At 39.0% G+C, this 273,985-nt stretch overlaps 30 protein-coding genes, 1 long non-coding RNA gene and 1 pseudogene across 52 annotated transcripts; 16 read left to right on the forward strand and 16 right to left on the reverse strand.

Moving 5' to 3' along the window:
* The first annotated feature begins 2,192 nt into the window (after positions 1–2,192).
* Positions 2,193–5,093, forward strand: LOC136786095 (uncharacterized). Its single transcript, XR_010824750.1, has 3 exons — positions 2,193–2,370; positions 2,887–2,996; positions 3,183–5,093. It is a non-coding gene; the product is annotated as an uncharacterized lncRNA (long non-coding RNA).
* A 530-nt stretch (positions 5,094–5,623) lies between these two features.
* On the forward strand, positions 5,624–6,968 carry LOC136786087 (uncharacterized). Of its 3 annotated transcripts, none has more exons than XM_066747588.1 (2): positions 5,624–5,875; positions 5,949–6,968. In XM_066747588.1, exon 2 carries the CDS (start codon positions 6,021–6,023, stop codon positions 6,498–6,500), a length of 480 nt encoding a protein of 159 aa, XP_066603685.1. In that variant the 5' UTR covers positions 5,624–5,875; positions 5,949–6,020; the 3' UTR covers positions 6,501–6,968. The 3 variants fall into 3 exon arrangements, with proteins under 3 accessions (XP_066603685.1, XP_066603686.1, XP_066603687.1); XM_066747589.1 differs by having other exon boundaries at positions 5,973–6,968; XM_066747590.1 differs by having other exon boundaries at positions 5,624–5,840.
* Positions 6,969–7,118: 150 nt separating this feature from the next.
* LOC136786078 (ubiquitin-conjugating enzyme E2 J1-like) lies at positions 7,119–8,989 on the forward strand. The gene is made up of 5 exons (XM_066747575.1): positions 7,119–7,599; positions 7,980–8,185; positions 8,266–8,456; positions 8,531–8,648; positions 8,740–8,989. The coding sequence occupies exons 1-5, from the start codon at positions 7,563–7,565 to the stop codon at positions 8,983–8,985; spliced, it is 798 nt and encodes a 265-aa protein (XP_066603672.1). The 5' UTR covers positions 7,119–7,562; the 3' UTR covers positions 8,986–8,989.
* Positions 8,990–11,115: 2,126 nt separating this feature from the next.
* LOC136786082 (uncharacterized) lies at positions 11,116–12,828 on the reverse strand. The gene is made up of 8 exons (XM_066747581.1): positions 12,699–12,828; positions 12,358–12,626; positions 12,074–12,125; positions 11,954–12,000; positions 11,840–11,873; positions 11,615–11,721; positions 11,452–11,555; positions 11,116–11,381 (listed from the first exon to the last, which is right to left on the reverse strand). Exons 2-8 carry the CDS (start codon positions 12,411–12,413, stop codon positions 11,116–11,118), a joined length of 666 nt encoding a protein of 221 aa, XP_066603678.1. The 5' UTR covers positions 12,414–12,626; positions 12,699–12,828.
* Positions 12,829–12,838: 10 nt separating this feature from the next.
* Positions 12,839–16,095, forward strand: Rilpl (Rab interacting lysosomal protein like). Its single transcript, XM_066747568.1, has 8 exons — positions 12,839–12,976; positions 13,270–13,419; positions 13,536–13,887; positions 13,946–14,090; positions 14,174–14,301; positions 14,370–14,740; positions 14,829–14,927; positions 14,993–16,095. The coding sequence occupies exons 3-8, from the start codon at positions 13,576–13,578 to the stop codon at positions 15,111–15,113; spliced, it is 1,176 nt and encodes a 391-aa protein (XP_066603665.1). The 5' UTR covers positions 12,839–12,976; positions 13,270–13,419; positions 13,536–13,575; the 3' UTR covers positions 15,114–16,095.
* Positions 16,096–16,246: 151 nt separating this feature from the next.
* Positions 16,247–20,361, reverse strand: pasha (partner of drosha). Of its 3 annotated transcripts, none has more exons than XM_066747545.1 (7): positions 20,150–20,361; positions 18,485–18,967; positions 18,321–18,404; positions 17,868–18,252; positions 17,515–17,789; positions 17,006–17,442; positions 16,247–16,927 (listed from the first exon to the last, which is right to left on the reverse strand). In XM_066747545.1, the coding sequence occupies exons 2-7, from the start codon at positions 18,942–18,944 to the stop codon at positions 16,595–16,597; spliced, it is 1,974 nt and encodes a 657-aa protein (XP_066603642.1). In that variant the 5' UTR covers positions 18,945–18,967; positions 20,150–20,361; the 3' UTR covers positions 16,247–16,594. The 3 variants fall into 3 exon arrangements, with proteins under 3 accessions (XP_066603642.1, XP_066603641.1, XP_066603640.1); XM_066747544.1 differs by having other exon boundaries at positions 19,975–20,361; XM_066747543.1 differs by having other exon boundaries at positions 18,485–18,970; positions 19,975–20,361.
* A 200-nt stretch (positions 20,362–20,561) lies between these two features.
* Vha44 (V-type proton ATPase subunit Vha44) lies at positions 20,562–29,633 on the forward strand. The gene is made up of 9 exons (XM_066747542.1): positions 20,562–20,727; positions 21,565–21,887; positions 24,360–25,397; positions 27,538–27,724; positions 27,830–27,928; positions 28,015–28,223; positions 28,319–28,463; positions 28,555–28,696; positions 28,786–29,633. The coding sequence occupies exons 2-9, from the start codon at positions 21,602–21,604 to the stop codon at positions 28,879–28,881; spliced, it is 2,202 nt and encodes a 733-aa protein (XP_066603639.1). The 5' UTR covers positions 20,562–20,727; positions 21,565–21,601; the 3' UTR covers positions 28,882–29,633.
* Positions 29,634–30,209: 576 nt separating this feature from the next.
* Mtap (Methylthioadenosine phosphorylase) lies at positions 30,210–31,991 on the reverse strand. The gene is made up of 4 exons (XM_066747574.1): positions 31,448–31,991; positions 30,808–31,392; positions 30,520–30,729; positions 30,210–30,440 (listed from the first exon to the last, which is right to left on the reverse strand). The coding sequence occupies exons 1-4, from the start codon at positions 31,466–31,468 to the stop codon at positions 30,402–30,404; spliced, it is 855 nt and encodes a 284-aa protein (XP_066603671.1). The 5' UTR covers positions 31,469–31,991; the 3' UTR covers positions 30,210–30,401.
* A 140-nt stretch (positions 31,992–32,131) lies between these two features.
* LOC136786088 (ejaculatory bulb-specific protein 3-like) lies at positions 32,132–32,773 on the forward strand. The gene is made up of 2 exons (XM_066747591.1): positions 32,132–32,448; positions 32,532–32,773. The coding sequence occupies exons 1-2, from the start codon at positions 32,244–32,246 to the stop codon at positions 32,720–32,722; spliced, it is 396 nt and encodes a 131-aa protein (XP_066603688.1). The 5' UTR covers positions 32,132–32,243; the 3' UTR covers positions 32,723–32,773.
* Positions 32,774–32,777: 4 nt separating this feature from the next.
* Positions 32,778–38,666, reverse strand: LOC136784385 (uncharacterized). The gene is given in 17 exon segments (XM_066745004.1): positions 32,778–33,185; positions 33,255–33,433; positions 33,498–33,952; positions 34,166–34,336; positions 34,421–34,545; positions 34,630–34,947; positions 35,024–35,455; positions 35,513–35,741; positions 35,800–35,915; positions 35,991–36,149; positions 36,475–36,686; positions 36,745–36,986; positions 37,053–37,220; positions 37,312–37,436; positions 37,507–37,824; positions 38,076–38,245; positions 38,305–38,666. Coding segments are annotated over 17 exon segments (4,008 nt in total). The 5' UTR covers positions 38,486–38,666.
* A 554-nt stretch (positions 38,667–39,220) lies between these two features.
* LOC136786089 (ejaculatory bulb-specific protein 3-like) lies at positions 39,221–40,066 on the forward strand. The gene is made up of 2 exons (XM_066747592.1): positions 39,221–39,542; positions 39,615–40,066. Exons 1-2 carry the CDS (start codon positions 39,344–39,346, stop codon positions 39,794–39,796), a joined length of 381 nt encoding a protein of 126 aa, XP_066603689.1. The 5' UTR covers positions 39,221–39,343; the 3' UTR covers positions 39,797–40,066.
* A 143-nt stretch (positions 40,067–40,209) lies between these two features.
* On the forward strand, positions 40,210–41,462 carry LOC136786090 (ejaculatory bulb-specific protein 3-like). The gene is made up of 2 exons (XM_066747593.1): positions 40,210–40,574; positions 40,665–41,462. The coding sequence occupies exons 1-2, from the start codon at positions 40,370–40,372 to the stop codon at positions 40,835–40,837; spliced, it is 378 nt and encodes a 125-aa protein (XP_066603690.1). The 5' UTR covers positions 40,210–40,369; the 3' UTR covers positions 40,838–41,462.
* A 480-nt stretch (positions 41,463–41,942) lies between these two features.
* On the forward strand, positions 41,943–42,908 carry LOC136786092 (putative odorant-binding protein A10). The gene is made up of 2 exons (XM_066747595.1): positions 41,943–42,345; positions 42,601–42,908. The coding sequence occupies exons 1-2, from the start codon at positions 42,144–42,146 to the stop codon at positions 42,756–42,758; spliced, it is 360 nt and encodes a 119-aa protein (XP_066603692.1). The 5' UTR covers positions 41,943–42,143; the 3' UTR covers positions 42,759–42,908.
* A 76-nt stretch (positions 42,909–42,984) lies between these two features.
* Positions 42,985–43,917, reverse strand: LOC136786091 (ejaculatory bulb-specific protein 3-like). The gene is made up of 2 exons (XM_066747594.1): positions 43,722–43,917; positions 42,985–43,356 (listed from the first exon to the last, which is right to left on the reverse strand). Exons 1-2 carry the CDS (start codon positions 43,909–43,911, stop codon positions 43,175–43,177), a joined length of 372 nt encoding a protein of 123 aa, XP_066603691.1. The 5' UTR covers positions 43,912–43,917; the 3' UTR covers positions 42,985–43,174.
* A 379-nt stretch (positions 43,918–44,296) lies between these two features.
* On the reverse strand, positions 44,297–53,046 carry Aldh-III (Aldehyde dehydrogenase type III). Of its 5 annotated transcripts, none has more exons than XM_066747550.1 (14): positions 52,904–53,046; positions 52,458–52,556; positions 52,245–52,371; positions 49,408–49,448; positions 49,176–49,319; positions 49,012–49,107; positions 48,712–48,933; positions 48,465–48,628; positions 48,133–48,363; positions 47,851–48,051; positions 45,641–45,756; positions 45,209–45,344; positions 44,929–45,082; positions 44,297–44,553 (listed from the first exon to the last, which is right to left on the reverse strand). In XM_066747550.1, exons 2-14 carry the CDS (start codon positions 52,458–52,460, stop codon positions 44,536–44,538), a joined length of 1,653 nt encoding a protein of 550 aa, XP_066603647.1. In that variant the 5' UTR covers positions 52,461–52,556; positions 52,904–53,046; the 3' UTR covers positions 44,297–44,535. The 5 variants fall into 5 exon arrangements, with proteins under 5 accessions (XP_066603647.1, XP_066603646.1, XP_066603650.1 ...); XM_066747549.1 differs by having other exon boundaries at positions 44,872–45,082; XM_066747553.1 differs by lacking the exons at positions 52,245–52,371; positions 52,458–52,556; positions 52,904–53,046 and adding exons at positions 50,189–50,716; positions 50,794–50,943 and having other exon boundaries at positions 44,872–45,082.
* Positions 53,047–53,069: 23 nt separating this feature from the next.
* LOC136786066 (putative glycerol kinase 5) lies at positions 53,070–56,790 on the reverse strand. The gene is made up of 12 exons (XM_066747555.1): positions 55,865–56,790; positions 55,712–55,805; positions 55,528–55,627; positions 55,264–55,423; positions 55,066–55,180; positions 54,809–55,002; positions 54,605–54,731; positions 54,399–54,503; positions 54,226–54,320; positions 53,991–54,154; positions 53,731–53,864; positions 53,070–53,644 (listed from the first exon to the last, which is right to left on the reverse strand). Exons 1-12 carry the CDS (start codon positions 55,958–55,960, stop codon positions 53,502–53,504), a joined length of 1,527 nt encoding a protein of 508 aa, XP_066603652.1. The 5' UTR covers positions 55,961–56,790; the 3' UTR covers positions 53,070–53,501.
* A 2,481-nt stretch (positions 56,791–59,271) lies between these two features.
* nkd (naked cuticle) lies at positions 59,272–63,660 on the forward strand. Its single transcript, XM_066747548.1, has 5 exons — positions 59,272–60,274; positions 61,136–61,359; positions 61,451–61,936; positions 62,029–62,342; positions 62,427–63,660. Exons 1-5 carry the CDS (start codon positions 60,211–60,213, stop codon positions 63,061–63,063), a joined length of 1,725 nt encoding a protein of 574 aa, XP_066603645.1. The 5' UTR covers positions 59,272–60,210; the 3' UTR covers positions 63,064–63,660.
* Positions 63,661–64,013: 353 nt separating this feature from the next.
* Positions 64,014–66,569, forward strand: LOC136786062 (arylsulfatase B-like). Of its 2 annotated transcripts, XM_066747547.1 has the most exons (7): positions 64,023–64,290; positions 64,360–64,519; positions 64,701–65,168; positions 65,272–65,429; positions 65,512–65,803; positions 65,894–66,204; positions 66,270–66,569. In XM_066747547.1, exons 1-7 carry the CDS (start codon positions 64,174–64,176, stop codon positions 66,492–66,494), a joined length of 1,731 nt encoding a protein of 576 aa, XP_066603644.1. In that variant the 5' UTR covers positions 64,023–64,173; the 3' UTR covers positions 66,495–66,569. The 2 variants fall into 2 exon arrangements, with proteins under 2 accessions (XP_066603643.1, XP_066603644.1); XM_066747546.1 differs by having other exon boundaries at positions 64,014–64,290; positions 65,512–66,204.
* Positions 66,570–66,647: 78 nt separating this feature from the next.
* On the forward strand, positions 66,648–69,119 carry LOC136786065 (arylsulfatase B-like). The gene is made up of 6 exons (XM_066747554.1): positions 66,648–66,786; positions 66,866–67,252; positions 67,320–67,587; positions 67,644–67,801; positions 67,906–68,505; positions 68,809–69,119. The coding sequence occupies exons 1-6, from the start codon at positions 66,676–66,678 to the stop codon at positions 68,938–68,940; spliced, it is 1,656 nt and encodes a 551-aa protein (XP_066603651.1). The 5' UTR covers positions 66,648–66,675; the 3' UTR covers positions 68,941–69,119.
* A 191-nt stretch (positions 69,120–69,310) lies between these two features.
* LOC136786073 (protein Wnt-11-like) lies at positions 69,311–73,577 on the forward strand. The gene is made up of 5 exons (XM_066747569.1): positions 69,311–70,325; positions 71,530–71,771; positions 72,112–72,482; positions 72,584–72,855; positions 73,403–73,577. The coding sequence occupies exons 1-5, from the start codon at positions 70,237–70,239 to the stop codon at positions 73,575–73,577; spliced, it is 1,149 nt and encodes a 382-aa protein (XP_066603666.1). The 5' UTR covers positions 69,311–70,236.
* A 38-nt stretch (positions 73,578–73,615) lies between these two features.
* Positions 73,616–77,026, reverse strand: LOC136784392 (EF-hand domain-containing family member C2-like). The gene is made up of 13 exons (XM_066745016.1): positions 76,982–77,026; positions 76,735–76,905; positions 76,512–76,650; positions 76,203–76,429; positions 75,874–76,116; positions 75,552–75,787; positions 75,263–75,463; positions 75,054–75,196; positions 74,802–74,998; positions 74,616–74,737; positions 74,421–74,537; positions 74,153–74,332; positions 73,616–74,076 (listed from the first exon to the last, which is right to left on the reverse strand). The coding sequence occupies exons 1-13, from the start codon at positions 77,024–77,026 to the stop codon at positions 73,863–73,865; spliced, it is 2,235 nt and encodes a 744-aa protein (XP_066601113.1). The 3' UTR covers positions 73,616–73,862.
* A 244-nt stretch (positions 77,027–77,270) lies between these two features.
* Positions 77,271–83,776, reverse strand: Esyt2 (extended synaptotagmin-like protein 2). 5 transcript variants are annotated; one of them, XM_066747537.1, is made up of 17 exons: positions 83,662–83,776; positions 83,416–83,426; positions 82,304–82,688; positions 82,063–82,203; positions 81,903–81,979; positions 81,627–81,839; positions 81,418–81,538; positions 81,168–81,338; positions 79,865–79,959; positions 79,352–79,400; positions 79,195–79,284; positions 79,031–79,117; positions 78,780–78,938; positions 78,546–78,698; positions 78,324–78,453; positions 77,964–78,252; positions 77,271–77,898 (listed from the first exon to the last, which is right to left on the reverse strand). In XM_066747537.1, exons 3-17 carry the CDS (start codon positions 82,631–82,633, stop codon positions 77,571–77,573), a joined length of 2,433 nt encoding a protein of 810 aa, XP_066603634.1. In that variant the 5' UTR covers positions 82,634–82,688; positions 83,416–83,426; positions 83,662–83,776; the 3' UTR covers positions 77,271–77,570. The 5 variants fall into 5 exon arrangements, with proteins under 5 accessions (XP_066603634.1, XP_066603632.1, XP_066603633.1 ...); XM_066747535.1 differs by lacking the exons at positions 83,416–83,426; positions 83,662–83,776 and adding an exon at positions 82,916–83,310; XM_066747536.1 differs by lacking the exons at positions 83,416–83,426; positions 83,662–83,776 and adding an exon at positions 82,757–83,310.
* TMS1 (serine incorporator TMS1) lies at positions 83,684–87,213 on the forward strand. 6 transcript variants are annotated; one of them, XM_066747560.1, is made up of 10 exons: positions 83,684–83,836; positions 83,939–84,104; positions 84,214–84,563; positions 84,658–84,867; positions 84,974–85,058; positions 85,143–85,326; positions 85,408–85,608; positions 85,715–85,756; positions 86,221–86,383; positions 86,453–87,213. In XM_066747560.1, exons 2-10 carry the CDS (start codon positions 84,078–84,080, stop codon positions 86,589–86,591), a joined length of 1,401 nt encoding a protein of 466 aa, XP_066603657.1. In that variant the 5' UTR covers positions 83,684–83,836; positions 83,939–84,077; the 3' UTR covers positions 86,592–87,213. The 6 variants fall into 6 exon arrangements, with proteins under 6 accessions (XP_066603657.1, XP_066603658.1, XP_066603659.1 ...); XM_066747561.1 differs by having other exon boundaries at positions 83,739–84,104; positions 86,233–86,383; XM_066747562.1 differs by having other exon boundaries at positions 83,739–84,104; positions 86,236–86,383.
* drd (drop dead) lies at positions 87,203–93,086 on the reverse strand. The gene is made up of 12 exons (XM_066747541.1): positions 92,647–93,086; positions 90,796–90,951; positions 90,511–90,731; positions 89,937–90,145; positions 89,617–89,872; positions 89,375–89,535; positions 89,149–89,317; positions 88,885–89,078; positions 88,678–88,807; positions 88,425–88,617; positions 88,167–88,312; positions 87,203–87,833 (listed from the first exon to the last, which is right to left on the reverse strand). Exons 1-12 carry the CDS (start codon positions 92,927–92,929, stop codon positions 87,687–87,689), a joined length of 2,265 nt encoding a protein of 754 aa, XP_066603638.1. The 5' UTR covers positions 92,930–93,086; the 3' UTR covers positions 87,203–87,686.
* Positions 93,087–96,994: 3,908 nt separating this feature from the next.
* Positions 96,995–99,867, reverse strand: LOC136785654 (nucleolar GTP-binding protein 2 pseudogene; annotated as a pseudogene).
* Positions 99,868–100,404: 537 nt separating this feature from the next.
* On the forward strand, positions 100,405–109,514 carry lig (lingerer). Of its 3 annotated transcripts, none has more exons than XM_066746958.1 (15): positions 100,405–100,684; positions 101,454–101,649; positions 101,901–102,255; positions 102,349–102,612; positions 102,783–102,976; positions 103,043–103,228; positions 103,308–103,622; positions 104,004–104,438; positions 105,531–105,743; positions 105,833–106,034; positions 106,144–106,346; positions 107,840–108,049; positions 108,219–108,338; positions 108,429–108,704; positions 108,773–109,514. In XM_066746958.1, exons 2-15 carry the CDS (start codon positions 101,521–101,523, stop codon positions 109,019–109,021), a joined length of 3,351 nt encoding a protein of 1,116 aa, XP_066603055.1. In that variant the 5' UTR covers positions 100,405–100,684; positions 101,454–101,520; the 3' UTR covers positions 109,022–109,514. The 3 variants fall into 3 exon arrangements, with proteins under 3 accessions (XP_066603055.1, XP_066603054.1, XP_066603056.1); XM_066746957.1 differs by having other exon boundaries at positions 100,406–100,684; positions 101,886–102,255; XM_066746959.1 differs by having other exon boundaries at positions 100,406–100,684; positions 101,886–102,255; positions 102,801–102,976.
* A 6,328-nt stretch (positions 109,515–115,842) lies between these two features.
* LOC136785597 (protein FAM32A) lies at positions 115,843–116,713 on the forward strand. The gene is made up of 3 exons (XM_066746733.1): positions 115,843–116,167; positions 116,243–116,375; positions 116,444–116,713. The coding sequence occupies exons 1-3, from the start codon at positions 116,082–116,084 to the stop codon at positions 116,564–116,566; spliced, it is 342 nt and encodes a 113-aa protein (XP_066602830.1). The 5' UTR covers positions 115,843–116,081; the 3' UTR covers positions 116,567–116,713.
* Positions 116,714–117,085: 372 nt separating this feature from the next.
* Positions 117,086–119,740, reverse strand: udt (protein undicht). Its single transcript, XM_066746731.1, has 8 exons — positions 119,431–119,740; positions 119,108–119,350; positions 118,867–119,024; positions 118,639–118,786; positions 118,131–118,557; positions 117,909–118,063; positions 117,332–117,804; positions 117,086–117,268 (listed from the first exon to the last, which is right to left on the reverse strand). The coding sequence occupies exons 1-8, from the start codon at positions 119,480–119,482 to the stop codon at positions 117,092–117,094; spliced, it is 1,833 nt and encodes a 610-aa protein (XP_066602828.1). The 5' UTR covers positions 119,483–119,740; the 3' UTR covers positions 117,086–117,091.
* Positions 119,741–120,415: 675 nt separating this feature from the next.
* On the reverse strand, positions 120,416–121,372 carry LOC136784402 (apolipoprotein D-like). Its single transcript, XM_066745020.1, has 5 exons — positions 121,352–121,372; positions 121,105–121,235; positions 120,822–121,001; positions 120,615–120,752; positions 120,416–120,542 (listed from the first exon to the last, which is right to left on the reverse strand). The coding sequence occupies exons 1-5, from the start codon at positions 121,370–121,372 to the stop codon at positions 120,416–120,418; spliced, it is 597 nt and encodes a 198-aa protein (XP_066601117.1).
* A 3,076-nt stretch (positions 121,373–124,448) lies between these two features.
* Positions 124,449–159,490, reverse strand: LOC136786202 (apolipoprotein D-like). Of its 2 annotated transcripts, XM_066747788.1 has the most exons (5): positions 156,457–159,490; positions 125,773–126,163; positions 125,422–125,552; positions 125,100–125,343; positions 124,449–124,999 (listed from the first exon to the last, which is right to left on the reverse strand). In XM_066747788.1, exons 2-5 carry the CDS (start codon positions 125,884–125,886, stop codon positions 124,565–124,567), a joined length of 924 nt encoding a protein of 307 aa, XP_066603885.1. In that variant the 5' UTR covers positions 125,887–126,163; positions 156,457–159,490; the 3' UTR covers positions 124,449–124,564. The 2 variants fall into 2 exon arrangements, with proteins under 2 accessions (XP_066603885.1, XP_066603884.1); XM_066747787.1 differs by lacking the exon at positions 156,457–159,490 and having other exon boundaries at positions 125,773–126,259.
* On the reverse strand, positions 126,320–136,461 carry ken (ken and barbie). Its single transcript, XM_066747786.1, has 6 exons — positions 136,007–136,461; positions 134,668–134,958; positions 134,381–134,556; positions 133,606–133,833; positions 133,184–133,475; positions 126,320–133,075 (listed from the first exon to the last, which is right to left on the reverse strand). Exons 1-6 carry the CDS (start codon positions 136,316–136,318, stop codon positions 132,614–132,616), a joined length of 1,761 nt encoding a protein of 586 aa, XP_066603883.1. The 5' UTR covers positions 136,319–136,461; the 3' UTR covers positions 126,320–132,613.
* A 34,997-nt stretch (positions 159,491–194,487) lies between the features above and the next one.
* Positions 194,488–265,105, reverse strand: LOC136786200 (tyrosine-protein kinase Dnt-like). The gene is made up of 9 exons (XM_066747785.1): positions 264,514–265,105; positions 245,149–245,276; positions 214,783–215,053; positions 207,345–207,519; positions 203,796–204,000; positions 198,050–198,206; positions 197,457–197,724; positions 197,011–197,197; positions 194,488–196,911 (listed from the first exon to the last, which is right to left on the reverse strand). Exons 1-9 carry the CDS (start codon positions 264,641–264,643, stop codon positions 196,663–196,665), a joined length of 1,770 nt encoding a protein of 589 aa, XP_066603882.1. The 5' UTR covers positions 264,644–265,105; the 3' UTR covers positions 194,488–196,662.
* Between the last annotated feature and the right edge of the window lie 8,880 nt (positions 265,106–273,985).

Here is a 273,985-nt window from a genome sequence, read left to right on the forward strand (position 1 = left end):
GGCTTTTGCTTTGCCGTGACTCTGTTGCGATCTGCACTAAAATGCACTGTGTATTATTGTACCTGCTACGAATAATAATTATTATTGTCGCGGACAATCGAATTGTGTCCCGCGACGATGCGCTACTGTTATCTCATATTATTTACGAGCTATCGTTAAATGTCATTTGTTGCAGGCGCTATATAGAGCATATATATATATATATATATATACATACATATAGATTAGCCATGAGTTGTGCGCGTCGTCGCTAAAATTGTACATATCGAATCAAAATGAGTTATAAAAAGCGTATTATATATAGCGACCGGCGCGACGAGAATTGAAACTAGCGCCAGATGAAAGGTATGGGACCCCGTGATGATCATGGATCCTTCGCGAAATCCTCGTGGCTGATTATTATATCGTAGACGCTTTATCCTGAGGCATGGCTCCATCTTACATCAGGCTCCTCCTGCATACAAGGCCATTTGTAACTTATACACATTACATGTGCTATATATACGTTATATGCGAGAGAGAGAGAAAGAGAGAGAGAGATCATGGCCCAGGTGTGCTCTACCATAGATTAATTAATTAATTCTAATAGGACGGTAGTCGTTAAACGATAAGTTGACTTTGTAATATTCATCACACATAGACTAATCCTACTAGTTCATTATACTGTATACTTCTGCGGAGATTCGTATATATATAATTATGGGATTGCGCGATATCAGGCTGCTATATTAATTATATCGTTATTATTGTTATTATTATTATACGATACCTTCCAGATATTCGCTCGCTCTGTATATTGGCCAGCGAATGCGATCGAGATCGTTAAGTCGATGTAATCTCGGACGACGCATCGTGCATTTCTCGTTTTTGCGCGTTCTCGCAACCTAAAATCCATCCAGTGCAGATTGCGCGGAACCCCTCTGGTCTCACCCCCCTCTTTCGAGAGTCGTCGCGACAAGAGCAGTCCCAACGCGCAAAAACGAGAGATCGGGAAGACACGCTGATCGAGACAGTGTTTTCGACATTTTTCAACCGGGAATCGTAAACTCAGACCGCGTTTCTCTTTCCAATTTTACGCGACGGTCACTCGACGATTGTGCATCTTCGATTCTTTATTATCGTACAACTGCACGCGAAATCGCAAACTGCAAACGAGTCGAAACTGCTCGCGGGAAGGGGGAGGGGGAGGGGAGGAATGCTCTAATTCATTATTATACTACATTTCGTTGATTGAACAACACACAAGGGGGAACGATGTGAAATTCTTTTATAACTTTTATAAAAGATATGCCATGATTTTAATACACAGGGTTGATTTTATTATGACGTGCGAGAGAATCGGTGGTCCCAATGGGGGGTACAACATTGTTGGGTAACCGTTTAGGATCCATACGCTGTGTGTAATCCAACTCGATATCTGCGGCATTCGAAAATGGCATTAAACGATAAAATTGTACATACATACGTTTGCTATTATCCATTTACCATTAAAGAACAAATTTACTCCTAAGACCTTCGACCTTTTAACTTTTACTCAACCTGATTGAGGTCCTGCTAGGAAGAAAATAACACGAAGCGATCTGCATTACATAAAATACAATTGTTTAACGCCATTGTGACTCTCTATTCCTTCTTACAAAATAACTACGATTATATTTGTTTATATATACATATACATGAGGAAACTATATATATATATATATATATATATATAATAGAAAGAGAGGTACACTTCGACTCTCTCTTATTATTATTATTATCATTATCATTATCGTTACTATTATTATTATACTCATTGTCTTTACAACAATTATTCGTCATGGTTGAATGATTAATAAAACCAATCGCCATCATTATTATGATTATCATTAATGCGAAGGTACAATGAGTAATTAAATTAGAATAAATGACGCGTCTTAATTATTATACATAATTATAAATACATCATGGATGAGATAAAGTCATAACAATTATTATGGTAACACATAATGATATTATTATTATTATTATTACTATTATAAATAATACCCTATTCCCATTTGTTGTGAATGTTTACGTTGTTTTATGATATTCAAAATATTCTAAAAATAAAGTCTATAATTTCCACGAGCTTTCATCATTGAATTTATTTCGTACCTGCGCATATATACGACTTTACACGCGCAATACTTATATATTCTTGCGCGATTTTCCCGAATACGTACTTGCCTGCTCCAGTGCTCCAACATCAACTTCGCAGTTGAATTATAACTAAGAAGATAGCAGCATGTATAAGTTTACTATTGGATGGAAGGAAAGCTCGTATTGTGGTCTGGAATACATCATTGTTCCAGTTTTATACAATTTTCACATTTCCACGTTCTCATTCATGTAAGTACAAAATAATTTCTGTATCCAGTTTTTTTTTTCTTCTATTTTTAACATAGATTTGACATTTGCCAAGTTTTTTTCGAGTACAATTTTGTAACCGTAATCGATTTTAAAATAAATTATTCTTCTTACCCATCCGGTTAATCTATTTATTAATTCATTTTACATTCTACCCTCTAATTTAGTTATTTCTAAATTATCTCAAACGATTAGTAAATATTTGTTTCTTTATTAAATAATTTATCTATGCTCTTATACAGTTTTCAAGGTCTGTGAAAATTGACCATAAAGTTTTTCTTAATTATATCGTAGAAAACTTTGTAAAATATAGTATATATATTTATAAATAATTTTATGACATTATTTTAACATACTCAACTGCAGTAATTTTATAATTGTCTCTCGATTCCCTTTTTGGCTGAAGAATGTAAGGAGCGAATTGAATATAGCCTTTTCGATGTATAATTTATAATTCAATGCCATCTTAATTAAATTACCTCGTGTACTTTCCATCAGAAGAAAGAGAAATTGTAACTGATGTTTCGAACGTAACTCTTCCATAATTTGGCACCAGACACATTTTCCTGAAATCTCATTATTATTCATCGTTCCATCGAATTGCATTGGTAAGAATTTCCTTTGATTGTTCATTATTTAAATCATCAGTAGACAATACTCCAACGTGTTTACACTTTTTTTGTTATTATTGCGAGAGTCTGCCAAAAGTATCGTTACTATGAGTGGAGCAAACAATTCATTATGAAATCATTAAAGGACATGTAATAACTTAAATAAACATATTTCTTACTCAGATCATCTAAAGGCTATGATAGGCTTGTAATAGAGCAGTTCAGCAACTAATCATCAAAGAAGCACACTGGGGAGTGGATGCAGCTTTGGTGGTGTTTCTGAACAGAAACCATCTTACAAGACCTGTGGTACAAAATGTATAACATTCAACTGACCAATGGAGGAATAGAAGCTGAATAATGGAAGTTACGGACGATTCACCAAACAGTCAATTTATAGAAAATTATCGTCAATCATAAAGAATTAACAATTTTAATGATCTTCGGTTGACGCAATGTACAAAACAGTTTATTCTTGAATCTATTCGCGAAAATATTTGTTACAAATGAGAATACTCGTATTAGCAATTAGCATCGGATGGAGGAAGGAATTGTTAATTGACAGTTTATTAACTCGAAAGAACGAGAGGATTTTCATGTACGAATTTTTCACAAATGTATTCAAGATAAGGTTTCAGAATCATATATATAGTCTGTCCCTAAGAAAATGAGTACGACTCTGAACTTTTTCTTATCGAAGTTAGGTTCAAATGCATTTAGACATTTTCAAATTAGTCCCCTTGAGAGTCTATACATCACGCCCAACGTTTCTGCCACTCTTCGTAACAGAGTTGGAAATCCTCATCGGAGACACTGTTCAGTGCCCTCATCGAAGCGACTTGAACGTTCTCGACGGTTCCAAAATCAGTTCCTTACAGGGCAGTCTTGATACGAGGGAACAAAAAGAAGTCGGACGGGGCCAGATCTGGGTACGACTTCTTTTTGTTTCTATTTGTATCCTCACATCAAGTATAACTTGCAAGGAAACCACTTGGGAACCATCGAAAACGTTTACAAATCGCCCTGACGAGGGAACTGAACGGTGTCTTCGATGATGATTTCCAACTCTGTTATGAAGAGGGCAGAAACGCTGGACGCCAATCTCTCATGGAAAAATATATTTTTCAATATATGATAAAAAAACAATGGAACACATTTTGTTTCTTCAAGATACAATTATAATAATATTTTAAACAAATAAAATACTTTCCTCTGTTTTTTATTATATTTGAAGATATACTTAAATATATCTTTTCCATTACTAATAGTATATCTCTAAATTGTATTTTAATAAATTTATTTCAATGGGACTGTATACACTGTCAAAGGGAATAGTTAAAACATTTTCAAATACGTTTGAACCTAACTTCGATAAAAAAGTATTCCATAATCATTCTCATAACTTTTGGGAACTACCACATCTTTAGACAAATTTATAATTAAGTGAAGAATATAAAACTTTGGATTTTTTTTTGGAGATTTCAAAACCGCTGATTGAAATTTTCAATCAAAATTCGAAGACATTTTCAAATTTTCGTTAACTTAATAAAATGTTGGTTTCTCATTTTACAATTATCAATATTATTATTTTAAATATGCCGTATAACAACTCTCTACTTACATATTTATTTAAAAACTGTAACTTTGAACGATAAATACCAAAAGTTCGACAGGCGGACTGATTCAATGGAGTAACAAATAAAGATTATTACCTCTTTTTGAGTATTAATAATGATCTATTTCATCGTTTTATGTAATTAACGTATGTTTTATAAATTATTCGATAGCATTCAATTATTTTAAACAATTGACTTATTACAAAAAATATACAATAATAAGACCAAAGTTATAATAATTTTAAGCATTTATTGATACTTAAAAGAATGTATATAATTGCTTTGTTTAATCATCTTGGCATGAAAACTCCAACAATAAAATTTTCGAGATAGCTCAATTTATTTGGCAGTAGAAAACGATTGTAATTAGCTTTTGTAACTCAAGAATTAAAAATGGTTGAAAATGTAATTTGTAAATACTAGAAAATAAAAATTAATTAATTGTTGAATGAATATTTGGTAAAATGTAAAATAATAAAATAATCAAATACATGTATTCCAAATAATGAAAGTTGTTTATCTTCATTCACGAAAACAAACATGAAACCGTAATTAACTGTCGATATCCAATATACTTGTATATTATTTAGTTTAGCAGAGGAAAACTAATTTGAATTCATGCGAGGAAAAAATCATTTTGCCAAGTGTAACAATGAATATCGGGAAAGTATGATGCGTACAAATAAAAACATACATTTATACTTTAATTAAATATTATGTAATTTTCTATATGAAATTAATTTACGTCTGTCATTCAGTTCTTTTTTTTCTATTATATAATTCTTCAAATTTGTTTCTTTTCGATTATTTTTACATAAAATAATATCAAGAGAGATATTATTATTATAATCATTTGTATTGATTTAAAAATTTTTAATCTTATACAAGCACACCACAACACTTGATAATTTACATACTTTGCCGTTACTATACACTACACTAATATCACCGGCCGAAATAATTTGTTTGCACTCAGTGATTTGTGCTCCTTCCCACTTAACAGCCAGATAGTTTACTAGAAAAGATCAAACTTACACCCGTAAGTGATAACTAAAGAATTATACAGATATTGTTAAATTTAAGAACAAATAATTCGAATAGTGAATATTACATATATTATTATGTCGTTTGTAAAAATTAATTGAGTTAACTGTTCAAAAAAAGAAATCACTTAGATATTGAACGATCAGGAATAATAAGGTGCAGAAAGTGGATATTGATATTGGTATAAATATACATATAACAGCGTTTCAATTAACGGTATATCAAGATATCTGTGATTTTAAATAAGAAATTTAAAAATTCATCTGCTGTTCAATATAAATCATAATAGGTTCCTTTTACTACATGTCACAAGAGTCTATCGAGTAACCTGATATCTTATAAAGGATATATAGCTCCAAACATGGATCAGACGAGCCTTCCTCGAGAAGCAAAATCTCCACGCATCAGACTATTACCAAGATCACCGTTAATAGAAAAGTCAAGGTACCCAAATATGATGACTTCTACACCATCTCGTTCCAACAATTATTTCTCAGGTCCAGCAGCCATTTATGCTAATTCGTCAAAATCACCATATCAAAGAAAAAATCTCAATAAGTCTTTGGAATGCGTCCAGGTTAAAGAAGCAGAAAAATCCATATTGGAGACCAGTGTACACGAAGTTTCAGAACTTGTCGTGCTTCTTATGAAATCGAATAATAATCAAAAGACCAAGAAATGTAGTTTCAACTTTTGTGGCAAAAGCCAACAGAGCAATCAGCAGCAGGGAGATCTGGCTCAATCCATTGTCGGACAGGACAACGATTTCTCTGTCCAGTGTCAAATCAAGGATACAGTCGACCTTGGCTTTAATGCAGATGTTTGCACTCCCGAGGAATAGGATAAATGATTACATATCAAAGCTACATCTAATCTCTCTTTGACGAAGAAAATCCGATATAATCGAATCATTGAGTCGAGCATCTTGGTATCTGTTACACTTAGCAACATCAACGTACAACGCACAACGACGAAATGAAGGGATATGTGTGTGGAGTTAATTAATTTATTCATTTAATTTACCTATAAAGTAAACGAAAGTGATGATGGTTAATATGTAACTAAATATATCGATGAAGTTGTTTGCCTAATTTAAATGGTATGGATAATTATATTTGTTAAATTTATATAGGATGTAGATTTTCCAAGGATAATTTTAACTAGAAAATAGGATACACCATAATTTCTAATAATTGCAATAGCTTATAACTATATTTTAGACATATATGTCAGAAACTAGTGTTTAAAGTTTATAAATAAAATTATTTTATTATTCTTAACAATTTGTATATCTGTTTAGATAACGAAGTGTTATATAAATTTTTATTTAACGGGTAGAACTATAATTTAAAAGGTTTCGAATTTAAGTCTATCGTTTATTCTAGTTATTATAGAAAAATAATAAGTTGTGGCTTTATACGAGAACGAGTTTATATTGCACATAAATTTACAACCGGATTGATATTTCTGATCATTTTCTCAAAATACGCGCGTCTGCCTGGTCCGTCACCAACTTCAGTTGGGTTTGCAGAATCGTCGAAAGTTCACAACGTTATCTGTCTATCGCAGTCTATTGTGACTGATTTCACATTATTTTTCTGTAAGATCCACACACATTCATATTATTCCATGTTATACATACATAGTATACAGACACTCTAATCTGCCTCTAGTGAGTGCTCTAATGTACACCCCCGCAATACAATAATTATTAGGCCACGTCAAAATTTTAATTGCAATTCCGGCTAATATTTTTTAAAAACTAATGAGTTTCTAATTGAAAATGTGATCAAGATCACGTTAATCATCAAATTCTACGAAATTGACAATTGGTTATCAGTGAAAACTTTATCTTAATTCAATATTAAATAACCTACGTGAGGCACACGTCAGATCGGAGAAAATGTCTTTCGAGGGAAAATATAATGCTAAAAGTCCTGGTAAGCTCTGATTCTAATAACAACTATATATCATGTACAATAAAGTTCATTCTGTACCTTTTCCTACTTTTATAATCCAACAAGATTGCAATCAAAGCTCTCTTTGACATTTTAAATCCTTATAGTAACATTTGGTAACTATATTATTGTTCTTTGACAGATGTTTAATGAATCACATTATGGCAACTCTATCAGCCAAATATACTTCTTATACAAAAAGTACAATTATAACATTATCATTTAAAAACAAATTAAATGATTTATGTAACCTTTAATATATTATTTGGAACATTAATGATTATACATTTCTTAAGTCGAAGAAATAATTTGAATTAAACAGCTGTGTATGATTTAATTTTAAGTATTTTCATATATTGTAGCTGTCAAGCGATTGATGAGGGAAGCACAAGAGCTTCAAGAAGCTACAGAAGAATATTGTGCTTATCCACTAGAAGATAATCTTTTTGAATGGCACTTTACGGTTCAAGGACCACCATCAACAGATTTTGATGGCGGTGTTTATCACGGAAGAATATTGCTACCGCCAGAGTATCCCATGAAACCTCCAAATATTATTCTACTGACAGTAAGTTAAATGCAATGCTTGCTTATATCTTGAATATTTCTGGAATAATTTACTTAAAGTAGTAATGTAAATATTTCCAGCCAAATGGTCGTTTTGAGATTAATAAAAAAATTTGTTTAAACATCTCTGGTCATCACCCTGAAACATGGCAACCTTCTTGGAGTATTCGAACAGCCTTACTAGCTTTAATAGCTTTTATGCCAACACCAGGAAATGGAACAATAGGTTCTTTAGATTATAACACTGATGAAAGGCAAAAATTAGCAAAGAAGTAATAATTATTTTTCTAGTGATATACTTTGCACAATTCTTATGAAGCCGTTAATTAAACTCCACAAATTCTAGATCACAAAATTGGCAATGTGAAACCTGTGGTAAAATAGTAAACTTATTATCAAAAAATACTATCAAAAAGCCCATCACGAAAGAGGAACAAAGTATGCTTGATACTATAGCTTTAAAGGTACAAAATAGAATAATATAATTATTTAGTCAAACCAGCAAAAATCTATTTTTTCATCAGTTATCATTTATATCCCTGTAACATTTCACAGGCTGATGATACATCAACAGATACATCATCAAGTACTAACACCGGAGCAAATTCAGAAAGTGAGCTAAGGCAACGTCATATTGAAACTTTGCACAATGATACTTTTGACCATCAACAATCTGAAGCATTGTTAAATCCGCAATTGGAAATAATGTCATCGTCGAATGATTTATTTTGGAACATACTCATTGTTTTCCTGGTTTCTGCAATCATCCTACTTGTTTTAAGACGATTATTTCTTGTTTAAGTTATCTTACTGTTCAAATAGTAAACATTATAAATACATGTTATTAAAACAAAGTAAATTTTATACACATTTTATGAGTAGCATTTTTAAAATTGTAACAGAAAATCAATTTATACATATATTGAAATAATTTAGTATACAATATATTACTAATATACGGAAATTTAAACGCATTTAAAATTATATTTCTACACATATCAATTTTTTTGTTGATAATTACAATTAAGAAGAATTAAAGCTTTTTTTACTACTTGTCTAATTCATTTGAAATCTCTTTCTTGAGTTGGCGATATTTACTAGTCTCTCCTGTTCATAGCAATCTGATATTAGTAATAAATTATTTAAATATAACAAACTAGTACATGTTATAAAAGCTTTCAATTAGACAAATCAGACGCTATTTGCATTTAATAGTCAATATCTTACATGTAACTAATTGTAATTTTAGATGCAGCTTGAAAAAGATATTTCATATATTTTGGTTGTAAGGAGAAATGTTTGTAAACTATGAATTGCATATTTCTCAACAAGAAATATTTCACAATAAAAGATATGACTTCTTTTGAAGTATAACTTTATTTCACGCTTCTCCAAGAACCATTCATTACTTAATTCTAATAAAGTTTGACTTTATGAACAAAATACAATATTATTCCTAAAATAATTATACTTAAAGAAAGATCATGTAGCATGATTTTTAGTTTTATATGTTCTATTTAATAACAATACATATTCTTTTACTTTGCACTCACCAAAAAATAAGCTAATTATAAACTTGAGTTTCAACACTGCCATGTTTACAATAAAATATATAAAAGCCATCTATAAAAGTGTAATAATATAAATTAATATTGCAGTGCAATAACAATCATCAGTTATTTCATCTATCATTTAAGGCATCCTAATTTTGCTCTATTACATTCATCCTGAGGTTTCTGTCATGTTTTAATATCAATACGTACAAGTATTTCTACTACAAATTGTAATAATGTCTGATGCCCAACATCAATTAGCATTAACTATAGTACTAACGTTTATTTTTGTATTGGATAAAACCGTTTGTTGCACGTCTCTCAACACATATTTTTATTTATATTTATATAATATTAGGATTAACAGTAAAAATATTTACTTTCATAAAATATTCCATTTTTTTACTAGTAATATAGAAATATACGTAAAAGAATTTTTTTAACTCAATGTTCAATGTAAATCCTGAATTATATTATAATTTTATATTGCAGAAAATATACAGTAGTAGCACCTTGCTTTTATTTGTTTTTGTACTGAGCTACAATAATTATATTATCTGAGCTAATTGCATTTATGTATTTATATATATATATATATATATTTAAGATATGCTTAGAATAACACAATCTTATCTGATATCCAAAACTAGATTTAAGTGTGATGCTATTGTGTTAGCTAAAAATTTTTTAATCAATTATTTGCTATGTGTGTACCATTAAAAATTATTTTAAACAATATTGTGCTCCAAAGCAAGTTTATAAATAAAATTTACAAGAAAAAAGTTATTGTCCTATGAAATTTATTTTGGAGATAAACAATGTATTAACTGTTAAATGCATCTCAAATATTGGAAACATTTGTTATTGAATATGTTGTTACTAAAAGCAACTTTCTTTACTACAATATTCTCAAATAAGTGTTCAAAGGAACCCTGTATTCTTAATTTAAGCTTATATTTTAGTTGGATTAACGCCTGTTAAAATACATACTATACATAAAATTGACCCTTAATTTTAATTTTTAAATAATTTGAATAAATAACATTTTCCTTAATTAAATTTATGATTTAAAAAAAACTATCACATTATTATTACTTTTTACCTTTCACATTTTTTTTCTATAAATGGATTTTCTTAAAATAATTTTTTTAGAATTATATTAAATAAGATAAAAATTAGAGCTTCAGTCATAGTTGAGCATTTGCCTCAATCTCAATCATGTAAGAATTCATATTTAATTTAATATTAAGTTTAAATTATTTCTAGTAAACATAAAAGTTTCAAAATGTTAATTTTTTATAGGCAACAATCATTTTTATACCAACTTTCACATGAATGTTAGAAAAATATGAAGGAATACAATTATTTGTATAGTTTATCAGCTATCAGTATTAGTCCATTCACCAGTTTCTTTTAATGCCCTATTAGTCAACATTTCTATTTCATTTAGCAATTGTTCAGTCTCTACATCAACACGCACTATGTCCATTTCTACAGGATCCCATTCTAAGCTATTTGGAGTAGACATTCTGGACCATGGTGAAGCAGCTAAACTTGATGGCTGACTATTATTTACCGTTGTTTGTGTAACTGAATTGATAATACTTTCAGATGCTTCATAATCCATGAATGGGACCGGTATTCCTAAATTTTTTATATTTTTATTTTATTTTTAGTATTAAAATATAAACTTTTTTAGTACTATTTCAATTACCTTCATGTTCCCATTCTAGATCTAGAGATGATCCAGGAGTTGAAGAAATCTGTTGTCTGATAAAACTCCTTGCATCCAAAATTTGAAATGAGTCTAAACCAGAACTAAAATGATATTTAAACATAAGTATTGTGAAAAAGCCTTATATTAAATATGCTCTAACCTTGTTGAATCATTTATTTTAGAATCTAATCTGGAATATTTATTTGACCCTCTCGACCAGACCCTATCTTCTGTTAATTCTAAACTAACAGGAATCCTGTGTTTTCCCTTAAAGTATTAATAAGTTGTTTCAAAATAGAAAGAAGTATATAATTTTTCAGCTTTATATTCTTTTTTTCATAATAAAATACTGACTTTCTTTATTAAAACTTATAACTATAATTACCTTGAGTCGTTTCAAGGAGAGATACTCTAACAGGCTAGCCAGATGGCACAAAATACATCACATCTCATTACATAAAAATTGTATTATTGTATCAAATACTCAAAAAACTCTTACGTTTTTGATTTTTTAAATTGAGTCCTATTGTCGTCTATATGTGAATACTGGAAAAAATACTTATTCATTTTCTTTTATTTCCTTAAATAATATAAAAATAAAATTTGCATAAAAACTTACCTCAGCTTGTTCGTCTTCTTGGCAGGACATGTTGGTATGTCTTTGGTAGAGCCTTTTAAAATTTTAATAAATATATATAGTTCTGTTTAATATCTTTATATAAATTTACTTTTATAGTGCAAGTTATTTTTATTAAATTTATTGCAAATTCAATGAAAGGTGCTATATGTAGGTATATAGGTACAATTAAGAATTTCATTTATGATTCAAAGGAGGTTTACTGGGTCTTTAATAAATGAATGCCATTTAACTCGTTTGGACGTAAGTGGATTTGGTATTCTAACCTGTATGAGATTGAATCCGTAAATTTCATAAAGCAACGGCCGAAGCAGGCCCCCATGACCTGACAATTTACGGTGTCTCGCCGTCATCTAACTGATATGGTTATAAAAAACCCAATTTTTAATTCAACCTAACAAGTGGATGACAGTTGGCGAGAAGCTTGCAAGTGTCAAAACCATCAGGCCTATTTTGCTTTCCAAACATATTAGTAGACTGTCATTTCCGCATATTTGCAATATTCTTTTAACACATGCCAATTTTTACTTTACATCTGTAAAACGAAAAATTTATATCAGGATCCGATGTGAATCTTTCAGAATTCAAAATATAAAGATTGCCTCACCCTTTATTTTGTATACTTTTACACCTATAATTCTTCAGACATCAGTTAACTTGACTGAGTCAGGGGGGTCAGGGGTCAGATGTTAGACTTCAAACCCTTTAAACCTTGTAGAAGTTGCAGACTGAAATGTCTGAAATAAGCAGAATTAAGATTTGAGCAGAGACAGCTGGAAATTGAAAGGGTGAAAATGTGAAATAGTGTGTGTGTGTCATGTGTATGTGTAAAAGGTGAAAATAAATACGTAAAAAGGAGTTTCTCTCGATTAATTTTCGCAGAAGGTAATGGTTAATTATAAAACAATCTCTTCTTAACAACAATGAATAATGGTAATAGAAAATATATTTTTATTTAAAATTGAACCCTTCTACACTTACATCCTATAAATTACAAGAATGTTTTGGTAGCTGTCGGTAAAATTTCTTTATTCGTTGCATTTGGTGAATCATCTGAGCAGAGCACTTTTTCAACGATAATTCCTGGTAGCTGCAATTGCTATGCTATATTATCCTGTACCATAATTATCGAAGAATTTGTTGAACGGTGTCTTTATAGTTGTTTAACTTTTTTATAGGTTCTATCGGTAGCGGAGACCGAAGTCCGGAGTAGGGGTTTATACGCCTGACCCTCAAGAAACCAAAGAAAAAAGAAACTTAACATTAACAGTATATTGTGCTGTAATATTGTTAAAGCTTCCAACATTTTTAACAGTTCTATTTTGACGGTAAGATTAACGATTTAATTCACGTAAGGTTTTAAATAATAGGTATGCTTTCATACATTGTTGTATTTTTAATTAAACTATATTATCTCTAATATTATAATTAATGTAATTGTTAGGTTATTATATACATAGTTCTTGAAAAAGAAAAAAACGTTCATGCATCTTAATCAGAGAAAAAACTCAATCTCTTCAATGGAGGAATACTCTGTCACGTCAGAAGTATCTGTAGTGGATGTCTATGACATTGCTTCAGAAATAGGGAAAGAATGTGAAAAACTCATTGATAATTTTGGAGTAGAATCTGTGACCAATCTCATGCCTAAAGTAATTAATGCCTTAGAGCTGCTTGAAAATCTTGCAACTAGGAACGAAAGAGAAAATACTACAGTGCAAGAATTAAGGTCAAAAATATCTCAATTAGAAAGTGACAAAATAGATAAGGCAGAAGATAGGCAAAGATTTGAAAAGGTATTATTGAAAATTATAATGCCTTACCTGAAGTTCACAGTTGATCTTTATTTCTCAGGAATTGGAACAAATTGAAGAACACTGGAGGCAGGAATCTCGAGAGCTTGTTGGAATGGTGACAAGACTTCAAGATGAGAACAGACGTTTAGCAGAAGCATTGCAGGAATCGCGTAGTGATAGTCAATACAACACTAATAAAAGAAGTAATGCTTATTTTAAAATTAATAAAAGATTTTGTTTCAAAAGCTTATAGAAAATTTTGAAATTATTACTGTTCTAATTGCAGCCTTTACGACTAGTCAAGAAATAGATGTAACAGTTTTGCAACATCTACGATCCATGATTGATAAGCAAAGAGATCAAATTAGAGCAAGAGACAGAGAATTGTCTCAGAAAAACCTGGAGATTGAAAACGTTAATAACACCTTAATGTTACATTATTTTCAATAGAGATTTCAATTAAGAGAGATTTTGCTTTACAGTTTACAACTCAAGTGGAAAAATTAACAGTAGTTGGAAGGGAATTGAAAAGGAAACAACGTCAAGCGCAAATGCAAGCGCGCGGCTTAGTCGAGGAAAGAGCAGATTTTCTTGCTCAGCTGCAAGATCAAAATCGGGAGCTTATTAACTTGCGTGCTCGCCTGGGACTCGCGCGGAAAGAAAATGAAGATTTATCAAAATTACAAGGAGCCCCCGATTTGACGAATAAAGCGATATATGATCTAGATGATCCAGACAGACCAAGATTCACTACAACGGAACTGAAAGAGATTCTTCACGAAAGAAACGAGCTGAAAGCTAGAGTTTCAGATTTGGAAGATGAATTGGAACTATATCGGCCGAAACCAGAAACGTATGTAAACTCAGTTTTTTTTTTGCACTTTCAAAACATATTACTAATATTAAGTTTATTGTAATCTTTCTCAATTTTATGCGCGCAGACCTGAAGATGAAAAAGAGGCACCGGTACAAGGTCCTTTACCTTATGAGCCTGATGATGCTCCATGGAAAAAACAGTCCGAGTCTGGAATTCGTAAATTGTAGGCATTTAACTTATAATAAAATAACTAGTAATCAGTGGCTTATGTTAAATTTTTATTTACAGCTTCCGAAAAATTTTCAACGAATCAAGTAGTGGTTTTCTAGGAGGTAGCAGTCCTCGACGTAGTCTGTCAAGTCTTTCAAAAATGGCATTGTCTGGCAACAGTACCTATGAGTCTGTATAATATTATCAAAATATTTTATGAAACGTGTTGAAACAATTACAAATAACTGATCAATATTTGTCTCAGTAAAGCTTCGTTTACTTTTTAAAGGTATGATTCGTATTAGCTTCATGACTAATATTTAATAATACTAAATAAATCTAGATGCCTCTTATAAACTAAAGATTTACTAACATTTCGACCAAAAAAGTATCATAGCTCGTAAGTCATTAATATATGGGCTAACTCAGTTTGAAAAATAAAATTTTTGATTAATTTAAAAATTTTAATGACAAAAAGTTATAATCAAAACTCGTTATTAATTATCTTTGAATAAAAACATTAAAGATGAATTATTTTAAGTATTGTACAAAAAGTAACGATTAAATAGTAAAAAATTTTAACATATCGTGGTTGCTAAAATGTTTGATTGTTTTGAACTATAATACATCGACAGACAATTGCCGATATTTTAGCATTTTTATTTGTTATTGATTAGACCAAATATAAATTTTGTTCATTATTAAAAATATTTTATACATTGTATGTAAAATTTAGCCAATTGTCATATAAATTATCAACAATTCTGAAATTTACATATGTTGATATTCATAGACAAATGCATTCCTCAATTACTAGTTTTATATATAGATATTTACTATCGAAAAGTAGCAGATAGTAGTTGAACAAGAGCATAAACAAAACTTGGTCAATCATAAAAATAAAAAGTTCGATTTATTGACTCACACAAAACGTCTCATAGAACTCAATGCAAAATAATTATATGTTTACTTCCTTTGAAAAGTAACAATAATATTCACAGTTGATTGCTCAAAGAGTTAAAATCTGTTTTTTTCTTTTTACAAAGAATCATTAATAAAGAAAATGCCGTACATATATCATATGTATATACATACATATATATTAGAAAGTATAAACACGATGAAATAAGTCTATTTACATGGAAATGTGTTTAAAAAAATAAATTATGTTAAACCCGTTGTATTAATATTCTTTTATTTCACGTAGTTCTGATTTAACGTTTTTTTTCATTCTCAAATCACTTGTAGCTGCCCTATTAGATATTAACAATTATATTATGGTGCTTTCTATTGCTAAGTTTCCTGTTAGCTAGTACATAAAGTTATTGTAACTTAATGTACCAGTTTTGCAGTTCAGCACTAAAAAATAAGTGTAAATGAAAAAAAAAGCAAAGTACCTTTGTGATTTGAGAGTTTGGCAGTTATAAACAACCTCAACAATCTGATTATTACACGATAGATTAACCATCCTCTTAAATCGATAGGTTGATAAAGTGTGTAAACAATGATTATTCATGAAGAATTAAAAAATTATTTTTGCTTTCACTATGTTCAATATTAACATTGATTTCTTAATTGATTTTCTCCCTGCAGATCAACTATAATACATTACTCTATTTTGATATTCACAGAATATATTTTCGGCTAAGAATATTAACTATAATTGAATAATTAACTGCTTTATAAGTCAACATTGTTTAAATTAGCGGCAGATCCAGTGGGTAAATCTGGCGGCACAAATTTACCAATTGGCTGGATAGCTTTACGTTGCTCGGCTAATTTTCGCATTTCTTGCCTGAGCTTACCTAGAATCGCATGATTTGGCTGATTCACCGCGGCTTTACCTTGCAGTAATGTAATTTCTTGCTCCAATTGTTTTTTCTCTTTAAAAGATTTGACACTTCGAGAACCATAAAGCCTTAGTAAAGAGCCCCAAGATGTTATATGAGGATGCAGACGTTGTAAAATTGCTTGAGCTGCACGTTGTTTACCATCTTTTTTATTGCGACAAATCTAAAACATTTAATAATCATTGATAAAAGTTACAATCAATTCATCATTAAACATTTATCTCCCGATTAATATATTTACCACTGTAGCTTCGTGTTTTCCAACGCGCATTGTAAACTCATTGCGTTGATGCTTTAAAGTATTAACAGAGTAATTAATGTGCATGTCGCCTAAACCAAAATTTCTTTGTAGACAAGTAATTAGAATAGCATGTGGCGAAGGTTCGGTAGTTTTTGCACAAAATTCAGCAACTCTCGGATCGGTAATTGAGATCTCATCGAAAAATGATATATCAGCATCAGTATTTGCTTTATACGCTTTTATTGTGCGACTAGAATTTCCGCCAGTAGTGTCATTACTATTTTCCCCGGATATTTTATCTCTCATTTGAGGAATTAAAATTTCTAAAGTTTTTCTTGCTGCATTTGCTTTGGCTTGCTTTTTACTACTTCCAAACCCACTACCGTATTCCATATCGTTGATACACACTACGGCTGAATATGGAGTAGCAGCATTCTCTGTAATTTCAACATAGAGAAAATAAAATTCAAATATCTAATCCATCTATTTAAAATTTGTCCAAGCCTTACCTAATTCTTTAAATTTATAGGTCGGCTGCTTCTTTAAGGCATGCTGTACATACTCGTGCAATATACAAACATAGCTTTTACCAGAAGGATTCATTATCCAATGTTTTGGAGGTCTTTGTCCTCCATTATCTTCTCCGGAATTATTACCAGATCCTGTAGTACTTGGCGTCGTAACAGGAAATGTGATTAATTTTGTACCATCGGGTAGAGTAGGCCTTTCCAGTTGTTTTCGGTGTTTCTTATTTTTTGTAAATTTTCTACGGGCTGACCACGATCTAAAATTTATTTTAACATTAATCTTGAGTTAAATAATGTTAAAACTTGCTAAACATATTATGAAATTTGAAACTTACTGAAATCTCATTACTTTTATAGCTTTAAATCTAAAAACAGATTGGCAGTAGCTTCTAAGCTGCTCGCTGTCCAAAGAATGGGCTGCCCTGTTTTCTTGAATTGTTTCAATCTTTGCACTAGGGAGGCTTAAAGTTTCTGCGGCAGGCTCTTTGTTCTTTTCCTCTTCTTTTTCTTTCTCTTCGTCCAGCAATGCTCGCTTGTATTGAAGACAAGGTATGGCACTAACAGGTACTTCATGTTTCCTTACACTTCCTGGCCCAAGAAAATATGGCTTAGCAAGAGTACATACCCTACTTTGTTTATGCAAATATAAAGGCATTCCACTGTTATGAGTTACTTGCACCCATCCTTCAGGCAATACATCAAAGTGATTGTGACCAATTTCTAAAAAAATTTTGACATATTCAAAATTTTTCCAAAAAGATGAAGTGATAGAAATAATAGATAATTACCATCTAACACAAGTTTCTCTTTTTCTTCATAAGGCATAGTATCTTTCTTGTCTTTTTTCCGACTTTTAAACTCTTCGGGCAATCCTACCAAATGATAGAAAGCATATTGCACAATGCAAATCTTCAGAATTAACTTTTAAGTTTCAATCAATATATTTATTTACCTTCTTCAAGCATAGCTTCTATTTCTTCATCTGGAACATCAGAATCTGTACTTTCATCAGTCTCACTATCAATATCAGAACAATTATTATCCTGGTTTGTGTCTAAATCATCCAATACATCAAATTGTCTTAAATCATCAGTTGTTGAAATATTTTCCATTATCATATCTGTTGATTTTTGATTTTGGCTTAAATTACTTAAACTGGTGCTAAATGTTTCTTCAGAAAACTCTTCGATTATAGAATTATTCCAATGCTCATTGATATCACCATTACTATTATTATCTACCTCCATACATTCTCTGTCCATTACAGAGAGCAATTTTATGGAGCATGGTGAATCTTGATAAGGACAAGATAAAAATTTACTTGAGACGTTAGTAGAATCAGCTTTGTCATTTTCTGAACTTGGCGTAGACTCCAATACTTCCGTTACATTCAGTTCCTCTTCAGTTTCCATGATGTATAGATTTATCTGTTAGGCTACTATAAAGTATAAAAGATATCAAAAGAATATAATATTACATAGCATATACTGATTATTGACTTGGCTAATTTATTAACACTTTAGTAGGGATATTTAGATAAGCAAGCTTTGAGTACAATTTAAAGTTAAACAATATTTTATCAGTAAAATAAAATCCATTTGTAAAATATAGTTTAGTCAGTATTAGAAGCGTTGTATGGCCACACCACTTTCACCAATGAGGCCAAAGTCCAATCGATTTGGAACCATTTTCAAACGGTAACGAAAATTGGACATTTGCATTAGTGTTAGCAGTCTGTAGCCTATCACATTCATTGAAAATAAACTGTTGCAATTAATGATCATTAAAATCTACTTGCTTCAGATGTAACTTCATAAGCTCAGCTCATTAATCCCATTACTAGACAAGGACAACATTAACCAATTGTACCCTGTTACTAGATGGAAAAATTTGCTGGCATGTTATGGAATGTTGTATTTCTTTAACTGATGCAGCTAATCTCTGAAGTTTCTTAATAATTAAATCTATATAATGATATAATATAAAGATATAAATTGAGGATGAATAGTAGAATATGCATTTATGTAATCACAAATATGACTAAATATTATCAAAAATTTGTAGTATGTGATATAAGTAATTACAAATTAAGCATTTTAACAAAATTGATTTTATTTATATATATTTTAGACTTTTAAATTGTTATTAAACATGGTACATTTTAAATAAAGAATGCAATAATTGACATGTAATCCATAAGACAGATGATAAATGGAGCTCCAAAAGATAAGTAATGCAATTTTCCCTTCTACAAAGCAGTAAAACTTATTATATGGATGCATTCAATATTCATTATGAATCATATTCAATTTTATTAAATTAAGTATTCAGACACTACTGCATGATAATGTTCGTTTAATCAATTTTAGAAAATTTGAATTAACATAACAAAACAGTTGCGATTCAATTTTCATGGAAAATATGGCAACAATAAAATTTTACCTTTTAATAAGTCACTATAAGCACAACATAGCTTAATTGTTTACTACGTTTTGTATTAATATATAGTAAAATATTGGCTAAAAAAATTGCTACATAATTATTGCAAGTCTGCAAATTGTTAATAATTTACAAGAATAAAGATAATAAAGCACATGCCCCACAAAAATTCACAAACATCTCAATTTAATCAACCCTAAACAGTGCAGCCCTCGCCCTAAGGTTGGTAGTGGGCTGTGGGGCAACGAGGCCAACGAGCGCTCTCTTCTTTCTTGCCGTGCCAATACTGCCAATCCCGAGACCTGAATCCGTTGTAATCCGTTGTACTTACTACTTCCGTAGTAAAACGTTAAGGTGCAGGTAAAGCAGAGTGAAACTATAGAGTTTGACGTCATAAAAGTCGTTTCCAGGCATAAGAATAAAATGTATAGAGAGGTATTCTCTTATCGAAAAAAAGCTCGGACAAATGTTTCTGGTCTTTGCCTCTAAATCCAATGGCTCCAAATGCTAGCAAGTGCTAGTCTCGAATGAACAGTCACGAAACTGGTCGCGACGATCGCCACGGTCGCGTCGCGTCGCCGCCACCAGTCGCCAATCGCTAATAGTCGCTATCACACGCTATCACGTGAGGTCAGAAATCAGGGATGGTGTCCGATGATTTCGACGACTAGCAGGGAGGCGAGTCATATTTGAATTTCTCGTAAAAATCATTGACCTTTCATAGGCGACAGCCCAACAGGATCAAAAAATTATTTCGTAAGTTCTTGAATTAAAGCCATTCCATACATGATTCAACAATATCTTTAGTAGTGTTATCGAGTCAAAGTTCCCAATTACTGTTGCAAGTGACGTTGCCAACCGTATATTTTGTTCCGGCTATTCGACTAATGTGTCAAAGCTTGTATCTCTTGTACTCTCAAGTATTTTAAAGAGAAACCATATTACAGGGATATTGAACGTGATCGATTAAAAAAAGTTGTCTTCGTGTTTCTTGAACTGTTTGACATGGTGAGCATCGAATTATTGATTTTACCACAGAATGGTTGCTTACAGGACGCCATTTATCAGTGAGGAAAAGAATAATCAGAGTCTACCAGTTTTCTTATTAACCCTGTAAATTCCAAGGCCACTGCTTCATTTCACTGACGTTTCTCCCTATTTTACTTATTTTCCTATATCGATCGACGTAAGATTTGCGCGCGCCATTTCAGTATTAATTGTATGTCACGTGGAAAGCGCGCCTAATTACGTAACGTTGCTTGCCAGAGATGGCATCGCGCAATGAGCCACACCCCCTTCCTTCATTGATCTTTTATCAATTGAAATCTTGCCAAATGGAAAAGCTGACCCATACTCATTTAGGTATAATATAATTATTCGTACACCAGTCTCTTACTTTACATTACTTTTACGTTGGAGTAAAGTGATGAGAGATATATCTATAGATATATAGAACAACATTATACTTTTTTTTATTTCACCCTCATCACCGCTTTTATTGTTTATCTCGGCTCCAACACAAAAGCTCCCCTAAATTAATTCCTCGTTCAGGTGTATTTTAAAATGTTACTTTAAATAATTACTATTGTACAGGTCTGCAGGAAACTAAAGACTACAACCAATTGCCAAGATGACCGAGTATTGGTTAATATCAGCACCAGCGGATAAAACTTGTCAACAGACATATGAAACTTTAAACAATTTAACGTCGAAGCAGAACTCTTTATCCGTCAATTACAAATTCCACATACCAGATTTAAAAGTTGGAACCCTTGATCAACTGGTAGGCTTGTCAGACGATCTTGGAAAATTAGATGCATTCGTCGAGCAAGTTACGCGTAAAGTGGCGACCTACTTGGGAGAGGTCTTGGAAGACCAAAGGGATAAGCTTCATGAGAACCTATTGGCCAATAATAGTGAGTATAAGTTAGATTGTTTTTTGTTCCTTTTCGAAGATAGGATTTTTCCTAGATCGGTAGCTACTCGTCGTCATTTTATTGGGATGCAAACTACACAATGATACAAGGGTTTAGAAAAGTTTTGTTTCAGCATCACCAAACCCCGTTAACGGGACTGTCACATTTCTGTGCAGTAAATGAAATTACGAATGTCCCGTAAACGATATCTTGTGATATTGGAGCAAACGTAAAAGAGTGGAATAGTAAAGCTGAAAGGAGACGTTTTGCATTATCATTAGATTCGCGCATTAGGAATGGAATTTTTAAACCCTTGTGAAAATATATCGATTGATCATTTGTGTTCGATGTTCCAATTTAAGGAGGTTCTAGCACTACGTTGATGAGGGTAGGAGGGGGGGGGGGGAACAAGTACAGACAAAGTCTTCGATTGTTTTATTCAGTAATAATAAACGTTTGTTATTTTTTATTGCACATAACGAAATATTATTGGTAACAGTTAAAATTTCAAGGATTGAAAGTGAATAAAGCTATTTTTTTGTGACTCATGAAGATATGGTTACTTTAAAAAAAATTCTTGAAAACTCGTTATCGTTATGATCTAAATAATAAATTAATCAAAATATTCTTCCATTACACCTATGTCTTTTCAGTATTTTAATAATTTTTTTATTCATGAACCAGCAAGTTGAATAATTGAAATTTTGTAAGTTTGCTCTGATTTATATTTATTCACAATATTTTGATTCTTCTGCAAATACCTTAACTATACAGCCAACCGAGTTACAAACCTTCAAAGTTTTTAATTACAATTTGTACAATTTGTTCACGATCCAAAGGATCAAATGAATGGAAACTGCAAATGCGTTTTAATTTCATTTATTCAAAAACTTACGTTTTTTACTTAATTTTAATCGCAAATACTACAATGCTGGAACCTCCTTAAGAATAATATTAGCTCAGGAATGCCTAGACAAATCCAATGCATATAACACGGAACATGCACACTATTTTTTTATATATACTATAAAGCACAAGCGTACTATAAGTACAAATAGTAACCTTCGATAGGCGTTGGTTTGGTTTTTAAAAGCTGCAAAAGATCCTCTTCAAACCAGAAGAGAGTTTTCCTGCAGATTAACGATAGTGAGAAAAAAGCCTATAGAAAACTATAAACGAGACTCTAATATTTCCGAAGGAGAACGTTTCATTCTTAATAATCCTAGAATTATAAAATGCTTGTGTGCAATTTTGTTAATTACAACAGGAATTATAAATTACAACTATGGTGCGTACTATTACCTGATGTAGAGATTCATTCGAATGGTTTCATTTTTCATCCTTCCTTGAGTTAAAACATAAGCGATTTAGCAGCAAGGAGGACAGAAGCAGTTATGGTACATACCATGTTGTAAAGCTTTATCGTGGAATAAGTAACTGCAGAACGCTTATTATATTAACATCTTAATTCGGCAACTTGTTCATTTCAGTTGTTTTATTTGGATTCTTTTACTTTATTTGCTTTGTTTCATTGTTTCTTCACATTTTCTATCCCCTCTTTCGATTCTCAAGCATCCAACTCCTATTATTAACGTGCCTGGTTTGCCTTTGATTTTTTCGACCACATTAACCCTGTTCCCCTTTATCCTAAACGTTTTATTAACAATAATTGCTTTTATACGTGCACCAACAAAAATCTGATTATTCCATATTTTTGTGAATGTTTAAAATTTCAAAGAGGTATCTACGAGGAGCCCAAGAGAGGCCCTACGAATGCACTATTAACGAAAGATAATCATATAAAACTGAGAGAAAAAAAAGATCCGTATCGGAGGACGCAAGGAGTGACTCGGGTTACTGTGGTCATTCGTGCAATTATATAATTTGGCCCATCCTGAAAGATCTCATTTCTTTTGCTTTCCTCCGTTCAATTATTATTCAAAAAAATTACACAGTGAATTATGAATTTACCCAAATGCCTGAGATAACACGTTTTTATCCTCTCTCTCTCTCTGTTCCACCGAGCTTCAATTTCTGTTCAACATTAATTTCTATTCATCTACATTCTTTTCATTATTCGTTGCTTATTAAATATTGGAGTATTTAACGGTTTTAACGATGATGCACAAGCAACAATTGTGGATAATGACGAATGACAATCCAACGATTCGTGTTTCTTGATATATTTCTAATTAATAAAACTATTAATTCTTCAAGATGAATGCTATTCGCTGAAGGATGAAGAGGGAGTAAAGAGAGAGTGGAGAGGGGAAGGGGGGGGGGGGTTAAGGAAGAAAAGCCGATAAAAATAGTGAAAATATACGTTAAGTACTCTAGTTGTCATCTTGAGTTTATTCAGCGTTTCGTTTCGTCAGCATTGTCGTTAGGCGTTTGCGTAGGAAGCAATAATAGTTGATGCGAGTCGTAAGAAAGTGTCGCGAGAGGAGATTGGGACTGGGCTGTAATGGATAGGTCAGACATCGGTGGACGGCGAGGGTTCGAGTCCCGACGGTGGTTCGGACACCCCACCAAACACACCAGTTACTCCGTCGTACAAGAACTCGAGGGAGCACCGTGAGCACCTGCAGAGGAAGTTGGAAAAGAAATCCGATGCAGAGCCAGCCGCTTCTTTAGGTCAGCACCACCACTACAGCCGCCAGAAAAATCATAAATGCCACTTTCATCATTGCCAAAGCCGTCAACATTATTGCCACAATCATCATCAAAAACACAGGCATCAGCGTCATCACTACCATCATTATCATGAAAAAGTTCGAAAGAACTCGCCCGATGGCGCGAAGCAGTCATCCTCTTCTTCCTCATCAGCGCTGTCGTCGACATCCTCGTCTCCATCTCGTTCTCCAACGTTGTCTTTGTTTCCCTCGTCGGCATCGTCTTCTTCTTCTTCCTCCTCCGTTGCCGCCGCTTCTTCTGCCTCGTCCTCGCCATCCAAGCAACTGTTACCGTCATCGTTTCACTCAGCCTCGTTCTCATGCCCATCGTCGTCCACTCAAAAACGACAGAAACAGTGGTCGACCCACGGCGAGCAAACTCGAGATTCCAATGACTCCGCTCATTCCTGCTATCATGTCAATTGGTGTGTGTCGTCGAGTTTGTCAACACCGTTTGGCAGTAGCGCGCCGAGCGACGCTGGCGACGCGTCGCAGAGCGGGCATAACCCAACCGTTTCGTCGAGTAATGGCAGAGAGTGCAGAGAATCGCATATTGGGATTGGACGTTGTCATCGCTTGGTGGCGGCTGTCGCAAGTGCTACTTTAAAGAATAAGCACTCCATCAAGACTTGCCAGAGGAGGGAGTGCAAAGCTGCTTCGAAATGCAGATCGATGGGAGGGGAGAAAAGTTGTTCGTTTAAGGATGAAGAGGGTGTGAGGAGGAAGGAGTGGGATAATCATAATTTCGATGATGGTGATGATGATGATATTACCGATGTCGATGACGATGATCCGGACGAAGAGATTGATCAAGACAATGGCGCATTGCCCAATCCAGGTATCCTTCCCGTGTACCATCGACAAACCTATAACCTCAGTTGTTCACATTCGGTTCAATCGCGTACATGGCAGCTCACGTTTTATCCAATGAAGCATTCTTCCCTTGCACCCTGGACTCGCGTAGTACCGCTCTCTTATATTCTGTTTATCATTGCTTAAAACTCTGTAAAGCTATCTATCTTCCCCTTCTTTCTCTGCTCCACTCAATCCGCTCAATCATCCATACTTCACTCGCCATTCCTCGTTCATTCACTAGTGGTAATCGTTCATCGTTTTTGTGTGTGCGTCCAGACGTACAAGTAATGAAAGCTTTCTACACGACCGTGCGCGTCTCGCTCGGCACACTGAGATTAATGGAAAGGACAAAAGACAAACCCGAGTAGAAAGCTTTTGCTGCTCCTCATTGTTCACACCTACATGTCTACTTTTTATAAACTCGAGTGTGCACGCGTTAATTCAATCTTTGCCGAATGTTGATCAAACACAAGAGCAAAATGAGCAAAAAGGGAGATCGTTCATTATAGCCGCACATTTGATCAGTTATTATTAAATCAATATACAGCTTGAGATAACAGTAATTAATCTTGCAAATTCTGTGCGAGACTCCTTTTACTGTGCCTCTTGAGTGAAAAGTACAGTTTTTTCATGCAGAGCTAATCAGCTAGTTTTGGCTTACCAAGCTTGTTTATGTTTTCTTTCCTATAGGAACATTCCGTTGCAGTTCGACGTGCACAAAATAAACGAATTACAATGGGAAAAGTATATAAATACGAACGAATTAAAAATACCTAGAACTTTTCAGTTAAAGCAATAACAGTGTTTGTTTGTTTTTTACGAATGGTCGACCCTCTTTCTGCGGAAAGAGCTCTCTATTTCTTGCGTCCTCTCTGCTCAGTCAATCTCCAAAGAGATAAGCTTCAAATTTTAAAATTATCTTTTTCACATTTTTTGAATCACTAGAAATTAGCTTACTCTACGAAAAAATTATTTTTATACTGGCTTACTAAGTAATCGAAAATTTTGCATTTTTCAATAATAATAAAAAAGGCCCAATGATGAACACTTATTGGCTTGGAGCACTCGTATATTTGTGTATGCACTATGACATCAGACTACTCGTCACAAAAAGAAACGCGTTATTTCCACATTACAGCCTCGATTCTGCTTCCGATATGACATATATATTGTTTCTTGATTTATCCTAATTTAAATAAAGCAATACCAAAAAGGAAGGTTACGATATAGTATGCTATATATATACATATTTATACATAATATAAGAAACAGTAATTTTATAAATTACGTTACATAGTAAGGCACAATAACAATATTAACAAACAAACGATACGTTCACGAATTTATACAAAACATTGTCACGTGTAAGCATCAGCAGCTAGCATGGTCGATAGAACTTACATGCATCAAAGATATTTGCACGGTACACGTTAAAACCATTGTGTGTATACCAAAACGAAAGAAAACGTTTCCGTCTACATTTAAAAACGTATTATACACCTTTTCTTTATGCACTTCTGCATGTATACATCATTTCAACTTGGCTTCGTTGATGCCTTCAATCATTATAAACAGTAGGTTCCCTCATACTTTGTCTCCTTTAAATATCGTCATCATTCAGCCAATTTCTTGGCGTGTAAAAAATAACTTTTTCCCTAGTCCACAAATTTATCTCGAACTAAGAAATTAGTCCAGTTGCACGCGTGTCAGTTTTTTTGCATAAGCTTTCGATCGTGTAGTCTTTGTTGGCATTGATACCTTCTCTGAACAAACGTAAAAATTCATTTTGCAAACTGTTCGGTAAAAACAAATCGAGACTTCGTGTGTATTCAAAGAGGATAATCCTGAATGTACGTAGAAATAGAATATTGCTTAAGTGTACAATCATGAAGGGTTGGTAAAAGGGTACGGTTCATAGTTGAAAAAGAGCTAGAAAAACAATAGAGAAATAGCATGAAAGAGAAAGGTATTATATGTACTTGTTTTCCTTAATTATTATTATTTAAGTTTATTATGAATAATATATGTTAGCCGCATGCATCTAATTATTTTGAGGCTCTGTTAAAGTTTTTCGTTTAATAGCAAAACTCTTTAATTGTTATTAATATATGAATCTTTGTTAGGTGACTTGCCATCGTACATAACACGATTTCAATGGGACATGGCGAAATATCCAATCAAGCAATCATTGAGAAATATAGCTGATATTATCAGTAAACAAGTTGGCCAGATCGATGCCGATCTCAAGACGAAGTCTACCACCTACAACAACTTGAAAGGCAGTTTGCAGAATTTGGAAAAGAAGCAAACGTGAGTTTTATAAAATTTTTAATAATTAGTAAGTATAAGCTTGCTTTATTTCTCCTTGCAAATAAATATATTTATATTAACATGGGAAATGCTTTGTTCACACAGGGGAAGTCTTCTAACGAGAAATCTGGCAGACTTGGTTAAAAAGGAGCACTTTATTTTGGACAGCGAATACTTGTCCACACTGCTTGTAATTGTTCCGAAGTGAGTAATCATTTCAACATATAATGCCTATCTTCCGCATATCGGTGTTTTATTAAAGCGTCATAGTGACCAGTTTGTAATTTCAGAACAAGCTTCAACGATTGGTTTAGCGTGTACGAGAAGCTGACGGATATGATCGTACCTCGCAGTTCTCAGTTGATTACTCAGGATCCTGAATATGGATTATTTACAGTTACTTTATTCAAAAAGGTTATTGAAGAATTCAAGCTGCACGCGCGTGAAAAGAAGTTTATCGTTCGCGATTTTATCTACAACGAAGAAGAGTTAGCCGCAGGTAAGTAATCTACTCGATGACGAGAGCCGATCTTTTCAACCCCTAGGATAAATGACAAGTGACATTTATTGATTTGCTGTGATTAATAAATTCAGGAAAGAACGAGATCACCAAATTGGTGACCGACAAAAAGAAACAGTTTGGTCCGCTTGTCCGTTGGCTGAAGGTAAACTTTAGCGAATGCTTCTGTGCTTGGATTCATGTTAAAGCACTCCGAATCTTCGTCGAATCAGTCCTCAGGTAAAAATTTCCTCTTATATATATGCATTACTTTTACGTAAAAATATCCGCACAATCTGAGATCATATTCTGCTTCAATTTTGGACTCCAGGTATGGTTTACCAGTTAATTTCCAAGCAATTTTATTGCATCCACATAAAAAGTGTGCAAGACGATTACGTGATGTATTAAATCAACTTTACGCACATCTTGATTCTTCTACGGCACCCGGTGGTCAGTCAGGCAATCAAGATGTAAGTTATGCCTATCTACACCATAGTGATGATTATTGTATCTACTGGTAACTACTGGACGCTCACTACCCTTTTTATCATTTTAACAGAGCGTTGATATTCCTGGACTGGGTTTTGGCCAAAGTGACTACTATCCTTATGTCTACTACAAGATCAACGTAGACATGATCGATAACAAAGTTTAAATCACGACAGATTCGAATTTCTTCCTGCATTCGTCAGCTTCTTTGTCCTTCTAGATAGCAATCCTCTAGCGTCTTGGATGTCTAACAGGCAGGTGCGTAGTAGCCGTTACCCCGTGTTTTGTCTCTGATTTGCCCGATCTGTATATTTCATTAAGAAAACCTTTAACGACCTGTTTCTATTACTTTTAAAAGTCTTATGCCCCCTCCTTCCTCCACCCACCCAAATTGCCCGCACGAATTCTATTTTTCTAGCGAATAACAATGTACACAGAAAAGGGGGAAATTTATGGCGCGTGTGTGTGTGTGTGTGCGTGCGTGCGTGCGTGCGTGCGTGCGTGAGAGTGTGTTTAGTGTCAGACAGTCAGTTTGTGAAAAATTCGTACAAAACGCAAATGTGCATTCGTTCATGTAAACAATCATCGAATGATTGTTGCTTATCCCGTATCGATGGAAATTCCTCGATCACGATGAGAGTATTAACGTTCCTGTACGTTGAATTATTCTATAAATTTGTATCATATGTGATTCGAATATTATGGAACGAGTATTTGAGAAAGGATAGAAGTAAAATTCAGTTTCCATAAATCGGCCGGAAGTACATACGCAAGTGAAAATAAAGAAAGATATTCACGTCAATATACAAGTCTTAAACACTAAGCAAATTAAAGACGCCGAGAAAATATAGTATAATGCTCTGTAAAAATTAGCCTAAACTGTATATTATAATAATAATAAAGGTTGATCTTGATTTATTTCTGCCCTGTTAAGAGAGAACTGTTATGAGAGCAGAAAGAGCTGTGAAAATATTAAAGAAAAAAAAAGAAGAGAATTATGATAATGATAATAATAATTAGTATATACAATATTTAGATGATTCATATGTTATAACACAAATTTTCAATATATTTTTGTCTTTGCTATTATTCGCAGGAAGCAATTTTATGTGTCATGTCTATTTTTTAAAAAAGTATACGTGGCAAAGTTCATTCCAAAATTTTTACAGCGTATAAAATTATATATAAATGTATATTTATTGTTTCCTCGAATTATCTTGTATGTTAAAGATTGTTTTCTATCTTAGAAAAAATATATCACGTTGAGGTAATCGTTAAAAACAAACCTTTCTGTCAATCTTAAAAAAGCCATTGCGTTTAACAAAATCTACCATTCCTTTATTTACGTATCACTCATGAATAAATAAGGTCCAAAGTTAAAGAAGAAATCTGTATTCTATAATTCTAATGATGCAGTATTTACTTACTTTGTGAAATATTACTTTATAAACATTGAAGTTATACGTTATCATAAGGAATAAATAAAAAATGTCATTGTGCTGTTAATTATGTTTTAATCATTGCTGTGTCAGTTTCATTATTTGAGGTATATATTCTATAGTGCATTCTATTTACTGCTAAAATTATGTCAACAGGTATACTCATCCAAAGTCTTGCAAATTTGGATGAATATTTTGAATACTGAAAATTGGTGGGACTTTCTTCATTTTAAGGAATGAGAAACCTTTAGGATCCTTGTGATATGTTACTACTTTTTATCAGAGCCTAAAGGAAAACAAAAATTAGATAATGCAAACATAAAGAATTGATCAAAAAAAGAATGTATAGATTAACAATTTCTTACATGTAAATTATCAATATCTTGGTCCCAATCTTGTTTTCCAATTAACTCTATTGCTTTCACAAATAAATCTGTAACTTTGCTAACATTCTCCTTAAACACCTTAAGAACATCCACAGCATGAACGTTTTCATCATTTTCCCTCCAGCAGTCATAATCCGTAGCCATAGCAACAGCTGTATAAAGAAGACCTGCTTCTTTTGCTAAAATGACCTAGGGTTGAAAATATGTTAATTGACAAAAACAAAGCTTGTAATAAATGGGAAAGTTATGGTACTTTTATGATCCTACCTCTGGGCAGATGGTCATGTTAACTAAATGCCCACCCCACATCCTGAAGGCATTGCTTTCAGCCTTGGAAGAAAATCTTGGTCCCTCAATAGTCACAACTGTACCTCCTTTTCTTATATCTATTCCTAACTCTTTGGCAGCTTGTAATACTATTTCAGAAGTTTGTGGATCAAATACTGGTTCCATGGGTAAATGACAAACACCAGAGTAACTAGATGAAGTGTTGTCGAAGAAAGTTCCTTTCCTAGATATTGTTCTATCCAAGAAGCTGTCAGGTAAAACTAATTGCCCTCTGTTGATAGATTCAATCAATGAGCCACAGGCAGTTGAAGCCAGAATGTGGGTACAACCTGACAGACGTAAAGCTTCTATGTTAGCACGATAATTAATATTGCTAGGACTCAATTTATGGCCATCTCCATGTCTGGATAGCAATACTACATCAACTCCTCCTATACACCCATGGTAGAGATTGCCAGATGGATATCCAAAATCATTTTTAGCATTCTCCAATTTTGTTACATCTTTATGAATGAAAATTTGACTAGGCGAATCGTCAAGACCGGATCCACCAATTATTCCTACCTGATAAAAGAAAGATGGTTACATTGTGATCAAAGAGTATTTAAAATAAAGATACCTTAATTTGATATTTCGGCATAATACAAGATTGATGGAAAGTCTTCTACAGACTGAAAACCTAAAATTTGTGTGAATGCTTGCGTTGAATTGATAGCTGCCAATAATTGCTGATTAGATAAAACGGTGACAGCAAAGATAAGAGGTGAGAAAAGCGCCAACACAGCACAGTAGCGTAGAATGTAGATTGTAGACTACTTATGTCAATTAAATGTACTATATAATATATCAGGTACACTTATCAGCGACCAATCATAAGGAACTGTAGAATGGCGGCTGATTTGAAAAATTAGTGCGCGTATTCGTGCCTCTACAAATCTACTGTATAATTACTTACGTTTGTCATTGCGATAACAAAACAGGAAAACGTGTCTAAGAAAAAAACTGGTAGAAACAACATTTTTTGTACTTGGTTTTTTCTTCTAGCGCTGCCAGTTTCTTTTATCACTCTTTTTTCGTTTCATTGTCAACAACATTTCTTCTCTCTCTCCCTCTATCTTGGTTTTTCCTAAGAATTAGCGAAATCGAAGTAGTCAATGTTACACGTAGTCAATAAAGGATGACGCACATGCTCTCTACACCTCATTAGAGATATATGAATGCTGCTGCGCGATGTGTTTAGGTCCAGGGTCGAGCCACTCGTAAGTTCCATTATTCATCCCGTTTCCGATATAAATGGCTGAGCCGTGCGAAGTGCACGGAGCACAATAAAAGTAGCTTGCAAGCAATAAACATAGAGTAGTTTGATTTTTACAGGGTTCTGGCATTGACGTTGTAGAACCTGTTGAACATCGAAAATGAGGAGGACGATTGTAATTTTACTAATTGGACTAACGGTTGGTGTATTCGCGGAGGACGATAAACCTGAATATTACACTGGAAAGTGGAATGATCTGAACACCCATGATATCATTGACAATTCTCGCCTTTTTAAGAAATACAAGCAATGCATCTTGGCTGATTCCAACGTGGGCTGCCCCCAGGAAGTGATCGAGCTAAAAAGTAAATATACAGAATTCTATAATCATTTTTGTTAATGAAATTATATCTCGATAAATCTAACGAATTATAAATGATTTTCGCAGAGGTTCTTCCCGAAGCATTGGAAACTGTGTGCTCGAAATGCTCAACTGTACAAGTGGAGAAGATACGCGATACATTGAAGTATGTCTGTGAGAAGCGTAAGGCCGACTTTGACGAACTCTTGAAGCACATCGACCCTGAAGGAGCGCATCGTCCGAAATTCGAAGAGAAATTCGGTGCACTTGGATGTTAATTATGTTTTCCCACATTCTCTATTGAAATACAATATACTATATGCATATTATACACTAGTGTTTTGAAGTAGAACAAGTCCAATTTTCAATGAGGATCTCAATGAGCACCATGCAAACTGCGATGCCAATACCAAATAATAGGGAGAAGAGTGCCGGGCTAAATTCTTTCAGTGCCACTGGTACAGGAATGGAGCTGTGACTCTCCGGGCATCGAGGTCTCCTGGCGTGCCAGACATCTCGTAGTCGATTGGTCATTCCGTGCTCCATGATTTGTCGCAATCTGTCGAGGTTACAATAATAGAATCTGCTTATATAGAAGTACAATAATATTTTTAGGCCTGCGCACCCGTAAACAACCATTTTCTTAAAAGGCGAGCGTTTGCTGGTGATCATGCCGATATGACGAGGTGGAAATAGTTGAACTTCAGCCAGATCGCATATCTCATCTTGATCGAACGTATCCTGTACGATAAAGAGTACAGTTTCGTTAAACGAACAAAACGAAATAAGAGTTTATAAAAAAGTATTTACCTCGATTATCTTGTAAGCTGTGGCAATGTCAACATGAAAGGCGAAGCCTCCTAAGCGGGCTTTTTTTAAGCCTTCTGCGGCACTAAAATACTGGCTCACCTTTCGCTTCTTGTTCGGCTTTACCTTTCTTTCATTAAGCTCTATAGCCACCGGATCAGTCGTTTGCTGCTCAACAAATCCTCATTATTGTAATTTTAATAGCTGCATTTGTAAGACGCTTGATTATACGACTATTGTATATACAGACTGTTAGATAATCGCGATTATAATCAATGTCCTCGATGCCAACTTCCAAGCTGCTGTCCAGTATATCTTTAATATTGTTGATAAAGCGCGGAGGTTCCGATAATAAGAAGCCAACAATACTGGCCGAATAAAATTGAAAGAGTAGCAAACCCCAAAGGAACAAAGAAATGTAAACTATTCTTCCAGAATATAGACGTGGTGTATCGCTAAGTCCTTGCTGGCAAATAGATGCCGTTGTAATAAGGGCTGTTTCGGAGGTTGGATTTCCTACGAGACTGCATGTGAGTTTTTCACTCGCTTTATAACGAATCTCTATTTTAACAGTGAGTAAGAGTAGTAGCCAGTATACAATGGCAGCCAAAAGAATCATCCACCACACTTTTTCCTCGAAAGGCTTAAGAAAAACGTTTCTAAGCTCGTTTTTCTTTGGATGGCGAAAAATGAAGCACGGCCTGCAAAAAAATTAATTATTATAAATACTGTCAATTGTATTTGGTATTACATTACATGTGACTAATGTGAAGAATTCTTTTTAAATTCCATTCGGTGATTGTAAAAAGGAGTTCTTTCTAGAGCTAACGCCTTAAACTTTTTGTTCTATTTATCATAAATTAAAGCTTCAAAATTGTTCTACAAGAACTCTTGAGGTAACTGGGATACTATACCTAGCAACATAAGTTTGTACAGTATATTCACAAAAATCCATTCGTTCTTGCTTGAATCGAAATGGTGCAGCGCTTATATCCACGATTCCATTTATCATGTCTCCGAGTATTCCATTGAAAGTACCATTGCCAGTCTTGTAGCCCCATGTTTTGGCTCTCGTCATGTGAATGCTTGTAGAAGCAAAGAAGAGTAAATTTGTTTACTAATTTAAAGCACTGCATAATAAAGCACGATAGATTACGAGAAGCTATTACGTAAAATTGTAGAAATCCTTCAATTGTAGAATCAGAGCATAATGGAAACGTATCAAGCTATCTAAATGAGGTTTGATTGGCGTAGTCAGATAGGTATCGTAGTCCGGCAAAGTAGGATGATTCAACTAATGAATGGAGAATAATTAAAGGCTTCAGATTCTTGGTATTTATATAAACTGTGCTCTACGAAGCAACCCTCGATAGCTTACTACTATTGAAAAATTTAACACAAGTCCGTGCAAATCCTGACGACGTTTGAATTTGTATTGCCTGAGGCCAATCGACAATCCCTCCTCATCATTCCAAGAACCGATAAAAGTGACATTTAGCTTACCACCATTTCGATAACTAGGATTGTAAATATCATAAAGAAGGTAATTGTTATTCCCTTGTAATGCCAGTGTCATCTCGGAGGAGACGGTTAGAGGAAGATTTTCCAGCATTGTTTTTGCCGTCTCTATCTGTCTGCCGCTATGTAAAACCAGCCAGTAGTACGATTCATTGAATGGCAATTGGTCCCTGGCGAGCTGTCCACCAACAGAACATAAGTATCTTTTGTAAATCGACATATCACCAAACAAGTATGATCAAGTGTTTACCGACCTTTCCAAAAAGTTCCACCCTTTCAGGACATTCGAGATCCAATACAACGCCTATCCTATAATAATTTACCGCCATAATTGATTTTAATTCGATATTATCTTGCCGAACGTCGACGTAGGCAGTCATCATTTCCATTCTGGTGTCTCTCTCGAAGAATTTCATTTTCTCAGCACGAGCTTCATCCCAGCAGGCAAAAATAACGACTTGTCTTATACGATTGAATTGAAAGTAATGCCTGACAAAGGTTGATGCGATATTAGCTGCACTAGCCGATAGCGGGATTATCGAAAGGGTCAGGAAGCAGCTAGCGAAATTCATGACTCCTAGTGCAGCGTTATGCCTATAATAGAGCGTGGGTTTCGAAGTGCATTTGGCGACATGAAACGTCTTATTTACAAAGCAATATAATTGTGCATCGATATTTCCGACAAGCTATCATTACGCTATTACTATACAGCCATCTGGTCGATTCTCATAGGAACATTTCTACAAATTGCTATCCATTCCTATGACAATTGAATTAGCGAAGAACATTTCTGCCAGCATTACGCAAAATGAAAAGCTTATTCCCAGCAGTAAAGCAAGCAATGCTGGACTAAACTCATGAATCTGTACAGGTACTGGATTGGAGTTATGGCTTTCCGGGCACTGAGGTTTTCTCTCGTGCCAGACCTTTCTCAAGCGATAAGCTAGTCCGTGCTCCACTATTTTTCTTAACCTGTCAAACGATAACAATAATTAATATAAATAGCAGTAAAAATAAGAATAATACTTACGCGTATGAAAGCATTTTCTTAAACGGTGAATTCTTGGCAGTTACCGTCGAAACATACTTGGATGGAAAAAGTTGTACTTCTTGAAGCTCGCATATTTCATCTTCCGAGAATGAATCCTACAGATCGTATGATTTTTGTATATTATAGCATTATTATTATACTCAACACCCATTGTTTATATAAGTACTAACTCTGATTAATCTGTAAGCGGTTGCTGAGTCAACTTGAAAAGCAACACCCCCACGCTGTACAGCTTTCAAACCTTGCGTCGGTGTCAAATAACTCTTTCGTTTTTTATTTTTTTTTATTTTTTTCTCCATGATCTCGTGCGCTAAAGGATCGCTAGTTGTCTAAAAAATAAAATGAATAGTGTAAATGGACAGCGTTCCAAGCAAAAGATGAAATCTTTCATGACCCGTGGATTGATGCTTATAACCTTGAGAATTATTTTGCTTGTCAGTTTTTCTTAAATAACATTGCAAATTTTTAAAATAAATTTTGACTACTTTTTAATTTAGTGTAGCGATTTTCCCACTAAATTTCTAGGATTTATCATTATGACTTGACTCGTAATACAATCTGAGAATAGTACAGCACGGTAATCAAAAATATTCACGCCAACGCATTAATTCACAGGTCATGAGACTTTACTTTAAAAGAGATTATTTAACGTACAGCAAAATAATCATAATTATAAGCTATATCTTCAACAGTAATATCCAAATTGCTGTCAACCAGAGCTTTCAAACTTGTTATAAAACGCGGTGGCTGTGCCAATAGAGACCCAACTATGCTAGCCGAATAAAATTGATATAGTACAAAGCCCCAAAGGAACAGAGAGAGAAATATTATTCGTCCTGAATAAACGCGAGGACCATCGCTAAGACCTATTATAGTTAACAAGAATTATAATAATTACAGTTACAATTTTTCAAGGCGCTATACCTTGCTGGCACACAGCAGCGGTTGTTATTAACGCTGTTTCCGACTCTGGATTGGTCTCAAGTGTACAAGAAGGTGGCTCATTGATAAGCTTCAAACGTAATTCCAGTCTGACGGTTAACAGCAATAATAACCAGTAGATAATGGCAACTGATAATATCATCCACCATACGTCTTGTGTAAAGGGTTTTAAGAAAACGTTACGAACTTGACTTTGTTTAGGATGGCGAAAGATAATGCAGGATCTATATGGCCGTGAAGAAAAAACTTTCTTAAAACTCTTAAGATTTACAATTTTCTATAGGGTTTACCGGGCGATATATGTAGGCACTGTATACTCCAGTACATCTAATCTCTCCCTCTTGTATTGCATCGGTGCACCGCCTATGTCAACAATACCATTTACTATATCGCCAACAATTCCATTGTAAGTTCCATTTACCAAATAACCCCATGTATTTGTACGTGTCATGTGTATGCTTCGATTCAGAAAATTGTAAAGTTATTTAATATTAATTATACTGCCATATAGATATTTTAATATAAAATTGCGTAGAAAGGTATAAATACGAGAAATTGAAGGTGTCCCTTAAATGAAGTATGATGTTGTAATGAAAGCGTATCATAGTATCCAAATGACGATTGTTCGGAATAGTGAGGTAATTCACTAAATCCGGATCCGTTTGATAGTTGAGCTACAATAGAAAAAATAATAGCGTTACGAGTTTACAAAGACAAAGAAAAGGACAAGAGAAAACTTTATACAAAGATGGAAAAGTTCAGAGTCAATCCATGCATGTCCTGGCGTCGTTTGTATTTATACTGGTGAGTGAGTTGGTCATCGATACCGTTTCTTTTGGTCCAATAACCCATGAAAGTTATATTCAAGGGGCCACCGTGACGATAACTAGGATTGTATACGTCGTAGAGGAAATAATGGTCGTTATTTTTCCACAATGCCAAGGTCATCTCCGTGGCTATTGTCAGTGGTAGATCCTTCAAACGTTCTACCGGTATTTCCGATGATTTGCTCAGGATCAACCAGAAGTAGCTCTCGTTGAAGGCTATCTTTTCCTGCACTATCTACAAAAAACTGCAACTTATCCAACTATTACTATAAGTTCTTTTAGAAAATTTGTGGAGTTTCATTTTATAAGACTAAAACAAAATTTTCTGTGTAAACTTTTTAAGAGTTTTAAGATATTTTCTATTGTGTAATAAGAATTCAAAGAAAGTTATTTATAGCGAAAGAAATAAAATTTCCGAAGAATTCTTTTTGATCACTGAATAGCTACGCTCAACTCCACAGATCAAACGAGCGTTTTACGTTTCACCTGTTCAAAAAGATTATTGGACTCGGAGCAATCGAGATCGAGTACCACGCCTAACCTATACTGATTGATTTGCAAGGCTTTTCTCATTAATTTTCCATCAGCGTCTCTAATGTTTACAAAAGATGTTTTGATGCCAAGTAAAGTGTCCGAACCGAAGAAATCCATATTACCTGAAAACGAGAAAATTCTAATACTAATAATTAAAAATGAAACATAAGAAGAGAATTACCAAAGGAATCCCAGCATCCAAGAATCATAATTTGATGAACATATTTATTGGTGAAATAGTCCCTTGTTAGGCTCAATGATATGCTGTTACTTTGGATGCATTGGCAAACGTCTATTTTATCATGGAGAATTAGAGAGATGAGACAAAAGCCTCTAACATATTTGGCAAGAAAGCTCCTCATAGCTTCGTGCTAGTACTGGCAACAGTGGCAGCTTTCAAGTTTCAATGTATATAGAAACAGTAGGTTGTCGGTTGGCGTCTCACTGTCAGGGTGATATTATTCATAAGAAACGACTGCACGCTGTTGTGATTTGCTTGACTAGATAATAGAGTAGACACTCGCCTCTTTAGCAGTATAAGCACTATATTACATATGTATAACAACACGTGTATCATCTACATATTAAAGTCAAAGCTATAAACTTGGTTTCTTTGCATTATGAACGCCAAGTATCTATCCTCTTCTAGTTCAACCCTCTTCTATTTTCGAACAAAAAAGATAAACAATTGAACGAGGATGAATTATAAGAAAATGACCCATTATTAGAGTATTCGGAGGTGTAACTGTGGCATCCGTCAAAACACATAATTATGGCGCGCTCTCGCAACGACTCGAAATGGTTGCCCATAAGTATACAGCACGGGTATGCAGTATACCAACACCACTCTTCTTAGAAATTAAAACGACAGTAATCCACAAGACACAAATTATGTTGCACATGACATCCCGAGTTCGATCTGCCTGTAAGAAGACGCGTGTTTGCTCGACAATAATTAGTCCTTCGAGCTTATATCACTTGACGAATAGGTTAGCTACTCATTACACGTCGGAAAGAGGATTCAACCTAAGTTTACCGTAGGCATATTAATTGTATAGCTGAATATGACACTAAGATGTATAAATATCGAGCAAAAATCTCAAAGTGGCGTAGTTGGGAAAAAGCGAAACAGGAGGCAGAATTGAAAACAAGAGATATAAGTGTGTGTATGTGTGTGCTGCAGTGCGTGCGAGCGGGATACACTAAACAGGAAAGTAAACATGATCCGCCTTTTAGGTTCAATTTTGTTGTACCTTTTTCTGACTTTCGAGTATGGTCTTGCGGATGAAATGTACTCCGACAAGTATGACCACGTTCGAGTGGAAGATATTCTAACCAACGATAATGTTCGAGAAGAATATTACAATTGCTTTATGGACACTGGACCGTGCGTCACCGAAGACGCTGCATATTTCAAAGGTAATATGACAAAACAATAATTTTATTGCAGCAGCATGATCTGTATTCATATCAGTGTAAATTCGTCCTCAGGAAATTTCGTCGAGGCCATGGCAACGCAGTGCAAAAAGTGTACGCAGAAGCAGCAGGAGAACTTTGAGAAGGTGATTGTTTGGTACACGGAGCATCAGCCGGAAAAGTGGCAAGCCTTGGTGGCTAAAACTTTGGAAGATGCTAAGAAATTAAACATTCAAACTGAAGCATCTACGCGATAACCGTTTTTTCTCGCTCTCTTCCTCCTTACTACTCTGACGATGCAGAATACAGAAATGTCAGGACACACCAACAAAACACACAAAATCGCGCGCGGACACACACACCTACAGGGAAGTAAAAAGAACAAAAATATTGTAGATACTTTGTGAAATGTAATGCTATTACGGCAAGTAGTGCTATACAATTATAAACAATGTTTTCTTGATCGACCATATTGTATCAATACTACAGTTTGTTAAATAAATTAATGTATTATTGATAGAATCATACATATATATACATGCGTTATAATAGCCCCAATTGTTATTGTTTATAAAGGATGATGAGGAAGAAGAATTCTTATTAGAATTGTATAAGGAATATGACGATTCATGGTTTTTATCTCGTCAAGCGTCATGTCAATATGTTGGGTACATATGCGCCAAACGATAATTACAATTGTACACGGATTAATTAATTTACGTAAAGATAGGTAGATCTTAGAATAGGAAGGGGTAGGTTTTGTCCATTATAAATAGTACGAGACAATAAGATGGATATTTCAGTAAATTTGTAACAAGATAAGAGAGAATATGCGGGGTGTTGCGCTAACGATTTTAATGGTGCTTGCTGCGGCAATTTTCTGTGCCTATGCCCAGCAGGAGGAACTCTATTCGGACAAATATGATTACGTAAATGCTGATGAGATATTGGTAAATGATCGCTTAAGGGATCAGTACTATAAATGTTTCTACGGCAGTGGTCCCTGCGTCACCGCAGATGCGAAATTTTTCAAAAGTAAGTAATACTATATATATATATATATAGTATTTTGTAGCGATAAAAATAGAAATTAATAGTACTACAAAAAACGGTATCTTTCAATAGACAATTTTGGAGAAGCCATTGTTACCAAATGCAAGAAATGTACGGAGAAGCAAAAAACCAATTTTGATAAAATGATTAGCTGGTACAATGAAAACGAACCTCAACAATGGGAAGCATTGGTGAAGAAATTCGTTGAAGACGCACAAGCTGGGATTAAACCCGACAAAGAATAAGCTGTTAAAAAATGAACATAAGGGGTACTACCAGTTATTGATAGCTTATAATTTATTCTACAGGGTGGTGCGAAAAGTTAGTGCGCAAAGTGAAATTTTTTCGATGCGCTCAAATTTTTTTTGATCACAGCGTGAACAAAGTTAATAGCTGTGTGAAAAGTATCCTTTGTGCGCATCGAAGATTTACTTTCGTGCAAACTTTGCTCACTACCGAGTAGACCACTCTTTTTTGCACAGCAGTATGCAAAGTTTTTGTGTAAAGTAAAATTTTCAATGCGCAGAAAACTCTTTTCATCGCAGCACGTGCATAGTTAATAACTGTCTGCAAAATTTTCCTTGTGATTAAAAAATGTAATTTCCCACTAGGTTTACTCACTCCTGAGCAGAAAATATCATATGCGACACGTGCGCAAAGCGTTCTTTTTTCTCGCTCGTGGAGAAAGAAAAACTCGCCTATGACTCGTGTGGCTCATTTTCTGCACGTGGAAAATAGAACGCTTTTCGCATTATTAGCATAATTCACTATTGCCTGATTATTAACGCAAACTTGTTTCACACTGGTCAGAGAACATATTAATGGTGATGTATAAATATATAAATATATAAATATAGTGTATATATATAATATCAACAAGTAAAAAATTAAGGACCTCCCCTCATTTCAATGACCCATACATAGATCCGCTATGGCATTCTCATTAACATAAATTAAAATATATATATCTATCATAAAAATACTGGTTCTGAGCGGGATTGAGTTTTAAGAGGGGGAGGTGAATCGGCTTTGGAGAGGGAGGAAGAAGAGAGGATTCGCAAGTTTTTTGACACATCGCGTTACCCGTGTCGTCCCTTTGCAATTACGATTAAACGCTTGATTAATGATCTTTTGTGGACTCGTGTAAAATGACTTAATATAATTAACGCTTGATCGATCCTATCTAGAAATACGAGGATCGTGTGTGTGTGTGTGACTGTAAATGCATATGCGAATGTAAGAAAAAAATACGTACAAATAAGTGGGTAAAAATAAAAACTTGTTCTGTGGTTTTACGAAGGACAGAGGAACCGGAGGCAGAGGACTGAGAGGACTCAGGGCCCCGGGCCCCGGGGGACGGGGCTCGGGGTCGGTCATGACATCAGCGTTCTCGAGAGCAGAAACTTGGCTCAATTACCTCGGTCTTCCCCCTATAAATGCAGTCGGGTCGAGCATCATCGAATATTCAGTCCTAACGAAAGATAGCGTAAGGCTGCCTTGCTAGCGCTTTTCTTAATTTCTTAAACATCTTCGAAAACCACACGAGACACAATGGCCAGACGAGAATTGATCATATTATTCATTGCTTCGGTTATTCTTGTCGCCCTTGCCGAAAAGATTCAATTGTACACAGACAAGTACGATCATATCGATGCAGATGCAATTTTAGAAAACGAGAGGCTTCGTAATCAATATTTAAATTGTTATCTCGGTAGTGGACCGTGTCTTTCTCCGGACGCAAAGTTCCTAAGAGGTAAGATTTTATTTTTAAATTATTTCTTTCTTGTTTTATTCTACGTGTTTCTCTTTTTAATATAATACATTACGCATTATTCAATCAATCTTCGACACGTGGAAAGGTGTTGTTACGCTATAGTGCTCATTTTAAAGAAATTAATACAAAAGTGCTGAACTATGCAGACCTACTTATAGCGTCACATCGCAACAAACGTGCTCGACACAAGCTTCCCTGTGTCACGTTACATTCAACACGCTTATAATTTTTCAGATACCTTTCCCGAAGCTTTGGCAACCAAATGCAAGAGATGTACGCAAAGACAGAGCTTGTTTTTCGAAAAAATAACTCTGTACTTTACGGAGAAGGAACCAGCAACTTGGAACAAAATTGTCATGAAAGCGATTGAGAGGTCTAGAAAGAAAAACTGATTTTTCTATATACTATCATACGCGTGTACATTAATTTTATCAGTGATCAAAAAATTATCTACGTTTTCACATTAAGATTTTACGTGTTAAAAATTGTGAGTTTGAGACTGCATTTCCAATCATGTCTAATTTTTAATACTTTTGACGTTATATATTTTTATAATTTTTCCTTCTTTTATATCCTCTTCCCTACATCCTTCGATGAGAAGCCCTCACACCCTGCGAGTCGCTTACAATATTTTAAAGAGGTTGCGAATAAAAACGACGAAAATAGGAAATTGTATAACGCACAAAATCAACCGCGCGCGCGCGCGCACGCACGCACGCACGCGCACACACACACACACACACACACAATACTAATGAGATAAGCCCTTGTTGAAGTTTGTCTTTCTTCTTTAAGAAGATATTTTTATTTAGTCTAGTAGAAACTCTTCAAAATCTTCAGTGTATACACCATCTGGATCGTACTTCTTCAAGAACAATTGCCATACGTCTGGCTTCTCCTTCATCAAAAACACCAGTACTTTCTTCGTAATAGCTTTTTGCTTCTCGGTACATTTTTCGCATCTAGTTGCCAATGCCTCTGGTGCTATTCCTGTAAAATACAAGAGAAGGGAGAGAAAATAAGAGATTAAAATCATGAATGAAAAACTATATAAAATGTACTACACATACGGGAAGAACGCGTAGAACTTGTTTTTAGAAGGAGACGTGAAATTGATAAATTCAAGGTAATCCAGTGTCAAAGAGATTCCTCGGGCGAACGAATTCGCTCAACACTGAGATTCGAGTGAGAAGAATTTGAAATAAAAATATGAGTGGGGGAAGGGGGAGGGGGGGGGGGAGTAGGAAGAGGAAAAAGACGAGTTTTGAGATCGGTGAAAAGATATTTGAGGATGTGCAGACTATTCGTTTAGTAATGGTAAAATGACTCGGTAGTGCGTTTTATCTGGAACTTACGTCTCAGGCTTCGGCCATCAGCAGTACAGGGACCTTCGTCCAATAAGCAATTAATGTATTGCTTCAACAATCTGTCGCTACTCAGGATGGAGTCCACATCAATTTTGTCGTAAATATCTGAATAATATTCTGTGCTCCAAACTAAACCACAACCAGCGAAAATCAAAATTAATATTCCTCGGAGCTCCATCGTAATAAAAAAAGTCTAACTGATGCATCACACACGGCTCCGCCTCTATTTAAAGTCGACCGCATGGTAAGTAAACATTGATAATAAAGCAATCCTTGATATGATATATTCATATAAAGAGGTTTTATTCACGTATATCAGAAAAATCGTCACGCTCCAGGGAAATATTGATTAAAACATTCCTCGAGAGCGTGCTCTTTTACAATTGCCAAATCGTTTAAACGACGTGCTATATCGTAAAATATTTTATTACCTAAAGTCTTGAACCAAGCATTAATTTCCTGTTTGACTTATGTCCTTACCGGAAGTACATTATTGAACATATATACTTGTAAAATTGTGAATTTTTATTCCACTTTTGAATGACATTGAAAATACGAATATATTTACATTCAAACAAAAGGGACATTTTATGTACATATTAAACATACCTCTTATTTACACCACCCAAATGACAACGAATAATGCATATATCTACTACACATCTACATAATTAATAATATACTATATAAAAACTGGTTAGAGTTCTGAGACACCGATATAACAGATATTAAAGTTGCTTTTCTCGTACTAACATTTCGTCCAAAATAGTAATTCTTCCAACTTCGTATGAATCCATAAATCTTACGTGTACTCCTCTCTCTGTAAAAACGTTTAAAAACATGACTTATTTGTTATATGACGTTTCCCATAAAAAATTGACTTTTTCTTACAAGACATAAAAAAAAACAAGGCTAACATAAACACAATGTTGACAATAACAACATTACAAGAGAGAAAGAGAGAGAGAGAAAGAAAGCTTTTTGCGTTTATTCGATAAGAGTAAAAATCGCTTTTATTTCATATAAAATTACACTACAGTACTAACGTTACATCTAGTCATTGTCGAATATAAAATTAACATTGTGTCAGCTCAAGCGAGTTGCGAAAAAGTCAAATAAAACGAAGATTTAAAATTACGTGGTTGATTCAATGTGCCTAATGAATTTGGTGATTCTAATTTTTAGCTTTCTGTACCTCCAGCAGAGCTTTAATCCCAAAGGTGGCAGCAATTCCCAGGCCAAACATCAATAAATGTGGTAAATATTTTCTGCCGGGTATGTCAGGTCTTTTTGCTAGTAAAAGTCTTAATAAAGTTAATTTCCTGTCCGAATAAGGTGGATAACGGCAACTGTAAAATAATATTATTCAAAGTAAATAATCTGATAAACTTGCTAACATATATATGAAGTTAGATGACGTTTAAATAATATTTCCAACGCAGCAAACGGATATAAGTATAGAGAAATATATTTACGAAGCTAAAGCCTCCGCCATCTTGTTGAAGTTTCGTGAAAGTACACCTTTCTCATGTACAAATGTGTCATAAGAGTACTTTCCGTGATAAGCGCCCATTCCAGAGAACCCGATTCCTCCAAATGGTAAACTATCAACTATGGAAATGACAATTTAAATAAAAATCTTATTTAGTAAAATCAGTTATTAAAAGCTAAAATTATTTCTTTAGTGAAACTACTCTTCTAATTAAAACTAAATCAACTATTTTCAATAATCTATTGGTCACTAAAAAGCAAAGCATTTGAAACTGTGGTGTCAGAAAGCATTAAAAAAAATATATTTCTTATATTATTTCAATTTAAATATATATATATATATATATAATATTGTGCCATTTGGCATGCTAAGTATATAAAGCAAAAGCAATTTACAAATATAAATAAAAATATACCTGCGGCATGCATCATTGTGTCGTTAACAAGCACAGATCCACTAGACGTGTTATGAATGATTAATTCTATATCTCCCTTATTTAAGCTAAAAATGTACAGTGCCAGCGGCTTGTCCCTATATTAAAGATATCAAGTAGTAATAATAATAAAGACAATTTACAAAATTTCCATATGTACATGAAATTGTGAAAGGCTTATTAATTGAACATATGTTTTAATTGTGCTAGCGTATAACTGCAATATTTAACAAGTTTCCTTAAACCTACATAAAACCCATCACCATTATCTGTAATGCAGTGTTCAATCTCCATTTTACAGAAACCCGTAACAAGCCCTTAATTATACCGGTCACCGATTTTTCATTAGACTAATGCTATCTTTACACCTGACAGCCGTATCTAATTGAGTTAACATTTAGTTTCGTGTGTGAAGAGGCGCTCTTTATAACCACGTCCATTATTTAACCCTTTCAGAGCACACTAAACCTAATAGACGCATTTTAATACACTATTTGATACAAAAAAATTTCTAGGGATACTGATTACGATTATGAAGTTGAAATTACTATTTCTATTCTGTTGACTATAAAATTCATTATATCATGCAAATTGATTTTAATTTTATTAAATGAAGCTGCACTTGGGTATATTTGTTTCTTAGTCTGTATATTGAACAACAAAATTTTTAGACGAATAACTTATTTTCTGATTCTCCCTCCACCTTTTTTTCAGAAAAATAGTCATTTGTAGGATTTTATTTGTTTACCACATTTACAGAATTATTTTTTACTGCATGGATACTAATACATTTATCAGTATCCAGTTTGAAGGTTCAAAGTTTAAAAACTTGATTTCAAGTACTATTAAATGTGATGGCAGAAAAAGCAACGTAGTAGATGTAAACGTAAGTCAAGACACGAAAGTGGAAAGGTAAGCGGTGTGAAGCCAATGTGCTTACGCTCCAGTTTAATTTAGCTTGTATTACGTTTGCTTTTACTACGTCACGCTTGGCGATCTCCATCATTCTAACTGAGATATAATAAAAAACATGAAGAAACCCAATGTACCATATACATATATATTTTATACATATTATACACTACTTCTGAAAGGGTTAAGGGAGATTTTCGAAGCCGGTCTTTATCAATATTTGCAGGGAAATATTCGAATAATAGTCGAGCCGTTTTCATACATGGATAACACGACGAATGAGCCAGTGAATACAAATTTCTCTTTGAGACTTTGTAGCCTTCCAATTAATTTAATTTTCATCGCTGCTTACAATGTCTTGTTTTTAAAGAAAAGGATAATGCTTACAAAAAGTTTCAAAGAATTCAAAGACTTGACTATCTCATTCATCCATGGTTTCTAGCCGGACCGTTATTCATGTGTGACCATACTTAAGAATTGAATTAAATAAAAATTTAATACTATTAATACTGACTGGAGAATTTTAATATTTCTCATGCAACGCTCGAAGAGAAGGTAACTACAATAAAGTGTTGTAGCTTCTATTATTACTGAAAGTAATCTTTTCAGATCTGAGTATAAAGGGCAACAAGGTCGCTTCAAGACCGACTCACCGGCATATTGCATTATTGTATCGTTGACACATACTGCTCCACTACGAGTTTGTTTTATTATTAGATCTCGCACTCCATTGTCCTTGGTAAATATATACATCACAAGGGGACTTTCGCTAAGTTTAAAAAGGTCATTATTATACTACACATTATTTTTCTTTTATATAAATACCGCTCTATGTATATTTATTTACATATATACATAAGAGTACCTTTTACCTTTTATATGTCTATTCATCTGTAATGCTAAATGAAAAGAAAAGTATTTATACCGAAACTATAAAAATACTGAGAAAACTGCAACAACATAAATAATTTTCTACGTCAAACATTGACAAATTAAAACATGTGTCAAGCCGAAAATAACAATAAAAAAAACTATGAATAAAAAAACCAATCAATGTAATGAATGAGACAGGGAATAAAATTTAGATGGTAGAATTCAGTAATAGTAACAACTCCCCTTAACAACTACACCTACTATCTAAATATTCAAAATGATTGGTCGATTTGAAAATATGCTGCCTAATCGTTTAATCATATTGAATATTTCAATAACAGTTCCATAACTGCTACTTCTACTGAATACTATCAACAAATGTGAAGAATAATTTTGCTCGTACTTACCGACTATTAATAAATTGAATCGCTTCATAGGCATTGTTAATTGTGACAATAGGTAAAATAGGCCCAAATATTTCGTCTTTCATTATTGGATCCGTAGTTTTAACATCAGTAAAAATAGTTGGTGCAATGTACAGATCCGTGGAATCGTGTTCACCTCCCACAGCTAGTATACCATTTCCAGGGAGATTCTTTAGTACGCGGCTTTGAAAAACAAATTTTTTAATTATTTGGCGGTAGAATTGTCTATTAGATGTAGATAAAATAGTTAGAATGTATACTAACTCAAAATGCTCCCTGCTAATTATACGACAAAAGTCTGGACTCTCTTTTGGGTTTTCAGTATACCAGCTTTTCAAAAGTTTTTTGGCTTCCTCGATAAAGCGTGTTTGAACGTCAATACTGCATAATACAAAGTCTGGTGCAATACAAGTTTGACCAGCATTAATGAATTTTCCCCATAGTATTCTTTTAACAGTAATTTCCATATCGACCGTGTTATCTATGTAGACTGGACTGAAAAAAATATTAGAAAGAAAAGCGCATTAAACTCACAACAGTTTGTTTTCTAAATAATAAGTGAACGCAATTATTTTTATGAGCTTAAAGATTAGAACCTTTTTCCTCCTAGTTCAAGTGTTACTGGTGTCAAATATTTATTAGCAGCGCAACGAACTTTTTTTCCAACATCGGTTGAGCCTGTATAAAAAATATAGTCAAATCTGTTCTCTAAGAGCTTTTTTGTTTGTTCTTTATTTGCAAGGACTACGTGATAGCTTTCCTACAACATAATAAATCAATAAAATTAATGATATCTGTATGAATCAAACTATGCAATGAACCTTATTAATAAAAAGTAATTACATTATCTAGATATCGGGGAATAATCTCAGCCAAAAGATGGCTTGTAGCAATTGATATTTCAGAGGGCTTCAAAATAACACAATTTCCAGCTGCAACTGCACCTATCATTGGCGCTATGTTTAATTGCAATGGATAATTCCATGCACCTATAATAAGAACAACGCCATAGGGCTCTTTATGTATTTCAACAGCATCAAATATGTTTACTAAATCTTTTGGTGGCTAAAACGAGATATTTATGTTTCATTATACATATGATTGAAAAGAGATATTAAGAAAATTAAAATTAATTTTTATTACCTTTTCTACAGCAGCCCACTCTTTAATATGCATCAGCATATGCTTTGCGTCATTTATCGAATAGTCTATTTCTAAAACTGCTGATTCAAATTTACTCTGAAATAAATTGAAATAAAAGATTAATTAAATAGACTAATCATAATTTATACTTTGTGTAAACCAACCTTGCGTAAGTCTGTAGCAAGTGCATTTTGAATCTGCACGTAATTGTCCTCCAACATTTTGATAAGCTGCTTTAATTGCTTTATTCTCCATTGGAGTGGTCTTGTTTTGCCACTGAAATATGTATTCCTTGTCCTTTGCACCAGCTATAATAAATATTATAAAAGAATATTAGGTGGAATATTCAAATGTATACTTTTTTGAATAAAATAAAAAGAAAGAATGAAGTCTTACATCGGCATAATTTGCTGTTGCAATATTTCCATTAGGATTGTCTAAAAAATCAAGTAAATTAAAAAATGTGGACAGATTCGATTCATTTAAAGCAAAAGATTCAAATTAAAGATTTAATCACTGACATAAAATATTAAATTGATAATAATGTGTATTATCATATAAGATATTTGACTTTTAGATTTGTTGGGTGAAAGAGCAAATTACAAGTTATAAATCTAAAAGACTTGAAATATAGTTAATTATATTTTCTTGCTTAAATTCATAAAATATTTCTAAAGAAATTATTTTCTTAAATATCAGTTTGTACATCGTCCGTTTCCGCCTTTCCTATTCCTTCTAGAAAAAATTCAAAATCTGTACGAAATGTTGATTCAATGCGGTAAAGATTTGTTTTGAACTAATTTTCGAATAAGGACGTAAAGGGAGAAATGTAGAGTTCGAATTAATTATACAAACTTGAAAAAATCGTAGGTGTACTGTACTGATACTCTGATGTGCAATTATAAAGTTATTATCAGTAAGAGTTCACAGTTCAAAGAAAAACCGGTTTCTACTACATTTTTATCTCCCTTAAAGCTAACACAATACGATTAGCGAACAAGTTAGTTTGTCTGGAGAAAACAGAAGGAACGGAAAAACACCGAAACTAGGAAAATGTAATAAAGATAACAAGAAGAGCGTTAGGAGAAAACGAAGCGAAAAGTAATAATAAGATGAACTAAAATAATATATAATGAATATTAAATACAAATTAACTACATAATTAATAATTCCTTACCCATTCTTATATTTTTCTAATAAAAATAATTAGAGTCGAATATACAGCTTGTACGGTAGGCTGACAGCTTTCAAATGGCTTGAAGCAAGTATAGTGGCCACTAGCAGGCACAGGAAGTGTACTTAGAAACTTGGAAAGAAGTCTACGGGTGTTCATAGGAGCTCACAAGAGGAAAGTAATGACAGCAAACTGAAGTTTTTGTGTACAGCTATCTTTTATCAACTATCAGATCGGCCTGAGCGTCAAAAGCAGTAAGAACTGGAAGCAGTGGAAGCAAGTGGCAAGTGTGGCAACTGGTGGCAACAAGCCCGACAAAAGGTAAGTAGTAAGTGTCGTCTGTTGTGTGTCCTGCGTGTACTCTGTGGCCGTTGGTACTTTGGTAGCTGACAAGGCAATTGTCTGTGGTTACTTCACTCACACTAGTCACACTTTCATAGCAACAATCGGGAGTCTAGACTTGGTTCAAGTGGTATAACACCACTATCGCGTTTATTTTCGTTTGATTCGAAATCAAACTGTCATGGAGCACTGAAGAGACGGAAAAACATTAGAAAAAATGTAAACTAACGAGATGGCGGCAAACAAATGACGATGAAACGACTGACCTCGGTTGATACACACATTGGCACTAACACAGGTTGACACCGTCGTCTAGGTGTCGGGATCTGGAAGCTGTGCTGTACTGCTGTGTAATGTGTAATGAGATTCGATTATGCGAATCATGCGAATGGCGCAGGAGCTTAGCAGGAATAATGCAGTAGCAAGTAGCACAGTCAGTGCGATCCGTTCAAGTTTTTGTAAGTATACTAATCTCCGTATATCATGTGTGCAAAAAAATAATCTTCACAACAACTAACATATCTGATATTTATAATGTTGATGCATCAGAAAGTCTCTACTGGTTATTATCAATTCCTCTGTACATTGGATAATTGGCTATTGACCAGTTAATCAAGGAAGAAACGAATCAGAAACACTTTCTCTTTCTCCTTCTCTCTCTATCTCGCGTGCAAATTCCACTTGCCAATCTTGCCATTTGCCAGCGCCAATCTTTTTTGCCTACTTGCCAGTACCACCGAGTACCGAGAGATGTCGTTGTATAGCACGACACTTGGCACTACACGTGTTATTATTAGTAACAATAAAAACAAAGAAAAAGACACTATCAAATGCATTCGTATACTGAGCTAAAAATATTTAATGAAAAAACATTGCACGATAAGCATAATAGCTCGACAAGATGAGTAAGGAAGAAAGTTGCAAAAAACTTTGTGAAAGCAAGGCTTATAAGTTGTATCAAATACTGTGTAATAATTTACGTAATGAGAGTCAATTAGGAATTCTCAAGATGGAGAAAGTAAAAGGATATTACGTCACATGATAAAAATAAAACTACCCATTATACACGCTAATTTTGATATATTCTAGATCTTCGTAACATAATCCTACCGAATTCTTTGTTGAGGGGATACCTGATAGGCTCCACTTGAATCACCGTGTTGGTTTGCCACTCGCCGTTAATCATCGTTTAACAATTAAATATATCGTTAACTGAAATAACAAGCCGTGATTTTATTATCATACACGTATGTATTATTCAAAAGAAAATATTGGAGATGCGCCTATGTCAATAATTTCTTGTTTATTGTGTACCGATGCTATCGAAATCATACTTGGCTCACGACTAAACAGGGCGCCTTTTTTTGCCTCGTTCGTATTACAAGCTGGTTAAAGTAGATGTGAAAGTTTTATACGAGAATTGTTCGACTGTTGATAGGCCGTCTTTCCGCAATTTTAACAGCCTTGGTTAAAAACGGCCCCTATTAATGCATTTTTCAAAACACCAATTCAGTAGACTGTAGCGCTAATAAGTAGCTGCTCACACAGCAAGCTTTGAAGGTGAGCTAGGGCAGGTATTAAAATCATACTGATCGTGGTAATACTGTGCGTATATATATATATATATATATATATATATATGCATTTAAAAGGTTTGCAAGAAGTTCGTAGTAATCCCTTAATAGATAGTAGATCTAAATTTGCTCGGCTAACTTACGAGTTTCCGAAGTGGTTGTTTCTACAGTTTCGAATTCGATTCGGCAAATCGTAGGATCATTCGAAGCAACGTGATTGGTCGCTGCATCTTCTATCGTTTCCGGCGATATATCGATTGCTGTGTCTGCCTAAACAGAGAAGATTCGATTTCTTCTTGGACCACAAATGGTATTTAAATTATTTAGATTAACTACGTAAATTTCTTGCCTCTTACCATTTTAATGGATGCAGAGGAAGAATAAAATTCTTATATATGCAGTGCTATTAACCACTATCCTGAACACTTTGCTGGTCGATGACAACTGGATAGAATCTATAGGATAACAGGCAGTATGTAGCTGCGATTAACGCATCGTAGTGGCACGCGTGAAGGTGGGAGTCTAATATAGTACGCTGAAAACAATCTTATAGTTTTCGGGAAAATTTTCAATTGCATTCCATGAACAATCTATAGATGCGTCATTTTTCTTGTAATTTTGAAATTAAATATAGATTTAGGTTATTATGATTCAAATCTACTTTGCTTCGATATTCGTATACGTTGTAGGTATATATTGTGCTTAATTACAAATAATAATGTGCCAAATGCCTTCATAATTTGCTGACGGTAAACCAATTAAAATTAGCACATAAATATTTCGCATTAAATTTAAAACTTACTTTAGAGTGGGCGAAAAGTGAAAAGCGTCAAGTTGCGCCAGGTAAGCCAGTTAACCACGTGTCAGTAAACAATACTGCATCGTCTTACTACTATATATGTATATATATACAAAGAAAAACTTTAATAACTGTAAAACGGCAGTAGTAATCACTCTGAATTTTTCAGTGATCAAGAACACAGAGAAGCCACACGTTTGAAAAGGAACCGAATGCACCAATGGGAGGGAAAAAATTGCCGATTCACGATTGAACTAATTTTACTTACGCAACTCGATGACGCGTATTGCATATCATACATTTTACAGAGTTTGATTTTTAAGGAGGAACGATCGAAAATTTGATTAACCTTTAGTTCTTTACTCTTATAATTTAAGATTAGAGAGTGGATAAATTAATATTATAATTCATATATATATATATATATATATATATATATATATTATATAAAAGGGTAGATATTTAAAGAGCTGAAAAATGAGCAAAGTATATTACATATATTTTGAATAAACAAAATAGTAAACAAGAATATCACCATTAAGGCACTTATTATTTCTTCCAGTGAGATAAGAAAATACTTTGGTACAAAATAAGAAGAGATCTAATACCATTTACCGAATCGTTTTATCGCACGTTTCCATTCGGAATAAACAGGCTCGTAACCCAAACGAACCTCATTGTTTGGTTTGAACGTTTGATCAATCTTGCGGAACTTGATGAGATCCTCTTTGCATTCCCAGACTCCTATAAAACGTTAACGAATAAACAATTGGTCGATTCAGAATAAATTGAATAATTATAATATCTAAAAGATAAATACATATACACACCAGTTTGAAGGCCAGCAATGAAACCAACTCCCGCTATTGACATTTCTGTACTGACAGCACGCTCCACCTCTAACCCCGTAAGATCAGCCAATAGTTGTATAATGAAATCATTCTTAGAAACTCCTCCATCGACCCTAAAGTGCACAAAGATTCGTTAAATAGATTACAAAAAACTATGAACCTTGATACATGTTTATGCCGATTAATTCTTCAACAAAGAATTTTAACACATGATCATACAATATTATTATTTATTATACCTGATCTTATGGTAGCTGAAGGAAGTCTCGCTGCAAATGGATTCGTATAGGAGAATCACTTTGAACACTAAGCTTTCCAGCAAGGATCGGACTATATGCGCATTTTTGGTCGTGGGCTTAACTCCTAGAATCCCAGTAGCCGCGCAGTGGTCGTTGATCGGGGCCTAAAAAAAGATCAGATCGATCAGAAACTCCTAGTCGCCATTTAGTAATTTTAGATTTAGCGCATAATTACTTGCAAGCCACTGAAGGCAGGCACAAAGTATACACCGTCGGAATCATCCACTGAATTGACTAAATCGATCGTTTCAGCTTCATTCTTAATGACACCTATATGCAATAACGAACAATACAGCAGCTCTAATTCTCGGTAAAGTATTCATAGAAGCATTGATACGATCAATTTACCGGCATACTTGGCCCATTCGATAAAAGTTCCAGTATCGTTGGATGATCCTTCCACAACATAAGTCAATTCGTTGTCCATTCGCCATGCTACCAGAGGATAAAGTCCTGTTTGAGTAAAAAATTATTTTCTGTTTTTAGAATAAAAGGGAAAGAAGATTTCTATGTAATATCAGTATACTATTAATATGCATATTTATATTATATACCAGTTACAGACGCGTGTGGCCCGTTTCCTGTATTGACATTGATGAAACTACCGGTGCCCATTGTAACTTTAAGATCCCCAGGTTGAAAGCAGCCCGAGCCATATAATGAGGCTGCTTGGTCCGCCATCTGAATACAGCAATGAGTAAGATTTTGCAGCTCGAGGATTAAATCTTCAAGAAGACAGGCCCACGCAGTAAACGTACCAGGCAAGTTATTGGTATTTCCTCGCCAAGTATGTTCTTGGGTGTTACTCCAAAATCTCTCGCCGTGTCCACTACCTCTGGAAACATACTAGGAGGTAATTTCAGAAGAGTCTGTGCCCAGCTGGCCCACTGCATCTCGAAAGGGTCAAATAATCCAGTTGCAGACGCATTGGAAACGTCTGTTATGTGTTTGCCTAGAAAAAGCGAAAAATGTAGAGAGACGTTACAATTTTACTTGAACTATTAATTACGTATACCTGTTAATTTATACATTATCCAAGAGTCGACCCCGCCGAACACAGCTTCCCCCTTAATTGCAGCTTCTCGTAAACCAGCTACGTTTTGCAGAACCCACACAAGGCGTAATGTTATCTGTGACAAAGCAAATGAGATTACTCTGCAATTTATTCTATTCAACATGAGTAGCAACAGACTTAAACTGTGAAGCTACAAACTTGCGTATTCATAAATTTAAAAACGCTACCGGCCAAGAAGCGTTTATTTCGTAACAGGGTGTACAGAATGTTCGAGCCTATTCTTACTCCTCTCATAGTCAATGAATTATTCCATTCGTTCACCAAGGAATCAGCGCGCAAATCTTTCCAAGTAACAAATCTGGAATGAGGTCAATTTTTTATTAAAAATGCAATATTGTAAATGCATGCGAAGGTAGAAATTGTAAACTATATATACTTATATATATACATGTACATGCTGACCTGTGATAATACTTGCCGGTTGTTAAGCTCCAAGTGGTAAAAGTAGCGCGTTGCGTGGATATCCCCATAGAAACAATTGCTTTTGGATCAACATTGCTTTCTGCAATGATAAATACAATCGATGAACGTTATCATTGAACTACTCATAACACAATTAGATCTGTATTATACTAAATATACCAACCGACGACGGCCCTTCTCATTACATCCTCTATCAACATCCACAGGTGGTCAGGGTCAATCTCGACATACCCAGGTTTTGGGTATAAAAGTTCAACCTACAAAAGTATACATATTCTCGCTAAAATGTTTCGTAGGTGAAAATATAAGTTTTCACCTTCTGTGCGACAGAGCAAATGGTGTTTGCCCCCTGGTCGATAACATGACAACGCACGGTAGTGGTTCCCACATCCAAGGCCAAAACGTATTTCATTATTCTCTTTCTTCCCTTCTCAATTTCCAACAATGAGTACTATTGCACTTGAGAAAGAGAGAGAAAGTGAGGGCGGGAGAGGGAGCGAGAAGTGTGCTTTAATCGTAAAGCTTCGCGTTTGTCTTTCATACCACGTACATGATCCGTTTCATCTGAAGCTTATCTCACAACTAACCGGCAAGAGCCTCGTAGACCTCGCTGTATCTCTCATAATTCACTCAGTTGGCCCCTCCAAACATATAAGAAAAACAACGCATGCTATAATAAAAGAAGTCGGTTTATCACCGTTGGCCAACTCGTCTGTCTGGATATATCATATTGGAAAGTGCGCATGTCTCAGCTATACAGCGTTATCGCTGAATTGTGCGCGCGTCTGCTACGTGGTATTCGTGGTACTTGATAGTTGATACCGACCTGCATCACCAACCACTTGTGGTAAACCTTCAGTTGGTAAGTTTGCTACCAGAGCAGTGAGAGTCCACACACACGCGCACACATACACACGCAAAGGTAGGTACATACAACTTTGCGCGTGTGAAGTATAACATATGGTAATTGGTAGCTAGCACACGCAGGACTGACCGTTGTCAAGTGGAGGGATGCAAGACTCGAGGACAGGGCGCCAGGCCAGTCCAAGTCGAAGGCCAAAACGTTGGACTCTCGCTCAATCTTCTCTTCCTTCCTTCTTTCGGTCCTCTATCAATCCCTTCACTTTCTAGCTGTGCACGGTAAAAGCAAGCGACCCGTTGGTAATACACAAGGAAGAGAGAGAACGACGGAGAGAGCAGTGACTGTCGATATTTAGGAAATCTGTCCAATAAAATCATAAAACTTGCAAATTGACCAAGCGTGTTTTTTCTCTTTTCATTCATCGTGATTTGCTCTGTGAAAGAGAATAAATTTGTCAGCTTTCTGCTTTTCACAGATTTGCTACTTTAAATATTTATCATAATAAATGTATACTATAAATACAGCTATTACCATGTCAACTATTACTATCTTATTTTCTCTTCTCTTTTCCTTTCTATTGGATTATGGTACAAGCAAAAATTCATCGTTTCAGTTAAGACTGCAGCTGTCTCGTTTTATTTAAAAAGAAAATCTTACTTGCAGCAGACTAACCGACATAGCGTGCCAATGTATTATGTATTATGTATAGTATATAGGATAGTGAAGAGGGAACGTGGCCGTGGGCTTTGTCGGCGCCCGCGGCTGAGATCAAACACGCCGACCGTTCGCTCAGTGCCATCATTGAGGGGGAGGGGGGGGGGGGAGTATCCTTCTCCCTTCCGTGCCGTGTATACCACAGGAACACGTTCATACCAATGTGTAATGGTATAGGGTAATAGCAATTACCAAATGGCCAGCGTTGCCTTGTAAGCCGCTGTCGTTGTCCGCTGCTAGTGCTGCCACTGGTATACCAGCCAGCGCCACAACTATTCCTGACTAGTGGATGCCTGCTGCTGCACACGTGACATCAACTGTATGAGAGGGCACAGTACTGTTCACTGTATTCTACTGTACTCCTCCTCTCCTCTCCACCTTCCTCTCTCTCTCTCTCTCTCTCTCTCTAGACTCTGAGACTGTCCGATGTCTGACTGCTTCTCGCCACAGGGCCACACCTCACCAATACATCTTTCTCCTCTTTGATTTTACGACAGGTACTCGAGTAGAAGAGCTGCTCTCCATAAGATAGGTTTTTATTCTTTTTTCATAGTGTAAAAGAGTTTTATCCTCCATCTCGCTAGTTTAATTTTCTCCCAATCTAAAACCATAATCTACTATAAATAATGTAATTTAATAACAAGGTAATAAATAGGTTTATTTTCATTGTTATTAAATGACAAATTGTATTCTGTTCTTTTGAAGGCATGGTATGCGTTCCACCTAGCTCTTACTTTAGCTAGTATTACCAGATTGCCGCTCTCGCCTGCCCGGCCCTTTTCTGACGAGCCTTGCCGGTCGTTCAGGCTTCGTTTTTCTTTCAACCGTTCCCCCTCTGGCTTTTAAAAATGAGACTCGCTGCCGACTTTCCGACAAAGGAAGAAAGAAAAGGAACAACTAGCCATGCAACCACTGGCACGACAAACGTTACCGTGCCGTGCTATAGCTGTGGCGTAGCGTAGGGCACAGAAAGCATAGCATAACACAGCATGGCATGGCGGCAGGCCGACAGGTCGGGTAGAATCTTACCGTAGCAGGGAGTGTTGTGGAAGAGTGAGGTGAGGGACGCCTGCACATCAATGGCGCCGTCACTGAGGGACAATTTTCAATTCTGAATTTTACCTCGATTCCTTGTACAGTGTAGTGTTGGAGGAGAACAATGTACAAATAGATTCTAACATAACCTCTATCGATGTCTATAATGGTTTCAGTAATAAGAATATTATTATTGTAATATCGAAGTTAACCGGTAAAAACACTGTAGAAATTCCAAGAAACTATTAATAAAATACTATAATGATATTTAATTCATACGTATGTACTACGCGCGAGTGTGTGTATCGTGCAACACGCTTATGTTTCTTTTGAAACACCGCTAGCAGATAATAGCGCTCGGGTACAGTCACCTAGAAGATTTTTGATTATTATCTGAATTTTGTCTTATTATGACCATACGATAACAGCATAATTTCAGGAGCGTAAAGCTCCTTACTCTAAAGACTAGTATGCGATTGGGGCGCCAAAATTTGCGCGCCAAAAATGCTATAACCTCTACCCAGCAGCTTGTGATTGTTACAATTATTGCTGCAAGTAAAATGTGCCTGTAAAGAACGTTGGTAGATAAAATATAAGAAGTACGAAGGAGCAGGGTAAACTGAGCAACCTGCAGAGTATGTAACAAGCATGCACAAAATTGTTACCTCCGATATACGAGTATTCTCGGCTCGGTCCGACACTGCTGCTCACAGTACTCGCTCTCTCGCTGCCTGGATTAAAATTATTAGTTTGTGTTGGTGCGGCAGCCATAGGCAGTTCGTATAGCCAGGGGCTGGCGGGGCGTCAGCAGCTTCAGTGTGAGGCAAGCAGCATATAAACATGTATTGCCTGAGCAGAGAGAAAGAAAGAGAAAGAGAGAATGGCATTGGCAAAGGATGCGAAAGAGGAGTGGGAAAGCGGAAGGACCAGGAGTAGGAGACTGTTAGAGGTGGGAGGAAAGGGGGGCAAAGTGAGAATGACGGGACGGGTTGAGGAGGGGGTTGTGGCAGGCAGAGCAGCAGTGAGCAGTTGTCGAGAAGAGCATGGAGAAATATAGCATGGTATGGTGGTATTGGTAATATCTATACATATGCAGTACCATATGGTATATGGTATATTTATAAGGCGAATATTGGGAATAGCGAATTAGACGAAGTTAAAAGATTTTATTCGTTGCAGATATCGTGTATACTACTGTAGTAATAATTAGCCATTCATAATAAACCGTAAAGTGACCATATAGCTTAGTCAGACTGGTTCAGAGTTCTCATGTCAACTCTCAGCACTGCTCAGCTCAATGTTCACTCGTGCTGTTTTTCTTGTGGAAACTCGCGCGCGACTCGGCTAGCCTGGCCGAGCCTCTGAGTCGAGCCCGAGAGGAACCCGAACCCGAAGCCGAACCGACTCCGAAGTCCGACGGAGCCGACTACCGAGGGCGAGGAACGGCGTCACTCCGAACCGAGCTCCGACTCTGTCACTGTGACTGTGTGAGGCTGTGTTGCGTGGATGGTGTAGGGACTGTGCAGTGTGCAGTAACTAGTAGGCAAACACCGAGCAGTCAAAGTTCCATTAGTTGTAGCTGGACTACCAAAGAGATTGCATCGGTGGACGCATCGATGAGTCTCCAGTGATTTATTACATACGCTGTTTGTGTCAGATCGCGTCGGAAATTTCCAGACACACGAGACACAACAACTATTCGAGTTCAAGTTTCTGGCAAACGTCACATTTCATGCTTCGCGTTTGTGTACACACGCGCTCTTGTGCATAGGAACACGTGCCGGAAGTATACATATACAATAATTTCTTTGACTCAGTCATCGATGAAAAATCGTGCAATCTACAGAGGAATAAGGACTATATAAGTCTCAGGAATATAAATATTCTTGTGTGAAAAAGATGATAGATAGTGGATGAAATGTCGATGAGGAGGGAAGCGACGCCGATTGCGTGAAACGAAGGTGGCAGTTGCTCGTTGAAGAAAGATCAACAATAGCAAAGAATACAGCTGGAAAGAAAGTGAAGAAGAATCGTGGACGCATGAGGGCCTCATGGCTACCGGATTGGTGAAGTGGTGGCGAGCAAGGTTTCTCGCAGGCTACAAGCCCTTTTCTGGTAAGAAACGCAGTCTTGTTCCACAGTACGCCTTTTCCAAGAAATCCTTCACTAAAAATATTTTCTGAAAAATTGACAGAGGTCTCAGTAATTTCTTTAAGTTAATTATAACTGAGGAAAGTTGTTAAGACCCATCTATGGTAGAATGGTAGTCTTCGCTTTATTTTCATAACATGCTTGTTGCGGCGGCTCCATGACCGGGTTCAGTTACCTATGCATACCGGAAGTAGTACATTCTACGACAAAAGTTATAGCGACGGTGAATACTTTATCGACGAGAATTTTGTTATATTAAATTATTTGTTAAGAAAAAGAGTTTTCTAGGAATGGATACTTGATGGAGGGGGCAAGAAGATGAAATGAGGGGGAAAAAGCTATGGGACCCGTGTAGAGAGCGGTAACGGGGCAGTAGAAATTCAATATGGTCGGTCGGTCGGCTCGCTTTAGGACGATTCGGCGGTGAGGCATTAGGTAGAGGATTCGGAAAGTAGAGGACGGAGGGGGGGGGGTTGAAAAGGAGAGAACACGAGAGAGGGAAGAAGAAGAAGCGGCGCTTGGTGTAATATAAAAGAAGAGGCGCTCGTTCTCTGTCTTCCTGGAAGGCAACAATAATAGCAGCCGGCAAAGAAGACTGCTTCGCTCTGTCCCCCCCCCTCCCCTCTGTTTCTCTCCCGTGCACGTCGGGGGTCGCCAGCCCAGCCGCATACCGCGCACGCCTCTGCGCTGCTGTTTTCGACCGATGACCTACTACTACTACTATTACTAATACTACCACACGCTATTACTCTCCTCTTTCTTTCTTGGAAATGAAAAGCGCGCCAAACTCGCTGAACATTAATCAAACGATTTGTATTTTTACAGTTGTTGCTGGAAACACGGAAGGCAGTGATTCCGAGGAACTATTGGCAGATGTTACGAGTCCTTGTAACATCTCGTCAACGACTGTACCATTGGACTCTGAGCCAATAATATTACCGACCGAATCGGAAAAGATAAACGCCGAGGATGGATCCACACCGATCCCTACAACTGTCAACGACGAGCAGCCTGCGTCCAGTAGAAGAAATCATCAACTTAGCTTTGAGGTAATTGAAATATAACTGAAGAATTTTTTATTATGATTATTTTTTACACATACAATTTCAATATTGATATTGAAGAGTCGTACTATTTTAGGAATTTGAGTGCGATGTTTCGGTGGCAGAGGGCGACAGGCGACGTCAGGAATTTTCATTTACCTTGTACGATTTTGACGGTCATGGCAAGATAACGAAGGATGATATAGCTGGTCTCGTAACTACCATCTACGACACTCTGGGATCGTCCATTCAGGTCCCACCATGTGGCAGCAAAACAATAAAAGTCAAGCTGACCGTTTCTCCGGACCAGAGAGTCACCACTACAACTACGACTACCACCACGACAACAACAACCACAACTACCACTACCACTACTAATCAATCGGAGCAAGGCAATAATTTTCATCCGAATATCTCATCCAGTTCCTGCCAGGCACCTCCAAGGCTGCCCCCAAACGTTCCTTCTTCTTGCAACTTGAAGCAGCCTGCTGGCGAATCCTGCATTCATAACCCGGATCCCCGGGCTAACAACGCCCGTCGTATTATTCCGAGAAGGAGACGTGCCCCTCGTCATCGTTGTCAGGTTGTAGCAGGATCTCAAGCTTGATTAGCTGTAGTTATTGTAGTAGATCCCTAGTGAGAGGAGAAAGTAAAATATTGTATTTTTTCTTGTAGACGGATAAGGCGCAGGATACACACAGTGACGATGATCCCGACAATATACCAATAACTAGGGCTAACAGGCTTAAACAAGAGGAGTTGCGAAAAAGATTAGGTCCATTGTCCTATTTGCCGTCGGCGTATTCCAACAGCTCCGAGGGCGATGTTAGTGAAGATAGCGATACTACAACGTCACCGGCGTTCACGCCCTTCACGCCCCTCTTAACGCCTGGCCAACGAAAGCGAAGTGGTGCTCTTCAAAGACAACAGCTCTTGGAAATTATTCAGGCTAACATGGAGAAGAATAATCTCAGTTTTCATACAACGAGGTACGGTCAATTGGTTTAGTGTGTATGCTACTTTTTGTGAATTATGTTTTCCTATATATTTACTGTTTCTCTTTCGTAAAATAGAAAACGAAATCAGACCGACCACTCCCGCATTCCAAGCCAGACGACACAAGAACAGAGCTCACCATATTCCAACAATCCAAGGCAGTGCAGGGCGTCTTCCGATAATCGGCCTTCTGCTTATCACAGGCCTAATCGGGAAACGGAAAATCACTCGGTGTTATTTTCCAAGATGCCGGCGAAAACTCGTAATAACCTTAGAAAAAATCGGGCACAGCACAATCTTCAGAGGAGCGCCAATAATCATCAAGCTAATCGAATCTCGCCCGCAAGCATACTAAAGAAGAATATAATTATTCCTTCGCCTTACAGCGAACGACTCTCGCCAAAAGCTAATGATCAAGCGAATAACTATAATAATATTCAGAGAAATGAGAATGAATTCATTCAGTCGCAGCAGCCTACTAAGCAACAGACGCAAGAGCAGCAGCAGCAGCAACAACAAACTGGTAAAGGTGGAAAGAAGCATCAATTGAAGCACGCAACGAGGGAGCAGGATCAGGCTAGAGCAATGGCTCAAGTGGTCCGCTGGTTGGAGCGTGAATTTTCCCAGAACGCAGCCTCTATCAATGGTCGTCGTCACGTGCACGAGCACATCCACCATCATTATCATCATTATCACGCTGAAGCGCTTGTTTGATAAATGAAATTTCTTGTATTTATGCGGCTATGATTCTTACATAATTTTAAAAAGTTGATCAGAATGTTTGCTGTTTGTTGTTTAAACCTAGCGTACACACGATCCAGGGAAGAAAGAAAGACAGGTTGACTATAAGCGCCACGCATACATACTATACATGTAGCACATAAGAAAATAGATATTATAATAATGAGTAAAAGACTGTCTAGCGGCTCGGTGCTACGATACAACTTACATATACACGTTTCCTAAATAATCGTAAATAAAATCTTATTTTTGAAAGTATGAATTTAAAAAAGACGAAGGAACGAGAGTGAATTTTTCTGATAGTGCCTTGCGTCACCTTATAGTACCCGTTTGATCCGTGACCTTGAACTCTTTACCTTGAACAGCTTTCAAGTAGGTATCTTCTACTATTAGAATCATTAACGCTTAAGTGTAAGAGGAAGAGTTACTATAAGATTGCGATAATCCTTGTAAATGAGTTCCGGACCATACGCTAATTTTTCTATGGAATCTTTGTAGCGACTGTAGATATATATACTGTGTAACGTGTTTTGCTATTGATATTTATTAAAGTGCATGATTTTTACTAGACCCTGGTGTTATTACTACTGTTAATAGCAGCAGCACTGAAAAATGTAGCGCGTGAATCATTATTAGGGGTCAGGAAGTCGTGGCCCTTGATGTTAAGGAGGCTCCGCTCATATAATCCATACATTAATCTGACCAAGCGTAGACGTATAGTATATATAATATAAGGTGAGCCGTGAGCCGTGAGCCGTGAGACGAGATGGAGACACTGACCGGACGATATACGTGTGTAGATGCGTACATGCACGGTCCGTTCTATTAGGCTAATCAGCGGTAATATTTCCTTCTTCTGGTGGCAACTGGCAAGTGCGATGGTGGTATACGCTTGCATGATTCATATGGCCCACGCTTTCGTGGGTGGAGTATATAAGTGCACTTACCCCCTATGTAAGATCATCCGTAGTCAAGTGGAAGCTGCTCGACGAACACGTCCAGTGCACCATGAGATATTCTCCTACTACGTTTCATCGTCAAGTTTCTTAAGTTATCCTTCATAATCGCAAAACAAGAAAAAATATGTCAAAGTTCAATTGTAAATGGGTGCTCGTCCTGTCGATGACGTTCTTCGACATAATAGCCAGTGCGCTGTACGATAATTCACCTCACATCATTGTATTCATGGCGGATGATCTGGTAAAGCATGTAAACTCTAGAGAAAATTGTATGCGGAGAATTGGCAACTAATTTGCAATCGTTTTGCAGGGATGGAACGACGTAGGCTTCCACGGATCGAATCAGATTCCAACACCGAACATCGATGCTCTCGGCTACAACGGGATCATTCTCAACAGACACTACGTCCTCTCCTCCAGCACACCCTCGAGATCAGCGTTTTTCACGGGATTATATCCAATCCGAATAGGTGCGTATCTCTCTCTACGAATCTTAACGGAAGAGTCAATTATTAAAAGCGATTAACGTAGGATGCGCCTATGTTAATTTGCATTTCATGATTAAGCTCGTGGGTTTTGGAGTCGTGGGTGGAACTGCTGATGATTGGTGTAATTAGAAACCCGCTTAACGATAGCTTGCCAATGTTGTAGGTATGCAAGGGGAGGATATAAGAGGCGGCGAGCCCAAGGGGCTGCCGCTCAACGTTAAAGTTTTGCCGGAATACTTGCGAGGACTCGGCTACACGACGAAGCTCATCGGTAAATGGCACGTTGGATACCACACGGCCCAGCATACGCCCCTCTACAGGGGATTCGATTCTTTCCTCGGATTCTACAACAGTCACGTGACTTATTACGACTTCAAGTACTCCAGCCAAAACATGAGTGGCTATGACATGCATCGTGGCGACGATCCAGCCTACGGATTGTCCGACGAATACGCCACCGACCTCTTCACCGACGAGGCGGTGCGCATAATCGAGCACCACGAGCTCCCAAGGCCCATGTACATGCAGATCTCGCATCTGGCCGTCCACGCACCCTTGGAGGGCCCTCACGATATTTACAATGACAGGCAGTTCGAGCACATACGCGAGCCTAATCGTCGCAAATATGCCAGTTAGTTATTAGTCGAATAAGCAGGCTAAACGCAGTTTTTAATGCCGAGTTGATTCATCTCTCCGCAATCTTAATTGCTAACACGCTTATTTCGCTTTTTTAGAAATGGTGTCTCGTTTGGACGATTCCGTTGGTCGAGTGGTGCACGCTTTGGGCGACAAGGGCATGCTCAAGGACAGCCTTATACTGTTTCTTACCGATAATGGAGCTGCGAACGTTGGCAGATATCGCAATTACGGATCGAATTATCCTTTGAGAGGTGTGAGTAGCCTGCATTACACAGTAGAGTATATCTTCTTCATATTGTGGCATTTTCTTCGTTACTTACGCAATGAAACCGTAGACGAAATATTCGCTGTACGAGGGTGGTGTGCGAGGCGTTGCAGCCATTTGGTCACCGCGTTTGAAGAAACCTGCCCGAGTCTCTAACCAATTGATACACATTACGGATTGGCTTCCGACGCTTTATTGCGCAGCCGGTGGAGATCTGCAGGATCTAGGTGTCATAGACGGTATGGATCAGTGGGACGTGCTGAGCGAGGATGAAGGTCGTATCAGAGAAAAGCTACTGTTGAATATAGACGAGGTACAGAAGGTCGAAGGTGCCATCTACAGTAGGTTCAAGCTATTGCGAGGTTCGTCTTCCCTCTCCCCCCACTTTATTTTACTTATGATTATTTTGCATAGTTCAAAAACAGTGGTCAATGTTCATGCTTATTTCACAGGTACATCCGACAGTGGACTCTTCGAGGACTACTATGGTGACTCTGGTCGTACACAGATAATCATGAACTACACGGATAACATACTGAAAAGCTCGGTATCGCAAAGTATAACGTTTCATTTGGGTGGCCCGGTTACTCAGCCAAGCACGATGGTACAACTGCGCAAAGAGGCGACCGTTGACTGTGGTCCGAAAAATACCAGCAGCTACTACTTCAAATCCACGTCGATAGCCTGCAATACGACGGAGTGTCTCTTCGATATTGTCAACGATCCTTGCGAAACGACCAATATCGCCGAGCAATATCCACGCGTAAGGACTTCAAAGACGATAGTAATGTTAATTAAGCGAGTAATTAAATACGTGTATCCATACAGGTCACTCGGGAATTGGACGAGTTCTTGGAGAAATATGGAAAGATCCTCACGAGACAGATTCGACCAGCGGTCGACTGGCTGGCCGATCCAAAAAGGAAAAACAATACCTGGGAGCCATGGATGAATTCTGGCCAAATCTGGTACTCTTACTCAAGTGCAACGCTAAACACATCTGCCAGTTTTCTGGCTACTCTCCTCCTTCTCATACTCTACAATTTCTATTAACGCGAGCCTCTATACCATATACACATTATATGTACACAATTTTGTCAATAGAAAATTACTTCCACTTGGAGTCTACGGAGTCTATAATCATTAATTGCGCAATTATGTAAAGACACTGGCAATTAGCGAGATAACATAGATATACATATAGCAGGTGTCCTTGCAGAAATGTGTAGTCAGAATGAAGTTAAAAAAAGCGCTAACATTGTTGGTTTGGAGCATAATATTGCCGACGCATCTCGGCAGGTTAAGAACGCAACCGAACATTATCGTTATAATCGCAGACGATCTTGTGAGTGCATGAGTTTGATAGTCTGATAAGTCTGCGTAGATTGTATAGTATATCAGCGAGACATTAATTATAAATTCAGGGATGGAACGATGTGAGTTTTCACGGCTCCAATCAGATCCTCACTCCGAACATAGATGCTCTGGCCTTTAATGGCATCATTCTTCGGCGTCATTATGTTCAGCCATCTTGTACTCCATCGAGGACCGCTTTCCTCACCGGTCGGTATCCACTGCGAGATGGTATGCAGGGGGATCCACTGATGGTTGGAGATCCACGCGCAATACCACTCACGACGAAGCTTTTGCCTGAATATCTCCAGGATCTGGGCTACAGTAATTACCTGGTGGGAAAATGGCACGTTGGATACAGCAAGGAGAGTTACACTCCAGCTAAAAGGGGATACGACAACTTCTTTGGCTACTACAATGCATACATCAGCTACTTTAATCACTCCGTCGCCATAAGTGTACAGATCGATCAATTTTTTCCTCTTCACTCTCCTCTTCTCTTGTACAATTTCTTTGCTTTGCCAGGGACACACAGGAAATGACCTTCACTACGATAACGCCTTCGAATTAAAGCCAAAATTTAGTATGGAATACATGACCGATCTCATAACGGAGAGAGCCGAGGCGATCATCGCCAGTCACGATCCCTCGAAACCCATGTACCTTCAAATATCTCATATAGCACCACACTCCAGTATGCTGGGTGGCTACTTCGTGCTGGAGGTCAAGGATTCCAGTCGCATGAACGCTACCTTCTCTTATATCCAGGATTATGAAAGAAGGAAGCTTGCAGGTATAGTACTCCTTCGCTGTGCACTACACTGCTAAATTACCAGTGATACGCGACAGGTTTGGTGGAAGGATTGGATGAATCTGTGGGGAGGGTAATGACCTCTCTGGCCAGAGCCAATCTACTCGAAAACAGTATTGTACTGTTTATGGCCGATAATGGTGCTGAACCTGTAGGATATGCTAAAAATAGTGGTTCGAACTATCCACTTCGAGGAGTAAGTCTTCTTTCTTTCTTTCTCCCTATAAATAAATAAATAAATAAATATTTTCCCTACCCCCCCCCTTTTTTCTCACTCTACTTTTTACCCTCCTGCCTCAGATGAAATTATCCCTATTCGACGGAGGCGTCCGTGGAACCGCTTGCGTTTATTCTCCACTCATGAAGAACCCAATGCAAATTAGCAATCGTCTCTTCCACATAAGCGATTGGTTACCGACCTTGTACCACGCAGCCGGTGGCGACACGAAGGATCTCGGGGAAGATATAGACGGTAGGAATCAGTGGCCAGTCCTATCGGACTACTCCGAGAACAGCGAGACTATCCGGCACAGCATCATTCTGAATATCGACGAGCGGAAAAATACGAGCAGTGCGATAAGCGGTCGCTACAAACTGTTACGAAGGGCTGAGCAACGCGGCGATGGATTTTACGGCGAGGCAACTGACAAGAATCGCGAGGATTACCCCCCGTACGATTACTCCAGAGTGTTCGGATCAGCGAGCGCACTCGCGATAGCACAGGTATCCAGCAGCAGCCCAAATAAACTCAATCGAGATCAAATAACTCGCTTGAGAGAGGAGAGTATGGTGGTTTGCCAGAGGCGACCGGACACGTATGCCGATTGCTCCGACTCGTGCCTCTTCGATATTTTTAACGATCCTTGCGAGTATGAAGATTTATCAAGCAATTATCCAGAAGTACGTGTGTATATATATATATATATAGAGAGAGAGAGAGAAAGAGAGTGTATTATTGAAGGTGCAGCAGAGCATGAACGTAAAAACTCTATTATTTTTTAAATCACAACAAACGTCAATTTCTTACTTAGAAGTTTTTGGAAGCTGTGAATAAGGCGGAGCTTTGAAACGTTTCGTGAAACAAATTTTGTTATGTCTGTAAGAGTTTTTAGTCAAAGTTCTGGTACATCTTTAATGGTATATTCCAACTATATTCTATATATGTATGAGACAGGATATAATCGAAAGTGCATCTTCTTGCAGACGGTTGAAAAGCTCGAGAGATTTCTTCAGGATTACGACAGGTTCCTGATAAAACAGGCTCCTCCATTTACCGATCCATTGTCCTTTCCAGAACGCTCGAATGGTACTTGGATGCCTTGGTTACCGCTGTAATCGCGAATGAGGAAAAACAGGCGGAATTTAGATGACAGGCCGGCGCGGCGATAGAAGAGTTTTTGTCAGTGGCAAGCCGCTATTATATCGAAATTATGCAGATTCGCAGTCATCGAGTTAGCGCTTGATATCTATTTAATAACCAGTTTGGTCGAATAAACATTGACGCAAGAAAGAGCATCGCTGGTCTGCCGGAGGGGACGAGAGCTAATTTTTCAAACGCGTTCGCCAAACGGCATTCTAATATTCTTTACAGCTCATTTAACAATCGGACGATTTGCGAGCATCAGCCGGTTCCATACCATTTCCTCCCCCCTCCCCTAAAAACTTTGATCGTCGCGAGGAGAGAAGAAAGGAAATTGCTACTTTTACGAAAATCATTTAAAGAGGATAAAGAGCGGTGGATAAGTATATATACATATAGATATAGATATAGAGCTATAGTGTATAGGGGAGGGAACGAAACGAGTTATAAGAGTAACGAGCGTCTGACAGAGGATTATTTATCGGTAGGAAGGCCAAGTAAGCGAGCGAGCGAGCGAGTCTCGAGAGGTGAGGCATTCGAAGGAAGATATTCCGTGCGCCAGTATTGTGAGCGGAATCGCACTAATTATCGAGCCAATAACTTTGGCCAATCAGTGTTTTTCCTGGGGGGTAAGGCACGAGAAGGAGGCGTGGAATAGCGCCGATCGTAGCTCATTCAGTCAGCCTGCACGGATACATTCATCCTAACAATGCTTTCACTTGCTTCATTTCCTACAATGGATCTCTTTTCATTGTTTTCTTTCGTATCCAGTGTGATGTACGCGTGTATATACACGTATACATATGTATAGAGACATGTGTATATATAGAGAGGGTATATACGTTGCTATACCGATGTGTACCATGAGAAAAAGACAGCAAAATACCACCACCATCGGAGCCAACCCCACCACCGAGCCAGCACCAGCACCACCAACACGCCAACCGCCAAACACCATAATCAAAAAGCCCGGCCCGGCCGGCACACTGCACAGACCCCAAGAACGAAGAGACGGACGGACGAGCGGACGGACGGACGGAACACCTGTAACCACGCGGCGCAGACTCCCCGCGGCAGTTCACCGGGAACCTTGCGCGCACAGATCTTTCAAGACTACGCGGCTAACCACACACCGAATAATACCCCCCAATGTACCAATTACGATTTCACTAATACTGCCTGCGAGAAATGGCTGAAAAAACGTCCGCAAACTTTCGTCGATTCTAATCAACAAACACGCGCGTGAATGTTATAATGTGAATTAAGCAAAGATGCGTATAACGAAGAAAAGTGACCTGAAAGTTTGCCGTATTCTTCTGCTTTTTCTTCTCATCCAGGAGAGCAAATGCATCAAATGGCTGTAAGTATATTATCCTACTGCGGAGATGTATTAATGACTTTCTTTTATTTCGCTCCTTCTCCTCGGCTAGTTAGATATAATTGGAATCAGACCTCTACGTAGGGGGGGGGGGGAAGCAGGGGGTTTAATCGTGGGGAGGGTGCGGATGATGAATGGTGAAATGATGGTGGTTTTGCGTGCGAAAGGCGAGAAACGAGATTGGATTTGGGGTTGCGGATAATACGGATAGCGATTTATATAAAAGCCGGTGTTTCTCACGCGCGGTGGTAGTGGTAGCAGTTGCTATAACTCTATACTAGTAATGTATGCTCTACTATGTGTCCATAGAGATGTATAATTATAAATCTGCAACGGTAACGATGGAGCACTGGCTCGCGCCTTGGATCACCCTTGCATGGACAAGAGAGATTTTTACGGATTTCAGGAATGTTAAATTGCTGGAAAAGAAACGAGTCAAACTTTCCAATAATATAAGGACAACGTTTATATAAAACTCCAAGTCTCTCAAGCATAAAAAGTATTGGTAGCAATTATAATCGTGTGCTAGTAGTATAAACGTTGGCTCGCGCATTGGATAACCGTGCGTTGACGAGAGAAGCATCTATACACATGTGAAGAGTGTTAAATTGTTGGAAAAGAAACGACTAAAATATGGATTTGAGGTTGCTGATAATACGGATAACGTTTATATAAAAGTCCACATGTTTCTCACGCATAAAAAGTATTCGTAGCAATTATAATCGTTTGCTAGTAGTATAAACGCTGGCTCGTGCTTTAGATGACCGTGCGTGTACAAGAGAAGTTTGTACAGATGTAAATAATTTTAATAGCTGTTAAAGAAACGACTAGAATTTTGATTTGGGGTTGCTGATAATACGAATAACGATTTATATAGAAACCGATATTTCTCACGCGTACTAGTAGTGGTAGTAATTATAATCGTAAGCTAGTAGTATAAACACTGACTCTGTTGGATAACCATGATTGGACAAAACAAGCTTCTACATACAGATGTAAAAAATGTTTGATTACTGGAAAAGAAATGACCAGAGTTTTAAATTCGGGACTTCAAATAATTCAAATAGAAAAATCTGTAAAAGTTGTTGTTTCTTACGCGCAGTGCTATTGATAGTGATTATAATTGTGTACTATATATATATATATATATATATATATTATTATAAATGTGCAATAATGACGATAGAGCACTGGGTCGCGCGTTGGATGGTCGTGTATGGACAAGAGAAGCTTGCACAAACGTGAAAAATGTTGGATTGCTGGAAAAGAAACAAGCCAGAGTTTGCCGCGCTGCCCCGGACGTGATGTCCAGCCTCGTATTGGCAGCCAGAGATACCTTCGCGGTTTGCCAACAGACCTTCAGATACCGAAGGTGGAATTGCAGTAGCATCGAGCGAGCGCCCAATTACACACCGGAGCTACTCACAGGTTCGTTCGTTCTTCTCTACTTTACGCTTTCTTTTTGTGTTAGGCTTTCAATGAGCTTCCGCAGAGAGTATGCTACGGTATGTATAATTGAGACCGGAGCAAAGCCGATTATCGAAGCCCAGAATGGAAAGCCTGGGAAAAATTAAAAAGCGGATTTTCTTTGTGGGAAGGCACTCACGTTAATGAGGTAAAAAGGGGAGGAGAGAGAGAGGGGGGGAGAGAGGGGGAGAAGAATAGATACACGGAATAAAAAAAGGAAAGAAATAAAAATTAAAAAAAAAGAAGGAGGAAATATCCTATGAAGTATATATCTATAAAGAGCGTATTATAATTGAAACAGGAACGAGAGAGCAGGCCTTCGTGTATTCAATGTCCGCGGCATCGGCAGTCTGGCGATTGGCCAGAGGCTGTGCCCTGGGGAGTCTGACGGCTTGTTCCTGCGCGAGTCCACCGAGACGAGAGCCTCTCGCAGCACCACCGTCGTCCGCCCTCGTCTCGCCGTCTTCCTTCACCACTGCGTCCTTCCCACTGAACAATCCATCGTCGAGCAGGAGCACTTTCAAGTGGGGCGGCTGCGGCGATGACGTTAAATCCGCATCGAGGATGGCCAAAAGGTTCCTTCAAGGAGCTGCGTCCTCGGCTGCCGCTTCCGGGTCCATGGGAAAATTCATTCATGCCGTCAATATGCACAACAGCCGTGCTGGTCGAAGGGTATGCTCCATCACACAACCCCTTCTATGATGCTTCCTCTCAATGCAATGCAAACAATCCACTTCTCTCTGCCAACTGATTTCTCCACTCTCGCGTAAAAGGCCGTCGAGCAATCATTGAAGCTGGAATGCAAATGCCACGGTGTATCGGGCTCGTGTAGCGTTCGCACGTGCTGGAGAGGTCTGGGAAGTCAGAGTCCGTTGGCGGCGGGCAGCCGTCTGCTGGCTAGATACAGCACAGCAGCAGAGGTCAGGCCTAGATCCGGGGGTAGGCTGCCACCCCTCTATCACCACGATAATCTACTTTATACGACTAGAAGCCCAGATTACTGCTTACCGGATAAAAAACGAGGCAGCTTGGGAACCGTTGGCAGGTATTACGATTACGATTCTTCTTGCATCATTTGGAAAAGTAAAGAGAGAGAGAGAGAGAGAGGGGGGAGGGGGGAGTTGGTTTTAGCCACTCTATCCTATATAATCCCGAGCGAACCAGTACCAACTACCAGGCCAGTCGTAAAAGCGTTCTAGGGGCGCTAATAGCTTCGCGCCGCGATGGTCCATAAGACTGGCACACCTATAGATATATACATTTTACCTCTGGCTATCCGCGCTATAACATACAAATACTATTATACTATAACTACGCAGAAAGAAGAGCGCGTAGCAATAAAACTGGATGATCGGTTTAACGGCGTACTTGAGCCAAACGACCGGACCGGAAGCTTCCTTCTATACAAGAGAACCGTGAGCGATCTTTTCCTTCATTAAATTCAAACAATAAAATGCACCCCTCGATACCCTCTCTCTCTCTCTCTCTTTCTTTCGCGCGCGCACTCTATCCTTCGCTGTGCTATCTCTCGTGTACTTAAAGAAAAAAATAAACACTAATCTCGTAGTTGCTTTATCAAACGTTTCATTCAGGCAGTGCAATGGCAGCAGTTCAGGATACGAAAGCTGCGAGTACCTCTGTTGCGGAAGAGGATACGCTACCAAAACCGAAGAAATCATCGACAAATGTGATTGTAAATACTTTGATTGCTGTTACGTCAAGTGCAAGACTTGTCGGCAACTCGTCAAAACTTACGAGTGCAATTGATCGGATCGACCGGACTTTAATTAAGCTACGATACTAGATACTAGATATAGTATATTTATTACATCATGTTTACTTGTAATCGATAATGCAAATAGAGCAACGATAAATGTCAATGATTAGTCGAGCCTGAAAGAACTAGACGTGATCCATAGTGTAATGTAAATAAAAGCTTACTCTTTACTGTAAGCTTCGTGTTTGTGTGCAAGAGATATAATAAATATTCTGAACTGTAATAAAACTGTATAAACACGAATTAAAATGACAATTTCACTGTCCGACGAGTTTTTATATATTTTCTTCACTTTGTAAACCGAGCTCGTTTATAAAAGTATGCCAATCTATATTAGCAGGGCCATCCTCTTGAATATCGCATATCAGCCACATATCAGTTTGTCGATCGTTGCGAGCCGGTAGTCGAGGCTCGGTAGGATTGATCTTTGTGTTTAAAAATTCTTGGAGATCCTTACAGTCTAACAAGCCCTCTTCATTTTGTAGCAGGCTGAAAGAAATGTTTGTTATGATGAAATTCTAATAATATGTGATAGCTGCGAAAAATTAAACAATAAATTACGCACTGATCGAGCATTGAATTCAAAAGATCAATATTGATGGGTAAACGACAGCCACGTACAATTCTGTATAACGTGTCTCGGGACAAAAAGCCCGTTTTTGCTCGGTCCCAGTGCGCAATATCTTCGCTCAAACGATCCAGACCATTCCAGCCTGATTTCTGAAGTTCTGTGTGCACCAAACTCCTGTAGGATTTGACATATATTAAACAGCTTGCCCTAAACGACTCGGACAACAATAGGCAGAAACAACCATTAATTGATTATCCCTTACCTCACGTAGTCTCTCATGGCCGATACGTTTTCCTTTTCCTCTCTTGAAAAGTGACGAGCGATCGTTATCATTTCGTGTTCAGTAATATCGTCGCCTAAATATTTGGTTAACGCTTCTCTGGAAAATCATCCCTCTTTAAAATTTTCCTTATTATTCCAAGAAGAGATCATACGTGCAGTCATATGAAAATCTTACTTGAGTTTTCGATAATTGATGACAGCATCTTCACCACAATACTCGCGAAGAAACTCTTTACGAACAGGCCTTAAAGCATTTTGCAATTTCTTCAGTATCAATGCTATATCTGCCATGCTAAACTGAAACATTTAACAGTAATGGTATATAATATTTAAGAAAAAAGCGAAAGAAAGAAAAAGAAACCTTTTCGTGGTTAATCTCCATGTATCGAAACGTGTAGACATCAGCTGATAAAAGCTCAAAATGAAAACCAAACAAGTTTACTCGAGCGCCAATATAAAAGTCTTCTGGCTTATAATACTTTGGCTCAGAACTGGAAAACAAGTTTTGTCCTGGAAGAGGGACTTTTCTTTTGGTTTGGAAGTAAGACCTGGAGAAGCCTGTAAATGCGAGCGTTTCTACAGCAAATCGTGGTTGATGGTACGTTCACTTTACCAGAGTTCCTTTTCGCTTGCTCAAAAATTGAAATAGTGTCATCCACTAAGTATATACTGATAATAAAGCGCCGGTCCTCAAATTCAGGAATATCCGAGAGCATTCTAGCTTTGAATCGTAAAACACGGCTGTCCAATCCTTGCCTGCGGAAAATAAAGAATTATCAACCAGATTGAAGTACCGTTTACATTGATATTGATTTTGCTTGCTTGTCCATTTGAAGAGATTTGCTAAAGTTCGAAAGAGGAGCTTTCAGTAAGATTCTGAAACAATTGCCAAGAGAATCTTCGTAAGATCCAAAGCCGTTGTAAGGTGGAATATAACGTTCTTTCACTTCCCCGTGCATATCGTCGTCATTTATTCCCTTTGGTCGTTCCAGTGGTTTAAAGTCTTCTACACCGTATCTCTCCCTTTGTTGAAGCAAGAATATAAAAGGATTAATGGCGCGCGAATAGAATAAAAAGAAAAATCATTTTCAAGCAAGGCCATCTACCATACCTATAGTAATCTTTCGTGGATTCATCCATGTCAACGATAACGATCTCGCGACCGAAAACATTCATATGACTACCAATATTCAATTGCGAATCTTTGTAACAATCACTATCGATATCATTTGAAATCGACAAGTCCAAAGGATCAATGATGAGATAAGAATCCTTGATATTTTCCCCCATAACGTTTAGAACAGTGAGAGGGCTCTTCGAACCGATTGGTTCGAGCTTCTTGTAAACCTAAATGATTGAAAAATAAGATTTTTTAAAATCTGTGTGCATACATATGTGTGTGTGTGTGTGTGTGTAGGAAAATTATATTTAACCTTAGGGACTTTCATTCTCTTCAAAAACATGCCACTCGCATCTTGTCCACTGTTTTTCTCTGAAATTTCCTTAATCTCTACAGTATTATCCGCCAAGAAATAGTGAATCTCTAGATCATGCAGAATTCCATTCGGGCTCTCCCTATCGTCCCAATAGCCATAAAACCGCAGTACCTTTCTGTCGTATTTCAAAAAATTTTCCAGAGTGTCTAAGTTTTTTTTAGGTTTCTTAGCGAACGTTGACTGCAAAATATGCGGAGAGTGTAAGATAAAACAGAATGACATTAAATAGAAGATAACGGAAGAAATATGATGATCGATGCACGTACAATTCGTCCCTTCCTCGTGAAAGTATCCAGGGGTATATCAATATGATCTGGCACAAAAATTCCCATTCTGTTTAAAAATCTTCTTGTGAATTTGTCGCAATTCGTAATTTTGTACAATCTGCCAAATATCTCTATTTCGACTCCTATGTTAAAGTCTATTATTTCGTAATGCCTAAGACAATCATAGGAGTAGGGAGCATGAATTCTTTGACGTTTCACCAACACGCCTGTATGTGTAAAATTAATCGAATAAGAGAAATTCTCAACGATTATAAATTGTCACTAGATTAATCACAAATTTATTCATACCCTGCTCGAGACCACTATTGCTCACAGATGGTTCGACGATTCTAATTGTGCTATCTTCGAGAAAAAAACTGATGATCACCACACGAACATGATAGCCTCTTTCATTATTCTCTTGGAAATAAGCTTTAAACTGTAATTTCTAAAAAAGGAATTTGTATGATGCAATACTTTTTTTCTCTTTGTTATGTTACCATATGGTTACATATTTTTAATGCTTTCTTACCTGACCATTATAAGCTATCCAGGCGGGGATACGATTAGCAGTTCCTTTAGGATTAAACAGCAGTGCACCCTGGTCGCATCGAGATTCAATAGTTTTCTTGTCCGATAAGTAATAAACATCATTGCCAAATTTATCAAAATAATGATTTTTGTGAAAACTTTTCTTGCCGAGCTAAAAATATAACCAAAAATAAATAAAGTTTTGTTTAATAAAGTTTCCAAACAAGCTGAATTATATTTCTATCTACAGTAGTAGAGCCAGGAAATAGAGCCGGAGCAGATACAGTTTGCATCCTTCGTGTATCGTGTAGTAGTAGTAATATACACTGGTATATTTTATTTTATCTCGATGTGATTTTCGTCTTATGGCCACTTACGGGGCTATGGGCTTGCTGTTAGCTGCTACAACATTATTGACATCTTTCACGAGTTATTTACTAGTTTCCTTAGTGATACAATGGAATGGGCGATCAATGGCCTCCCCAATCCTCATGCCTTATACATATAGTATAGGGGATACAGTGACACCTTTATTAAATCTAAACTGTAGATTTTTTATATTAATGTTCATTGAATTTATTTTTACAAAAACTTTAATAAACACTTTGAGATATATTTTAGATCAACTCATTGCCATTATTATATTATGAAATTTCAGATCTTTATTGTATGCGCATTTATGCTTTAAGCTTAGCCGCAAATTTTGCTTTACACCTACAAGCTACAGAATAGCACTTCTTTTGTAACAGTAGCGCGGACGGCGAACGTTAGTATACATTTCTAAAAGATCTGATCAGCTTTTCTACAAATCTTGTTAATTAAGGTAATTTAAGTATATTAGTCTTTAAGCTCCGGATTCAAATCGTGCCAAGCAGTCGCTGCTTTGTTCATATCGATGTCACAGAGTTTAATGTGCACCTGACCGATCATGTTGCTTCCAGTGGACAGCCATGCCTTTTGGGTACACACGGATACCTCCAGGATTCGAGAATACAAATCACCCTGAGAAACGACGTATTCGAATTGCTCATCATACACTGGGTTGCAATTATCCTTCACAACGGCCGTCTTACGTTTGGTCTCCTTATGTTTGTCCGGGAGAAGATAAAATTTAACGTAAGGGTCAGGAAGATTGCGTGGATCGTTTTGCGATACAGGCAGATTTCTGTAACGAGAGGATTATTTTTAACTCGAGAAAACTGACGAAATACAGAAAACTTAATAACTTACGCTATTTTATGCACAAAGATAATCAACTTTTGTCTAGAAATGCTATAGCGCAATGTCAACTGAATTCTACCCAGTTTGCTTTCTCCTGCCGAAGAAGTGACGCTGGGATTTCTCTGTAGAAGATGAGGACTTGCATTCACCGAACTGGAAATTGATGAAGTGAGAAGTGGTTCCTCTTCGACCGTAACCATTTCTATGGGAGCTTGGTCTCGGTCTCGTACGCTTCTTGGTGATGATTCGATGGACTCCTTCGACGACTGTTTTTGAAATGCTACGTGACTCGGAGAGACTATTCAAAATATGATTAAATCTGGTGTTAGTAAATGCCTAGGGCCAAAATCTGTATGAAAATGCACTTACCAGTGGACGAGACTTCCCCGCTAATGTTAGACTCTTGACGTTCAACAATTTTATTAATTCCGTTAGTCAACAGATCGTGATCGTCCTCGTCATCGTCGGCGGTCACTTCGGGCTGCTCGTACTTCAAAATCTAACAATAGTATAATGAATATTAAGTATTACAGGACGAGCAATTGTAATTTATACAGAGATCTCATAGAAAATACTTTGAACGATGCTTACGCTTAGTGACAGAGACATGACAATCCTACTCTCTCTATCAGCTTTTTGAAGATCATAGGGCTGCCTAGCAATCTCCAGATTCTTCTTCTCCATTAACGTGGTAATATTAAAATGCATTTCTCCAACGATCAAGCCAGTCTTTTCGTCTGTAAGCTGTTCACAAGGAAATACATGTACAATGTACTATTTTCCTCTCTGTCTCCTTTTTAACAAGAAGAGGACTCGTTTAATTACTTTTATATGCAACACTCCAGTCTCTGGATTTGAAACCAAGAAAGTGAAGCCTTTTTCCCAAACAGGATCGCAAGATCTAAGAATAGTTGTTGTTCGCTGAGTCTGTCCACTCACGCTTGCCTCCAGGTACACGTCCGGCTGCTTGTTACCTCGCACGCACTGAAATATTAATTAACAGATAAGATTTATAGAATAACAAGTTTGTGTGACTTGTACAATTATTAATACAAAATCTTTAGGTGCTCACTCACCGGTAAATTCTTGGCCGAATCAATATACAAAATTAGCAACGCTGTGCTCATGGATGTTACCCGAAGCTGCTGAGTCTCCATCAATGCCTAAAATTAACATTAATTTCGTGAAATATGTGTCGAGGGTACAAGTTTAAGATGTAATGAAATAACGTTAGACTTACAGCTGGTAAATCAGCAGAATTTTTGGAGAGTTGCAGCCAAGTTAAACGAAGGTGTACCATACCGTGTTTTGCTTGTTCCAAGGATACCCACTGTAAAATGAAACTTTTTCTTTATCAACGTCCTATATTTGATAGCACAATTACAGGCAATACTAACCGTATCAATGGTTCCTTTCCTTTTAACACGATTAACTTCGATAGTTGCCCTTATGTGGAAGATTAAAAAATTATTGTAAATTTTTTTACATCAGGACTACGTATAAAACGGGACAGCGACAGCAACAACAACGATAAGAATAGTAGTAGCAGCAGCGCTGTACACAATAGTAATATTAAAATAAGCAACAGCAGTGAGACACATTATGTTGGCAAATCAATTATTGTCATGTAGCAAATAAGCACTGTACGTAGCAGTAAACTTTACACAAATAAATCCAATACCACCACCACCACACAAAGGTATTTACAATTAGACATGCAGAGATTGTTACGCGATAAATCACGCGTGAATTTACGTTTTTGCTGTACTTTTAAAAAAGATATGCGAAGGTGGGGGGCATTGGAAAGAATGTATCATCTCTATTGCTTTTGCTGCTGAATAATGAGAGATATATACATATTGGTCTTCAACAGTCATAATAGTCTGAGAAAGTTAATTAGGTAACAGTACCTGCCAAGAGGGTCGTCTTGAGCAGCGTTGTCTTTATCAAAAAGCTGGACTATGACATTACTGCTGTTTGCTCCCAAACCTTGACCCATTATAAACTGTCGTACACATATAACACACAATAATTTACATTTCAGCTATTTTCAAAAATCTTTGTAATCTAAATTCAAAAATTCATCGACGATTAGGATGTGACACATTTTTTTATATGTATTATAACATTACTTACTAACATCAAAATTGTATTACCGATTGATCGTTATTTTGGAGCAAACGTATGAGCACTTCTTTCCATACTATTTACAGGTTTATTATGAGTAATAGTATCAGGAATTATATATTATACAAAGCTTTCAGAAGTGACATGCGTATAACTCTTTACATTCCTTATTAGTTTCTTGTATTAATATTTAATCTAGGTGCAATTGTATAAGGTAATAGTATTTTTATTAGCATTTTACACACTACTTACATGCATTCTATACAATCTAGCCAGTTTGCTTATTGCTTTAAGCTAATGAAACAATCCATTCAAAAATCATGTCTATATGTTATTTCTTAAATAAGCAAATAGCCAGCATATTTAAACCCACCATGCACCATGTACTGAAACGAATAAACACTGATTTGTGTTATATAAAGCAAAAACTATCCATGAGTTCTGTCAATTGTTATTTTGATTATTGAGACAAGGGATGATAAAGTGGAGAGTACCAACAAAGACACAAAGGCAAAAAATTGATTATAATTTACTATAAAGCTGAACGTACCTTCCAAGGCTTTCGTCGCCTTTAGTGTCATCGTAGTCCCAGATCAGAACAGTGAGTTGTTGAGCGACAGCCGAAGTAACAGCACACTATTCCCACGACACACACATCACCCGTCACATAACATACGCACGCCATACGCACAAAATGTATGAAAAAAAAAATCATTAAGACTTAATCATGCCGTGATTGTGAACGACTTTCATTTACACAATAAAGATTTACGTAGAAAAAGGAAAATACATAGACAATACATTGTTTAATGGTAGGAACTATACTATAAAGGGATAATCGACACACGCCTTGATTTTTGAAAATACTTTGATGCAGCGAGACTCTGTAGGAGTATCTCGGTAAATTTCCAATTCTTCTAAAAGTTACTCAAAAAGAAATAATAAAAGCATTAGTTGTAGCCGTCTTTAACTAGTGTTTCTTGCGTGTGCTTCATAAGTATGATGCAATTAAACAATTTGCAAAAAGCACGTGCGTTAAATTAAAATATTCGTGTAATATTTTGTGGTGTAATAAACAATACATACCTCGCACCAAAAATCCCACTTTGGATCTATGGTATTGACTATTGTTTTTGTACGAAATTCTTGCGCTCCAACGTTTATAATTGCATAAGGATCGGATTTGCCTTTACCAAGCACGCCAATGTCTTTTTTCATAAGGTGTTTTGCCTCTACCACATGAATTCTCAGGACACCCTTTTGGATTTAAAATATATATTGTTTTAAGTATACTAGAAGTCCAGTAAATAATCAGAAAAAATATTTCTGACAATACCTCGGGCTCTGGAATTTTCAAAACTTCTGCTGGAATATCTTCACTCAAAGGAATAACAATTTTATTGGGAAGCACTGCTTTAGCGGCTATTTGCTCAACGATAATACGCCTCAAAATTTCACTAAAAAAACAAACAATTACAATTACTAATAAATTATGTATTAAAATAAATTGTTAATCAATGATTATTGTAGATGACTAAGGTCTACCTAAATCCTGGTAAGTCCAATACATCAGCAACCCCAACAAGATTATAGTGGATGGATGGGCTATTCAAGAAAAAAATTTGAACACCACCAATCAATGGTATCACTGGTATCAATGGTTTCATGACAATTCTCATTAAACCTCTAATCTGGAAGTCTCTTATTCCTCCTTTAATATTGCCAATGTTGAATGTGATGTCACAGTCGCCCGCATAGCTAAGGATATAAAAGAACTCTTAGAAAGGTAAGATGCAACAATTGTTACTAACATTTACTAACAGTATATCAGCATCCAGAATAATTTCGTCTCTCGATGTATTTTTATCGTATGCTTTTATACCGTATATTTTAGGCGGCTATAAAAAAAAGTAGAAATCAAAAATATTTATTTGAATTAACAATGTTAAACAAAATGGATCAATCTATAATGAAAACTTACAATACGACCCAAGACCAGTCTTCCAAAACGAAAACCAGTTATTTTGTATTGAGTCAAGCTCTCAACGATGCTTGGCTCAATTGTATTTTTGAAGACTTCACGAATAAAATGGTTAATACTGGGCCAAACTTTTTCCAAAATCTGTAAAAGAATATTTAAATAAGAAAAATTCTATTATATATAAATATATAAGTGAATGCATAGGTTAATACACCCAGGACATGTACATATAAATAGTTACTCTGTTTAACCATTCAGCTCTATCAAAATCAGGAAAGTAGACCCATGATGGTAAATCATCTAATCTGCTTGTTATTAAATCTTTTTCTTTTGTTAAGACACTAGCTTGGGCAGTGATTGTCTTTAACATACTATCCTTATGTTTCTCAGAGTTCCATGCAGTAAAAGCAATAGGGGCTAGTAACCAGGCAATGCTCCAATTCATATATCCTATACTCCATATAAAACTTGCTGCTGCAAAGTTCACAATAAATTTTTTGGCCAAAGATGTTATGTTCATGTAAGGCCATGGTACTAATTTGTTTTTATCCTCTTCAGCGTTAATATCCATCTCCTTTCTTATTGTACTGATGAATCCAATAAATATTAAATGCAATCAACTTTTCCTGTAAAAAATATGTATTAGCAAAAGATATTGTGATGATTTTTTTTTTGTGAATATATGACAAAATACATTGAATTTCTTATAGGGATATATAAAAAAATATTAAATAATAGAAATTATATTTTGTGTTGTGTCTGCTTGTAAAGGAAGGTGAATTTGGGTAAATCTTTTAAAATGTATGAATGCAATTTCTTAATAAATAGAATCTGCCGTTTTACACTCGCTTACAAGCTTATAAGGATGAATAACTATCCTGCTTCAATAATAATACATGCGGTCATTTTTATCGATGATCAAAAAAGTAGCAGAAGAAATGCACAGTGGGAGTGGAAGATTGTAAGATGAAATGAGAGAGGTGGCCGAAACAAGATGAAAAGATAAAAAGATTAAAAAAGCACTATAGTGATTCTCAGCACTCAGCTTTGAAATTGGACTTTTTTTTGTCGGCTCGGAAGTCTTAGAACCATCAGGTTGAACCTCATAGTTCAAATTAGTACCCTTTTTGACCTCTTTAACTGCAATTTTTAACTTGTATTCCTTATGCATGCATTGGTAGCATTGGTACATACATATGCGGCATGCGTGCTACACGACACGGTCAGCTGATTGAATGAATTTAGCCAAAAGCTACTGCTCAATGCTCAGATTAATATTAGATATTATCTGGATTATCTAATTCTAATCATCTACCTATAACCACACACACTAGTGTAGCACTACATACTTACGTTTTACCAGGCTTAGGGCCTCCGCACACAGTTTCCGTAGCTACATTACGTTACGTTAAGGTAGGATTAAACTTAATCTTAGCTTAGCGCACACAAAAGTTTGCTAAAGGTAAGTTTTTTGAGGCAGGATGCTTGTAATAAACAGGTCTGAGGTGATATTTTTATATTTATAAAGAATTTTTGCAACTATTATTGTAGTTGCCTTAACGTAACGTAATGTAGCTACGGAAACGGTGTGCGGAGGCCCTTACTTGACACTTAAATATAAACATAAGAGAGGTCTGAGTCTGACGGATCGACTGACTGAATGTAAGTCATAACAGTAAGACGCCATAGCTCCGTAGTTCTGCTTTGTTCTGCGTGCGCGCTTTCTACAGCATACAGATTACAGCTACGAGGCTACGACAGTGGGTGTACGAATGTACGATACACACTTAACACTATATACAAATACAGTCAGATTCTCTGTGGGATCTAGTTAAACCGTAAACGTTCAACCATCGTATTTTATCAAAATTATTAGATCCACCATTAGAACACCTAGAACAGAACAACAAGCCTGTAGGCATAAGCCGCGAGTAATCGACTGCAGATTAGTAGTACTGTTGAAAAAACTAATTTTATTTGTATTCTGCATACATCTATTGTAAGAGCATTTCATCATGGGTCTTATCTGCTCAACAGCACAGGTAATAACCTTGATAAATATCTGTATAAAAAATCTTGATATTATCATTATCTCTCTGAATCAGAATAAATAAATATATATATGTATATTTATATTTATATATATTACAGACTGCTTGCCTCTGTGGAAGTGCAGCTTGCAGTTTCTGTTGTTCGCAATGCCCAACATGTCGGAACAGTACAAGCACACGTATTATGTACGCTCTTCTTTTAATGCTTGGCACCATTGTGGCCTGTATCACTCTAACACCAGGTTTACAAGATGCACTTAAGAAGGTGCCATTTTGTGCGAACAGTACAAATTATGTTCCTTCAAAATTTACGATTGACTGTGAATCTGCAGTTGGATATTTGGCTGTTTATAGAATATGCTTTATAATATCATTATTCTTCTTCCTAATGTCTGTCATCATGATACGTGTAAGAAGTTCTAAAGATCCCCGTGCAGCAATACAGAATGGGTAATAATATTTTCATATAACTATAAGTTTTAAAAGGGATGAAAGGGATCTTTTTATCCTTGATCATATCCAATTATGACTTTTTGCTTTTTAGATTTTGGGCCATCAAGTTTCTATTGGTAATTGGTGGAGTTATTGGTGCATTTTTCATTCAGGAAGGATCATTTGGTCCTACTTGGATGTATTTTGGAATGATAGGAGGATTTTTGTTCATAATTATTCAGTTAATTCTGATTGTTGATTTTGCTTATTCTTGGGCAGATGCATGGGTTGGTAATTATGAAGAGACCCAATCCAAGGGATGGTAAGTAAATTTTGGCAAATGCTTTTTAATATTATTATATCTTTTAAGAATCCTTTATTGTACTAGCCTTCTTCACTTGTGTATTTTTTAATTTTTTTTGTTATAGGTATGTTGCACTTTTAAGTGCCACCTTCTTTAATTATGCACTTTCCTTAACTGGGATTGTTTTACTCTACGTGTATTTCACTCATGTAAGTGTGACATTATTTAGAACTTGATATTGTATATTGAATTGCATAATATTTACAACAATAATATTTCATTATCATTTACAGGCAAATGACTGTGCTATGAACAAATTCTTTATTTCATTTAACCTGATACTCTGCATTATTGTAAGTGCTATCTCAATCCTTCCAAGTATTCAAGAATATCAGCATAGGGCTGGTCTGCTCCAATCATCTGTTGTTACATTGTACGTCGTTTATCTGACCTGGAGTAGTATTTCTAACAGTCCAGGTAAGACAAAATTAAGTTATGCTTATTAAGGCTAATCATTCTTCTTTTAAATTTCTTAATTTTAACCCTGTTCCATTTCAGACCAAAATTGTAATCCCGGATTCTTTGGCATCATATCTGGCAAAGATATTTCTACCCAAAATCGAGTTGCTTTTGATAAAGAAAGCATCATTGGTCTTGTCATATGGTTTAGCTGTGTCTTATACAGCTCTTTACGTACAGCTTCAAAATCTTCAAAGATTACAATGTCTGAAAATGTTTTGGTGCAAGATAACGGAGCCGGTAAGTATTTTTAAGAAATAATTGAAATAATTAAGTTTGTAATAAGAAGAGATAGAAGAGAAGAAAAAAAATAGTTTTATTATAGACAATTGAATTTTCTTAACAGTCAGAGAGAATGGAGGAAACCAATTTCTAATTGGTAATGAAGGTAGGCACACAAAATTCTTATCTCCTCATATATACTAGTATAACATAAATACACCTCACAGGAGAGAGATCATATATAGACAGTAGTTTTCTATACACAATATATAGGGTGTCATTTGAATAATGGCCATCCATGCCAAACAGCTCTTTGCTATTTGGTACCCTAGACTCCATAAGTACTAAATTATAAGCATCTGATTCTCTGCTTACAAAAGATTTGTTGAATCCCAAAATTCGAATTATAATTGTATTTTTTTAAAAATATTGATAATTTTCTGCTTGGCCATTAAATGCATGATGAACCCTTACCAAGAAATGTAGATATTTTATTAAAATTCACACTCGATTATTAGTCTGGTAGGTTATTGTGTGCCTGCCTTTCTTGCATACAAGCATATTATCTTATTTGTGTGCATGTAATGAATGGTACCTATGTGTTACTCTTTTTTCATTAAATTAAATCAGATTATACCTCAGTAGAAGGTCGTAATCATGATGCGGAAAATGGCAATGACGTTAAAGTTTGGGACAATGAAGAGGACAAGGTAGCATACAACTGGAGCTTCTTCCATCTAATGTTTGCACTGGCTACCCTATATGTCATGATGACTCTTACAAATTGGTACCAGTGAGTAAACCACTTTCTTTATTTAGATTCTGTTTCTCGAATTGAAATGACTGAGATTATTTGTTCTAGGCCAAATTCAAATTTAAGTTCATTGAATTCTAATGCAGCGTCGATGTGGGTAAAGATAATATCCTCGTGGATGTGTCTTGGGTTATATGTTTGGTCATTAATAGCCCCAGCAGTGCTAAGAGATCGCGATTTTTCGTAGGAATGTGTTGTGAATCGATCAAGCTTAAATCTTTCTTAATTTTCACTAATTTCTACCTGTGATCAGATGTTCTTATGCAAATTTAAATAGTGTTCTATAAAATTACATAAGATCACGAAAAATGCTGTTGACTGAACGCGGAGCTGTATTGGGAAACTTATGCTAACATTATTTGCCAACTCCCATAAAATATAGTACATGTAGATAAATTTTATTGCCGCTTGACACTATATCTCGTTCTGTCCCTTTTCCTCTAGTGTTATGAATATCTTCTCTTCCACTATTCTATCAATTTCTTTAATGATAATTCTAATAAAACGAGGCATTGAATTTTTAATTGTAACTAAATATATAACAACAATTACAAATGCATACATTACGTTTCACTTTCATTATAATGAAAGGGATTATGGTATTGAGGTACGAATAATCATGTATATATATATATAATACTATACGTAGCTATATGTGATGTACCGCTTTCGCATTGTATAATCGTAAATGATGTAAGAATGTATTTCTAATTATATTATGGTCCTCATTTCCCTAAGATTTATGATCTCTTAATATTACTTGAAAAAATGTATCAAAGGAAATAAAGAAACAGTAAAGATGGTAAAAACGGTCATTTATTTCGTTTTTCCTATCAATATAGACTATTAAAAAAATTGATAAACTAGTATAAGCATTATAAATGGGAATCTTGAGCAAACCAACGGTATAAGCAATGTGTCCGCGTGTGTGAAGGCATACACTGTCCTACATCGATTGAGCTTCCGAAAAATTGATGATCGAGATGTTTCAACCAGTATGTCATATATTTTCTAATCTCGGAAACAAAATTGATGTAAGCCAGTTTACAATTGAATAAATTGGGAAGAGGGTGAAGGGATAGAAAACAAACGAACGAACAAAGCAACAAAGACTATACGGATTTATACAAGTTTGTATTCTTGATACGACGCAACACGACGAAATCAACATCGGAATAATCTAAATTTATTTACAATTGCCTAGCTGAACCTGAACACCTGAGACAAGCTCATCTTGGCTGATTACATATCACAATTAATATGATATCAATTTGGCATAAAATTATTCCTTCTTAATTATTTTCTCAGTCCTCTTATGCGACGCGCGTTTCTTAAGAAGATAATTCTTAATATTTTGAAATGGCGAGTCAAACAGAAGCGTGAGAGTTATTGATGTGATAATTATCCAGCACATCTCATGTAAGTTAAACTGAAAATGATAAAAATTATTAAAAACGTGATATTACAATGTTTATTTTGCGTAACACCCCTTTTTATTTTCAAATTGCGCGGATGCCGAGGCTAATTCTTGTGCAATAGGCGGATGTACAAATCAAATAAAGTCGCGTTAAAAATACTAATAACAAATATTATTTATAACCTGATGATTAACATGATACAAAACATGATAACAATCCGATCGTTTGATCTATTGCTTAGGTAATAACCTCGGACCTGCCGGTGCGGCATAAAAAAACGCTTTTCTGGCGCCAATAAACTTCCGCTTAACAAGGAATCACCTACACTATATACAAACACTTACGTTCATTCTAAAGAATTCATAATGCTCGGCACTCCGCGTCTGGCCGACATTATAAAAGAAGACTGGAAACTGCGTTAGATAAATGGCATAGCTTAATCTGGTAGTGATTAGAAATCCTTTCCACGATGATAATTTACTCAACCAGCCTGCAAGTATGAATAGTCGTTTCATTTCACAATAGAGAGTGAGGATAGGAGGGGGGTGGGCACATTGCATATCGCATATGTATACGTTACCATAGGGTATATATAGGTATACCATTTGTATTTCCCGTATGATGCAAGACTGCAAGCCAGGCGAACAGAGCACACCAGCCTATAGGAGCGAATGCGTTATAAGTAGCAGCGTGCATTGGATCGTAAATGTAATCGATCGATCCCATTTTTGCTGGGCCGAAGAAAGCAGCTAGTGCCATCAAACTGCAAACAACCCAGCCTGTGTACGTTGCCGTCTATGAATAAGAGAGTTTATTCCTAATGAATGTCATCGTGCGTTAAATACTTCATCGTACCTTATTCAATTGAAACCCCTTCGGATTTTTCCTTAAAAAGTATCCTACAAAGATTCCTATAATATAAACCGTGACTCTATGAGAAGGCAAGATGTACGAAAGATTGGCTGTGTCAAAAAGCTGCCTTATCCTGTGAAAGAGAATAGAGAGAATAGAGTATATTATAAAGCATTATTATAAAACTATTATAAGCACTAAATGTCTTACGAGGTACCAAAGAAGACATAATTATTGAGGCGCATTTTGTACGTAACGTAATATCGAAGTATCGTGGAAAGTATGGCAATAGTTCCTAGTATGATGCTTCCAAACTTCGGACTTTTGTAAAGCAGCATTACCATCAGAGGAGAAAAGACAAACAGTTGCGTGTCTATACCCAAGTGATGCGTGTGTGTAAGACACTATTAAAAGTGGACAAAAGCTTATTATCATTAAGTCAAGTGACCAGTATGAATATTTTCTTTCTCTTACCATATTCTCAAAGCCAAAATAGTTATGAATAAAGAGGAAGTTCCTCCACCATGTTTTCTTGCAAATGTGGGCATGATGGGTTACTACCAAATTCCATTGAGGCCCGGATCCAATGAATGGCATGATGTAAGTGCAAAATAGTATCAATGCAGCTAAAGTTGGTACCAATCTGAGAAAGAAAAGTATTAACAAGGAGAGAAAAAAGGAATAATTTTTTAATATTTACCTAAGCAATCTCGATAGGTATTCATTGCGGATGTCCAATTTACCAGTTTTATTTAATCTGCCGATAAAAGAGTAAGCCGTTAACAATCCGGACAGCATGATAAACGGATCCGTGTAAAGGCTAGCTGCTCTGCCTATTACGGTCCACGGTTTTCCGAGATACTGAAACGTTTTAGCATAATTATGGGTAAGAGTTTCAAGGGTGACTACTGTCGGAAGAGAGTTATCGAGGCACGAGCCTACCTCGGTCATACTGGTCCTATTGACGTAGGGATTGAAGAAAAGGGCCATACTCTTATGCGCGACGATTAGCATGAAAGCGTTCAACGCTCGTACACCGTGCAGAGCGGCAATGTCTCCTTCCGGACGCTCCAGTGACATGAGTTTTTGCCAGTTACGCTTCAATGAAAAAGATAGAAGAAGCTCGCTCGCCTCCAACTTATTATGATCGTAATAAGCGGCCACCAATGTCAGTAGGATAACAGACAGGAAGAAGAGGCTAAAATTGAATATCTTGCTTGTAATTGCTCGTCTATTACTCATAGTTGGAGAAAAATTCATACCCCACGACAATGGTCTCGACTGGTATGGCTCCCTTATTTTTAACTTGGCACATTTCTTCGTCTACCCTTACGGAAATTTTGAAACCTGTATTATTAGCATGTTTTGAAAGGATATGACGAAGAGACGCTTCAACATCTTTGTGCGTGCAAGTGGATGGTGTGCAAACAGCCCAGTTAATAGTGCTGAATCTAGGAACTCGGTGCCCCGGCTGAAAAAATGTAAACACCATGTACATTAAAGTCATTGTATATATAGTAGTATAGTAATAAGTAGGTGGCGCGCGCAGAAAATCGGATAATTTCACGTGACCTTTTTCGCGTTTACCTTACACCGCCACGCCGTCGATCCAGGAAGCTTCGTTAAGGTAATGGGTAAGAGGTACACCTTGAGCGAAGATCGTTTGACATTTGCGCGCGAATGAGAATGGTAAGATTCGTCAGAATTGCGAATTCCTACTGTTTTGTTGTACGTTCGGTACACAATATAATCTAATAGGTTATAGCGGTAGTTGTGTTCACAAAGAAAGAATTAAGATGTATGGATTTGTCATTTTTGTAGGTTAGGTATACTCACGTCAGATACGTTGCTACGAAATGCATAGTGGGAATGCAACAACCGATGTAGTTGCTTGAGGTCAGGTCGAGATTCGTCGGCGTCCAATTGTAAATAAACTAAACAATATTGGCCTTGTATTCCTTCACTTCCGTCAACAGCAACGCACTCGTCAAAGTCTCCCAATTGATTGACATTCCCGCTAAGCAAACCCGATGATACTTTAGCTGTAGCATCGTGCACTGTAATCAAAGTTTCTAGCGTCTCGTATCGAGTACATCAAATATATGATCGCGAAGTACTTACTTCTCAATGCCCACATACTAAATTTTTCGAGCTCCCTCATATAAACTTCCGAGTGACGTTTGCATTGTAGATTGACCGGGCCACTGGCTGGATCAAAGGGTGGAACAAGTTTCAATAATTTACTAGCTTCCAAGTCGATCTTTCCATTAAATTCATCTGAAACGTTACATTGAAATGCAGTTGATGTGCAAATTTTGCAGTCAGCTGTTAAACTTGCGCAATTATTATCAATTCCTTCCTCTCCAATTGACTAGCGACAAAGCGAGGTTGCTGGACTTATTTTCTTCTAGTACATATGAAAGTGCGCGAGGGATTGTTTCAGTATGCAGAACTGGTTTGAATTATGCACCGGCAACCAGCCGTGTTGTCATCGCTTCTATTTTCAGCCTTCTTGCCAAAGATTCTTGCAAGAAAGATCGAGCTAACAATCGATTTTACTATAATCAACGTACACGGTGCGGAAATCGGAACGCGAGCGCTATAATCTTAACTTCCCGCGAAAAAGATTCGAATGTCGAAATGGAAACCACTTGAATTGGTTCGTTCAACGGAAGGAGTAAGTTTGTAAAGCACGCGTGTAACGAGCGTTACGACTTGTCTGGAGGGGAGGGGGAGAGTACTTTTTCATTTCAGGCACGAAACTTAAGGAGGTGGCTTTCTTGACTCGATTTCATATTCATACGTAGCTTCATCAAATTCGGCAAACTGCTATAATTGCCTCAACTTCTTCATTTCTTTAAATTTCTCTTTTTTATTCCGAAACGCAAATTTCCTTGAAATTATACCATGTGTGAATGTGATTCGATGACCTTCGTATTAGTTTTGATTTCTACAGAGAGGCAGAGTTAAAAAGCGGTTGGATCGGATAACCTAAAGTAAACTTGTTTGATGTCGCAATATCGCTACCTTACGACTATTTTTATACGCTACACATACTTTCATTTCCAAGTGATTTTCGACAGATCGAAACCATCTAAAACACGCTTCTTCTCGTTTGATGTTGCAATAATCGCAGCAGCGCTAATCATGCTGAAAAATATGTGCTCTACAATAACATTTGGAAAACTGCTGCAACTTTTCAAGGTATTTCCTGAGCGAGCTGTAATCGGTGCAGGGTTTCGACATGCCGGTTAACGCAACCCCATTTTATGCTTGAAATTTCAATAGATATCGTTTGAGCACGGTCAAAGATATGGGTTTGTTTTGTACGGGATGCAGCAGCACAGTAGCAGCAGCAACACGACACGAGCGGAACGACGGTTAAGAGGTTAGAGTGTTTAACTAGCGTATGTGACGAGCAAACAAATAACGACAATAACAACATCAACAAGAACAACAGCAACAGATAGAGGGAAATCGTATAGCGTGCAGTGTCGAAATATCGAAAGTAGTTTTACTTCTAGTTAGGTTCGATCATTGGTTGGTCAATTTACGCGTGGACAGCTCATGCCGATGAAAACCGGTACCTTCCCAATTGGCCAAACGAGACTACGGGCTATCTACTGCTATTAGCACGCTCTTACAAAAAACTAATTCAATGACAAAGAGTGGAGATCATGAGTGTGAAAGGGAAAGGCATTAAAAAGAAGGAAATTTTGTTCGACACGTGGCTAGACTACGTTATTTACAAATTTTCAAGATCCATAAAGAGATACGCATACAAAGTCACGTAGATCTGTTTTATTTGTCATCTTGTCAGCTCTGAACGTGTGTGCATACGCTGGCGCTTTCGTGATGTGAATCTGCCAGGTGCTTCAAGGTGATTTTCTCAAAGAACGTCGTATCGCGTCTTGTTTCGTCTTGTCTCGTCGCGTCGCACCGTGTCCTTAGATTCTTAATAGAAAGACTCACCGTAGAAAGGATTCGAATGGGCTTCGCGCTTATCCAACAACCAGACATTTCTTTCGCCTTCCACACTGTGATTTCTCAAGTTTGCCACTAACTCGACGAACGTGAAATTTTCCGAAGTGGCGCTGCTACTTTTGTTTCTTGCAAGAACTCGAAGAATCTCTTCTTCCTCTAGACTGTTCAATCCGTTTGAACTTAGAACTTCCACGGATCTACCTCCAGCGTCCGACAATGAGATCTTTAGAACGATCGCGATAATGCATAGTAACATCCCCCTTCGAACCATTTTTCTCGGTTCCGGGACGTCAAATTTCCCGATCGATTGAATTGTCTACATTCGCTCGTGAGCGTAACGAAGAAAACTGACTGGCAACGGAAACCAGGAGACCAGCTCAATGTTAACTTAACGAATGATCGGCAATGATTCTGCCAGTGGCAGTCGAGCTACTCTATAGTCACCTGTGCCGGTTAACATGTTGAACCGTGAACGAAGAGGGGTGCCTGCTTGCCGCCGTGGCTACGTCTCGCCGATTGCCCCACTACTTTTTTCTTCATCTACTACCTTTCTTTTTTTAAACCCATTATTGACAACAACATAAAAGCCCACAAAAGGCTTACAAAATCAAGCATATTGCTCTTTTCATATTTATAGCCAGTCAAATTCACAGAAAAATTGACCGAGCTATTTGCTACCTCTTTTTCGATTATCCTTTCATCATTTCAACTGTCATTTCAATATCAAAGAGAGCTAAAAAAACTTATTTTAATTATATCTTTTATTCCTTTTCAAATCTTCTTCTATGAGATATAGAAATTATGAATTCATATCTAGTCTGCACTTACAAAATCTGCCTAAAAACTTAAAAAATATAATTGTTCTGTGGACTTTATCATGTGTAAAACAAAGTGGAGGAGCTAGATTATACATATACTATATACATATATATAATAGTAATTTCATTCCCCACTCCAAGTCTCTTATTTCTATACAGAGAGTAGTTTGCCTCGTTTCTCCATTACTTTTCACGAAGACGATTCTTGCAAAAGACACGTATGATATTCTTAGCTTTATAAGTAATAAATAAAAGGTATAACATCAGGCAATAGTATATAACTGCGCTGCTATCAGAGAGAATTGGTAAAGAATCGTTGAATTCGGTACCGTACCAACATATATCCCACTTATCGGTACTTGCAACACAATTGCTTGATCGATGGCTCGTTGCTTTAGCAGTTTGGAGAAATGAGCGCTCTCTAAGGTGCACTCTCTTAGGAAACGTACAATCTTGCGAAATTTGCATTGATCGAGAACCTATGAAAGTGTTTTCACCACTCTACCACTTTTCTCCATTTCCTTCTTTACTTTTATTGGTACTATGTGTAGCATTGTTTATTGAATTTCAGCTGGATTGATTATCAATTAAGGTAATTTATCGTAATGATGCTGACGCCATAGCCAGTATCAGGTGTATTAGAGGCCACAGACAAGGAGAGACGTGATATGTGCCTGTGGTGATCGGTGATACGGCAGTGTGTGGTTCGGCAAGCTATGCCAGGAAGGCCAGGGAGGGAGCGTGGAACCGTGGAGTGAGATTCGTTGGATTCATCGTCGTCGTCGAGAAAACAACAACGCAAGCCTCAGTCCCCCCTCCCTTCCTCTTCTATAGGGTCTCCCCTACCCATACAACTACCAACCAGCAGTCTGTCAAACTGCTGCTGCAAATTGCAATATCAGCCATTTTTTTGCGCTGTAGCCGTCAACAACGACGTTTCCTCCCATAGTAGTCCTACAAATTTTATATTTTTCTAAGGGTGAAAAGACTGAGAACCACCATTCACTAGTCCGGCTTTCGTCAAGTTTGGTGGTCCTCATTAATCCTCGTTCTGAAGGCAGCACTCATTATGATCATGGGGTTTCTTAAGTCGAGTAACACGGATACATCAACACTACAGAATGATTCCACCTGAAATATAAGATATTTACCAAAACCAACGTTATTTGTTAATACCGATTTCAATTTCAGCACTTATTTTCAACTTTCTATAGTAGCTTCTTTTGACAAAAAACATCGAAATTTTCGAGAAAAAAACATTGTTTAAAAAATAGTGTTTGTATTTACAAAATAAAATGAACCTTTGAAAATCAAGTTTAAAAAAGACACATTCTAGAAATGCAAAATAAGTCAAGAAAAATTGCAAATAAAATATTCAAATAAGAGCAAATTTAACAAATTTGTAATATTTATTAAAGTGCCATAAATCTAACAGAATGAGAAACATCTATTAACTTTCTTTGTTTCTGTATCCCTCGAATGGACTTCACCTTTTGGAGATGATCTTTCAGTAATGATCTATAAGCTTTACTCTATCGAACTAATGGTATTTTCACTAGCGACCTCCTGCTTACAATAAATATAATTACGTTTGATGTTCTGTTTTACCGTTAGTATATGTCTTTCAATCAAAATTACTAAGAAAAATTGTCAATATTTGGCCTTATTTGAAGTTGAATTACAATCTTTTTTCACTATTTGCATTCCCAGTAAGGTTTCTGTTTTGGACGAAAAAACCCGCGTGCGCAATTATTAAATCTTTATATCTTATTTTTTAAATATAATACACTTTTTCCAAACAGTGTTTTTTATAATAGAAAATTAGGTTTTTCTATCTGAAAAGTATGCTGTTTTGGTAATTCAAGAACAATTGAAATCGGTCTTTATATAACGCTGGTTTTTGAAAACTAATAATTGAGATTTCAATCAAACGCAATTAGTGCCTCAAGAAATAATATATTACATTCAAAGATTTTTAAGAAACAGAAATATACTTTAGAGAAAAATAGATAAAGAATGTTTTTTAATATTTAAAATAATCTACCCGACGGTGAGCCTCATTTGACCTCGCCAAGTTTCGTAAAGTCATAAATCATATTTAGCTTTTTTACATTTAATTCTTTGTTTTTCATCGTATATTCTTAAAGATGATATTGAAAATATTTAAACGCCTTACTATCTCATTTTTAGTAAGTAATATTTAAGTTAAAAGACTAGGCATTGGTTTAATTATCTTTAATGGACACTGTGTGGTCGTAACAAACTCGAATCATACCTCTCGATCGTCTTGCAAGTGAGTGTTTTTATGAAAGTGCGTGTATGTACACACGAGCGCGTGGAGTACCCTAACCACCGGTAATACTTTTTTTTCTGTAAGTGCTGACTACGAAATGTCAATCACAGATGAATAAATACAGAAAGTTTACAATGTACGTATGCAATATATTACCACATAGAATGAATTTGGTAAAAAATTTAGTTGTGGATATAATTATATACATATAAAGCGTACATGCATGCGCTTTCGTGCTCCAGAGTGTAAACCTGCAATGCATCCAACAGGCATACACATATAGGCCGCCTTCCAGAATTCTCTGTCAGTACTGCGAATATCATTCTATCTTCTTTTAACGCTTTAATATTGACAAAGATATAAATGATATTCGCAGTACTGGCAGTGAATTCTAGAACACGGCTATAGATGATGTTCACTTCTCAGAGAAGGTCACACACTCTCAGGAATTACTTAATAGCAATATTTTTTCAGTAAAACATTTAAATGCTTACAATGTCATTCTTAAGAATTTGCGGCCAAAAGAAAGGATTTTAATTTAAAAAAGCCAAATCAAATTGATATGACTTTACAAAACTTTTCAAGGTCAAATGAACATTACCACACCACAGGTAGACTTTTTTAAATATTAAAATAACTTTTTTTCTATAAAGTAGATTATTTCCCAGATATTTCAGTGCAATCAGATTTTCCAAAGTATTCTAAGTTTTTACATTTCTGGTATATATGTATCGAAGAAATGTTCACTCTACCCGTTCTACCACATTGACGATGCGGTTCATGAGAAATATTTGAACAAGCCTGAATGATTTCTATCACGAGACATTTTTCGAAGCTCTGATGAGACTAGAATCTTAACTTCGATGGTAATTAATTTTCTAGGGAAAAATTCAATACTCAATAGCCAAAGATGCTTGTACGAGTTTTCCCACATAACATTGTTGATCAAGATTTTCACCTTAGATCGCTTGGACGTGGTCGAAACTAAATTTGACGTTAGAAAAATCTGAAACATCTTTGTTTACAAAGGCAATGAGTATTACTTCATCGTCTTCGAAGGGTTCGTTATTTATATATTGTCAATCGAAATTCGCTATGATTCTAAGCTATTAGATCCACATGGATAGTCAATAGTAAATTTATTAATTTGTAAATTAACGTGTAGCCATTTAGCAGAAATTAAGAATTGTGATTTAAACGTAATATAAAGTGAATTTTTATATACTATGTAATCAAAGAAATGCGTTGGACGATTAAAATATCGATTTATCTCAATTTTATCGGCATATTAGCTTTGTAAAGCATCACTGATAATAATAAAATCAACCTAATATCATGTATATTGATATAAAGAATATTTCTATTTAAAGCGTTTCTTTCTTGTAATAAACTATACACGATTTGTTGAAATAAAGTTGTAAACATAATTTAATGCCATATAACGAGTTATCAGAAAATTAAAATTTTGATTGGTAATAATTATTTTCTTTTAATCTTGGGCACTTTTTCATTACTATTCCTATTTTTAACATTTGCTACTTCGTAGAAGTTGCTTTCAATTTTGTTTCTTCTCATTGATCTTTCAAGGGTAATTTTTTGTTTACTGGTCAATTGCTCCTTTAGTTTATCCTTAGATTTATTTTTCACAGTGAACGTATCAGATGTATTAATTGAGAGTTTCGCTGCTCGAGATCGTTCATAATACTTCAGCTTCACTATCGCTTTTATTGTACCCCTCTTTTACTTCGAAAACATTTTGCAATAGATTATCTTTTTCCCCTAGAATACGTATTTCTGCATCAGAATTGTCATCATCAATGATCTTATCCTTATTTTCTTTGTTCTCATTTCTTTCATTTTCCCCCTTTTTTATTTTATAAAACTGTCTCGAGTTGCCCATCCTCTCTGCTCAATCTCCGTCTCTTCTTTCTCTCCATCTTCCCGATCACACTCTCATCCGAATATGCAGTAGAGATGTCATGGTGGAGTCATAGAAAATATCACTAACATTTATTGATTTTTCGTCGTTATTAAACAACAAACCATTTTTAATTTCTTCCTTCGAATGAAGCAAAGCTATCCTGATTTTTCAGAAATCTTGAGCAACAGTAAAGTTTATTTTCGGGTTCTGATGCTAGAGCCTCTTTAGTTTCCATTTTGTTCTCCGGTATTTTTTCGAATCCAGCCGTAACCAGTACTTTTCTTTACGAAGGCTCCTCGAAGCCTTCCGGAGCAACGTAAAATGGTATTTTTTCTTGCTGTCAGTCATTTAGAACCATTTTTGCTACAGCTGTAACATCCGGCTCCCCTTTCTTTAATAGGCAGTCGCTTCTTCTTGTTAACTTCTCCAAAAAATTAATATGATTGTTCCATTCTTCAATTTTGTTTTACGAATATAATTTGGATTTACTTTCTCTAGAACGACGGAGATGCAATCTTCTAGATTCTGTACAAGCTCCATCTTACTCACACCCTGTAATACTTTCTTTGTGTCAGTTTCTGCTGACAAATACATTATTCCTGGATAATCGATTAAATAAATGCGTCGCATCAGTGTAATATATTGCTATAATTTAGTCTCTCCTGCAATTACTGTTTCTTTATCAGCCTTTATTTATCTTAATGTGATTATAGTGGAGCTGTTTTTCCAGTATTTGGAAATTCTATAAATCCAAAATTGACTTGTTTTTATCCAAATGCAACTTGGCAAATTGTCTCAACAAGATAATCAAAGGTCCTTTGTCAAATAGGTGTGTTAGGGATATATGAAAAGCTATTGTAGAATATTTGTAACTTAAAATTGCCATATATCGCTGCATAACCCATGTTAGTATAAGATTCACTTTATTTAAAATAAATATTAAATGCTTATATATATATATATATATATATATATATGAGGGTTCTCTATTTTTAAATAAATTTCAAATTGAGGTAGTCTGGTTCCTTGCGGATTTCTTGCATCTAAAACTTGTAAAAGTACATCAGAAGAATCTATAATATTATAGGGTTCATTTCAAATTCTTTTATTTGTTCTGATGCCATTACCCAGTCTCTTTAAACATCTTTAATTCCATTATTTTTTATTAAATCTATATCCTTTGTAATATTTTCTTTATCATAAAGGTTTTTTTCCTCAGCATGCTTTTACAATTCTTTGTATGAGGACATAGTTATATTTGGTTTCTTCCTGATATTTCTTTCACCGAATACACTGTTATAGCTCTCTGTGCGTAAAAGATACACCCTACCATTAGCTGCTTTTTGTTCTAATAGCATTACAGATAATTGAGTAGGATTCATTACAACTTTGTAAGGATCTATCATTGTTAATTTTAAGGAATTTTGAAACATTTATAGAGCATTCTGTAAAATAACTCTAGAATGCCTAAACCAACGTCAAGATGGTTCAACTCCTGGACTGGTACCTGATGGATGCCATGCTTGAAATGAAGCAGAGTTGATAATTTTACCAACACAATTTTACTTTGGTTTTTGATTCCTACATATCTGCAATCTATTAATTGTGCATTTTGAATGTACTTTTGTCACACCTTTACACCCCTCAATAGGTCATTCAGCATTCATATATATACCATACCTTGAATGATTAAATCCTTCCTTCCTAGACTTTTTACACGTTGCTCAAGATTTCATCATTTTTGTTATAATCGGAGAGGAGACTTTAAGACAGATGAGAGTATAAGGATGTTTTTCTAACGGTGGAACCAGACTAGCAACTGTGGTCAGCCTCTTTCTCCTACTATTTTGGCTATGCTGTTCTGGCTGGTTGAAATAAACCTTATGTCCTTATGGTCCTTTCAATTAAGTATCAGGCACTTTCGTACCTCCATAGTGGGGGCTATACTAATTTAAGTCAGACTTGGGTTGTTTAATAATTAGTCAAATTAACCCTATAGCCCACGTCAAGCTGGATCTCATGTTGGTTTATTTCCTAGATATGTTAGCAGTAAAGGAAATGTTTACATTGGTTTACATTAGGTCACAGCTAAATCGTTATTGATCTATGTATGTATGTAGTACGCAAATTTTGCAGGTAATCCAACATGAAATCTAGCAATGTCTATAGCATAGCCACTGACTGGCACCGACCGACAAGAAGGTTCTTTTCCAGCTTCCAAATTCTCCATTTTTGCCATTACATACATACATACATATGTATTATGTAGGATTGGCTGCTTGCAAACCTATAACTGCTTTCTCAGCGCTGCGAAAAATACTAATATGATTGGTTGAACAGTCAGTGATATTTTAATTTGACCAATCATATTGATTAATTTTCGCAGCGCTGAGAAAGCGATTATAGGTTTGCATTTTGTAAGCAGCCATTGCTAATTTCTTCGAAAATACACAGAAAAGTTGGCAATCCTACATGGCAAATCGAGCATTTTGAGTGGTGACTGATGAAAGGTGAAAGTGGGTGAAAGAGACCCTAAAGTCGTTGACGGTGAATAACAGAACGTCTAACAGATTGGAAGAGGGTGAGATTGGAGTTGTAGTTTCGAGAAATGGTAGTAGTTCTTACAATAGTTTCTTGCTGAGAGGGGGTTTACGGTCACGTGACCGAGCTGCGTTTTGAGCGCACTAAACAGGTACGAATAAATTCATTGTTTTTTCGTGATTTTTCGCGCGCCACGGCTTAGGAAGCCGCGGTGTTGTGAATTCTGCTTGTTTCTTATCCAGAAAGTACGTCCCAATCACGTGTACATCGTTTGTGATAACCGTGAGTTAAACGTATATACTTCGATACAACCATCCTACACTATCTAGCGATGTTCCGCCGCAACGATGGTTGACAAGCCTTCTTCTCGAATCCAGAAATGGCGTCAGTCGTGCACATGGTCCATCAAAACGACACACGACCTCAACATCGTTTCGTTCGTTTAGAAACTTGGTAAAACTTTCAAGCCCGATCTGTTTCTATCTATGCCCAAACGGATTCGCTCTTTCGCTGTACCAACGGTATTCAAGGCGGGGGTGTCTTTTGTGATTCCCATTCTCTCTCGCTCTCACTCACTCTTCCTCTTCCCCTTTTTCTTTCTCCTCTCTTTACCCAAACCTACCTTTAATCTTAATTCCTTATTGTACATGCCCCAATTATTATTCCTTTCTTATTTATCTCTCTGTATGCCATATTTTCGTTTATATTCAAGATGCTTATCGACACTTTTCACGCGCCCATCAATACCTCCACTGGTTCTTGGTAGAATTTGTGAAAAAGTTTATTGCACAGCACGATATTTTACTCATTGACAATTCTCAGGATCATCTCTTCGTATATTTTATAATCAAAGGCATACAGTTTACACACCATTTGCCCATTTTCTTATCGCTCTGGTCAATAAAATTACCTTTGACTATAACAATTTCTTTCTAATATGAATCATATAACTGATTCCATTGTTACGCCAGCTATCTTATATGGCATTAGGATTGTCTTGTTCTACATTTTAATAATTGTTGATTTGTTATATAATTTTCAAATTGTGTATTGAAAAACCTTCCATCGTAATAATGAGTCTAATTAGAAGTAAATTTTGTTGTGGTCCAGTTAGATTAACTTATTATTTGTAAGATTCAATAAACAAATAAGTAATTATTAAAATGTTAACCCTTTTTTCTTCATAAAATTGTATTATATGACTAAATTTCTTTTGTTACAGACTGTAAATAGCGCTTGTAAATAGTGTGATAGGTGAATAAACTAAGAGTGTCAAGTCTTTGTTGGCAATGAGTTCGAGTAACAAATCATCTGTATCCTCTGGGGGGAGAGGTACCAACAAAAGCAAATCACAGCACGGTAAATTAGATCATCGTCAAGCCAAGTCATCAGAATCATCTAAACATGATAAATCTCAGGTAAATGCTATAATTTAATTGTGCTCATAATTTTGTATATATCTTTAAATAAATATTTTCAATTATAATAAAGAGTAATTGTTTATTTTAACATAAACAATGTGACAAAGTATAAAATTTCATAAAACGTATAGCAAGATCAAGTACCAATAATAAAAATTATATTTTAGATCTTAAAGGTATACTTCTAAATTTTACATTATCTAAATTTTTTACTATAAATCATTGCATTATAGACCAACATTGTTCAGATGCGGCATGCACAAATTATTGACACTCGAGCGGGAGGAGGAGAAGATCCTATTTTGAAAGAGCGTATCAAACAAGTCATGGATATGACTCGTCGGTCAGAAGATGAAGTAATCATGGCATTACATGATAGTGATGGAGATCTAGACCGCGCTGTCAATGATCTCTTAGAAGGTGTGAAAACAGAGTGGGAAGTCATAAAGAAAAAGCTTCGGCAGCCAAGTGGATCTAAACAGAATACTGATTCCACAAGTGGTCAAGATGATAGTACTGATTGGGAAGAAGGACGTAATCAGCGAGGAAATCGTAATGGGCCTCCTCGTATGCGTGGTCGTTCAAACCCGGATAATAGTGGATGTAAGCTTTTTATAAGTTCATTTTAATGGTTGATTTAGTTATCTACTGGAGAGCCATTATAGAAATTTATCTTATATTTACTTAAATATTCAGGGCGTGGTAGGGAAAACAAAGAAAACGAGAGAAATATTCAAGAGGGTAATCGCGACAGTGGTTATGGTGGAAGCAGAAGAGGAAGGGGTGGTCCAGGAAGATCTGGTAGAGGGGGACGAGGAGGAGGAAGAGGATTAGGACCAAGAACTTTTGCAAATCGTAATGATCACTCCTCTACCTCTTCTGGTCACAGTTTCAGTCGACCTATTGATACTTGGGCAGGAAGTGAAGAACAACAACAAAGCATACAGGAACAGAAGATTGGTAAATTTTATTACTTTAATGTATTTATATGTATGTACACTATTTATATGAGTAGTTTTAAATCGTAAGCCAGAGTTATTTGATTTTTCTAAATGTCGTTCTTTGATGAACTTTTCATCTTTGTAAACGACTTTAATTTGAGCTGTATAGCTAGATTTATATATGCCCAGATGCTTGGAATAATTTAGACGCTGCAGAGGATTGGGATAATGAAGAATATACAGGCTCTCTAGCAGACACTAAAGTTTTTACACCAAGTACATCTATAACCGAGCCACACATGACCATTGATGAATCAAAAGCTCCTGATTTGCAGAACTTACAATCAGCTCCTAATGTTATTTTGTCCCCATTACCTCAAGAGGTAAATTAAACACATTTATTACAAAGAAGTTAATATTTGTTAAGTACAACAATTTTAAATCAATAGCAAACCCAACAACAGACCACACTAAGCTTGCCTACAATGCAGATGACCCAACAACCAAATGCTGTTGGTAGTGGCGTTTTAACTGCTGCACAAAGTCAATACTTGACTCAACTTACGCAACAAACAAGTGAAAGCTTAAAAGCAGCGAGTCAAAGTGCATTTTCAACTGCACTAACAAATCAGCAGGTATAAAATTAAGCTGAATTTTCTTAACGCCGATGAGTTTATAATTAGCTTGCTTTAAAATCATAATATAAAACTTTAGACACAAAGGCAATCGAAACAACGACCGAGAGTGCCACCGCCTTCGAAAATCCCGTCAACTGCAGTTGAGATGCCTGGCGACGCTGTGAACAGTAATATAGGATTCCTCGATGTTCAATTCGGTGCACTTGACTTTGGAAGTGACTCTAGTTCTCTCGATGGTTCAGCTACGGAGAAATATAATTCAGCTAGTAATACGTTGCCCGCTGTTGATCTGTCTTCTGCTACTTCTACCAACACTAGCACTACAAACAACTCCTTTGATATCGATACGTCACAAATTTCTACAAACCAGTTTAATAGCAACTCCCAAACGGTAATGTTTTGCTACATATCTGTACTGTAGTATTTTTTAAATTAATGTTTAGATTTTTATATACTGTACTGCATGTCAGCGGACATAACCATTTCCTTTTAAAATTTAACATGGATTCTGCGTTGTAAAAAGCCATTAGTTTCCCACTTAACAATATTAATCATATAAAAATTATCGATAATTGTTAAAGCTACAGTATGACTGCAGTAGTATACTCAAATATTTTTTTCCTCGTTTTCGGTATTACGTCTTTTCGTAAAATATCAACTAAAACCATTCGATGTTTTAGTTGAATTAAAAGTAAAATATTATGACGTTCATGCTCCGTAGTTTTTTGTACGCTCTGCAGAGCTGGTAAAATTAAATGTTTAACTTTTTTAGTTGACGAGCAGTGACGCTTTACCAGTATCGGCAGACCATTCATTGAGTTCACAGAATTTCACTGGTCGCGGATCTAATAGTGGTCAGAATGTAGATATCGCAAAACAGGACTTTACATCTCAAGTTGCATCGGCAAGTGCAGCCACATACGGCGCCCCAACCACGTACCCTTCTCAAAAATCATCGTTCCAATCATCTAATGCAACATCGAGTACCTATAATGCATACTCTACTAACACTCAATCGGGTCAGTCGTCATTTCCTACAGCTTCCGCTGGCAATCCTAACAACTATTGCGCAGCGACGTCACCTTCTTTGTCTACGCAATCCACCTACAACTCTCCGCCATTTAATTCCTCAACTTTTAATCAGCCATCTTCCGGAGTCTCAGCGAACTCCACTTCTGGGTATAATCAGCCAACGACTACGAATCAGGTAAACTTCATAGTCTCCTACACTTGGAAAAATTGATTCATTCCAAAACAAAAATATGCTTTAAACAAGGCTTTTCTTACCAAGCGGCTTACATTCGAACTTTAACATCGAATTTATAGTATTAAAACTAATAAATTTATGATGTTAAACGGTGCGAAATCAGCAACCCTATTACTTCTATATAGAGTGCTAATTCAAATCTAAATTTAAAATTTTTAATTAAATAATTTAAACACCATGAATATATCGTCTACATTTTTAATATGAATATAAATCAAAATATGACTTTAGTTGGATAATTATTTTTAATGTCGGTGCTTAAGTAATATAGAGATAATCATCCGAACGAAGTCTGCATAAGCTTATTTTTATTTTAAGAATTTAGATATAATATATATATATATATATATAATTATTTATAATAATTACTTGATTTAAAATGGAAAATTTGATTTTGATTAGCGATAAGAGTAACAAGTTTCTTCACTTTCTGTCCAATTATTGCCATCGGTTTATATGGTTTATTGCTAGATATTCGGCAGTATTGTTCCAGATTTATGGCATTTGGTAGAGGATGTCTTCCCCGTCATCGAAGTACATATAACTTTATAACCATTTTGTTACGTAGGAAAAATTCGGAGCGGTCTGGTCAGTACTCCGTTTTTTTGCCTCTTGAGATTGTTATTTTACATAGCAGTTAAAATTAATCTGATGTACTCGTCCAAAATACTCGAGGTCTATTTACTTAACTCGTAGAGTATATGTAGAGATTAATTAACTTTTTTAAGAACATTAAAGGTATCGGAATTGGCTTTAGCGTCAGCGAGTATACTGGTTAAGAGTAAGTGAAAGGGCTAAAATATTTATTTTGAAATAAATGAATTTTTCTAAATGTACTGGGTTTATTTAATCGTTCAATTTCGCTAATGCTCGAATTTGACAAAATAGCATTTTATATTAATAATAATATCGGTAATAGGTACTAATATTTAATTACTAATGACAAAGATAAAATCAATCAGATCTTTATTGATGAATATACTAGTAAATAACATTGAAATAATCTTGAGTAATGTTTTCTTTTTGTTTAAGGTGTACCAATATGTACCCGTCACAACGTCTCAATATCAAGCGCAGTCAGTTGCAACAAACACGGTATCAAATAGTAGTCCTGGATTCCAAGCAAGTGCTTATCAAGGTACCTCTTCTTTCCAGTCAACGCCACAGACTTATCAACCACCCGCTACAACATTTGTATCACAAATTACACCAACTTCCGCAACTTATCAAAGCACTGCACAATCGGTGAGAAAATAGTAAATTCTTTTAGCAATATTTAGTAGATTATTTTACTTGAAAAGAATTGAAATTTTAAAAGAAGTGCTTTATAATAGGTTTATGGAAGTGCGTATGGAAGCTATACAAATCCCCCTCAAGCACCCACCCATAATCATAAATTAAACAGTAATGCATCTAAGGATTCACAGTATGATAGTAGTACAACTACAACGAACAGTTCACTTGCAACAACAACAGCTCCTGCGTTGGGACTTTCGTCAGCGACAAGTTCGCAGACAAAAGTAACCAGCTCTAATGGTGGGTGAAAGATGTTGATTTCTATTTGAATATAGTTATGAAGGATAAAAAATGAGTTTGAAATTTTATTAATAGTTAAAAAAGAAATTTAAGCTAATAAATATTTTAGCTGTACCAAAGAGCACGTCAAGTGGTGTAGTAACAGGAAGTAGCGGAAGTACGAACATTACTGGTGGCAATACGGCTGGTGGTAATATAACACCAATGCTGAGCCATCAATATATAATGGGTCAAGGTGTACCATATGCCTTCCAACAACCCCTGTACAGCTACGAGGAGTTGCAGATGATGCAGCAAAGAATACCACATATGGTTAGTTACTCAATATACTTTATATAATCATTTGTTTCATACATTTGGATCAAGTGCTACAATCTATTATAGTATGCTTGAAAGTAATTCTCATTAAGATTCTAAATATTATTATAAAAGATGCAGTAAACCTATAAATTTGTGAAGTTTTAGCTGTGCTTGAAAGAAATAATTTTATTAAGATCAACATAGGTATACCAATTATTCAATATTCATATACAAAAAATCTAGTTTCTTCAAATTAAATGAGAATTGCTTTTATTTAAAATATTGCTCTGTCCACGGATGAAACACACAATGCACAACACTTTGAGATTATGAATAGTTGCACATGCATTTTGGGCAAAGAGATTTTGTGAATGTGTTGAGTCAGCCATTTAAGTATTCTCTTCTAAAATATCATTTCTTAATTTAAAAGCTTATATATTTATATTCTTTCTATGCTTGCTAGTTGTTTGTTCAACTTTTATCATTTCTCTACGGACTTTCTCTTTCGTAATAGTGACATAATTATTCTACATCCAAGTGCGTGCTGCGATATGTATTGAATTCTGTTCGAAATAGTGTAACGTATTTGTTATTTAGAAAGCATGAGTTATGTCGAAGGGATTTACTGGATATATAAATTTATTAAAACCAATTTCAGTACAATTCTAGCAAATGAAAATAGTATAACACATTATGTAACTTAAACAATCGTTAAGAGTATACAAGAAATTAATTTTGAGCCGATAATTTTTTTCGAAACGGCGGACGACGCTATTTTGCTCTAATTTAACTCTTATGTAGTGTATTCGGGTTTAAACAAGAAAAGAGTAAACTTTAGCATTTGAAATCAGTGAAATCGATTTTATGAAATTTCGTGATATAAAACATACTTATGCATAACAATGTTTGCAGCAGTATATAGAATATAAAACATTATAGCCGCTCAACTATTGTTAAACCGAAAATGTTATATATTTTGGATAATTCTCAGACAAAAGTTTCTATGCCACTTTTAAATCAAGTCACTTTATTATAAAGATATCGAAGATCAAATATTGCTTAATTTCATGTTCCTTATTTATAAATAATTTTGATGACCTACTTTTATTAGATGTTCTTTATTTTTAATAAGTTTTTAATTCAAAGGCTAAATTTAAAGATACTAAAGGAACCATTATCTCAGAGAGTCATCTATATTGAAATAACTTCAATAATTGAGCGACCACGATGTGCCAAATGTAACAGGATTATTAAGACTAGAGTAGAACGTATAAATAATATTTTAAACGAAGTACTGGCGTTAAAGCAGAATGCAGGAGAGCTTGGAAATTCGTGCTAGTATGAAAAACTGAAAAGAAAAAAAAAACCAATACACAGCTGTACCGCATGTCGGGGTCCTCGTCTATTGCTCATAGTTAGGAGAGACTTAGCTAGACTTTCCTTGTATCTGGAGTACACAGTGTATGCATGTAGTTTTGTGTTTGGCCTCCCTGACTAACCTGCAGCCAACTACTGGTTACTATGACGCGGCACTTGGCTATCAGACAACGGGTCCCGCAACGAGTCTCGGTGGTGGTCGTGGTGATGCTCTCTCCGGCGTGCAAGGAGTCCAAGGGGTCCAAGGTGTCCAAGGAGCCTATACCAGTATTAGCGATGCAAGGTTCGCTAGGAATGACAGTAATGCATCGCCAGTTCCCTCGACTATGTCTCAGCAGGTGCGTTTTCGGATTTTTATTAGCTAAGATGCAAAATTAAAAGTTATGCAACGAACGTACAAGCATCCGGAAGTTCGAAAAAATCTAATGAAATATACATAAATGTCAATGATATATCATTTCGGTGTAGAAATTTTTCTGATAATGATAAGAAACAATTTATATTTAGACTGCGACACAGCATCAGCAACCAATGTTAAATCCAACACTACCTCCAGGATATGCTTATTTCTATGGTGGTAGCATAATGCCCGGTGGTTTTCAGTACGGAACGCCTGCTATTTACCCCGTAAGATAATTTTTAATAATCATTACAATATTTTTTTCCATTACATCAGCCATAATTTATTGTATTAAAATCTTTTCTATGACATTATAGCAAATAGCGACAGCTGGGAACGCCGGGAGCAATAGTGGCGCATATAGTGCCAAACCAGGAAGTTATGGATCTGGTTATGGTACGGGTGCTACTTACGATACGTTGGCATCCGCTGGACCGACGGCAGAATACAAGGGTGCTGGTAACAGTTACACTGGTACACAAGCAGGCAAGACTGGTAATTCTACTGGTAATACCAATACCGGTGGGTCGTCTACAACTGATATAAGTGCTACTATGTATGCGAAAAGCCACGTAGCATTGAGTAAAGTAAATGTAAGTATAGATTTTTCGCTGCAATAAAAGGTCACTATATACAGTAATATTGCTTTTTTATTTTACAGTCTTATGAAAAACAAACGTTTCACTCAGCGACTCCCCCACCGTTTGGTTTAACCGGCAGTCAAAGTACCGCACTGCCCGGTGGTTATGCAGCACCTCACTTATTCATTTCAACGATGCCTCATCAATTGCACCAGCCGCTTCATCAGGATGGCAGTAGTACTACAGGCCAAAGGTCTAACGCAAGTACGCAAAACAAGGCTCAGGCAAAGCCCGGCTACAGTACTAGCTATTGGACTGGAAACAACTAAGATTCCACCATACTTATGATAAACGAAACACCGTACACCGTTATGTATAAGATTATAGAAAAGGAAAGATACACAGACACGGTTACACATAAGTGCACTTGCCACTGTGAAACAGGCAATGTGCAAGTGGACTCTATCATCGCAAGGGACTTTAAATAATAACATTATGTGTAGAGAGAGGTAGATGGAAAGGGAGAGAGAGAATGAGACGGGACGGGACGGGACGTGAGATTTTCTGCTGTGCTGAACTAAACAATTTGAGGGCATCTCAGATTACGATTGAATAATAAATATTGAATACAAAGTGTCACGTATATAAATATGCTATATTCTTATCCCAATTTTTTCGACTGAAGCGTAAAAGAAAAAGTAAATTAAATGTGGTCTCGTGAGTATAGAAAGTGCGTTAAAATTTAACTATACCTTCCAAGATTATTTAGTTTCTTTGTTTAAACTTTTGATCAGTTTGTATAATATAATTATTGAAATATGCTATTATTATGATCATTTCTTACCAAACGTTTGATAAGATATTTCTTTAGAAAATCAGCATCGATGATGGCAGATCTACGGCGTTAATACTAGCTTCTTATTAGAAAATTTAGTCAATTGTTAAACAAATTGTTTAGTTCCTTCAAAACACAATTCTATTCTACAATTTTCAGTTGGCATCCTAGTGTAAGAGATTTACAGGATAGAGGCATATTTCTAATTTGGAGATAAAAGCCGAATCTCAGCTGTTGCAATGTAAGATTATGAGGGGCAGCAATGCTTTCATAAAATCTATGATTTATATACATGTACATACACATTATTGGGAAGTCTGTAAACGGCCGAACATTTCAAATCGAAGTGTTTTAGGCTGATAACGGGCAAAAAGACGTTAAACGTATTTGAAGACATGAAAATGGAGCATAAGCCCACTGATTTCAGACGATTTACGTATCCATTTTCCCATGTCTTGAATTAGATTTACGTTTATGTCACTTAGTCTGGCATCACCCTTAGGAAAAAATGTATTAATACACATATTTACTACTTTATGAATTAATCGGATAGTTATGCTGATTTAACTGTCGAAGGCGTGTTGAAGGTCATATGATGACCACCTGGAGCTTTGTAAATGGAAATAATTGTTTTTTTTCTTTTTTTTTACGTAGCCTTATAGTTAACCTCAAAAATTTTCCAAAGCACTATATTAATGTTGCATTTAATATTGGCTTTTACGAGCTGTATGGATTTAAAATTGCGCATGGAGAATGAGGAGAAGGGGAGGGGGGTGGAATAGCTCGACCTGAAGTGGTGTGTAGCATCATTACATACACAAATATATTCTTTCACCTATCCATTTTTTAAAAATCCAAATATATTGTAAACGCGTAGATTAAATGGTTTACTTATTTAATGTTTTAGCAAGTTCTCGAGGTCAGTTCAAAAAGTGCGAAATAAATAACACAGACCTCCATTTTAAAAAATTGAGATGACCTTCGTATGTTCTTCAGCACGCTTCCCAGGGTTAAACCAAAAAAGCTAGCTGGTCGATTTTTAAATGTGCTGAAAATACGTATAAATTAGTTATTTCCTAAAATGCTTAGTTTTTAAGATATTCGATCATTTTTAAACTTTTCGGATATTCTATGTATCTGTCTCCATGGATCCTGTATCTTTTAAACTGATGTAGCATTTTCGTGACTGTACTGCAACGACTATAAAGGAGTAGTTGGTTTTACGCGCCAGAGTTTTCTCGATTTATTAACATTTCAATCAATGTGCTAATAATCAATCCTATCTCGATATTAAGAAAACTAAGTTTTTTACATAATACATCTGTGAAATATGCTTAAGCTGGAAGTTTAAAGGATATGTCGATATGTTTCCATTAGTTTGGTAGCATACTTTTTACGCCGTTTGACTAATAAGGGTGCACAAAATATAATAGTTGCTGTTATTTGAATACGTAATTCATATAATTGATTTTTAACGATATTACTCATTATTTGAAAATCTTTTCTTTAATTGTTACACATTAGCTGTTTTGATTTTTCTCGAACTAGTTATCTCGTCGTAGGTCTGTGCTGAATCAAATATAATAAAAGAATGAAGTTTAAGAGAAATAATTTAAAAAGAGAAAAACGACTATTGTTTATTTGAAATTAGTCGTTTAATTAAAATATAATTTTTTTCCTTCGAACGATTTATGAACCTGTAATAATTATCTATTTCGCATAACACTATATCTTTATATGCGTATATTCTTGTTCTCTACAATTTTCTGAAAGCATTAAGACTTATACAACTCGATTTTCGAGTAGTTATACTGATAAAGTATCGGCAATATAGTCTTACTGAACTTTGCAATTAATTTTTGGTAAAAAGTATTCAATAGTGGATCTGAATGATACTTTTTTAAAAATTACACTTCTATTACAATCACTACTACTATGTTATAATAATAATAATTGTTATTATTATTTTGTATATTCACCGTTCCTAATAGAACAACTGAAAAAAATCAAATTTAAGTGTTTAACAGAGTTTACAGATTTTAGGTAAATGAATATAACGCTTTTTATTTTAAAAGAAATTAACATAAAAATTAACGAATTCATTAAACGCATAATGTATATCGTGCATTAAATGGAAGTGAATTTTTTATTTAATCTTTGTTGAGTTCAAGCATTTGTTAGTAATTTATGATATTTTATTAATTATTGTCAAATGTTGGAGACGGCTTTTTTTCTGCAGCATTGTAGATTATCGTTAAAGCGAAGATAAGCTCGTATGTTCTTCTAAATAAAACTATTCATAGAATTATTAAATTTTTCAAAGAAACGAACAAGTATTTTATAGTTACGAGATACAACGCGCGATTAAAATATGGATCTTTTTACTTCACATCATCTTTATATAAAGGATTTAATAATGGTGTATATATTTATCACTTTTTTTGATAACACACGCTTATTTTCACGAGATAGACAATTTAAGATGTGCATGCATTTACAGTCAATATAGGAACGAAGATTTACGTTAATTGTAATCATCATTCTAACAAGTGTAACTGGTATAGATTATACTATGATACAAGAATACATTGATTGTAGTCAAATTGTAATATTTCATGTTTCATCGTGTGTCAAAATCATAATTGATTAAGCTTTATACTGTTACACAATGGACAAATAATGTTTAAAACACGATTTACGTGTGAAAAACGAACATGGAGAAAAGCGGAGGGGGAAGAAAGAAATAATTTCAGGCAAAACAACTACTGCGTATTGTTCAATTAATTTCCAGAGAACAAAAGCAATTGCAAAAATAAAAAATGGTAAAATGAATCTCCACTATGCAAGTTTTCTATAATGTAAAGGATCCATTAAAAAAGTTGCATCTGTAAAATGCTAAAGGAGAAACGTAAACAGTTGTAAGTAATTAGTGATTGCTTATATACAGTGCATAATACGTTTTCACATAAAACCTGATAAGAATTGATTAAAACAGGGTATATCATGGGGGCATATACTATATGAGTATACCATCATTAAAGATCAAACTTGTACTAACGGCATCCTTCTATTTGGAAACAAATCTGCACCCATAAAATCTTACAGGATACACTTTGGCCCTAAAAAATCCTATCTTTATGATTATATTGGATCTTTACACTTCAATTTTAAATAAGCATATGAGCTTGTACTTATGGATGCAATATGATGAGTTAAATTTCGTAAAAAAGAACAATTTGAATATTATTGAGTTATAACTAAAAAGACTATGTTTTTTTTAGATTTGTTTCCTCTTCTGTACTAATTCTTATGTATACAATTAATTGTTTTAGGAGCAGAAGATAAGCAGATTGTGTAGGTAAGAGTGCAGCTGACATAATAAATTACAAAAAAATAAACAAAGGAAACATGAAAATTCAAGTGAACATGTTTGCTCCTATAATATATAATTATTATACAATTACTATATATATATATATATATATAGATATATAAATATATTAATAATTTTTATATTTTTATCAAATATTAATCAACTGATTGATAATGCAAGTAGCATCGTGCCACTATTGCTAATTATATATGTATACATATATAGTGTGTATACTTTAATTCGCCCCAAGTCGTGGACGTAAAAATTTATCTCCGTAACTTTCTAGAAAAAATATTAATTTTTTGCATACGACAGTTTTGATACTCCTTTCTATTTAGATCCAAAAAGGTATTATGCGAGAAAATAGATATCTTTTATAGCTATACAGAGATCAGTGGATTTTTACGTTTACACGCTAGGTGAATTAAAGCATATACCCGTGTTCGCTTAATTATTATCAGCCTGAAATTTTCAAGTCTTTTGGATGATTTAAAAGGAAACTTCTGTACTATTTTTAAATTTAGTACTTAATCGTTAAATATCGGGAGTAACATACATTACCAACTCCATCTCTTCAAATGTCGATTGTTTAATTTCCAGTTGATGTATTTAAGTCGATTTTTTGCATTATTTCTGTAACTGTAATAAAAAGAGCACAGAAAGACAATTGAGAAGACAAATATTAATTGTATAACAGTTACAAATAAATTTAAAAATATGTATTTCTTTATTATCGATAATGCTTTATAATAATCATTTGAATATTATTGTCGCTTATATGATCGCTGATTACGAATCCGATAACAAATTTTCAAAACTGAATACAGCAGACGTAAATTCCAAATTTGTGTGTTATTCGAGGATTTTTATTGGAATGCTGTGTGTGAATACGAATATAGTTAAATTTAAAATAGCATATCCAATGTGGTACACAATTTTTAAAATGAAATTCTAAGTCTGAATAAACTTCAAATCTTTTTTCGGACTTGATTAGTTTTGTCATTTTGAAATTTGCAAACTTAATTTCAGATTTGAATACAGCGACCCCAACTCTCCCGAATAATACATTTTAACTGGTTTGACTCAACAGAAAATGTGCTTCGATGGGTTAGATAAAAAATTATTAAGCATTAAAAATTTGTTAATTCGAGATTTTTTATTACTGGTCGAATTATTATAACGACGTCTGACCAATATATAGGAAGGTGTCATCAGATTTGTTTTACAAATACGAAGTTTTGAGTTAATCACCTTTCAATCGAATGTTAAATTAATATCTCCTTCATTAGCAATTAAATTTCGAAATGGTACAGATGTATTGTTCTTAGAATTACCTACATTTTTTGAGATTTTTGAGCTGACAGTGACTGAGAGCCACGGTGTATATATATATAGTATAATTATATATAAAAGTGTTTATAATAGCTAATATTGTGTATATATATATGGATATAAAAGAATAAATGTATTAAAAGAAAGTATAAACATAAAAGAAGCATACTATATTTATAGGAAATTTATTATCTAACGATTCAATTCACACCAAATTTTTTTAGTACTTATCGCCACTATATAACAGAGTATACTGTTAAAAATATTAAGTTTTTAATATATCAAATAATTAATCTACGAAATATTTGTGAAAACAAACTTTAGTCTAAATTAGAAAAATCTTAGCCAAATGCGGATACAAATTTCAAAAATTAAAGTAGTTAAACAGAATATCCAAAAGTACAAATATACATAAAACTATCGATATTTTGAAAGTGTAAGAAGATTGTATAAAAAATACATTTGAGCTACTTAATTTTAAAAAAAGGACCTCATGATTTTAATAGTATGGTCTTAAAAGTATATCTTAAAGATTGTACAGATTATGATGATGGAGCACCTTATACATCTTCAAATATTTTCTTACTTAAATTCTCGAAAACAAACGTATGTACAAATACTGTTTAAACCAAGCACTTACGAGACATAAATTTGAAATTACATAGGATGTGAAACATTGAATATGCCACAGAGCTCGAATATAAAAATTCATTTATTTCTGTAACTAAAGATATAAATTTATTTCGTCAGCGTCTTTTAATATAAATACAAAGAAGAATCAAAAAAGTCTTATGCATGAAATCAAATGTTTATTAGTTTTAACACGATAAATATATATCTTTAGAATTTTTTATTGGACATTATTGAACTCTCTCTCTCTCTTATTAGTAAAGAAACCCATTTCAAAGAGAGAAAAAAAACAAATCTCTTAAACATCCATGCCTTTATGTGCTCTGGGATAAATTAAATTCCTCAATCTGTTAGGGCACAATTGATAAGTCAAAACGCTAAAAAATTAAGTGCTTTTCTTTTGTACTTGAAGTGAGTCTGAACTCTAGCAAATCATTTCTACATTGTTTAAGTCATAGAGGTAATGGTACTACGAAGTACCTGAAGATACCTGAAGAGAGCATAAGGTTAAGGTCCTACGCTACGGGTGGCTACTGGCTACGGGCCCTACTTTCGCCAAGGGGGGTACTAGGTGAAGGGTGAGGGGAAGGAAGCTGGCCGCGCCATCTTTGTGGCATAGTTGCCTATATATTGATATACAATATGTATGTCATGTTGTGAATTCAAAATATTGTGGACCCAAACAAAATTAATAAATATAGTATTGGATGGAAAGATAGTAAAGATATACAGCACCTTCAGCGTACATATACATATAGCTTTTAATCTATATGTATATTTCTCGTGATGTCATGTTTGTTGCCAGCCTTTTAGCGCAAAAAATACTAGACCGTTCTGCAAATTGTCGCGTAGTACACAGTGGGAAATTGAATCGTGTGTGGTTCGGCTAGTTTCACTCTGTAATTTAACATGGAAAATGATATACAAGCACACACGATTCAATTTCCCACTGTGTATGTATACCACTCGACAGTATTACATATACATATATATGTACATACATATGACAGTGCAGACTGCAGCAGTGAGCACTCTCCGTGAACGCACCCTGGTGAATAGTCTGCTGCTGAGCGCGAGCCGCGAGCATCGTAAGGCACTAAGGCATCGTTGCCAATCGTTGCCGAAGCCGACGTTGCCGTCATTGTTGTGTCTGTGTCTGCATTTATAACGCATATTTCATTTGACGTGTATTTAATAATAGTTACAAAGACTTTATAACATGCCTGCTACAAACGAAGATGATCCCTATGCACATGCAGCCAAAGGTCCTTTGAAATTGAAAGGAGATAAATGCGTAGTGAAAAAGTAAGCTTACTTTAGTTTTTTAGGTTATTTTCTGACTGTTCCTGTTTTATGTATATCACGATTTTTTTTTATTAGGAAGAAGAATAAAGACGGGAAAAGCAATAAATTGGTTGAAGTTACGAAAGTCATTCAGGAGGAAAAACCTAAATCTGTTGAATTAAAGCGCACCAAGGCAGAATTAGCATTCAAGAAAATGCAAGAAAAAATGGTATATTTGTATTATTATACTTTTAACTTTTTGGTGTTTCTAAATTCTAATTACAAATGTTGTTTTAGCAAACTGAGAGAATAAAACAAAAAGCCTCCATGACTCACAAACAAAGAGTAGAAGAATTTAACCGGCATTTAGACAGTTTGACAGAACACTTTGATATACCCAAAGTAAGCTGGACTAAATGAATATATGACTCACAATTTGTTATTAATGATAAACACATTACATATAAATTTATTTACTATAATACAAATAACTATACTCATGTTAATTATTTTATTTATAACTTTACTGTAATGTCATATACATTATCTCATTATAAAATAAAGTATTATAAAAGCTTTAATACAAAGCATTCTTTAAATTTAATAATATGATTTTGTTTTACAAAATATTTCTTACAATCAATAATTATTAATTTGTATTATAAGAACTTGATACTTACAAGGCACATATAGTCAAAGTGTTAATCTCTAAATCTACATAGAAATTTACAGTAATTTTTAATATTTATGTAAATTATGCATATGCAAAATGGACGGAATATTTCAAACTGTATTGAACAGATGACATAATAAAATCTAGTCTAAATTAAAAAATATAAGTTCATGTACGTTAGCAAGATTTGATAATAATTTGCTGATGTCTAAAGCTCCTTTGATTCATTAAATTTAGTGAGGTAAGAGGTAATGATAAAATTATAAAGTTTACTAGAGTATCATTGCTCTCAAGTGGATTAGTAGAATCAAGAAAATTAGAGATGATGAAAGTGATGAGAGACTGCTAGTTCCATAGTGAAAAATTTGGATATAATTTTCTGTTTGAATCCAAGGATTACTGCCATCGTCAAAGTGCATAGGGCAACGATCTCTTTCACGTTCATATTCCTGTTATAGTAAATTTATTTGTTAGCAAAAGAATTTGGATATAAACAAATGATATGAAATTACCTGTAGCTCTAAAGCAACTGCAGCGCCTTCCGTATAATTGCTGCTAGTAACATCTTGTTTTAAATCGCAAAATGGACCAATGGCTTGGGACATCAAAACACGATTTAAATCAGCTCTCTGATATACCCAACATCTGTACTTACTAAATGGGTCTAATTCATCGAACGTAATCAAATATGATTTCAGATTTTCCTTCCAATATCCAATACATTTCATTTTGTAATCTGGTTCACTGTAAATGTCCACAGGCATTCCACGATGATCCACAGACAAGCAATATGTTTCATCGATAGTCAATTCCTTCTGATCAGTTCCGCAAACAGAAAGATCTGAAATATTCTGTTTGCAATAAATATTCGGACGGGGTGACAATGTTACCCCACCGAGAATTCTTGTTTCGAACAAAACATCTCCCTTTTGTTCAAACATATATTTTCCTGCTATAGGACATCTTACTGGTACAGGATGCTTTGCTAAAATAGAGTCCATTTATAATTAATAAAGGAGTATTAAATAATCAACATTAAGCTAATGTCTAATTTCACATTTCAAATGATCGATTTTGTATTATATTAACCTAAGAATAAATCATATTTCCATTCCTGTTTATTAGCAAATTCAACCCAGGAGCAAACTGTATGGAAGTCATCCTTAATAACAGCAAAACCTCTTCTGTATCTAATCACATTGTGATGTTGAGGTACAAAATCAAAGCACACGTAATCCTTTTGACTGAAAGTGAGAATGAATATACAATATTTAAAGAATAATGTGAGGATAAGGTTTTGTTGAAATTTACCATCCATCAACAGTTAATCTGGACATCATTACTCTTGAGTCTCTTTGTTCTTTACAAACATAAATAGTTCTCCTGTAACGACCTTCGTCTGGATACCAGGTCTCTATAATATGAGTTTCATTGATGAAAATATCAGCATCAATATTGGCAGTATTGATCCAATTTCCACTCATATTTTGAGGCAAACGGCATCCGGGCTCTACAACTTCCGCTTTAACTGGAGTCACTCTTAGACGTTCAGGACTCTTTTCAACAGTTTTTAAAGTATTGCATTCTGCAGTTATCGATACTCCTATATATAAGTCGTCATCCCGGTTTTTCAAAAAGCATCTGTACTTTTCATCTTTCCTAGATTCCTTTGTATTGGCTACAGCAAAAAAGTGATTTTTGTCTACGAACCAATCTCCCAGGCAGCTGTATTCAACCACTGTAACAATCATTTTGTAATAATTACTAATTTTTCTCCATCCGAATAGCAATAAAGTTTCTAGTTATATAATTTACTCACAGCCATTAAAAGTTCCTTTCATGCCTGCACACTCTTTGTAGGTTATATTGAATTTTTGATTTGTTATAAAAAATTGTGTTCCTGCTGTTTGACATGACCTAATTTGTGCATCGGGATGATTACATTCTCCTGTAAATCTAAATCGATTCTAAAACAAAGTTAATAGTTACTTTATATCAATCATTCTTTTCTATTAATGAATATCCTTAAGGAAGCTTCTCATTTTACTTGGTAAGCAAACTGCCACACTCCTTCTAAGGAAGATCTACAATTTACAGCGACATAATTTTCTGCAAATAATGTGATTAGTTGCTGATCCGACCTCAAACCACTACAAACATTTTCTACTGTTGGCTGCATTCCAGAGGGTAGATTTACACAGCTACCTACAATTTAAATAAATTGAAATAAATGAAAAGAAATAAAAAGTTATATTAAAACACTTGTAATAGGCAAAAAATCTACTTACTTTCAAGTTTTTCCAGCACATTGACAGTACGAACTAAAAGTTTAACACATGTGTAACAGAACTCTTTTTGAAAAACAAACGTGTAATTCACATGCAGCTCCTCCTTCATATTAACGCAATATCCTCTATTAGTCATAGTTTCTGCATTGATCTCTGTCAATGTGTTTTTGCCATTTTCCCAAGAAAACCATGATCCTCTAATTACCAATGGGATTTGGCATGACTCTTGTGTTGAGAGTATGACTGAGAATTTAAATTTGAATATAATTTTGATTGACAAATCTTAGATGATTGTATTATCATTGTTAATTTAAACTGCTTACTTTGACACATAAAACATAGTGTTAGCATTAAGAGAGAGCCTACACCCTTCATTTTTTAGATTTTAATTTTTCTCTAAAAAGTTTCCTAAAATCCAGTGTTTAATGCTAGATTTGATTTTCGTTTCCACACTCGTCGCCGCTCCCCAACTTTCCTTGCTTTTTTCCTGTCGTCTTCACTAATAGTGGCAACAATATACTTACGGAATAACAGAAATAAAGAAATACAACGCCCTAACAATAGAGTTAACAATCTAGCTAACAATTACGGGGGAAAGGAGATGGGATGGGGATAATGAAGTAATATGAACACGAACGAGAAAGAAAAACTCTTGAATTAGACCGATAACGAGGACAACAAAGGTTCCTACCATACCATCAGCTACCCCATTTCACATAACAACATACAACACACCCACACAGTTTTTACGGTTTTTACCGATATAGGGTTATCGGGGGTAAAAGGGAAATCCATCACTCATTAAAATTATAATACAGAAACGAAATCCATTTCCGAGACTTAAAAAAAAAAAAATTATTCGACCTTTTAGCCATTCGTAGAAATTAGTAGGAGCCGTAGAAATTAATTTGTAAATCCCATCCATGTATTTTATAAAATAATATCAGTGCAAATAGCATCTTTCAGCAAAAGTGATTATAAATAACTGGTTTCTAATGAATGTAAATCTTTAAATAGTATATAGTCTTCTTAAACCCTTCGTTAGAAACAACAAATTAGCATATAATAAAAATTAAGTGTTCGATTCGATAATGTACTTTAATTATCACATCTTTACATTTTTATAAACGCTACTGCGTATATATTTATTATAAATTATAAATGCTAATAATTTTTATAGGCTAAAATAAATAATAATAATGATGTTAACACAATAATATTAAAAAACATTCAAAGATAATAAATATATAATTAGAATTAATTTGTAACGCAATCAGACATAGCAAAATTCGGACGATTTTCTGACACTTAAAAATAATAGATTTGGCTTATTCGAAGCGGCGTCAGATCGCATATAGACAACAGATAGTGGTTTAAATATTCAGTTTTATACAAATAAATAACTATTACATAAATATTCCGATTGTTTATTTTCCTAAAATTTGATCAGCTTAGAAAAACGAGTGCGTCAATCTGCGCTGTAAGATCATAATATTATATTTAGTACGTAGCCGGACAATTTTTTTGGTCTGTTCGAATAAAGTAGGCGCGACTAATATTATTCTTGTCGATCGCTTGATAAGCTTTTTCCAAAACTGAAACCGGTGGCTTTGTCTCCCTCGTTAAGATCCAGGCATTGCGAACACTGCGAAATATCGTTGTATAAAAATAATGAATTGCATAAAGAAAATATTGGACCATAATAGAACGTTACCTGAATACACCGAAATTCGTGCAGCTCCAAACAACGGCGTATGACTTGTAATCCGTATCTAGTATCCAATATGGCGCATCAAGAGGCAAAGGTAGCGATGGGAATGTAACAGACAACTTGGGATCATCCGATCTACCTATTAATCTTGCTACGCCTTCAATACTGGAAGATACTCCTGTTCTGTATATATATAAATAATATTCAGTAATTGCACCCTATAGTAAATTATCATAAAAAGAGCCCTCGATCGTTCAGGCTCCCGCGTCGAATATCTGTAACTTACAAAGAAGATATCTGCTTATTCATGAGCTTAATTGAACCATTTTCGCTCAAGCTGTAATTGGCAGTTACGCATTTCCCACCAAACTCAAAAACGGCAAAATATCTCTCAGCTTCGTACCATTTCCCAAGATACTATAAGTACATACATACAAATCTTATTTTTATCTCTAATAAAACTTTGGAAATAAGTTGAACGAAATATTTTCAAATACTTATATACTATTGAAGAGATATAATTTTTTGCATACCAAGCGTATTACATGACACATGAAACCTCTAACGGTTTCAGTTGGCTATTTCGTATCATCAGTTATCTGATTACTCGATACAGCTTTCTAATAATGATAAGATGCACTAGAACTCTGGTATGCAAATAAATTAATGTACTTCTTATGCTCTGTATAAAGGATATACATATATATATATATATATATATTTACCCTCTCCACTTGGAAATTTGGCATGGTCTCAACGTTCGGACAGGTCCCTAAGAAAGGTACTTGCGCCCTTGCAGTACTCGCGAGTATCAGGATTGGCAAGATCCACAACATTCTGCTGTTGAAAGAAAAGTATAAAAAACGAGTCAAAATAATATGCGTTCTTCGATGCGTCCTTTACTGCCCGAGATCAGAAGATTACTATGCATGCATATACCGAAATAAACAACAGACTCTTTTTGTCAATACTGAGCTCTCTATCCTTCTTGAATGGCTAAACAAGAAAAAACTCGTCATAACAAAAACAAACAACGGCTACTTAAATATGTAAATGAATAGAAAGTAAAAACTGTTTCTAGAATCTGATCGCTGATCCTAAGTAGTCAAGATGTAACTATAGAATTTAATGTTTACATGAGATACTCGAAATGAATAGAAAATATAAACCCGCGCGTGATGTACTGCATGTATAAGAGAAACGGTATATAACTTTGATAGAGAAAAATTTTATACACTGATAGTAGCAAATTGTTGCTCAAGGAAGTAAAACTGGAAACTGCATCACTGCAGCATTGTCACGATCGGACTAATGCGAAAGTGATAAAAAAATCTAACAAACAGGATTTCAACGTAGCTTATTGTTTAGAGAACCGAGAGAGACTTTTGTAGCGCTGTCATTAGCATTTTATATAACTATACATTATATATATATGTTATCCCATGAATCTTTTGAGAAGAGGGGCTGTGCCGAGTGATTAATTTTAATTTATATTCGACGCGGGCTCCGTTAAGATCGATCGAAGATCGTTGGAATTGAAAAGGAGGCGTAAGGAGCTATATCTTATGGGATTACCTGATGACCTTGACCGTTGGTACAGGGAGGACGAGGACACTCGACGAATGTCAATCGGTAGATCAATAAGGATGAAACGAAGGCTCCTTGCGCGATGGACTGTTCGTTGGTGACTGGCCTCTTCGGTCTTCCGAGTCTTCGGACTATCGGCTCACGAAGACGCGTTCGCGGAGGCCTTGTGGACTGTGGTGGAGATGCGCGACCGAAAGAGTTCTGTCAGTCAGTTAGTGGGTCAGTAACGGTACGTCGGAGGTTCAAGAAACCCACGACACTGACTGAAATTCGCCAATCGCGAACCATCGGTCATCTATACACCACGCCATCGTACCCTAACGAATCTATAACCAAATTTTCCATACTACGCGACGTTCTCTTTTCAAGGTCATCCTTTTCATTTTTAACAGTTCTCTGACAACCGTTTACTCGAGTATTCCCTCTGTCCATACCCGCACAGTGTTATTGAAAGGAAAATGCGTAACTGCAGAGTATATGTGTACAAAACATTTCTGTAAAAAATCACCAAATATATATATATATATATATGCTACTATATACGTTCTCACCTCATCGATGTTACTGTATATAGGAATATGCACAGAGCCAATTGTGCGCTTATGTATATATATTTATTCATTTAGTCGACAAAATTATGTACAACACTATAGATATATAGGTTTTGGACAGTTTGGAGATTAGAAACCTGTGTAGCAGACTGATATTCGCCAATCGCGCGAACCATCGGTCATCTACACTGTCAAACATATCCTGAGGAATCATGTGCAATTTTTCATATTTCTGCACGCATCCCTCGTATAAATTAATTGGAATCGTGAAAAGTATATCCAAAGTGAAAGAAGTGTAGGATAAGAGAACAAACCTTATACCAAACTTTCCATAAGACACTCCCTTCTCTCAAAAGTACATCCTTATCATTGTAACATTCTTCCGACAACCGCTCTATATACTCGATCCAGTATTATACGCGTGTAAAATATTCGTGCATTCGACACAATTATACATACTATATATACTATGTTTGCGACTGCTATCGAGAGCTTCCGCAAGCTCTCATTTTCGACAAATGGTACCAATTATTTATGCAAAGTACTTAATTATAGTAATTTTAGTGCATGTCACAAATAGTCATCTTTATTCTGACATTTTTCTTCCATACCTATACAATATGTAATTATTTAGTTTTTATGGATACAGCTTGGCCTATCGGGAAAACCCAGTGGATTCGCTTGCACCGATTTTCTCGTGAAATCAAGGTCATGGCGAATGAATATTTTCACTCGATTGACACTGTGCCATGCATTGTCGCGTGTAAGATATGGCTGAGCGAAGAAGAACGATTGGGGCTCTCCAGTCGAGAATGTTTGCATCGTGAAAAAGATAAATATATATAAGCCTCTGAGATCGAGTAAATTACAGCGGACGGGTCGTTGATCAGTCGTAACGTAAGGAAGGAAGTTGAGATTAATGGAAATAGAGTAAACCTTCAAATACAATAAATATGACTAATAACACGTCAAGTTTGGAGAGAAAAGAAAATTCTAAAAACTTGTATTTCGTAAAACATAGGCCACGGCTCTAATGTATTCCGTTATGCGACCTTCTTAGCTTTGTTTACACTGGAAAGTCGCTGTATTTATTGTATCAGGAGAAACGTAATAACGGTCACGTTATCGAATATCGTGGAACTTTCCGAATATATTCGTGTTTCGTGCTTTTTTATAGTCATGATTTTACCAGTATTTCTCTCTCTCTCTCTCTCTCTCTCTTTCTATATATATATATATATATATATATATATAAGCCTGATTGGAGAGGTTCGGTAACTTTGGTAAAATAACACAGTGGAATTTAACAACGCTTTTATGTAACAATTTATTTTTTTTTTTAACATTTTCTATAATAGAACTTACATTATAATACTTGGATACCTCTACGACAATAAACTAACCGCATGAATTTAAAACGAAGAGTTTAGGCGAGACTGGTTTCAGTAGAAACCGCTACGAGCCTAACCTGTACCTTGACTCAAACCCAATCACATTTAGTAAGTAAATTAATGCCTCTTAAATCTTTTCGAGTTAATATTATAGAGAGACTGAATTTCAGAAAGAGTGAAAGAGTGAAAGAAGAAGAAGAAAGAAAGGAGGAAGGGTTTAAGCAGTTTTCGCTGGAGCTTCTAAAACTTGGGGTGCCTTTTCTTCTGCCTTATTGACTTTATCGGCTGTCTTCAGGATCAATTCTGGAACGGGTGCGGCTGCTGCTGCTGACTTAATCTCTTGCGGGATTTCGGCGACTTTTGCTGGTTCAGGGACGGTTTCGACAGGCACTAATACTGGAGTTTCAGGTACCAGTGTCTCTTTCAAGGGGACTGCGGATTCAGTTTTTCTGGTCTGCACGACTACTTCCGGTGCATCGGGGGTGATGGCCGATCTCTGGTTTCCGCTGGCTTCTTCGGACTGCGACTCTCCTGGTTTTTCCGCGTTCTCTTCCGGTGTAGAGGGGTTGGCTGCCAAGTAGGCACAGTCTTCTTGGTCGGTCTTTACGAAGAACGTCTTGGAGATCTTGTACTTGTCCAAGACTCCGTAAGCCTGAAATTCAACGTTTCGTACGCATGTCAATGTAAATAAATAAATATAGTAAACAATTGTAGCGTCATCATCATTACTTCCAACAACGCGTATAATGTACCTTCTGCAAAACTTCTCCCGGTGGCAAACGCTCTCTGGTCATAACCCAGGCATTCTGAGTGTGAACTGGACCGATTCCTGAACAGCTCCACATAACAGCATAAGTATCGTAATCAGTTTCGAGGACGGAGTATTTGGTCTCCGGTGTTAATGGGATAGTCGTGTATTTAACGTGAAGCTTTCCTTCCTCCGATTTCGATGCAGCTGGTTTAATTTCACCCTCGAGAATTCTCTTGATTCCAGTACTGATGATGATCCAGACAAAATTCTTTAGTCGCGTTTAAGAATATTTCACATTTTTCGGTATAATAAGAAAAACTTACAATCTGTTGGTGACCTCGTTGCTGACGCGAAGTTTACCGTCTTGTCCTTTGGTGTAATTGGCCATGACGCAACGAGACACAACTTCCGATAATTGAAAGTACCTCTCAGCCTCGTACCACACACCCAAAAACTGTGAAGAATAAAGCGTTTAATTCATATGCAGTACTAAATATATTGTATATATATTAACACTCGAGACTATCCAAATGTTAGTCGTTGAATTCTTATCTTCCCTATACCACAAGTTCGGAAGAATTTCATAGAAGAATTAACATTCTTCTTACAGTTAAGTAGAGAAAAAGAATTTCATGTGGAAAATGTACATAATCTCAAAAGCTAAACAGACTTACCCTGTTCATGTCGAAGTTAGCCATAGGTACATATTCTGGACAGAATCCCAGACTGGGAATCTGCGCACTGGCCAGAGCCAGGACCGAGAGGAGTGTAACGATCTTTCCGAACATGCTGATGACGATCTGCCGTGTGGTATGGTCGATCTGTTGGTCTTATATACAATAAGCAGGGAGTGCAGGTGCGTTGACCGGACACTCTTGGTTGCCCCCTCTGAGCCCCACGTGTGTGGATCTTACGGTACTCTTCGTATAGGCCAGGACTCCCTGGTGCCAGAGGACTGGTCATTGGTCAATGGTATTATACAGCCTGCTGGCTACTCTCTTGCCAAGATCCTCGTTCGTCTTGCTCTTCCTATCCAACCGATGTGCTTCCAGGAAAAACAAGAAACTGCTGCTCCATTATGCAATCCCTTGACAACGGTACTTTTAGCTTCGAGTGTATTGGTCTTCCAAACTCGCCCGACTGCTCGTGCAAGGTTCGATGAAACTTTAACGACTGATGCCCATTGCCTCCCCCCCCCCCCCCCCCTCTATGCCGCTAATCACCGCAATATTTCCCACTCTTTCACGGACCAGTTCTAATATATTCCAGCATATAAGTCATCGGCCTATCTCGTCACTCTGTTTCGTATATACACCCTAGTCGTCTTTTAAATTTTTAATCAAATTTAATATATAATATACAATTTGCTTATTTAGAAATTTTGTAGAATTTTACAAAAATCCAAACTTTCCATTGATAATTTCTTGGTTTATTCTGAATAAACGAGAGTAAGACACGAGGATTATGTTTCGATGAAAATGGAGTTTTTTCTTCCAACTGGTTTTAATCATCTTGTCACGTCTATGTGTAGCGTAATTAGTGCATTCTTGAAGAAATAATAATTTTGAGAAGGTGCAGAGTGTAATAAAAATTGAAGAAGAGTCGAAATTAATATCACGTTCTGAAACCAAATTTAATACTCCAACATAAATCGTCCCACCACGTGACTCTGCGTGTATAGGGTACTTACTGCACTCTAGTCGTGTTTCAGAAAAGAAAATTAGAACGTTTCTTCGGACATGGAGAATTTAGTTGTTTTGAAATGTCCTAGAATTTTAGTAAATCGAAAGTTTAAATAAATTATGCAATGCGTTATACGAAAATAGATTTATTTCTTGGAGCTCGTTTTAGTCATTTATATATATAGCATACTTACTATATTCTTGAAGCTATAATTTTGAAAAGGTGCAGAGTGTATTAAAAATTGAAGAGTGGAAATTAATATCGAATTCTGGGATGAAATCTAATATTCTAGCATAATTCGTTCCACCACGTGACTCTGCTTAGGGTACTGCGCTCTAGTCGTGTGTGTTTCAAAAAAGAAAATTAGAAAATATCTTCGGACATGCAGAATTTAGTTGTTTAGAAGTATTCTAGAATTTTAGTAAATCGAAAGTTTGAAATAAATTATGCGTTATACGAAAATAGATTTATTTCTTGGAGCTCGTTTCAGTCATCTCGACGTCTATATAGCAATACGTATGCCATATTCTCGAATGCATAATTTTAAAGGTGCATGAATATTGTAAAAATCTAAGCTACAGGCATGGAATCTAATGGCATTGTAATTATGCAATTGACACTGTGGATGGAATATACGATGATCGAAGGTATATATAAAGTGCCTCGTTGGAACGTAGCCCACCACTAACGGGTCTCGCGTGACTTTTCTTTTTTCCATAAAAACGAGAAGACTCAAAACCGTTAGTCACCGCGAAGAACCCGACGACCTCTTCTGGCAATACTTGATAAAACCGCAAACAATGACCAGTTGGTCGTTCCGTATAGAGCCTGCCGTAGGTACGTACATAAATCGCTTATATTCCACTCGGAGGGAAAACGTATATATACGTAGAAAATAGTATTTGCTAATTACGCCGTACGTCCGACGGTTCGCGGAAGAACAATCTGTGAAACCGGTTGTCAATCGTTCCTAATTGCTCGAATGTGAATCTCTGGTCAATCAAGGATTTATCATATGGTAGGGATGAAAGAGCAGCAAACATTTTACCGTTTCCGCTGCTTTCCAATTATCATTCTGTACACTCTTCTTCGTTTTCTCTCAATTAATTTATTTTCTCGTAAGACTACGAACACTAAAAGAAAGCATAGGGAGCACGCGCCCCGCTCGGAAGATGCTTAAAACCTATATACGAAAATCGCCCAGAGAGATGCTCGAAACTTGTTAAAAACTCGATCCTTAGGGAGGATCGTGCGTCGGAAGCTTGCGTCTTCTCCTCCAATTCGAGAAAACCCGTTGAGAACAAAGTTCGGGAACTTACGAGTATACAATACAATGTTTACAGCTGAATAAAAAGAAAGAGAGATAAAGGATATAAATTTAACAAAAGCATGAAACTAAATTGGGGAACGCTTCGACGTTTACATAGTTTTGGGAAAAAATACATAGGGAATCGTTGTAATCATTAAAAAAAAAAAACTCCACTGTGTATGTCTGTATATTATAATTATATACCGTCTAGCTGCTGGGGTGTTTGGTTTTCAGTGGAAGAAGAACGTCTCGAGTGGACATCTGGGCGTCGACGACGTGTGCTTTACATGCGCACAATACGGTAATGAATTAACGGTAAATAATCGATACGCGTAAACCTAATGCGCTTACGGCTTCAATAGAGATGAGATGGGGGGGGGGGGGGGGGTGAGGAAAGGAGGAGGAAGAAGTTTGAAGGTGGGCCGATGCTTAAATTAAACTGGCGGCTCGCGAGTTCCACCGATAAAGTATCTTCAAGCGAGCGACGATTATCCTGAGAAAAAAAGAAAGCAATAGAGAGAAAGGAATAGAACGAGATAACGCCACAATGATTCTCATCTCAAGGAAATCTCATCTGAAATGGTTCGCTCGAGAGCCACGCTACCGTCTCGCGCCGAGGCTTCGCACGCTAAACAATAATTAAACTTTATTCTTTATTATCATTTAGTATCACATTACGTTCACTGTTTGTGCTGGCCGTGTATTTGCCTGGCTTACGAGAGCGCACACACACACATACACACGCACACAAACCTGCACCCCGATGCAACATCGACCTCCGTTCCTGCTCCCATCGAGTCGACACGCGACGCTGCTCCTCCAGCCGAGTCTCCAGCCTCCAAAAATCTTTTGCTCCCAAGAAACGAGACTTCCGGAGGGAGAGAGTAGACCGTGTATCGACCGCGGAGATCGCCAAGCGCTACCATCTCGAGTTTATCTCGCTCGGACCCATTGTCGTACAGGGCATCCGGTTCAGCCGTGTTAAAACTAATAGATTTGCGTGGAGAACATAATTTACCATTCTTTCTTACAGAGTTTTTAATCAATCTTTCAACTGCAGGACATTTTGCTTAAGCGGAGCGAAATCTTTGTCTCGATTTTTCAACAATAATATATATATATACAGCTAGTTTATTCACAAGCATAAATATATTGTTACATTGGTACAAATTGTTGTTTGGATGAAATTTAAGAAATGCAATTAAAGAATTAAATATGCTTACTTCGATCGGAACCCTCTATTACTCTCAAGATAGGCTAAACGATGCCTGGCTAATAGAACGAGGTTGTTAAGTGGTTTTTTTAACGAGCAACCTCGAAGGAAAGAATTTTTTATTCTTGTGATCAATTTTTAACTAAAAAGGCTATGTAAAAAGTACTATAAGAAATTTATTCTTCAAATGTGACTTGTTCTAAACGAATTTATTGGTTTGGCATGAGAAAACTGGACACCCTGTATATATATACATGTATATATATTTTCTTCGAAACCTCGCTATACTGTCCTCCGAGAATTTTTTAGCTACGCTTGCTCCTCTTTCATTTGTACCAACGGATAAAACAGATCTACCAATAATTCACTATTGTACAAGGTCATCTTCTACATCTTACATATGTGTATATATATATATATATATATATAACATTATTCGTAGTCACTATGCAAAAAGGACGGTTCGTAATGCTTGCTAATCTCTCTCTGTCTCTCTACACATACATATATACATATATATATGTATATTTAGTTGTGTGCATATATACAGCGATTGGGATTTATCGCCTGCCCATCGTTCATTCGTCGATCAACGCCAAGAGATTCTGGAAATGACTTTTCGCTACAGGTAATGTTCGTTTATTGCGAGAGTTTAAAAGATTACTTTCTTTCTATGAAATATTTGCGACGAGGTCGTGCCGCTGATAGCGAATGGATCGATATGTAAACGTTATATTGGTTGATTGCTTTTCCTACTACAACGATCCTATGAAATAATCTTTGGTGTGACTGCCACGGGGATACGAGGCTACTATTGATATAAGTTCCAATACTTGTGCGTAATCGTTTTTGTCAGTATATCGATTACGTTTCGAGAATGTTAAGACTACTTTTACGTATATGGAATGTATGATCCTGGAGTGATGGTGAAGATGTGCTGAGGGGCAGAAGGGTGATAGGAAGAGAGGGTAGAGGGAGGGGGAAGAGAGGATGTGGATTGGATTTTGGAACGATTGGTTCCCGCGGAGAGTGAATTATATCGATTCCGAAGTGACGTCGAGATGGTTGCGTGCATGCATATATATATATATATATATATATATATAACCTTGGAGCAGAAAAGGGAGGTCGAAGCCCTTTGTGTGATCGAGGCACCTCGGACAATGATATACATACATATATATACATTTATATATATATATATATATCTAAGAGAAAATCTGACGTCCCGCGCCAATGGAAAATCTTGAGGAAAGAAAGCTACTACCTCGACTACCATACTTACAGCGATCTGGCTAAATCTAAGCTTTTATTAATTCGAATTATAATTAATTTGCTAGGTGTAATAATAACGTTCTCCTCTCCTAAGCCAGCGTGTATCTATAATCTTAAACGCTTACGTGTCTTAAGTCTATGAACACATGAAATCACTGCCCAATCGACCAATTTGGACCCATGCAACAAGGCACTCGTGTCGTTGAGAAGCTGATCGTTCGTGGATAAAAGAGACGGGGGCGAGATGCGGGAAGACGACAGAGCGGAAGACCAATATATCGCACGCGAAAAATTCATTTTCAAAGGCTGAACGCTATATATATATTGCTAGGCGATGCGCGCGTGCACGCAGTTTTCTACGATCAAATATAACAGCGATCGCGCACTGTCCCTTTATTCTTTGAATAAAATCGAGCGTCGATCAGCCGCGGAAAAATCATAAACTCTGCAACAATATTATTTCTCTCTCTCTCTCTCTCTCTCTCTTTGTTTTCTTCAAAAACGATAATTACAAAAATAAATGTTTCTCCCGTTGATTGGTTAAAAATCGTCATATATCGAGAGTATCGAGGATGATTAAGACTTTTCGAAAAGTGGGGAGAAATTTCAGCTCTTTACGAGGATTTGTTCGAGACGATTGGCGGGCAGGAAAGCTAATCTTATATAGCTACGGCAGAAATCGGTGGAAAATCGATTGGTCCCTTTTTACAAATGTTAAATAAATAATGATAATTCGGCTCGGCGTATGTCTATTGATAATTATTTACAATTGTGAGATTGTGTGCTGAGGTAGACGAGAGACGTTTCATTGGAGATTGGATAATACGCTTGTAACGAGACGAGCGTGGCTTACGTGCAACGTGCCCGCTATATTTTCACACAGCTATCCGGCTCTCTCGTCTATAATGAACGATACTCGCTGCCAGAACCGTTTTAACGCCTCATCCGACATTGTGGATGAACGAAAACACATTGTATCCTCTCATTCGAGATTCACCACAAATCGGTGTTTCCTATATATAATCAATGATTACAAACTAATCTTGATGAGTGTCTCCGTCAGGGACAATTTTCAAGAGACGATATATATATATATATATATATTAATTATATAATTTAAAGGCTATTCCGGTGCTGTGTCATTAATTCTGGAACATGTACAATTTTATCACATGCGTCTCTCTCCAATGTAAATTATATGAATTCTATAGAAGTTTCAAGCCAATCAGCTGTAACGTTCAGTACAATAATTAAAGATCAGAGACGACATGGCCATGTTCGGGCGAAGCAACGACACATTGCAAAGGCCTCTGGTGCATCATTTACACGTATATTATATAAGTATAATGTATTATTAGTTTACTACTGACTTTATCTAAAACTTGAAAAATACACACAGCCTACTGGTAGGCATAAACGAAGATGCACTCTCGGCCAAGTAAGAGCAGAAATCTCGCGATTACCGAACTTATATCACAGACCAGTGGGAACTACACCTCGTCAATCTCGTAGAAATAAATAGAATTAAAACATTTTAAAAACTTTGAAGGATACCCTTCTACAACAAACAATAGCTCTCTCTTTCTCTCCCTATATATATTTCTATATAGTATTTGCACAAGTCGTATCGGACGATTCGTGACTTTGCTAATGTAGGCGCATGATAGAAAGCATCTCTGGTGATATTCTTACATGGTTTGGTCTGGACACGTTCTCTTCGTAACATCCCGAGTGCGTCCCGATGTATCATCATCATCATCGTATATAGGTGGTAGCTGCGAGGATTCTCGAAAGCTAACACCTAATCTGATCCCACATATAGCTGCGGTATATGAGGTATCGCGTACTACATCGCTACCGGAAGGAACGATTGTCTCGTCAACGCGAACGCACGCATACACGCACGCGTTGGAAGAAAGGAATCGTTGGAAGGTTGGTCGCTGGGCTGGGGGATGAGACAGAGATCGGAAATGAGATAAAGGGAGCAGTGGCTGCACTCGAGATGTTTAGCACCGGGTGGCCTTTAACCTTGTCGCTATTCGTGAAGGTTCTTACTGAGAAGCAAATTGTTGTGCGGCCCCGACAAGTGTCTTATTAGCTCCTGCAAGCTGTCGAAGCTGAGCGAGCAGAAGCAACAGGCGAAAGTGTTGTCGGGGGCAGCGATGACGCCTCTGTGAACCGAGCAGAGGTGCTTCAGAAGATGCGCCTTCTGCTTGAACATGGCGACGCACAGTCTACACGCAAAGGGTTTTTCGCCCGTGTGCACTCGCAGGTGAGTCTTCAGGTTCCACGACATTCCAAATTGTTTTCCACAGTAGCTACACCTGTATTCCCGCACGGGGGTCGATTTCGGTGGATCTTCCGAGGGCGGGGGTGGAGGGGCCCTTGCCGGGGGCAGGGTCCAGGAGCCCCAGGGTGGCTCCAAACCCGCCACCGATGCTGGATCAGCGCTGGGTGGCCTGTGCGATGCTCCGGGTGGCGTCACCGATCTATCCTGCTGATAATATCACTTTCTTTCAGAATACCATCCTCTTTTTCTTTTGCACTCGAGCGCAACTATAAACGTTCGAGAGTCGCCTCTCGCGCTACGTTGCTAAATAATTACCAGATACGGTGGCGCCGAGACGCTCAAGGGGTGTGGCGCCTGCAGCCTCCTGGGGGTCTCGAAACCAGGATTGAAAGGTACGAAGGCAGGATTTTGCGCCGGGGCATTGTGAAATCCCGGCCGTCTTTTCCGGTGAGGCGTTACCACGTAAGCTTCCGCAGGAGGCAGGGGTATCTCTTCCGGTTTCCGTTTCCCAGGCTCCAAGCCTAACGCTAAACGAGCCGCTAATTGCCTTCGCCTCTCCTCAGCTTCCTCCATCGATACTCGCCTTTCGAGCAATGGCTTCTCCGATCTATACACCAAAATATATTAATGCTTGGTATATTATAATCACTCCATTAATCTGCAATCTTTTCTTCTCTTTCCCCCTTTATTCTGCGTGCATACATGTACCTATATGCTGTATGTATATATTTATATACCTGTGTACTATATCGTGCGAGCTTTCACTCGTCGTGGAAGCTCCAGAGTTTAGACTGAGATTTACAGGATCCGAACTATCCCTTCTTCTGGGCGGTTCTATACTGCTCTCCCTGTTCTCCATTACAAGGCTCTCGCCTTCCACGCCTTCAACGTCCACTTCCGGTTCCTCTTCACAGCCCTCAGTTTTTATCAATACTGAGCAGCAATCTGCCGGATTATTCGATTGCCTGCAAACAAGAGTTCAATTATGTTAACGCGACGATGGGAAAATTGAACAATATGGTCCGTTGAATATAAAACGCCCCAAAGTATGTTTATACATATGTATTATAACGTTCTTATCTGTAACTATTAATGCGAACAATTGACATAAGACTTATTTGAATAAAGATATAGCTAGTAAAAGACTTTTTAACAAATTCGACAATTGTTATAATTATAACGACACGCGTGTCATAGGCAGAAATTTTAACGAGTAACGGCCTGTATAGAAAATTTGTTTATACGCGGACAATAATAAATATCGCTTTTCACTATATTTTATACTAACTTTAGGGCATGTAAAAAATTATAGTAATTATTACAAGACGAATATGGTACAGTTTACTAAATATTCGTAATTTTTCCTATAATTATTGTGCATGGTACCTACTATATACTGTATATATACAGGTACAAATTTTAACCATGCATATGATTCCTTCTGTGTCCTAAAGCTACTATAAAACATAGTAAATTGCGCTATTTATTTTTCTCGGTGTATAGCAATCTCACCTGCCATCATACTGGGATTCGTAGCTGGAACTTTCTTGACCATCCGAGGGTAAGGGGGTAGGTATTCTATCGGGGTCCGAGTTGCTGCTAGAGGTCTGAGGTTGGTTCGGTTCGAAGAGCTCCGATTTTATTTGAAGGAGTTCAAAGAGTTCTCTCAACGGTGTGAGTTCCGTCGACTGAAAGTGAACATTGTTGAAATTAATATATATATATATAGATAAGATAAGATTAATGTAAGAAACGGTGCAGGTTCTTGGCAGAGGTGATCGATGAGGGGTGGTACTCACGGGTATGAGAGCTTCTCCGTTGTAGAGGAACTCGAGGAGGTGATTAAGCTGGGTCTTCCTGACCCCGGAGAGATGGACCACGTGGTCCAAGGCAGGGTTGCGAAGAAGACTAGCTAAGAGGGGACTAGCTGCCGCCAGAACAACGCGATGAGCCCTGACAATAGAGCCATCGTCGCAAGCTAGGGTCACGTCCACGTGACGGTCGCCGCTGTACCAGGCCCCAACTTCAGCGGCCAAGGTCGCGGGATGCTTCCCATAGTGTAGTGTCAGGAGGCCGTCAGTATACATCGTCTGGAGGGGGAAGAAAAAAAGTGGAACAATTATTATTTCTCGCCTCGCATCTACGTGCATAATCTTAATATCCATCTTTCTGTTTATAGTCGAGTGCTCGTATATACAAGATTATACATAGGCGTCCTTTTTATTTATAGCTACAGAAATTCTGCGAGTCCTCTAATTAAACTCAATTAACCATCACAATTGCTGGTGAAAAATGCACTCGAGTATTCTAATGTCCCTGATACATTATCGAATAGACCTCTGTGTGTACGTTGCATATACGTATATGTATGGGGAAGCGTACAACAGCGAATTTATAGCGTTCACTTCTTGTCAAGCATATCTCGCAGGATAAAGAGAATTAATTGTTAATCGAGCGTTTCGTATCTGTTTCTCAAGGGGAGCCTCGACGGAGAGAAAGTTTCGTTTCGCGTTATATTCTCAAGCAGCAAAAGTATAATTAATATTATGAAACCAATGCCATAAACATCGACGTGTTCCGCAATGTCAAGCGTGTCTCGGATACAATAAGTTTCACACCGAAAACTTACGTGCGTGTGAGAGAGTGAAACTGACATTTTTTCTCTGAAATCATGGTGAACGCAATAGCACTCAAGAACATTAAGTACATTACGCAGAATTCCTTGCTCGTATTACGGCATTAGCCAACAATAGCGACGCTAATGTGTTTTTGCAGTGACATTAACGTTACAAATATTTTCTTCTCGCTATATATATATATATATATATGAATATACATTTAATAATAATAGTTATTAATTATCGAGCGAATGCCAATCGTTCGTTACATACGCGAGCTATATATGCGGTTTATTGGGTAATTCAGCGTTTGAACGTTGAACGCGAGAGGAGAGTGTGATATATAGAGAGTAATAGAACTCATCAGTGTGACCTTGCGCGAGCAGTGAAATTGAGATGGAGAGGAAGGGACCTTGAACGATGAGAGTGTAGTACATTTTGAAAAAGGCGTGAATTCCGGTGTGCATATATATATATAAAGTTTTACGGCTGCGCGAATTCTACTGATATGTATACTTACATGTACAGCGGTACACCGAGCAACGGATCGTTCCTCGAGATATCCATTTTCGGAGAAAACCGTGAAAACAGTTTCTATATTAAGGACGCGCGCCGCTATGACTCGACGATAAACAAGCAGCAGCAAGCTGCTAGTTCGCTGCTGCCGTTGGCTGGCGACGGGCGACGGGCGCCGGCGACGAAGACGACGACGACGGTTCAAGGAAAATCTTGCTGCGTGACTGCGAAACGATTGTTGCAGGCTTATCTCGATTACGACTGTATAACAGACAGCCTTGAAGATACCAACGATGGAATGTTCCCTGACAAACATCTGCAGATTCAACAATTGACTCTATACAGAAGCGAGGGACAGTGACGAACGTGCTCGTGGAAAACTCACTCCTGAAAGTGAAACGAGCCTCTTCGTCCATTTGATCGTTTTAATTCTTGGAATTGTCTGCCAGAGTGCCGGGGATGCTCGTTTCTTACTTTTCACACGTATAATTGAGATAACGTTGAATGGTCCAAATCGAGGAATGCCATTCAGAGTGGACGTGTAAGAATTTATAAGGTTAAGCGTGAACAAGTCGTTGCCAAGAACGATAAAAAGACAGGCGGAAGAAGAATAGTGTTAGTAGGGGTGGGGGGTTGAATCTAGGCAAGTCCTTGAGTAAGAGTTATGGTATGGAGAGTCGATCGTTGGTCGCATACGTAATAATCCGTCATCGATGCATTACTTGGAAAATCTCTGAATAAGGAAACGTTTACCGAGCATTCGTGTTATTGGGTATCGCTACCTGCTACTAGCATGCAGTGTGAAGTTCAGGGTCAATCGTTGCTCGGCCGAGTCGACTGGATTACGTTCACGCTTACGTCCTTCTTTCTTATTCTATTTGGGCCTTGAAGCCTCGCTGGGCGGGCGGGGTCTCCGCCGACTAATCTGGTCTGGTGGGGACTCAAGCCACTCAACGAGGACTGAAGGAGGGACAGGGAGCTTTCCCGTGGCGCCCTCTCGCTCGACTCGCGCTTTCGGCAGGTGTCGCCATCTGCGTTAGAATCTCGGTACAAGGGTCTTTTATATATTCCAGAGATATTCGACTGTCGGTAAAGAAAGTTTGAACCCAGCAGCTATTAGCATTGGTTGGTAAAAGCTTCTGTGGATCGGAAAAAGTGGTGAATGAACCGTGTGTGGCTCTTTCTCGATAGTGGAGAGTAAATGTTTGCAAGAAACAGAAATACTTTTGTGAAATAATATGGCGTAGGAAAATATATGAACAGAGTGCAAAGTTTTATTGGCGCGAACAAGGCAAAACTCGTTATTGTTGTATTATACAGGCGTCTCGGCTTATCATTGTTTACGCGAATAGAGTATTTCGCGACTGAACTTTTGTACCGTCTCGGTAGCAGGGCCACGAACTTAGTAAATTGGCGTTGGTCGAGCAATAAGAAAGCGCTTGCTGCATCAGCGATTGCAAAGTACAAAGTCTTTTGGCGAGAAAGAGAATGTTCTTTTGTAAGTAATTTCGCTTTATCACAAAGACAGTGTAATACCATCGATGCAACGTAATCCAATTTCATTTGAATATCGTATGGTTGGCGAGGCGTCGGCCGTGTTGTCCTGTGTAGTCGAATCTTATCGTTAACCTAGTAAATAGTCGACGCCGGCGCTGGCGCGTCAAATGTAGCCGGCTCGACCCAGAAAGCGGGAAAGTACAGAAGCCAAGCATTTGATAACAATGGGAGAACGTATGCTGGTGCACGGGGTTCGTGGGGTCAAGACCCCGAGATAACGAGAGAAAGTCGGTGAATTTGTGAATTTTGTCGCGTGATTTCGTTCGGTTGGCTTATCGCTCGTAATACGCGAGGCGTCGATTGCGCATGCGCGTGCGTGTGCGCATGCGCAGACCAAAGCTGCCTCTCCTTTCGCGCTTTTTCTGCCCTTCTCTCTCTCTCTCCCTCTCCCTGTCACCGGGCTTCCTTGCACACACTGGCAAAGCAAGTACGATATTGACGGTTTATATACACGTACATACGTGCGCAAGCACTCGCGCACCGCGTACGCTACCATTATAACCTCCTATCCGGATGGCGGACGTTACGATCTACCATTGAATCGAACAATGGCGAAACTGGGTTACACAAATGTCGAGGCTAGAAATTAAAGTGCGAGAGGCTGGATGACGAAGCCCGAGCCTGCGACGAAAAGTTTCATTCGCTTCGAGAGAAACAATCGATCGAGCTCTCGATCGGGAACCATTAAAAAACTGCTGGAAATCGCCATATTAATGGCATACCTGCGAATTTCTTGCGCGCTGCCGCCCTTCTTGAGCAACTTTACTTCTTTTCTTAGAAACGCAATTACACCAAAATTATCGCTACCAATACTTTTACACTAGCAATACCTTCCGCTGCTTTCACCGTCCACTAATTTTTGCATTTACCTTGAAATAACTTGAAATTCTAATTTTTTTTTCAACTCCTCTGTCCCTGATTTTCATGAATAATAATCCACCTAAAAATATACCATATCGAATCAATTTGAATTGATTTGCTCGACTCTTTTTCTTTCACGAAAAAAATGTCAAACATCGATTTCCACCGTTGCACAATGAGAGATTAAGAAACTCTTGTATATAGTTATCGCAGTTCCAACGACACTGCATACTTCGAACGAGTGCTCGCATACGTAGAGTGTCTTTACAAAACGATCGCTTTTCGGTTAAAAGAAGGGACGCCGATGGTTTCGGTACAAGCTCGACTCTTCGTCAAATCGAACGATCGGTGCGTCAGTTTATTAGTTCGTCTCACCATTTTCCCGATCAACACTTTGATACTTGAAAAATTTATATCGCTTCAAGGTTAACGATCTACAAATATATCATGCAAAATTAAGCAAAAATGCAGGGTTGCGTCCGTGCGAGAATGAAAGGAGTGAACTTTTGAATAAAAATGAATGAAAAGAGGATTGTTAGGGGGGAGGGGATGCTTTGGAAAGCGCGAGGCAGTGAAATTAATAGTGACAGGGTTACGGTGCTGATTAAGACAAAAGGGACGGGCAGCCGGGCGAGTGAGCAGAGAGAGAGAGAGAGAGAGAGAGAGAGCGACAACAGACTGACTGACAGACAAACGGGCAGAAGGGAGGCAGCGGGGTGAACGAATTGAGCAACGCGCGTCGAGCGAACTCGTTACCGACGAGCAGAGTATATATATATATGCCAGGTAGCGTAATGGAGTGCGGATGCTTCCGTTCCCTTTTTTGCGGGCCCATTTTGTATTTGGTCGGTCCGAAGGAGAGGAGCGTTTCGCGGTCTCATCGGGCCCGCTCGTGCGTAGGCACACGGCCATCGCGAGTCGCTCGTCTGGAACGAGCTGGAAGTGCTGGAACCTCGTCCACCTCGTCTCTCGCACCGATCCAATCCGACCCAATCCGTGTCTTCTCACCGCAAAATTCGATCAGGCCGGGGCGCTCCCCTCCGAAACCCCAATAAAATCCTTTTCTTGGGAAAACCAACGACCCTCGACCAAACGCTCCATTCTGTAGCTATGCTACATACACATATACATACATACTCTACATGTACAACGATCCCGCCACTTCTCGTCGACTCTCGCACACTCTCCGAGCAAAACGTACCGATTCTCCCAACGAGACTCGCGCGCAGCGGTTTCTTTCGATCGATACGATACACAGCGATTGGTTTATCAGTAAAATTCTCAGTCTCGTTTGAAGTTCCGGCAGAGAGGTTATATATATGACATTGGCGAAACCTCTGACTCACACCTTTCCTCGATTTCGAATTGCCATTTTCCACATGGCCTCTCACGCTCTCCCTGTTGCACATCGCTCCGTCGACTGTGACGTATGTACGTAGTACCTGCTCTCTCTCTCTCTCTCTCTCTCTCTTACCCCTTGCCTCCTCTTGCTCTCTTTTATTTCCCTCGCTATAGACGCCATTAGTAAATCTTCGGAGCCTCGCAATTTTATATTCTTCCGAAATTCCCTTCGTTTACCTATCATCCAATCAACTCTGCACAGGGACTATTCTTGAGAAAAACTCTCTAAAATAAATATCAGCTTCCCTCTATACAAGATCGACGCTCTTATTCCTCGTGAAAATGTTCCAATTGTCTGGTTCAGAGGCACCGAGGAATGAAATTGTGACAGGATATTGGCACATTGGTTGCCCTCTTGATAAATGGCATGATCAATTTTATCGAGATACAGCAGTGATACGTTTTATTAGCGAGACCACGCGTGTACACACAATATTTACTAAACCACGCGTCAGGAAATTTACATACATATATATATAGAGCATAGCGCCTCTATTATTTTTCTTTACTCGATTATCTTTCTCTCTCTATTAATGAGAGCAAAACATTGTTTTCTCTTTCTTTCCCTCGTCGCGATATATTCATCGCGTGGAATATTCGATTCGTGAAATTGATAAAAAGTTTAGCATCGATTAATGAGAAATCTCGTGTGAAAAACGTTTATAAATCGGTCGAAGGAGACGACGAGTGTTCAGAGGTGAAAACTAGCAGAGAGGATGAACGTTGCAGAGCGTAGACCAGGTTGTTTTGAAAGAGTGAGAGAGAGGGGGTGGGGGGGGGGGGGGGGGGGAGGGAGGGGAGACACGCGAGTTCCCTTCCCGATCGACGCGTTCGCCGGATACATTTCGTTCAAGGCCAGAAAGTAAAAAGCCTTTTCAACTGCACTTACGTTACGTATATCGAGCCTAGTCCGACCGTAACTAGTACATACTCGCACGTACGTACACACACACACACACACACACCGATGCAAAGATGACAGGTACACACGCAACGTACGTTGTACATATATATATATATATGTATATGATTTTACGTCCGTGAGACACAAGTCCCCTCCCCCCTTTTTACAACACTCCTCACCACTCTCTCTCTCTCACTCCCTTTTCCCTCGCATTCTCGCCTCTCGCCTCTCGCAGCCTGGAGCGAGTCCGAGAGAGAAGAGGAGCTAGTTACATGATCCATTCATTATATAAGAACAATCGTCTCCTCTAATAGACGCTTCATCATTGTTGATCCGAAGGGCACGCTAACTCGGCGCATGCGTCCTTCGCTCTCCCCCCTCCCCCCTAATTCTCTCGTGGCGCACCAGTACGCGCGCTCACTCTCGACGGATGCGAAAAAAAACTTTGCCAAAAACAAGGAAATTTTCACTCTCGGTCGCAAAAACTACCAACCAAGGCTACCACTCCGCTGGCACATGACTCACGAGTCGCTCGCGGGACTGGAGGGGACAAAAAATTCAGTCGCAGCGTCGCGAGGAAGAGTCGAGGATTGTGCATTTAGCGCGAGGTCCAAAAGTTTCGGCGAAAGGTGAAAGTTTTCTCTCTTCCTCTACGCGTGCGTATTCTTCTTACGGAGTCTTTTGTACATGTGTGTGCGTGTAAGGTAACTCTCCGACACACACACCGTGCGTATATACACATACGATTCGTCGCATTCATCCGGCGTCGTTTCTTCGGCCACTCGAGCTCTTTCTTCTCGAGCTGCGCGCGTCTTGTTGCGTTTGTAGCCTTGTTACACGTATGGTCGTAAATAGCAGCATGTGTAGCGGCCTTTATGCCGTGACACGCGCGTCTTCGCGCTGCGCTCTCTTACGTAACGCGCGCGAGAACGATCGTTTCTCTCTCCGTACCGGAGCGGAGGCGACGTACCGTGTTGTGCGAGCTGCTCCCCCCCCCCCCCCCTCTCCACCTCTTCCAACGATATTAATCCAAAGGGCAAGCTTGTCCTGGCCGAGAGAACACGCGATCGCGACAAGCGATCTACACCGCCAAACATTTAACGCGTCGTGTCGCCTTTCACGCTCTCTCTCACCTTCGAACGCACATATATATTTATTTCCAAACACAATCCCCCCCCCAATAACTCTCTTCCTCTTGCTCAGAATTTCCCTCGGCTACTCCTGACAGCCCGCGACTCGACGCATCTGGATCGTTTTTGGATCGTTTTTAGATCGTTTTATTCGCCCCTTCGTCGATCGTTTCAGTGTATCACACTGGATGCACTTTTAATGAACTTTTAACTCGCGAGAAACAAAGTCTTGCGAATAATGTTGATTGCAGAAATCGATTGCGAATTTAAGATAGAAATTGTTTGTGGTACCTTTGGCTAATTTTTATGTATAAAAATCCTATCGAATATATATATATATATATAATGCTTGTTTCAAGATGACAAAGAACGTGGAAAATTAATTGAGACGCTCAGCTTCCGCGCAGAATGCAACGGTTTTCCGCGCCGCGGCATTCGAACGAAACTAAATTCTTAGGGAATATACTTATATATAGTTATCAACGATCGATATATAACGCGATTAACGTACAGAGTCGCTGTGTTAAAGCACTCGACAATATTTCGATCGATTTCTTCCGTCAAAGTCGTTTACAAGCGACGATCGCGCAGTGTGTGCAACAAAACCTAAAAACAACAATGAGACGGAGCGAATGAAACGAGCGTGAAAGCGTCGTGTCGCGCGCGGAGCTTTTCATTCGTTCAATGTCGAAGTCTACACCGCGCCTTTTATTCGTCGCGCGTCACCAATCACCAGCCGTATCGATATTCTTGCACCGAGCGCGTCCTTTCGTTCCCCCAAAACTACGCAGAATTACCACCCTTTCCGCGTAATTTTTAACAATGTGGCAACTTTATCGATACACGGATTTGCGAACAAAGTTGAAGGAATTTAAGGCGATTCGAAGCTCCGTTACACGAGTGAAGAGTTTCAGAGAGAGAGAGAGAGAGAGAGAGAGAAAGGTTGAGAGAGTAAATAACAAAGAAGAATATAGGAAGGTTGACTCGCGTAGAAGGAAAGAGAAGAGTAGGAAAATTTTCTATCGAGATTTCGATCCGTTCAATGTCAAAGGGTGCTCAACGAGCTCTAAACTTTATTTTACGCTCGCGAGGAGATGTGGCGGTTGTGGAGGGGGAAAGACGACAGGCGATCGTTGGTCGCGACTCGCCAGTGTAGCTGCCCATCGAATCCAATGTCTTCGCATCTCGTAGGTTAGTCATCGCGAGCGATGCATGGAGATTCGATCGCGCGTGCGATCGCTATTGAGCGCTCTTAAACGAATGACCTTTCGCTATATACATATATATGCATGCGTTAGAGCTATAGCTATTGGATATGTATGTACAGTGCGTTCCAACGCGGAGCGGGACTCACGCGCTCCAGAGAGGCACGCGTGCATTTGCGTTACGCAATGCCTTTCTCTCTCTCTCTCTCGCTCTCTCGTCAGACGAACGTATACCCCCCCCCCCACGATCCTCGTCAAACCCAAAAATTCGAAGCTATACCGAGTCACTCGATGACAAAAACACTGGAAAGACAACTGGCCCGACGTGGAAAAACTCTACTTCCTCGTTCCGCAAAGATGCAAACTGCAATGGTCGCTTTTTCGATAATTATTTCCTCGTGACGTCATCGCGTCCTGACAATCAACCGGTTAATGCCACACTTTCGGTATTATAAAAATGGTCCTCGCGAATTTTCAAACGAATGCATTTGTTTCCAATAAAAAACTCATGCATAAAAGGCTGCAAATTTTCCCATGTGAATTTTTAACTGTATACAGTTCATCACTTTTCCTTGTAGATCCGAGAGGCGAGGTGGATTTTGAAAAGACGAGATTTTTTGCTGTAATTCTCGCGTGACGTCACTGGTACCCAAAAATCAACCCGTAGCACGAAAAATTATCGCAACGAGTCGATTTGTTGTTAGAAAGTTTAGAAAAACTAAAATTTTAAACAATTACGTCTGTTCTTAAAGAAACCAAGGATTACAAATTTCTTCGTCAAAATTGCAAATGTCTCTTATCACTCCTCCTCTCAAATCAGAGTAGCAATAAGAATTCAGCAAAAATCAAAATTTATGAATTACCATTCTCTCGTGACGTCATCGGGTGTTAAAAACGAAGCTACATTATCAACATTATTCTATACGTCGACGAAGAAAAGCAGTGGTAACGAATCGATTCGTCGTTGGAGGATGAAAGGGAATTTGCGAAATATTGCTATTAGAGAGCGCGCGAGGGAAGCGTATGGGTAATGATAAGGTGTATGTATCTATTGCTATATATATGTATATACATATAGCGTGCGTTGGACGTTACAAGTTTTCCGCGTGCGATCTTAGGCGTGCCTCGTTCCATCGGTTGACTCGCACATACACACACATATAAAGGAGCTCGCGCGCAGTTATCATACGTGTAGTGGTAAGCAAGAAAAGCCAGGCGTATTTTAATAAATCCAAGTGCACCGCTTTTGGCTCGTTTGGCCTTGCAAGCTCGCATAATAAGTGAGTCAAGCTGAAACGTGGAATGTCGAACGATGAGCAACGTTATTTCGCTAGGAGTTGGGAGAGCTCGGCTCTCTCTCGGCTGCCTCGAACCTCCCGAGCGAACCATATAGCTGACTCTCCCTTCTGAAAATAGTCCTAGGTCGGCGCTACGTTAAATTGATAACTGCACAGCCTCGCGTAACTCTCCGCTAGATGATGCTCTCGTCAACTTGGCCCCAAACCAGCGACTCTCTCGCTTTATACTCGGCTAGAAAAACACTGTGAAATCGTAATAACATTCCCTTTCACGATCCATTGTGCCATTTGATTTATCGCGAGGCAATAACATCCGTGACGCATTCGACATATTAATTTTCCTTACTGCGCTTTACTCACTCGCATTTAACGATCAAACTTTTCTCACTCACACACACACACACACACACCAGTTATTATTTACTCAATGTCTCCCCCCCCCCCCCTCTTCTTCTAGCTTTGCTCATTTGTTTTTCAATTGTTTATATCGGGAGGAAGAAAGTTTTTCAAGTAGGATTTTATGTGTGTGTGTGTGTGTGTGTATTTGGCAGTGGATGGAGAGAAATAGATGTGTCGAAAGTCGAAAGGAAATGCGGAGAGTGATCGGTAAAAGGAATCGCGGTGGCCTTGAGTTATTCTCGATAGAGTCGATCGGAATTAAAGCGACGCGGAGAGACGACGATAAAGATGCTCGAGCGTTAAGAAAGAAATGTCGCGAAAATTCGCAAGGATCGCGCGGTGTGATCCGGACCCTCCTTATACACCGGCGAGGCATCGTTGTTTATTCACGCTCGAGCAACGCTGCCGGGACCAGAACGCCACTTACCAATTACTTCCGATTTGTTACAAGAATTTTCCAATTGTTGCGCAATTCGCTCTATCGTCCGTTATCGCGCACGTTGAAACACGAGTGTCTTTCACTCGGTAAACGCGCTGCGTCAAAGCCGTGTCATTCGTAATTAATATCTTCATTATGTAGCGTCGTGGATGTAACAAGATTTATGGTCCCCTCATTACAGCACGCGATGCAATTCATTATTCATTTGCGATTAACCGCTAGTCGAGTGGTCCGTTTTTTGCTCTACATATTAATAAATTAATCAGAGAGAGAGAGAGAGAGAGAGAGAGAGAGAGAGGCATTTATAACGCAGTTTGTACTTTTGATTGTTAATTATACATATATACGAGAGGTAACTAATAATTCGCCGATTTATTCTCAAGCGGTCGGAGAATGGAAACGGCGTTAGGTAAGATGGTTACAATGGCGATTCGAAAAATTAAAACGATTTATTATCCGTCGAGGATAACCTTGGTCTTGACTTTTTCGCATCTCCCCCCCCCCCCTCTCTTTCTCTCTCTCTCTCTCTCTCTCGAAATTCATACAACTATACGCGGAGGATGTGATATAAGCTATATATAGTTCACTAGAGAAACGTGTACAGAGTGCTATGCGATACTATTATGTTCGTCCACATTGCGACCACTTACGTAATCGGAATGATCTCACGTTGTGGGTGGGGACTTGTCACGAATATCGCTATATATATATACAGACACACACATTGTTCGGTGCAAGCCTCTTCCTCCCCTTTCTCCGTCCCCCCGTATTTTTCTTCCTCGTGTCTCGTGCGAGCAAAAATTTCTATACGTAATCGCGCGAATAACAGCAGAATTATTATCGGTTACCCGTAAGAAACGTGCGCCACATTTCTCTCCAGTGGAAAGTCTTAGTTTCACCCCACGCGAGGTCATACTCTAATGCTATATACTATACTATATATATATATATATATATATATATATTACACGTATTCTAAAAATATTCTTTAACACTCTTGTACCATGAATGAACCAACTAATCTACTATCTTTATATATGATTCGATGCAACCTTCGTTCGAGATAAAACTCAGATAATCCGGGAGCATTTACCGATTAACTTTATTGATAAATACAGACGTTAAAAATCTGCCTCTCGAGTTTGCTAATTACCAAGAAAAGAGGATTTTCAGTATTTTTATTTGTGATTTTATCGCGTATGATTCATGAAAATAAAATCTTTTATTATATATATATATATACGTGTGCACGAAGAAAGGGAGATTCTCGATATTTGGGTCGTTTGTTCCATGATATAATGCTCGTAACAAGCATCAGGGACGATTAGTGTGTCACACAAGTGGCAAACGACCATTGCGCGATCACTTGAGAGTTTAACAATAGCGGGGGGAAGAAATTACGTTTATAAGAGCGTTTGTAAAAGCTATTAACCGTGCAATTCAAATATAACATTCTCCTTCGACCACTATCGTGTGTATACATGTATAACACTCTGTGTAAATAAGTGTAAGTTGGACAAAGTCAAATACAATTTGTATAGTATAATTCTATTCATGATTGGCGTTTTTTTTTTATAATTACTGGTACAAGATTATAAAAATTGTACAGATAGCTCGGTGTAAAAGTCCGTTGACGAATGGCCACGTGGCGCTTATAGCAGTCTAGTGCGCCACTTATATGCATTAAATAATTGACAAAGTTCCATCACACTGAAGGGTATAACAAAACTGTCACCGAAGTGTGCAGTAATATGTATGAATGAACTCGTTGCTAGGATCGATAGGCCAATGAGTATGTCTGCAAATATAAACTAATTATTAAGACGTCTCTCGGCATAAAATTTGCATTAATCCACTATATTTCTATACTCGGACTGATATTGTGCTAGCAATGTATTATTCAGTGTGAAATTATTTAAAACATTTTGTATAAGTATTATATATTCGTCTTCTGGATCGATGGGTCAGTGAAAATAGATTTTAAAATATAAACTAATTGTTAAGACGTCGGCAAAAAATTTGCATAAATTCACTAGATTCTATACTTTAGGCTGTGATATTGTCCGAACAATATTTTGTTCAGTGTGAAATTATTAAAAAAATTACGCATAGATGTTATATACTCGTTTTTACGATCAATAGGGTAATGTGTGTGTGTGTGTGAAATTGTTTAAAAAAACAAACAAATTAATAATAGACGAGTATGTGTAAGAAATTTGTATCGATGCACTATATTTTGCTAGATTTAAAACGGAAATTATACGATACTATTTTGTATACAGCAACGTATCATTTGATGCTCGATTATTTTGAAAAATGTGCGTAGGGATTATAAGACTCGGTATATGTCGGTCAACGCTTCTTTTATAGCTGATCGATAATCGTGTATATATAAATATAGCGAGAAGGAAACGATCAATCGTCGTGTTGCAGGGGAGCCATGCTCGAGGATTTTCAGGGTATCGCGCAACGCGTTCGTTTTCACGTAGCATTTAAAATTAGGACACTTTCACTGTCCTACGAAAAGCCCGAGAGAGAAGCCTGGTTCCTGCAGTGGCGCGGTAGTAGAGTGTTTGAAGGGGGTGGAGAGGGGGAGCATCGTATATACTCTACTACGACTGCGAGGAAACCGGCCATAATTTACTTGGAGGTGTAAACAGACGTCTCTCCGAATCTCTGTATACACTCGATTCCCTGAAAGCGCGCGCTCCACACCGTACGACGACAATAACAACAACAACAACAACAGTTCCCTATAGCCGAGCTCCATCTTGCGCAGCTCTTTTCCAGATGACATAAGCGAGCACGGTGAAACGGAGTTGCAACGAACTTGTCACTCGGACAGTCACCGGGATAAAAACTTTACTTTCAACTGTCACATTCGAGGTCACTAAATGTGCCGATTTCAAGCAACGGCTATGTGGAAAGTCTGCCAATGCGAGAGTTCCTTTTCTACGAATATACCCGAGCAACTATTTTTGGCATCTGAATCAAATTCCGCCGATAATTGGGATTACACGAGACTGTACACTGAAATCAGACGAAATATCTTGGCCAATGTATTCTCTCTCCTGCAAAATTCCGCGGTTCTTTGCTTTCCAAATCTCGTCCTAAATACCGTTTTTCTTCACGTGTGCGTGTGTGTTTTATAATGGATGTACATAACTCATGCGTTTTTAATCGTAACTTAGTTTCAAGTTTATACGGAGAGTTTGAGAAAGAAGGAAAGGATGAAGCGTTAAATTTGTGTTATCGAGAGGAGTTTATTACGGTCCATATATTTGTCAGTTGAGATCGTTTACGTGGGTATATATATATAGTAGTATACAAAGTTAGCAGTGAAGGAAAAGCAATGACAGCAAGAGAGGTAGAGACAAGCAAGTCCTGTAGGGGCCTCGAGAGACTCGAGTCTCTCTCTCTCTCTCTCTCTCTCTCGTACACCGGACTCACTCGCGCGATAGATGAAAGTGAAAGGGAAGGTAGAAAGGGTTGGCGCGCGGAGGTATACTATACTCGTTGTTGCTGCTGTTACTCGCAAGACTCGGGGGCCCAGCGGAGCAAGATTTACAATCGCCACGAGCCAGAACGGGGCAGAAACCGAGGAAAATACCACAGGCACCGAGCGAGGCACTATACGAGAGCGCCCGCTCTCGGCTCAGAGACGTAGACGTAGACTTATAACTTGTCGACACACGGATCGCACTTTGCACAACAACCTGATTACGCTCCGATTACATTAAACATTATATTCTTTCCCATTAAAATTATCCTCCATTACTTCCACTTCCCTTACAATTCTTTCCTCTTTCCTTTTTATAATTTTATTCTCATACTCGTGTAACAGACAAATGTTTTTAGTCATTTTATTTTCAATTTGTTGTGCGATTGAATAAGGTTTAGAGTTTTTTTAGAAGGTTCGTTCGGAGCTGGGATGTAGCTATAACTTGTCGATACTCGAATCACACCAACACTCTTTGCTGGATTTTAAGAACCTGCTTTATACACTCTGATTACACTAAACATTATTTTCTCATTAGAATGTTCATTAATAATTTCCATTGCTTTATAAATTTTTTTTTTAATTTGTAATTTTACTTTCACACTTTTTTAGTAGGGACTTATTTATTATGACTTTAATTTTCGATTTATCACGTGTATTAGAATAGGATAGGTACTTTGAAAATGTTTATTTTCAGTGTACGTAGAGGAATAACGTAAAAATAGCTATCGATACGCGAATCACAAGAACCATACTTTACACAACAACCTGATTACGCTCCGATTACATTAAATATTATCTCCTGTCATTAAAATTATCATTAATGACTTTTAATCTGCCTTGAGAATTCCCTACTCTTTTGCCAAACATTCGCGCGGTATTCTAAAATTTCTAACTTTACTCTCACACTTGCGTAATAGAGAGAAGTATTTTCTTTATAAATTTTGTTTTCAATTTATCGCGTGTTAGAGTAGAGTAGCCAGTAGGCACTTTAAGAGCGTTCATTCAGGCCAAGAACGTAGTTACAACTTATCGATACACCAATCACACCTTGCACAACAACTTGATTACGCTCCGATTACATTAAATATTATTCTCTCATTAGGATTATCATCAGTTGCTTTTAATTCACACTTGAGATTCTTAAACAGTGCTTTCTTTTCGTACGAGACATCTGGCATTATAAAAAAATTCAACTTTCACTTTAAGCACCCTAAAAAAATACATCCATTTTTTAATTCCGCTAATTGATACGAGTTTCAACTGGCTAATTGCACTTTACTTCGTTTATATGTTCTAATTACATTAAACGTAATTTTTCCATTAAAATTATCGTTGTGATAACTCTTAACACGTTTATACGATTCTTAAACAATATTGTTCCCAACTTATTTATAATTACTCTTCTATTACGTTAAGCACTCTTTTGTAAATACAGAGTTCACATTGACGATACTTTTAATTGTCACAACTATTCTTATTGCAAACAATGCTTTCCTAATTTACAAAACACATTTAAAATTATAAAAAATTAGGCCTTGACTGTGCGTGTAAACGATTTCATAAAATACACCTCCATTTTCCAAATCCTATTTTCATTATCCACTCACGAATTCTAAATGTGGAATTATCATCGCCGACTTTAAAATGTTTGCAATCATCTTATCGCATAAAGTGTTTTTCTAATTCACAAAAACAATCACCATTAATACATACGAAGAAGTCTCGACTGGGAAAATCCTGCAACATACGGGTCGATTTTCCAAATGTTATTTTCCATTTTCCAGGCATGGATCGTGTTGTTCCTGGAGGCTAGACTCGTTATTACCACGAATTCTTGAAAAGAAGCGTGGGCGTGCGTTACCCGTGTATTGCTGCCTTTCCTCTCAGTTTTACGATAATTTCCATCCTTGGCTGAAAGGAACGATAGAAACAAAACGGTCAATGGAAATAGTGCGTTGTACACCGTTGGACACTACGGTCGTATGGTGATGGTCTCGCAACACACAAGTTTCTCTTCCTAGCTCGAGTGGGCGAGATGCTTTTCTGGAGGAAGTTTTCTCAATGATCCAACTTTATAGCCGTACGCATGTTAACGAATTACTCTTTGTTCCAACATGCTTCGTTCTTCCGATTTATAGGGGGAAGGGGGACCCCCCCCCCCCCCCCCACTCCTCCCAACGTGCCACTATAAAAATTTGCATTTCGAGATAACAGTGAAATTTCTCAACAATAACCTGCGATATTTCACTTTTCCAAAGGTTCTTCTCTCTTTTGGGTGCAGGAGGATCTTAAAAATACTCGAGAGAGAGAGAGAGAGAGAGAGAGAGAGAGATGCATAGGTTGCGCAATTGTCGAAGAAGAGGGAATTTTCATTGTTTCCTGAATCGACTCTCCAAGCGGTTTCTACTGCTGTCGAATAGTAGCGTTTCGTCGGAAATCAGCAGAAAATTTCATGGAGCGACGCAATCGCCACTGCCTATTCGGCGAGGCACGTTCGCGAAGAGTGAAAGTCCACGGCAGAACGGCGTTCACCGTTCAAATCGCACGATCGATTTTGTCGCGGAGCGAGCCAATTGTGTTCGGGCTCGATTTCGCCTAAACTTTTCTCACTCGGGGACCGTGTTGTGTACCAAAGAAGCTCTCTTTGGACGGAAAATTCCCGAGAGAGAGAGAGAGAGAGAGAGAGAGGCAATCTTTATATTGACCACAGCACTTCCCTCCCCCTCCCTAAATCTTTCTTTAATCGATTAGCCAATTTATTAACGTTACGTTGAAAATGTAACATGACTTTTATCGACTACTATATCTATATAATCTGGAAGATACAACTATACTCTACTCGATACATCCTAAATCATAATAGGTACTTAAAAAAACTCCCTTTGGAAAAACAAATTCTGAGAGAGGCAATCTCTGGAGTAACCAAAGAATACATTTTCCCTTATTTTCTGTTCGAAAGATTAATATTGCATCGAAAATATAATATCACTCGTAAATTTTGTATTACTACATGGTTAATGTGGATGGTATATATATATAGAATGCTCTATTTAAAATACCCTAAACAATACACTTAAATAAAAGATGACCATGTTATAAAGATCCTCGAGAGAGGCAATATTTATTGGCCAAAGGACTTTCCTCCCCCTTCCTGTCTTTTATTCACCAAATTAGCCAATAAGCCATTAACATTGTATCAAAAATATAACATCACTCGTAAATGTTACATTACCACATGAGCAGTTTAGATGGCACAACTATATCGATCGTCTGCCTAAAATATCCTCAAGTATACATACGTAAAAAGAAAATGATTTTGTCAGGAAAATCGTGGAGATTGGCAATGTGCATTGGCCAAAGCAACGCCCCATTTCTTCTCTATTTAGAGGATCAGCCAAAGTCGTCGTGGATCGCGCGTCGATAGCATATAATGTCACTCGAAATTTCTATATTACCACGTCGACAATCTCGACAGATAAGTAATTGCAAGATCCTCCACTTAAAACACCCGAAAATATATAAGAAAAAAAAATAATATTTATCTCCATATCTTCTAGAGATATCAAAATTCAAATTTACATAATTTAATATCTCTCATAGTTAGAGACATGAACGTGTTTCTGCGACTCTATTTTGAGTTTACCGTTTTTTCCTCATTGACAAATGATGTATTACCACGATTGGTTGGCTCGGTATTCTTACAGTAGTATAATTTTCTTTCTTATGCAGGGACTAAACAGTGAAAACACTCCGAAACATGCAGTATATAAATATAAATGTTCTACGTAGAACTTGATACCCAAGACTCAAAACATGACAAAGATCTAACCGCGTACGTTGAAATTGCAGCTGACATGTCAACTATCTTACTCTACGCAAAAGAGTACAGTACACAAGCGTATACTACAGAAAGCAGTACAAAGTATAAAAATCTTGTCTGGGGGAGTTTATTCGTAAAATATGTATGGCGCGAGGAATTTGAAATGGAAATTTGTCGGAGTCGAAGGCCGATATATCCGGGCGATTAGGATGAGAGAGAATGGAAAGGGGTGGGAGAATGAAAGACTCGTTGCGGGTATTCCCACGTGTCGCGAGATAAGGTGCATCGGCAGGTCGAGCGCGAGAGAGATGGTGGTTGAATGTGTGTACAATGTCGAGGGGGGGTAGCCACAAAGAGAGAGAGAGAGAGAGAGAGATTGCGCGTGTCGAGGGGGAAGCCGAGAAATGAAGTAGACAAAAAGCGGTGCGCGCACGATGTGGGAAAAGAGGAAGCTAATCAGAAGCGGAAGTACGCTCTGGCGAAGCCCGAGGCCTTGAGAAGCACAGTCAGCCGGCGGCAGCAGCTTTTAGCTCTCTTAATTGCAACTTCATTTAGCGTACCTCGCGCGGCGCTGAGTATCTAGCCAACCGACCATCCTCGAGCCTCCCGTGCACACACACACACACACACATGGAGCGCCGAACAAGAGGACAGGTGTATCGAGCAAGGAGAAACGAAGCATCAATGAAAATGATCGATTCCACTCTCGCGAGCCTATTTATCCCTACCTTCCATTAATTCCCTTATCTAGCATGCGCCATTTACTCGACGAAATGGAACATCCGGCACGCGTGAATGACTCTTAAAAATATTTGCTCGAAGACAGAGGTGAGCTCTATGTATCTCGCTGCTTTATTATCATTCGAGAAAAATAGCCGGAGATCTAATCTAACGAGATTAGAAAAAGTTTGTACGCCTAACCTCTTAATAGCTCGACCTTGTCTTCGACAACTTGTTCCACTGATACACACACACATATATGTACTTGTGATTGTTTTCTAATAATTTCATTTCAACGAATCGCTCCCGATTGAAAGAATTCGATGGAATTTTTTCGGGCCAAAGATTTCACGTACTCGTGTCTCTCGCTCTCTCGACACAAATAGATATAATTTCGAAATTTTGATGGTTTTTTAATTGTGAAAGCTTTTCGAGCGTATCGTTATCGGTACATAAATATAGTCTGTGGATGGAGGATAATCGTGGAAGTATTATATCGCTTAGGTACTCGTGCCACGTGTTTTCACTGGTATATATATATATATATATATATAGAAAGTGCAGGTTAGATCAGTGGAAAGAGGAATCGTGGAGAAATTAATTTGCTCGAAAATTGCCACAGGTGGATTGATCGTTTCTCGATAAAATAATGCTATAGATATATAGAGTTGCGAATCTGGGTACAACAGAAAAGCGCAAGTGTGTATGTGTGTATTGCGTAACGACCGCGTGTTTCATTCAATGTGATTCACGTTTGATCCAGTCAATCATGTATCGGCCATGGCAAACGCGATCGATATCGCGTTATATATATATATATATATATATATATATATATTCCAGAGCTAGACGTCGCATTTACACGACATTGTCTTCGATAGATAAAATCATCGACCAACAAATACCGAGCACTCATTACCGACTTTCTTGCTAATTAATCGGTCGATTGTCACGATTTGCTTCCGCAACCAAGCGAGCGAATCCTTAATTAATTTATTTGCGGAAAGCGAATCGCATTTACGGTTCGCGTGAAAAAATTATTCTTCAAAGTGATCGTCGCGCACGGTTCTCGCTTCGCTAATATATATATAGATATATACGTCCTAAGCAAACCCCCCGCTAATTAAAACTTTATCCGTAATCAACAAACACTTTTCACCGGTAATAAAACATTTGCTCCGTGTACTATATTATGTATATAGTAAATTATATATATACACACACGTTTATAGTAATTATGATTATAATTTATTTAAAGAGATTTCTGTACACACACGGACGCTTCCTTCCATTCCTGAAATTCGCGAATATTCAGTGGAACGGCGAATTAACGGAGCTTATAGTCCGACAGCTCATAAATTGTGGAAAGTGAACTTTTTGAGGATGTCTCGTTTAATTTTAAGACGCTGATGCAACGGTGCAGCAAAAACCAGCGCTGGGAATCCGAAATTTCTATCAAGACTGGTTCACCTTTTGCAATATATACTTGCAAAAGTGGTTATATTCAAAAAAGAATTTTTTACAAGAGAGAACATTTTCTATACTGTACTCACACTATTAAAGTATATGCAACAAGCTCTATTTTTGTCCCATAAACAGCGACCGAATCTATAATCCAGAAATTTATGATTTTTTCTAGCATATTTTGACATTTCGTACGAGAAAATGCAAGAGGAACAATTTTGGAAACATTATGTGGTGAAATGGTTATATACTTTTGCAGTTATATTCCTCGTGCATATATATATATATATATATATATATATATAAATGGTTGATAATTTGGGTTTTGATCGAAGAAAGGTGAAAGCGTGTAGTGGTGAATGCACGAGTCATCGTATGTGTACACGCGTGGCAACGACAGAAATGCGCGAGAATACGATATATACGGATGCGCCGCACAGGATAGGGGGGGGGGGGGGGGGATAATTGCCGAGTGAATGCGAAATGGCGAACGTAAGACTCCTTTCGATGCGCGACCTTCGCTGGAGATCGCTTTTTCTTTACGATCCGTCATCGTCCAACCATTGATGACTACGCACGCTCGCATCCCGGGAGAACGCATCGACGTTTTTTTCCCATCCTTTTTTATTGAAAAATCCTTACGTAATCTCGCCGCTAGCAGTGATTACTGCACGGCTGAACTTGAAACGAGCTCGCAGCATGAATATCTTCGTTAAGCGATAAGAAAGCGACCGAGTCGATCATTGCGTGGACGTTGGCTGAATTTCGCGTGCTTCGTCTACCTTGTTCGCGAAAAAACAATACGTAAATTTGTCATTTTTCGCCCTTTTTGGATTCTCGAGGCCGATTCTCGACGATTTATCAGAATTCGTTGTTATATATCAGACTGGCTATATATATTGTGAGTGGAATTGTTATTTGTCTTTTATAACGAATAATTTTATTTTATTTGTAACTATATAGTACACTTTATGCTCTACGAATATCGAGTCGTTATTTTTGTACGAAATAAGGAAGTACGATGGATATTACTTCATTTATTCATTCTCTGCCTCACCATAAATCTTCGTATCTACTTTATTTCATTTTCCAACAAGTGGCAACGTTAAATGTGATAGTTAATTTTATTAAGCGAAGGCGACTCTATATTCACGATCGTTTCTCGTCGCTGATACAATATAATACGAGTATAATCCATCCGACTCTGCTCCTCTATATCTACATACCACTTCCTAGTATATATAAAAACAAATATATAAATATATATCGTGCACTTTGTAGTCTTCCATTTAATATCTGGTGAACAGCTCTCGCTAAAATTCACGAGGATGCATGGTCGCTTTGATCGGTCAGTGATAGTCAACGCGATCGAATCGACACGACCATAAAACTGACCTAAGCTCACATTTTCAGTTACACTTAAACGTTCTCGGTATTTTTAATTCCACTCGCGACTTCATAATTCTCGTTGCTCGTTAATTTTCCACGTTAATCCGAGTTGTTTGCCAACGCCTTTCTCCGTTGGTGCAAATATCACTGATATTGCAGTATACTTATCGCGAGTTGGCATACTCTATATATATATATATATATACACTGTTAGAGAGAGATAGCGATCTATCGCGAGCGAGGCGTCCCGAACGATGGAACGGAAAGGTACCTCTGCTTTCTCGATGCGTATACGTACATGTTTCACGTTTTCGCGTAAATTTCGCGCGAGATTGAGAAATATAAGCGAGAGAAAGAGACGTTACCTTACAGTTTCTATCCTTCCGGCTCTGTCCAACGTTGATACGCCGGTATCCCGAGGGAACGACGCAAGGAGAATGCTGTGCTGCTCTTAGGACTCTCTCGAGGAGTCACGAAGCATCTCCGAGGGGCGAGGATCCGAGAAGCCGTAACATCGGCAGCGAGAATGGCTCGATGGCCACGTCACGTACATCGAAACACTGGATCATGGATCGCTGCTGTTGCACTCGTGTCAAATCGACTATACGATTACGCCAATTGGGATGTATCGATCACGCACACACTTCGCGTTTCGCCACTCTTTTATATCTCTGCGTGTGTGTGTGTAAGATTAATATAAACCATCGGCAGACGCAGCTCCCGAAGAAACGTCCTCCGGATGTGCAAGCGCGTATGTACCAGAGGGAGATTGGCCGAAAGTTTTCCTCCCACACAGGCGCGCACGGTGAAAGAAGAAATTGTTGGACTGGGGGGCGTCGAGACGCCGAGACGACGGCAAAGAGAGCTCGGAGAAGTTTTTTCCAGCGGCTGTGTGCTCCGGGGGCCGTCCAGGGTCAACCGGCTGGCCGAAGCCACGGCACTTTTACCCGCTGGATATACTCTCAAGGACTCGGAGGTGGCTCCTATATTCCTTTCTCTTATCCTTTCGAGCTGGAGCGCGCGCGCGCGCCCGCGAGCACACACACACACACACACACACGCCTTTTTTATCCGGCTAACCTTTTTAAGCGAACTTTTAATTCCGCGCGCCGTGCACGCTCTCGTCGTCCTCGTCGTTCACGTCGTCGTACTTCTCCCGATCGACCCTTTCCCCGAGCACACCTTTAACATTCTCTATTCAGCGCAGGGACGAAAGAAAGGACACACACACACACACGCGCGCACACACAGGCAGGCAGAGACAGGCACAACAACACGCTAAAATCCACAACTCGACGCATGCACGACACGTGGGTGTATAAACTTTCGACGAGTGAACGGCCGAGGGATATGCACCACTCGAGTGTCGCAACGCACACTACTCGATGGATCCACGCGTTCTAAGGAGATCACTCTCGCGGGACGACGACGACGACGACGACGACGACGATGGTGATGACGAAGAAGAAGCAGAAGAAGAGAGACGTCGGACTCTCTCCGGTCGCTCTCTCGCCAACGTCTTCCGGTGGCTCGAGAGAGCAGTGTTTCTCCAGTCCTGCGGATACTCGGACGCGCGCCTCCTCTTGGACGCTGCTCGGAGAGCCAACTTCTCCACTGCTCGTTTCTTTCTCTTTTTCCCCTTTCGTTTCTCTACCTTTCTCTCTTTTTTCTCCTTCAGTCTCAGTCGGCCTCTCCTCGTCTATCCAGCGACTCTCCGCTCTCTCCCTCTTACTCCCTCAATCTCAATCTCCGCCTCTGTCTCCTTTCTCTTCTGGTTTTGTAATCCCTTTTACGAAACGATTCGCGCGCGCACAGCTCGCCGGTAAAAGCAAGCACGGGGCTCGCGCCAAAGAGCGCCACGCGGGGCCAAGCAAAAGCAGCGAGAGAATCGCTCTCGAGTCACTCTCCCAGTCCGTCCTCCGATTGGTCCGAGCGTTCGCGCGTTATCCACGCACGCACGCACGTACACACACACACGGGCACTTTGACAGTTAACCGGGACAGCTGCTGCTGCTGCCGCCGCTGAGAAAATGTAACCGCGAGTCGGGCAGCCGCTCTCTCGTTTCCGGAAGCGAGCGAGCGACTCACTGTGCCTGTCTACCGGTTGACCTTGGACGATGCGCGAGTTTCGCAATAGAGAACGAGCCGAGGAGCGAATCCATTTCTCTCCGCGTACCAAGAGAGTCGTCGCGTGGTCGCTTCGTCAGAAGGCGAGTTTCCCGTCACTATCGTCGATCTGCTCGTCCATGCTCGCACCTCGCACCACTCTGCCACCGACTACCGGATAAGGCCCTCGAGTGGGAGTAACCAGCAGCCACGCACCAACACCACGCTTCTCTTACGCAACGGCCCCAAATTTTCACTCGACCTCGCTTATACAACAATTTCCTTCCTTCCTGTCGTCCGTGGTTCCTCGCTAAATATTCCGGCCTCTTCCTAAATACAGCCAGGTTCTCTTGCTTTGCGCGTGCTGCACGCTCTCCGCGAGCCCAACTCGGCGGTTTCAACTTTTACTTTCAGTTCTTACACAACGCGGGTCGCTTTTGCTGGTACGTAAGCGAAAGAATCGGCGAGTGAACGCCAAAAACTTGCTTGCTCTTCGGCTCGAGGCTTTCACTCCTTTGAAATATATATATATATATATATATACCTCCGTCGTTATATCTTTTTATTTTCCACACAGAATCACTGTCGCACAAGCACACATACACGAGAGCACAATTACAGACACGTATACACAGTAGAGGAGCACAGAGCGGACGAGATGGGAAGACAATGAAGAGGAGAGAACAATATATATATATATATATATATGTGGACTAGAGCGAGAATCGTGCAAAATTTCCAGGTGAATCGGATCCTTCCACGTAAATAGGTGGGTCAAGCTCGAGATCACGTGCGTTCTCGAAAGCACGTGCTGCCGATGAGCACGTGCGTTTGTTCGTACTGCTTCCCGCTGACGGGAGCCACTGGCGAAACGTCACACACAGTCGCACCGTCGCTCTCTGCGAGATTCCTCGGTGGGCTCGTCTCTCCTTCTCCCCCCTCCTCCTTCTTCGATCTTGCTGTCCCCCCTTGTCAACGCACAGAGTCTCTCGGTCGAACCGCGGAGAGAAAAACACGATTGTTTTTTGGTAGCGAACGGAGCAACGGTGAGCGCTAGTTGGAAATGCTCGTTCCGTTTTGTTATGAAGCACTTCTCGGAATCCGTCAACAGCAGTCCATGTGTTTTTGCTCGTAGATTACTGTGCTCCGCTGTGCCAGTACTGCGACGACGACGACGACGCGAACGTCGCTGACGCGCTCGCGCGTATACGAGAGAAGAGCGAGAGACGCTGCTCGACCGAGGAGACGCGACGTGAGTTTTCGCGCGCTCTCGCGGAGGACTTGTTCAAGGAGAGAGGGTCTCTTCCGGTCTCCGCGGTGCGTGTCTCACTGTTCCTCGCTCAGTCGTAACTTTTGCGCAAAGCCTTTGCTTCTCTCTTTCTCTTTTCCCTCTCTCTTCTTCTCACTCTCGCTTTCTCACTGGAATCTCTCTCGTTCCTATATTCTCTCTCTCCCTCTCCCTCTCTCCCTCTCTCTCTCTCTCTCTCTGTCTTGCTGGTGGTAGGTAAACGCGGAGTGTCGGAGAGAGGTAGACTGGCCAGTAGGGAGGAGAAGAGGTGGTAGTGGTGGCGCTTCGTAGTGGTGGTGGTGGTATTAGTGGTAGTGGTGGTAGGAGTGATGGTGGTGGCACTACTTCGATACTTCACTCCATTTCTGTGTTGGTAGTAAGAGCAGTGGTGGTGGTGGGAGCGTCACGTCGGCTTTCTAGCGTGCATATTGCGAGTGCTGCTATCACTGGTGATGGTTACGATGCCACTAATGCCGATGATCCAGTGATGCTGATGGTTACGTCGTTGTCCCGATGATGCCACACACCGTTCTCTCTCGTTTTATCTAATCTACCTCCCCTCTTTCTCTCTCTCTCTCTCTCTCTATAGCTTTAAATCTTCGATACTCATCCTACTTTTCCCATCGATTCAGCGCATCAGCCACTGACTTTCCCACCCTCGCTTTTAATCATCTCGAGACTCGTCGTACGAGCTTGCTATTTTTAATGCGAATTTTAATCTCGAGCGCCGAGGACGCCGCTCTTACCGCATTCGAGATTTCGGAAACACGTGTTTGGCTATATTGGGACGATATCGTTGGCAATAATGAGCTGCGATGTTGAGAGATGGGATGAAAATGAAAGGTGAGGAGAGGGAGAAGGGTAAAGGAAAGGAGGAGGGGGGGGGGTGCATGTAGAAGGGGAAAGTGGCCAGGTGGGACACGGGAGCCTCGCGGCCCGATCTGGGAAGGGTTGAGGGTCTCCGAGGTATTTCTCCCCTCTCTTTCTCTCTTGGAACGAACGTAGACGAGGCTCGAGATACGGAGGCAGTTTGTAAAAATATCGAGGAAGAGAGAGAGAGAAAATTAAATGAGAGAAGGCCGTGGCTCATGAGTTGGTTTGCCAGGGACTGTATAACAGCGCGGTATAGTGTGCCGTAGTGGAGTAAACTGTCGAGCGGCACCTCTTACCCCCCTGCCTCCCTCTCCCTCACGCCACCCCCACCACTTTTGCCACCACCGCGCTCTCCTTTTCCCCACTGGTGCTCTCACTATTACATTACAAATAGCTCTTTGCTCGCCTAGGCCTCTCTCGTTTGCTCGCCGAGGTGTGGACGCTGCCAACTCTGTGTGGGTAAACGTCCAACCTTATCGCACCGTCAAGTGTCTCCGAAGCACCGTCCGCGCGTCCGTCCGTCCGTATACGCTCGCATCGCTCGCGCGCTTATACACGAGGCTCGTTCCAATCTTTTATACGCTTGAGAAAAGTACCAACGATAACAGAGAGAATACTTTTTATGCCCCTTTTGTCCTCGCTTTCTCCCTCCCCCCCCCTCGCCCCTCTATCTTCCCCATCAATTTTTCTGCCCCATTTTCTCTCTTTCTCCGCTCGTTGCTATTTCGCTCATCTCCACCAACGAGCGTAATCGCACACGAACGAGCATCGTGCACGGAAATGCACTCCCACTCTCGCAGGATCACTCGTCTCTGTTCAGCGAGCGTCGCGCCAGTGAATAGAGAGTCTCTTTGTCTCGACAATGGTGTAATACACTGGTGCGCGTAATACGTAAGAATGAAGCGAGAGAGCCCCACCCCCTCCCGCTCCACCGTATCCCCACCCCATCGCGAGCTCTATCTTTCCTCGTTCTCGATTATCCGCCCCCCACTCCCCTCGTTTCCGTTCCCCGCGACCAGCCTTTTCCTCCCGTGTTCACGGTTCTCCATCCATATCTCCAGCTCTCTTCTCTCTCTCTCTCTTTGCCCCCATGGAGATCCCCTCCCCCTTGTACCACTCCCTTCCTCTCACTGCCATCAACTTTCTTTCTCTTCGACTCTTGATAAAGATCTTCCCTCTTTCTCCCCCTTCACCGTGGCTCCGTCTCCGTCGTTCTCCAACGCGCATGCGTCCTTTCAATTACTCGCGAGCCACCAGATCGAGCGTCGATCTCCTCCCCCCCCCCTCCCCCGCGCTCCACTCTCTCACTCCAGCCAGAGAGTAGTTCCCTCTCGCCCATTCTTCTAGCGTGCGAGCTCGCGCTGCCCTCCGCCACTTCCTCTCTCTCTCTCTCTCCCTTCGTCTGCTCCTTCCTCCGCACCATTCTTCGTGCTTTCTTTCGAAAACGCAGCGCCCCGCCACCGATCGAGGTAACTCGATCGGTTTATGCAGACGAGGCACGCAAAGACCTTTCGACAAAAAGAAATTAAATCGTTTCTCTCTACAACTATATATATATATATATATATACAGAGTCCTAATGGGACACACTCGGACTCTATATAGATCAATCTTCGAACGCTGCAATGACGCAACGGAGAATATTTTCTCCGGAGCAAAATTGTACCCCCCCCCCCCCCTCCCCTCCTTCCCCGTCCAGTGCTGCCGAAGCGAACTGCAGCGATCGAAAAACGCTGATAAAACGCCCACGTGCGTTCAGGGATATTTCAGCAGAGAGAAGAAAAAGAGGGAGAAAAGTTTTTCTTTTATTCTCACAACGCTGTGCGCGTTTTCGTATACACGCAGGAGTAGCGAGGTGTACTCTCCGTTATTACACCGTTTATGTAACGGCGTTCTCTCATTGTTACCGTCGAAATCTTCCGGCTGTGCAAAAGTTTTAGCAACGCTACGCACAAAAAATGACTCTCGCTTCTCTCGCGTTTGCAGAGTGTGCTCGTATATGTATACGATGCACACACACGCATGCATATATATACTCCAACGCATTTTTCGACGCGGATGACCCATGGCACGGTCCTGGCGAGTCTAGAGAATAATATTGATCGCGCAGTGATCGAGTGCATTCTATATATATATATGTATATATGAAATTCCGTAGAATTTGCAAATGTCACCAGACTCTGCACGAACCAAAGAGTTTCGGCGAACACTCACCGCGCGCGGAGTGTTTACGTAAGTCGCGCGCAGCTGCAACTGCAATATTTACAATCTATTGCGCGCTGCCACGAGCGAGATTAAAGAATTTGTACTTTCGTGCTAGAGTGGGCGTTGCTGGTGGCAGTTTTATTCGAATCTAGAATAGTTGAGAGAACGAACCGAGAAGGCGTCTCTCGTTATATTTTTCCTGGCCACGCGCGGCGTCTTATCCCCATGTGGATGCTTCGTTTCTCCCCTCCCACATGTGTGTGTGTGTGTGCGTTTGCAGCGCGTTATCACTGGATGCTTTCTCGCGCGAGCATTAGTGCAGTGTTTGCACGCTGCATCCGGTGGTAATATCGTCGAATGCCAGGAGTGCGGCTCCCTCCGCTCCGCTCTCCCGGTAGGCTTGTTGCGCCAATTGCGGCTAAACTTAGAGCGCGTTAGACGAATTTCGCTCGAGGGCCACTCTCGGAAAAGGAGGTCGCGAGAAACAGCTGATGCGTTACGCGCTCGCGCGCAGCCATAGCTCGCCGTGATGTCACCTTCCTGTCACCTTTTAATATCTCTCGATCACATGCTCCACTCGCTGTGTGCGTACCGATATAATACACCAACTAGGTCTCTGGTGTGCGTGTCTCTACTGCTACCAGGGGGTTATCCATTTCTCATCTTTTAGGACATTTTTTCATGTACGGGTACACTCACGCACTCTCGCTATGTTATAAATATTTCGGCAATACCAATACAATAGCTTATGCACTATATATAATTTTATAAAAACGAGCAATCGCGGATCAAACACTGATACAGTTTATCCGAAAATTTAAGCTCTCCGATTCTCCCGTGGCCACGAGGTTTTCTCGCGAAGCCCGGAGAAAGTCCTATATTTATTTAGCATAGGAGCGATTTTTGTGCGTAGAAACTAATACACGTGCAGTCGAAACGGACGTTTGCTCGGAAAAATTTCACCGAGTGGTAAATAACGGAGCGGGAAATGTAATTGATTTGTGCAAACTCTGCCCTTGTTTCTCGTCGTTGAAAAATGTCAACTGCTCGATTAATAAACTAATCGACGGTCGATGAGAAATCCGTGACCTTTTGGACAAATATGAGAGCGCTGGAACGAGCCACGGTTTCTCGTGCAAAGTCGCCGCTGCGTGATCGATGGGCTGGCGCGTGAAACAATTGGCGATCGATTCGCCGCGAGGAACTTTATTAAAAATCAATATTGCTCCGGTGCACGCCGCGCGCGCGCTTTGCAGAAACGATCGCTCCTATATCGCTCTCCCGCATCGATCAATTTGCCAAACTTTTTAGCACTCGCTCCTACACTATATATATATATAGTTATGACGGATAATAAGTGTCCATAGAGCGAGCTGTTTAAGCTTTACGAGACAATTATCGAGGCTGTTTTGCCTAGCGTGATTAATCGTTGGTTAAATAAAAATAATCTGATCTCTGTCGACGAGGAGCAGCGAATTATCATGCTCGATAGTATTATTTATTTATGGTGCGGTCTAAATTAAAAGCGCGTTGAGAAGGCCAAAGGCGTTACGTAATGGCTGCAGGGAGCATGCGGCTGTTTATCATTATACACGGGAAAGAGAGGAGAGGCGAAGGAGAAAGAGAGAGGGAGAGAGAAAGAGGATTGCAAGGTCCTCTTCTGCCGAGCGCGCGCCGTGCGCCGCACGCTATATACATCTATACTACGTGTCATTAAACACTTTGTTTTTTCCACTCTTACATCCACTGTTTCTCCTATTATAGCTCTCCGAGTCTATACTGACTATACCTTTCAATTATGCTCCTCGAAACATTCCACTTATCACAAAGCTCCACACGCAAAATCTCTCGCGTATTTCATCATTTGTTTCATTCCTCCAAAATTCAACGAGAAAAATCCCACTTTTCGCGCTCCCGCAAATTTTCCCGCCCTCTCTCGATTCTCCCATATCGTGATTTACCTCGTTTCGAGAGCTGTAAAAATAAATGAAGCGTGTACGGCCGGTGCTTGATAAGGTAAGGGGAGAAGGAGGGGGGGGGGGGGGGGGGGTGGGAGTGGCGGAAATTGGGAGAAAAGGCAATTCATGCGTATATGTATAAGAATGATTGTGCTATATAGATATGCATTGCAGGGGTGGAACGAGAGAAGAAGTTGCCATTGTTTTTATCAGTTTTATTTACATGCTCGTGGAACTGGAAGTTATCAGTGTTTCGATGAGGTAACGAGTTGACAAACCATGCAACGTAGTCTCGTGCGCGCGCCAACATTTTTCTCATTCAAGAGATTGCAGCTGTCCAAATCGCAAACGTCACGACGATACGTGAACTTTCGCTGTACTATCAACGTAAGCTTATCAAGCCAAACATTCTTTCAATTGACTCATAACGCGCTATAATTAGTCAGACTCTTTTTTCGCCTCTCAACAAAATCGCTGCCTCGGCTCTTATGCTGCCTCGGATATCCATCGATATTATAATTATTCTTTTCATTCTACTTTATTATCGCTGGACGTTATTATTATTGTTATTATTTTACTTGCTACCAACTATGCGATGTTTAGTCCAAATCGTGGGTTTTTTTCATGGATGCGATGGTATTGCCATTTCCCACGCACGTGCCGGGAAAGAGACGATGGAGAAATGTAAGAGTGGGCAACGCTTTATTGCGAATCGAGGTGAAACAGAGACAGATCTAGTTTATTTTTTTGTTCACGAATCGCGGGTTTTGTCGTTTTCTACGCAAACGCTAGAAAGGAGACGACATAGAAATGTAACTAAGAATGGGAAAGGTTTTTTGCGAATCGTAGCGTAAAAACATGTTCTTATTATACTAAACGTATCTATAGTATTTACTCCAAATCAAGGGTTTTTTCAGTATAACATCGCAATACTGCTTCTCTATATATGCACACGCGTCTGTATATAAGGAGACGACATAGAAAAATGTAAGAGATGGTAAAGGGTTATCGCGAATCGAAATGAAAAAAGATAGAGATCCTGTTTATCTTTATTTTTCTTTTTTTATTGACAAATTGCAGATTTTGCTGTTTCCTACGCACACGCCAGAAAGGAGACGAGAGAGAGAGAGAGAGTTTAGCCGTATAGGCTAGATCGCGGTCGTCGGTGGATTTTGCGGTGGTAGCTGTCGTTTTATTGCGAATCCGGTTTGCTGTTCTCGGAGGCCTGCTGCCCGACCATAGATACAGCGAGAAGGGGAGAAAATGAAAGGATTCGATCTTTCTCTCTTTCTCTTCTTTCTCAAACTTTTTTTCACGGTCGTTCAGCCGACACTACCTTTTCCCTTTCTTCCAGTTACAGTGTTTTAGCTCTTGGAGATTCCAGCCACATTGCTGCTGCCCCGGCTACCGGTACCACCACCGCTCGCGCGTTACACCGTCCCGAACGAATTGACGAGACTGCTCTCGCAGCGGTTACTTTCAAGGTCGAGCTTCCTCACGCTTTCATAATCAACCTTCGCGTCTCTCTCTCTACAATTCTACTTCCGGTTCCGATCTCTACACGTCTGACGAAAGCCACTCCTAACAATGATTTTTCCACTCACTAAAATTTGTTTCCATTCCGTGGGATTTCTGTATATAAATCTCTGTAATTACTGTAATGAAACTGCTATTATGTAAATTGTCTTTTTGCATATTTTTGGAAAAAAAAACAAGTGGTAGCAGGAGGGTAACGTACGATAGGATCGATATCGCTACAGGTCGTAACTCCTCGTTTCGCGCTACAGGGCGTATAATACTACCTCGAGTGGGGAACGAGCACTTTTTTTTCTTATAGAATTTTCTACGAAGCGAACCGAGAAGGATAGAGCGTGAATCGTGATAAAGCAGCTAGTCCGTGGTCGAATGGCACACAGCGTAAGGATATAGCGTTGGAAAATGGAAAAATGAACGTCTGGCTATTATAGAAATCGCTCGTGGTGTTTATGCGAACGCTCAAGGTCTTAGAAAAAAAGTCACGCTCTCATCGGCTCCTTCGTTAGCGGGGATACGTCATTTTACTGTCTTGTCTTCCTGCTATACAGCTATTGCGAAGTGTCCGCCTGCCTCTTGCCAATGATAATCAGCCGCGAGATTCGATCGAGTTATTCGTTAGAGTGCGCCAGGCTATATACGTATACATGTATATATATATATATATATATATATGTATAGAGACCACTTCTCAAAGAAACGATCGATCTCGCTGCTTACCAAAGAAAGATTTATATACTTCGATATGCTTCGCTAACCCATTGTCGCTTTTTGCCTCACTTTTTTTGCTCCCCGACAAAACTCTGCCATTCGTCAAATGCTTTACGATCCGTTAAACGAATCTTACGTGGGAGAGCTCGAACGTGAAAATAAAGGATAAATAAATATCTCCAATGATCGAGATCTCGAGTAGAGAATTTATTTATATATGTGTGTGTGTATAGCGAGGATTTTAACGAACGAGTAAGGATTTCTTTTGCTCTCAATCTGAAAATATAACTGATCATGTGTATAGTAGGTTAGCGAATTTTTGGTTGAGAAAAAAATTGTTTGCTTTTCGCGAGGAGAAGCGTATATATATAGGTAAGAGTTCTCTCTCTACATACAACATACTATAAAAGTATGACGGAAAGTCTGGATGAATGGATGGTGGCAAAAAGTGGTCTATCGATCTGTACGAGGATCGCTGCGAGACCAACGACGATACCACGGGCGATGGCGATAATTAATCGGAGGCAGCGTGCCTACTGCAAAGACGCAGCTCGACCTTGCAGCAACTTGTTGCGTCCCCCCCCCCCCCTCCCCTCGCCGCCAAACCATTCGAAAGATGCTTGAAAACAGAAGAAATGCGATCTGACACTCGACTCGCACCGTAAAAACCCATGTTGCACGAATCAAACTCTTATAAAATGTCTCGAACGATCCGAAGAAAGTGTCGAACAGTGCATGTGGAATTAAACTCGAGTGTTATAAACATCAAAAGCACGATTTTCGCTGATTAATACATTTTCCACGGTCAGCGATAACTCGTAATAAAATTTGTAGCAATATTACGTAGTAATTTTGATAAAATATCTTCAAGGACCCGAGAAAGCGTCGGGCGGTGTAAAATTAGACATAAAAAAGAAAGAGTTTTTGTTAATTAACGAAGTTTTAATGGTGAACGATAATTTCGAATGAAAATGCACAGGAATATTCCCTACATAGATATATGAATTTTACAAGAGACGTTCGTGCGCAAGTTTTCCGAGAGTGGTTTTACGCCGCGAGCGAATGGTAAGAAGTCGTGTAATAAGCGTTACACTCTCGCTGCGAGAGAGGAAAATGCGATTGTGCTATCATCGCGTGGTGAACGAAGTATAATAGAGTGCAGTAATGGCTCGGGCTGATGTCATACGGTAACCTTCTACTTTGCTCACCGCGCGGCGACTGAGACTGAGAGTCGAGACCGAAGGGGACCAAGGGGAGCGCGCCTCTGGCCTCCGCTATCGATTCTAAGCGGTTCGGCGAAATTGCCAAATGTCAAAATGGGAAAAAGTCTGGCTCTGCCTCTCTCCCGTCTCGCGTCTCCACGAATAATTGTGTTGAGAGGTTGGGAGGGGGGGTTTGACGTAAGAAAAAAAAAACTCTGCTAACGGCATACGTCTCGGGCAATTATTCGATTAATATCCGCGTTGGTGCATATGCTAATAGCCGGACTGCGCAATTACGCGACAATTATCGCGCTCTACCTAAGAACCGTCTGTTTTATGCATAGGCGTAAACCGTCGTCGAGCAAATTTTCGCCTTAATGGCGGCGAATAGGATGTTTTTTCTTGGAAGGCGAGCAGATAATGGGCGGGAACCTCGACTTTCCGAGAAAGAAAACACGCGTATAGCTCCAACTATGAATATACTCAGTCCTGCTCTCTCTCTCTCTCTCTCTCTCTCTCTCTCTTTCTCTTTCTCTCTCTTTCTCTTTATCCGCGCGCGTCTCTGCCCAGCTGGCTCTTTCGCGTAGCGCGCGCGCATGCGCATTCCACGTTCGCTGACAAAACCTCCTGTACACTTGCCACTGAACAGTGAGACTTTCCGGGATTACGGCGAGGGGGGTGGGCGGGAAAAATCCACGAATCTATAAATAGTGTGTCCAAATTCAAATTCCCAATTCCTAAAAAAAATCTGAAAAAATATGCTTTAACTCCTAATACATAACTTTCGACGTGGAATGAAATTAACTCCACTTTTAAATTAAGATGTACTTGTTTTAGTATTTTTTCTAAATTTACACGAACTAAGAAACTTGAAGGGAGGTAAGTTTTTTAATTGTAGCTCGCTATACTATATACATTCTAAAAAATTTCTGCAAAATTACAATACTGCGTTTTAAAGTTGCCCACGATTGTCTTTGTAATTTGTCAATAAAACTTTCTAATTACAGTCATATAGTTTTGCGATTCCAAAAAATACATGGGAGCCATCCACCCATAAGACTCCAACGGCTTCATATACAAATACCTAAGAAACGATAAAAAAAACATTCATCCGAAAAAAAACCAAAGACTCTCCTTCAAAATTACACTATAAGCATTCGCACACGATCCATAAACATCCACCTGAACAATCAATGCAAAATTATACACCAACCAATAAAAAGAATGCATTACACAAACTAACAATCTTCATCTATCATTATCGAGCGGTATCTCATCCTTCGTCGGAGTTCACCTGCAGAGATAAACCTCTAACAGCTTGTATACACATAACAACCAAGCTAATTAAACGCGATCGAAAATTCGACTTACGAAATGATTGGGGAATCGAAGCTCGAACGCCTCCACACAATCGTTCCCCATACGATGTGCTATATATATATATATATACGTTGGATCACGTGGAGATAAATAGCAGCTTGTTTACCGAGAGTGTCGTAACTTGCATACGACACGTGGATAATCCTGTATCGAGCATTGTTTCGATCGGCCGAGGAATCTCTCTTATTATATATATATATATATATGTGTGTGTGTGTGTGTGTGTATGTAGGATTCTCTGGAAGCTTTGCTGCAATGGGGAGAATAGCTATCAGGGCACTCTTCCTATACATATATATATATAGGGAACGAACGACTTTGCAAATTCCAATTAATAGCACGCTCGATTAATCGCGTGGCGCGTTTTATTGCCTTGAATCGGACGTTATTAAATCCCACACAAGAGTATGCGAGGTAGCAGCAGCAGCAAACGGGAAAGCCAAGCGCGGGCAACCTGGATTGGTCAAAGCAGAAGCTTTTTTTTCTCGACGTTCCTGATCTTTCACCTGGTCCCGAACGCGCTAAGCTCGCGAAGGCACTGCAGCCGCATTACGGATCATTATGTAACGTCATAACGTTATGCCAACGTTTTACATTCGATGCCTTGCACCATTGCGGTCTCAAGGTCTCTACATTGTTGTTTATGCACCGAGTTAACGCGTCGGTGCGGTCCAGGGACGTACATGGAGGAAACCGTGCTGGCGATGGCGCCCTCCCCCCCCCCCCCTCCCCTTGACCTTTCCCGGAAAACGAGCAACTATCACAAGAGATTCGTCTCTGAGTAATTCATTATCGAATCGCTCCTCTCTTATGGAATTTTTCTTTCCTTTATCTTTTATTCAATTATTATTCCTATACAAGGAGAAAATATCCGAGTACATTTTACCGCGTCACTTCAATTGTATTGTCATATCTTTTCACTCCCAGGAAAAATGATTGAATTTAGACTTAAAATTACCGTGTGACCATTAAAATGCACCTGAAGGAAACAATCATTTTTTCCTGGGAATTAAAAGAAATGACAGTGTGTTCAGCTATGAGGCCACGCAGTAAAATTTACTTTAATATATTCTTCGTGTACTCGAATCGTTCATTCAGTAATTATTAGACATTTTTCTTTCATAATTTTTAGTTAAAATATGTAAGCTGATTTTCTCTTGTGAGTTTTTAGTTTTTGTTTAATTTTGATACATATGTGGAAAAATTTGATCGATCATTGTTTTATATGTGAAATTAAAGTTGGGGAAACGTTCTATATCGTTATAGTATTTATCTTACTCTCAATTAAACGTTGCACAGAGTGGAGTAATTTTGAGAAGACGATTGATTAACGAGAAAAATTTAAAAACCATGTAGTGTCTTTCAAAAGTTATGTATATATACCTAAGTAGGTTTTATAGCCTATTAACGATAATTTTCGGTTTCCCTCTTTTATTATGAGGAAAGTGTTCGATTTGGAAAGAGTGAGGGATAAAAAAGCACAGGAGTAAACAGGTGTCGTACGTATTCTTGGCACAAGTGTCGATTTTAAGTACAGTGCCAAACCAAAGCATTTCACTTTACGGGTAATGGGCCATTAGCGCAGTAAAGAGTCTCATAATCATATACAATTTGCTCGATATGTTCTCTCGTAATTATGCGGATTATGCGTAGCTACGTAAGAAAATAAGCGCTGCGCACGACGTCGTAAATTACTGCTAGGCTGTCGTGTGCGAAAAAGACAAAAAATAGCCACTTTTTCGAAAGCTTTTCTTCGCCTAATTGCATACATGTATCACAATTCATATAAAAGCTGCAGTGTAATAACTCGTATCTTCCAATGTGCAAAAATAAATACATATGCACTGTACGAGAAGCATGGAAGAGGAAATTTGAAATAACGTCATAGTGTCGTCGCTCTATATTTATTCGACAAGAATTATTTAGCAGAATTTTAAAGAGAAGCTTATTTCTCTTGGGTGCTGGAGTTGGTGCTGGAGCCAGCACACGGACACGAGTAAAGGAACAAGGCGGTATATGTGTGTACCTATATAAAAAAAAAGTTTAGAGAGTTAGGTAACTTAATCCTCTTACGAGGATTTCGAGCTAGAGAATTAACCTTGAAATAAAATCTATTCGTTGGAAAGTTGTTTGGTTTGGTTCGGTAAAGGGTTTCGGACGATTTCTTCGCAATGCTCATCTATGGGTAAACGTGCCAATAAACAGTCGAAAGCGGAAGATAATTCGTGTAGAGCAGGAACTGGCACTTGGCTGCAGGAAGAACCCTTCGGCCACGAAACTGGCGCCATAAATGGCAATTACCTAGACAGGTATAAATAAGGGTCAACTACAGGATTGCCCTGCACTTTGGGATCCCTCGTAAACACACATACACACATATATATATATATACTCTAGAGAGACTCTAGACTCTACTGCTTCTTACCCCTTTCACTGAAAAATTCCTATACCGTTTCTTAGACATTTCTCTACCTGCTCGATCCGCGTCTTTATTTTCACCAAACAAATTTTACGTCGCTCATTTTTTACGATATTCACCCTAATTTATTATTTAGCCCTTATTCTTTGCTAAAATCCTATTGCGCAATCTGACAGAAACAAGTTTTTCCACTAACTCGAGTCAACCGACCGTTCTCCATTGTTCTTTGCCAACAATTTTGAACATTATTATCGCGACAAAACTTTGTACTTTTTTCACGAGTCTTATTAGCATTGGGTTTTTTGGAAGCTCAATGATTCAATTTATATAAAGCGCTTTGAAAGAATTCGATACTCGTTTAAGTATTTTTGTATATATTTTGAAAAAAGAATAAATAAAATATCGCAATGAATTTGCAAATGAATTGAGAACAATATTCGATGCTGATTAGTATTTTTGTATATTCTGAATGAGTGAGAGAAATACAAAAATCCACCGATTACTTAAATTTGCAGCTTTATCGAGGAAAAATCAAAATGCTCTTAAGATATTTGTCTATATTTTCAAAAAAAAAAAAAAAGAAGGGAGAAGAAAAAGAAAAGGAATGTTTTTAGCACATCCCGGACGTCTCCTAGACGCGTGCATGTCGTATAAAAGAAAGGAAAGACGGAAGGAAGGAGGAGAATGGAGGGGGAGGGGGGGGGGGGATTGTGCTGGTTTTTATGAAATCCCCTCATTGACGCTCTCTCGCGGCCTTTGCAGACCCACCGGCCCCGTGCGTGGGAAGGGTTTTATCATGCAAGGGGGCACTGGGAGGAAGCCACGAATAAAGACAGAGAGAAAACTGAGAAATAATGCGAGGAGCCTGGACAAAAAGCGAGAAAGACCCGTGTGCCGAACAATGGACTAGCAAAGGGAAAAGAGGGCATGCACCGAAGAAAGTTTTCTCTAATAACGAACCAACTATATATATATAGGTGCATCTGTAGCGATATATATATATATAAAAGAACATCTCGACGTTCAAACTCGACGAAGGAAATATTTTTCAAAGGTCCCTCGTATCGTTCTCCTCCTCGCTCTTAATATTTCGCTTCTATATAAAAACAATTAACGCATGCACTTAATTTATAAAATTGTCAAGAATTTATTCTTGCAAATTACGATATTTTTAGAGCTTTTGGATGTGTGTGTAGTATATGTGTGTCGAGAGAGCTTTTTAGGATGAATGAAGCGGAAGGGAGGGATGAAGCTATATACAGAGAGGGAAGAGGAGCTATGAGCGGGATGAAGATGGAAAGGGGTCGAATCGGTTGGCGCACGAAGGTGCAGGTTACACGCTTTGATAACGAGTCTTATCGTATGAAAGCACCGTGGCCTACTTATACTCGGTGTACGCACTTGCACACACACACACACATGGACGGCCAAAGTGGACTCTCGGTTTACTTGGCAGCTCGCGGGATCAGGCAGGCGGATGGCGGATGGCGGACCATCGTTGCTGCGTTCCTATACGTCGCTATCGCGTATACAAGCACGCGCAAGAACGTGCGTCTTTGCCTTCACTCCGACATTACGCAATCTAACATTTTTTTCCAATTACTCCCCGGAGATATCGCTCTCGATAACGAGTCTCTGCTTTGTGCTCTCCCCTTTCTTCGCCATTAAACTCACCTTTCAATTTCGTATATGTGTACCGATAGACATGCCTAGATTATATATATGTATAGAGAGTTAGAGAGAGAGTGAAAATATTTGTGCTAATGTGTCCCGATAACCCCCGTGATTGCGAGACTCGCAACGTCCAACTTATTATCTCACCTTTAAATAATTGACTAATATAACGAGCCGGGAATGCCATTCTGTTTCTCTCTTTTTCGCTCAACAGGCTTGCTCTATATTGTGTGTATATAGATACAGGTTCTCTGTGCAATATACTTCGTGGTCGCTTAATTATTGCCAACAGGAAAATTTCAGACAGTGTATAGATAAGTTTCAGAGAAATTGTTTTGTATGGTTATTTTTAAATGTAAATAATTCTTATTTGTGTCAAATATTCTTAGAACAGCTTGATGAATAATAGAAAAAACTTGGAATTAATACATTTTTAATCATCGACGACGAGATAACTGAAATGTTCGATTTTCTTATTATATATTCATCGGTCGCGTTGTGTGCTTTAAAAGATCATTGAATTTAGTTCTTATGGATTATTATGCTGCGTGGAGGTTTTGAAGCAATGAGTTGTAAATTGCATTGTGGCAAACAATTTCAGAGCTAATTGTCTGAATAAATATTTTAAAATTTAAATAATTCTTAGAACAACTTAACGAATAGGAAAAAAGGCTTGAAATTAGCACATTTTTAATTATCGACATCAAGGAAACTAAAATGTTTCAGTTACTCATATATATATATATATATATATCGTTCGCACAGTGTGATTCGAAAAATCATTGAGAATGATTTTTAGGGTTTACGATGGAGCGGGTATAAATTTTGAAGTAGTGCGCTATAAATTGCATTGTTCAGTGGCGTTGGGGGTTTGAGAAGGAGGGAAAGTATGGAGGATCGATTAATTGGTTATTAGAGCAATCGATCCAGACTCGTGCCAGCTGCTCTCACGTGCAGGACGCATAGACGGTGTAGGATAATTGTGACGCACGTGTACGTATATTACGTGCACTGCTTTTATAGCGTACACTCGTGAGCGTTAATCTCTTACGAAATTGGGTCGGCCAGAAATTGAAGCAACCGTTCAGCGAAGCTTTCCTAGCGAGCTACTTTTCAGGTATATATATATATATATATATATATACGCACATCGAGCATCGGTGATAAGGTCTTCTCGAGGGAAGGAGGGGGGGGGGGGGGGAGCTGATGCTTATCACTCTCACGTATCGAGGAGCCACCGTTGAGCAATTTTCCACGCGATGCTTGGATTCAACCAAACCGCTCGATTTCACCGTCAAATAAATCCCGCTTTTTTCGCTATTCGATCTTTGGTCCCATTTGCCAATTAAATTTCTCAAACCTGTGCTATTTATAGCCTAAAAGTTAAGACAGCCCTAACCTAATGCGATTGCAAAAGTCAACAGTGATAACTCAACATTCCTTTCATTCGATTTTACAACTTTTATTAATTTTATTCTTTGCCATCGTTTCTCTATATCGATATATTCATGATTTTCATGTGGAACGTTAAATTTTCACCATAAGCGTGTTTCTATTCTCGTCCTTGTGTAAAATTTGTTTCTCTGCAATTTTCCTCGCTGCAAATGTAAAGTGCATTTTTTTTCTGCTAGGGCAAAAACACGTCGCAAGCCTCGTCGAGGAATAAGGCAAAGTGCACGGTGTCCCCGGTGCAGTGCCCTGCGGTGGTTATTTTGCGCGGGGGGGGGGGGGGGGGTGCACGAGGATAAATCGAGTCTCGCGTGATTTAGACGCGATCTTAATTAAAGTATTGGTTAATTTAAGGCGAAGCTCGCTTTCGGTTTCTTGGACAAGGCTACGGCTCCGTCGCTTTCCACTCGACGAATTTCAAGTATACGGTCGACGCTGTATTTTGTCAACGACTTTATCTTTATTGCACTTTGAAGATCGAAGATGGGACCGGATGCATCGAGAGGGGGACAAAGATTTTTCGTGAAAATTGGACCGGACAAAGCGGAAGCGCTTTTCCACTCTCGTGAAAAGGATCGAGCGTGGAACAAAAAAAGGGTTGCGTTTGGTGAAGCAGCAATCGACATTCAACCTTGAAGGCAATATGTAGGAGAAACGGACACAGATACCGCAGAACCATCTAAGACAGAAACGCCGTAAAATGTAGCCTCGGCCAACTTAGACATGGCCATAAACGACGTTTGTGGCAGTCGACTCGCGAGGAGCGACGCGACGGAAGGAGAGGAGAGAACATCGCCTATCTCTCTCCTTCTCCGTACGAGTGCAAAAAGGGGGGAGAAGAAACGAAACAGTGAAAATCGCCGAAATATTAAAGCATCGATTAAAAATACGAACCTTTGAAACGGATCTATTAGAAAAGAATCATTTTTCAGGAAAATAATAGCAAAGTTACACAAGTGTTAAGGAGAGGAAGAAAAAAATACAGTGAAAACTGTCGATAAATAAAACTTCCACTACAATAAAGGCAAACACAATTATAAAACACGCTTATTTTATATATTTTATTTTAGAAAATAATTATGCAATTATAATTAATGTTTTTCCTCGCGAGAAATATTAACGAGAGCAGAGAGCTAAAACTGTGAAAATCGTGGAAAAAAAGGAGAACCTTTGAGAAGGAAGAAATTAATTTTTTATCGAGAAAATAATCACTCGATTATAATTAATTTATTATTGCGCGATAAATTGGTTGGTGAAAAATAAAAGCAGAGAGAAGCGCGCGCGTTACAACGTTATTCCGGAGCGAGAGATAATTTTAGTGGCGCGCGATAAAATTATCGGTTCGCGCGGGATCGCGGCGAAAAGAAGAGTCGATTGCGATTGTCGAAGAAAGAGGGCCGCGGCTGGAGGAGCGCGCCGCGCGCCTACAATATCGTAGGTCAGTGACGTTCTGCGAAAGCGTCGAGAAGCCGCGGGACGAGTCGTAAAAGCGAGTTTGAAAGGGGATTTTCGGCGAGGATACCGGAAGCAGCAGCAACAGCGGCTCATGCTCGAGGACCGAGAACCGAGAACCCTTTTTTTTCGAGCCCGGCGAAACCACGACTGCGCGCGGTATTACGGACGTTTACGAGGTCCTTTACGAGCGTCTCCCTCGAAATTATTTGCCCCGTTACCGGTCACAATGCCCAGATTATGACAGTTTTTACGCACGCGCAACCCTCTTTCACTCTGGACATCGGTCCATTTTTTTCTTCGCCCGTCTCTTCAAAGTCGTAGACCGTGGTTGTGTGCACGCGCGCACGAGAGAGAGAGAGAGAGAGAGAGAGAGAGAGAGAGAGAGAGAGAGGAGGTTTGAGGAAGTGGCCAGGAGGCCCCGCTGGCATTCGCCTCCAACTTTTTTTTTCCTCCCGTAGGAACCGAGCAATCGTACGCACGCCCAACGTTCTCCTCCATCCGAAACGATCCCCCCCCCCCCCTCCCTCTCCCCTTGCTTTTCGCTTTTTCTTGTATTTTTTCCATCCAGGCCGCAGCCAGTCGAGACGCAAGGACCTGCAGCGCGTTTCTCTTCTCCTTGAGGGGATTAGAAATTGGCCTTCGACTGGCACTCATGGTCGTCCAAGGGTCGCCTTTGCGAAAAAAGACTTGCATGAGGGGGGGAGGTTGTTGCACAGGATCGTTTCGCGAGCTAGAAATCGTGCCAGTGAAATCGGACTTTGACGGATCGAAGCTTTTGCGAACAAGGACTGCGAGAAGTCATGTATGTAATATTGTCGCGGCAGCTTCGACTCTAAATCTCTTTACGAGCGAGGTTCTACTCGTAGAGTTTCCCCTTGTATATATGTACTATATACTGTGCTTCGTGACACTGCATCGTAAAACTCTATTCTTTTTCTCTCATCTTTTCCTTTTCCTCCCTTATGATACCGCATGTTGTACCGACCTTTGAGATATCCGGTTAAGAATTTAGTTGGTTAAACATATATTAATGATTTTTTTCAAGTAGAAATCTGTCGAGTTGATACCGAGGCGGGAGACGAGTCTATTTGCGCGGATTAGGAATTGGTGGGAGAAATGGGAGCAAGGTTCGGAAAATTAGGAAGACACTGCTGAGGTACAAGAAATGGCTCCGAGCCATACCATTTGGCCAACCAACTGATTTTGCAAAATAGACCCGCCGAATTTGTTCCATCTTTTGGATCATTTCCCTATTCAGAGGAATATCGGTCGCTACCTGTACTATATGTATGTATATGTATACCATCCTAGCCAACGGTCTAAGAATAGGAGAGAATCAGAGTTAATTCGCAGAGCTTTAAATATAGAGCCTCGAATTAGCGAGTGTATATAGCAGTCACAATGATATTTTATAAGAGCGTAAAATTAGAAAGTACGCGAGGCGAATTTGGCCTGAATTTAGCGAGTAAAAGTCTGGATAAAATTGAGAATGGAAATTGTCATAAAGAATATTGCGTAGTCGAGGACGTTTACTCGAGCGTGACAAGAGAAGGAGAGAAGGAGAGTACAGCTTGTATACGTTTCCTCGTGAGCACTTCCTACGCGGAAAGAAGGAGAACAGGAAGGCATCTTCTTTCTTGCACCGTGAGGTTTGCACCTTCGCTAAGTAAGTAAAGTGTGAGCGAAGCAAGTAAGAGCACAACGCTGCAGCTTTCCCAATGGTGCTCTCGCTCACTTACATTATAGCTGTCGTCCAAGCATCGGCGCACGACGCAACGAGCGTTTGCTTGCTTTACTTTCAATTTCATTTCGTCGACGCTCTCGAGTCGAGTCGCCCGGTTCGCCGCCGCGCCAGTTTTATTGCGCAATCCCCGAGGAGAGCCGAGCAAAACCGAGCCGGGCCGAGTCGACTCCAGCGTGGCGAAATAATCCCCCCCCCCTCCCTTCTTCACTCCTGCCACTTCTCCAGACACGCTACAGCTACAGACTCACACAGATACGCGTCTACCCATTACCACTATTTTCACCCATATCTTTCCTTTCCCAACACAAAAACCCAGCATCACTCGTCGTCTCTTCCCTCGTTTTACCCCTAATCGACCCACAATCCTATTCACACTCTCTTCTCCTTCACCTGACGTTACACGTACTCGTTAACCTGCTATTCCGTCACTTTTGGAATAACACATTTTTATCAGCCTGCAAATTCGATTAAAAATTAGACGAAACCTCTCAACCATTCCAGACAAATTCGATTTCGAAAGTTGGCTGAGAATAGGTTTCTTAAAATTACGAAAGATTCTGCTGCAAGGAACAGTCAATGTTTTATTCGAGAGGTATATGCTATATACAATTTATATTATACAGCGAGAAAGGAGAGGAGAGAGCATCTCCAGAAACTTGAAGAAACGTTTCCTGGCCTACTTTCGAAAGTATGGTTCGTATGGTTCCCGTGCTGGTTGCTTCTTCGTTACACGCCGTAGTACACGCGACAAATTGTCACGGAAGCGACTGCAGCGCCATCTCAGCATCTGTTGCTCGCATAGGTGACTCCGTTAGGTTATAACACGCTCTTCTACAAAATCGTTCCGTCTGCCTCAATAATAATCGTTCGAGAGACTCGCCCGTAACACGTGCTACTAGAGTACACTGGTGGGGGTAACGTGCTACGTAATAGTGCTGAATAGCGTTAGTGCAAGGAAACGGAATAATGGGTAATTCAATTGAATCTCGCTTAACCTATCAGCGCGCTGTTTCGGGTCAAAGGATGAAGGCATCGCGAGCGAAATTGATTAGAGCTAGCGTGAGATATCGCGATGACGCTCGGAGTGGGCGAGAGAAAAATCAGCGAGAATTTCCTGCTTTCCAAGAGCTCCAGCCTTCGCAGTGCGAGTGACACAATTTTCAGGCTGATCGGGACAGAGAAACAAGGTTAATTCTGTCCGGACGCAACGGCGCGGCGCGGCGTGCCACGGTGGAGAAGTGTCGAGGCTCTCTCGCGCGGTTAAACGCTAACCAGCCAGCAGCAGCTTCTTCTTCGAACGACGCATTTAGAAGCGTTGCTCTCGTTTCAACTCGAGAGATGTTAAGGTCGAACCTCTCTTCTCTCTTTCTCTGTGTGTGTGCCAGAGCTAAATAAATATACTCGTACTATTTAGTCTATTATATCTATCCCTATCCCGTGCTCTACCTATGCAAATTAATTCACGCAGCAACAACAACATTGCACCAACGGTTTGTATACACCTGATTCGCTCGAGAGCTGCAGTGTTCCTTCGTTATGTTCTGTAATCAAAGTGACACCAGCGATTAACCTTTGACCTCTGCTGGAGATATCTTCATACGATTCTAACCTCCAAACGTTAAAAACTAATTCTTTCGATTTATTCCGCAAGTTTTTTCTTGGTCTTGCAAGCGATTGATCGACGCGCCATGAAAGAAGCAGAATTGCGAGTGATGTGTCTCTTGGAGAGAAAACGATTGGGTGTACATACTAGTGGCTTTCTCGCTCAATAGCTAAAAGTGTCTGATTACGTAAACAATAATAACGAATGCAAACCTAATAAAACTCAGGAGAGATAATGTTTATTGCGTCGTGTCTCGTTGATGATCCTTTCGGAAGCATATGGCTTATAAACAGCTATCAATGCCAACCTCATTTCTATGCTATCTAAAAATAGGTGGCAGTCGTCGAGTATTAATTGTATTCGCAAAGAACGTGACTATATTCTCTTTCTCTCTCGCGCTCGGTGATAACTATTGGCGCTGTGCAATTGTCACGTCTCTTCCACTTTCGCGACTGTATCAGCGATAAAGAACTTCGGGGAGTCTCTGAAACATCTCCGCGTGCTATTAGACGAACGCTGGAATTTTTCTCGCTCCGTCCTTCGAGAACTTTTAACGCCTTCGGAAAACACTTGACGATCTTGGGAGGGAAAACTGTAGCGGCAAAAGAACCGAGGCGCACAAAGCGAAGAGCGTGTAATAAAACGGCCCATGCGACATTTTCTAATAAAACGCATGGCCACCAAACGTTTACGATGCCATTTTTGCGGCCATTTTTCTTCCCTACTTTTACTCTCGCAATGTTTTATCCATACAGGAAAACCCTCTTTGCGCAATATTCATTTCGCTAGTTATTGTATAATTAATAAATCAACGTTTTTATGAAAATTATACGATCCTTCTTTATTCGCCACATATAATATTCATATCCCATATCCAGGAGATAAACAATAAAAAATACTTATACCCCGAATTGGGGGATTTTCAGAGGGTCGAACGAGGAGATCGCAACCGGACTATAATTTCTTCCAGCTCGGCCACCATTTCCTATATAGATTTCCTAATGTCGAGTCATTCTTCGCGAACGTTGCCTGGGAAAGTGTAAAATGATTTGGAAAATAGAAAATGAGTCATCGAAGCGGGTTGGGCTGGAAGTGGTAGTGAAGGGCCGAGGAGAAGGGGGAGTGAGAGGGGGTAGTAGTGGTGAATAGTTAAAGCGACGACGAGTGGAATTGCGACACGAGCCTCGTCGCAAGATTCAATAAATTCTAGCCGCGGCGTTGCGAAGCGTGGAAGACGAGGGAAATAAAGAAAGTGGAGCAAAGGGCAGCTAACGGATAATAAATGAAGATTGAGCGAGCGTAGTTTGTTCAATGTTATCTACGGGCCAATCATAGTTGGCTCTGAGGTTTACAAAGAGGCCTGTCATCATTCGCGCGGCGCGGGAAGATATTTTCTTCGGGCGATGCACATTTCCGGGGGCGGTCGAAGGTAGCGGAGAGGGAGGGGAGGGGGGTGGGGGTGATCCTTGCCCCTCAAAAGGGCAGGTCGCCGCGGTCACGACTCGACGACGGGGAAAGGGCCGTACGTTTTCCCTCCGCCTTCTACATCCACCCACGCATGTCACGGTTCCCTTTCGCAATTCTTTCTCTCTCTCTCTCTTTCTCTCTCTCTCTCTCTCCACGTCCCGTAGCGTAGCTTCGCTGTCGCAACTTGTATATATAAACGCGACAACGCTAACCATGCGAGCTAACCTGATTGTGCTACGTAAGCACGTTTTACACACGCCACTACTTCTCTCTCTCTCTAAACTACCCATAACCCCAACTACGAAGTAAAAATACGTAAAATCTGAACTATCGGCCCCTCCGATTTTTCCACACTGTACCTTCCTAAAAATGTCGAAAATAGGACGCTCGCCTTTTGCTTGGTCATTTTTAAGCGGCTACAGTCGATCGACGATGACAAAATGATCCCACCTGTGGAACTATTATTATCCATTAGCTATTATACTTTACAAATTTACGTGCAAAATTTTCCTTAATTCCTTCTCACTGATTTTCTTTGATTTCTGCTTGAGATTCTGTTTTTCCCCCTTTTTTTGTAGCAGCGTGTAATTTACATACTGTATACGAGAGAAGTATCATGAATAAAAGAAATTTATTAGCGTACATGAATCTGAGATTCCGAGTGTGTCTGGTGTACTTTGTGTAGGCGTGGGTAATATTGTTTGATATTGGCAATGTTATTTATGAGGAAAACATAATACAGTGATAGCAGGAAACGGAAGAAGAAAATAAGACACTTTATATAACTAGTTTACATTTATTTATATATTTGACTCGTACAGTTTTATACTTTATTAATTGAACAATCCATCGGTCGTTCCAGGAAGTCTTTGATGACTTTTTAGAATAATTATTATTCTTCAAATGGTTTAATATCGAATCGCCGCAGGAAGCGAAATTCGATGGAAGTTGAGTGATCGATTGTATTTCGTTGATAGTTCCAACTGCTCGTATCGTTATATTTACCAAAGCAATTAATGAAGAGGCTTGATGCGTAAATTTGTATGAAAACCAGAGGAAACCAGTGTTATTTATCGTTGTATACGAGGCAAGTGTCAATATCTGGGTGTATATCGGCGATAAGCGCGACCTTAGGGCCGATTTTCAGAGATACTCGGAGGGGGACTCTCTCGGTCCTTTTCTCGACGCCGTCGACCTATTTTTCGAACAAGTCGAGCACAATTGTCGCGTAGCGAGCGCTCTATAGAAGCGTGCACGCACGCGTATATTTATAGACGAAGATGGAAGGTCGCGAAGAAAGCGCGCGCGACTAGACCAGACCAGCCAGCGATTCGTTTCGACATCGCTTCCGGCGCTGACCCATTTCGTCCTCGACTCTTTTCGACACAGCTATGACCCACTTAGTTGCGTTACTCGCGCTTCGTAACCGATAATACCGAACCAACCACGCACTTTTCTCCCCATCGATATCTCGTCGTCAGCCCCAAAAATCTTCCCACCACATTGCCAAAAACCAACAAATTCTCTCTTCGCCCATTTACACGCTTGCTCTCGTCACCCCTCCCCCCCCCCCCCCTTAAACAATTAAACACTTTTCATCGAGGGTGATCGTCGAATAATAAAACCACTTTGTACTATATGACAAAAAAGTAAGAAATCTTTATTTCCTGCATTATTTGATTTCATTAAAGTTTCCATGGATATATACGATCGCTCGTTAAACTTAATATATAAAAGCTAATTTGATTTGGTATCGTGGAAAATAAACAGAGCTAGAAATTTCTTATCTCTCTCTCTCTCTCACTCTTTCGATGATCTCAAGTAGCCTTTCAAGTTTATTGCGACTAATGAACAAGAACGGAGACTTTTCTTCGCCGGGGAATTTTGTTTTTTTATCAAATTTCTGGGGTATTGTTTGCAAGATTGAGATAAGTCGCGGCGTTTCGAGAAAAGTGATTTAGGACAGGTTTGATTACCGAGGTTTCGTAACAGATAGATCTGTATCGTTGATTTTCCAAGAGGAGAAACCAATAGGAGCGCGCGAAAAGTTTTTCTCCGTTGCAATAATAATGAAGTTGGTCGGAAACGATAATCGAAGAAACTCTTTAGCGAGAATTCCAATAAGTAAATATACCACCTTTCGCTCGCGCCTCGCACGCTCGACGATCCTTCGGTCTTGACGGAAATTTTTCGAAAACGCCATAACCGAAGAAACTCTTTTGCAGAAATTCGAATGAGTAAACATTCCGCGATTGGTTTGCGTGCACGCGCGCGCGCGCGCGCCTGTATACAAACACTTGGAAATGAAAGCATATAATTTTACGGATTTGCGTGCATGCTCACGCACACCAAGCTGAGCTTGGTCAGTCAGTCACGATAACACTTTACCGTGCTGTCAGAGAGAGGGAGAGGGAGAGAGAGAGAGAGGGAAAGTGGTAGGTTGCCTCTCTCTCTCTCCCTGGGCACCACCACCATGAACGCGACTCCGCGACCTATTTCCGTTAGCAACCGTGAGGCACGCACTTGCACGGCCACGCTCACGCATAATGCTGCACGCTCCTCCACGACAAAAGCCGAGACTCCCGTAAAATGTCGAAATTCAAGCAAATAATCCTAGCTCGATTCTCAAACAATTACGATTCTCCACTTTAGCGCGCAATTGCCAGTACTTTATATAAATACAAGCTGCGGTACTCGAAATAATTGAGAGGAAACTATATATGTATATATACGAATTATCAATTTCTTTCCACCTGTGTTTCGTTTGATTCTCGTATCTAAAAACGAAATAATATCCACTCCTCTGCAGGAGACATCGATAGGGGTTGCTGCATGAATTTTAAATGACGCCGCTTCGCTTTGGTCTACCATGATAATGAGCTCTTTTTGCGACTGACTAATGAAACGCGTAAATTATTCACGATAATAACAACATCCGAAAGTTGTTACATAAGTATACATTATGGTATATAGACTTGCTACACGATATGGAAGGAATCGTAAGGTTTTATCATTTTAATGACGATTTTCACCACGTGCAAAATGTTCGGTCTTCCTCATTTATCTTTATCTATATACACTACTTTCTAGTATCTGTTACGTGACCGCTTATACTGTTAAGCTTCTTGTCACATGCTGGATGTGTAACAATGACGTTAGACTAATTTCTTATGCGCACACGTGCTACTCTACTACACCGTTTTTTTTTCTTATCGCTCTGCCACTTTGTTCTTCGAAGAAAACTCGTTTGATTCTCCTAATAAAGCACAAACTATCGCCGGAAAATGTTCCATTGCGAAATCCTATATCATTTATCGGCGCAGTTTCTTCCCTCCCATTTTTCGTTTCTACAAACCGACTCAATGCCGAACAATTTTAATTTACACGTTTACTTAAATTTCCATTTATGTTGCGTTATTATTGACACCAATATTCAGGGACACGGAGAAATGTAAAACTGTAGGAAATATACGATTGGAAACTAACAATGTTGCGATAGCAACGAGTGGCTTTTTTTTTTCAAAAATAAAATAGATGACCGAGATAAAAATTATCGTTCTGTGTGCGCGAAGGACAAAAACATTTTTATCCACGTTCGAGCAGCATAGTAGCAGTTGGACAATTTACAACTGTTGTTATACATGAAAAAAGCGCAAGTGCTCGAGTAATTAATAATACGCGTGAACCGCGGTTTGGAAATAAAATCTAATTAGGTATAGCACTGTCGCGTATATATTGGCGTAAAAGATGTCAGTGCCTCGACGGCAAGTAATTATTTAAAAAGCCGAAACACCAGCGTGTCTCTCGATCCCTCGTTTTGGCAATCTCGTCACGCTATGCTTTCTTTCTCGTTCGAAATACCTAAAAAAACATGTGTAAATAGCATTGCACTATTTACACGCATCCTTACGCGTGGGAATACTTTCGTAACTCTTTTTTAGGACTAAATCCTTCCTTGGGTAGACGGTTTGGGTCGAAAGAGGTGATTTTTGAATGGTGACAAGTGTGCGTGCGACCAAGGCTTCTTTCCACTCCTCGACTCCTCCACAGTGTTCACCCTTTTCTTCGTCGCGTCGACCCGAGAAAAGCGCCCGGTACGGAGGGATGCTTCGAGTGCAGGGGCGCAGCATTGTTGGCCACAGGATTCGTACCACTGACCTTGTTTTCTCCCAAGAAGCCAAGAAAGATTTGCGAATGTCAACCTGAGTCGATCCCGTAACGGATCATACGACTCGAAAGGAAGGAAACGGGGGGTCCAGCATCTCTTCTCAAGGGTAAAAGGTCCGAGAGAGAAATGCAAATCGGCCGTAAATCAGGGTGAGGCGCGTGGCAGTGACGGGAACCGTTTCGAGGGCCGTTATGCACCAAAGCCCCTGCTATGTGACTACGGCTCTACGACTTCTTTCCACGGTAGGGGGTTAATTGTGTTTGGGCCAAACAGGTATCCGGAGCGAATCGAGTTGCAAACCTCCTCGCTCTTGCCAAACAAACCTTCCTTCCTTCCTACTACGAACGCTCGACCGATCCAAAGTCTTAACTGCAAATACACGGAAATCCTGAAACCTCCGTCGCGAGACTTTATCAGAACCGTGCATGCGTGATCTCGGAGAGGAGTAAAGAAAAATGACGATTTTTGGCCTCTCCAATGATGTTTGACTTGTGCACAGCCCGATTTCTCGCGAACAAATATTGAGTTTGGTAAGCATTTTGTTGATTCTGTTTCTGGGTTGGTATAGCTTTGCGAATGTCTGGAGAGCAATTATTGGAACGGTGGGTCTCGGTGAAATATTGAAAGCAGCGTGACGGGTAGAATTGCGTAATGGCAGATCAAAGGGAAAGAAAGGACTGCTGGAGCGAGGAGGAGAGCGAGCGAGCCAGCGCTAGAGAGAGAAAGGTTGCACGACGAATATGGCACTTTTGCCTTTTGTATTTGAATTCGTAGAGAGAGAGAGAGAGAGAGAGAGAGTGGACGGAGAAGGCATGAATGGCCGTGGATCGAGCAGTCGCGGTGGCAACCGAGAAGAGAAGCATCTCATCCGAATAGCCACTTTATACGCAGCAAAGCGGAGAAGAGACTCGCGAAAGTTTATTTATAACGCTCGAGAAGTAGCAACGTAGCGAACGAGCGAGCGAGCAGACTGACTCTGCGAGCGCAAACACTCGCACACACCATCGTATGTACACACGAACGCACGTGGTTGGTCGGGGTCTCTTTCTCTCTCTCGCTCGCTCGGATCTACCTACATTTCCCAGGCAGGCTCTCGACAGCTTTCTTCTGACATAACCGAACGAAGGCGCGGGCTGTCGTTATGCAATTCGAGAAAGTGCCCGCCTTACTTTACGTATAGCCTATAGTAAACTGTGAGATGGTATATACGGGCTGGGGCTACCTTACCCCTTCCTCGAACTCGAACCAACAAGTTCCCAGAGAAAAGGAAAACCTGGAGAAAGACCCGCGAGAGAGTCCGATGAAGTAATAGAAGCACCGTACTATTACGCGCTCGAGAGAGGCCTTTAATGATGTAATTTCTCGCTTTTCGGTTTACCAATAAAACCGGGTCAAAGCTAATTCGGTCCAACGTTAGAAAGTTTCCGACCCTCCCAAAGAAATGGACGAACGTTTCAGACTGAAATTCGCAGGAAATTTTATCTTCGAACGGAAATATTATTTGTACAGGAAAATATAGAAAAAAAAAAAATACTCGAGTCTATTCAATCAAGAACGAGCACACTATATCCTCTTTGTTTACATCTCGCGAGTTTAGGCCCGAGCGACGGCTCTGTATGCAAGCTCGTTGCACAGGCGTCCTTCTCTTGTATTTACTCGAACTCTAGAATTTAACCTCCGGATCGCCGTTGATTTTACACGGAAAATTGGGTCTTTATATTCGTGAAAAATGTTGGTTTGTAGTAACGGGTCGCTCGGTTGATATATAGCGAGTTTTCTAAGATTCGAAAAGAAGCTTTACCGGTACAGTGCAGAGATTCAGAAAGTCTGATATGATAATTGAAGCAAAATTCAAATTCTCCAGTTTGCTACACAAACGTAGTTTCTTTTAGAAATTAAAAGACAGAAATGCTACGCGCTCACCTTTCACGTTTAAAATGGAATCGGGAGGAAAGGTCTTTGTAGGATTTTCTACGTGTACATACTATAGAGATATTTGCCGTGGTATGCCGATCTATACCAACCATACATAAACACGTCAAGTTTTCTATTCGAAATGCAGCTGCGCCCACTACCGTGCAGCTTTTTATCCGCGACCAAAATACCATTCCTGCTCTCTCCATCGAAATACGAAAAGCGTACTGCACGGCCGAAGGAAGATGTATACGTAGAAAAGTACGGCGAATCTATCAGAAAGTCGGACGACTTCCGATGGGTTTTGTTGTTATCGGAGAGCTCGAAGAAATTTCTTTATCGAGTGCAGCGCGTCGTTGCTCCTGGCCAATTGCGTAAGGATCGAAGGTGTGCGTCGCGCGCGATATATATATTAAATGGCGATTCGGAAAGCGAGAGTAGCTCAACGCGAACACATGCACATAATTATACGTACGTATTACGAAGTTACGGTTTTCGCTGGTGCGCGCGCGTATGGACGTAAAAGCGCACAAGGGCCTTCTCTGTGCGAGCACACGTTACAATGTAAGAGTTTGCGAATGGTGAAAGTGAACAGTGCTTTCGCCCGCGGGAGAGTTTGTCGAGTCTCGGTCTCCTTTAAACGCATGTATTACACGCTTACGTCACGAGCGCTCACGAACGAAGCCACGACGACACGTTCATTCAGGCATCTCGAAAGCACCACTAGTAAACACACGGAACGCGTATCCCTCCCCCTCCCCCCCTTACCTTTTTTTCTTCCCGAGTTATATTTACAGAGTTCCGCTTCGGTCCAAGTCTATCATTAGAGAGGATACCTCGAACCGAACCTACCACCAAAGAGACAATTACGATAAATGCGTGATTTAGAGCTGGCTGACAAGCTCGACACGCCAGTGTCAGCGTCTCAGCCTGCAGTTGCTCCACGAGACACCGCGAGATGTCTCGTAATGTGCACAATGAACGATCTCCAGCTCGCTCCGCTGACGAAATGCGCAGCCTCGATCTCGATCTTGCGCTTAGCAAATTAAGCGCTCCGCGACGCGCGCTACCAAAGACGTTTCCCTCGAGAGTTTTACATCCAACGGAAACCTAAAATCCCTGTGACTCGCTGGATTATGGCTGAGCGGTCGCTCGTACCGCTGCCCGGTGCTTTTCATCGATTTTCTCGCTCGCCGTTTCTCGGCAGTCCAGTAGTGGACAGCGGCGTCGCGTTACGCTACACTGCTGTCCTAACCCTTCCAACTAAGCTGGTGGAAGAACACAAGCGTGGATAGCAGAAACGTTTCGCAAAGCCTTCTGCGGTTCTGCCTACAACGCCGCGCGTACACTCTCGTAACGGGCGATCGGCTAAACGTTTACCGGTCTTAGAAAGTGAATGCTACGCTCTTTTTTCCTTTACGGCGATGACAATTTGGAAATCGCATCGACCCGTTGCCATAGACGCTTTCGTTCCACTGGGAGCCCAAGGTCGAGCGTTAGTCGTCTCTCTCCGAGGAATCTCTCTCGATCTCTCGCCTTTCGCGGCGCTCTCGAAAATCATATTCGACGGAATTCGATTGGAATCGTTGAAATTGCTGCCATGCTGCGGCCGTAGTAAAGTCTATTCAAGGCGCGACGAGCAGACGGCACCGCCGTGTTTCGATGGAATCGTCTACCGCTTTGCAAGAGTTTTGCGATATCATATACTGACTGCAGTGGCTTCGGGCTCTGGCTGCTTCACTGCTCACGACCACGACTCACGGGGCTAGCTCGCAGCTGCACGCAATTGCGTACGCGGTTGACACGCTTCGATGTACTTCGCGGTGCGTGCAGGTGCTCGTTCAAGCGGCTTCTACCTCGCAACCGTCGGATATAGCGTGAAACAGTACTCCTGGCCTTGAAAATTTACCATCCAACCTCAATCCAAGCCGGAATTCCTTCCTCCATCAAATGTATTTCGCAATATACGTCTGGTCTAACCTAACCGCAACAATTGAACGGTGAAAGTGACAAAGGGTCCGAGCGTCAAAAATCAAAAGTCCAGAGAGATATCAATATTTTTGTTACATTTATTTAAAAAGATAATACACTTGCAACATCAATAACATTCACCGTTCTTTTATCTTGTAAATATTCGTCCGAGAACTTTTTGCCACTATAATCAGAGATATGCTTTGTGAAATGTACATCTTTTTCTTACACTGGAATGTATTTTTTTTAAAAACCAGTTGACGCAACTTTGCTTCGTTCTACGTAAACCATTGTTGTTGCTGGAGGAACTAGAGCTATTGCGAAACGTTGTACACTTGTCATTGAAATATTTTAATTCGATAATTAGACTTTTTTCGAGTGTTGCCTACGGTGAAAAGTTTGAATATGTTCCTTAGTGATTCGAGTCACGCTACGCTACTGGACGTGCAGGATGGGTTATTGAGAATATATATATATATATATAGAGAGAGAGAGAGACGCATAAGAGTTATATTACATCCAAATGGCGATTTCACGTATATTTTCGCCGCGTGTCACCGCCACGCAGCATTGCTCCAAGTCGGAATATTAGGCAATCTAACGCGTCCAAGGCTAGCCGAGCCTTGAGCCGCCTTTCCAAGTGTTTCACTAAACTGGCCATTCGCTCAATTGCGACTAACCGAGTGACAGTAGACATCGGAATTTCATTTTCCTTAACAATTTGCCTCTGCCATTTCAACGCTCGATCAAAGTCTCCATTACTCTCTATTATGTACTTGGATCGAATCATTCTTTGGACAAAAAAATCTTCGCTCTCTTACCATGGAACGACGAGATCCGAACAGACTCTGATACCGAATTCGGACACGTTTCGATAATCGGACAGTCCGATGGATAAAATGTATAGGAGTACCTCGCGTTACACACTGCAGCGCTATTTGGATACTGCGAATATCTTGCGAATGATCCAAGCCCGATTAACGTGGTTTTTCAACGTCGACACGATGATGGACGTGGAAAAGCATCGATTACTCGGAAAGTCGGGCAAGATCGTTGCTAATTTTTTTGTCCATTGTAAAATGTTTGCTCGTCGCATTACCCCTTGGCGGGTATAGAATCGTTCTTGGTGGTACCAGAGGAACCAGTTTTTCCGAGTCTTCGCTTAAAGACCGGTCGACTCATACGCCAGTTTTAGCGACCTAAGAAGCCCGATTGTTTTACGCCGAGTAACTGGAAAGCACGATAATCGCTACTTCGGACGAGAATGCGACAGGAGCCGAGATCTTTCAGCCTGATATCCGTCAGGAACGCTCAATATTTATGGTTTTCGCGTCAAAGAAATAATTGTATTCTTTTTGGGTCGTACCATAATTGATGGAATCGATCGCCATTCGAGCACAAATTTATCATTTTTATTAAATATAGACATTTGGGTATTCGTACGATTCCTCCAATTCGATCCTGCGACTCTAAAAGTAGTTTAGCTTTGAAATCATCTAGCCCTCTATGCACGTAACGCTGTAGGATAAAACCTTGGATGTCGGGTACAAGTGACCAAGACAGACCCGGAAACTACTGATATTTCATAAGACCTTTCATTAATTTCACCCTCTGTTTGATAATGCCATGGTGCTACTTTTATAGGTATTAGTCAATAAAAGATTGTGAACGTCCATGTTTTTTTTGGTTTAATATACTTTAATAATGGTTATTGATGTAGTATCTGATTGCAAATCTTGAATATGTTTAAAGTTTTTTATAGAAAATTGGCATGTGCAAGGTATAAGTACAGAAATAATTCACTTAATTGACTATTTATTTAAGACTAATTTCGCATATTAAAAGTTAAATCGTTTTATTTTGTGAGTGTATGGTGAGTGTAAATAAGATATTGGACGTGTTGAGAAGGTGAATAAAGCTGGACGGTAAATTTTACAACTAGTTAAAAAATAATATGCTCTTTCGAATGTATAACTTTTCATGGACTTAAGATGATAAGTTGTTGTATAAATATACCACTAAAGCATACAAGTAACAGCGTTATTGTAAAAAATTCAATAGTTAATTGTAAATTAATATAAATATACAGGGTGTCCCACGAACAATGGCCATGCCAATAATACCATCGAATAGGGGACAAAAATCTAAGTAAAAAAGTTGTAAAAAACTTTTTTGCTAGCACCTTTGGTTAAAAAGTTATTTACAATTAAAGATTATCGATGACAGTAGCCTTTCTTAAAGAGGAAGATTGTTTTGGTCGCATTATAAGGCCAGAAAACCTAAGATTCTTTGAATTAAAATACTATAAGAAAAACACAAAGCCAAACATCCACTTGAGCCTATGGTGTGCTTATGTTTTGATTGTTTTTATGGTGCTCGCATTCGAAACTGCCGATCGGTTTTCAACCACTTCAATAAGCTCAAGTGGATGTTTGGCTTTGTGTTTTTCTTAGTATTCTAATTCACAGAATCTTTCTGGCCTTATAATGCGACCAAAACAATCTACCTCTTTAAGAAAGGCTACTTTAATCGATAATCTTTAATTACAAATAACTTTTTAACCAAAGGTGCTAACAAAAATGTTTTTACAACTTTTTTACTTAGATTTTTGTCCCCTATCCGATGGTATTATTGGCATGGTCATGATTCGTGAAACACCCTGTATATAGACTATAAGGTGATTCAAAGAAGTTGAAGAGAGTGCTCCAAATTTCTTGAATGAGTTTATGAAAGGTGCATAGCGTGAAAAACAAGTTAATTTTCAATGTCCGTTAAAATGGTGTACCCGGTTTTAAACCGACCTCCGAGTAAAGACCGGATTATGCAATGCTTTTCCAGTTTGAGATTATTTATATTTGATGTTTTGTAAATAATCAAAAAGAAAAGATTGCTCGAAATAAAAATGATTCGACTTTACATTATCTCAAAGCGTTCATAAATTATAAGCCTTTATCCTCATTAGAGGCCCAATTTTATCCTAATTTCCCCCATAATAGATTTCTCGATTGGAATGTTGGACAATCGACTCGACGATTAAAAGTGTAATTTGTATGTTTATGGCATGGAGTGTATAGGGGTATAAAGCTCGATATCTCTGGAATAGAAAAAAAGGAAAGGACGGTGTACTTGTATCGTTAATCGTCCGTTCTTCCAACGGCTTTTAGCAAAACAATATATGTATAATTAAGTACTTACCGACTTTTCATAATTTTTTATTCGATCCACCGCGATACCGGACTATTTGTTCCGAACTAAACAAACACGTCGGGCACCGAGCGTCCCGTGCACGAATTACGTAAGGCTCGCACTTTCGTTCGGCGCCTCCCGTGCTGTTTTAAACCGTTCAAAGTGGTCGACCTAAACTCGAGCCATGAATAATATTATCCATTTATTCGTCACTTTCCTATTCGTCCAATTCCTCGGCTACTCCTCCCGCGTGCGGCGGTGAGAATTTGCGAAACAAATTCCTCATAAGTCAAATTTTCTATCCGCCAAACTCACTCGTTTCTATCGGGATGAAATATCGCTGGATATACCCTTCTCGAGTCGGTATTACTTAATAATCCATGGCTAATTCGCCAGGAGCGATTGACTCGGAGAGAGTTACGTGGCAAGATAGAATAATATGGCTGCGGAATTTGGAGAAAAGCTATATAATAATTCGTTTGCAAGAGCCTCGTTGCTCCGTTATATATCATGCACTTGCGAAAAGGAGCCTCGGAGCGGGCTAACTGACATTGGCCAGAAAAAAGAAACGTTTGCTCTTTCTTGTAGCTATATATATATATATATATACATATATACAAATATACGTATAGCTCCATCGTGGTCACCACTGATGGGTATTGCCATCATCATCATCGCGTATACGAAGCAGCGACGTTGCGACAGGCATCTATTTTGACAGATGGAAAGTAGCGTCTTGCTCCAACTCGACATATGGCATTAACGTGACTTCCGGTAATAGTTTCCTTCGACCGTTCTTTATTGTATAACTTTTTCAACGAACATCCATGCAACCAAACGCTATCGATCCTTCGGCACTAAGAAAGAAAACTGCCTCTTATATTCTTTATACTTTCGCCAATAAGTTTATTGTCGAATCATCGATATAAATACGAAATTTCCCCAGCAATTGTGATATATATATATATATATATATATATATATATGCAGTGACAAGGAGAATTGCGTCATTCTTATGCTCGGTACAATCGAGAGCATAATTTTTATAATTAGCCTCACCTATAACAAATTGACCCGGACTGTGTAACGATCGCTTGTGAATGGAAAGTTCACGGCGGTTATGTATTAGCTGCTGAACCTTTCGGTGTGTATATATATATATATATATATATAGAGAGAGAGAGAGAGAGAGAGAGACTCCGCAGAGGCACGGGTGGATTAAATTGTAGAATTTGTCAATGAAGCGAATTGGCGGGAACCGGGAATTAAAGTGATTGTTTCGCCAGTGCCTCGAGCAATTATTGCAGGAATAATTGTATAAAAATAGGCAGTACGCGATTGGGGATCCTGCATTCTGTCTCTGATAGGAGAGTGGATCGAGCTGCACGATGAAACGTCGTCGCACGGTACACGGGCTTTACGCTTCGTAACAATGCTCCAACTTTCTCCGTCACTTTCATTTTCGTTGGTCGGTTGGTCGGCTCTTTCGCTTCTCTCTCGGTTGGATTAGGAAATAGCGCGTGCCCCCCTCCCATGCCCCTCGCAACGCTTCTGGCAGCCGGCGGGTTCCCGCGATTTTAGAAAGGGTCTCTCTCCTATACCGCGCCGCGCGCACACACACACGCTACAAATACGCGCTTGGTACCTTTGGAGAACGCTGGAGAACGCGCGTCGAGACCGACCGACTTACCTACAATGTGCTTTGTCCTTACACCTCCAATGCTTTTCTTATTTGCAATCCTGCTCCTTTTGAACAATCAACCTCCCTTCTCTTCCCCTCTTCTTTTATTTATCAATCGATTTTTCTCCTTTATATATATATATATGTATTACTGGCCTCGTTAATCAAAATGCCCTAATTCTTGCGCAGGTAAGACTAAATATGGCAGATTTATGTTGATTCGGTAATTTTGCGCAAGCGATAAAATAGATTAAAAATTCTTTAGGGTTACCTGTGCTGTGTACTTGTATACACAAGTTGAAATTTAAAAGAATATATAAATAGAACGTTTGGGGTTTAAGGACATTTGGAAGTGGAGCGTGTAGAAAGGAAAATGAAACAAAGATTTGAATTTTGTTAACACGTATATTTCACTTTCCGTTGAAAAATAATGCCGTAAATCGTCGTAGGAAATAATAAAATCTGCACAAATCAACTTACTCGGCGCACCACTGTTATTATTCGCTACAGGTATTTACACAGTGCCATGGAATCTCGTATCCACTCGTGGGACTTTGGGGTTTCAAGCCGAAACGGTGGGATTCCAGCACCCAGCTCATGCTTCAGGATTTTTGTGCCGCGAGCGAGGGGGCGCTCGCGACGGGAGAAGGAGACAGAAGTATACATATAATATATCATATTTATATAATATAATAAATATAGAGAGAAGGCGTGGAGACAAGGCGCGAGTCCACGCAAAAATCGACAGCGAAAAAGTAAGTGCAGCACTAGCCTACCCTGTTCCTCCATTAAAAAACATTAAGGAATACGAATATTAGAGATATACATCATACTGTCGACGATTCGATTACAAATAAACGAGCTTTGCAGTTAATATTAGCGATCAATAGTTAGTGTTTAAATAGTAGTATATCGATAGCGGAAATTACGTTCATGAGATAATAGTTTTTTTACGAGTTGAATTTTCTTTTTTGGATTTCATGGTCGTATATCGGGAAGGGTGGGGAAGATAGGGAGGAGGGTTGGGGGGGGGGGGTACAAAATAGCGTATGATCGTAATCAGGAACATGCGACATTTAAACATTTATAATACATTGAAGAAACCGTCGCGTTCGCCAATGTCATAATTCCCAGCATGAATAACGATCATCGATTCTCAAGTTTAAATCATTGGACTGACGATGACGATGCGCGCTGCTGCGATTATGCTCGAGTAAACGATACATGAACCTAAAGTATAGAAAATTACATATGTATAATAGTATTAAAAGGAACTGTGGTGCTTACTTGTACAAGTAGTACGTATTTCATCGAAATCCTTCTTTATAATATTTACACGCTCGCTTCAGCTCCGTCCTTTTGCAATCCGAAGAGAAGACATATATATATATATATATATATAGCCTCCGCGATAGGAGACTCTAGCAAGGTTCCATCCTCGCGATGGAAATAATTGCAAAAATTTTTCACGCTCGCTAGTATCACAAGACACGGATATTGAAAATGACTTTCGCATCGTAGCTGTGACTGTGTTGGTGTACGTATAGCTCGACCGCCCATTTACGCAACAGTGTGTTCCACCGAAGGTCAGATACGACAATAGGATTCTTAAGCGTTCCGAGCTTTGCTTTTGCTCTCTCCGTCGTTCCGGTCACGATTATCCACGGTTTCGTAATCGTGATTGTTAATGAATAATAAATAACGAGCGAGGTCTGGCGCAGTCGTAAATAGGATCCGCTAAAAGAGGACTTTGCTATGTAGTCTGCAATATTCTACGAGGCTCGACGTTAAATTCAATTGGTGTCGAGGAAGAGGCGTCCTCGCGTCCTCGCGTCCTCGCGTCGTTGCAGCACGTTGCTATTGAGAGGCGAGGCAACTTCGCATCGAGGAAAAAAATCAATCTCTCCCTCTTTCTCCCTTTCGATGACTCTTTTCAGCGCGAAGCACACTTTGCACTCTCTTCTAGCTCTCTTACCCTACCGACCGACCACGACCGAACGCCACACGCACACACACACACACACACACACACAGACGGACGTCTTTCACCAGCGGTGTCCTACTCGGGTATTACGTATTCACGGTGTACATTAGCGAAGACTCACTTAGCAATGTGCGCTTTAAATTGTTTAACTACTATGGACGGATGTATCCGTACGAATCCCTCATTGTTGGTTCATTCGCTCGCGATAATAGCTCTGCTGGAGAGTAGCGATCGTGGAGAAGTCGCGCGCGTTCCCCTTTACTCCCCGCGAGAGTGAATGTAAACAAATTTCAAAAGTCCCCCCTCCCCCCTCTCGAAACGCGACGCAGCTCGAGCCGAAATTCTGCGATTCCGCGAATGGCCAGTGGTTCTTATTGATCGAATTGTCGAGAAGAGGACTCGCTTGCTCGCTTTTATACACGTTCATACGTTCCTTGCGAATGGACAAGGAGAGACGCAGGAGGTTCATCGAGATTCTCGCGGATCGTGGGAAAAGGAGTCTCGTGGTTTTATTTTATTTTGCAGTTTTTTTTTCTTTTCAGCGAGAACCAAACGCAGGAGGTTTTGTATCATGGTACACGAGGAGAGCATCGCGGCTTCTTAGATGAAACCACCCAACGCATCGTGAAAGTCTTGAAGATAAGCGAGTAGTTGTGGCATGGTGGGTCGATCCCTGGACAAGCCGAGCCAGCAAACCGCCATGACAGCGAACAACTCATCCGGGCAAGGTCGTGGTTGGGCCAATCGATATCCATCGCGAAGACAGGCCATCATCTCGAACGGGTCCACTTCGACGTAAGGCTGCTGACCGAGCGTCGCGAGTTCCCACAGGAATACACCGAAGGACCACTGCGTAACACGGAAATTCCAAATAACTCCAATGTGATTCACCTGCACCTATGCTGGCCCTCCAACTGATTTTAAACTTCGACAACGACCAACGCTTACCACGTCCGTTGCTGTGCTGTACTGATTATGCTGCAAAGTTTCCAACGCCATCCAACGTATCGGACGATTCTCGTTATCCCCCAAACAATGATAGTCCTGCGGGAAAAGGTCCCTCGCCAGAGCAGCGTCGGCCAATCTCACTCGTAAGCTACTGGGTTCGATCAAGCAATTCCTGGCGGCGATATCCCTGACAAAAAATAAAAACTCCATTATATCGAAGCTACATAAATTAATAACGCATGAGCGTCGATTGCATAATGCGTCATTTTTTCAACCACGGGACTTCCGTATTCTCTCTGTTTTCCAGCATTTCAATGCGAATCGTGAGAGATTTTTGCGCTTGGTCGTGATAATTGCTTCGGACAACTTTTCGACTTGTGGGGGGGGGGGGGGAGGCGTGTATAAGGATTTTCGGCGTGTGTGTACATGTAGAGAGAGAGAGTCACCTGTGCAAGAGACCTCGACCGTGTAGGAAAGCACCAGCTCGAGCGATTTGTGCACCAACTTGCACCAGATCCCTCGTAACTGGATGATAATTGCCGTCGGTAAGGTAGAGTTTCAGATTGAGCTCGTCGAGCGTGCTCGTATACGCCAGAAGTGGACACGAACTATCCAAGCAAGCAGCGGCCAGCGATGCTATGTTCGCGTGCACCAAACCTGCCAATTGCGAGCCTTCCACCACCAAGAGCGATGCTTGATACGCCGAAGCAACTTCTGTTTAGAGAAAGAATTATATTATAAATTTTGAGAGGGAGCCAGAGTTTTGAAACAGTCGATAAAGTGGGTTCCTCCGCCCCCTTTATCTACCGTCGGTAAGTACGATTTCTAGCTTATCGAGCGTAGGTAAAAGGGGGTTGAGAATTTTTCAATTTTCACCGCACAAAATTTTAAAGGAGTGGGGAAGATGACGGAAGGAAGGTTTCTCAAGGTGTTTCGATCGCGTTCGATCGTCGATCGGCAAATCTATGTTAATCGCGCTGTACTATTATTGGACGGTCGCAGGTTTGCAGACCAATGCACTTGACACAGTTTTCCTTACCCGTAACAGTCTTTATAATGACTTCCTGCTCACGTCCAGCTAGATCCAAGGTGCCTTTGTAAACGCGACCGAAAGTGCCCTCCTGAACGAGATTGCGGCAGTAAAGCGCTGACCTCGAGACCGCTAATGCTCTGGCTTTCTCGCAGGGATCAGTATTCTGAGGACAAAAAACATAGCATTTAATTAAGCAGTGCGGAGGAACGATCGTTCGTCAATTAATCGCAGCAAGAAAATTGCCCTTGTTGAAGCTGTGCGCGAGGGAAAGAGAAATCTTCCTCCAATATAACCGTAAACGACGTCTGCTTTCCTCGCTATTATAAAAGAGGAGATCGCTTGGTTTAGGGACGACGCGTGCTTTCACGTTAATATATATGTATATACGTATATACATATATATATATCCAAACTGCTTAACCAATGCCATTAAAAGCCGACAGATCAAAGCGCATAATTCATAAAGGGAACACGGTACGTCGTCGCAGAGGCGGCTTTCATTAAAGAATTATTTGCCACGTTTGGTATCCGGAAGTCCCTCAAGGACGAAATTTCCCTCAGTATCGTAACGTTATACCGTTCATAGGCGCATCCCTCTTTGTTCCAGAAGGGGTTTTCATTGGTCCCCGTCGCAAAGCCAGAGGCTGTTGGCCCCGGGCAGGTGAGTATAGGGAGTAGGAAAAAGAGGGCTAGCTAAGGGGGAGGGGGAGGGGGGGGGGGGACTATTCATTAATTTCAATTTTACGGAGTTTTGCCTCCGGCTCTTCCCTTCCTCTTCCATTCGGATCTCATCGACCTATACACACACACACACACTCGTTCGTGCACCACCGCTCACTCCTATATATACTGTGTAGACGTATACACACGAGCGACATTTGCGATACTCGCCGTAAATGTTGGCCAATGTGTGTGTGTGTGTGTGTGCCATATCCGTGACCGCTTTAATAGAAAAGCGCGCTAGAAAACCGGCTTGAAATACATTAGTACGCGGAAACGCACGGGCCAAATTGCGTATTGGATTCGCGAAAGGGTGGCAATGTCGGGGGCGACCCCTATCCCCCCCCCCTCTAACGACAAACCAGTCTAGAAACACGAGGTAGATTGAACCGTCGCTCAAATAATTTAGGAAACTCGTCCGCAGTATATACCGACCCTGAAAATGCAAATACGACTAATTCCGATGGCTTATCGAGGCCTGTAATTATTGCAAAAGTATATAAGCTGCCACACGCGCTGGCTCTCTCGTTGTTTCCCACCTCGATTGAAAATCGAACGTCAAATCTGTCATAGTTCGTCGCGCTCTGCTCTATTATAACTTATTCATACCGTCCACTCTGCTCGAAAAAATCTTCTTTGACCTATCGAGCCTTTCCAACGCATCTATATCGCTTCGATCGAGACTTCATATTTATTCGATCGCACGCAGTGGAAACGTTTAAAAACTAACGCGCGGTATTTAGGGACGCGAGAGGAACCAAAAAGTGCTGGTAGTATACATATATGTATATATATATATAGAGGCGTATAGGTAAATAATTCGTAAAATCCATTAGGCAAAATCAGCAATGCTGCTCTTTTTTCGCTCGCGCATAAAACGCCGTGAAAACAAGCTTTTTTAACGATCACTGCAATAGTCGGGTTTTGCCAGCTACACGACGATTTTTCGTCTCTCCGCGAACACAAGCAATTCGATTTATTTATCGAGGGGGATTCTCCAAATATAGTCGAGCCCGGGCCTCGCCGAAGGTGCTTTAAAAGCTTCATTTTCAGACCCACGTCACCCACGTGTGTTTGCCTTGCCGAGGGACGGCACACGCGAGTTTTAATTCGGACCAGCCAAATTAATAATACAATTTTCCATTTAACTTGATTAAAACGTACGTCGAAAGCTTAGCGCTGCTGCTTTCGAACCATCGTTCTTCACGCTCCACGGCCATGGGAAACTATTCTCGTCGTTTCGATATATATATATATATACTTCCATTATATACAATATTCAAATTGCTTATTATTATTTAATTTTGGAAAATATATTTTCATCGCGACTAACTTGGAATATATTCCTGAATAAATCCCCGAGGAAACTGATAGTACTGTTCACTGGTTTTCGCCAATAAGGGCCGAAGGAGGAAAATCTTTGTTGTTTCGTAAACGCGGAGGGGTGTTTAATGGGGGTGTAACATCTCAAGCGTATCGTTTTACAGTGTACAGGGCCAAGACGATTTGGAATTACTGGGAATCGGACCAACCGAGAGGGAAAGGGTCTCTCTCGCAGTCGCAGACACACACGCACACATACCGAAGCTGCATATATGGAAGGTTGGGTCAGATCAGTCTGACGGAGGAGGAGAAGTTGGAATTTTCGCGAAGAGAAGACAACTGACGCTTAGCGCACACAGGCCACTATTTCTACGAGTATATATATATATACACGAGGAAATACGTAGTTTCCGCAGGAGGGAGAAAGAGAGAAGGGTGCTTTTCAGACAACGGAGGGTTCCAGGCATACGCGTATAGCCGGTAAATTGATCCAAGATCAAAGCCGAAACAATCACAGGACTCACTTCCAGCTACCAGCCCTCTCCTCCCTGTCCTTTCGTCCTGTTCGCTCAGCCGTTTCTCTCCTCCCACCCCTATATATATATATCCTCTTGCTCCTGCAACAGTCGCCTCTACTCTCAAAGAGAGCTTCAGGAGAAAACCGAGGTAACCGCTTGTGTAACCTTCGACCTATCTCACTCGCTTCTTTTTATTTCTCCACCAAATTAACGCTGAGCACCCGTCAAACCCCGTCGTATCGCGTATTTATTCCGCGTTTCAACCCCCACCCCTGAAGAACCTGGAATTATTCTTAGTGCAAAGTAGAGGGAAAGATTATTTTGAAACTAATAAAGAAAAATTTGGTATTAATTGATATAACTCCTTATCGTTTAAATTTGATACTCTAAAATCTTATCGATTGTATTATATTATATAATACGTCAAATGTGTAGAGAAGTGTGATGAGTAAATTTTTAGAAGGGTCATTCACGAATGGTTTTTATTCAGTTTTTGCTCGACCGGTTCATTAATTTCAGTAGCTTGCAGAAAAAAGGAGTTGCACGAACGCGAAATAAAGCAGCTTTGGGAATGATTGGCGAAGGTGGGGGTGTGGTCAAAGAGATCAACGAACCGAGATAGGACGAAAGTGGGAAAAGGCTACTGCTGGATGGAAGGGAAGAAGATGGTTTGCCCTTTTGGAAGTAGAACGGAAGAGCAGATAGGCTGCGCACTGCTGCAGAAGATAGTCGAGTCCGAAATGTGCTGCAAAGGTCTGTACACGTGTATTGACTGTGCGGCGGAGGAGCTGCTGAATAAAGAACTGCAGGGACCTTCGAAGCAAAGGCGATGAAGAAAAGTGCATGGCCAGAAGAAAGTGGTCGGTAGATAGCAGCAGCTCCTTCGACCACAAAATACGATAAACTTTGGATCTTCCAACTTCTTATTCTTATATATATGTATATATAGGCTTCTACACGTTCCAAGCTTTATTCTCGCGTCTAAGGTGTCTTGCATTTTTTCTCACGATATTTTATATATTTATCGCAGTAAACATTAACTCGATCGTGTAGTTCCTCGTGTGAAATTATTTTTATTTTATTGCACGTATATATTAAATGGAGTTTATATAAATTTGAAAATATATTGCAGGTGAATATAGTTTAACGCGTAGAAATTTCGCGAGGTTTGGAATAAAACGTCGCGCCAGTAAATTTTCATGCCCCCTCGATGAAACCTTCGAGTCGAGCACAGCTGCAAAATTGGCACGCTTTGATCTTCTAACGACGCAATTGACGAGAAGCGACAGTTTGCGAAAATCTCTTCAATCCCCATCGACGATAGGACCTTTTATTCTTAATTTATACGGGGTTGCTTAGTCTGTCTTCTCGTATTTTTACAATTATTTATTTTGCAGTGACGTCAATAGAGCACCGATAATCCCGCCATTTAAATTATGAAGACGCCCTTTAGCCCGCTCGTGCTCTCGGAAGTGAAAAATTCCATTGTGAAAAGCCAACCGAGCTTGAGCTTAAAAGTAAGCGATAAAACGTGGGAGGCGAGCTATGCAAAATTGGATCGACTAGCGACAAACTAACGCATTCGTCAAACTTCGTTTTTCGCGTTATCGTATATAGGTAGAGATACTGGATTATAAAGCCTCTTATATATACTATATACTTCACCTGCAGAAAACCGAATTCTTCATCGTTCAAAAATTCTATTTTAATTCTCTCTCGCTTTATTTGTCAATAAATTTTAACGTTACATTTTTTAACATTATATAACTGTACTTATAAATAGTTGGAAAAAAATATCAACACTGTTGTTATTGAATTTTTGTATTAAAATGAAAAATATGAATTGTTGCTTTTTTCAGATAGGGAGATTCTTGTACTTTGGCGTCTTTGTATTGAGACAGGATGTACATATCATTTTCATTAAAAAGTTGTAATTATTGCAAAAAATTATTTAATATTTCATTGCTTTTCTTATTTTTTAAAAATGTAAAGTATCTTTCTTTATACTAGTGTTCGATTTCACATGAAAAGTATACTTTTATCTATAACTTTATTAAGTTATTAATTTTGTATTAGGAAAGAGAACAGTTATTTAATTCACCATTAGTATTCTTATTACTCTTAATTTAATTGTATTCGTTTTCTTAAAAATTTAAGTGTTTCAATTTTTATGATTATTTTTATTCTAACATGGCAAAAATAGCTTGTACCTCGAGACGTGTCGCAACTGTACCTTATTGGGACAGTCTCGAGGTATAAATATTTAGTTTTTTTTATTGCCTCGCGTTCAAAGAAGTGTACGTAATGTGAGAAAAAATATTTTTTTTTACTGGAGTAGCATACATTTATTTTAAAGTTTAGATGCCCTAAGCGAAAAGGCATAGCTCTGTGCGACCCAAGAAAGCACCAATATTAACACATATCAAAGATGTCACAAAGTGAGAATAATTTCAACGAACTAAATTTTGAATTAGATAATGGGAAAAAACAGATACATCAAAAAATGAAAGAATACCTTAAAAAGAAAGAGAAAAAATGGAAAATCGTAAATGAAAATTATATGAGAGTTGAAATGGTTAAAAAAGTTATTAAAATGCAAACAGAAGACACTTGTTTGAATTGCGGGGAAAGCTATTACTTTACTAAGTACACTACAGATTGGATAAAATGTGTAACTTATGTGACTTTTGGATTTTCGAAACCTGCACACCGTAAGAAAATACATGAAAATCATGTTATAGTTTATAAGTCTTCATTTTTATTATATGAAATATTATGATTAATGTAAATTTTATTTATATATTGAATTTAAATGTATTTTCACATGATTTTTACATGTACAAGCAAATTCTGTATTTTAGGATACTTTTTAATTTTCCATAAATCAAAGGATCATTCCAATATAAAAAAAAAAAAAAAATACAAAATTTATCTAATTTATTTTGAAAAACAAGTAGTCTATGCATAATATAATACGCAAAATGATATATTTTGAAATTATTTTCTGTAGGTTGCAACAACTTTTGGGAAAAAAATGTCTCAAGGTACAAGACTCTCCCCTTATTGAAATAATATTTATTATTATAAATAGAAATAGAGTAAAGGAAGATATAAAAGTTGGTATATATATGTTAGTGAAGCGTAAATGGTTAAAATAAATGGTGGTTTAACGTCATGTGTTGGGATCTCACCTGGGTTAAATGTGTAACGTGACTAGCTGCATAATAGCTCGCTCTGGAACCACAGGGCCTGGCATAAAGTGGCTCGAGGTCGGCTATGGTCGCGTAACTTCCGGAATTGGCGCTTCCTGGCCTCTGGTCTACCCTTACTAAGACGGAACTCCTGGCGAGTCCACCGGTATCAGCCGCTGAATAACTGCAGCAGGGCAAGCTTTTTCTGAAAGTGCAAAGGAAGAACATTGTTCCGAGCAGCTTCCACCCGAGACCACTTATTACCGGAACTGTACGATGCTCAAGCTCGCACGAGAATCAGAGAAGGAGCCCCGGATATCCTGAGAATAATCCAATACCTCAGGGCAATAGCTCGTTATCAGATTTATAGCTGAACTTACTAATATCTTGCTATAAGGATAGCTTTGGGCAATCACCAGACATGATTTATTCCCTCGAGGTATTAAATTATTAGTCCAGGGTACATGTAACTTTTTCCCAAATATCTTCAACGAGCCTATGTATATTTTACATTTATTTGTCCATTATATCTCATTTAAGAATAAATAATATTCTTTAATATATACTGCAGGAAAGAGAGCAAATATTGAAATTAGAGAATAAATGGAGAATGAAATAGGTTTATTATTATATAAATATATACTTGAAGAGAGCAGGGTGAATCTTAGGCTTTTTACGCCATTTTTAGCAATGAATTCGATTCGACGCGAAACTACCGCAGATCTCACCCTCCACCAGCTCCATCGTCCTGGGATTTATATCTTCGGTTGGAAAATTCTCTGGGGCTCTCGTTCATCCCCATCTCGTGTTATCGGCAATACAGTACCCAAAGAAACATATATATACCCGGCGTATCGGTTTAGCTGATATAAAATGGATGGAATTAAGAGACTTTCCTCTATATATAGTTCTGCTCTTATTTCATGACAATAATATATATACATATATACACGCCAAGCAAAATACATTCTCGAGAAAAACGATGCAGTCGGTGTAAACTTTTCGGTGTTTTATGATTTTTTTATCGCGAAGGAAAGAAGGCAAATGTGTACATAGCGGTATATATTGCTCTTTTCTATATACAACGTCTGTAGAAAATCCTTGTAATGTGTGAAATTACCGCTTACCGCCGGAGGGTGCAAAAATTTTCAGAGAGGGTCCATCCCCTTTTTACGAGGAGTATTAGCGTGTATGTAAAGGAGGAAGGAAGGAAGAGGCGTAGGCATATATATAGCGGGAAGGAAAGTGAGAAGAGAATGCGCGAGGCAAAACTGGAACATTATGCAAGGGTCGTGGTCGAAATATAGATATCAAAATATTTCTATGGATTTATTGCCAACTCTGCAAATCCGAAGAGCACTCTGTATACGATTCGCCAGTATATGGATGCAGCTTGAAAAAAGATACGTGCTCTTGTCCATATACATTTGAATACTATACATACATGCTTCTATACCTATATATAGTCCAGCTGCTTTAAACATTATCCACCTCGCTAAAAAGAATGCATACAAAAATCGACTAGTTTCTATATAACTAGGATATATCGGTGAGCTGAGTCAACGGTTCGGATACACGTGCACCCAGGTAAAAACTACGACGTGTAAATTTTTAATAAACTCGCTCTAATAACGTTATAACAGGCGAGTTTATTCTCTCGGGCTGCAAAGTGTGGCTATAAAAAATTAATTAGTTAGAATCTTAAACCGATCGATGTTTCATGGATGTATATAGGCATCATCCCTCGACTAATCTCTCCGCGTTCAGTTAACCGTAACAGTGAGATTATGTTCAGTGAAACGAATGGGCATCAAATGTGAGGCGAATTAGGGACGAGGGAAAATATAAATCGTTATAGTCGGGGGTTGGGGTGTGGGGCTGCGAGGAGCTAAAGAGAGAGAGAGAGAGAGAGAGAGAGAGAGAGGGGTTTAAAAGGGAGATGGAAGGATACTAGAGGTGCTTGTTTTTTTCATGTTTTACGAGGGAGGAAAGATTCAAAAGAGCTAATATATCTCCGGAGACTATTGGCTGGCGTCGAAACCGCTTCAGCATGGAATAAGGCAAACCGACCTTTTTCATATCAACGAGTTCTTTACGTCTCTCTTCTCTCCCCATCAACAATATTTTCGAGCAAAGAAATAAAGACATCGCGGAACCACGGAATACGACTGTACAGTGGAAAAATCCAAGCTCCCAATTAAGCTGGCTTTATATATATATAAGGACTATAGCTCCATTTCCAAACTAGACCCGATAGACGTGAAAAACGGAAAAGAGACTTAAAAATGTTATTACATTTTTAACATCAAAAGATCTCGTCGCTGTTGCATAAAGCATCATACACTGTCATATGGGGCAGTATCTATAGCAGAACTCGCAGAACTCTCTTGAAATTTAATTTCCCTCGTGCTTTGCAGCAATAGAAATGTCAGCGTCTCTTGTGACATGTGTTTATTTTCCATATAAACCGTTTCTTTAATATGCAATCTTGTACAAAGCTCTCATCTATATTCATGGGAAATTTTGCAAACAATTCTTTGTCAAATGAGCGTGCACGTGTGATCGTATAATTAGCCCGTATAGCAACGCGTTAATGGTACACATAAAAAAGGTTATAAAAACAGCTGGTGCTTAATCAATATAGGAGAACAGTTTTTAGGTCTCGTCGTACGCGACGTTGTGCAAATTATTGGGGGGGGGGGGGGGGGGGGAGTAGAGTGATAAGGAAGAATTGGAGGAAAAGTGAGGAAAAAAGGGTGAAAAGTGAAAAAGATGCAGGTGGAGCGAGGGGTGTAGGAGGAGGAGCCTGGGATGTAATAGGGAGAAAAAGATGGAGGGGGGGGGGGGGGGTTTGAATGCTTGGCTGATCTCTTTTGGCAAAGTTGTTGGGATCCCGGAGGAATCGTCGAGATCGCGAGGGACAGAATCGCGCAATAAAATGTCGCGGCTGGCGCGCCAAGCGACCGACGGATCACCAGGCTTATTGAAAGGATATTTCATTCGGACGAGCTCTCTCCTATCCAGCTTATCCGTCGAATTTCCCGCGGGGGTGTAGAAATCTGCCCCAACACGCTGTACCCTATCCCCCCCCCCCCTTCTTTTACTCGCTCGCTATATGGCAATGCGAGTAGATGAGGCTTCACGGGGGGGGGGGGGGGTGGGGTGGTAGCAGGGCTACCCCCTCCTTTACTATACCTTCTGTATCCCCTACATCCTAAGGAAAATTCACACCGGCACTCTCGCACGCTCTCGAAACACGCGCCAACGACTTTTCACCGGAGCGACTCGGCATGAAAATGAGAATGCGTCCTGGCGATACGTAAAAGCCTTGGAAAGGTCGTACGTCTTACCGTAAGGCGCCTTACTACACAAAAGCGAAATTTCCCTCTTGCAAAATCCAACTCCTACCACGAATCGCACACCAATTGTGTTTTAACAATCATTCTCGTCAAATTCTTTCCTTTTACTCTCCTTCCAATAAATATTGAGATTCATTTGTTTTTGCTATACGTTGTATATTTATATATACATAGATGTAATTATACTTACTGGGATTCTTGCACGCGAGCCTTGCTGTTTCGAATGTACAGAGCACTGGCGACGCTACCCACTACGAGTATCAGGGCACAGGCACAGGTTGCTGCAACGTAAAGGGCGCCAGCACCATTGACCAGTGGTCCTGGCTCCAATCTCACCGAGTCGTTCCTCGGTGGGGTTTGAACTCCTGGAAATAAACTTGATTATAATATCGATCTTTTAGCGGATATTATTTCAAATTGTAGCAAACTAAAGGGCCCTGATCCTGTTTGTGTCAGTGGTTCTGGTAACGAGTTTAATGTACAGAGACGTTCCTTCGGAACAAATTGTTCTTGAAGAAACAAATCAATTTTATAATATTGATTTTTTGAAAGAGAAAACCATAAATTCGGTTCACCAGTGGTTCTGGTACCAAAAGCATTTAAAAATGACTCGACGCATTTGGAGTCCTAAAAATCGAGCGATTTATAATATAATTTTTTAATTTGGTTTATTCTATATATATAATATTATATAGTTGTTCATATCTGTAGAATATGCAATATATATATATATATATTCTAGTTGAAACGTATATACGTGAAATAAAGGGTGCGCGAACAATCCATTCGGTTTTGGAGGCGAAGTCGATTTTATCGAAGAGCCGGAGGCAGCAATCGATGGTCGTTTATATGTATCGCGGTACCATCGAATGAGCGAGATCGACGAACCGTGGAAAGTGCTCAAAGAGAGCTCTCTTTGATCGCTGCCCCACGGTACGACCACAAACGTCGACTTTTCCAGCCCCACTCGCCATAGTCGCCATCTCGTTCCCACTACGTACCCTATCCACTAGCTCCATCCAAACCTGCGAGAGATTCCATTTTCATTGAGATGATGCCACGCTTCCATTTTCTCTGGCTCATCGTTATTTACGACCTCAACTACTTCTCAAATGAATTTCCCATGACCTTCCTTCCTTCTTTCCTACTGCTCAGCCACTATCATCATTCCATTTCTTTTCTCTCTCTCTCTCTCTCTCTCTTACTCTCTTCTTACTTTTCCCCTTTCTAAGCCATTTTGCACAAAGTCATGGTGACTGTTATTTCTTTGCTCCTTTCAAGTACCTTTCTATATAGATTAGTCGTTTAAGCATTATTTTTTAAATCCTGAATAAATTTCAACTTGCGTCGTAAAGTCGAATACGTAATAGAATTGTAATGGAATATTTAACTAGAATGTGTATTATTAACGTTTGTTTGCAATAATGTGGTAAAGGCATCTGTCGATATTATTGATATTCTATTAATCCGCTAGTTTTATGAACAATTTGTGATAAACTCAATTGTTTCAATATATATATATTTCGTTTTATATTTCATTCTATATGTTTTCAATATTTCTCTTTATTGACATTAATTATATTATTAAATTTGCAAATAATACTACAGCGTTTATTGCATAATGACTACAACTGACTATTTGCAGCATTGGATAATTATGATGAATTTCTTGCTTTGTTTGATCATTTAATGAGATTTTCACGGTATAGCAGCTGCGCGTTAAAAACGTTTTTCAGCTTTTCTTTCGTTTACCCCCACCCTGGCCTCTTGAATGAATAAAAGAAAAAATCGAATACAACTAAGAGCCTCGCGGAGATTGTAATTAATAAAATAGAAAAGTCGAATGAGCTTTGCATCGAAGCTGAAAACACCATCGAGATAGAGACGCGGTCCAATTTATATACGTTTGAAATGTCTATAGGAGTGTGTTGACCGAAGGGTGAAAGAGGTAAAGAAATAATATAAAGCGTTTGTTTTAAAGCGTATAATAGGACTCGCTATTAAAAAGGTATCTTGCCTCAAGGAAGAATTTAACACACTAAAATAAAAAATCCTAATAAGTGAGGGAGTTTCTAGCATGAATAGCAATGGGAGAATAAATCCCTCAACAATGTTCCGCATAAGGAAAATTGCAATTAGTTACCTCGCAATTCAAACGACGGATTGTCCGTTTTAATTATTTCCAATTTGTCTCCCGCGAGTTTTTCAGGTTTCAAGTTTGATCTCGAGCATTAATGCCTTTCGTTGAAATAATGCAATAAAATCTGTCGAAACAGTTAAAGCGCGAGGGATTGAGAAGGAGGAGGAATATTAATCTTGAAAGTCGGCAGAGAGAGCAGGATGTTTTCCCTAATGGGACCTGCATTTTTCTTCCGATGTTTCATCTTCTTGTTCCATCCTTCATCGTTCATCTGGAAAGTAGAAGAGGGAAGTGGAGGGAGAAAAGGAAGAAGCCTGGTCGCGTACTCCTCGCCAGGATAAATAACGCAGTCGAGGCAGATGAGCTTTACGCGAATACTGGAAAGCTCTGAAAGCAGAAAGTAGTTGAAGGAGGGAGATGGAGAGGGAGAAAAGGAGTTTTCTCGAGTGCGATGAGACGTGCGCAGGAAACGGTTAGTGAAAAAGTTAAATAAATTGTACGGACTTGTGGCCGTTTCGAAGCTACTGTGCGCGGCCGGGCCGGGCTTTCCCCGAGGCACGTCCAATTGTTTATTTGCTGCCTCGCGTTCTACCCTGTTAAGATGTTTCTTTTACACGTCGCGTCACGTCGCGCATTCCATCGCAAAACCAACATTCGATTTGCCGATAAAACTCGTAAAAATCCAGCTTTGTTGTTTACTCTTTGCAATCAGATCGGTATAATATATATAGATTTAAGTGAGTCATACCTCGCTGGGTTTGTTCAAATTTTATTCCTCGCGACTCGTTCCTCATCGATCGCCGTCTCACTCGTTTTTACGCGGAACTCGCACAACTGATTCGCCTCGTCTTAAAAGAGTCAATTTGCTCGAGGTTATATTTCTAAGGGGGAAGGGTGGGGGGAAACGTTTTATCAATTCCGGCTGACGCGGAGATTATCGGAATTGAGATTAGGAGGAGAAAAAAGGGTGATTTGAGGGAGGGAGGGGGGGGGGGGGGGTTGAGAATTCAAGGTAGAATCGCACGGGACCGATTAAACTTTGACTCGAAGCGCAAGAAACTCGGTAAGCTGTGAAGGACTGAGCACGCGAGATCTCTGGGAAGCTGCGCGATGTATCCGAGTTAAATCCCGCCAGGCGAATGGTATCCGGCGCTATCAAACAGACCTTAACCGAGATTTACGATGGTCCAGAATTAAGTCCCGCAGGATTAACGGGCTGGCCCTTCCCATACCAGCTTCTCTAATTCATATACTGCAACCAAAACCCACTTCTTCTTCCAAGATCCTGTCGCTCCCGGTAACGCCAACAGATTGTGCGATATATATTTTATTTGCATGAATATCATGAATCATTACCCTCATTTGGAAATCTTATTGCATTCGTCCTTTTGATATATAGCTAATCGAAATTGTTATAATTGAATTGTTCTCTTTAGAAATATTGATTATATATAATATATTTTGGGCTGTAGGCTTTAATAGACCACAAGTATAAGTCGGTTTCATGAAAATCTAAAAAATTTCTACTAGAAATTTATTTTTGGCCAGCTGACATCTTTAATTGTGATGAAACTGGTGTTAGTACTGTTCAGAAACAGATGAAAGTATTGACGTTAAAAAATAATCGACAATTAACAAGCTGGCATTTGCAAAGAGAGGCAAAAATTTAACGGTTTTATTTTGCACGAGTGCTGCCAGTTAATTGATCGTCCATATTGTATATTTCTTCGGCAGAGCATCTATGAGAGGCTAGTGATCAATGCTCCACCGGAAAGTATAGCTGTGGCACAACCAAACGGATGGTTGAATGCTGATTGTTTTTTTTTAATGGCTTCAACACTTTGTAAGTTATTCTAAATCTTTGAAAGAACACCCAGTGCTGCCATGCATATACTTTTAGATGGATACTGCAGTCACAAAGATCTTGCTGCTATAACTTATGCAAAAGATAACCATGTGCATATGCTAAGCACGCCACCACATACAACTCATAAGTTACAACCCTTGGACAGAGTTTTTATGAAACCTTTTAAAGATGCATATATATTCTGAGGCATGCGGATCATGGATGAGAGCTAATGCCGGATTAAGAATAACGGAGTACGAAATAGCTGAAATGCTAGCACAAGCTTTTACACGTGTCACCGGTTTAGAAATAGCCAAATCTGGATTTCTTTGCACGGGAATTATGCCTTTTAATCCAAATATCTTCAATAACTTAGATTACTTGCCATCCGCCACAACACACGTACGTTCCAGACAAAGATAAAGAGAGTATCGAATCATAATCATCGACAAGTAGCACTATTGTTGATGAAATTCACAAATTATTCCCTATCCCAGATGCTTAAGCAAGAAAAATAACAAGTTGGCGACGAAAAGCTGAGAAAAGTGAAATTTTTACTTATTCTCCTTACAAAAAAGGCTTGAAAATAAAACTGCCACATTGAAAATCCCTAAATGCAAAGCAACAGTTTTTAAAGGAAGAAAGACCAACGATCTTGGAAAAATAAAGAATTCTAAAAAATTATCTGATTTATTAGCAACATCTCAAACTGAAGCTATACCACTTGCTTATTGTGTTTAAAGAATAATGACAAGGGTTGAATTTTATGCCAAATGTGCAATAAGTGGATACGCAAAGCTCGCACTGATGTGGAGCCTCTGGTGAAGATCATTACATTTGTGACTACTATAAATAAAACAACAAAAGATTATTTTATTAAAAAATGTATAATTAATATTAATATTCTTTAATATGTTAAATAAAATAGTTACTTAGTCAAATTTAGTAGTTATTCATTTCACCTGGTAAAATAACCAGCACAACTATTTCAAGACAAAATTGTGTGACTGTCCGAAACTAAGGGATCTTTTTGTGGTCTACTACTACATAATAATAATGTGTATTTTAATTATCCAAATTGTACAATTTTATGCAATTTTAATATTATTTTTATTTTAGTAACATTAGATTATATAATATATTAGTTTCTATTAACTTAAAGTGAGATTTATAGATTACTTATCACACTTAAAAAAAAAAAGTTTGTGTCCGATTCTATATAGGGAACTTTTCCCTATAGCTAAACAAAAACTTAGGTGTTATATTTGAGTAGTTCTCTTTATAATCAATGCAGCTGTTTTTATAGCGATACTTTTACAGAGCTTATAGATTTTGATGTGCTAAGAATTGTACGAGAACTGATATTCTATTCGAACGTTGCACAGCTTTAGTTTCTGGAGAAGAGTTTAATTATTATTGCACGTAAAGATGTATATATATATATTTGCCCCGATATCACGATCATTATACTTTTTTGAAAACTTTACAAAATCTCTTCTTTCCCTGTATATATCTATATACCTAATCAAAATGAAGTTTGATAATTGAATATAATTCTCTGTAGAATTAACAGTTGTTAGTACAATGATATTGTTGTGCGAAATGCGTGCACGTAAATAAGATTTGGATAAATGACGAATTATAGGAGAACAGTAGAGGTCTATTTACACGATGGACGCTCCTTGGATCAGAGAAGGAAATTCGATTATTTTCGAGTGGACTCGGAACGATTTCGCATTGGCGCTCAAGCCTCTCGAGGAGACAAAGCGTCCTTACAGAAGGGATCCGCAGGAGTAAAAAGCAAGTTTGAGAAAGAGGGAAATCTGTTCTTGGCCGGCGGCAAGACGTGGAGATCTCGAGGCTTCCAGTGGGAAATCTAGTCGAATGTGCCCTAGTCGAAAATCCTTGCTTATCCCTCCCCCACTTTCCTGACCAAGACAGTTATATCACGATGGAGTCTCTTGATCTTCCACCTATAGGGTTTTCCCCTAACCTCTTCAAGATTCTCGGCTTCTCGCTTAGCGCGAGGCACCCCCTCCCTCTTCAGCTTCGTACCCTCGATAAAATTCAATTTGCCTGCTGGATTGATTTTCGCTGTAACGTCACATCATCTGGTAACCGTATCCCTCATCTTTCAAACAGAATTCCCTGCTGGAGTCCCGCGGGACCTAACCGTTCGAGGCTGGTCAAGACTAAAACCCAGTGTTTCGTGCCAATCCGAACCTGCAACTTGGTTACACTATCCACTTCCTGTCAACTTCCGATCTAATCAAACCAAACAATGATAATCACCCATTGCATGATATCCCTCTACACTTTTATCCACTATATATATCGTTAATCTTGCCAACTCCGAATCGTGTTTAACAATAAAATTCAAGAACAATGGACAGTGCGAATTTGATGTTGCTTGAAATTCGTGAAAACTGAGGGGATTCGATGCAAAAATCTCTTGCTAGATTTCGAACGATGCGAATTACGAGACCCTGTATACATGGCCCTATAGTGATTCATTACCGCTCTCATAACAGTCTAGTGAGTTTTACCGAATACAAAGTCATCAATTTCTAGATTCCTACGTGTCAACACAGAAATTCTTCTTCGATAAATCAGATAGGGTTTCCTGATGAAGAGGGGGTAGTCAAGCGAGAAGATATAAATTCGATGTAATAAAAATTCCACCATATACATACATACGTTGAATAATAAAAAAAGAATTTACAATATTATTATACTAACAAGAAAAAAAAAGTTATAATTATAAAGAGAACCCATAGAGACGAAAAAGAATAAAAATATTTAATTTAAGAATTTAATTGATTTGCAATATTCGTTAATTAAATAGAAGAAGGACGTCTGTGAATGAAGAAAGGGAATAAACTCTACATATATTTTAATCCTGTGTAATAATTCTCAGGGAAGATAAGAAGAACAGGGAGGATATTGGAATAAAGGTATACTAGGAACGCGGTTATCCATGCATACAAAAGCGAAAGCTGAATATGCAAAGTCATTGATAGCAAGGAGAATTACAGGTATATACGCATACATACATACATACATACATACATACATATATATATATATATATATACTATATATGCAACGGCACGAAATCCTTGTTCGATAAATCACAAATGGCCATTGTCGATGGTCCGTTACACTGCATAGCATAGCGCATAAATCCTACATTCTACAGTTGGCTTGTGAAAGGAACGAGCACTTTCCATGGCTGTGTTTTCGCAGCCACGCGAAAATTGCTTCGCGCCCTAACGAAGGTATCGCGAATTAACGAGGCAAACGTGCTAATTACATACGTTATATTACGTAAACCAAGTAATTATAGATGGGTTGACCAGAGGCTATTTGGTTCACTGGCCACTCCACATATATATATATATATATATGTATATACATAGAGAGAGAGAGAGAGAGAGAGAGGGAGGGAGGGAGAAGGGGAGGAAAATTAACAGGCGAAAAAAAGGTACTAGCCATTACTACCACACATTATAGCACATAAGGCACAATTGCAAATTCTCGAATTAAAATATGCTAATTAAACGAGCGTCCGCATATGCATGGTACTCTTTCGACGGACCGTTTCGATAATCTCCATTGGAACGAGATTTTGGAATAAGGTACCTTTGAGACAGATTTTGTTCCTCTTGAAGACGAGTATGGTGTCATTGTACCTAGTGCCAGGAGGGGCGGTGACGTTTAGTCTGAGAGCCAAAGGAATTTCAGCGCTAACGAGGCCCGAGCATGGCAATCTGATCCTAAAGACCTGCAGGCTAACTGGGACTTCTCCTCTGGCGGATACGTTTACTTTCGGTGGCAATAAAGCCATCATTCCCGAGGATGCTCCACCGGAAACTCCCACTATGTCGTAGTCCAATTCCATCGAGTAAGGAAGCTGCAACAACAAAAAGAAGAAGAGAATTTTATTGCATGAAAATTAAACCACTTGATATACGCATAAGAATAATAATTATAGCCACACACGCAGAAGAGTCCTTTAAACACTTTGGCAAAGCAACACGAAGACTGCAATTCCTCATGGTCCTCGACAGCCTTTTATATTAAAAGCTGGGAGGGAAAAAAGCGTCTTGCTTTTAAAACGAATTAAGCGCGCTTTTCTCGTACCGAGCATTCGTAACTCTTGTCCCATATAACGCAAATGGAAATATAATTGCATTCCTCCAAGGTTCTCCCGTTCGTATTCACTTCTCTCGCTTATATGGAACTACTCTCCGCGGCCACCGAGACCAAACAATGCGATATATACCGAAATTTTATCTACTTATATACGCGATAGCAACGTGTATTTTCCTCGAAGCTTCCGGGAGGACTGCGTGTGATAAAATCCGTGCAGAGGGGCTGCTCCATAGATACGCTTGTCGAAATCAGCGATTCTACCTGGCCGATCGGATAAACCCCTTAAACTTCCTCCACTCGATTCCTCCACTCGACGCAATACTGGAAAGCCTCGCGAAAGGGGTGCGAGAGAGAAGAGAAACAAGCGAATAGTATGTTCAGTCACGCTACAAGTTTTATGAGACAGCATAAATAACCGAGTTAGTGCTTCGTGATGCGGTGTCAACTGAAAGTACCTCCTCCTCCCCCATCCTCTCTCCTATTCCCACACCACCAAACCTTCTATTAATCGTAATCGTCACGTTGCTCCACGAGGACCGTGCAGTCTTGCTATATATCGTGACGTTCGCCTATTCACCTATCGCCACTGCTATATAGAGGAATCGTAACGACACCTGCTTTTTTTTTGCAAAGTTCATTCCTTAACCAGTCGTAAATTACGTTCTATTAACGAAACACGAATCGCTTGCACCGCGAGGCACCCCTTGCAATTGGCACTGATTAGCACATTTATTGCTCTTGTTGTAAAAAAGTATGCATGTATTATTTAGCGATATGCTCTATATACATATATATATATATGTAGAAAACCACATGGGACGATGCAATAACAGGGAGAGAAAATGATTAGAAAAAACTTAGAGTTTTAGTTTATTCGTAAAATTCACGAGATTCTATTATATAATTCGCTACCGAAGGGGATATTTAGTAAAACTCTCGACAGAGCGAATGAAATAATTTCTCGGCTAACCCGAGTGAAACTTGTAAAGTGACAGTTACACCCCATTAAATCGTGTAATAATTTACAAGATCGATACCGTGCAAATTGTAGCCTGGTGCATACCTGTCATGCCAGATTCTTTGAGCAACTTTTCGATGACAGGAAATTAATTTTAGTGCGGCAATTTATGTAGATTTATAGCTAGCACGAGCGAAAATATACAACGCAACTCGAGTCTCGAGACAGAAATAAGGCTACGTGTGCTAGGTATATACACACAGAGCAATAAAGTGAAATAATGATTATAAGAGCGAAGGTAAAAAAGACAATAACAGTGTTACTGTCAGTAGCACGTGTTCGTATCAATAATAGCTGATAGGAATGGCCTCTCGTTTTCTCCAATTCCATTAACGAGGCAGACCAAATTATTCATGAGGAATTTCTTCCGGCAAAGTACACTGTCAATAACGGGACTTGAATTTTTCTGACACTCCTCTTATTCCTCCATTTATCGTAATATCGCTGGAGGGGGTCGTGCTGGATAACGCGGGGACGACGATGATCCAGACTCGTTTTTCTGTCACGACTCGCGAGTTCATTCTGTAATTGACACGAGTGGTTCGATCACTGGCCAAAACTAAGCCAGTCTCCCAACACTTAAATCTATTTGCATAGGTTCCACCTTTCGAGTTGCCTTCAAACTTGATCCAATCATCCAAGTCTTTCAATTAAGCCAAGCCGTAATATGCTAATTTTCTTACTCGCCGCTGCACGCACGCACACACACACACACACCATACGGAACAAGGCAAGGATCAAGCATCCCTGTTGAAAGGTTTCTCGCAAAAGCTTGCCAGGCAGAAAGATTGATAACTTAATTAACGCAGTGTCAATGTTGGAGCAGTAGCTTACATTCGACGATTCATATCGAGCGAGTATCACGCGAAACGTTCGGTTGGCTCTCGTTTGCATGAATAGATCGATAAGAACGCGCCTCTCCCCGAATCATTCCCGAAGCTGCAAGCGTTTGCTTAATATCCACTCTCGGATCCTCGTAATAGTGTAAAAATGTTTGCTCAAGGAACGTCTGCCCTTCTCCCCCCTCCTCCCTTCTTACCTCTTGTCTCTCGCTCCTTCTCTCGAATTCCTACCCCCCCCCCCCTCCCCCCCTATCAAACCCTCCTCCATAAACTCATGTGTGCGCAGAACAAACTTCTATTCGATGAAAATCCATACACACAATCGCACGCCTCCTCACCGATGACTATTATTCGCGGGGCGAGAAAGCTTTTCCTCCCGATAAAACTACGCCAGTGAGCAAATATTTCGCTGCAGGCACAAAAAACCATAGACGAGTCTCGCTCGATATCTTTCTAATCGAGGGACACGAGCTTTTCTTCCACACTGCGCTCTAATAATAATAATAATAATAATACGTAGAAATTACAGGCTCTCTCCCTCTCTCGATCGCTCGGGTTTATATCGATCATTTTCCCGTAACAATGTAACCTATATAATTCATTTATATACATATATGGCTGCACGCGGTTGTTTGTCAGCGAAAAGACGTATATTTGTCGATCCTTCGCGAGAAAGGCGGAAATTACGGGAGAGCTGCAGCCATGGCGAAGCGTTTATTTATATCGAAATTATGCCAAAGTTACGCATAGCCGATGAACCGAGAAGCAATTTGAAAGGGCGGAATGATTTATTTGGAAATTATGCTCGTATACCGCGGCGGTGGGCACTGGGCACTGCACCCATTCCCTTGCATTATTCCACTGGACCACTGGCCGCTTGCTGCCGAGAGAACTCGTCGATTCGCCTGCACGTTCGAGCAGATCCTACAAAGAGCCAAACTGTTTAAAACTCAGCGCTCACTCATGCAAAAATCCCACTGATAACGCTACGGGATCGTTCATGATTGTCCTCTATATATATATATATATATAGCATGCACAGTAATTGATCCGTGGCTGCAGTGGACCAACGGGGAAACTTTTAATTGCTGCTCTGTCCCTTTTTTTGTTTCCTCAACACTATATATTTTGCAAATAAGTTTTGAAAAATTACAAGCACTATATAGTGTGCATTTTTTCTAAATATTATTGTAATTTTGTTTTATATTTTATACAGTGTGTGTATGTAGGGATTAATAAATTAGTATTTTTCGAAAAATCTTTAACCATGGCAAATGGCGTTTGTGGAGTTTAAATGGGTTTCGAGAGGGAATTTAAAAATGAGCTTGAAACGGCACAATTTTCGTCATTGGACTATTGAATAATCCTTTGATGTAGAATGATTTTACAAATACAATAATGGGATTTGTGTGTGCGGAAAATGCCACTATAACTCTTACGCAGCATTAATCGATGTTCACGGTACAACGCTCTCTACTGCCTCTACCCTTCTCTAATTTCAAAAGGGACCTCGCGTAATTGGTAATAATTTTTCAACGAGCTTTTTACTCTCCACACGCGTACACACATGCATAATCACGCGTCTCAATGAATTTATTTTAGCACGCAATTATTAATATTAATGAGCGATCAATATTCATTACTGGCTTTGGATTAACCGCATTAGCCTTCGAATTATGTTCAATTATAATTAATTCGTAACCATTGCTGCCTTTGTTAACATCAACGTTCAAACCTGGCCAATTTCTCGATAATCTTTTCCTAGGCACATACTATAGCAAACTTTATATACATACTCTTGATGATATAAAGGTGCAGAGGGAAGATCAGGTTGAAAAATATTGTCCACTTTAGAGAAATGCAGATGGAGTCGTTTCGCATCCGAGACCTGAATTCTTCTCAATCCACCTTGATGTTGCTGCAGTTCATTAACGCGCTTGACTCGTTTAATCAGAGGCCTTGATAAATTACACTCCCTCTTTTCAGAGTAATGAAAGAATTTTTTCTCGCAAGAGAAAGAAACGCGTGGTCTAGGTAGCAAAAAGCTGGACAAATGTAGCCGACGAAAAGGTGTAAAGCGTCTCTCGGGCTGCACACAGCAGGAAAAAGGTAACTTTCGTAGCAGGGATTCCTTGGATTTTCCTTTTCTTTTTCAACGCACAATAAGGAAATGCCATTGGTTCTCTGCCTTTTCTCTCTCTCTCTCTCTCTCTCTCTCTCTCGTCCAACGGGTACCAGGAGCTGGAGCGAAAGTTACGAGTTTACGCTTTGATTCAACTTCATCCCCTTCTCCAGCTGGTGCCACTACGAAGTCTACGGCAAAATACAACTTTCTTTTCCCGACCGAGCGATGCAACTGTGAAAAAATCGAAGGACGAAAATGAAACTACGAAATTTATTGTATTAGCAAAGCAACAATGTGATTTTTCTTAAATAATATTAGTATATTTTTCCAAATACTTAAAATTTCTACTTTTTTGTCTCCAGTCTCTCTCTCTCTGTGACACACACACACACACAATGGAATTATATATATATTTATAAGTATACTCTGAGAAAGAATCGTACCACAAAAAGTTTTATGCATACTATTTGTTCAACTAGTTTGACGCAATTTCTCGACGGTGCAAAAAGAAATTAAATTGGCGCCTTTGATAGTAATGGTAACGGGTATTGCAAAGCGTGCTCGAAATTCCAGGATATTGCAATCGAACGAGAGGAGAGTTTCATCCGAAACTTTAAGAAACTTTACGCTCCGCGTAAAGGAAGAGTAGCCAGGCAGAAATTTCTCTTTTAGATTAGTGACTCGATTGATCGATCGAACAATTATCCTCTCGTAAATTAATTTAAATTTTTTAAATATTGCATCAAGCTCCTGATTAAAAGATACTTAAAACTATTTTCAACACTTTTTTTCTTTTTTTTTTTCACAGAAAAGTGTAATTCAACGCTGATTCAGCAGGGAGAATTTTGATTATTGTAGCTTTGTCACGGTTCCATAATTACGTTGATCGGTTATTTCATAAAACCGATCAGTATCATATAATGGGATTTGAGGATCAGACGGTGTCTTTTAAGCTCGTTGATTCGCTGAAAATGGAAAGGGCGTGAGTGAGAGGGTTGAAAGAGGGCAGTTCCCATCAATAGGGGTGATAATTAAAAGAAAACGTATACTGTTCATTTCTAGCCAACTTTCCAAGCATTTGACCATTTCACGTTGACGCGATCAACATCAAAGAAAAATGTATAAAATAATTAATTCTAACTGCAGAGAATTTTCAATAACAAAACATTTCGTGAAAATCGTTGCTCGTCAAGTTCGAGAACCGATGATAAGTTTAAACTATTGGAAATTGCTGTACAAGCGTATATTTATTTGAATAGTTTCTGGCCAGTGCTCGTTGAATTCTTTTTTATTATATCTTTGCACTCGTGAGAGGAAAGTTGTAGCGAGTAAACGTGAGAAGTATTGTGAAGTAGTTGACTATTGGGCAAGTATAATAAAGTAGCTATATATAGGGGGATGAGGGAATGGGGGTGAAAATTCCATGAGAAATAAATATAGTTGACGAGAGGAGAGGGAAAGAGGAAGAGTTTTAAAGGGGGATGGGGGTGCATGGGGAGAAAAGGCAATAGATTTGTCAGCATTGCGTGTCGTCGTTAAATTCGTAGTTTCCCGTTAGCATGGTCGTCGCTGACACGACACTATTGGAAACACGCGAACGTAATATTTCAATCAAATATTTAGGAGCCTGGCTGATCTTGGCCAAAACTTCCAGCCAGTCTCTTTAATTCCACTTAAGACGACAACACGCATTAATCACTCACACTGCAGCTCTCAACTTGTCATCTCCACAACCACTTCTTCTTCTTCTGCTTCTTCACCCTCCACTTTCTCCCCCTTCAACCACCCCACAACCCCTGCAGTATACCTCTCTATAAGCAGATTAAGACACCGCGAGCGATTTTCTCTTCCTCTCCCTTCGCCGAAACTTCATCGGTATCTACAGACATTTCATTGTTCATCATTGTGCTCATCAGGCTATGTAATAAAAATCATACGAAAAAAGAACATAATATCGATGAGTTTATTAACATGATTAACCTAAATATTAAAATTCAGTCTGCAATCAATTTTATCGAGCTAAAAAATTATAGCGTTTGTCATACATTTTTTTCATGTAGGCATTAGTCAGGATTAGATTTTTTTTTCAATTTTCATTCTTCTTTGTTTATATTGTGAAAAATCATTCCAAGAGTGATAGGTAATCAATACTAAAACATTTCCAACAAATTATTCCCAAGGAAATTATAAAATAAACTTTCAACGCGATTTTTTGGAAATTACAGATTTTCGACTGGCAGATGATTAATCTCCGAATTTATCGATCTAGTTTCCAAAAAACTTTTCTCAATTTACTTGTTTACATAAGTTGTAGGGCAATTCGCTATACTTAGACCGAAAACTATTTCTAATTATTTCTACTTGGCAAAATTTGTTGAAAAATATAGTGTGTTTCGCATATTTTTTAATTTTTAAGATTTTTGGCTATTTGTGGTGAATTGCCCTAGCATTATATTTCTACTTTGAGACGCAATTAGGTTTTTCAGTTTCAGACCTATCGAAGCTAAGATTATCTGTCCATCATTGAGTAAAATTTTGTATAGACCTTTATTTGCGCTATTCATAAAAAAAGCACCGAAGACAAATTTTGCTTAAAAAAAATTATTTTAACAACTAATATATGTACTAGAAAAGTGAAAAGAAAATTTTAATTATTCAATAAAAGAACTGAGAAGAAAATGATTAAAATTTGATGTTTCTTCGATCTACTCATTTTGACTAATACCTTAATCAATTTACATTATTTAAGCAAGATATCAACACAAGTATTTGTATAAATAATAAAATAATAATAATTATTATTCCTAGTGTATTTATATGCAGTTAACGTGAAAGTACAAATATTTACAAGTTTATCAATGGCACGAATAAAATAATTGTATTAATTAATGTTTATTTATAACTTTTATAAAAATTTTCAACATATTTATGTAAAATAATATTAATATTATCGATAGTATTTGTCCCAGTTTATATATATAAATAATGATATTTTTCCATTTTTCAGATAATACTCTTGGCTCACGAGCATACAATGGAAGCTCACGCTCACGTACGTAGAGAGGCTGGAAGTGCTGGAACGAGTGAATATCGGGCGAATTAAAATTGAATGACTATATATATATATATATATATATATATAGCTGAAGTTGGCTTCCTTGGTGGCCGAGGCGAAGCGGTAAATATTCGAGGAGAGTTGGTTTTTCCGGGAGTCTGGTCACGTCGGGGAAATATGTAGTACAGAAAGTTTACGAGTAGAGTCCGAGGTATAAGCGAAGGGTGGGGGGCGACCAAGGAAAGAGTCGAGCCGAGTCGGTGTCGTTCGTTAATGCAACGCTATCGTCGAGTGCACTTGAGATTCCGGACGCGTGAACGGCGATTTAACGAGCGGTTTTACCCCTTTAATTATTAACCCGACTGTATTGCGCGCGCGAGGCTGCCCGTGAGAAAGCGAGACAAAGAGAGGGGGAGTTAAAGGGTTTGTGGATCGAGGGGGTGGGTGCAGGGACAAGGGTTGTTTGCACCCTTCGCGTTAACGCAATATGCTCGCTCCAGGGCGTAAAGACGTAGAGGCTTCTCTGTGTGTGTATGTATGTGTGTGTGTGCCTGCATCTGCTTCTAGGGCCTTCAGCTTCTGTTCCTGCTTTGGTTGCCTTTGCAGACTGCGTTCGCTCGTCTGCACACACGTTTGCTTGCACCCCTATACCTCTTCCAGCTTCAACCCCCCCCCCCCCCCCCCCACCTCTCTCTCTCTCTCTCTCTCCCTCTTTCTCACTCTGATTACGTTTACTTTGCTCCCATCCATCTCCACCCCTGTCAATTCTCTTTTCGTTAAAGCAATACACTGGCTCTTCAAACATTTTACGAATATATTCTCATTTCCTTCACTCTGTACTATGTATACTGCAGAAAGTGTAAGAAAGACAAAATTTTATTGCAACGAAATGGCAGTGGATCGATTGTCATCTCTCGTTTCATCAAGGTCACGCGTGGCATTCAGTTTCACCCCTATATTTGTCCTTATCTCGTCGAGAGAGCGATCTTATCACAAGGTATATATATATATATGTATGTAATGTATATAGTACTAGGTGTATCGCGTCATCGCACGAGTGCACGTGCACTCGAATGGCAGTCAAGAGTCCAAGAACGATTTCGGTTGTGCTTTGCGCGAGGCAAGAAGCGGGGTGTATGGTATGTGCATACACGCGTTCGATGGGTAAACACAGGCGGGAAAACTGTCGAGTCGAGTCGAGAGAGAAGGCGCGCAGCGTACGAATATATAGGATATAACACGAAGGATCCAATTCGCGATAGCAATAAAGTGTCAGAGTTGCCAGTCGTACCGTTCTGATTTCGCGTGTCTGCTTGCCGGAAGCTTCCCCCTCCCCTCCCAGTCAGACATTGTCCTAACTCCTGGGTGGAGACTGTGGAGAGACGGGGGAGCCCCGGCAAGTCCTCGGAAAACTGTCAGGAAAGTACCCCCCCCCCCCCCCCCCCCTCACCCCTCCTCTTCCCTAGCTCCTGCCTACTGCTGGAAAATGATAACAAGACTGATATATATAGTCTCTCTCTCTCTCTATACCTATATATATAATGGAGAAAGAATACACTTCCCTCGATGACAATGCGACTCGCCAACGAACCAAGCAGCTTCTAGCTCGATTCCACGTCAACTATTGTTCCTCAAGCTCGTTTATGTTCATAACTTACAATAGCCAACCACCTCAGCATCTAGCTATAATTCTCCACGGCCAACTTAAGTGAATTTTCTTGCAGCCTCCTCATTCTCATCCCTACGCGCTTATGTGCTTCGTCCCGTAAAGTTTTCTAGAGGCGCGCGCGTGATGCATGCAAAAGCCGATTCGACTCGACGCCAATTTATCTCTCGGCTTGTATTAAGAAAAGAATGCAGAGTGTACATGCGTCTTATGGCTTGGGGAATGGAGTGCAAAGTTTCGTAAGCGCGTATAAGGTCTTTGCCATTAAGCGAAGATAATTTTGGCAATTTATAGGATTTATGGGGCCTGTATAACGTATCGGAGGTGGCTTTTCTTTTCTGTTTTAGAGGTAATGGGGGGAGGTGGGTAAAACGGTGTAGTAATTTTGTTGGCAATGGAATGACGGAGCATTAACGCGTAGCGCCGCGCCGTGCCGGGGAAGAGTTCAGCAAAGAAACAATCTTTCTTCGCGGAGAATAGTCAGCACAGCCGGCTTGGTTAGCTCTGTCCACAATCCTGTGAAAAATCGTTAGGGGTGCTTGCTGCTTGCCGCTTGCCTCCACGGAAATACAGTTTCTTCCATTTCTTTTTTCCTCGACTACCACCCCCCCCCCCGCCTCTCCCCCCTCCTGCCAACTGGTTCTTTCGCTTCTCGTCAATTCGTTCATCTCTGCACGGCCCATTGTGTGTTGTACATGTGCGTAATACATGTGTGATTTTCTATGTGTCGTGCCACAATCGCCCCACACCGCAGAAAAGAGAAAAAGGCGCGACGATTTCAAACTGACAGGGTAATGGAAATTCAAACTGCAAAAGGGAAATTAATTTCTTTTTCAGACAAACTTTTCACGAAATGTCGAGCTGTCCTACACTCGAGAAATCCCTTTGAATTTCCTTAAAAGTATTCCTATATAAATATAAAATATGTGAATTTCCTGCTTTTATTACTTCTATTTCGATTGTCTCATGGTGAAAGAAACCGATTGTCTATAGTAGAACACGATGCAGTAAGAAAGGAATAGTGAATGTCCAAGGTTTCCGGTTAATTCATGACCAATTTATAAATTTAATACTCAAATCGGATTATTTTAAGAATAAAATTCATATGCACGTTTTTATATATATGTATAGTTTAAATCGCCAGTTAAATAATCATTCAAGATTAAAAATTTCGTGCTTTATTAAACTTTCTATATTAGCCCTTGGGTTAATCAAATGATGACCAATAGGAGAAAGTCATTAAATGCAATTTTATCGATACAAGGTCTCGAATCTTTTTAATTAGTAGCTAAATCTTCAGATACGAGTTAACTGGACACTTTTTATATAATCGAGAATACACTCATTGAAAAAAGGACGTAATTCATCGACTCAATTATTATTTTTATTAAAATTCGACTTATACACAAAAAGCCTTATGGAGCGAAAGAATAAGCGTTTATCACTTAATTATTTCCTTTAATAATCAATCTAACGCAATTGATATATTATATAAATAAACATGTACAAATACTGCATAATATTTATTATTATACTAAAGTATTTTCTGAGTCAAAATGAAAATCATGACTTCCATATAAGTTTATTATAATTAATAAATATAAACTGATTTTATTAATCACCATTTGTGTATTCAATTAATTTTTCTAATAAAAATTTGAACATACTTATTATAAATTATTAAATAACTAATCTTCTCGAGCAGTACTTTAATATTAATTAATAGAATTTGTTTATTTATAGAGTAACTATCGTATCTAAAAGCATTAATTCAGTAAATGATCAAATAACCACAAATCGTACACAGTATTAATAAACATATGTATCACGTTACACAATATAATTTTCTTCATAAACACTATTGATCGATGTTACGAACAATATTTGCTCAAGTTTACCTATGCACAATGCAATTTTGTTTAAAATATTACCTAATGGAAAGCTGGCGATTATTTTACTCAACGCCTATGGGAAACGGAGCTCCCAAGGGGTGTAAGAACATAACGCGAATTTCTAATTTTAATTTTCACCTCGAGGCTTCGGACAAATAGGGGAAGGAAGTTGAATGTGGTTTTTGTTGGAATTACAATGACCGTGCGGAAAAGCATCGTTTATGGTTGCGCAGGGTGAAGCTGCGTCGCTGTTGTCGGAGGCAAATCGTGCGAGACTAATTTTATTACGAGGAAGTCCAGTTAATTGGCGTTAGGAGCGTATAAATTGCGGTTGAACTTGGCGACACGGTGAGCGAGCCAAGGGCCGTTTCGTCCTTAATGCGAAAACATTGCATCTCTCGGGTCTTGCGTGGGGGCAAGAGAGTGGGAGAGGGTGGTATAATAGGTGCTTTGCGCAGGGTATTAGGAAACAGCGACGCACCAGCTCTATATATATATATATATAGGCAATGGTCAGAAGGAAGACGGAGAGAAGTCACGTAAAGGATTGTTTGGAATTCCCACAGGAATCTCATGTACACCCTCTATAGCTTACTTACTTACTCGCTCCGATATTGGACGCGGTAATCTTTTAATCCTGCCTTTGACTCGTTACGATCTCGCGTATACGAAAAAAGCCACCAAGAAGGATTAGCAAGAAGAAACAAGACGATTGCTCAAACCTCGACACGCGATGTCCTATAGCTCTCATATATACACTTAACTTTATATATATATGCAATGGAACGTCAACAAAAATTCAGCTTAAAACCTACAGCTATCGTTCCCCTAAATAAGACTAGCAAACTTGTTTGATCTCGAGCCAAGAATTAGTTTGTGGCGAAGATGCAAGTTTCTTAATCCAGTCCGAAAATTGGTCGCGCGCGTCCAGCTGCACCAAGAAATGAATTTAAACCTTACCACGAGGCTCGTGTCTTTTCAATTGGAACTTTCGAGGATCGAAGAAAATCTTTCCTGCGATAATGTAATAATAATGATAACGATAATAATCATTATTGTACTATATACATACATATATAAACAGAAAGAGAGGGAAGTTGTTGGAAGGAGGAAAAGTTTGAGGAAAAGTGTGCAGTGAAATTAAAGAGTAGGATCAATTAAGTCGAACTGACCACGCAGAGTGTTTTTAGCTGAGTTGGCTCGTGAATACAAAGTAGATAGAGAGGGTTTGCTCTGGAGTGGAGAAGGTTCATCGAGTGGTACGTTTCGGTACAGCCGTTTATCGTCACTCACATTCGTGAAGAGAGAGTGAGAGAGAGGAAGTTAGGGGGAGGGGGGTTGGAATGACTGAAGTCTCGACGAGAGATGAAGAGGGGGGGGGGGGGGTGGGAGGATACGCAGGGCAATTTTCGCATAATTCGATGGGGCGTGATCGTCATAGCAACCCCCGGTACCCCGTGCGCCCTCCTTGGGAGCTGCAGTCTGTTCAAACAAGCCTGAAACTCCGTAGCGGTACCGTATCCGCTTCCCCCACCCTAATTCACTGTTTCTCTCATCGTTCCATCCCTCATTTTCCCCATTCGCCTATATCAGTCTTACTCTTTTACCCTCTCATCTTCTTGCTCCTTGCGTTGCTGTCTCTCCTCGCCTTCGTTTCATCCTCGGCATTATCTAGCCAATTGCTCTATAGTATATACACATATATATATCACGCCCTCTCGTTCTTGGCCCATACCCCCCTCATCCACCATACATCGTCAAAATAGGCATCTCTCTCTCTCTCTCTCTCTCTCTCTCTCTCCATTCGATCGGCCGTACGTACTCGCAGCTCCAAAGCTGTACACGCGTTGAAACTGTCGGAGCTGTAATAACTACTCGGGATTTCCTAGCACGGCTATGACGGTTCAATCGTTTCATTGTAATTACTTGCTCGTTAGCCGCCCTAGGCAAGCCGTGTTTCGGATGGTTTGCGACAACAGCGAAACAACGTGTTCGCTGCGCTGTAAACAGCAGCAGCCGAATCTGACGCGCCGTCTAGTTTACGACATTCAGAAACCTCGGGTGTGGTCTCAAAGCAAGCGCTATAATGCAACTGTGTATCGCACGTGTATGTATATCGCATTTATCCGAACCTCCGCACGACTAATGTATGTGTATGTATATGCTGTTATACGTCGTTCAATATATTCGAAAGAATTCACCATTCACGTACCAAGCGCATCGTATCTTGTTAATATATATATATATGTGTGTGTGTTTGTATTTGTGTATATATATATATATATATATAGATCCTTCCGCATCCCCTCCCCTCGCTAGTTCCTTTCTGGAGCAGCTCCACAATACCGGACAATAATTGAATCTAAAGATAAAAGCAAACGAAATTTGTTCAATTATAAAGTTTTATACGGTAGAACAAAAAGTTTCTCGTTTCGCTGGGGTTTCGTTGTTCGCGAGCGCGAGACTTTTGATTAAAATCAAAAATACGACTTGAGGTAGGGTTATCATAATTATAATATTAATTAAGGCTTGATAAATAAGAGCGAGTATAGCGTGCGTGTGTGTGTATTTCGTTCGGAGAAATAACTGCTAGCCGAGAAATGTGAATTATTAATAATTTGACGCCGAGGTAGAGCGAGGGTGGGGGAGGGGGGAGGGGATAGGAAGAAGCAAACGGACGATGGTGAAAGTAGCGAGGAAACGAGAGATGGAGCAGTGAAAAGCGGAGGGACACGCTTAAAACGAGAGGTATAAATTACGAGCGAGTTATACTGGCTGGGTATTGCGCGCGAGAGCCGCGCTTAATTATAAAACCGATAAATTCATCCTGCGGGACACAGGACAGACGCATGGAATCTAGGGCTTGATAAACGACCTCCTGATCCCCAACCTTATACGTTTGCAGTCTGTGAAGAGCCACCAATGCTCCATGGGATCACGCGTGATACTTGTTAACTCCAATTCTCACTCCACTTACGTCACCTTCCATATATACCACCTCCTACCTCTTCAGGATCTAACTCTAAGGATAATTACAATTTCGATATTTCGGATGATAAACTTGCAGTTTTTTTAAGCTCTAAATGCAGTTTTATCTGAGAAAAATGTTCCAAGTTGCATATTTATTTCCAGTTAACTGATATAGGACACAAAGGACGAGTTGTTGAATAATAACTTTTGATATAGTTCGATTTGGAAAACGAGAGAATCGGGGGAAGATTTAAAAATACAAAACGAGTTCCTGATTCTAAACCTTATACATTCGTAATCTATAAAGAGCTACGAATATCACGTGCGACCACGCGCGATACTTGCCAACTCCTATATTTTCACTCCACTTGCATCATCTTGTTACCTCTTTAAGATCCAGCTTCACCAATAATTATTAGAGTATCAATATTCCGGAGATATACTTGTAATTTTTTAGGTCAAATCCAGTTTTATTGGAGAAGAATGTTCCACATTGCATATTTATTTGCAGTGTACCGATATAAAACATGAAATCAGACACGAGTCGTTGAATAAAAAGTTTAGGTATAGTTGGAGTTGGAAAATGAGAGAATTGGAAGAAGTTTTGGAGAAGCAGAAGAAAGACTCGGGAGAAGCGAGAAAAGTCTCTCGATCGAGGTTAGAACAGCGGGACAAGTACGAGACACGTTGGAGCATCGATTTTCAACGGTGTGTCGAGCACAGAAGGTGAACAGCCGGTTTGGCGAGCTTCCAGGCCCGACAGATGTCCCTAATTCTTGCTTTGATAAACGACCGTCTGATCCCAGCACTCCTACCTTCTCAACCTTCTTCCATCTACCTACACCAACTCTAACCTCAAAAATTCTTCCAAACACCCTCTACTCCTATATATACCTTTTTGCAACATCTCGTCCAAGCATTCAGCGATTGACGCTTTAACGCTTCGATTCACGTCTGACTCAAAACCATCAAAAACTACTGATTTCCCAAACTTCTCTAATACCGAGTGCGGTGCTTTAACTTTGGTCAAACGTTTGAATTAAGATGATGTGAATACATATAAAGAAAAACCTTCTATAATATTTTTTCTACCAACTCTTAACTAAGAAATTTGTTTAATTCAATGTTTATTATTGGTAGAAGAATCAAGAGATACGGTAGTGTCTCGACGCAAGTACATATAAAAGTAGATAAAGACATGCCTATACCGGTGTCGAGGCTCTACTTCTCTTATGAAGCTAGTTTGGCCCGTCCCAATTTTCAAATCGATTTATCTCCGCGAATAATCCATTGTCATGATTGAAGTAAAGCTTTTCTTAAAATGGTTCTGAATATGCTTTCTTTCGAGCCCATAAACATTAAAGTCGGTTCATTCACAATCCAGAGATCTCATACACTGTTAGTTATATACATATGTATATCGAAAATTAATATTCTTCTTCATAATCTTCTTCTCCAGCCAGAGTGTATGAATGTCTCGGGCTGAAGTTGGCCGTTTCTCAGTGACGTCATTTTCCTACTATTACCAACCTAATTTTCGTCTCTCAAAATTTGTTACTATTACCAGCCTAATATTCGGCTCTCCAAATTTGTCACTACTACTAACCTAATTTTGGGCTGCCAAAATTATGTCGAATGCAATATTTATATTAAAGTTATATTTATCGCATGATGATTTTATTGATCGATTATGAATGTGAAGATTTTTTAAATTTAGAAATAAAATCAATTAATAGTGACAGAAGGAGTCTCAACGATTAGATAAGTATAGTTCAGTAAATATTGTGATAAAGGCCATTAAAAGTGTAATTACGATAAAAATTCAACATTGTAATATTTTGTATTTTATTTAATAGATTATTAAATGAATATCTAGAAATGAAGCTTTGTATTTTGGAACGATGAAGATATTGAAAAATGTATTTTATCATTGAATTAATTAAATCAATTAGTTACTTATAATTCCTATATTCTTACAAAACGTTATAAGATCCCAGAAAAAACAAGCCTCGCTTGTAAAAATAGACGGCAAGTAGATAAATCGTCCAGCGTAAACAATATAGTAAAATAAAATACTCCAATTAAAAATTTAGTGAAAATCCACACATAAATGTTAGGTAATTATTTATTTCTATTGTGTCAAAAGTTAAAATTTCGAATTAGAAATAGTAACACAAACAAGTTACTTGTCGGGGGCCCTTTCCGTGCAATGACATTAAATAGTCACATTTTAGAATTAGGAGAAGCAACGCTTCTATTGCAAGATAGCGACTTACGTATGAATATTACGGTCCCCCGGCAAGTAACTTGTTTGTGTTACTATTTCTTTTTCGAAATAATAACTTTTGACACAGTAAAAATAAATAATTACCTAACATTTAGATTTCACTAAATGTTTAATTGGAATATTTTATTTTACTATATTATTTACACTGGACGATTTATGTACTTGCCGTCTTTTTTTACACGCGAAGCTTATTTTTCGTAGGATCCACCATTTTCTATTGTTTAAAATTTCATTAGAATGCTCCATTAAGCAATTTTTAATTTTCAACAACTTCTTCATTAAGAGTTACATTTAAAGAGGATATACATAGGTAGATTTTCTTATATAACCATTCCTATATACTCATAATTTATACACTTGACAATACAGTGAACCATCTATGCGGTGTACGTAGAACCAAATGACTATAAATAATTGTAGTTTGCACTAGCGAAGGTTGATCGGTATTCCAAGTGAAATTCCTCACGTTTCCTACTTCGAGCTCCGCTAGACTGCAATTTCTAGAGAGAGATTAAATTGGATTAATAGGAGCTTGTTGTAGGTTTTATTGCGCTCCTTAGGCAAGGGGCTCTTACTTTGACCAAACTAAGTATACACGTACGAGACTTATAAGATGCGAGAACCTCGTTAATCCTATGAGAAATGCTTGGAATAGCGAGTTTAGCTTCTCTCCTGGCGTCTCTTCAATAAATACGCAGAAGGCTCACTTTCGCTGTAACCACTTTTGATGATTATTGGAGCACTCGGGTCATTCCCTACCCTCCGGAATATTAATTCTCCCGAGATTTGGACGATCCTTTTCTCCCCCCTCCCCCTCCCCCCCCCCCCCCCCCCGACGAGCTTCCAAGGCGAATTCGTACAGTTGGACAGACTTGGCAGTATAATCAATGCTTCAGCATAATCAAACTTATCAATGTGTACAGAGTCCAATATATATATATATATATATATATATAAACGTGTGCAGAATGCGCTAATTTCGAATGGCGGAATCAATATCGGTATTGGTACACTGGCTATAGGATTCAAATCGAAACGCAGGACCATTGTAAATACACCGAATGTATATACATATATATAGATATATAGATAGACACACTATAATATTCACTTACACATAGAAATCGCCAGGTGTATATTAGCAGTCATGGTCAGAATTTTGAACTGTTTGAAATGTAACAATCGACGTCTGTATAATGGCGCGATATCAAGGGACCTTTGGAATAATCATCGAGCACAAACACAAATTCACACGTACATGGACAACATTTGCGTAGGTAAACCATTATACTCGCTCGCAGGAACGCGAATGCATACAAACTTCTGCACATAACCATAGATAAACTGTCGGACCGTTCCCGCAGGCACGCACACACAGACACACGCGTAGGCAGAGAAGGAGAATAGGGGAGAGTGGAAATGTATGTGTCTAAACACTTTAGAGATGGCCCGAGATAAACCGTCAAGTATCCAGCTCCTGCAGAGCTCAATGCCAGCTCCGAAGCAGCCCGAGCATCAACGTGTCTATTCCACTGGTACTCGCTGCTGCGGTCACCACTACAAAAACGCTCGAGGTACACACTCCGCACTCTGCAACCAACCAACCCAGAGTTCCCCAACTATGAGTAAACCTATCGCAGGGACAAATTTTCTCATCTAACTTTCCACCGAGAGATGAGACGATCGCTCAATGCCACCAACACCAACATCAATATCTTCGGTATATCCCGTCAAGCTCCGTCGCTCTTCGACAAAATTAATGACGGAATCCCAGAGTTTTCTACGGCCAACTTTACTCCCCGATCCACGGACCTGGAAGAAATTTACCGAGTCGAGGATGGAAAGCCACCCCGACTGGCCCCGACAATGGATTTCTCCCACTTGCCTTCAACCATTTCGAGAACCAACTCTCTCTCTCTCTCTCTCTCTTTCTCTTTCTCTCGCGGTTCAATCGACGATCGACTTACATTTTTTTTTAGAATTTATTATCATCGTTGAAACGTCTAATTTTCTTCTTTCTAATAATTTCTTTTTTCATTGATAATTATTACTGGAAATTGTATATACAGGATATTTAAATATTCTGGGACTATTTAAATACATTTTTTTTACATAATATTCGCGGGGATGCACATGAGACATGCAAGAAATTTACCAAGTCGAGGATGAAAAGCCTGCAGCTTATTGAACCATTTGCGAGTACCAACTCTCTCGCGGATCCTGCGATGAACAGACGATCGACCCACGTTTTTTCTACCTAAACTCATATAAAATTTATTATGCTGAAACGTTTCATATTATTCTTTTTAATAATTTAGTTTTTCATCAGTTTCGCGTTGTTAATTATTACTTGAAATCTTTCTGTGTACAGTTTATTTTATAATTCTAGAATCATTTAAAAATATGCTTTGTTATTTAATCCTGAAGACGACCCTGATGAATCGACGATATAGATTCATATTTTATTTTCCTAAAAATGAAAGAGAGCTTTTATAAAACCGAAACATATAATTTTCCTCTTTTGAGCAATGAATTTGTTTCATCCATTTCGTTGTTAATTATTATACTGAAAATCGTACATAAAAGCTGTTCGGAACTTGTAGAAACCCAGAATACAGTTTTCCACGTAATCCTCAAGACTTTTCCTCATCGACTGTACGGACATATATACACACTTCTCACGTTCAATTGTTCAGAAGGTTGCCAGAGCTTTACACGCCATTTGGGGCGAGCAGGACACCTTGCAGACCATTCAGTTATACGAGCCTTTCACTCCATAAATGTCCTTTGTACACTGTTCTCGTTGTATGGTAGCAAAGCTCCATTTCCCAGGAGCTAACGAGCTCTCGTAAAAATCAGCAAAAGTATACACTTGCTCGAATCAACAGTTTACGCTTGTAGCAGGAGCTCGAAAAATTCTCTTTAATAATTGGAACAACTGTTTTTTCTATTATCGTGGCGTCGGGAAGTTGCTGAAGAGGGGAATATAGAAGAGAAAGAAAGAAAAGGGAGTAGAACAAGTGGAAGAGGGAGAAAGAGACTAAAAGTTGCTTGTGTTTACTCGCACTGTTTGTAGACTGTTAAAATTTGAAGAACCGGTTGAAAACTGCAGCGAGCACCTTCTGTCTACAGATACATTTACTCTCAGGGGTTTGTTTCTCCATCGGAGGTGGTTGGGGCTTATAGCGCGAGACCTTATTTGCTCATTGGTGGTGCATGGCTGTCTCGCAGTGGTATTAGAGGCAAGACCCATTCAGGACTAGGTCGCTGGCTGAAAACACTCATTCTCCCAGAAAATTAATGAGTTTTCCCGAAGAATTGCGAGGAATTAAGTCACGATAGACTGGCTTTCGGTGTTAAACTGCAAGGGGTGTACAATACGATTTCTCATCCACGCTATACATATAGGTATAGTATATATAGTGGAGAGAGAGAGAGAGAGAGAGAGAGAGTGCCGGGGCTTTGGCTATGGAGAGTGAAAAGCGGATTCAGACTGTGGCATGAAAAAAGGCTGGAGGCGGTGAGAGGCTGTAGGGCGCCCTCGACGTCCTACCAAATGAAGTTATTAAACCGTCAACACCACGCATACTACTTGCTGATGAGACCGCAAGCAAGTCGTGGGAATATAGCGACGTGCGAGCACAAAGAGCGTTCTCGCTTATTTCGCGATACAAACGAATTTCCACCAGTCTACTATATATATATATACCTATACACGCTTTCGCGAGAAACTTGAATGGGCAAATTGAAATTTTTCCTGTTAATTCAGCGAGAAAATTAATATCCAGTTCGAGAGAGAGGGATTAGTCCAGGAATCCTGTTTTTTTTCCATCTCTCTCTCTCTTTATTTCACACTGATGTGGGTACTTGGATGGATGTCGAAAGTATATAAGGAGGATAAATGCGAAACAGAAATTGCTGATAAGCGATCTCGAACGAGGACGGTCCTTGTTGCACTGATTTCTCATCCATACTGGCAAAACTTGGATCGTGAAATACGTGGCTCGCTCCCATCGCTCTATTATGCATTCGAGCGTGGCAAAGTCTTGCGTTGTCGCGATTTTTCCGTATACCTTAACATAATAAGACTGTATTATGCAGTATATACAAAATTTCTGCAGTTTAAAGGCGTCCCACGTTCGAACCTTAAGACCTTGTCTGTAACTCTCCTCTTTTCCAAACTTCTCGTTGCATCCGAAAAGTATCGAGTTCGATAACGTCTCCTGGTGCAATGACTGATGTGCCTTCGTAGGAGCCACCCCCCCCCCCCCTCCCGCTATTCCACCCTATAGTATCTGCATAACAGCTTCCTAATCCTTATCCGGATCCACATTTGCATCAAACGGCTTTACTTATTTCTTACCTTCTCTCTATGTAAGTTTTATTCACTCTTGTTATATATTGTACTATTTGTGTACTGCGTTATAAAAATTTAGCAATTTTGTTATTTGCTGCAATATTCGTATTTTAAAGAAGAAAGAGAATAATGCCAAGATATTTTTAAGTAAATAGAAGGTTTCCAGGGAAGGATAAAGGCGAATAATGCTCGCTCATTGGAGTGTCAGTAGCTGGCGTGAAAAACGAGGCTTGATCCTGTGGTACGTCTATCGGGATATGGTATCAGTGATGGATCTAGCGGAGGTTCGCAAGAAAGAGACGCGAATTTTGATATCTCGTTGAGATTATACTTAACCAGGTTGCTTTCTTATCGGGAAACTCTCTCTCTCTCTCTCTCTCTCTCTACATATATAGTCTTTGATTTGGCCTACCCCGAGCTATATATATATATAGGAGCAGTCAGTTCGGAAGGTTAGAATCTTTGCGGATATTTCACGGAAATTACGGTGGAGTACGTCGAGCGTTGGATTTCTGGCGATTATGGCGTATAATCCGCGGTGAGTGTGTTTGTCAACGTGGAACGCTCTCTCGCCAGTTTCGGCTGTTCCCCGACCAGACGGACCCTACAGCTACGCGGCGAAACAGGCCCGAGAATCCTCGCTAAACTCCAGCCGCTCCCGCCGTCTCGAAAATTCCCTTGGGATTAAACCCTCTTAAAGCTCTAAAAAGAAAATATACCCTAAATGCACTCTTGAGCGTTTTCCTTGAAAATCTTCGATTACAGCAGCACTCCCTATTCTCTCGCGCAGCAACCTTCTTTTTTCCTTTCTTTTTCTTCATTCTTTTCATTCATCTCGTTACTCCAACCAGCAACCTATAAGTAGTTTACTATCGAATGGAAGCGAGAGTCGATGGAAATCTTATTAATCAAACACAGCGAAGCATGTGATTTTTAGAGAAAAAAATCATTTGTAATACGATCCTTCCATGCATCAATTACTTGATTAAATTTAGTAATCATTAAAAACGAGGATTTTATTGAATGTGAAATTTTTGGGATATTGTATATAGCAGATGTTTATTCTTTATCAGAATAATATTAATACGAGGTAGCATTTTAATATTAACAAAAAAAGCAAATAAAATTGAATGTTTCGTGATCATTTTTGCAAAGAATGAGATATTCCTAAATAATTATAGAGCAGGTCAGGATTCTGGTCGTATGGTGGGAATTTACATTATAGTCTAGGAATATACACAGCTAAAGATTCAATATAGTAGATAAATAAACAAAAACTGAAGAAATAATATTTTCTGTAAGGGATGAAAATCATATTAATGGTTAATAGTGCAGCACTCTGGTGGGAATTTGCATTATAATCTAGGAACAAACAACGGCAAGGTATACATTTCTAAATAAATAAGTAAGAAGAAATTGAAGAAACGAAATTTTGTGTAAGGGATAGAAACGATATTAGTGGTTAGGATTGCGGTACTTTGGTGTTTGGTGGGAATTTGCCTTATAATCTAGGAGCAGACACAGGCAGTAAGTGGTGTAAGTGAGTGACTGGTCGGTAGGAGTCAGAGGCCTTAGTGGTGTCGGGTGTAGCGTGGTCCTGATACCGGCTGTTATCCGAAACACGGGGCTTGTTATCCCACAGGACTTACCATACGGGAGAGCCTTGCGCCAGACCGCAGCGGGAACGTTTGGGCCGGCTGCCATGCCGCCACCGCCGCACGCCGCTCGGTACTCGGTGGATTACGCTAGTGGCGGACATTAATCACCTACCGTCACAGGCCGTTGATCTCAGTGAATTTGCAATTAATTCCAAATTGCTGTCATCGTTATAAGGCTACCCGTGATCACCGTCTACACAAAGATCATCGTCCGCTCGCGCTTAAACCCAGCCTCCAATATTACGTACCGTAATTGTAGCCGGAACTTGCAATAATTGACTACACGGAAACTATATAGCTACGCGTCGACACTCGACCTCTGCATTTCCGTCAATTTTCTCAATTATAACCTTCGAGATCAACACGGTTCTCCATGTACAGTCAATTTTTCATCCTTCGGTACAGTAACTATATATATATGCACGAAAACAGATATTCGCAACAATATAGTCGTGCAATTCTTTATAAAACTAACAAATTGACAGGGTCGTAATGAGAGGAGACAGTTAACGTTATAACGTTGCGAAATTGAATGGGCTTCTTCAAATGTAAATATATTTATAAAAAATAATTGCTTCTGGAATTTTTTTTTAATCGATTCGACTGAAATCTGCTACGAGATACTCGATTCATGCAACACCATTAAATCAAATACCATTCTTCGCGTTACATACAACCAACCTTTCACTTATCGTTATAGTTCCGTTAATTCTTGGCAAACCCATAAAATGTCTCGTAAAACTACTGGCCAAGGGCATAACAAACGAGGCTATTAACCTAACCTAGAATTTACCCAATTTCAAGATAGCTCTATTCAGCGTTTCCAATTATCCTGACGCACGAGGCTTCTCCATCCAGCTACGCACATACGGTGTTGCGCACGTGTTGAATATAATACATATATATATACACGTAGGTATATCTATAAGTGTGTGGGGGGAGGTAGAGCGATCAGAAAGCGAGGGATAGTTTCCGATGGGTCATCAGGCACGTCGAACAGCGCGGAGGAGATAAGACAAGAGTGACAGGCCGCCGCAAAGGCTTGGTGGACAATGAAATTTGAGGCTTCGTTCGGCCTCTGCGTAGAGACACGCTGCAGTAATATCTTTTTTAGCGAAAGTACGCCCCATCGAATTCCCATCGGTCCCGAGAGGCCGACGGTATTACAAGTAATTGTCGCCCTGGGGTGGTCGCAGCTACCCCCAACCCCTATACATATATATATGTAGGAGAGACCCGGGGCAACTCCTCCGTTTCTGGCTCGGAGACACTAAAGGGGACCGCAGGAAAGCGGAAAGGGTGAAAGGCTAGGCCGATTTAGGGAGACGAATGCCGAGTTGAAGGAGTATAGGAGAAAAAAAGAAATAAAACTCTTGGCGACAAAACCAGATTGAAATGGCACGCGATATTTTTCCTAAGAAGAGTATAACGAGGCAGCTATTTATTTATGGGATCAAATAGCTATATATAGATATATATATATACATACAGTAATATATAAATTAAGTAACGATGATCCGAAAAAGAGATACATATATATATATATATATATATATATTGAAGAGAGAAGAGAATTATCCCCCAGGAAGAAGGGATGATTGTGCAAGTTTTCGCAAATTTGGTCAGTGGAAGGGGGTATATAGGGGTGGAAGCAGGATAGAAGAAAAACAGAGTTGAAACGTCGAGGCTGCTCTGCAGTGGTTGCTGTAAAGACAGGAAGCGAGATCTACTTGGGTGAGGGGGTAAGTTGCAGCAATTCGAGTCACCCTGACGTTGCCGTCGGCAGCGAAGAGCCGGAGGGAAAAAGTAGCGAGAAACTTTCGCCTAACAAGTGGATGATTCACAAATCATCCCCAATTTCGCGAACACCCCTACGCCAATGAGAAACTTCGTTCCAGTCTATATCCCGCCCGTAGCACCAATAACTTCTCTCGCGTCGTTCTTATCCCGACAGATTGAAAGCGAAAAATCTCTAAAAATGCCAATTCCGCCCCCTCCGGAGTCTTCCAACTATATATACCAATGAAGAATTATTTTTCTTATCGGCTGATAAGAAATAATTCCATCTTTCTAACGACTCTCCCCTTTATTTACAGATCCTTCCGTATATATGTGTAATAATGCAGCATGTATGTATCTGGTATATCTAAATGTGAAATAAAAATTACGTGCGACAACGCCCTTTGCGCAAATCGCAGTTTATTCCATCGAGGGTTGGCTGGTAGATACTATCATCGATAAGGAGAGAAATGAAAGTGTCATGACTCATCCGCGTGTCGTACCATCGAGTATCCCCGTTCGCAGATCGTCGGATTAGCTGAGAACATTAATGATGGAGAGAGAGAGAGAGAGAGAGAGGGTATCTGGTTAGCCATCTTCGTTCTCATAACTATTGGATGCAGATATATACATTATATATATACTACATACAATGTAGAATAGTATTGTGACTCATGTCTGGAAGCTGTAGGGTAGAAAATACGAGTTTTCTCTCCTGGTCTGTGACGAATTTCCATGTAAATGGGGTTATATACATGTGCCAACGCGATACGCTAACGTAATTAACAGAATCTTTGCGTAAAAAAGGGGTAAAAAGCTTGGGAGAAACGTGGAAAAGAAACGAACGCTATATATGTATACACGATTCGTAACAGGGCAATTAAACCTACGCTGCTGTTACATATTTTACACATTTACATATATAATTACAGATTCTTATCAGCCGGAGCACGCCACAGGAAATATACGTTTAATCACCGTCGATTCTTGGATAAATGCCTGTATACTTTTGCTCGTGATAATCGGTAAAGGAGACACGAGAAACGTTCAGAAATGTATGTAGCGAGGATAAATTGGGCGATCGAGGGAATCTCTAAAATCGATGTGACACACACATATATAAATACACATATATATAATACAGTGAGAGCATTGATATAGTTACAAAGCAAATGTAACGATCGATAGATAATTTTGATTGGCTTTTGTGTGGTCCAAAGGGGTGTAACTAGGGAAACGGGTGGAAATTTAGCAGCTCGGATCAAACGTATATGGATGGATAAGAGGATGAGGATGAGGGAAGGAAAGGGAAGGGAAGGGAAGAGGCACGTCTAGTTTCCCTCTATTTGCAAGAGATTTCCGTATAGATGAACGGATAAACAGGAGGATATACACTCGTAATTGGGGTCAGTCACCATTTCGTGGAAGATGCAGCCACGATACGATATGCTATAGCTATTCGCTCGATTGCGATTCAACTGCACGACCTCTTCCATCCAACTGCGACACATATCAACCCTTTCAATTCTTTTTATCCCTTCCTCTTGCAGTTACCTCCACTTTTCGTTCCATTTACCCGCAGCAATCCTCTTTTAACGTTCTCTCAAACTACTTAGCTCTCTTTCACTCGGTGGATATAACCTTTCTTTTCTTTTTACTCTGCTTTATACGATTTTTTCAAAGTCTATCTATATATGTCTATCTCACTCGTCATTTATTTAGAAATTGTTATTCCTCCATGAATTTCTTTAAGTATGAGAATAATTATAGCGAGGAAAATTGCAGGAGACTATATATAGTTTAATAGTATTTTGATTGTCGAATTAAAAGGAACGAGCCTTTTTATACCTATAGTTTTCTGACTCCGTAGATATAACCATTCACTTCTTTTCAATGTACTTGTATAATTGTTTCAAAATTTATCTATATATCTGTCTATTTAACTCGTCATTTATTTATAAATTATTATTCCTCGATAAAAATTTTATTGTCATATAGATAGAGAGGTATGAATAAGCAGTGAGAAAAATTGGCGATTAGGTTTCAATAGTATTCTGATTGGGGAATTAAAAGGAATGAGCGATTAATGAGAGGAAGAGAGAAAGGATGGAGCAATCAATTAGGTAATCAGGCGCTATCCTGTAATTTCGCTGCGGAATCAGATTTGTCGTCGAAGAAAATTTCCTATTCAATTAAGCGCAGGATCCTTGTTTGATTACAACGTGGCAAATCCGCGTCTCTGGCACAAGTTCTCTTTGACGTTTATTCCTGTTCTTCACTCGTTTGGAAGTTTTTAGCTTCGCTGTCGGGTATGTGCGATAGGTGCATGATGGTGCGACCAAGAAACAGATAGGAGCTAGGGAAAGGCAGCCCCGCAGTGATCACAGCTCCGAAGAGATTTCCCGCTTAACGAACCCGCGGAGAAATCCAGGAGATAACGGGAAATGGAAAATGTTCCCGTGGGAAAGGCTGAGGACGCCGCGCGCGTTGCTCCCGCAACGACCGTTCACTCTACCTTCCCATTCATTCCCTCTTTCTCGACTGCTTCTTTTCACTCCAGACTCTCTACTCGTGTCTACCTAAAACTCTCAGAATCTTTACGTACGAGGTGTCCGGCTCATTCGTGACAAACCGATAAATTTATATATAGATATGCCGAAGGGCTTTCAGAAGAAAATTCTTCCGTCATTTTTTTTATACAGTATTTGAACATTCTTCACTTTGAAAATTAAATCCTATTGGCAAGTTATATTTTTTGTGTGCATATTCCTACACAGTTATATTATAGGGTTAGATTTTTTTTTGAATTAGATATTTGCATTAAAAAGGATCAATTAATCACACAACTACATGTAAACAAATTTTTTTTCTTGATTTAGGAGTCTATCATATTTACTATATGCTCTTGATGTTACTGAGTTCGAATGTAAGGTTTATTTTCCGCCATCAAAACAGAATCTTACCACACCCTGAAAAACTTATAATTGAATTGATTTTACCTGTTTAATTCTAGGAAGGAGATTGTAATATGATATCCGAAGTTCTTTAACAAAATAACTCTGTAATCGATAACCCTATAACCCCATGACTCAATGTACAATCAGCTCCGATAACCGTGTGTCAGACATTTAACGTGATATGTACGTTAAGGTAATAATGGTATAACTTTGAACACTACATTTTCTCATACAATTTTTATTATGTCTCAAACGTTATATGGTTTACGTACTAAAAATACATTTACTATAAAAATCTATATATTTTTATGATTACTCAACCAATGCTGGTTTTTCAGATCGTTGTACCGCCGAACATTAGTGTATAACTTTGAACACTAGATTTTCTCATACAATTTTTATTATGTCTCAAACGCCACATGGTTTACGTACTAAAAATACATTTGCTATAAAAATTTTTATATTTTTATGTTTACTTAACCAATGCTGATTTTGCAAATCATTGTATAGTCGACATTAGTGTACCTGACAAATACGTTTAGAGATTAGGTTGAATGTCCAACGTATGTATGTATTCATGATTATCATTGTCCTACAGGAGTGAGAATTTATCTTAATGTATTATGCCTACCATTAGCACCATCTATCGATGTCCTTTGTCATTTTATATAAGTTACGGTTAAACAATCTCACCCTGTGACATTCACATCAATATACAAGAAACCAATAGGAGAAGGTCACGTGATAATCTACCAATAGAAAGTCTCGAATAAAATAACGTTTAACGTTTGACAACTTTTTAATGAAGAGGAAAAACAAAAAATGGTATAGGAACTTTCTTCCTAAAATCACTCACTGTAAACGATAATTTGGTTGGTAAAAAAATTTATCGGACACCCTGTACATCCTCTTAAGACAATCACAATAGATCGTCGCGTCTCACCCGAAAACATATCAGTCATATAACGACCGTCCAATCGACGACAGACCAAACTAATTGAGCATGGAATAAAACGTAAAAATTCCAGTTTAATTTGCCACAGTGTACCCAGTTTCCAATTAAGACTCTCAACTGCTATTTTAAACAAGTTTTATAATTGCGCTTATAATTCTATTAGTGTTAAGCACGTCGACTAGAAATTGCAGCGTTAATCGAAAGCCTGACGAGAAATGAGAAATTTGTTGAAGGCAGATTTGACGCTGGTATAGAGGGGCAAAAATCTCGAGGTCCTTGTAGAATTTCGTTCCCGGCCTAATATTACGTTAATGGTAAACATAATAATTTCCGAAAGACGGGAGAAGAAAGTTTGCGCTTAGTCGAGCGGGAAACGGGAGGCGTTGCGTAGGTGGGGTCGATTTCCTTGTCTCTTAACGTCGAATCGAGGGATCCGGTAGACTTTTCGCGTTCGTTGGTCCAGGAGAGCTTTGGGAGGGGGTACGTGTTGCCCGACAGCGTTTCCTTGGTGACCGAGAGGGAGCATGAACGGAACCGGAGTCACGCGCTTTAACCAACCGAGTACCGACGATTCTATACCTGATCCTCCCCACAACATCGTTTGTTTGTATTTCATATTGATAGAGTATTGAAATAGCCCTCGTGTAGCCAATATCTCTCTACTCCATCCACCTATATGTATATACATATATATCCATTTTCTCTCTCTGTCTCGTCTGTATATTCCTCTGTTTACCCCCCCCCCCCTTTATATATATATCTTGAACCGTATATACACGCGCACCCACTTAATTCTGGCCAACTTATCTCCGTAAACCTCCGTGATGGAAACTGTCCACACATAAAGAGGGCTCCTGTTGTGGCTCGACTACGCGTTTACTTTGTTCCGCATTGTTGCGCCTCGTATTGGCCAAATCCTGTAGTTTCTCTCTCCTGGCCAATACTACAAATATATATCTCATAGCGCGAAGATCCTCTATATATATAGGTATATACCATTTATCTTGACTCGTAAACAGCTCGTGGCATTAAGATCGATTTAAAATCATACTGGTTCACCCTACCGTATATAATCCTGCAAATCGCATATTTGTCTTCCGGTGCACGAATGTTTTCAATGGTGCATGTATTATTCGCTGGAACATGCAGGACGTTCGGATAAAACATCCCGTTTCACGGATACATTTATTATTTGCTTCAACAATAATACCGAGTATATACCTGCATACGCGTGCATGCAGAGAAAAATCCAACGAGTTTCTATATTTATTCGAGTTTACAAGAATTTACATGGATATTTTTCAAATTTTTTACTTTAACGTTAGAAAAACGTATTCGTTAATATTGGATTTTCCAAACGAACATTTTTCTGCTATTGTTTGGCTTTTCAAGGAACTATATTTACAATATTGCAGTTTCGTTTCGAAATTTATCAAAATTAAATTTCCACGGATGTTAGTTTATTTTGTGGAATATATACTAAACACTTAGTTGTATATACGCAAATAATTAATAAGCACCACATGCAATTTGTTACAATCGACACCACACAGGGGTCTCAATTGTGTAACACACCGATTTTCAATAGTAAAATGTGCATAATTCCCATAGTACGCGAATAAAAAAGTATAGTTGAAGATACTTCAATAAACGGAGTATATTATCTAAACGTTAACCTGCATAAAAAATGAAATTTATTATAAATAATCAAAATAACAACCTTTGACTGCTTTATAAAATAAAATATTTTTATTTCTTGTAACATTTGATCATTTACTTGATCAGAAGGATAATTGTTGCAATATATAATGAATTATTGATGGTACGATAGATACATTTATGATTTTCCTATTCAATTAACATGGTACAATCGACATCAGTTTGCTTGTTTCAATTGACCCCAAAAGTTCCAAATTACACACTGCGTAGTAAAATTTCGCCAAGATAATTTCATATTTAATAATCGTTCGATCTTAAAAAATTTACCTAAAGAAATGACGATTTCATTCATGTATTGAATTGTAATATTTATACAATAGTAACCGAGCAATTTAAAGTTAAAGAACAAGTGAAATAACTAAAAAAAAGTGGAAAAAACTCTGATTTTCTCATTTCTACAAACAGTGGCTTAGCATTGGTAGCCCTAAACTATTACAACTACAGCCTCTTGTCTGGTATTCTAGAAAGGTACTAAACGATTTTAATTTTTATTAACGGACGGAACCACAAATATTTGAATGTTACAATTGTGTCCCCGGTCTCCCATATACATATATATATTTATATACATACCGGTGTTCCAAGGAGGCTCTGCCAGGAGAATTCGAGGTCCGCTATATTGGCCTTTACGGGGACAACAAAGTTCATCGCGTATGTGTTGACCACACCGTCCTTGACGTAGTAGAGTTCAGCTTCGACGCCTGAAAATAAAATAGAGTCGATATATCGAGCGGTCGATCAATTATGAAAAAAAGCAGGGTCGCCATGAGCGAAGTTAGCAGCCGGCTGAAGGTTCCCCTCCGTTTTCTCTCTCTCTATATATGAATAGCCCGTGAAGTCCGTGCAACACCGTATATGTACGGTTGCTTCGCGTAGAGCCATGGCCACGGCCACGACCACGACCACGCAGGGACGGTCATAGTCTGCACCCGAGGACATTGACCAGACTATCTATTATCCCTCAACTTTATAAATTTTTTCCACAACTACAGCGAAAAATAGACCCTCTGCAAAATTAAGCCTCTGGAAAAACTACACGGATAGATTTGCATTTTTTATAAATACTCGAATCGAGAAAAAAGGAGAAATTACTACTGAAAAATGCATTTACCCTGGGTTATATAATAACAATATAATACTGTGTCACTTTCTACGAGGATTCCAAGTATAATTTCACGTCATACATATATATATAAAGGTTAAAAAATCTGCATATTCCAGCTCCTATCTTTTTCTCAAAGAGAGAACAGTTTTTCCCATCCCTTTCTCTCCGCGAGATAGAGGATTATCACCGTTATATTTACTGCTCGAAGAAATCGTGCCTGGTGGATATCTTTCAGGAAATAAGCGGGGAAAGCCGCAGACGGATTTTATAATGCGAATCTTTTCTCATCTCTCTCTCTCTCTTTCTCTCTCTCTCTCTCGTTTTCTCTCACAGTGCCTGGATCATGATCTGAAAATTCTACCACCCGGTACTCGTACCGCGCTCGAGAGGGAAAGAGTGAGATAGGGAGGGAGGGGGAAGGGGTGGGGATCTGGTTCCATCGAAAATCCCATAGACAAGGATAGGTACACGCGGATCTGAATTTCCTTGGGCGATCGGAGCGTCATTCGTCCGCCTTCACGTATGACTACGCAATTCGATATCACCCTGGCAAACGCTCCGCCAGAGATATTTCTGCGTATTCCGCTTACAACGCTCGCTAGCACATAGGTATATAGGTATAGGTATAGGTATACCACCCGCCTCCTCGCTTCTCCTTCCACGATAAAATATCTTCGACGCCAGAATATATTTCGAGAATCACGGAACACCTTCGAGCCAGACACTGAATTATGCCCAGTGATATTCTAACACGCGCGACGTATCTTATATTTCTCCCCATCAAAATCCATCCACATTTATTATCTCTGCACGATGAATAAACGATCGAAAATTTTTGCCAAATTGATTAATTCACCGAGAAATGATGAAACTATTTTTTAATCACTGATGCAGCTTTAAATTTATACTTGTTTATATATATATATATATATATATATATGGTATACTGACAAAGTTTTTATACTGTATTGTTATACTTCCCCCTCCATCTCATTCGAGTGGTTTACCAGAAACCTGTACGACGCAGTCTGGCTGTGCAGAGTGGATTGAAAAGGCAAGCCAGCCGCAACGAGTACTTTTACTACTGCTTCCCCGCACTTGAATCTTAGAGTATACTAATAATAATATAAAGTTTTGCGTGTAGCATCGAGTTTACAATCCTCCGATTGTAAATTACAAATTTTCTTAAAATATCTAGGTAGAATAAAATTCGACGAGTGTAGAATGGATTTTATTGAAAGGAAACTGGCGAGTCAATGGTGAATGAGGGATGTGTCTATATATATCACAGGAGTTTTTTGTGACCATAGAGTCTTATGATAAGAAGGACAAGAAAAGGAATAAGAGAGAAACCGATAAGGACGGTTCATGCAGCGCGGAAGGGGGGGGGGGGAGGGGAGACAATCTGAACGTCTATACATATATATATATATATATATAGAAAATCGAATTAATCCCTCTTGGCTGGTTGGACTGGTAAATTCTCGCCAAGTGGTAAGTGAAATACCGTGTCTTTCCGAAGGAAGCGTGTTACTATTGCAGAGAGGTCAGATTCGCGTAAAACAACTACAAATCGGCTTTAAATCCCACGGTCGAAATCCTAACCTCTACACAAAGGAGTCGGCTTACCCCCGGAAGCTTTCGCGGATGAAAGGCGGAATCGAGCCAGACGCGTATACACATAGCTCGATATATACTACTTACCCTTTTAAGGGGGACTCCACTGAAAAATTACACGACCAATCTACATCGACGCTTTTTGTACACGCAACAACGCGTGTTTAACCAACTCCCCCCTCCCCCCTTATATTCCTCCAAATGTGAATATTTTCGTTTTATATTAGCAAGCGCCTTTTATTCTTTTAACTGAATTATATTGTCAGCCAAACTAATATATTATCCTCTTCATAGAGCATAGTCACGTGAAAGCGTGCATTCCACTCCAGCACTGTCGCATTCCTTCACTCTAAAATTCAGTTTTACGAGGAACACACGCGTCAATTAACTCTTTAATACATCTTTATCGACGTATGCAAATTACGCTGCATGGATAAATATTATCCGTCACCTTATCGAGGGTATGGAATGGTGGAATGGAAACTAAACTGCAGATATAGGAATGCGGTTCACGTAAAGTAAGGAGACCTTTGGTCATATATTTAACCGATGCGCAAGCTTCCATGCTTCAGAGCCGAGCTCTGAATCACCTGTATCTATACGTATGTAGCTTTGCCACATGGGTAAAGGGGGGGGGGGATGGAGTATTTGTGATCCTCCACACTTGCACCACGCGCATTGAATGTAACGCGATAGTGCAGGATTCCCAGGGAGGAAATATTTCAGTGAGATAAATCTTGGACGATGCCTCCACCTCGTACGTGTAACAAACTTGGTTGGATTAAGTTTTGGTTTGCGATAACACGCCCTGCGGCCCTAGGATGAACCTGGATGAATGAGCTGTGCTAGCAGCAGCGTTGCAAGACTTTGCGGCCCTCCCGCTCCCGCATGCATCATTAGGTCGAAACAAGAGGCGAGCTTTGCGCTTTTGATTGATCACCGGCATCATATTTAAATTATTTGTAAACTCGTTTGATACATTGTTACGTGAATTTGTTGCTGACTTCCTCAACAGGCGTGTAATTTCATATCGTGTGGTAAAATTAATAACGCCGTCTCTCTCTCTCTCTCTCTCTCTCTCGCTTTATTAACCGAGCATATCTATACTAGGAAACACCGTGTACCATTTAATGAAATTAATTGGATTCAAAGTGCAAAACAACTCTATACTTCCAACTAGCTTTCAATTATATATATACCTACATACCATTGAATATAACGCTGTAGAGTGTTTTTTGTTATAGAATATATTCCATATTGGAGAAGAGAGAAAATTATTGATAGTAATGACATTGGGATTTGGTAATTGGTATGGATCATGGATGGGTTTTGCGGTAGAAAATTTTCCTATATATATACATGGACTAATAAAATCTTGGTGGACTTTGCGATAAGCATTGGGGTTCCGGAAGGTCACAAAACGATCTATCAATTTAGCCTTAAGACACGGGAGAGTAAGTAGGCAAAGGAAGAGAACTTTGGTCCTGTGGGATTTGAGGGGAGGTTACGTAGCAGGAAGATGGGTTATAGATTCCTCTCTTGCAAGAGCCGCTGGTCTTGCCGAGCGAGTGTGCAGTGCCTGTTCTCCAACGGTGCTAAGTAGAAAATCGTGTCTGGCATATGAACGGCCAGCCACGTCTTCGAATGGCTGCAGTCGACTGCTAATGCTGGGTGTGGCTGCACCTTAAACGTATTCCTCCTATGGCCTGCCATCTTCCAACCTTCCAAGTGTTCCAACTAGTCTACCACCACGCCACCACTTCTCTCTCTCTCTCTCTCTCCTTAAACTTTACCGCGAATCTTTTCCCATCTATACGTGCAACGACTACCTTTCATTCCAATGCTTACCATCATCATCACCTTACATTACACTCAAACACGATTGAAAATCTCCAACACACTCTAAAACTATCGTTCCAATCGACATTAATACGATAAACATTTATCGATTTAATTTGACAAAAAGCTTCGCTCGATCCACAAAGAATTTCTTCGGTCTGGGCAGAAAAAAAGCAATGGTTTCTGTCTATACATGATTATATATATAAAAGAGAGATATAGCACAGCGTGTTTGCCTATAACAGGATTAACATAGGAATTGATTTTTAGGAAAGCTGAAAGGGACTCGATAGAAAGTTTATCGCGAGCACAGGATGCACAGGTTGGGGTTGTGATTGTTTTCTAACGTGGGGGTGGAGGCGGGGAACGCCTCGCTCGCGACAAACAAATTCATCAGTATTATCCCGACGATCATGACTGGGACGAGCGATTTAACGAAAATCTCGTAGCGGGAATGCGCAGCGCGAGATAGAATTAGCATGGGGATTGACGTTGTATCGCAGCCTGATGCGACGTCAAATTGAATTTGAAATGCTCGTGTATGGGTAATCGTCTCTGCCAGGCCAGGACTCGACTCGACTCGACTCGACTCGCGTGTCTGCATGGCGTGTGCGTGCACGTTGTGCTTAGTTAATGGAACACACGCTTTAGACAAAATTTACATGGAGAATGACACGTATCCAGCGCGCAGACAAATGTTTCATGCGTGACCAGTTCGGTGATGAATACTCCACTAGTTGTTTTTTTAGGATCCTTCCTATTTATTTTCCCATGCACCCTACTATCTATAGTAATTTTTTTAAAACGCGAGAAGTTCTATTATCGTGATAATTAATCGACCTCCTTACTTAAATTAGAAGGATTGTATGCTCGGCGTGGAGCTCCAGTATTGAAATGATTCGCCTGCGAAGAGGACTCGCTGGACCGTTCGCTTCTACGTGCTTGTGTAAACGCCTAAGTACGTGGCAATCAAAGCGGTAAGACGGTGTTTCCATCCCTTTTGCGAGCAAAGGGAACTAGAGAGAGAGAGAGACGGTGTTTCAAAGCTAGCGTGGACCCAGAGTTTCGATCAGGGTCAGGAGCTAAGGTAAACACATTAAGGATACAAGATTCTGTAGGAAACACATCCTGCCCTTAGGGAGAAACTTGGGATGCGGTCGACTAGGACGGAAATTCGAACGTCTGTCTGTTAAATCGACGGAGTAGAAAGGACAAAATGGTATAAGAGGGGAGCATTTTTCCTCTTTCTCTCCTCCCCCTCATCCACGCATAAGACGTTCTCGTGCGAAATTATTTATATAGACGCCTCGTGAAAATTAGTCAATTCGAGAAGTGTAATTTTCGCAGATCCTTCGCAAGCCTGCATGTCTCGTATATACCGAGAGAGACTGAGACACGCCTCACCCATTTAACTTGGTCAATCGCATCCTCCATTTTATCCAAGAGAGACACCGACCTCTGAAACTTGCCTCATTTCTAGCAGGCAGATTTCGTCCGAGCTTCCGAGAGTCAACGCGAGACAATGGAAGCCCCATAAAAATCGATATTCCACGCAATATCCGAATCTCAAAGCTGCCAACTTCGTTTCCGGGAATTACTTCGTTATGGAATATATATATATATATATATGTGCGAGCTGCAATATAAACTCCTTCAATTTCCACAATCATTTCCTTCAACGAGTCTCCCGTTAAATTGGGTAAATAACCTCCGAATTTGCATACCGGTTTCTCCATTGCACGCGTGCAGGGACCCGACGGGGCCGCAGTGTCGCCGTTCTGCCGGACGAGCGAGTGGAATAATCGAGCATTCGACGGACGAGAGAGTGAAACTCTTTTGTCTCGCACTGAGAGAAAGTTTGTCTCTGGCCATTTTGGGACAGGTATACGTACGACACGAGACCTTTGCTTTTTCATACGGCCCTTATTTGGCTCGTGTCATTTATCGCGCGGTGGGTTGGCTAGCGCGCGCCTTCTCGACGCCATATGGAATTCCGTGGAAGTCATTTATTCGTCCTCGGTCTGTGGGTGGAGCGCCACGTCACGCTGGCTCCGTCGAATTTGCAATAAAGAAGATAGATGCGACGGAAGGAATATCGCCGAGAGCTAATCTTATACTTTTCCACTCTCCACGGATCTTTCTCTCTTACACGCACACACACACATACACACACATATATGCTTTCTCTCGTTCTCTCTCCATGTATATATATATAGTATATCTATCTCTTACCCCTCATTCGTTATTCATTAACGTCCAGCTTCCATCCTCAGCTACCACACACACACAAACACTAACACGCGGGTAAAAATTTTTCCATTTCTCCTGAAAATCGAGCAATCCTTGCCGGGAGGTAAGAGGAATTTATCGATAAGCCAAATTGAGAGCAAAAAATGTAGCGCGTTGAAACGGCAAAATGGGATAGCTAGGTGATATTATTGTAGGATGAGGAAGGAGAATCATTTGGGAGTATCGCGCGTTTGAACTTTTATCCAAAATGTGAGGGAGGGTCAAGGCTCGTGGCATTTCCTGCATTTAAATGTCATTTCCTCGCTCATTTTCATGAGCTTTGGGAAAGTTTCGGGCGAGCCTGGCTTATTTTGGTAGTGAGTGTGCTCTCAAAGTGGTCCATTTGGAAGGTTCTATTCAGTGGGACTCCTGTCAGCGGTCCTAAACAAGAAAGACGGAGATGAGCGGGGGAAGGTAAAAGAGGATAGAAGCATCGCTGGCACAAGGCAACCTTACTTTTCGTAAATTATCTCGACGGTTGCCGCTGGCTACTTTTCTCCCAAAATTATCCACACTCATCCAACCAACGCGCCAGAGAGAGAGAGAGAGAGAGAGAGAGAGAGAGCAGTTTACTTTGCGCGCAGCCATCCTGTTTCCTCCCCTTCTCTAGTTTCTCCCCTCTTTCTCCCTCCCCTCACCCCCACGTGCCCCTTTCGGATCCTCCTCCATCAGGTGCTCAACACACAGTTTCGTAAGTCGCGCGGAACGCTGGCTTCTCGGATCGTTCGTGGAAGGAATAAAAAGAATTGGCTTGGCTGCTCGAATGCGCGCGCGGAGGAGGATCGTCGATGGGAAAGAGGAAAATAACGTCGATGAAAGAAGCCCCGGTGAAATGGAGAGAAAGGAAATATAAGGAAGCTAGGGTTTTCAGGTCGTAGAAGCCAAAAGAATAGTGACTCGTAGGATTCGCGAAACAGGATTGCTGCCATGCATGGGCAGCAACAGCAACAGCAGCAGTAGGAGAGAGAAAAAGGGGAAACGTGAGTGAAGTTTACGATACGTGCTCTAGCTCTCGTAGGAGCTGGCCGAGGCGAGCCCAGCAGGAAAATGCAAGGGTGCGGTATCACCCTTAAATACCAACAGGAACAATTATACGGACGAGCTTCTCCGAGGGACAAAAAGCTGGGAAATTACTGAAATCGCGAAAGAAAGTTGCAAGAAAGTGAGACCACTGTTTCTCCGAGTGGGCCACCAAACAGCCTCTCTCTCTCTCTCTCTCTCTCTATATATAGTTAGGGGGATGTTTGTCTTTAATTAAAATCAGTCCCAAACCGTTTCGAGTATACCTTTCAACCCTTTATCACCACCCCCTTCTCTCTGACTCCTCCCTATATATATATACATATATACTCCCCTACCCAGCTTCGTCACTTTGTCGAGTCAAGTTCTTAATATTCAATTATCCCATCTCTGCTTTTAATTTTACCCTGCATCTGCTCTGCAGTCCGTATAATCCAATTTTTTCCACTCTCAACTTTATCCAATTTCGCACGTTTTTCGCAAAATACCCAACCTTCCCCTCCTCCCTATATAATATATAAACGCTTCTATCTCGCAAGATATATACTATTATAACACGATTATTCAACAGTTTTTATTTTGTACTTCTATAGACCTGGCGAACGCCTCGTTATGATATTTCATTAGGGTCCTTTATCGTAGTTTTTATTATAGAGTGCACATTCGTTTGGTAATTTCAGTAGTGGTGAAAGTGTGCGAGAAAGAGGAAATTGTAATTTAACAGGGGTCATCCGACAATGAGCGGAATAAAACCTTCCGATGGATAATGAATTTTGTCGCATCGTTTGGAAGATGATCAATAATTGTATAGGTTTTATCACATCGATATATATATATTTATATATATATCTACAAGTTCCTTTTACAAGTCGGTTTATCAGCGATCGTTAATCGGCGACGAGTGGCACTGAAGTGTCCATTACTATCGTATAGATGTTCTTCCGAGTGTCAGCCACTCACCCCTTCGTCGAAACCTTCTCTCTCTCTCTCTCTCTCTCTCTCTCGCGAACATCCCCTTCTACTCTAGATGTGATCCCACCCCCCGCCCTCCCCCACATCCCGACCATCGCGGATTTAGCGCAACTAGAACTCGATTACTTTCCCCTCGATCTTCCGTTTTACAAGCACTCCTATATAACCCCTCTACAGCCTACCTCGCAACTTCAGCGTCTTTAAAAGCTGTCTGAAACTTACTCGAGAGTAAAAAGAAGAAGCGAAAAATAAACGAGAGAATTAGAGTCGGATAAAAGAGGAACAACAGGTACCGAACGAAAAGAAAACGAAACTACCTCAACATTTTTTTTTACTTTTTTGTTTCTTTCTTTCTTTCTTTAAAAAACGTGAGGAAAAATTGTACGAGATAGTAATTAATTTTAAATTAAACTTTTCTTTCGTGATTTACTACCAGTTATATTCCTATATGGTTCGAGTATAAAAATGGAGAATGTTGTATAGTTTCGTGTATTTGAGAGAGAGAGAAGGTTGCATCGTTATAGAGATCCGAACGAAATCCGAAGAAAAATATGAGGAAAAACGTATGAAAATATAGAACTGGGTGGGGGATAGGGGGGTGGGAGTGGAAATTGGAATTGGGGGGTAAGAGGAAGAAATGAAAGAGCCGGAGGATAGGGAGCTTATCAATTTGCCTGGAGGAAATAATTGACAAGCAGCGGAAGGGTATTTCATCGCCTCGATTTTCAGGTATTTCCTTCTTGCCAAAGCCAGCTCTCGACAAAAACAGCTTTTCACGCCAAGCCGGAAACAATGGAAGCGCACGCAAAAATACGAGATATTAAACGACCAAATCTCCAGTGCAGGGAAATAAAACCTTTTTCGCGATAACAGAGAGAGACAGCTGTATATCATTTTCCTTCTCGACTTCTTTTAATTAAGCCTCATCGTTGATTAAGGACCACACTGTGTTCTTCCCATGCATCCGGTATATATATACCGATAATTACGAAACCTCTGATTTCAATGGAATTTTCAATCAGCCTCGATCGAACCTTTCTCAGAATTCTTCCTACCAAGCTCCTTAATTGCAATTATTAAATAAAAACATACCTAAGAGGAAAATTCATTATTAATTTCATAAATCTACATATTCTTTCAGCGTACTTTCCTTATTCCTCGCTTCGAAGCAATATTAATTCTTCCAAAAGTTCCATCTATATATATATATCAATGTGTATTCTCAAGCACCCTCGAGGAAGCCGCGAAACGATTGGAAAGTTCGCAATTGTTCATTTTCAAAGTTGATTCTTGGCCTGACAGAGTCCTCTCGAGTAAACTGATCGAGGTATACGCAGTATATGTATAGTTAAAATTGAGAATCAACTTCAAAGGTGAAATACATGCAAGTGATACTGCAGGATATAGGGAGGCAACGCATCGGTAAATTGAAAGAGCCACGTACCACCACAGAGACTACTTCAAGACGTTTCCAAGACAAGTCAAGTCGAGGTATGCTATATAACTACCCGATTGGAGAAGTGGTAGGTACCATTTGTGAAAAGCCAAGCTAACGATCCGCAATCTGCACTGGGAATCAGTCATTAAGAATGCAAACTGAGCTCACTCGAAAATAAACCGAGAAATATTTAGCCAGGCCAGGCCAGCCCAGCCCAGCCCCGGAGCTAGTCTTATAACATTAATTCTCGTTGAAAGTTTAATCTTCGTTTGCTTTAATGTTCTGTTCCGATGTTATCAAGATAAATCCTTTGAACGGTGGAGCAGCTATAGAAGAGGATCATCAGTGCATGTGGATGAAATTCAGATGGCGTTTCGTATAAACGCAGACGTTTCCTGTCAGATTTATTTTTATTCAGTTAAAAGACGTGGAAGAGGTGACTCGTAGGGGAAATTGTCGAATGCGATTTATGCTGAGCGGATCCTTTACGTAAACGTCAAGATGGGCTTCAGCTATCCTACTGCCAGTTGCACGTTTCCTTGCAAAAGCATGTGCACCACGCGTCTCCAACTCGTAAAACGCCTTGCCTCCTGATAGATGCTTTAGTGCACAAGCAGGAATCTTTTATACCAATGCCATTTCAATCTCCCAATCTATATTAGCTACTACTTGGCTTTTATACTATTCAACACAATTTTTATTTTTTTACAAAAAATAGTGTACCTTTCATCAACAAATTTTATATAACAAGTTTTGCAATTATTTATCGACGCTTTATTTATTATGAGTATATATCATCAGGGATTGCTGAGGATTTATTTCAATCTCATGCTCAGCTATTATTGGTAAAATAATTAAATGTTGAGCTACGGTGCAAATAAAAATGGATTTTTCACTTCTATGGACAAACAGGCATTAAAGAGACATAGATTCGATGAAATTTTTTCTGCTCGTGTTTCAAAGCGTCCCTCAAGCCTACCGTAGCACTCTTCTGGTTCTCTCTCTCTCTCTCTCTCTCTCTCTCTATCTCTCTCCCTCTCGTGAACCTCGCTCTCTGATTTCATTTAATCAGGTGCTTTTATAGCAGTTCCGCGCATCTGTCTATACTAATTGCTAGTATTTGCAATAATTAATTAAGGAAAATTATTATACCAAAGACAATTAAAAATTTCATCTAGTATATAGGTAGGTACATTGTTCGAAACATGTATTAGGTTAAATTAATATTTGAATGATAAATTTTGCCGAATCTCTCGCATTCGAGAGTTTCTCTCACTCTTTCATCATTAGAGCAATGAGATTGAGAGAGAATTGGTATATTAATACGCGGTTACATGGCACGCGGACTTAAACATTTTGCACATAAAATTTCAAGGTTCGGTGGAAATCTGTGCAAAAACCAGTCGTGTTCGGATGGTGATATATTAAAAAGACGAGAAAATAAAATATCGTAAGGGAGCAGGAATGCTGTTCATAAAAAAAATGCTGCAGGTTCAGGAGAAATTTCCATTGATTACGTTACGATATGGGCGGTATAGGAGTGCCGTGCCTGCAGGCCGATTTTATGCGATAATAGCGTTCGCAGGTACGCTCGTTTTGCAATATGTGCCAACCTATAGGAAAAGACCACACGACAATTTTGTGCTGTGCATTTCGATTTTCACCTCGATGAAAAAAGTGGTCCAGTCGATCCTACCTTTTCGTTTTTTTTTCACTTTTTTTCCTTCCTTTTGTACAATTTGCTCGCCATGCTGCAGTTACCGTTCCTTCTTTCTACTATTTACAATGCATATAACACGTGTGTGCATCCTTCAGTTTCCACGTCGATGCTTTTTTAACAATCCACAGCACAAAGCAAAGCCGATGCATAAACAATACGTTTCCATTCGATGTTGATTTGTCCAAACAATATTTCCCAGGTCAAGCTAGAAATTTCAACACGATCAATTTACTCTATTAATTTTCCTGTAATTTAATGTAATTTACATGTACGATTCACACATGTCAGTTTTAACTTGGTGAAAGAAACGTAATGTACATCTTTGAAAATGAATATACTACTTTTTTTTAACAGCTATCATTTATCTGTATATATTGCTCTCTATATATACGATACCGTTAATCTTCACACGTACACTCTGACAATCTACAATATTACGTGCAGATGTGTGCATAGATTCCCATTCTACACACATACACATAGATACTCAAAAATCAGGATCACAAATAATCTTTCTCTCTCTCTCTCTTTCATTTGTAATTTCAAAATGATCAATTTACACTATTCATTTTCCTGTAAATAATAATGTATAGTTTATATAATACTCACACTTGTTAATATGAGTTTAGTAAAAGAAACGTGTTTGTACATATATTTGAAAATGAAAATATTACAAATCCTTGCTTTTTTGACACAGATATCACTGGTCTGTATAATTTGCACTCTATGATTGTGTTAATCTTCACACGCACACTGACTATTTACAGTGTCACGTACAAACGTGTGAACAGTTTTCAATTCCACACACATTCACGTAGCTACTCAAAAATCAGGATCGTGCGTAATCTCTCACTCTCTCTCTCTCTCTCTTGCAATTCTCGTATATATCGACTATTGTCTTCTTCTCTCTGGATAAATGAAAGCGCTTCGTACGTGATGCGTGCACGTTGCGTTTGGCACGTACCATATGTCACGCTTGAACCGATGAGCCCCTGGAATCGATCGTGGCTTTAAAAAAGCGCCGAAGGACTCGAAACAGAGCAGGGTCCTCGCCATCGAAAAATACCCGGTAAACCTACGAGAATTGTGAATAGTGACGCGCGTTACACATGGACGCTCCAAAATCCTTTCATATTTTACAATATTTCCCGCAGGTGCCCTCCCCCCCCCTCCCCCTGGTCCCCTCAACCCTCATTCGTTTTGCGTATTTTTTAATACAATATGCTATTTTTTCCATAGACATTTTTTTAAATTCAAAACAAAAACTACGTGTTATCTCCTCAAAAATCAGCATATCTTCTCTGCTATCTATATATATAACGATGGATAAACAAGCAAACAGATTTTTGTTTTGTTTCCCTTTATAATGAAGCGCAGTGGAAAAAACAGCATTTATTATCCCCTCGGCGTTTTCCTCGCAAGAAAATTATTTGTACTATGCAGCCGCGTTATCTTTAATTAGAACAATGTTTTCCTACAACTGGTTACCTTCTACGATAACGGTAATAGTGGGAAGACGTTCTCCAACGCTAAATTACAACATAATCGTTGAGAAAATTTCTCTTCTTTTTTTTTTATTTTTCGTTTTTTTTTCATGGCAAATATGAAATGTTAAGGATTGCGAGTTTTAAGAACGAGTCTGTATAAGACGGTATTTCTTTTTCCTTCAAAAAATCTAGAGTGTTCAGCGAGAGAAATGCGGGGCGTATAAATGTAGAAAATCAGGTATTTTACATATATATATATATATATACACATAATAATAACAATAGATACACGTATCGTAACGTCAGGTCAGCATTTGCACGTATATCAATTTCCCGTGTAAAGCGGTGGTCCGGCTCCCATGATTGGATTGCAAATCACCCGCGTACTTGGCGGTCGTTATATTAATCATGGAGCACAACGTTCCGCGCATCAAGTGGACAATTCGTAGAAGTTACCGCGACGAGAGAACCGCACGCACCGATAATAATGGGAATCCGATAAAAATACATGACAATCGGCCGGCGTACCGGGCGAACCATAAAAACCAATGACTTCGGCCCCTTCCGACTGCAATAATTCCATAGAATTCATGTCAAACGCTTAATCAAGAGCCATCGTTACGCGGCTGCGATTCCATAAAACCAATCGCCATGCTTAGGAAAGCAGCGGGAAAAAAGGGGAAATTTTATGATTGGTTGTTGCCGAGGAAACATTACAGCATTAAAATCCTCTAACTATGCTGCAGGGAGAAATTGAGGCAGCGCGATGATGCCAGATTATTGCGCGTTGAATTTATGCGTAATGTATATATATATATATGTGCAGAAAGATAGCTTGTAAAAATTATGGATAAAAATGATTCTCGGTCAGTGTCCATATCAATTTGGAGCGCGTAACTCGTGATATAGGAGGGGAGAGGGGAGGGGCTTTACAGCCAAATTACAGCAGTTCGCCGATGGGCAGATCCGTCCAGACGATAACGTAAACTGCCATGGTTTATGACCCAGCAGGTTCTTCCCGCCACGCATATGCGTCCGTTTACGTAAGCACGCACACACAGCGTAGTAAGCGCGACAATATATAGGCTAGAACGGTGTGTCGAGGGTTCCCAACACTACACAACCTTCGACCCTTTAACATCCACTTATTGCAGAGCCTTTAATCCATCGATAAAGGATTAATTAATACATCCTTCGCGTAATTGGCACACGTCCACCATATTTACTTGTACACACGCGTGACAAAACAGTTTATACTTTCGTGCTAAATACTTTATTTTAAGTGTTTACCCTATAACACTCTGCTTAATTGAGACTATAATGACGCAGCAAAGTTTTTATGAAGGAATTCGAATATTATGATTATCGTTGTTAATTAGGCTATGCAAACGTTAATTGTTTATAAAAAATTATATTGCGGTATAATATTACACTAGCCATATTTTTCTCGTTAAATATAATTCATAATTATGCATATATATAGGGTGTAATTTGTAATTTGGTAGAGTCGTGTTGGAGCTGGTTGTAATCGTAAATACAAATACATTGTAAGCGTATATAAAGTTTGAGAATAATTATACGTTAGTGCGTTGCTTGGAGAGCACACGTGGTTAAATGGTTTCGGGATACAAATGCAAAGAGCAGCTGCAGTGCTGTTTCATATTAAGAGGTAAAGTATATATGCCATTGCGTTATCGTTAGTCGTGCGGTGCTGGTTAAAGTTTCGTTTGCTTCGGGTCCACGAAGAACTTTTCAATAGTCTTTGGCAAAGTTTCGGTGAACGATAAACGGTGGATAACTGGCGATACCTTTATAGCTCCCTGATGCGTGGGATTTAAAAGTGTTGGGAAAATTGAAAACGGCCAAGATCGAGCTAACGGCTGAGCGTCGTTTTCCTCGCAGCTGCCTTCGGATTACTGGAATTTTCCCACTAACTCAATATTTTTTTATACGTTCGCTATAAGAAATTTTACTCGTTCCTTCCCATCCCAGAGATAAAATATCATTTTTGTCAGAATTTTCTAGAGGGTGGAAGCTGGAAGAAGGCCTTTGTTGAGATACACAAAAGAGGGAAGTGTCTTAAATTGGCAAAGTATGCCAAGTCATAAAGCTGCGCCAAATGACAAGAATCCAATATGGCTACGCGCTATATTGCACAAGCAACCTCTCCGCTCTGTTTGCCTCTAGTCTTCGAAGAAGAGCGCTGCGAAACACGCGCGATCATTTGTTCCACTAATTTTTCTCTTTTGTTTATTGTTATATAGGAAACAAAATGAGTTTTGTAAAATTTTGTAAATAAAATTATACCTCTAGACTTTTAAAATTGGGCGTTTATTACAGTTTAATTTGCATGGTATAGAAAACGTTTAAAAATAAATAGAAAGCTTGAGCGTGGCAATCGGAGTTTCGGTATAGGAACGTGAGCGCGCGTTGGTTGTTTGTCAAGCCGTTTCGCGGTCCAGACAGTGCAAACACTCCGAGTTGAGACTGCATTGCGCGTACACAACGTGGTCAGATTGAATTAAAAATCAATTCAACGACGTACCAATTTCACGTCAACTCCCCTCGTGTCAAAGCTTTCGCGATAGCTATAGCTCCTCCGAAAGAAAATATTTTCCTAAGCTACCAAAACTACCAAAATTCCTCTCAATACCCCTCACCCCACCCCCTCCACCCATAGTGCAATTTTAATTCCAAGAAAACTCATTTTCATTCTTTCGACGAATAACCTGTACATGTATGTAATACACAGGGTATCATTTAAACCAAAAGCTTCCAAATCAATTTTCCCTGCAACAAATATTTTACAAATTTCACTGCAATATTTTTTTCGCTATATCGTTAAATTTTGCATACAGACTCTTGCGGTACGGGATACAGTCGACTGTACAAACGGAGTTTATCGTATTTTATCAGGATTATTAATTTACAATTTAACTGCACTATTCGTTTATTCGACGTCAAATATTTCTATATTGAAATTCTCAGTGCGTTTCGCGCATCAGCGAAATTTCTACCATATATATATATATATATATATATATATACATATATACATATAACGCGTTCTGCATTTAACCAGATTTTATTTCAGTCAAACGTTAATGATATTCGAAATTTATGAAAGCCAGTTATACAATGCGTACATTTGTTTGATCTGCTAATGGAATAAGTGACACTTCGAACCATAACCCTTTAGCATATATATATATATATATATATATATATATATATATATGTAAAACAAGGGAACTCTCTGATTTCCCACGTGAACATTATACGATTACAAACATTCCTAATCAAATGTAATCCCTAGTTATATCAAAGTTGCCATAAGTTTAGCGACAGAGGAATCTCAATTATGACTTTATACGACGCGACGTCGAAAGCGTCGTGTCCATGTGTCTTTTTAAACGAAAGCTTGTATACACGAGGAAATGGAAAATTTTGCAAGAGCTATAGGGATTAATAATAATAATAGTAATGAAATCGCAGATCCTCCTCAACTTTCTTCTCGAAGAGTTTCTATAATAACGCGTGTATGAGAAAGATTTGAGAGAAACGAGTTTGGGACGTCGCAGAGGATAATTGACCCGAGCCGAGGAAGCTTTGTCCTTTCAGTCTTTCAAAGGACAAAGCTTCGTTTTCCTCGCTCATCATCTTTTTTACTCTTCTGCCACTTAGCTCGCGCGAGCTCCTCCTTTTTTTAACGCCATCCCTCTTCTACCCCCCCCCCCCTTCCCTCTCTACAACCTTTCGCGCTTCATTCTCTCGAATGCTGGCATGCACAGTCTTCATTTTGCGTACTACCTGCCAGGCTGACTCACTGTCACTACTCTCTACCACTTTTTTTTCCCCCAGCTCTCGTAGCACTGCCTTCCCGGTGGAACGAAGTTTTCCGGTGAAGTAAAGTCATTTCGCCCGTGCAATCTAAGTTAAGTGACTTTCGAGAGCCTCGACGACGAAACTTGCCTCCAGTTGGCTCCGTGCTTGCACAAGCAGCCCTTCTTCGCCCCCCCCCCCCCCCGCACTCTTCATCCCCACTCCCTCCAACACTTCCTCCAAATCTCACCCTTTCCTGCAGCCAGAAACACCAAGTCTCTCCTCGATAGAGATCCAAAGTGTGGCAAGCATTGCGTCCTCCATTAGGCTTCATGAATCCTTATAGTCCTCGATGAAATTGACTATATAGCACTTTCGTACTTTTTATCGACACTGTCACACCCCTTCCAACACCATTAAGACCTATAAAAGACCAGCTTCTGAAATGTCACGCCCCGTTTATCCCATATTATAACCCTGCAAATTCTTTCGAACAACAGGACGATAATTATATGCACCGAGAAGAACCTCGTCGTTATACTTGGTCTAAGTAGAAGTTTTCAGTAGTACACACTGAAATTTATACGTACGATGAATTAAAGTTTAAGCTTGAACGTTTCTGTCGCTGCTTATTAATTTTATATCACTTTGCACAATTGAAAATAGCGTGTATCGTATAGTGTGCAGAAATATTTCGCGTACTCCTCACACCCCTTGCTTTTTGCACACCACTTGACTATTTTGTTTTGCAACGAATATCGTTCAATTTGTACAAATAACAGCATAGATGAAAATATTCAGCTGGAAATTGAATAGAAGAAGTTTTTTCAATATTACATATATATAACTATTTTCAATAAATATTTTCATTTGAGCTAAAAGGGGGAAGAATATTTGATCTTAAATTCGATCAGTTATTATTCGAGTTTTATCTTCCCCTCGGAAGTTTTCGATGATCCCGTGGAATTTCTAATTATCAATCAGTCATCCGTGAATGCTTTGTTTACTCCGATAAGCCGCGTTCTCGAATGAAAGTACAGGCATCGTGTACGAATGTGCGCGTTTCAAGTATTTATATGAATTATAAAATCATAAAAGTGTGTCGAACCAGATGGAAAGAGTTGGTTTCGCGTTGTTGGTAAACTCACACGCGTATATATTAATAATGCGTACAGCAGTAAAGAGCGAATATCTCGCACGTGACAAATTATTCAAACGACTCTCGTTCAACATTCAGCAAGCAAGCAATGTACTTATTCGATTTTCAGATTATATTTAACCCTCGTGAAAATCTTGCCATAAAAATGACGATAGGCGTGCTTTAAAATAATAACTCTACATTTTTACGAGTAAAATAAACGACTGATAATAAAGTATTATGTATGTACATATACATATACACAGGTAAATATGCTAACCTGACTCGCGTTAATAATGTGATTTAACGAGAAAAGTATTCTGAAAATTATTCCTTCTCTATTCTAATTTCTCCACTCCTCTTATCTCTTATTTTTTCTGTACATATATATATATATATATATATATATACTACTTGTTTTTCGAAGCTGTCGTATCGTACGTCGACTCTTTACGAGACCAATTCACAGCGCGACGCTCACTGCCAAACCACCAAGTAGAATCCACCCTCGGAAAATAGAAAATCTTTTCACCTTTATTTCGATCACTATTCTCTATTTTCAACTTTCGCTCGCCTTTCAGGCTTTTTCTCTTGGTACATGTAGTAATCTTGGTACGAGTTGATAATTGTATATAATTAAACAATTTGTACATTGATAAAATATTTTTTCAATGATATTATAATTGTTTAAAGCAATGAAAAGTAAATATTATTTGCTCGACGAAAAACTTTCGTTTGCATTTCAGGCTTCTCTCTTCGTATATATAGTAAGCCTGGTAGGAATTAATAATAGCAGTTAAATAATCTGTATATCAATGAAACACATTTTAATAATACTGTATCGATTAAAGCAGAGAAACGTGAATAATATTTGCTCGAGGAAATCATATCATTATTTTGCCTCAATCGTGAGAGAGGGAGAAAGAGCTTTTCCCCATTTTCAAAATGTACTTTAAGCACTTTATGAGCTCAATTTGCTCTGTAATACCAAGCCTCAAAGTATATACTCGCAAATGTGGAATCTTTTCCTTGTTCAGCTCGTTCCTCTCTTTAGGATGCGCGTTGCTCTTTTTATTTGCTCTTGGCTATTCGAAAGCAAGGCATTCGGTGCACTGCAACTGTAATGAGACTTGTTAACGTACACAAACGTTTTCTTCCTAACATTCAAGGATTTAACTACCGCGTTATTTTAATTGCCACGGAAAATAGTAATATTGCTTGAATCGCAATTAGCAGAAATTTTGGCTTACGATAGATTCTCAAAAATGATAAAAAACGTTGGTGAATTCAAAAAAATCCACTTATTAAACGATTCTTTTATTTGCATCATCTGCGAGTTAAACGGATTGAACGAAGAAATTTACGACGTAGAGTCCCTCGTATTTTCACGTTACCCCCAGTAATAATTATATTAATCTTATATTTATTTTTAGAGGGTTCTAAAAATTGAGGGAGTGGGGTATGGGACATAATTATATTTCTAATACTCACCCAACAGATCCCTGACCTGGGACTCGCTGATGAAAATGTTCAGGTAACCATCACTGCAGCCCACGAGAACGAGTAGTATAAAAAACCTGAATCGCAGGAGGGGGTTGCAGAAAACACGAAGCCACTGCATTGTTTCACATACTAATAGCACCACCACGTTTCCACAAGCGGAACCTTTGCAACACCTGACTTTGAGCTTTATTCCTCTCGAGCTTCTGCTTAACTTGGCTCACGTCAGACTTGCAGGGGGTAACATGTAATAGTCTCATCAGTTTTTCTACCAACGTCCAGCACGCTGCTGCACCCAAACAACATTGTGTATGTCCCGCGAGTTTTTCTGTTCCCTGCAAACTTAATCCAAGACTCTCCTCCACATGTAAATAAAAAAAACTCTCATCCAGTCAAGCAAATGCGACACTATTAAAAAAAAGGTTTTTGATTTTCCAATTTGATTATTATGTTCAAGGTTTTCTTTGCGAAAATTTGATCAGCGTTGCTTTTTGATTTTGGCTCGATTGTACTTTCCGGATTTTCGAGATGGTCACATGGCGGTTCGCCAGGAGCGGCGTCGGGACGCTTGGAATGGCGACGGTGCGCGTCGTCGTCGAGACGCGACTGACGACGGCTAGTCGAGGCAGTCAAGCGTCGACGTTTTCGGGGCGCGACGTAACGCGCGCAGGCGTCCTCCGACTCGAACCGGAAGCACCGCGACCGGCACGGTGCCACCGCGCCGTTGGAAAACCCAAAAAGGTGCAGTATTTACGCGTGAATCACGCTGACGGTAAGCGACACCTCGTGAAAACACTGCGGAACGCATCATCGAACTTTTTCTGCTCGAATAAATCACCCTGCAAAAAAAAAGGAAACTCACGTGTTAAAATCAAATTGAATTCTGGATTTTTTCGGTATTTAAATTATCCCGGTGGTGGCGTGAATAAAAAGCATCGGCCATAAATGCGAGGATCGTGCGACGTTTATCGCAATCTCTCCTAGTACTTTCGTGGGGTGGCGAAGGGTGGCATTTCGTCCAGATACGAGCGATCGTAATCGTAAAGTTTTTAATATCGCTCGCTATATAAGCAGTTATGCGACACTGGCATTCGCCCAGGACAATGCGGCGATTAACCTTGATTCGTCACGCGGTGAAAGTGACACGCGCGAAGCAATAACGTGAAAAAATGCTCGAATCCCTCGCGGCTCTGAAATTCCATTCTCTACAGGAGTCGCTTGACGAAAAAATCCGGAGACTGCCGCGTTCTCTCGCCAGGGCTGCTGCAATATCGCCTCGGCTCATGGCTTTTCCCATCTGTGAAGGGGGGGGGGGAGTAAAAATAGGAATAGGAGGTTATAGAAGCTGGATGGGAAGAGGATAGAGTTGGCGTATGTGTGTGGGAGAAACGAGAAAGAAGCTGGAAGAAGGTGAGAGGAAAAGTATGCGGAAGGTGGAAGCAAAGAGTGAGGAAGCTTGGAAAGGGGGGAGGGGAGGGGATGGCTTATAATAGGAAAAGAAGGTTATAGGAGGGTAGAGTGACCCGTGTATGGGATAAGTGAGAGAGGAGAAGGAGGTGCGAGGAAAAGTATGTTGAGAAGATGGAGGCTAAAGAGTGCAGAGGAAGCTTAAAGGGGGAGGGGCTAAGAATAGAAAAAGGAGGTTATAAAAGGTGGATCAAGCCGAGTGTGGGAGAAATGAGAAAGGAAACGGAGGTGCGAGGAAAAGTATGTGGAAGGTGGAAGATAGAAAAGTGTGGAAGGGTGAGGGGGTAGAGGTTATGGCAGGTGGTGCAGTGGAAGGAGGATAGAGCTATCTGTTTGTGGGAGAAATGAGAAAGGAAAGGTATGTGGAAGGTGGAAAGTACAAAAGTGTGGAAGGTTGAAAGGGGAGAGGGTGTATATATAGGGGACTGGATGGAGAATCGAAATGAATGAAAAAGGGGAGGGGGAAGAAAGAGAGGAGAGGTGGAATTGGATCGGAGGAAGAAGTAAATAAAGGAGGGGAAGGAGAGAAATTGGAACGAGGCGAGGCAAGGCGAAGTAAGGAAAAAACGTTAGCCACAAGCGGGTGCGAGAAGAGCGACTGTGCGACTAATTCTTCGATTTCCAATGGTCGCTGTGAAACCAACGCAGAAGTGTTTGAAAGCGGTAGAATTTAATTAAACGACCGATGCCACCCCACTCCTTCCTCTCCCCCTCCCTCCCTTTCTCACATTTTCCTTTCGGAGGGCAACAGACGCTTCGGACAGTCCGCAGCTCGAATTCACGATTTGATCTTGTCGAGTTTAACTTTGGTTCCGCGCCCAACGAAACGGGACTTTAATTATACCGCGGGATTAATTAACTCCGTCAAACCCAGCGAGACGCACAGGACCCGACCTGATCGGCAAATAATTAGAAATCTCCCTCCCCAACGGCCCTTCTTTTTTTCATCCCTCTCCAACCTATCCGAATCGCAACTCAACGCTAGGAAAATCCAATCGACAATTTTCCCAGAGTATTAAACCGAATTCTACTCCCCCCCCCCCCCTCCCGCCCTTACCTAACCTTCAAATTCTTTTACACTAAAAGAGCAAACCTTTGAAACGTCTAGACATAATATTTTATAAACCATCGATATATATAAGTGAATTAATTATTTAAATTGCTAGAAAATGAAATGGAAGAAACGTTAAAAATCCAAAGGACCATCAATGGTCGCACGAAACTTGTACGAATAGATTCGTATACATGAACGACGAAACAATGGAAGACTAAAGAATGAGCCATTGTTCCGACGAAATAGATTTTCGACCGAGCTTTTTAAAAGTTTCGCGTTGCTCTGAGTGATTCTCGTGTAACATTTATGTATAGGGAGGATGAAAAATGACCTAAATAGGAGAATTTAGGTGGATATACGTAAGGATAAATGGGGAGGGGGGGGGGGGGAGACATAAAGAGAGTGCTTACGTGTGTGTTTGTTTTTAACCCAGGGATATATCATACATATACATATATACATATAGATGAAGTGGTGTGCCAACGTAGCCGAATCCATTAAATATTTGAAGGAAGGAAAGAGACGAGACGAGGGAAGGAAGAGCCCCTGGAGGAAGTCTCCCCTCGGCACTTAGGATCCATATAGCACTGCACTCTCTCTATTAATATTTACATTTATATTTCTTCATCGTCGCTCCTCTTATTTCGACTCGATACCCGTGCAGCTTTCAACAAAGTCCAGTTATCGCTTTCACGGCTCACTCACGAAGCACGTGCTATATCGCTAAGTGCTCTCTGTTAACGATACGTTTAGTGTCGATCCGTAATACTATATTAGCACAGCACGTGTACCTGACTTTCAGCACACACACACACACACATATATATATATATACATCTACCACAGTTTACAACTTCCAACTAGCAATAACTGCCTTCAGTACATATATATATAGAGAGATACACTGAATAAAATACTCTCTATATATCTTAGCAGTTGATACAAAATTCGAGTGAATTTTGGTAGTGATGAAACAACCTTGGTTATGAATATTTCTCGGCGTAATTTTGTGGATTTAGCGCGTGGAGCGTATGGCACCTTAAACAAGACGGAATCATTCAACTGGCGATCATTGATTGCACCCAGACAGGAACTGTACAACGATCGGATCGACGAGAACGTCGAGGCTCCAAAACAATTAACGCTGGATTTGTTTAATTAACGATCGTGCGAATTCGCAGGGTGGTTAGACAACGGGACAAATCTATACAAGCGTGTCGTTGGAAGAAGCAAGCGGCACAAAACTAACGAGGTGCTCGAGACGATTCGGTCCAATCACCCACAGCATTAACCCCGATAATTAATAATGATTGAAAATCGATTTTCACCCCTCATCCGGCTACTAGTTTCACAGCTAATTTAATCTTCCATTCCACCCCCCCCCCACACTTTTTCCTATATTTTTGCCTCTTTTATATCAGTATTGATTCAAGTATTTCTATAAACTAATTTCAATGTGAAAAATGTTTTTTTTTAAGCATATTTCATAAGCATCAATAATTATCCTATCAATCTTTGAGGAGTGCTCTCGATATTCCAATCTTGGTGTTCCAGACCCTGATGAGAAATTCAAGTTTCTTTAGAAAGGGGCGGGGGATAGGTGGTAACCGTCGAAGGACGTCAATTTCAGCCGTAAATAAATAACTGAATTGGTATACAGAGGCTTGTGCATTTGTAGTTGGGGGAAAAAAACAAAAGGGAAGAGACAGGAGGAGTGATCGTGGCCACGCAAAGGGCGACATAAATCATTTAAGTCTCGACAATCGCTCTTTCGATTATTGCAGCTCCGGCTCAGCACCCCATGGTATGTACATGGCGGAGCTCCAATGAACTTTTTTTTCATCAGTTACAAAATGTTCTTGTATAATCGCTGCCTCGATCGCCAAGGCAAATCCGCAGTGATTGAACGACGACTGAATCGAAAATTTATAAGCAGTGGAATATCGATGGGGAAAAGAGTCAATATTTGATATCTTACAAAAGCCAGCAAGCATTTATTTGCTGCTTTTCAGAAATCTTCGCAAATGCTATTTCGCTGGCATTGCAGCTTTGTTGAAGGGATGGAGAAATTAAAAAAGTTGGACTGTTTTTAAAATAAATTCCTACATATATATATATATATATATATATATATATATAAAAGTGGATGGATGGTACGTCTGGGTGCAATAGCGGATGAAACGTTTAATTGAACGGTGTTCGGCCTCGCAGGGTTTCATCGCTGGAATATCAACCTTCGCCCTATCGAGAACTCAAAATCGTTGTTCCGTGCAGGCGGCCAGCAACACCGGACAAATCCTAGAAAGTTTTGGCCAGCCCAGATGGGCGCCGGTGCGAGTCGCTGAGCGTCAAAAGTTCCTGGGCTTTTCATGGCAACTAACTGACCAACACACTCTTACACACATATATACATGAATGCACAGCGTGTGTTCGCGTACCCATCGAGCTCTTTTCCACGTGCAAAAGGATCGATACCACGCTTTATATATATATATATATATATGTATAGAGTATAACCAACGCGTTTCCTCCTAAACATCATTATTTCCAAAATAGATGATATTATAGAAACAAGAATATTAATAATATAAAAAAATAGTTGATTCTGTATATATAGGAATGAGAATCTCATCGGCATCGATGAATGCACATCGATCAGCGTTCGCCGGTTGAGACATAACTCGATAGAATTCCGGATGAGCGTGCCGATGCGTCTGGTACTCCGAAGCCTGTTATAGGTTTGCCTGGTCCGCATATCCCGACACACTTTCAATTTGGACTTGCGAGAGGCTGGAGAGGAAATATTATGGAAATGGCATAAAGAGCGCGATAAAGAAGGGGTGGGGGGAGATTCGAGAGTATAGGGGGAGAGAATGAGACATATAGGGCCGTGCAGTTGGCAAATCGAACGCATTAAAAGTCCATTATCGGCCGAAGGGAGGACGGACGAAGCAAAGTGCCAGGCAGCAGGAAGGGCTGTAAGATTCATTAAGCCAACTTCAGCCAATCGACTCCCCTCTATGCTCTATTTGACCCTTGCCCAAACATCTCTAGAGGCACCTAATTGTTTTAGATATTCCCGTTACTCCATATGATTTGTCCTCCTCCGGAATCCCACCAATTCGCAATAGCCAGACAATTAATGTACCGGATAATGGGGGCTCGTTTGCCTCGTAATTGTGGGATCCTCCACCACATCTCTCCTTTGTAGTGTATATATATATATACAAAGCGGATAATTGAGATTAAAATGAAATTTTTAAAACTATTCCCCCTTTATTATAGAAAAAAGGAAACGGAAGCTCATTTTATTTACATTCGTGGAAGATTGGTGGGTGTTGAACGACATATGTAAAATTAAATTTTTTAATTAAAAAAAAGGTAATCGTTGCGCGATAGGCTTGACAGAGTACCAGTGGATGGGCACTTTAGAAAAGTAAAGCTTTCGAGTTGTGCCTTCGGGGTGCATTCTGGGCCGAGGTGATTTGATTAGGCGCCACCCAGGAAACTAACGAGACTGAAAGAAATGCATTGATTAACCCAATTAGGATTACGCGCAGTACATGAGAAACCACTATTCTCTCTTTCTATTTCACCCCCCCCCCCCCCCCGTTCTTCTTCTCCACCCTCGTACATAGGGAATTCCCTCTCACTTCGATCGGAATGCTGTCTGTTAAAGATAAGGGTGGCCGCCCCTTGTCAGAAAGGATCCTGCAATATGCTAGACACCACACTGTCACATACCGAGTGCTGTGGCAGCTATACGAAGGTCCTTTACGCGACACGTGCCAGCTGTAATAACTTTTTAATAGTGCTCGGAGGACATTGCTCGTTGGCCCACATTAGACTCGCGTTAAAAATTTACAACCCCCCTCCCTTCCTCAGAACAAAAAAAAGCAAATAGAAACCCAACGGACCTCCTAAAACAAAACTTTACTATTATACAAAGTTGAATTTCGTAAACTAAAAATTCTCCATACAAAACTTTCCTGTGCATCTGCGTTTATTTATTCTTACACACATATGTATAGCAGTATGTATTTTATGGAAAAATGGGAAATAATCGAGGCAGCGCTAATAGGATTAAGGAAGGGTGGCGGTTGGTATATATACATATACTATATAGGGACCGAGGATGCAGGAGGTGACAGCGGAATATCGAAATGAAATCGATTTAAAGTTGACGCGTTGTAACGTTACCGGGAAAGTCCATATTTCACCTGGAGCATCGTGCGGTTATCGAGATGATAATCAAATCGCACAAAGCTCTCGCACGTCGACGGGTTAACAGAGATATATGAGCTGTCTTGGAGGAGAAGGACGTCCATCGATGTGGCACCCTGCAAATGGACGCGTGACTCTATATATATATATATGCACTCGCGCGCGTTGCTCTTGACGCGAGGACATTGTGCAAACACCGAAGGAGAGGGGGTTCGTACAAAGGAACTCATATACACACACAAACACACACGTGTGAATAATCGTGTGGAGGGAGAAGACAGTTGACGGGCGAAGGGTGTCCTTATCATCCTTCGCCACATTGACTAAACGGCAAAATACGCTATGGCACTTTGTTTCCAGGGCCGAACGCAGCGATAATTGCGTTGGATTCCGAGCGCAGAGACGCGAGAGACCGAAAGACGCAGTCTCGACCGTTCGTATTACTGCGGGAGCCTAGCTCTTCTTTGTAGATCGAGAAGCTCGGCTGCTGCTGCTTCTGCTGCCTCGGGCGAAGACGCTCAACAATTATTTGAGAACCACCAGCCTTGCCTAATTGGTTTCAGAGAGACCGAAATGGCAGACGGTACTATTAAACCTCCCAACTAACCGCCAACCTATACCTACCTTTGACACTCGACGATTTTCCTGCTCACCGACAAACTCATTCTCTAATATCCTTTTCTCCAATTACCAAAGTACAATTTATTACTGATTTTTGCAATCTCTGTTTTTTCATTATATTGTTAATTTTTTTATTGTTTATGTTATTATTTATGATTTGATCGTTGGGAGTAATTCCTCTGTTATATTTAACGATTTCAACGGTTGTTTTTTCCAAGGACAAACTTGGCTTTCTATGTCCTTATATCGAATTATCAAGGTCATAATCGATGGTCAAATCTGGTTTTTTCATTTTTTTATATTTTTAATTAATTTATTATTATTATCTTTATTATAGCATTACTATATTTATGCTGTAGTCTTAACACGAGTCTCTTGTTATTTGGAAATCGATGATGTTTCTGCCAACCAAAATACTTATTCTATAATTTTCTTTTTTGTCTTATAAATCAGTATCCCATAATTGCATTTCTTATCGAATAATTGATAATTCATTTTCTCTCTTCTATTTTCTTGCTTGATTTATTATTCTTGCACTTACACATATAAGAAAGAAACAATGCCATTATTATTTGTAAAAGTAGTTGAACTCGTTGTCCCATTAAAATTATACTCAACTAATTAACGATAAACACGACTCTCTTTCTACTTGGTAGATCGGTAGTCCGTTCACCATGTAATAGAGCTAAATCAGGAAGCTGTTGCGAGTAAAAATAAAATGGTTTGTCGATATTAAATTAGTAGATCGGATCCCCTAGCTGGGCTGTGTTTACACGTTAAGCTTCCTTGCGTGACTTTCGCTAAGGTCGTCGGCTTACTTTCTCCTCGCACCCATTTCTATCAACCACGACCCGCAAACAGTTGCAAAATCTGTCTAAAACGAATCAAAGATCGCTCTCTTTCCCACCGAGTCGATCTCTCTACTTGTTCTACTATATATATTAAAAAAATAAAAACTCGAAAGAATAAACTATACGTAAAAAAGGAAACAATCCTGTATTTGACACCCTCATACGTATATCCGAGTATATATACTTGGTACGCGATAAATAATCTTGGACCTGTGGGAAAAATATTCATTGCGGAGAATGAACGATAAAAAGGGAGACCGCTAGTTGGCCTAGAAATTTGTCAGCGCCCTTTTGCCATGAATGGGGAGAAAAAATGGTTCCTTTCCCTATTTCATTTGGTCCGCGAGAGTCTGCTTGACTAAGGGTTAAGGAAATATCGAGAGAAGGGACAGAATTTATTGTTTATTAGCTCGAAGCCGACTAGGAAGCATGGGCTATTGGGCAAAGTCCATTGAAAGTTCGCCGGGTTCTGTGGAAATAGGATAATAAAAAAGAGAATGGAAGGGGAAAGGAAGCGATAGAAAAGGAGAATAAGAGGCGGCGTATCGTGAGAGACAGGGTGGTACGTGGTGGGGGGGATGCGGAGGATGAGTATAGGGGTGAGGGATCCAGAGGAGGGATGGTAGATGGAGTGAGGGAGGGGGGGGGGGAGAGTTTGGCGCAGGACACGACGAACTTGAAAATCGCCGGGGACCAAAAGGATCGCTCCACCGAGGATCCTATGGAGAGTGATAGGTGTGAGGTGAGGTACTTGAACTTACAAACCTGCTTGCTTGCTTGCTTGCTTGCTTCTCTTGCCTCTTGCCTCTTGCAGCAAAGTCTGGAAATGATAAATCGCGCTACTTTCAAAGTTCCCTAATAAAAGAAGCCTGCGCGTAAAAAGAATAAGCCAAGCTGAAATTTGACAAATGCTTTGTACTTGATCGATGATTTATCGTCCTCGGCAACGACGTGTCGATATAAAACATAATTAACGCAGGGACTGTGTACACATTTTTTGTCCTTTTCGAGTGTAAAGACTCTTTATCGGGGACTGGGGGTTCTTGGTGCTATATATATATATATATATATATATAAATGAGGTTTTTTGGAATACTCCTTTAGGAACAGGAAGGTCAAGGTCATCATATCGTGTAACAGGAAGTATGACTAATATTCGTCCCTAGCAGTTATAGGACTTTGGCATAACTGGATATAGGAGAATAGAAGGGGGGAGGGGGGAGTGAGATAAAGAGAGAAATGAGAG

Source organism: Prorops nasuta, unplaced genomic scaffold (assembly GCF_024137725.1).
Source record: "Prorops nasuta isolate Cenicafe-Biocafe unplaced genomic scaffold, Cenicafe_Pnas_1.2 PNAS00003, whole genome shotgun sequence".
Taxonomy (NCBI): domain Eukaryota; kingdom Metazoa; phylum Arthropoda; class Insecta; order Hymenoptera; family Bethylidae; genus Prorops; species Prorops nasuta.

What these genes read in the sequence shown, in the direction of transcription:
- LOC136786087 (XM_066747588.1), top strand. Translation starts at nt 6,021, where the DNA reads ATGGATCAGACGAGCCTTCCTCGAGAAGCAAAATCTCCACGCATCAGA.
- LOC136786078 (XM_066747575.1), top strand. Translation starts at nt 7,563, where the DNA reads ATGTCTTTCGAGGGAAAATATAATGCTAAAAGTCCTG. An exon ending in CAAATATTATTCTACTGACA is followed by an intron (nt 8,186 to 8,265) that starts GTAAGTTAAATG and finishes AAATATTTCCAG; the next exon opens with CCAAATGGTCGTTTTGAGAT. An exon ending in AGGCAAAAATTAGCAAAGAA is followed by an intron (nt 8,457 to 8,530) that starts GTAATAATTATT and finishes CACAAATTCTAG; the next exon opens with ATCACAAAATTGGCAATGTG.
- LOC136786082 (XM_066747581.1), bottom strand. Translation starts at nt 12,413, where the DNA reads ATGGGGGCCTGCTTCGGCCGTTGCTTTATGAAATTTACGGATTCAATC. An exon ending in CAATTTAAAAAATCAAAAAC is followed by an intron (nt 11,874 to 11,953) that starts GTAAGAGTTTTT and finishes CCATCTGGCTAG; the next exon opens with CCTGTTAGAGTATCTCTCCT. An exon ending in TCTCCTTGAAACGACTCAAG is followed by an intron (nt 11,722 to 11,839) that starts GTAATTATAGTT and finishes TAATACTTTAAG; the next exon opens with GGAAAACACAGGATTCCTGT.
- Rilpl (XM_066747568.1), top strand. Translation starts at nt 13,576, where the DNA reads ATGCATCTTAATCAGAGAAAAAACTCAATCTCTTCAATGGAGGAATAC. An exon ending in ATACAACACTAATAAAAGAA is followed by an intron (nt 14,091 to 14,173) that starts GTAATGCTTATT and finishes TTCTAATTGCAG; the next exon opens with CCTTTACGACTAGTCAAGAA. An exon ending in GAGTCTGGAATTCGTAAATT is followed by an intron (nt 14,928 to 14,992) that starts GTAGGCATTTAA and finishes TTTTATTTACAG; the next exon opens with CTTCCGAAAAATTTTCAACG.
- pasha (XM_066747545.1), bottom strand. Translation starts at nt 18,944, where the DNA reads ATGGAAACTGAAGAGGAACTGAATGTAACGGAAGTATTGGAGTCTACG. An exon ending in AGAAGCTATGCTTGAAGAAG is followed by an intron (nt 18,405 to 18,484) that starts GTAAATAAATAT and finishes ATCATTTGGTAG; the next exon opens with GATTGCCCGAAGAGTTTAAA. An exon ending in ATAAAAGTAATGAGATTTCA is followed by an intron (nt 17,790 to 17,867) that starts GTAAGTTTCAAA and finishes AATAAATTTTAG; the next exon opens with ATCGTGGTCAGCCCGTAGAA.
- Vha44 (XM_066747542.1), top strand. Translation starts at nt 21,602, where the DNA reads ATGACCGAGTATTGGTTAATATCAGCACCAGCGGATAAAACTTGTCAA. An exon ending in TGGCGCATTGCCCAATCCAG is followed by an intron (nt 25,398 to 27,537) that starts GTATCCTTCCCG and finishes AATCTTTGTTAG; the next exon opens with GTGACTTGCCATCGTACATA. An exon ending in CTGCTTGTAATTGTTCCGAA is followed by an intron (nt 27,929 to 28,014) that starts GTGAGTAATCAT and finishes TTGTAATTTCAG; the next exon opens with AACAAGCTTCAACGATTGGT.
- Mtap (XM_066747574.1), bottom strand. Translation starts at nt 31,468, where the DNA reads ATGCCGAAATATCAAATTAAG. An exon ending in TGCCGAAATATCAAATTAAG is followed by an intron (nt 31,393 to 31,447) that starts GTATCTTTATTT and finishes TTCTTTTATCAG; the next exon opens with GTAGGAATAATTGGTGGATC. An exon ending in AAGATATTGATAATTTACAT is followed by an intron (nt 30,441 to 30,519) that starts GTAAGAAATTGT and finishes GTTTTCCTTTAG; the next exon opens with GCTCTGATAAAAAGTAGTAA.
- LOC136786088 (XM_066747591.1), top strand. Translation starts at nt 32,244, where the DNA reads ATGAGGAGGACGATTGTAATTTTACTAATTGGACTAACGGTTGGTGTA. An exon ending in GGAAGTGATCGAGCTAAAAA is followed by an intron (nt 32,449 to 32,531) that starts GTAAATATACAG and finishes TGATTTTCGCAG; the next exon opens with AGGTTCTTCCCGAAGCATTG.
- LOC136786089 (XM_066747592.1), top strand. Translation starts at nt 39,344, where the DNA reads ATGATCCGCCTTTTAGGTTCAATTTTGTTGTACCTTTTTCTGACTTTC. An exon ending in AGACGCTGCATATTTCAAAG is followed by an intron (nt 39,543 to 39,614) that starts GTAATATGACAA and finishes ATTCGTCCTCAG; the next exon opens with GAAATTTCGTCGAGGCCATG.
- LOC136786090 (XM_066747593.1), top strand. Translation starts at nt 40,370, where the DNA reads ATGCGGGGTGTTGCGCTAACGATTTTAATGGTGCTTGCTGCGGCAATT. An exon ending in AGATGCGAAATTTTTCAAAA is followed by an intron (nt 40,575 to 40,664) that starts GTAAGTAATACT and finishes ATCTTTCAATAG; the next exon opens with ACAATTTTGGAGAAGCCATT.
- LOC136786092 (XM_066747595.1), top strand. Translation starts at nt 42,144, where the DNA reads ATGGCCAGACGAGAATTGATCATATTATTCATTGCTTCGGTTATTCTT. An exon ending in GGACGCAAAGTTCCTAAGAG is followed by an intron (nt 42,346 to 42,600) that starts GTAAGATTTTAT and finishes ATAATTTTTCAG; the next exon opens with ATACCTTTCCCGAAGCTTTG.
- LOC136786091 (XM_066747594.1), bottom strand. Translation starts at nt 43,911, where the DNA reads ATGGAGCTCCGAGGAATATTAATTTTGATTTTCGCTGGTTGTGGTTTA. An exon ending in TGATGGCCGAAGCCTGAGAC is followed by an intron (nt 43,357 to 43,721) that starts GTAAGTTCCAGA and finishes TGTATTTTACAG; the next exon opens with GAATAGCACCAGAGGCATTG.
- Aldh-III (XM_066747549.1), bottom strand. An exon ending in TTCCCCGATATCTAGATAAT is followed by an intron (nt 48,629 to 48,711) that starts GTAATTACTTTT and finishes ATTATGTTGTAG; the next exon opens with GAAAGCTATCACGTAGTCCT. An exon ending in ATGGCGGAGGCTTTAGCTTC is followed by an intron (nt 45,083 to 45,208) that starts GTAAATATATTT and finishes ATTATTTTACAG; the next exon opens with TTGCCGTTATCCACCTTATT.
- LOC136786066 (XM_066747555.1), bottom strand. Translation starts at nt 55,960, where the DNA reads ATGAAATACGTTTTGGCCTTGGATGTGGGAACCACTACCGTGCGTTGT. An exon ending in TTCAGCTACCATAAGATCAG is followed by an intron (nt 53,865 to 53,990) that starts GTATAATAAATA and finishes TGTGCACTTTAG; the next exon opens with GGTCGATGGAGGAGTTTCTA. An exon ending in CATTGCTGGCCTTCAAACTG is followed by an intron (nt 53,645 to 53,730) that starts GTGTGTATATGT and finishes AACGTTTTATAG; the next exon opens with GAGTCTGGGAATGCAAAGAG.
- nkd (XM_066747548.1), top strand. Translation starts at nt 60,211, where the DNA reads ATGGCTACCGGATTGGTGAAGTGGTGGCGAGCAAGGTTTCTCGCAGGC. An exon ending in AGGCTACAAGCCCTTTTCTG is followed by an intron (nt 60,275 to 61,135) that starts GTAAGAAACGCA and finishes GTATTTTTACAG; the next exon opens with TTGTTGCTGGAAACACGGAA. An exon ending in CTCAGTTTTCATACAACGAG is followed by an intron (nt 62,343 to 62,426) that starts GTACGGTCAATT and finishes TTCGTAAAATAG; the next exon opens with AAAACGAAATCAGACCGACC.
- LOC136786062 (XM_066747546.1), top strand. Translation starts at nt 64,174, where the DNA reads ATGTCAAAGTTCAATTGTAAATGGGTGCTCGTCCTGTCGATGACGTTC. An exon ending in TATTCATGGCGGATGATCTG is followed by an intron (nt 64,291 to 64,359) that starts GTAAAGCATGTA and finishes ATCGTTTTGCAG; the next exon opens with GGATGGAACGACGTAGGCTT. An exon ending in TCGCCGAGCAATATCCACGC is followed by an intron (nt 66,205 to 66,269) that starts GTAAGGACTTCA and finishes GTATCCATACAG; the next exon opens with GTCACTCGGGAATTGGACGA.
- LOC136786065 (XM_066747554.1), top strand. Translation starts at nt 66,676, where the DNA reads ATGAAGTTAAAAAAAGCGCTAACATTGTTGGTTTGGAGCATAATATTG. An exon ending in ATCACTCCGTCGCCATAAGT is followed by an intron (nt 67,253 to 67,319) that starts GTACAGATCGAT and finishes TTGCTTTGCCAG; the next exon opens with GGACACACAGGAAATGACCT. An exon ending in CGAACTATCCACTTCGAGGA is followed by an intron (nt 67,802 to 67,905) that starts GTAAGTCTTCTT and finishes CTCCTGCCTCAG; the next exon opens with ATGAAATTATCCCTATTCGA.
- LOC136786073 (XM_066747569.1), top strand. Translation starts at nt 70,237, where the DNA reads ATGCGTATAACGAAGAAAAGTGACCTGAAAGTTTGCCGTATTCTTCTG. An exon ending in CACACCGGAGCTACTCACAG is followed by an intron (nt 71,772 to 72,111) that starts GTTCGTTCGTTC and finishes TAATTGAAACAG; the next exon opens with GAACGAGAGAGCAGGCCTTC. An exon ending in AGCTTGGGAACCGTTGGCAG is followed by an intron (nt 72,856 to 73,402) that starts GTATTACGATTA and finishes CGTTTCATTCAG; the next exon opens with GCAGTGCAATGGCAGCAGTT.
- LOC136784392 (XM_066745016.1), bottom strand. Translation starts at nt 77,026, where the DNA reads ATGCAAACTGTATCTGCTCCGGCTCTATTTCCTGGCTCTACTACT. An exon ending in GGATAGCTTATAATGGTCAG is followed by an intron (nt 76,651 to 76,734) that starts GTAAGAAAGCAT and finishes TTCCTTTTTTAG; the next exon opens with AAATTACAGTTTAAAGCTTA. An exon ending in AAATCTCTTCAAATGGACAA is followed by an intron (nt 75,197 to 75,262) that starts GCAAGCAAAATC and finishes TATTTTCCGCAG; the next exon opens with GCAAGGATTGGACAGCCGTG.
- Esyt2 (XM_066747537.1), bottom strand. Translation starts at nt 82,633, where the DNA reads ATGGATATTAACGCTGAAGAGGATAAAAACAAATTAGTACCATGGCCT. An exon ending in TTGGACTTACCAGGATTTAG is followed by an intron (nt 81,539 to 81,626) that starts GTAGACCTTAGT and finishes TTGTTTTTTTAG; the next exon opens with TGAAATTTTGAGGCGTATTA. An exon ending in CGGGGAAGTCTCGTCCACTG is followed by an intron (nt 78,253 to 78,323) that starts GTAAGTGCATTT and finishes TATTTTGAATAG; the next exon opens with TCTCTCCGAGTCACGTAGCA.
- TMS1 (XM_066747560.1), top strand. Translation starts at nt 84,078, where the DNA reads ATGGGTCTTATCTGCTCAACAGCACAG. An exon ending in GAGACCCAATCCAAGGGATG is followed by an intron (nt 84,868 to 84,973) that starts GTAAGTAAATTT and finishes TTTTTGTTATAG; the next exon opens with GTATGTTGCACTTTTAAGTG. An exon ending in GGTGCAAGATAACGGAGCCG is followed by an intron (nt 85,609 to 85,714) that starts GTAAGTATTTTT and finishes TTTTCTTAACAG; the next exon opens with TCAGAGAGAATGGAGGAAAC.
- drd (XM_066747541.1), bottom strand. Translation starts at nt 92,929, where the DNA reads ATGGTTCGAAGGGGGATGTTACTATGCATTATCGCGATCGTTCTAAAG. An exon ending in AGGGGTTTCAATTGAATAAG is followed by an intron (nt 88,618 to 88,677) that starts GTACGATGAAGT and finishes TCTTATTCATAG; the next exon opens with ACGGCAACGTACACAGGCTG. An exon ending in ATGAATTCTTTAGAATGAAC is followed by an intron (nt 87,834 to 88,166) that starts GTAAGTGTTTGT and finishes TATCATTTTCAG; the next exon opens with TTTAACTTACATGAGATGTG.
- lig (XM_066746957.1), top strand. Translation starts at nt 101,521, where the DNA reads ATGAGTTCGAGTAACAAATCATCTGTATCCTCTGGGGGGAGAGGTACC. An exon ending in TTAATAGCAACTCCCAAACG is followed by an intron (nt 103,623 to 104,003) that starts GTAATGTTTTGC and finishes TAACTTTTTTAG; the next exon opens with TTGACGAGCAGTGACGCTTT. An exon ending in AGCAAAGAATACCACATATG is followed by an intron (nt 106,347 to 107,839) that starts GTTAGTTACTCA and finishes ACTAACCTGCAG; the next exon opens with CCAACTACTGGTTACTATGA.
- LOC136785597 (XM_066746733.1), top strand. Translation starts at nt 116,082, where the DNA reads ATGCCTGCTACAAACGAAGATGATCCCTATGCACATGCAGCCAAAGGT. An exon ending in GATAAATGCGTAGTGAAAAA is followed by an intron (nt 116,168 to 116,242) that starts GTAAGCTTACTT and finishes TTTTTTTATTAG; the next exon opens with GAAGAAGAATAAAGACGGGA. An exon ending in AGAAAATGCAAGAAAAAATG is followed by an intron (nt 116,376 to 116,443) that starts GTATATTTGTAT and finishes ATGTTGTTTTAG; the next exon opens with CAAACTGAGAGAATAAAACA.
- udt (XM_066746731.1), bottom strand. Translation starts at nt 119,482, where the DNA reads ATGAAGGGTGTAGGCTCTCTCTTAATGCTAACACTATGTTTTATGTGT. An exon ending in ACTATGTTTTATGTGTCAAA is followed by an intron (nt 119,351 to 119,430) that starts GTAAGCAGTTTA and finishes TTAAATTCTCAG; the next exon opens with TCATACTCTCAACACAAGAG. An exon ending in GAAATATGATTTATTCTTAG is followed by an intron (nt 117,805 to 117,908) that starts GTTAATATAATA and finishes ACTCTATTTTAG; the next exon opens with CAAAGCATCCTGTACCAGTA.
- LOC136784402 (XM_066745020.1), bottom strand. Translation starts at nt 121,372, where the DNA reads ATGTGTCATGTAATACGCTTG. An exon ending in TGTGTCATGTAATACGCTTG is followed by an intron (nt 121,236 to 121,351) that starts GTATGCAAAAAA and finishes ATGTACTTATAG; the next exon opens with TATCTTGGGAAATGGTACGA. An exon ending in ACGAATTTCGGTGTATTCAG is followed by an intron (nt 120,753 to 120,821) that starts GTAACGTTCTAT and finishes GATATTTCGCAG; the next exon opens with TGTTCGCAATGCCTGGATCT.
- LOC136786202 (XM_066747788.1), bottom strand. Translation starts at nt 125,886, where the DNA reads ATGTTCGGAAAGATCGTTACACTCCTCTCGGTCCTGGCTCTGGCCAGT. An exon ending in AACGAGGTCACCAACAGATT is followed by an intron (nt 125,344 to 125,421) that starts GTAAGTTTTTCT and finishes GATCATCATCAG; the next exon opens with TACTGGAATCAAGAGAATTC. An exon ending in CGGGAGAAGTTTTGCAGAAG is followed by an intron (nt 125,000 to 125,099) that starts GTACATTATACG and finishes GTTGAATTTCAG; the next exon opens with GCTTACGGAGTCTTGGACAA.
- ken (XM_066747786.1), bottom strand. Translation starts at nt 136,318, where the DNA reads ATGTTTGTCAGGGAACATTCCATCGTTGGTATCTTCAAGGCTGTCTGT. An exon ending in CTCGGTGTACCGCTGTACAT is followed by an intron (nt 134,959 to 136,006) that starts GTAAGTATACAT and finishes TTCCCCCTCCAG; the next exon opens with ACGATGTATACTGACGGCCT. An exon ending in GAATCCCAGTATGATGGCAG is followed by an intron (nt 133,834 to 134,380) that starts GTGAGATTGCTA and finishes TCTTGTTTGCAG; the next exon opens with GCAATCGAATAATCCGGCAG.
- LOC136786200 (XM_066747785.1), bottom strand. Translation starts at nt 264,643, where the DNA reads ATGCAGTGGCTTCGTGTTTTCTGCAACCCCCTCCTGCGATTCAGGTTT. An exon ending in AGAGCCTCCTTGGAACACCG is followed by an intron (nt 215,054 to 245,148) that starts GTATGTATATAA and finishes TTGTTGTTGCAG; the next exon opens with CTTCCTTACTCGATGGAATT. An exon ending in GGTCGAGGTCTCTTGCACAG is followed by an intron (nt 197,198 to 197,456) that starts GTGACTCTCTCT and finishes ATTTTTTGTCAG; the next exon opens with GGATATCGCCGCCAGGAATT.